The sequence below is a fragment of the Enoplosus armatus genome, chromosome 10, assembly GCF_043641665.1.
Source record: "Enoplosus armatus isolate fEnoArm2 chromosome 10, fEnoArm2.hap1, whole genome shotgun sequence".
In the NCBI taxonomy this organism is placed as follows: Eukaryota; Metazoa; Chordata; class Actinopteri; order Centrarchiformes; family Enoplosidae; genus Enoplosus; species Enoplosus armatus.
In genome coordinates, this window is record NC_092189.1 from 11,006,035 (window position 1) to 11,238,527 (window position 232,493).

The 232,493-nt window shown below is 42.3% G+C and overlaps 24 protein-coding genes and 2 long non-coding RNA genes across 35 annotated transcripts; 15 read left to right on the forward strand and 11 right to left on the reverse strand.

Moving 5' to 3' along the window:
* Positions 1–1,295: 1,295 nt before the first annotated feature.
* Positions 1,296–3,869, reverse strand: arsia (arylsulfatase family, member Ia). The gene is made up of 2 exons (XM_070913432.1): positions 3,562–3,869; positions 1,296–2,694 (listed from the first exon to the last, which is right to left on the reverse strand). The coding sequence occupies exons 1-2, from the start codon at positions 3,867–3,869 to the stop codon at positions 1,296–1,298; spliced, it is 1,707 nt and encodes a 568-aa protein (XP_070769533.1).
* A 7,543-nt stretch (positions 3,870–11,412) lies between these two features.
* Positions 11,413–16,510, forward strand: LOC139291699 (uncharacterized protein DDB_G0286299-like). Its single transcript, XM_070913804.1, has 9 exons — positions 11,413–11,520; positions 12,510–12,562; positions 12,664–12,740; positions 13,159–13,256; positions 13,369–13,563; positions 13,657–13,831; positions 14,409–15,701; positions 15,792–15,901; positions 15,985–16,510. Exons 1-9 carry the CDS (start codon positions 11,413–11,415, stop codon positions 16,015–16,017), a joined length of 2,142 nt encoding a protein of 713 aa, XP_070769905.1. The 3' UTR covers positions 16,018–16,510.
* A 300-nt stretch (positions 16,511–16,810) lies between these two features.
* On the forward strand, positions 16,811–21,569 carry tmco6 (transmembrane and coiled-coil domains 6). The gene is made up of 13 exons (XM_070913502.1): positions 16,811–16,946; positions 17,564–17,670; positions 17,751–17,863; positions 17,967–18,150; positions 18,249–18,350; positions 18,486–18,577; positions 18,725–18,841; positions 18,958–19,072; positions 19,664–19,844; positions 20,259–20,353; positions 20,544–20,711; positions 20,806–20,940; positions 21,027–21,569. Exons 1-13 carry the CDS (start codon positions 16,856–16,858, stop codon positions 21,048–21,050), a joined length of 1,524 nt encoding a protein of 507 aa, XP_070769603.1. The 5' UTR covers positions 16,811–16,855; the 3' UTR covers positions 21,051–21,569.
* An 822-nt stretch (positions 21,570–22,391) lies between these two features.
* On the forward strand, positions 22,392–26,364 carry LOC139291508 (membrane-spanning 4-domains subfamily A member 4A-like). Its single transcript, XM_070913557.1, has 7 exons — positions 22,392–22,460; positions 22,679–22,827; positions 22,953–23,063; positions 23,998–24,054; positions 24,166–24,303; positions 24,396–24,503; positions 25,411–26,364. The coding sequence occupies exons 2-7, from the start codon at positions 22,696–22,698 to the stop codon at positions 25,459–25,461; spliced, it is 597 nt and encodes a 198-aa protein (XP_070769658.1). The 5' UTR covers positions 22,392–22,460; positions 22,679–22,695; the 3' UTR covers positions 25,462–26,364.
* A 434-nt stretch (positions 26,365–26,798) lies between these two features.
* Positions 26,799–29,728, reverse strand: aldob (aldolase b, fructose-bisphosphate). Its single transcript, XM_070912853.1, has 9 exons — positions 29,687–29,728; positions 28,838–28,950; positions 28,533–28,744; positions 28,369–28,423; positions 28,088–28,248; positions 27,896–27,979; positions 27,630–27,804; positions 27,312–27,511; positions 26,799–27,072 (listed from the first exon to the last, which is right to left on the reverse strand). The coding sequence occupies exons 2-9, from the start codon at positions 28,947–28,949 to the stop codon at positions 26,977–26,979; spliced, it is 1,095 nt and encodes a 364-aa protein (XP_070768954.1). The 5' UTR covers position 28,950; positions 29,687–29,728; the 3' UTR covers positions 26,799–26,976.
* Positions 29,729–31,651: 1,923 nt separating this feature from the next.
* rnf20 (ring finger protein 20, E3 ubiquitin protein ligase) lies at positions 31,652–40,718 on the forward strand. Its single transcript, XM_070913084.1, has 22 exons — positions 31,652–31,721; positions 32,117–32,297; positions 32,433–32,501; positions 32,618–32,716; positions 32,835–32,982; positions 33,095–33,280; positions 33,414–33,529; positions 33,655–33,801; positions 33,897–33,971; positions 34,086–34,205; positions 34,377–34,556; positions 34,630–34,765; positions 34,891–35,012; positions 35,129–35,285; positions 35,459–35,765; positions 36,512–36,629; positions 36,888–37,037; positions 37,128–37,340; positions 37,725–37,850; positions 37,976–38,116; positions 38,513–38,617; positions 39,975–40,718. Exons 2-22 carry the CDS (start codon positions 32,127–32,129, stop codon positions 40,149–40,151), a joined length of 3,063 nt encoding a protein of 1,020 aa, XP_070769185.1. The 5' UTR covers positions 31,652–31,721; positions 32,117–32,126; the 3' UTR covers positions 40,152–40,718.
* Positions 40,719–40,934: 216 nt separating this feature from the next.
* Positions 40,935–44,799, forward strand: LOC139291356 (voltage-gated monoatomic cation channel TMEM109). Of its 2 annotated transcripts, XM_070913368.1 has the most exons (4): positions 40,935–41,915; positions 42,294–42,353; positions 43,890–43,992; positions 44,301–44,799. In XM_070913368.1, the coding sequence occupies exons 1-4, from the start codon at positions 41,670–41,672 to the stop codon at positions 44,654–44,656; spliced, it is 765 nt and encodes a 254-aa protein (XP_070769469.1). In that variant the 5' UTR covers positions 40,935–41,669; the 3' UTR covers positions 44,657–44,799. The 2 variants fall into 2 exon arrangements, with proteins under 2 accessions (XP_070769469.1, XP_070769471.1); XM_070913370.1 differs by lacking the exon at positions 42,294–42,353.
* Positions 44,800–47,958: 3,159 nt separating this feature from the next.
* Positions 47,959–53,752, reverse strand: LOC139291443 (uncharacterized). The gene is made up of 7 exons (XM_070913467.1): positions 53,578–53,752; positions 52,373–52,639; positions 51,209–51,508; positions 50,562–50,716; positions 50,335–50,433; positions 50,197–50,241; positions 47,959–49,727 (listed from the first exon to the last, which is right to left on the reverse strand). The coding sequence occupies exons 1-7, from the start codon at positions 53,618–53,620 to the stop codon at positions 49,563–49,565; spliced, it is 1,074 nt and encodes a 357-aa protein (XP_070769568.1). The 5' UTR covers positions 53,621–53,752; the 3' UTR covers positions 47,959–49,562.
* Positions 53,753–54,728: 976 nt separating this feature from the next.
* On the reverse strand, positions 54,729–56,878 carry LOC139291585 (uncharacterized). Its single transcript, XR_011597563.1, has 4 exons — positions 56,774–56,878; positions 56,570–56,686; positions 56,149–56,181; positions 54,729–55,966 (listed from the first exon to the last, which is right to left on the reverse strand). It is a non-coding gene; the product is annotated as an uncharacterized lncRNA (long non-coding RNA).
* A 670-nt stretch (positions 56,879–57,548) lies between these two features.
* LOC139290947 (uncharacterized) lies at positions 57,549–58,278 on the reverse strand. The gene is made up of 3 exons (XR_011597555.1): positions 58,139–58,278; positions 57,830–57,962; positions 57,549–57,686 (listed from the first exon to the last, which is right to left on the reverse strand). It is a non-coding gene; the product is annotated as an uncharacterized lncRNA (long non-coding RNA).
* Positions 58,279–68,197: 9,919 nt separating this feature from the next.
* On the forward strand, positions 68,198–73,721 carry prpf19 (pre-mRNA processing factor 19). Its single transcript, XM_070913362.1, has 16 exons — positions 68,198–68,338; positions 68,534–68,683; positions 69,256–69,332; positions 69,769–69,910; positions 70,078–70,151; positions 70,267–70,332; positions 70,441–70,482; positions 70,608–70,682; positions 70,810–70,885; positions 71,000–71,109; positions 71,282–71,437; positions 71,554–71,623; positions 71,723–71,896; positions 72,114–72,196; positions 72,670–72,775; positions 72,896–73,721. The coding sequence occupies exons 1-16, from the start codon at positions 68,320–68,322 to the stop codon at positions 72,991–72,993; spliced, it is 1,518 nt and encodes a 505-aa protein (XP_070769463.1). The 5' UTR covers positions 68,198–68,319; the 3' UTR covers positions 72,994–73,721.
* A 1,140-nt stretch (positions 73,722–74,861) lies between these two features.
* tcirg1b (T cell immune regulator 1, ATPase H+ transporting V0 subunit a3b) lies at positions 74,862–83,382 on the forward strand. Its single transcript, XM_070913602.1, has 21 exons — positions 74,862–74,987; positions 76,174–76,296; positions 76,774–76,852; positions 76,965–77,113; positions 77,242–77,337; positions 77,454–77,515; positions 77,597–77,723; positions 77,869–77,951; positions 78,048–78,141; positions 78,341–78,553; positions 78,661–78,811; positions 78,955–79,094; positions 79,235–79,392; positions 79,495–79,585; positions 79,704–79,822; positions 79,936–80,149; positions 80,969–81,079; positions 81,168–81,254; positions 81,335–81,455; positions 81,670–81,841; positions 82,521–83,382. Exons 2-21 carry the CDS (start codon positions 76,180–76,182, stop codon positions 82,612–82,614), a joined length of 2,478 nt encoding a protein of 825 aa, XP_070769703.1. The 5' UTR covers positions 74,862–74,987; positions 76,174–76,179; the 3' UTR covers positions 82,615–83,382.
* A 753-nt stretch (positions 83,383–84,135) lies between these two features.
* On the forward strand, positions 84,136–85,787 carry mrpl18 (mitochondrial ribosomal protein L18). Its single transcript, XM_070913232.1, has 4 exons — positions 84,136–84,374; positions 84,561–84,729; positions 85,162–85,396; positions 85,507–85,787. The coding sequence occupies exons 1-4, from the start codon at positions 84,287–84,289 to the stop codon at positions 85,582–85,584; spliced, it is 570 nt and encodes a 189-aa protein (XP_070769333.1). The 5' UTR covers positions 84,136–84,286; the 3' UTR covers positions 85,585–85,787.
* A 1,343-nt stretch (positions 85,788–87,130) lies between these two features.
* On the reverse strand, positions 87,131–96,726 carry ssh3 (slingshot protein phosphatase 3). Of its 2 annotated transcripts, XM_070913352.1 has the most exons (17): positions 96,636–96,726; positions 95,515–95,677; positions 93,957–93,994; positions 93,688–93,871; positions 91,967–92,082; positions 91,764–91,832; positions 90,745–90,810; positions 90,341–90,523; positions 90,057–90,150; positions 89,777–89,905; positions 89,507–89,553; positions 89,205–89,351; positions 88,256–88,456; positions 87,871–88,066; positions 87,681–87,782; positions 87,495–87,584; positions 87,131–87,273 (listed from the first exon to the last, which is right to left on the reverse strand). In XM_070913352.1, exons 2-17 carry the CDS (start codon positions 95,560–95,562, stop codon positions 87,136–87,138), a joined length of 1,848 nt encoding a protein of 615 aa, XP_070769453.1. In that variant the 5' UTR covers positions 95,563–95,677; positions 96,636–96,726; the 3' UTR covers positions 87,131–87,135. The 2 variants fall into 2 exon arrangements, with proteins under 2 accessions (XP_070769453.1, XP_070769455.1); XM_070913354.1 differs by lacking the exons at positions 93,957–93,994; positions 96,636–96,726 and having other exon boundaries at positions 95,515–95,651.
* Positions 96,727–98,497: 1,771 nt separating this feature from the next.
* Positions 98,498–101,765, forward strand: grhpra (glyoxylate reductase/hydroxypyruvate reductase a). Of its 2 annotated transcripts, none has more exons than XM_070913271.1 (9): positions 98,498–98,737; positions 99,058–99,188; positions 99,515–99,591; positions 99,644–99,792; positions 99,932–100,020; positions 100,166–100,267; positions 100,459–100,594; positions 100,736–100,866; positions 100,967–101,765. In XM_070913271.1, exons 1-9 carry the CDS (start codon positions 98,652–98,654, stop codon positions 101,086–101,088), a joined length of 1,023 nt encoding a protein of 340 aa, XP_070769372.1. In that variant the 5' UTR covers positions 98,498–98,651; the 3' UTR covers positions 101,089–101,765. The 2 variants fall into 2 exon arrangements, with proteins under 2 accessions (XP_070769372.1, XP_070769373.1); XM_070913272.1 differs by having other exon boundaries at positions 99,515–99,587; positions 99,676–99,792.
* A 197-nt stretch (positions 101,766–101,962) lies between these two features.
* Positions 101,963–104,056, reverse strand: LOC139291871 (zinc finger and BTB domain-containing protein 5-like). Its single transcript, XM_070913993.1, has one exon. It carries the CDS (start codon positions 104,054–104,056, stop codon positions 102,020–102,022), a length of 2,037 nt encoding a protein of 678 aa, XP_070770094.1. The 3' UTR covers positions 101,963–102,019.
* Positions 104,057–104,810: 754 nt separating this feature from the next.
* tomm5 (translocase of outer mitochondrial membrane 5 homolog (yeast)) lies at positions 104,811–105,847 on the reverse strand. Its single transcript, XM_070913533.1, has 2 exons — positions 105,660–105,847; positions 104,811–105,289 (listed from the first exon to the last, which is right to left on the reverse strand). The coding sequence occupies exons 1-2, from the start codon at positions 105,778–105,780 to the stop codon at positions 105,255–105,257; spliced, it is 156 nt and encodes a 51-aa protein (XP_070769634.1). The 5' UTR covers positions 105,781–105,847; the 3' UTR covers positions 104,811–105,254.
* Positions 105,848–115,629: 9,782 nt separating this feature from the next.
* Positions 115,630–129,684, forward strand: frmpd1b (FERM and PDZ domain containing 1b). Its single transcript, XM_070913683.1, has 16 exons — positions 115,630–115,736; positions 118,083–118,255; positions 119,806–119,908; positions 120,607–120,652; positions 121,009–121,113; positions 121,258–121,353; positions 122,444–122,569; positions 122,674–122,793; positions 123,254–123,387; positions 124,220–124,346; positions 124,690–124,782; positions 124,960–125,142; positions 125,504–125,705; positions 125,907–126,887; positions 127,103–129,501; positions 129,541–129,684. The coding sequence occupies exons 1-16, from the start codon at positions 115,630–115,632 to the stop codon at positions 129,682–129,684; spliced, it is 5,139 nt and encodes a 1,712-aa protein (XP_070769784.1).
* Positions 129,685–133,490: 3,806 nt separating this feature from the next.
* On the reverse strand, positions 133,491–137,650 carry slc25a51b (solute carrier family 25 member 51b). Its single transcript, XM_070913373.1, has 2 exons — positions 137,546–137,650; positions 133,491–135,582 (listed from the first exon to the last, which is right to left on the reverse strand). The coding sequence occupies exon 2, from the start codon at positions 135,507–135,509 to the stop codon at positions 134,574–134,576; it is 936 nt and encodes a 311-aa protein (XP_070769474.1). The 5' UTR covers positions 135,510–135,582; positions 137,546–137,650; the 3' UTR covers positions 133,491–134,573.
* Positions 137,651–138,355: 705 nt separating this feature from the next.
* Positions 138,356–146,203, forward strand: ints10 (integrator complex subunit 10). Of its 4 annotated transcripts, none has more exons than XM_070912760.1 (18): positions 138,356–138,484; positions 138,616–138,683; positions 138,775–138,878; positions 139,009–139,148; positions 139,244–139,325; positions 139,421–139,568; positions 140,342–140,524; positions 141,257–141,426; positions 141,560–141,699; positions 141,871–142,024; positions 142,250–142,332; positions 142,698–142,853; positions 143,652–143,760; positions 144,107–144,186; positions 144,379–144,541; positions 144,655–144,748; positions 145,045–145,113; positions 145,620–146,203. In XM_070912760.1, the coding sequence occupies exons 1-18, from the start codon at positions 138,356–138,358 to the stop codon at positions 145,774–145,776; spliced, it is 2,229 nt and encodes a 742-aa protein (XP_070768861.1). In that variant the 3' UTR covers positions 145,777–146,203. The 4 variants fall into 4 exon arrangements, with proteins under 4 accessions (XP_070768861.1, XP_070768860.1, XP_070768862.1 ...); XM_070912759.1 differs by having other exon boundaries at positions 139,421–139,561; positions 140,350–140,524; XM_070912761.1 differs by lacking the exon at positions 145,045–145,113 and having other exon boundaries at positions 139,421–139,561; positions 140,350–140,524.
* Positions 146,130–148,759, reverse strand: tlr1 (toll-like receptor 1). Its single transcript, XM_070912758.1, has one exon. It carries the CDS (start codon positions 148,757–148,759, stop codon positions 146,360–146,362), a length of 2,400 nt encoding a protein of 799 aa, XP_070768859.1. The 3' UTR covers positions 146,130–146,359.
* Positions 148,760–151,630: 2,871 nt separating this feature from the next.
* klb (klotho beta) lies at positions 151,631–156,836 on the forward strand. Its single transcript, XM_070913686.1, has 6 exons — positions 151,631–152,395; positions 153,515–154,028; positions 154,118–154,386; positions 154,516–154,772; positions 154,991–155,922; positions 156,421–156,836. Exons 1-6 carry the CDS (start codon positions 151,631–151,633, stop codon positions 156,834–156,836), a joined length of 3,153 nt encoding a protein of 1,050 aa, XP_070769787.1.
* A 1,458-nt stretch (positions 156,837–158,294) lies between these two features.
* ube2ka (ubiquitin-conjugating enzyme E2Ka (UBC1 homolog, yeast)) lies at positions 158,295–162,795 on the forward strand. Of its 4 annotated transcripts, XM_070912886.1 has the most exons (7): positions 158,295–158,551; positions 159,191–159,284; positions 159,524–159,582; positions 159,713–159,795; positions 160,316–160,415; positions 162,494–162,622; positions 162,721–162,795. In XM_070912886.1, exons 1-7 carry the CDS (start codon positions 158,489–158,491, stop codon positions 162,793–162,795), a joined length of 603 nt encoding a protein of 200 aa, XP_070768987.1. In that variant the 5' UTR covers positions 158,295–158,488. The 4 variants fall into 4 exon arrangements, with proteins under 4 accessions (XP_070768987.1, XP_070768988.1, XP_070768991.1 ...); XM_070912887.1 differs by lacking the exon at positions 162,494–162,622; XM_070912890.1 differs by lacking the exons at positions 159,713–159,795; positions 160,316–160,415.
* A 3,643-nt stretch (positions 162,796–166,438) lies between these two features.
* LOC139291008 (neuronal acetylcholine receptor subunit alpha-9-II) lies at positions 166,439–171,168 on the forward strand. Its single transcript, XM_070912885.1, has 6 exons — positions 166,439–166,487; positions 166,921–167,066; positions 168,089–168,243; positions 169,368–169,548; positions 169,699–170,050; positions 170,378–171,168. Exons 1-6 carry the CDS (start codon positions 166,439–166,441, stop codon positions 171,166–171,168), a joined length of 1,674 nt encoding a protein of 557 aa, XP_070768986.1.
* Positions 171,169–174,945: 3,777 nt separating this feature from the next.
* LOC139291655 (putative methyltransferase NSUN7) lies at positions 174,946–194,970 on the forward strand. Its single transcript, XM_070913756.1, has 13 exons — positions 174,946–175,002; positions 175,631–176,012; positions 180,774–180,832; positions 184,308–184,438; positions 184,548–184,700; positions 185,330–185,513; positions 186,420–186,654; positions 187,327–187,470; positions 188,070–188,171; positions 189,638–189,773; positions 190,406–190,529; positions 193,901–194,165; positions 194,579–194,970. Exons 2-13 carry the CDS (start codon positions 175,661–175,663, stop codon positions 194,968–194,970), a joined length of 2,277 nt encoding a protein of 758 aa, XP_070769857.1. The 5' UTR covers positions 174,946–175,002; positions 175,631–175,660.
* Positions 194,971–195,342: 372 nt separating this feature from the next.
* LOC139290966 (amyloid beta precursor protein binding family B member 2) lies at positions 195,343–227,636 on the reverse strand. The gene is made up of 15 exons (XM_070912811.1): positions 227,398–227,636; positions 226,515–226,723; positions 225,551–225,697; positions 224,980–225,065; positions 224,738–224,798; positions 222,544–222,690; positions 222,058–222,185; positions 207,535–207,540; positions 205,046–205,160; positions 200,768–200,837; positions 200,060–200,062; positions 198,439–198,519; positions 198,206–198,321; positions 197,888–198,070; positions 195,343–197,231 (listed from the first exon to the last, which is right to left on the reverse strand). Exons 1-15 carry the CDS (start codon positions 227,501–227,503, stop codon positions 197,055–197,057), a joined length of 1,635 nt encoding a protein of 544 aa, XP_070768912.1. The 5' UTR covers positions 227,504–227,636; the 3' UTR covers positions 195,343–197,054.
* Positions 227,637–232,493: the final 4,857 nt, after the last annotated feature.

Here is a 232,493-nt window from a genome sequence, read left to right on the forward strand (position 1 = left end):
TTCTACATGCTGACACATTTACTGGCTCATGTCGCTGGACGAGCCAACACAAGAGAACAGATTCTTCTTTGTTTTGACCTGTGTTTGATGCTTTGTGTTTCTGCTTGTAGAGTGCAAGATCCCAACCAGACTGTCCACAAGAATAATGACTTGATTCTAGGTCATATTGCTGTTGTGATTAACTGTACACATCTGCAAATACAACAATCCTCCTTAGCGAACAGTTGCCTATTTACACATTCAAGAGATACGGAGCAACATTATCATTCATTCGGACTTGTGTTTCTGGCCACCTGGCAGATGTAAGCTACCCGGTTAGTCGCTAACTTTGTCTGCTGTTTGCTGCTGGGCAGGTAGCACACAGCGGGTTTAATCAGAGTTTTTCCACTAAAAGCAGCTGCCAACTGCATCTGGAAACAAGGATGATGAGAGCAGTTGAGCTAAAGGAATTATCATGATCAAATAATGCGTGTTACCAGGAAATTCATTAGAGCAGAATAGCAGTAGCATCAGTGTTTAATCAATCAATGATCTCTTTCCACTCATAGGATGACTATTACTAATCCCTTTGACAGTAATAATCTTGTAACAAGATCTTATTAGATAGTGGTGACTAATGTCTAAATGTGCCTTGCTTTCGGCAAACACCCTTAAACTCATTTGAATTCAAAAGGTCTTGCATGGCAATGAGATTTTACTAACACAAGGAATGGAAGCGCCTCTTCTAATATTTGGGGGATCAGCAAACTGAATTATGACAAATAGAACAGGACAATTGGCATAAAAAAGTCAGATTTGTCAAGAAATAAAGCTTGCAACTAATGTCACATTGACTTAGAGGTAGTCATCAGTTATATTCATCATAGTTACAAATGGTTGCAGATGTTTTCACCTTTTCATCTATGTCAAATACAGCGATGATTTTATAAAATAACCCTATCTGTATTTATGTCTCTTTCTCTTGGGGTCTCCTTGTAAATACGTTTTCTTACATACTTGTATCATCTTGTAAGACGGATACAGTACAGAATATTCAATTTAGGGGCACACACATTTTTTTATTCAAAATGGATATAAACCAGTTGAACAATTAATACTTTCTTTTACCATCAATCAGTTCATCTAGAGAGACTGAACATACGCCCACATATATACACAGCGACAACTTTGTTAACTGCAGTTGGATCTTGCAGAAACTTGATTCCTTCTTCAACAAAAAAACATCTTAAAAAAGTTCCATCAACAAACAGAACTCTCCTTCATATAACCTTGTCCTCTAGGAACCTTTGTCCTTTCTATATCCTGTTGGACATTATTCTTGTGTTGAGTCTCCTGAAAAACGACCTGGTTTTGGACAGTTTAAGCTTCTTCTTCCAATCCTTGTTCGTTTTCTGGTAGACGCTGTCCCAGCTGTCCTCCTCCTCATCTCCTACCCAGGGCACCCAGGCACCTCCATTCAGGTGGGGGTCAGCCCGTAGGTCCTCTGATGGGTACCTTACTGGCACCGCAGTGCGGTTGTAGTACACCAATCTAGCCAGCAGCTCTTTGACAACATCTGGTCTCTGCTCAGAAAGGTCAAAACGTTCGTAGGGGTCTCCCGAGATGTTGAAAAGCCACACAGATTTCCGGGGTTCAGTGTGACGCTCCAGGTTCCACCAGCTGCCGGGGAAACCTGGAAGCATCTGTGGTGGTGTCCAGTCTCCATAGCCAGGGTCTCCTGTCAGGAGTTTCCAGTCTCCAGCTCGTATGGAGGCCTGCACGGCTGTATCCCAAATCCCATATCCGTTCTGCAGGGAGCCACTACGTGCATGGTTATACAGAGGGTCAATATTGTGGAGGATCTCCAACCTGGGTGACTCCTTCCCCTCACTAATGGCTTCCCAAACATCATACCCATCCACCCCCTCCATCAGGGACTCATTGCCACCTGCTAATCCCACCAGTGTGGGGTACCAGTCAGTGATGTGCACCAGGGCTTTACTCACCCTCCTCTTCTTCCTCAACAGAGGGCTGTGGACAAACCCCAAACCCCGGATGCCGCCTTCCCAGTAGGTGCCTTTACGTCCTCTGAGCGGCCAGTTACTGCCGCCAGACAAAGGCTGGCCACCGTTGTCAGTAGAGAAGATGGTCACACTGTTCTGGTAGTAACCATACTTGCGAAGAGCGTATGTTATATTACGCACTGCCTCGTCCACAGCTGAGACCATAGCAGCGTATTTCCTGCGCGCCACGTTTCCCAGTCCGCGGTACGGGTAGATGTATTCCCGCGGAGACTGCAGGGGTGTGTGAACAGCTTGGAAGGATAGGAAGATGAACAGCGGCTGGGACTGAGGATCATGGGTTGCCAGGATCTTGCGCACTCTCTGTGTGTAGAGATGGGTGGAGTATTTGCCCCTCTGACCCCAGGCGACCGACTCTCCCTCATGGAGGTCAAAGCCACACTGCCCAGGTCCATCACAGGAGTCGTAGGTGTAGTAATTCACACTGCCCGTTAGGGAGCCAAAGTATGTGTCAAAGCCTCGGCGAGTGGGCAGGCACTCCTTCTTGTAGAAGCCCAGGTGCCACTTGCCAACCATGTGGGTGGAGTAGCCGAGCTCCTGCAGTCGCTGGGGGAGGGTTACCTGGTCAAAGGGCAGACAGTTGGGCTGGCGGGGCCGGATGATGGAGTGCTGCAGACCAGTGTGGATCTGGTACCTGTAGGGTTAAAGATTAAGAAAACTGTCAGAAGGACACACAATTGGATGGGACAGGAAGTAAAAGAAGAGGGGAGAGGGACATTGTTCCTATTTCCTCCCTCGACTTCATGTCTAGTTAACAAATGTAGAAGACATGAAGACAGAAAGGCCACATTAAGACCTGTGAAAAGGTTTGTTCACCTACATATTTTGTTTTTTGTCTAAAACTTGAGCTGAGCTTTTTTAAGAACATTTGTTTTATTTATCTCAGGTATACAATTCAAATACACAAAAATGTAGTTGTAAAAGTGTAAAGAAAATACACAGTATTTACAATATCATCAGGGCCTAAATGTGGCAGCAAGAAACATCATCATATCATATGATTCTCATGAGATCTCATATTCAGGTTGATGCTGAAGGTTTTAAATATATTTTAATATATAATTTCCATTCAAAATTGGAGTGGGTCTGCTTTTTCACATCTCAGTGGAATCTCACTTTGGCTTTGCAGTTATACAGGTTTCAAGATTATATCACAATTATTGATCATATCAGAAACATATAGAACATAAGAGGGCATTTCCACTGCAGTTTATTATCTCAAAAGCATGCCAGGACACACTCCAAAAGACTAGCCTGCTTTTATGTTTCTTTTGATTCATCTAATGTTATTTACTTTTATTCTTTGAGACATAAAGAACAATATCCCAAATGAATGTCATACCAGTGTAGTTTTGGATACATCTAATCTAATACTTTCATTTCATTAATCAGTTTTTCAACAAATTGTACAAAAACTCTGCCTGTATACACATTCGTCTTACATCAATATAAGGAAAACATTCAACCAGTCTCAAGTCAGAGAGCAAACACTCTATCATACCTGCCGGTGATGAGTTGGCTGCGGGACGGGGTGCAGATGGGCTGGATGTAATAGTTCTCCAGCTTCACTCCGTCCGCTGCCAGTTTGTCCAGCGCCGGTGTCCTGATGTCAGAGCTGTGGTACCCGATGTCGTTGAATCCCTGATCGTCTGTCATGATGAAAATGATGTGAGGAGGCTGCGGGACAGGAGGCCTGAAGGTTTGTTCGGGCTCGTTTTCCACCTGGTTGGGACTCATCAGGTCCCAGGTCAGGTACCCGAGGCTGAGCAGGCTCATCATAGAGAACCCAGTCAGAGCTGTCGTTGCCATGGTTCCTGTGGCACTTAATACTAGCGAGTGTTGTCACCAAATCATCGTGCAACAAGGCTGAGGATGAAAATGTTTAAAGCTCGTCAGATGTCGCCGTCTGAGCGCTTAAATGGCTGTTAATCAATCTCTCAAAGGAAAGCTACACCTCCATCCTGACTGACTCTCCAGACTGTTCCAGCCTCCTTTGAAAAACATTTCACTTTCCCTAGTGGTCCCATTGACCCCGCCTCCCCACCCTGCCTTGCTGCCCCACTGAAATAACATCAGCCCCCTGCCAACCAAGCGCACACACACACACACACACACACAGAAATGTTTAGCCTACATACAGGTGTTAATAGTGAGTTTACATCTCACATTAGATCTCCTGGGGTATCATTTTAATATATCTAGGCACTGATTTTGGCTAAATTTGGATATTATTCTGAAAAATGTAAGCATTTAATGACTGTTCACATTTAGCTCCATTCAGTGTAAAAGCGGCTTTACATGAAAGCAGTGAAAAGCCTCACATCACACACCCTCCTCTTCAAATTACTAGAAAGCAAGAAAAAAATCCTTCCCATCTGACCTGGTTTAGCAGTGGATGACAGAGACTCTACAGAAAGACCCTCACTCAGAAAAACACGGTGTGTGTGTGTGTGTGTGGGGGGGGGGGGTCTCGGGGAGTCTGTGGGCCCCTACAGGCCCTAAAGGGACATAATCACAGACACTGTTCCCCCACTCCACTCCACTGCTCTCACAAACACTCTCTTATTATTCCTGCTGTTTTACGAGTGCTGCAGGCCTGAGGAGAGAGACAGAGCAGACTTCCCAGACTCTGATAACATCTCCAACCAGGCGTCAAAGAACCACTTCACAAATCATCCATCAGCTCAACAGAAAGCAGCAGGGCTGCACAGCCTCAGCCACAGCTCCTGTGTGAACAGGGTCCACAGCATCTTGTCTGTAGACCTTCAGCATGCTGCAGATCAACTTTGACTGGGAATCAAGGTTGTGGTCCTTAAATGAATGGAAATTGTAAAGGAGGATATGTAGATCAAGAGAAGACGCGCTAGATAAAGATTTATAAAGCAACACAGCTAATGCTGGAGTGTGCGAGGTGAGACAACATAACATCAGATTAAGTGATCACGTTGCACTAAAAATCCTACCTGAGCGAGAGACTTGTCATCGAACCTAGACCAATCTTGAGGTCTTTGACTGTGGCAACCCACTTGATCAGAAACACAAACTAAGTTGTAGCATGTAAAGATGTTTTGAATTTTGCTGGATGCAAAAAAGATTCTGGCATGCCAGTCTTCCTGTCATGGCTTCATGAAGTGGGTCACAAGCACAATCAGTGCTTGACACACAACATGGGATAAAACAACAAGCTGTCATGCTCAACGCACATTGTATTGGTGCCCCACATCTGCTGGATTGGGACATAATCGGGCTGAAATTGTGTTAATTGTATACAGGCCCTAAAATGTTTGTGGTACATGTCAGAATATGATTTTCACTCTAAAACCTAAATCTGTTGAATAACTCAAGGTCGTTGAGGTGAAACATGGCCTGCACATAAAAATGAGATCTGTGGAAGTCAACACAGTGGAAGATAGAACACCACACCTTGCAAATGTTGATATTGGTTACAGAGAGACGGGGCAGCCAAAGGAAGTATGAGCCTCCCGTAAAGGGCACAAAGCTGCGGCCGGGCGTGTTTGCCCTCCAGCAGCAAAGGCATCTTTGGAGCAGAGCTTCTCAGTTTAAGGCAGGTCAAGCCGGGAAAGTGAGAGAAGAAAAAAAATGATTGAGGTGCACCTGAAGTTTTACACCCTCGTGTTTATTTATGTAGTTTTCCTAGAGGGAGCGGCTTGGATAGCTGAAGGTCTTTGCAAAAATCCCACCAAAACCCAGAGAGATGTTGTGCAATCACACTGAGGGCCTTGATATTATTGATCACAGTACGTTCACCATATGTGTGAACGACAGCTGACAAAAGTCGACTCAGAGGCAACAAAGAGAGCAGACAGAGAGTCACGATGTCCAAGAGTGGCAGCAAAATAACATGGAACCACATGGAGGGGAACATACCTGAGATCTGTGTGTGTGTTGCCAGGAAAGTTAGAGTCTCCAGGTCTTTGGGCAGCCACACTTACGAGATGTGACTCATCTGTTTTCTGTTGGTCAGAGGTGTAACTGCGGCAGCTCATCGGGTCAACAACAACTGTCTCACAACCAACACCACTACACAAACAACACACACATACTGACACACGGGACTCATACAAACACACTAATATTAACATAAGCATGCGCCCACATACTCGTCCTTCTCTGAAGTCTGAAAGGTGTTGATAGGTTGATACCACAGATATATTTCAGCTTACATCACACACCTGCTTATCCTTTTTTGAACTGTCATATTGCCAAAATAAATAATTCAAGTATTAACCAAGAACTGGTTTGATGACAGTATTTATGGAAACAGTGTCCTTACAATACACCACGAGCAGGGCTTTCATTGACCCTTAAATGTTGAACAAACACCATACTTGGTTTCTGGAGGTTATTTTCAGTTATTTGTTTGTCATAACTTATCTTGGGCCGCTGCTCAATGTCAAATTGAGCTAAGAATAAAAAATATGTTCACTTATTAGCATTCTTGTCAACCACAGCTGTCTAATTTCAGCAATAGCATGATTCAAACACAGTGAGAGGTCATGTCAGGTATGTTAAAGAAGGTCACTCTCCTTTAACAAAGTTCAAGTCTGCAGATAAACATTCTCAGACTATTTCATTCTTTTCATCTCCGTGATCACTCTCTCCTGCTGTCCTAAATGGAAACGCTTTCAGGCCATTTTCCTTACTGCACATTGCTTAGTGGTTGCATACCATCAGGTCATTTCCATAGTGAGGTTTTGAGAGGAAATGTATCTTTACTAAATGGAGGTTTAAAAATGTGACAGCAACCTTGACATCAAGTTACTTCAGAAAGTCTCTGAGTTGCATTTAATTGTGCTGTGAGCATCTGTGGTGTGTTTGTTGGTTGTGCATTACCCTCCTAATTTCTTCTGGACGATGTGATAAGAGTGTTGTGGAACATCGTAAATTTAACAACGCTTCTTTTCCTCTACTTCTTAATTGAAAGTAGATATATAAAACACAATCAAAGTGTGGTTTCACTCAGAAGGAGCTCATTATACTTCAAGCTAGAGAGGCTCATGAATGACCTCTCACCTCTTCTTCTGTTTCTGTGGTTACATTTTCTTAATGTCAGATCAAGAGCAAGTTTAATGAACAAAAAGCTAAAGCAGTATAAACTCATGTGTTTTAGACTAGGTTTAACCAATTTATAATCTCAGTCACGTCCCTTTCCAACCAGGTTCTAGGCCTTTTTCTGGGGAACCGTGAAATGCAATAATGAGTTGAAAGGGAAGGAGAGACTGGGTGTGCTGCTGCTGCTGCTGCTGCTGCTGCTCTGTGTCGATCGGCACCAGATGTTGGCTTTGGCGAAAGGAAGAGGTGCTGTTACTGAATACGGCTGCTCCCCTTCACCATGAACACTACCCCCTTTCTAATTAGAGCAGCCCTGCCAGTAAACCTACACATTACTTCCCCTCTTACCCCAATTTTCTAATCTGAGTAAGACTGGATGGAGGTTTTCTTTCTTCCTGTGCGTCAACCTCCGAGCCAAAACCTTCGCTTTAATAGGACTGTGTTGAGCTTGTCGCGCCTCCACTACATACAAAAGTACCTTTGTTGCTAGAGTTTGTTCAACATCTCTTTTTTTCATTATGTTATAATTTTTCAACATCAGTTCATCAAATCAGAGGTAATTTTAGGGCAAAAGGCACTAATCTTTCTCTCTCGGTTTGGTTCAGTTTAGTTGAATTTAACAGTTTTCACTGACAGTCAGTGACTATTGACCTACAGGAGCAGACAGCAGTAACTACAGAGGCACTAAAGTTGAGAGAGGAAGGTTTAAAGTTTTCAGGCTGGTTTGAAAACTGCATAACAGATTCATTTTATGCCTTAAAGGTTGATCATTTTACCCCAAAGATTATCAAACGGAAACCTAAAAATGCAGATGTATGAATGCAGATACTATATATATATATATATATATATATATATATATATATATATATGTGTGTGTGTGTGTGTGTGTGTGTGTGTGTGTTTGTTTAAGAAAGTAAACCTTATTTTGAGTATTTACAGTCCATAATCATTGAGATAAAATGTCATATAATAAAACCATCAATCATAAAATCTTATGTTGTGAGTCCAGCGATTACACAGTGTAGTTATTGTGATTTACTTGGCTTTTTGCTCTGTTTTGTAGTTACTGCTCATTTAAAAATTCAAAAACATTTGTAAATTACAACATATCACAAAAAGTCAGATTCAGGTCTTATTTTGACCAAATCTGCAGTTATTTGTTTTGCTTTTAGAGAATAAGATACATATTGTGCTAATAACAGCACAAGAAAGTAGCAAATAATCTAGTGCACATGTGGGTGAGCTACTCTAACAGTGGATGTGGTTTACCACATACCAGCTTCCACAGTCACAACTTCCTCTGTCAGTAGATCTGCAGTGAAGAAACACGTGTTTACATGTACATGCACAGAGGGTAAAAAAAAACGCAGGAAAATAAGTCAGGTGAAGAGCAAGAAAAACACTCTGTTGTACTCAGTTGATATCTCCTCTCTCTGTGTGGCAGTGTTAGCGTCCATACATTGTGCCGTACCCGGTGGGACCTCACAGGTGAGGCGGCAGTCCAGGGCCCCAGCGCTGGCCTCAGCCCCTGACTGAAGGTGTGTTTGATTTGGCTCTTGTGGAGCCGCAGCAGCACCTGGGCAGGAAGGCCAGACACAACACTTCATTATGACCCTCCAGCAAACCCATCTGGAACGACATCTGACAGGGACTCAATGAACAGTCTCTGTGGGGCTTTGTGTGTAGGTGCATTTGAAACTTCCTCAAAGGGATCTTGCTTTTTAATGAATAAACCGATCAGTCATATTTTCTTAGAATGAGATGTTAATACATCTTAAAGTGTTACTACTTAAAAACAGATTTACAGCTTCACTAAAAGGCAGTTCTGACAGGTTGTGACACCTTAAAGGTCCCTAGTAATAACAAATCTCACTGGCTGTAGTTGTAGGTAATTACCTGCCGAGTGAGCGCAGATGTGAGCTGCTAAACATGTGGAATGTAAAGTAAATTTATTTCCTGTGAAACAGAGTGCCATTTACAAGAGTAACCTGTACAAATATCCCAGTCATTTCTACTGCAACATGTCATCAAAGCCAGGGGAAATCGGCCTCCTCTGTCTCTGCCTCATTTCTATTTCTCCTGTGACTTTACCTCACTCCCTAAAAAGCTATTTATCACATATAGTTATTAATTCAATATATTGTGATATTTAGAGGAAATGTGGGCTGAGGAAATATAACATTTCCCATTTTACAAATTGTTATTCTTCCATAAAACCTTGGTGGTCTGTCCCATCAACACAAATGGGAGCTGAGTCAGCCTCGTAACCAGCTCGCAAACCTGTGGTGTGTGTGTGCGTGTTGTCGAAGATGGTGAAATCAAGCTTGGTGAGACCCACGAGCCCTGACGTTGAGTTTGGAGTACACACTGCTTTCCTTTCCTGGTTTTGCTCCATGAATGGGACTCTTTCAGCCGTTTGCTCTTGCTGACCCTCTGCTTACCCAATACTCTCCTCTCATTTGACCCAAAGGTCTCACCACCAGCTCTCTCAGATCCACTGCCCAGACACCTTTACTTTCTTCCCAAACCAACCAACCAGCCCCAAAAAAAGTCACACATTTATCCTAATACACTTGATCGATGGGAGATCGACCTACCTGCCAGCTTCTGAAAAGTTTCTGATTTGTAAATTTGACTCAATAGCTTGTGGGTCGTCTGGCTTTGAGGTTAAAGGATGTTTTTCCAACACGAAGAGATTTAAGAAGAGAGCTGAGTCAAGAAAGCCACAAGGGTAACAGCTGAAATGGCATCCAGAAGGGACAAGAAGAGGAGGTTTATTTTAAGATTTACAGGATAATATCAGTGTTATTTCCTTAAGCATTAGCCAGTGGTCTATGTTGGCCCTCTCCTCTAATTCCCCACCTTTGAGTGTGTCCACACAGTCATCACAGCTGGATATATCAGGCCTTGCTTTGCTCGCTATGAACAATGTGCCGACTTAATGTGAGTTTCTTATCATCTACCCATCCATCTATTTTCTATTTCCCCTCATCCTGTTCAGGTTAATAGCAGACTGCCTGGGAAACAGGTACAGTGGACCCCTGAGAGAGGGTTACCAGTTCATCACATACAGTAACATTTATTCACATCCAGGCAGCTCAGGTTTTCCAGTTAACTTAACTTGCATGTGTTTGGACAGGTGGTATTTACTTAAGTGCTGTACTTGTGATTTTGAGGTACTTGTACATTACTTGATTTACTTAATTCTGCTACATAATGAGTACTTTTTTTGATACTTTGATACTACAGTACAATTTTGTTGATAATAACACTAACTATAATATTATGGTTTTATAACTTTTACTTTGAAGGATTTGAATACTTCCTCCACCACTGGCCACCTCACAAAGTTTTTTTCATACTGTATGATTTAAGGGGATCTTTGTCATTCGGGACAGAAGTTAATTTTATTCTGGGACTCAAGAAGTTCCAAGAAGAAGTAGAGTAAATGTTTCAAGCGTTTGGAATACATACATAAGTGAAATCATTGTAAATCAAAGGTACTAAGTGAACAACAAAATTTAAGGGAAATGAGAATGATTGGGATCAGTATGCTCCTTTAAACCTTCTCTTTTCCCAAGCCATCAGTTGCTACTTTATTTTACTTTATTGTCAAGGCTTTTACTTGAGCCAGGGATTACCTATAAAACTACATTGATCCAAATCATACAAGTCTTGACAGGTTTAAGGGAGTGGCTCCTCTGGTTTCCTTCCTGGGACCGGATATGCAGCTGAACAGAAATTGAGTTAAAATTGAGCTAAATCATAGGAAAGTTACGGGCAGATAGAAAAGAAAGAGATGGAAAGAGAAAGGGTCTTTGTCGGTTTGTCTGAATGGCTCGATATAATACTGGGGCCACGGTGATATTGTGCTTAAAAAAGCAAATATAGGTGAAACGACTCTACAGGCTGAGTGGACAATACCCAGACAGACAGACCGACTTAACTGCAGAAAGACTTTCATGCATAATAACTTAATGGCACATTGGGGGGGGGGGCTTTATTTGAATGATAAATACTTTTCATGGACCACTGACAGCCTGTGCCACTGCTGACTAGATGCTGTTTCGCGGAAGCAGGCTACTACAGCTCCCATGATGCACTGCAGCGGTAACCGGAACCACTTCCTGAATTCAAAGTTCAACGTGCTAACGTTAACACGCGTGTTTTAGTGGAGTAGCAGTGATCCTGTGCAGCATGTGTCCAGTTTTAAAATGAAGATACGTTCAGTCGTTAATTTTCCGTGTTTATTTGTCGGCGTCTTCTTGTGTCGAACATGTCTTTGAACGCATCAAAGCACGAGCTGCTCCAGCTCATCCACCGCCATTTGAAGGAGCATGGTTTCCACTCAGCTGCAGATGAGCTACAGAGGCACAGCCCACAGGTCAACACACACACACACACACACACACACACACAGTGACAGAGACAGAGACAGATAGTTATGAGGTGTAACTGTAACCGCTGGAGTTAGCAACAATGTCACAGTTTAAAAAGGCATACCTACTTATTCTGTTCATTAGCAGACTGCTTGTACCGTTAAACTATAAACTCTTTGGTCACATGTTGAACTATCCTCCAGCTATCGTCATACAGAAGTTATGAGTCATGAATAACGTTGCTAAAGTGAATATTTACAGTGTCATTAGTGTGCTTACCGACACTCTTTAAGTTTAAACTGAAGTAGTTTCCAAACCACTGGTCTTTTTTCTCTCCACTTTTTTAATTATGTATATTCATGTTTTTGAGATGATGTTGTCAATCAGTGAGGATTAGCAGGATCAGCATTATCACTGGTGATTGGGTCTTAAGTTTGACTTGAACAAAGGTTTATCTAAATTACAAATAGCTCAAGATAAAGTTAGTGTGAGATGTGTATACACAGCCATGTTTCATAGCGTTGTTTCAAATCAAAATCCCTTTTCACATTTCAAAAGATAAAACAATTGTTTAATGAATGCACTGACTTGCCGATAGGTTTAGTTAATGAGGTACACCCAGCTAAATCTAACCTTACTGTAGTTTAGTGCAGCAGTTCCCAAACTGTGAAGAAACCTGGTAGGCAGAGATATTTCAGGGGACCAGGGGAAAACAATTCCACAGCCTTTTAATCGTCAACACGCATTATTAATTGCGGCATTGCATTACAATAAATGCTGGAATGGAGATGTCATTAATGTGATTAGTTTCATATGTGCTTTTCCTGCTATGACAAGTCAACATGTCTGCTCTGAAAAGATCGATGTATCTGATTCATGTGGAAACGATATATAAAAAAGTGTTCTTGTGCTTGTAAGGCTATCAGCATCAAGACTGCATATTATTATATATTATACCTACTAAATTGCTTGTTTGATGTGTTGATTTCTGCAGGGGGAGACAAACATATCTGCGTCATTACTGGACATCTACAGTTCATGGTTAAAGTGAGTATGATTCCTCAGTTCTGTGTAGAAACCAAACAGCTTGATTGGACTTTGTTGTTAGTGATGATGTATGTGCTAAGTATTGTTTCTACTCCTGTCAGTGACTCTAAAAAGAAAAGGCAGGCAAACCCGGCCAAGAACTCCAATTTTAAAGAACAAGGAAGGACTCCAGCTAAGGGTAGGGACTTCTTCTTTCTTACAAATTAAAACACACTGCACGGAAACTGTCCAACTCTCGAATAGCCTGATAATTAGATCGGCCGGCTAACTTGACGCAGTCTCCGGACCTGTTCTCTGAATCGTCAGACTTGTCTCTCTTTCATTCCTACTTTGCCTCCAACTTGTTTTAGGACCGCTTGGGTTTTCCCTTCTATCTAAGAGCTTTCTGCGATGTACTGTATATCATGCAATGCTTCTCAAACTTGTATTGAATTTTGAGTAGTCAAGTTTAAGGTAGGTTCACTGATTCTGTGCAGAGCCACTGCAGATACATCTCTGTTTATGCTTACAAACTCTGTTAGTAGGATTTTGAAAAGACATTTGTGCATGAGTTTTCTTTTTCTATTTTCTTACACCTGTACCATGTCCTGCACCAGCTACAACAGAACAAACTCCGTCCACCTCCAATCAGACTCAAGCTGAGGACGACAGCAGCTCAGACAGTGAGGAGCTGAGTCAGAGTCTACTGCCACAGGTGACATGGAGAATAAAACCTTTTACACTGCATGAATGATGACAAAGCTGATGTTGTTTTCAGCATTTTTACTCACACATCACTTCTCACCATCTTCATCTTGACATTACAGACTCCCTCTGCTTCCAGTAAAAAGTCATTTCCCAAGACCCCAGTTAAACCAGTGGCAGCAGCATCTCCAAAAAAAAAGAAACCAGTGAGCGCAGTCACACAGATATCAAAACAGACACCAATAAAACAACAGAAATCAACACCAGCAGCCAAGGTGAAGGAACAACAGAAAAAAACAGAGACACAAAAAAAGAAGGTGAGTTTTTTTATTTTGTTTTCATTTTTTCATGTGACACTTGAACGTTCTTTAACTAAGTAGACTGTTCGATTTTTTTCTTTTTTTTGATAGTCTGTGCCAGCGAAAAGGAAAAAAGGTGAAGGTAAATCTAAAGAAAATGTTGTCAAGGCGAAGAAATCAAAGACTCAAACAAAAGCTAAGGTTGTGGCTGCTGGAGGAGATGATTCAGACTCTGACAGCAGTCTGGATGTCGAGAAATGGAAGAAACTGGTCCTGCAGATGACAGGTAGGTGTGTGTGAGTGTGTGTGCATCATTTGTATCATCTATGTGCATGTATGTAAAAGATGACCAGGTGAGGAGAATCCCAGAAATGTGACAAACTACATTTTCTTCTTACCCTGAGTGTTTTCCATCAGTCCAGGTTTTGGAGATGGTGGTTGTTGTTATTTTGTGCTGAATAACAACCACCAACTGTCTTTCTCCAAGTTTAAGGAAGAAGCTGTTTGCAATGTGGCCTAGATAGTCAGATATAGGACTCCAGGTAAGAGGAAAAAATAGTGTTTTGGGGAGGTTTTCACATTGGAAAGAGACTGAATGAAAGAGACGGTTAAGAGGATTGGAAAATGCAGGAAATGGTGGGAGATGAAAAGACAGGGAGAGCTGGGTCCTTTCACTAAAGGAAGAAAGACAACCACCAGACAGGACAGCACCACCCATGAACAACCTCACCATGGAAAACAGTGATTTCATACCAACAGCTGTGTACAGTAGCTGTGTGACTGCCATTGATGTTTTCTTTTAAGCATTTGTGCCACCTAGCCATGTTTGTTCAATGTCTTCACTGTGTTTATTCTGTCCACAGAGGCTGACGTAGCCAAGATGGACACCATCAATGCTCTGGACTCCTCTGCACCACAACCCAAAAAAACGAGAGTGAGGAAACCCCGGACTAAGCCTCCCGCAAGCACGGACACTCTCGTTAAACAGAAAAACGAGAAGGTTGAAAAGAATGAAAAGGTGGTGGTGAAAGCCATGATGGAAACACCAACAAAGAATGATAAACCCAAGAGGAGCACGCCTAAAAAGACTGCACCTTTGACCTCCTCTGCCACCCTGAACAAAGGGCAAAACATGGACGCTGTGGAGGACAGAGCGGCTACATCCACTCTCTCCCCGCCAAAACAGACACCACAGAAAGAGAAAAGGAAAGTTGTGACTCCCAGTGAAGAAAAAACTGACGAGATGACACTTGAGCCCAAGAAGAAGAAGAAGAAAAAGGAGGTGACTGAAGATAAGGTGGTAGAGAATACAAATGAGACTGGTAAGGATGGAAAAGACAAAGACAGTAAAGAGGAAAAGAAAAAGAAGACTGAAGAAGAAATAGAGAAGAATAAAAATGGGAATGTTTATAGTGAAGAAATTGCAGAGCCTGTAGTGCAAGAAAAGAAAGCCAAGAAGAAGAAAAAGGAGAAAGCTGATAGTGAGGAAATTTCAGAGCAGACACTGGAAGAAAAGAAAGTAAAGAAGAAGAACAAAACAATTGATAATGAGGTAAATTCAGAGCAGGTAGGTGAAAAAGTAAAAAATAATACCAAGCAGATATTTGAAGAAAAGAAAGCAAAGAAGGAAAAAACAGCCAGTAGTGGGGAAAATACAGAGCACATAGTTGAATACAAAGACAATACAGAGCAGATAGCTGTGGAAAAGAAAGCAAAGAAGAAGAAAAAGACAGCTGATGGTGCTGAGAAAAATATTGAAGATAAAGAAAATTCAGAGCAGATATCTGAAGAAAAAGCAAATAAGAAAGAGGAGGCCGCTAATAGTGAGGAAACATCTGAGCAGATGGTTAAAAAAAAGAAAGCAAAGAAGATGAAAAAGGAGAATCCCAATGAAGAAAATTCAGAGCAGATAGTTGAAGTAAAGAAAAAGAAAAAAAAGGACAAAGCTGATCATGAAGAGGAGATGAAGGTAGTTGAAGAAAACATAACTACGACAAAGAGATCAGAGAGCAGTGACGGAGCGGAAAAGCCAGAGCAGATGACTGAAGTGAAGAAGAAAAAGAAAAGGGACTCATTGAAAAATGAGTCAGTTGACTCAGAGCCACTACCCCCACCCAACCCTGAGACACCAAACCCTCCAACAGAGAAGAAGAAAAGTGAGTAGCTCACTCACACCAATCATAGCAAAATGCAGTTGTGTTGTTCTTGTGAGTTTGTATTCACTGTATCATTTGTCATTCTCTCAGAGAAGAGCAAGTTGAAATCAGCTGAGGTCCCAGAAACTCCTGCAGTTTCTGTCCAAGACGCCGTAGCAACACAAACCCTCCAAACACCCCCAAGTGACACCCACAAAAAGGTACATAACATGTTAACATGGATAATTCTTCAGTTGCTCACATCTCTTTTTAAGTTTATTAATTATTCTGTAATTCTTCACAGAAAAAGAAATCCTCCAAGAGCTCCAAGTCATGAAGATGTTTGATTCTTCATCCCTGTAAAACCAAAGGATGAAGACAACACATCCTTTCTATCTGATTTCCAATCATATTGTAATGGTTAGAATGATCACTTAAAACTGTAAAGAGAAAATGACTTTTTTATTTTGGTACTTTTAAAAAAAATCTTGTTCCATTTGTTTTACGTGTGACAAAGTGTGGAATACTGTGCCACAGCTGTTTTAGCCATTTTAATGGCAATAGTAGGAGTATAAAAGGGATTTATAAGTGATTGTTTCGTGGAATGGATGATCCCTTTCACTTCTTTTCAAAGTGAAATTCAGTCATTGATTGAACAGAGACATTTCTCTCTTAAACACATCATCTCAGTCTCAGGAATGTTTCCCATGATAGTCCCATCTTAATTTGTTCTCAATATACACCTACTAACTCAGCTCTTGGGGAGAAAAAAAAAAGAATACATCAGACTTTTTTTTTTACCACTTTTATATTTATTCAAAATGTATGTATGTGAGTATGTAAAATGCAGCCTATTTTGGCATTGCGTTAAATTCCTATTTGTGAAAAACATGTTTTTTAAAGTTTTAAATGTTTGTTAAAGCTTTCATACATGCATTGTACATTATACTTTTTAAACAAATTAAAAGGTTTTTTTTTTACAATCCTCTGCGCCTACCTGAAGTGTTGCTGTACAGTATGTTCGCAAGTCTCTGCCGGGTTTGTCCTCTAGATGGCGCTGCAGTAGCTGACTGAGGTCAGACTAAATACACCGAAGAAGAACGTCTTCCACCATGAAACAATCAATCAACGTTTAACTGTTTTTACTGCAAGTTTATTGACCTCAAAACAACCAAATGTGGAGGTTAAACAAAGTTCGCCACAAAGCTGGTCGACAAGGCGACAGCTTGGAGGAGCTCAAGTTAAAGAAGCGAGAGCACGAGAAAGGTGTGTTTTCATGTTAAAATATGATGTGTTTACTTGCAACGTTAGTGTGTAACATTAATCAACCCAACGGTTAACTTAGTTATGCTAACAAGCCAACATAACTGGGTCGTTTAAAGCGGCGACATGGAAAGTTCACCTAACGCTAATGTTTATGATCTAGATTTAACGTTATAGCGAAACTAACGTTGTTTCATAGATTTAACGTCAAATAATTTAACTAACCTAACTACCTTAACGCTCGTTACGTTTGTGAAAGCCCCCCAGCATACGTTAGCTAGCTCTGACATACGAACATATCACAACTGTTACGTTTGTTAACCCCATCCAACAGGACGCCCATAAATAATACGTTTTACTCAGAGGTTCCTGTATAGCTAGCTAACTAGATAGAGATTTCAACCAATAAGAATGAAATTAGCTTCACATTTATGTATGACAGTTGGTAACTTTTCTTTCAATTAATTCTTGATATAGAATAAACAATCTAATGATTGATAGATAGAAGTTGATATCTTGCTAGCTTGTAGGGCATCTTTACACTGAACAGCTAGGTATGATAGGCTACTCTCAGCAGGCTGGAGCAGAAGGTGATGGGATATTTGTGTTAATTCCTATAGCACTGAGACAAGCCCGCAGAGACAGACAGCTTGTGAGCAAGAGACACCTGCTGAATGAAGATGAGGACCAGCAAGAGGTCACAATGGACACTAACTCGGGAGAACAGGTGAGACAGGTGCTGTGATAAATGATGTTTTGCTAGGTCATGTAAAACTTGCCATCTGAATCTGCTCCACGTTTCCCCAGGACGTGGTCAGTTTGTTCCACAAACTTCAACACAGCGGGCCGGAGAGGGATGCCCACCTGAAAGCCTTGACTACGGCTCTGCGTGACCCATCAGCACAGCTCACCTTCATCAAGTATGGTGGTAACATTTGTCGCCACATCAAATCAGTTTAAGTGACGTTATTGACATTTGTATCTCATGTGTCATGTCTGTGTATACATCTGTCTTCTCTCTAGGCAGGAGAATAGTATGCATCTTCTGGTTGGTCTCCTCACTGGCTCTAATGCTACGTGTCGTCTGCAGGCTGGTCGGTGTCTTCATGAGCTGTCTCACTCTCCCCACACCAACGTGGCGCCAGCCTGTCTGCCTGCCACCCCCTACCTACTCACCTACCTGTCTGGCCAGAGCACCAAGTTCACTGTGAGGACCCACTCTTACCAAGCAGTGTGTAATAGTATCACCTAATTATGCAGGAGATTTTTGACTTTCCGTGTGTGTGTTTCTGTATGTGTACACAGGAGCTGTGTCTCTACACATTAGGTAATTTATGCCCAGACAGTGATGTAAAAGAGAAACTCCTGGCCCAGGGAATCATACCAGCTCTGACCAACTGTATAGAGGTAAACTTTCAAGAGTCATTACTCTATTCATTAGAAACTGAATCAAAGTCAAATTCCCCCCTGAACTGGTGCCACACAAGGTTAAATGTAGTAATGTTAACATTTCTCTTTTGATGTTTCTGTGTGTGTATCCAGAACCAGAGACATAACCTTGCGGTGGTGGAAGCTGTGGGATTCACCCTCTCTCAGCTTCTCCAGGCCAAAGATGCAGCAGAGAAAACAGTCCCGTAAGCACTCTAAAGACACACAAGTTCATCTCTCCATTCTCTACATTGCTGTGGTCTCATGAAGTGTTAAAATCATTTCTCTTGTGAGGCATTGCCCACATTAAACACTGTTGTCAGTTGTACAATAGTCTTCCTCTGTGTCTGCAGGATGGTGTTGGCCTCCAGTTTACCTTCACACTTGTTATCATTCCTGACTCCTGACCCAAAGTTTGTCCTGGCACCAGCCATTGAGTGTGCGTGGTGTCTGCACTACCTCGCATGCAGGTGAGAGCTTAACATTCTGTTATATATGTCAGTTGTCATTATATGTAATTGCTCCACAATCAGTGTTCATTTTATTTATTTACTGTAATAATGATGACCCTTTTCTCTCTCCAAAGCATCGAGGATAACAGAGTGCTGTTAGCTCATGGGGCCCTGTTGCAGTGCAGTTCCCTTTTAGTGTCACTAGGTGGCGCTGTGGCTGAAGGAAACAAAGAAGAGGGAATGGAGCTGGTAAGGAAATTATTGGATCAAATACGGTATTTCATTGGTTTCAGACCATGTCAGCATGGAATGAAAATCAATTTGCAGAGACTTGAAACATGCTTGAGATAGGGTACAATTACAGCTTTTATTTATGCGTTTATTTATGTTGCATAATAGAGCAGTTGCATGCAGTTCTTTGTTGGTGCATTCAAGGATGCTTCAACATCTGAGATCTCAGAGTCAGATGCTGAAAAGCGTCACATTCATCAGCCATGTTATCAGAATTATTTTTTTAAATGCCCTGGAAAATTAAAGCTGTAAGACTTAATCTGTATTTTTGGTTGTTTCTTGCATTACACAGGTTGTAAAAGAGAGTTTTCAAAACAAGCTTGCAACTATATTACCTCATTATGGTAGATATGATTTACTTTGACATATAAGTAAATGAAGGTGAGAAAATATTCACAGTGATTAATTAAAATAAAGTAGTCATTGATTTTCATGATAAACCATGCTCAGAAAATTCAGCCACCATGTGTACACACCATTATTAATCATTAGGTTGACTGCACAATAAGCAGTATGGTATTTTAGCTGGCATGTGTTCTTCCTCTCTAGCTCATCTGTCCTCTGCTGAGATGCGTCGGAAACCTTTTGTCCTCCTGCCCAGTGGAAGACCTGAGCACTCAGGTGGGTGACGTTCGCATCATGGCTGCTCTGTGTGCATTTCTTCAGTCCTACCTGCGGACTCAGCCAGGCTTGGCCAGAGAGAGTGCCTGGGTCCTCAACAACCTCACAGGTTTGAACAGTCTGTTACAGTCACACTTGATCTCTGCTGAATCTCAAACACACACTGCACAGATTTCAGTCTTTAAATTGTGTTAATTCTGTTTTATGTACTGTCTTATGTTAGAAATCCTTCTGTGTTACACACTTGTCAGTATTTAGGGTATCAAGTTGTAACTGGTTTACCAAAGATGTTACTGTGAAATACTGCATATCTGGTACAAGATGTATGTTCATTTTACAGTTTATGAAAACAACAACAATTTTGCAACAGAAGATCTGTTGTGGACACATGAAATAGTGGAGGTGGCGGGGGGCTTTTCCTTCTGTACTATGAATTGAGACTTTACATCTGAGGATTGATATATGTATTAGGTGTTTGTAATAATGTTTGTTCCGATGCATTTTCCACCTCTACCTGCTACAGCTTACTCCAGTGCTTTCTGCTCTGCTCTGCTGACTCTCAACTTGGTCCCTGGACTGATCCAGCTCCTCCTTTTCTCTCAAGGCATCAATACCATGGTCTGTGCAAGCGAGAGCCAAACTTTGATATCATTGCTGTCATAGATTATTCACTGTCGTTGTAGCACTTGATGATAAACAATTTGTTCTGCTATTCTTATCTTTGGAATAAGGTAGAGTTCTTCATTTCTCACACCCCCTACTATGTTACACTCCATCTCACTGGTGTGCACCTTCTTATTATCCTCAGATCCTGAGGGTTCTAGCAAATATTGCCCACAAGAAAAAGGAGTTCTGCGTCCAGCTGGCCCATCTTGGATTGCTGTCTGCACTCTGTGCCACACTTAAAATGGCCGACCAAGAGATGGTGACACTGAGTATGGATGTCCTGTTCATGCTGATAGTTAGTGATCCACAGGTAAATTAGTGAATCCTTTGAAAACCACAGAATTAGCTTTTGTCAAGCTACTGTAGTTGTAGCAGCTTTTACCAGAGTTATTCCTTTCCTTTAGGTGGCAGAGGAGTTTGTGAGGCAAGGTGGGCTTTCACTGTTAGAAGCCATTCAGTACAACAGTGAAGGAAAGATTAGACGAAGAGCAACACATCTCCTAGAGCACCACCTACTGTCCTACTCATCCTTGTGCTTGGTAAGACTGGTATGGTTTGTTTTGTTTGTTGATTTTGTACTAATTCAGAATTTTAAAAATGACTGATATCATTTGTTGTGTTGCAGGTGGACAACACCCCTTGTTCCTGAACCAACAGGAAGGCATCAAACACCTGTGGGGTACAGTGTGTTACTGATACCATGAAGACACACCTGAGAATACAGATCTTGTTTACTTTTTGCAGTCTGTACAATGTTGTCATTTTTAATACCTTTTGAATATAATCTACTGGTATTTTGATGTTTACCATCTTCACTGTTGTTATGAATTCTATTTTAATATATGTAAAGATGAAATATTTTTATAATACTTGTGACGAAGTACCTCTGTTCTTACACTCACCTCTGACATGTTTTTCTGTTGCATATTGTGCCACCATCACTCGAGAGACCGAAGAAGTCTGATGTGTTTTTTCTCATCGAAGTCTCTCATCTGAAACTGAAACGTACATGCAGAGGATGGGTTTATGTGTGTATGACTGTAAATATCTACAATCAGGGTGATATTTTTGTGATAAGGACGGATTTTAGAAGTATCATGTATTTTGAGCCAATAATGCAATGTCATTAATGACTGTACATTCATCAAATAAATTATGAATTAATAGATATCGTCTTAGTTTTATTTTCTTTGGTTTAATGAATAAATTCTAATATATTTATAAGACATAATATATTTATAACATCAGAATAGAATGATCAAAGTCCTGGATTTTATTCATTCTTTATTTGTATCCCCATTAGTAGCAGCTACTCTTCCTGGGCTCCACACACAACATATAACTTATGACTTCTGCCTAGAGCTATAGTGATTGGCCTATTAATCTATTAAATCAATCAACAGAAAAATGAATATCTTGATAATTGATCATTATAATCTACTTGTTCAGAAAATAATGATCAGATTAACAGATGATGAAAACAATCTTAAATTGCAGCCCCACTTCTGTCCACACTCACCTGCAAACACTGAGATTGTTGACATCACCAGCACAAAGGAAGCTTTAACCTGAGAGAATGTATACATTCATAGTTCAAATCTACTTATCGTATTCTTTATATACAGTAAATAAACATTTTAATCAAGCCAGTGGTGGGACAAATTGTCCTTAATCAAGAAAAAAGTACAGTAAAAAACAGTCACCTTTTAGAAACAAATAAGGCATTTTAAATTTCAGTTGTTTTTTATTAAACCCGCAGAGCACCAATTCTTTTCAGTAGAGATGATTTTCACCCCATGTAACTGTTTTCATATAAACACTTGACATTGTTGTGCTTTGTGGTGATGTTCTTCCTATCCCTGGATATCCCCTTGGTGACAGTGAATATCTTTCTGAGGAACAGCCTCAGCCTGTAACTTGCAAAACAAGTGTTCAGCTCCTCCCCTTAATGAAAAAAAAAATAGAACAGTCTCAAATTTCCACACTTCCTCTTCCCACCCACACAACTCGCTTCCCATTATCATTCACTCTGCTTCTCTTCATGAAAAACTAAACCAAGGTAGGTAACTTCATCTTTTTATATATATCACTGCATTCTTGGCGACTGCCTTTACAGTCTTGCATGCAGCAAGTATCTGAACTTACTCTGCTGCACCACAACTATTCTGTATCTCTGAGTCTGCGTAGAAGACTTTCAAAATACAATGTGTGAGTTTAGGGGAGAGTACATGTCTGGTTCGATTAATTCTTGTTCTCCTCTCCCACAACCAAACACAGTGTATAGTTTGCTGGTGATGGAGGGCACTGAGTCAACACCTAGAGAGAGAACATCAGGGAAGGATGGGAATCAGGAGGCAGACCACAAGGTGCTGATGTCCAGCAAGCCTCTTCATCGCTTCATCCAGAGAGAGCCCAAAAGTCTTGGGGTAATGCATCAAACAATCCAGGGCCACAAGTAGTGAATTTGTGTATAAAAAAAGATGCCTGCACAAATAATAGCTGCTACTCCACTGCAGATACTTAAATCCATCCTTCCTCTTCTTCCTCCCAGATTGTCATTGCGATCTTTGGCTGTGCAGAGCTCCTGATGGGATTTCAGCTGGCCAGTGAAGATGCCCACTCTTCTGGTCAAATCTACATTCCCTTCTGGCAGGGAGCTCTGGTACATAGCATCTGGCTGGCTCCTCAAAACCCCTGAAAGCTGGGTTTCAAAACTTTAAGGAATTATACATTTTGGGACACATGCTTATTCGCTTTCATGCCGAAAGTTAGATGAAAAAATCAATACCACTCTCTGTTTGTTTGTATGGTAAATAAGGAGCTGCAGCCAGCAGCTTAGCTTAGCATAAAGACTGGAAACAGGGGGAAACAGCTGGCCTGGTTCTCTCTAAAGGTAACCAAATCAACAGCAGTACCTCTAAAGCTCACTTATTAACATGCTGTATCACGTTTGTTTAACTAGAAACTTAAAAACTTAAGTGTAAAATTGTCAATTTATTGTATTACAGGGGTTACTTGGTTACCCATTACTTGGCTGCATGGGAGCAGTAACTTCCTGGAGTCTCCACTGGTTGCCTGGCAACTGCTCCCAGCAAAGAAATAATCCCAGCACATAAAAACTTTCAATTGTCATTTACGTACTTGGTTTTTGTACGAGATACAGCATGTTGAGTGAGCTTTAGAGGTGCTGGAGGGTGGATTTTGTTATGTTTTCTGTTTCCACCTGTTTCCAGTCTTTATGCTAAACTAAGTTAATAGATAAGGCTGTTGGCTGTAGCCTCATATTTACCACACAGACATGAGAGTGGTATCGATTTGCTCATCTAACTCTCTGCAAAAAAAAAGAGCACAAATAAGCATATTTCCCAAAATGTCAAACTATTGCTCAAGTCCAATTAGTTAATTCTGAATCCGTATAAATAACTACTTCAAATTTTCCACTATAGTAGAGAGGAGCTATGATAACTTCTCCAGCTGCCATGATGATAGACATGACATGTGGCCAAGGCTGGATAAGTCACATGCTTGCAAGCAAAATACACTTTGAGTGATTGAGGAAAATGATGTGATAATCATTTTCTTTTTTGTTATTTAAGTTCCTTGTCTGTGGAAACCTGTCTATCTACACTGAGGTACATCCATCCAAGAAGATGGTGGGTATATTGTGATTATATGTTGTAGTTTTAGTGTTTAACTTTGTTTAGTTACCCTCAGTCGTTCTTTGTCAATAACTCACCTAATCTTGTTTAACTTATCTTTCCCAGGTGACGGTGTGTTTGGCCATGTATGTGGTTTCCCTCTTGGGAATCGTGGTGTCTTTTTTCTACAGGATTTACAGCCTTGTCATTTATGGCTTCCATGTGTACGGATTTTTGGGGGGGGACTGGGCATTATACAGAATGGTGAGTTGCAGCATATATTTATTAGACTTAATGAAGGGCATGTACATTGTCAGTGTATAAAAATTTCTTCTCTCCTCTTGCTTTGGTTGCAGGTTTTTGCCATTGAAGTCATATTGTTCACTTCCTCTCTGTGTGTGTCCGTGCTTCTCATCTTCTTGTGTGTCATCGCACGTTTAGCTCTGGGATCCACACAAACTCAGGTAAAACCTTTTTCATTGTTGCTTCCTCTCAAACAGGCCTTTCCCACTGCGATTAGAAATTCATAGTTCAAACTTAACCCGTTGGAGTGAGATATTTTTAAGCATGAAAGACAGCCGACAACAATGTGCAAAGAATTAGTGAAAATCACCATCAATAACATGAAAGGTAAAACAAAATGAATGTAGAAAAATCTTGTGTATGACGTTTACAAAGTCCTCTAGACCAGTGATTCCCAAACTTAAAATGTCTATTGTCAATGTGTATTTGTTACCCCGCAGATTTCTGTGGGTTATGACCACGTTATCCTATGTGTATTTATAAAATATATGGGGGTTTTTTTCAATCATATAATCTTGGGAGCATAAAAGCTGCTTCCCTATGTTGTTAGTCGTCTCGCAGGCCCTCAGATTTATCTTCTGACCCGCAGGTATGGTTGACAGTTTGAAAAGTATAGCCTCTCTCACACAGCAATGCTACCGTGAATCACAAGTTCCTCCATATAATCTTATCTTCACTAAAAGCATTCCTGACTCCAAATCCACAATTTTTATTGTAATGTTTTTTCTAATTAACCAAAAAAAAGCCTCATTGAGATTAAAAATCTCTACCAAGATAGGCAGCAAACAACATAAGACAGATAACACAAAGTATGTAAAATCAGAATTAAACAGAAATGTAATTATAAAATCATGATCATACCTGGGACCTTAGAACAACCCAAGAGCTGCCTGAAACCATAGAAATAACAAAGATAAATCCAAACAATAACTTAATGAGACAAACACACCAAGATTCCAGATGACGTGATGAATAATGTTATTCATCAGCTGTGTGTTAGTCGTCATTTTATTGCCTTCTTGTTGTTGTCCTCCTCTCTAACCTGTACCACCTCCTTATCTCCAACAGGTTATTGTCCAGTGCGTCCCAGCACCACTGAGCGACACAATATCAACCTAAGATCAACCTTTTGAAGTATTATTCTACGATAACTAACACTGGTTTCCCTGCTGTGCCCCTCTGTACAGTATATTACATGTGAATGTTACGCCACCTAGAGGCAGCAGCCCTGTAGCCCAGCCACAGCTTTTTTAATCATGTATGTAACACTGCAGAAAGAAATGCATTACTGAACCACATTTATCTGCTTTTTGTAAAACTCATTTCGGAATCAAAGTGATTCCTGACATCTTGTGTGAGAAAAATAATTTACATGCTTTTACTAAGGGAACATCGTAAACACTAATGTCTCTTGCAAATGCTTATGTGTATTTCTGTATGGGTCATAAACACTTAGCTATGTTACATTACTTTGAATTAAAGCCTCAAGAAGCCATATTTACATTAAAATACATAATAAGTACATTTTCCTTCTGTTCCTCAACACTCCAACCTACAAGAAATCCGACCATGAAAGTTTAATCAAAAAATATTTTGCCTGTCAGTTTATATTTAGCCTTAAACCCTTCTGTCGTCAACATGTCTGATCATCATCTACGTTATCTGCATTATTATTAAAGTATGTGCAGTATACAGGCATAGTTTAGACTGTCATTTAAACTCTACTTGCAGCATTTGATAATCAATGTGAACCTCTGTATGAACGTAGCTGAAGACATTTTACGGTGTGACTTTGGATGAATGAGCAGATGTGTGTTGGTTACAGGACAGCACGTCCACCTGTGATTGCAACTTTAGACATGTTTGAAACAAATCAGTGTATTTGAATACATTTGGATTTTTGATATCCTTACAGATGGACTGAAAGTGACATCCATCTGACATATTTTTCCAAGCTTATGACTTAATGTATGTTTGTATAGTTCATGATATAAATGTTTTATATGCTTTGTTAAATAAATAAAATGCTCAGATTGCCCACATTACCTGTGTCAAACCACACAGACATAGTATACTAAAGATCAGTTATCAATGTTAGGAATAGAAGACAGTCTGAAGTTTAAAACCTGAACTTTTGGAAGTGCGACCCAAGATGACTGTTATGTATGGATAGTAAATAGGAACAACCACACTTATGTCACAGACAGTGATTTGACTGATGATTACTTCGACTATTCCTTCTACTGTATGTGCAAGACATCTAATCACTGGTGGATCAAACACACAAGCACAGTGATGTTGCAATCCTATAACTTTTCACCCTCTATGCACCGAGCTTAAGAAAATCACCTACGACACCTCAACAGCCAGACTCGGGCATGAAAGTCTGTCAATTTATAACAGGCAATGTTTGAATCCACAAAAAAAAAAAAAAAAAAAAAACACAATGACAAACATTTTGGTCACTTAATTTATTTCCAGTCATTTCACTGAGTAGACAAACAGTAGTTCAACATTGTACTTGAAGTCTTCCCCTGGTGATGAGTCTGGGGAAGAGGGAAATCCAGCAGAGGCATTTGTTGTAGTCATATTTGGTCCGTGTGCATTTTGTTTTATTTTTAATGTTCACAGTATTTAATAGACGTAGCTGGCAGTGTACAGAGACTGCATGGAGGCCTGATCAGCTGAGCCGGTGGGCTTGTACTCTCCTTTAGAAGCCAGGCCATTGATCTGAAGAGAGCGACAGAGTTCGGGCAAAGTCAAGTCGGAGTGTTAATGATCAGCCAAGTTACCTGGACCACATTAGTGCAAGACTGAATAGACATAAAGCTTTGTATAATCAATCATTTACCCGTCACTATAAATCTGGATAATGCCAGATAAGAGTCATTTAATAGCCACTTTCGTGCACAGTCCACACCTACAAAGTGATAAGTGTGAATTAATTATTAGCATCTACTGAGACTTACCTTGGCCCTGTTGCAGAAAGTTTCCTGTGTGGCAGCCTTGTTGGCAGCTTTGCCCTGCCAGGTTGCAAGAGCAGAGGCCTGGAGTGCACGGCCGTAAGAGAAGGTCAGCTTCCAGGGGCGATGGAGGGGCACCTGGTTGATGGCGTTCAGGTTGAGGGAGGCCTCCTCCTCACTCTGGCCTCCAGACAGGAAGCAGATGCCTGGAATAACACAGAAAGCAGCATACTATTTGTACTTGGAAATTACTGAGAAACTCAAGTCCTCCTGGCTTCTCTTAGACTGGCTTGTTAAGGGAAAAGTTGGCCTTATGGCACTCACCGGGCACAGCAGCGGGGACGGTGCGCCTCAGAGCGGTCACTGTAGCCATGCCAACCTCCTGAGGGGTGTACTTCTTAGTGCAGGAGTGTCCAGCAGTGACCATGTTGGGCTTCAGCAGGGTGCCCTCCAGGTACACGTGGTGATCAGACAGAGCCTTGTACACAGCAGCCAGAACCTAAAGATGAACAGGCAGATTTATTACTACACCGGCTTTAACATCTGACGGGAAAATATTTGACTGACTAAGCCAAAGATGGTGAACCTACCTTTTCTGTGACATACTGGCAGCGCAGCAGGTCGTGATCTCCGTCAGGCAGGATCTCTGGCTCCACAATAGGCACCAGGCCGTTCTGATGGAATACATAAATATCCATTTAAAATGACTTGCAGCCAATATTTTTTTTTTTAAATCACAATTAATTCAGCCATTTCTGTAGAGAATATGGACACACACACACCTGCTGGCAGATGCTGGCATATCTGGCAAGGACATTGGCGTTCTCTGCAATGGCAAGAGCTGATGGGCAGCCATCTGAGATCTTGAGCACACACCTCCACTTGGCAAAGTCACAACCGTCCTTCTTATACTGGGCACAGCGCTCCGAGAGGCCATCGAGACCTGTAGAAAAAACAACAAGCCACAGAAAGTTGGTATGCTATGGTGCTCAAAGAACTTCACAGATTTAACAATAAAGGCGGCGTGCACTTCTGGTCTTTGACTTTTACTATCCATCTTCACCTTGTGTGGTAGTCTCTCCATCTGTTCCATTCAGACCAGCTGTGCCTTTGTCCACCTGAAGCAAAAAAAATAAAAACATCCATTAACTTACAAGGGTCATCACGGGGAAGACCTGAAGATACATTCGACTAGACTCAATGTCCATTCGTAGGCTCCTCACTCACCTTGATGCCGACGACAATGCCCTTATCCTTGACGACTTGGGGGAAGAGCTTGCCGTTGTCCGATTTCTGGTAGAGCGTCTCGTGGAAGAAGATGACCCCACCAATGCTGTCGGAGATGGAGGGGGGGGTGGAGAAGAGGATGTCGCGGAAGTAGCGTCGGTTCTCCTCAGTATTCTCCACGTTGATTTTCTGGAGACGCTTTCCCATGGTCCCTTGGAAGAAAACGGTATGGAAATCATTTCAGTTGCACGCTCTGCAGTCACCCTGTCTCACCACAGAACAATAACAGGGAACTTGAGGCTCACCTGTTGATTCGTCTGCAGCTAGAATTCCCTTTCCTGGAGCCACGATCCTCTGAGCAATGCCAGAGAGCTCCTTCTTCTGCTCCGGAGACAGGGATGGGAACTGATGAGTCATCCTAGAGGAGAGAGACAAGTTTTTTTTCCACAGAAGATCAGAAACTCAGAAACTCGTCATGGCCGCAGTAAGAATGAGGAAGACCCCCCCCCCCCCCCCCATCAAACACAATGAACCTCTACCTTCCTGCCTCTCTTGCACCACCTCTGTAAATATTTGGTTAGCATGGTTGAACTTTGGCCTTCACAGATAAGTTCTGCCTTTAGATGTGCAACATAGTACGTGATGTTTTCCCAATACTTTCTGCAGAAGACCTTTCACGCACACATTTAGAATTAAAACAATGAGCATATTTTGCAAGCACACAAGCAGTGATCATAAACGGTCGGTTGAACGCGGATGTTTCTTTTCAACTATTTGGACAAGCTCAAAGGAGGCTGCAGGCGACCGTCGGCAAACACGTCGACATTTAATATACAACTCTTTCAGTTGTAGTATAGTAGCAAGTAAAATCACCCCCATCTATATGGCAAAAAAATAACCAGTAGCCTCGAAACATCCTAATGCACCAATGTAACTCGAGCATACAGACTTGACAACTTCTTTTTCCAGTTCTATAAAGTTTAGACTATTGAAGAAATGCAACATTAGCCTTGTCCCATAGCTGCGCACAGAACCATGAGGACACCTGAAGACGCACACTAACGTTGCAGGAAGCTGTTCGGTGCACTTTACATGAAAACAAACAGAACTCAGCAAGAGTATGCAAAAGGTACAAACGTGGAAACGCGTCTTACTTGAAAGTTTTGTCAAACAGCGATGGCAACAGAAGTGACAGGCGGCCACGGACAGCCTCCAAACAGTAATTGGACTGATTGAGAAGAACGAGAAGCGGCCACAGAGCTGCATTTATGGCCTGTTTGACGCCGCGGAGGAGGCGCTCGTGATGTGGCGGGGCGTGTGTCGCCCCCGCAACTCAATTGGCCCGGTGAGGGAGACAGGGGCGGTGTTTGCGCGGTGCGGCATCAATGCGCTTTTGTGGACTTTAGGCTCATATCAGAAACCTGGGCGGACGAGTTGAAAACAAGAAGGGAACACTGTGTGTCGTCTGAAACGAGTTATAAAATCAAAGTCTGCATGTATGCAGGCATCGCACGGTCCTGAAACAGCCCCGCCTCCCTCTGTGGCTCGCTGCACACTGGTGTGGAAAATGATGAAACGTAGCCCATTGTCAGAGAGGCCTGCTGCGATGTTGCAATTCAGGTTTCTTTGTCCTGGTGAAAGTGTAGATTACAACTGCATATCATCCTGCAGAGGACAGTTACAGCTTTGAATTCCCAATGCTCCCAAGATGGTGGATAGAATTAGTTTAGTTACATTAATATTCCAGATGTGTAACCTACTTACATACACAAGATACAATACAAAAAGGAATTCAACTGGTTCACTACTAAAGCAGACGTCATCTTATCTTCATCTTTATCATTCAACATCAGATGCAGAGGTCCCGACTTATGGAAAACTTTTTCTCATATGGTTGAAATGACATCTTCCTTAAGGTCCTGCAGAGCATATACTTTATATACTATTTTAACAGTGTGGCTTACTTAGAGTTTTCCCTCTCCCTGCACATTCATTTTCATTGTTCATTGTTGTTTGTATTGTACAGGAAATCGATCTAGTTCTGATAAGGCCAGTCTACTTTTTCCACCAGGATAAACTTTTATTTTGTGTCATTATAATTGATTCACTTTCCAATTTCATTTAAATTTAGGATATTACTAATACTATTCTCTACATAGTGTAACCACACTAGTATAGTATAGGTAGAGTATAGTTTTAGTCTAGTTCATTTGTTGGACACAAATATGCCTTTAGGTCAACAGCAAAACCTGCATTTTAATTCTACCTTGTGTATCTGCCTTAATGCGTCACATCGCTTATCAAGCACGTCATGCATACACAGTTCTCGTATTGATTGCTGAAAATGGCCCAAAAAGAACTTGTAGGGGTGTTTGTAATGTTCTCACCCATGAGTGACCTCAGCAGATAGGGATATTTGAACCGATAGGATGGAGTAGATCTGTAACTCACAAATAATGACAAGCCAGCTTTTACACAACCTGAACTCTGCACCCTGTGCAATGTACACTTTAATAGTGCAGATTAGAGATCATTTTACAAGGACTGAGGGAGAAAAAGACAGTCGGGGGAGTGCAAAATGTTGTCCAGATAAGTTTGCTTACCTCCACACATATGTGAGCTGAATTAGAAAAGAAAGTACCAGAGGAATGTTGCTTTTGTTGTTTTGGTACAACATCCCCAAGCATTGCAACTCTCATAGATCCACAGATATGTGGGAGTGGCAATCCAACACTGCAGCTACACAAAGTATCTCTACTGTGAAGCCATGTCGCTGATATCAGGACATTCCTGATTTGTCTCAGGAGTTTCAATAAATGGAAATCATTTATGTGCAACACAAATGTCATTATTACACAATGTTTTGGATCTCGTTAATAAATAACTGCACTCTGAATCTATGTGCTAAATATGATGCATTTCCATCTACAATAGGCGTGTGTGCATTCAATGGTGGGAACTTGGAGACAACAGGGGCCCAACAGTAAGTGCTTTTTGCCAGGGGTACTTGCCCAAATTGAATGAATGTTTAACAGAGTTTGATGCCCTCCATGCCGCTAGGTGGCGCAATGTCAGCTGAAGAATGTCCAACTAAGATCGTTAACACTTCCGTTTCCGAGAGGAAAGGATCCGCAACAACAACAGCCACAGACAGATTTAGTTCATTATAAACTCTTAACATTAATAGCGGTAAGACATCAGTTAAGTGTGATTGACAGTGACACTATTTCAAAGTAAATGCACTGACCAGTCGGCTCAGAGTCTGGTTGCCCTGAGCAACAACAGCAGCTAAATCTGGCGTTAGCAAACGGCTAACGTTAGCCTAACGTTACATTGACTGATTTCATCAGCTTGTTCGGGTTTTTAAATTGCGACAAATCGTTTTGTGTGTATTTGTGTCGACTACTCATCACTTAGCTAGGTGAATAAGGTTTCAGAGTAAACATTAAGGCAGTTATCTTCGACCACTTAACTTCAGCTAGCCATATGGAGAGCATAGCGAAGCATTCGTCTGAATCTAACAGCTCTGCACATTCTTCATCAGTCACATTCTGCTTTTTTCCCCGTCTCTCTGCTTGTTTAAGGAGTCTGAGGATGTCGGGACAGAAGCGTCCCTCTGACCCCAGCGGCCCCTCGTCCTCCGGTGCGCCCCCAGAGAAGCGGAGGGAGAGGGAAGGAGAGGACGGAGGTCCCGGTGTCGGCGCCGCTGCCGGGGGGAGCACCGCGGTGGAGACAGTCATCAAACTGGGAGGAGTGTCCAACTCAGTGAGCCCCCCTTTATTTCACACTCTACTTCTTATATATCTATTCATAACCTTCACAGCAGAAGCGTTAAGTCTGTCTGTTTGTTTGGCTGCTTTTTCTTTTTGTACTCATGTTTGAATCCATTCTTTTTTTCAGGAAGAACAAGACATCAAAGCTCTCCAGGCTAAGAACCGAAAGTTGGGAGAAGCTCTTGATCAAAGACAGGTAAATGAACTCTTCAATATTTGTTTACAACTCTTTATATACACACACGCAGGAAGCTGCACTCATGTACTGTCTTGTTTGGAGAAAGGTTCATCTCTTGGCTTGTGGGTTTGCAGGTGATTGAAGATGAGTTGCGGGAGCGAATTGAGAGACTGGAGACCCGCCAGGCCACGGATGATGCCAGTCTACTGATCCTCAATAGATACTGGAACCAGGTAAACAAGTTCAGACAAGGATGCAAAAACCAAAAATGATTTGTTCAACATTAACACTCCCTTTTCCTATAAAGATCAGAGAGTAGAAATGTGATGCCATTCCTTCTCTCCTCTTCAGTTTGATGAACATGTTCAGCTGATCATCAGGCGCTATGACCAAGCAAGCAGCGAACCTGAGAAATCTCTGGCAGGTGAGGGACGGAGCCTCAAGCCGGAAACTCCAGAGCCTGATGGAGACTCCAACCAGGAGAGGGCCAAGGACAGAGGTAAAGACGGAGCTGACAGGGGATCATGACTTTAAAAGCAATAGCATGTAGATATTCGATTGACAAACTGGAGGTCAAAACCAAAACCCTCTTTCCTGCTGTTGTCACTCAGGCCACCAGGGAGAGGCGGCCAACTCCTTCCTGGCCACGCTGGCGAGCAGCAGCAGTGAGGAGATGGAGGCTGAGCTTCAGGAGAGGGTGGAGTCCAGCCAGAAGCAGGCCAGTCACGTAGTGGAGATCTATGAGTGTCTGAAGAGGACTGTGGACCAGCTGAAGGCAGAGCTGGACTCTGGAACTGGTGAGATAAAAATGGGGAGAAATTGCAGTACTAGAGTTCAGCTGAGGATGAAAAGTATTTGGGAGGAATTCATCAAGTCAGTTTATGTGTTTACACCCATAAAATGTTATATTATTGTTGCGTTTCTTTCCAGAGGGAACTCTATGGCAGGCAGCTTCCAAACTGAACTCTCTCCTGACCAGTGAAAACGAGCGGCTACAACAGCTGACTGAGGACCTCAAGCTGAAGCACAGTCACATGACGAGCGAGGTACAAATCATATGTCCTTCCCTTATTCACTGTTGCAATATGTTCCCCCTTGGGTCCGGCTGATTTATGTTTCCATTAGCTCTTGTGTGTGGTGTCAAGTCTCTCTGTATTCCTGTCTTGTCCAGTCCCGGCCTCTGGGTCGTGCAGCTAACAAAGCAGACCAGCGTGTCAGCGAGCTGCAGGTTCTGATTGAGGAGCTGCAGTGGGACATGGAGAAGATTCGCCGCCGAGAGAACAGGCTAAACGCACACCTGAGCGAGATACTGGAGAGGGTGAGGATGTGATCTGTCTGTGTGTGACAGTGTTGTGAAAATGTTCTGATGTTTACATTGATGTATGTTCTAACACTACCTGAAACACATCCCAGGTGAACAGCAAAGGCTATAAGGTGTGTGGGGAGGCCAGCAGTGTTTGTGGGACCATTACCATTAACAAGAGAAAGGTAGGAATTTTGTTTCATTATGACAAAGATGTGAAGTGAAGAGATCCCCACAAAATATCTTGATTTTGTATGTTTTTTCATTCTTGACATTTTCCTTCTTCACTCCTTTTAAAGTTTGAAGAAATGAACAGTGAGATGGAGGAGAGCAGGGAGCTGGCAGACAACCGCCTCATTGAGCTGCAGAAGCTCCAGCAGGACCTGCAGACTGTGCACCAGGAGAACAATAACATGGAGGTGGACTTCTTTCTCACACGCCAGTCTTTTGACTTTCATTTGGAAACGACCCATTAATGGAATACAGTATTCTATGAATTATGGTGGCACACTCTCCTCAATAATCAGTTCTTTATTGTATTGACTCCTGTCTCTGCCTCCCTCTTTTTCCTTTCTTTCTGTTCCTCTCAGGCGGAGCTGCTGAGTCGAGCAGACGGCATGGTGAAAGATACTTCTGAGTATCGCTGTCTGCAGTCGCAGTTTTCTGTGCTCTACAACGAGTCTCTGATCCTCAAGGCTCAGTTAGATGAGACACGCGCTCGTCTCAACACTACCAGGACGGCAAGGCTTCGACAGCTGGAGCACATGGAGGTAAGTGTGTCGGTCAGTGTCTGTCTATGTGGCCTTTTGTCCTTTTTCTTACTCTCACTCCCTCTGTGTGCAGAATGATGAGGTGGCTCTGCAGAGGAAGGTTCGTACAGAGGTGTTTCAGCTGGAGGACACGCTGGCTCAGGTCAGGAAGGAGTATGAGATGTTGCGCATCGAATTTGAACAGACTCTTGCTGCCAATGAGCAAGCAGGTAACTAACTGGTTCTGGCTTTCAATAGTGGATGAGGTGAATGAATTGTGCTGAAAAGGCAGCACAACTGATCATCTCTTGCTTTCCTTTTTTCCTGTATCACTCCGACTGCCTCTTTCTCTCAGGTCCCATTAACAGGGAGATGCGTCACCTGATTAGCACACTGCAAAACCACAACCAGCAGATGAAGGGAGAGGTGGTGAAATACAAGATCAGACTGCGAGAGACCCAAACTGAGCTCAACCAGGTAGGTCAGAAGGGGACAGCAAAAGAAGTGAAATAGCTACAGGTATCTCTGATTGTGACACATCCAATGGGTACACAACAGCACATCATGCTAAAACTCACTTGTTGCCTCTTTAGGTCCGCGCTTCAAAGGGCAACGCCATCCTCCAATCCCAGTCCAGCACCGAGATGGATGTGAAGGATGAGACAACCTCACCTTTGACCCCAGCCATCTCTGGGGAACCTGTGGTCAAGACAGAGCCAGACAACGGCTCCTCCACACCCAGCAGCACTGGTAACTTACAACTAATTTACTGACTATGAAATGTTAGTTCACTTTTAATTAGGATGTAAACTACTAAAATAGCTTTTTTCTTATGTATGAGTTCTTATGATGCATGTTAAGACATATTAGGACTGTCCTGTTTGACAGCTTCTCCTTCATTTGGTTTTATTTCCTTTCTGTAGGAGCCTCTGTGAAAACGGAGCCTGGAGTAGAACCTGAGGCAACAGTAAAAGAGGAGGAGAAGGAGGAAAAGAAAGAGAAGGACATTATAAAGAAAGAGGAGAAAGACCGAGAGCGGGAGAAAGAGAAGGAAAAGGAGCGAGAGAGGCCGACCCGCAGCGGTGGGAGCAGCAGTGTGATAAAGGAAGAGAAGGAGAAGCCAGGGAGCAGCAGCCAACCTGAGGAGTCGGCCGGGGAGCGCCTGTCTATGGTCGGAGGGTCAAAGAGGAAGGAGATGGAGCAGCTGAAGATCGTCCGAGCAGAACTCAAGTAATTTGCACGTGTGGAAGTTGGTTTTTATTCAGATGAGGAAAAACTGGGTGGCCTGGTGGTTAAAACGCATCCGTCAATACATAAAAATATATAAACTAATGCACATTACAAAGCAATTATAAAAGCTGAAAATGTTACATATAGTTACTGTTAGAATATTGGGGATGTAATTTTTCTGTCTGTTTCGCCTACAACTAGCTAGTGACGAGGTGATTTTCTGTCTGGTTTTTTTTGCCTCTTGGACCTGGATTTTGGGAGACTTGATTTCAACATAATACATTTGCTTTGCCTATTGGCAGACAAAATATGTGCCATGTTGATATGCTTTTAGAGAAATCATAATGTTACTTCCCACACCACATTTGCAGAAGAGGATGGTTGAAACATGTACATTTTCAACCCCTTGTTGTGTGTTTTATTTTTGTTGATGCTATGGTTTCTGTGGGTCAGCTTCAGGCGGTAGGGTCCAATAAAAATGCGTACCATTTGTCTAACCCACAACAAATGATCATATGATTCTGTGAATCACCAGCAGTGGCTCACATGGAGTAGTAGACTCTTAAACAAGGTAAACAGAAAATGACTGATATCACTGAGAAATGGGTGAAAAAGATGGTCCAAGTTGTCTGCAGCATGATTTCCTTACTTCAGAGCCCTTATTGATTTCTGACCCTGCATGGTGGTTTTTATGATTGCGGATGATGTTGATAGTTTTGTTAAAGACTCTTACCTTGACCGTGCAGGAAAGCCCAGGAGTCCCAGAGGGAGATGAAGCTGCTGCTGGACATGTACCGCTCAGCACCAAAGGAGCAGAGGGACAAAGTCCAGCTCATGGCTGCAGAGAAGAAGTCCAAGTCAGAGGTGATTTACATTGCACATTATAGAACATAGTCACCCACACACAGACATTTACTCACACAGGTGAACACGGTTAGTGTGCAGGTACTATAAGTATTACAGTTGAGTATCTGTTTTCTGTAGCAGATTGTGTTTATGTAGAAGACTTGAGATTCAGTCCTGGGTCCATTACAATTTATGATTTATGGATATTTGTGTTGCCATAGTAATTATTAAAGGTGTTTTATTGTGGCAGTCCCATAATAACAATGCTGATTCCAGGGAGAGGAGCTGCGGCAGAGGCTGAGGGAGCTGGAGGAGAGAGAGAGGAGGGAGGGCAAGAAAATGGCCGATGAAGAGGCTCTGAGGAAGATCCGCTCTGTGGAGGAGCAGATTGATATCCTCAACAAGAAGCTCTCAATAGCAAAACAGGTATGTGAGCTGGCCATTTTGTTTTTCTGCACAAACAAAACCTCTTTTCGCTCTCATAACACTCTTGTCGCCTCCGTGCTCCCTCTGCAGGAGGAGGACGCGCTGCTGAGCGAGATGGACGTGACGGGCCAGGCCTTCGAGGACATGCAGGAACAGAACATCCGTCTGATGCAGCAGCTCAGAGAAAAAGACGATGCCAACTTCAAGCTGATGAGCGAGCGGATCAAGTCCAACCAGATCCACAAGCTGCTCAAAGAGGAGAAGGAGGAGCTGGCCGACCAACTGCTCACTTTAAAAACTCAGGTGAGGCACAAGGCGAGGGGCAATCTGCAAGAATAGGTGTTTGTACAAGCATACACACAGTTAAATTGCAGTGATAACTACCTGCAGTCATTTCTTACTTTCCTTGAATGCTCAACAGATTATATTATTATATATGTTTTTTCAGTAAAACAGCTTGTTAATAAATACAGAAAAGTAAAACAAAAAGTCTATACAGTGCATATTTTGCACATACTGTACAAGCTGCTCTTCACTGTTACTTTTTTGTGTCTGCTTCTATTTGTTTGCACTAGTTCTTGTTTGTCGTCTTTCCCCCAGACATTCACATTTGTCTTCTAGCCCTAATGCGTTTCTTTGAATCTTCTCTTACTATCATAATTTTTTGGGATTGTGCCCATTTGTCAGGTCGATGCCCAGCTGCAGGTGGTGAGGAAGCTAGAGGAAAAGGAGCGCCTCCTGCAGGGCACCATCAGCACTGCTGAGAGAGAGCTGGCACTTCGAACACAAGCTCTGGACATGAACAAACGCAAGGTAACACATTGTTCAGAAATGATGAGCCAAAGCTGCATTTAGTTATGCAGTTATTCGTAAACACACATTGTACATATTTCCCATTGAGGAAAAAATAAAAACCTCTCTCCGTCGCCGTCCTCCAGGCTCAGGACTCGGCGTCGCTGTCGGAGGAGGTGCGAACTCAGTTGGAGCAGGTCCAGCAGAGGCTCAACCTTGTCAGAGAAGAAGTCGTAGAGAACAGCATCTCCAGGGAGAAAGAGTCCTTTAACGCCCGACGAGCACAGGTAACAACACACACAAATAAACGTGCGCAAACATATGCCCACAGTTAACCAGGAAGAACAAATATTTTTTCCCTGACTGTCATAAGACTTATGGGTTGACTCTTTCTTAAAATACACTACAATTTTTCTAATAACAAATTAGATTTGTGGATTGAAGCTCTTTGTTTCCTCCTCGCTGTATGTAGGCTAAATAGTGAATGCCAGTTTTTGTTGTCCTCTACTGAAATGGTGCAGAAGTTTCACATCAGTAACATTTTCACTGTGTGGCCAACGCTTGTTGGTTTCGTGTTGTGCGTTCAAAGGGTATTGCATTTATAACGTCTGTTGTCAAATGAAAGTGAAATGTGGAAGACGGACTCTTTTTACTTGCAGTCGTTAACTCTTAATGTGTTTCAGGAGGACATCTCCAAACTCAGGAGAAAGATTGAGAAGGCCAAGAAACCAGCTGAGAAAATCAGCAATGGAGATGACATCCTAAATGAAGAGATTAATGACTATAAGGTTGGTTCCTGTGATACAAAATATATTGAAAACTTCCAGTTTTCACTTATCCTAAGTAAAGACTCTGAACAGCATCATGGATTCTGGTCGGGGTTTAGGGCACATCCACATGTTTTGAATGACTCAAACTGGACTTTCTCCTTTGGTAAAATTATATTTTGCAGAACAATTCCTTTCAAAGTCAGGTGTCACCAAACTAACTTAATCAAGATGCACCAATATTTAGCTTTTTGTCCACTACCAAGTTGTTTCATCTTTTGTGAAATATGCTTATTTGCCCTCTTGCTGAGATTTAGATTATAAGATTTGTACTGCTCTCATGTCTGTTTGCTAAATATGAAGCTGTAGCCAGCAGCTGGTTAGCTTAACCTATACTGGAAGCAGGGGGAAACAGTTAGCCTGGCTCAGTCCAAAGGTAATAAGATCCACTCATCAGTACCTATAATTCACTAATTAACATGTTATATCTCATTTGTTTAATCTGTGCAAAAACTGAAGGGTAAAAATGACATTTTTTTGTTTTATGAGGGGTTATATGCTGGACTATTTTTCTGAGCAATTGCAAGGCAACAAGCTGAGACAAGTCCCAACCAAGAAATAGTCCCACACATAAGCCCCCATTAAAAACTGTGATTTCTTGTTCTTACACTTTGGTTTTTGTATGGATTTTGTTAGCTTTTTCATATTCCTTGATATGAAATTACAGCAGGCATGTCCAGACGGTTATACCGAACTAACGTCACAGGGACTGGATTTGATAGCCTTGTGGCAAAAGCCCTAAACAAACAGGTTGACGGGACTCTTGAGGTTCTGTTTGTCTAGTAAGTGGGCAGTTTAACCAAATGAGTAATCTTTATCACTCTGGTTTCCATCAAATGAGACCAACTGTCAGCGTGATCACACTCTTTTGAACATTTAAAATTCCGACCAACTGTGCAAAGACTCAACATCACACATTAAATGACTGACTTTTGCCAATTGTAGTCAGTGTAGTCAATGTCCATTTAGATTTCTGTAGCTCAAACAGAAATGTAAATGGTTCACGCTCAGATGTTTCCAGATTTGGCCATGCACTTGTAAGTGGCTTGATATAATCATGAGGGGGTTGATTATACACCATACTACAAGATTGGTTTGCCAAGTGTTCTCTGTACTCTCCATGGTCTTGAGAATCAGTCAGGGTTGTAATCACCCTTCATATCATGTGGGCATATCATATCATTCCCAGTGAAAGGGCAGTTGAGCTCGAAGATATTTGTGTCCACTTATTACAAACCATTCAGCTCCAACGCACAAACATGGCCTCTCAGTTTATTATACAAACCATTCCCTCCCTCTCTCTTTCTTCCTCTCTCAGGCACGTTTAACATGTCCGTGCTGCAACTCTCGGGTGAAGGATGCGGTACTGACAAAGTGCTTCCACGTCTTCTGCTTCGAGTGCGTTAAGACGCGGTACGACACACGCCAGAGGAAGTGCCCCAAGTGCAACGCCGCCTTCGGAGCAAACGACTTCCACCGCATCTACATCGGATAAAGCTGCAGTTCCCCACGGATAATTGCGAGGAAAAGATCCAACGAGATGAGCACTGGTACAAACGCTGCCAGGGGGGCAAGACTCACTGCTGCGCTCACATGTCTCCTCTGAACATGTACCTCCCCTCCTCCTGTGTCTACAGGTGTGATATCTCTGGATGATTCCAGCCTTGTGGGGCCGCAATGATGCTCTGAACTGAACGCTTTTTTTTTTCTTTGCTTTTTTTTTACAATGACTGAATTCAGCTTCTCCCATCCAGTATCCACTACTTTACTGTATGTTTTCAGATACCGGTGCAGGAAGAATGTAGAGAAAAGAGATTCTGTGTGTGTGCATTTGAAAACAGGCAATTATTCAAACCAGTATACAAAGAAAAATATTAGCACAGAGAGAAAACAAAATTCCTCCCAGTGTAGTGGATGTTTGTATAATGTTGGTGTGTGTACATACTGTATGTCATTATTGGTTCATTTTTTTTATTTGAAAACTGCCTCTTCTTGCTCAAAAAAACGGTCCTGACTTGATGCTGTGTAGTTTCTGATCTGCTAGTTATTAAACTGACATCTAACGTGTCCAGCCTCTGCTTCCATTTCACTATTTTTAAAATGTTTAGCAAACCTTGTGAATAATCTTAACATTTGACCTGGAGTATTAAAACCACAAATCCCAGTGTGCAAATCTCTGTTTATCCGTGTGCAGAGCGCCCTCCTCCTCCTCCTCCTCTGTGAAGATGTAGACGTGTTTGCATACACTGGAAACTGACGTTAGAAACGCCGGGAGGAAGGGAGCGTCGTGCGGGACGGCGACAAGAGGGTTGTGCAACATAATCCATCTCAGCAGAGCATTTGATGCGAGTTCGGAGACAAAGAAACACCAAACTTGAGTGGTATGCAGCTCAGGGCTGAAATAAGAGGCTTTAGGAAGCTCGTGGTCGGCGCAACGTCACCGCGCTTTTACGGTTTTTCTTTTACGCGCAAAACTGCCACAGAAGAAACTTATGCAGACATTCCTGCACTGTTGTCTTTTTATTAACTATCTGCTGCACCTCGACTGGTGATTGGATATCTCGCCTACAGCTGGATCTAAGCCTTTAACAGTTTCTTACCAAATATAGCCACAGTTAATGCCGGAGTGTCCTTGACGGAGCGGAGCGGTCCTAGATTGGATATTTGCAGCGCTGCCAAAGTTTATAATTAAATACTCGGATCCCTTTGAATCAGTAGGGTTTTTTTAACCAACACATCTTGTCTAATTTGCAAATCGGACTCTTGAACTAATTGGTGTTATTAGTCCAGAACCTGGCGCGGTTCTTCTCACGTTTTTCTGCCTATTGTGAACTGCAGCATGTTGATTTAAGAAACGCTCCGTAGCCAATGACTGCTCTCAACAGAAGCCATTTTTAAGTCTTTGATTTACAAGCTTGTCTTAAGTCACTGAACACGAGCTGCTCGACCTGCTGCTCGTGACTGCGGCGTTAACATTTAGCACATTTTTCTATTGTTCTTCCAACTTCCAACCATGACTTTTTGTGCGTCTGGCTCCGGGCGCGGTGGATGTGCCATGACTCGGTTTTTCCTCACCGCCCGTGTGCTGGTGCTCGTGTTGGCGGCGGGCTGGGCTGGAGCTGAAGCCGAGCAGGCCAAGCCGACCGGGGAGAGCCCACAGGCGGTCACCCTCTTTACTCTGATCAGCGGAACCTGCCAGGAAGTCCAGCGATACGCGGAGTCGGTGGTGGGAAGCGGCGTGATCCGGTCAGCTGCTGAGGTACAGAGAAGAGGTGCACCACCGGTTGATAGCTTACTGTTTCTCTCCCTGCACCAGGAAGTGGCTTTACACTCTCCTCTTTCTCTTCATTTTTAATATCCTGTCTAACTTCACTGTTTTCTCTGTCACTATTCTTGATCAATAACTGTACTTGATCACTAATTTCCAACTCCTGTCATCTCTCTCCATCCATCTCCTCACTCTTCACACACATTCCTCTCCCCATGCACCTCAACTTGTTAATCTCTCCCCTGATCCCCTCATTTTCTCTGCCCTCATTTCATGTCTTCTCATATCCGTGCATCCTCCCCCTCCTCAACCATGCACACACTTTTCTGTCTCCCTGCTTCCACCCTGCTGTGGCTCCCTTTTCCCCAGAGTGCAGTGTTGTTTCTTGAGTCATTGCTTGGTCAGGAGAACATCTATTCAGTGGCCATGGTAAGAAACCTCCTGGGTGTCTCCATCTAGTCTGCCCTGACATAGTCCCTTAAACAGAGTCCGCTCATGTGGGTCTGTTTAGCTCATGTCACCCCGTAGTGCAGTGAGTATGGAGCATGACTGTGGTGGAGCTGTGGACTTACAGTGTGTGTGTGTGTGTGTGTGTGTGTTTCCATATGGTGATATTTGCATGAGAGGCCTGTAGAGATAAGATTGTGTGTTGGCAAGCTGGCTGAAATTGTTGAACATGACTCAGTCGGTAGCTCTGAATGCAAATTATAGGGTGTGTGCATGATCCTTGGATGAGAAATAGACTTTTAATGAGTTCCCATGCTGATATATAGCTTTATTTCACCTGAATATGGTTTCCAGTGAGAGGAGAAAACATTCAGTGCAAAATTATAATCCTCAAGGAGAAAGTTAGACATGTTAGAAAAGATCTGCACACAGCGCTAACAGCTTCCAATAAATGTAATGCAACAGAACAACATTTCTTTGAGGTCTTTGTCAGGTAACATTACTCTGTTAAATGTACTGGGAGCTATCAGTACAGTGTGCAGATCTTTTGTCTAACCTTTTAACCTTCAGTTTGTTTTTTAATCCAGCGCCTGTAATCGTTATTTGGGCGTGCACGCTTAGCACCGTTTGTCTTCAAAAGAGATTGCATCTAGTAAAATACAAGTTTAGTATTGTGTGGTATTGTTTGGAAGCCCACAGAAAGACAACTGTGCAGTTTTGCATTTCCAGCATTTTTTGTTTAAGATAAAGAGCTGAAAATTAAACAAGCCATTTTATTGCCCTTTCATGGGCTGCATCACACACCCTTTTATGAAAACTCACCAGCCTGCCTAATTGATCCAATAAAACATAAAACATAACCCTAACCCAAGTATGTAATTGGTTGATAAACTGAGTCTTATAAACCAAACTTTGCAGTAAATGATGAAGTGTGTTTTCAGTTGATATATACGCACACTGACATGGAGTGACAGATACTTGACACTTGCTCTGACATACTGGACAGTCCCCGCGTATGTGCCAGTGTGTAGCGCAACAGGTGCAGATAAGATACTTGTCCAACTTACTGGGCTACCCTTGACCTTGCCTGACGAGGCTACACCGTGTGTGTGTTGTGTGATTTTGGGGGGGGGGGGGGGGGGGCTGTGACTGTACAGGAATAGAGAGGGGCACTGTCCTGCTGTCACTTGCATGCACAGCTGTTTGTCCAAGTCAACAATACAGCACTTCATCTATCTTAAGTTGCAGCTCAGCAGCACTTCCAGTCTATAAGAGTTCTGCATCAAGTCTGTACAAACAGCTGCTGTAAATATCAGTCTTGCTGTTTTGATTGAATTATTATTATGAATTATACTGTATCTGCCTGTGCATTGGAGCCATGACAGCACATCTAGGTTGGCTATCTGTGTGTCTTCCCTGCATGATAAAGAATGTGATCAGAATGCTGCATCTTTTCATTGTTACCTTGTATGATAACAAAATAAAACCTGTCTCCACCCTCCCTCCACACCACCACAGTTTTTGGAGATGGTGATCCGATTCCTGGCTGAAGGGGCTGCCAGCGGCCTGAACGTCATTGCTGTTTACGTCACAGAGATCCTCAGGGTCACAGGATTCGATGGTGGGTACCAGGATGGCCCATGTTCTGAGCTACGAAGTGTGTTTAGGCTTTGCAGCATGCTCCGCTTGTTCCTCCCTGTATGAGTAGCTATGATACAATTGTCTGCTGGAGTAAGAGAGGATCTGTGACAATGAAGGTTTTAAGGGCAAGTGAAAGTGTGCAGACGTGCCTCTCCTTCAGGCATTTTGTCTGCCACTCCTCTTTTGAGTGCAAGTGTTTACTCTCGGTTCTTCCTGTATTACAGACTGGTATTGTCAAGTGTTATTCTTTGTGAAAATATGCCTAAACTGGATTTCCTCCCTCCGCAGTTGCACTGACGTTGCCCCGCTTCACTCCAGAGGGCGTGACCGCCATCGCCCAGTGGGGTCTGGTGGCCCTCATTGGCTACTGGGTGCTGACCATCACTCTCCGTCTGTTGATTGGCGTGGTGAGGCGGGTGTTCTGGGTGGTGAAAACCGTCTTGGCGCTCTGGCTTTTCGGACTGATCGTGACTGACAAGAATGCCACTGCAGACACCATGGCGGTTCGACTGGCCGGTCTGGTGTTGGGATGCGTCCTGTTGACTCTGCTCACTTCTGGATCTGAGAAGACTTTTGCAGTGGATCACCGGCTGAGCAGCCTGGAGGGCCGGCTGAAGGCCGTAGAGAAGAGGAAAGGGGAATAGTAACCGGAGAGGGTGGAGGGGGCCGGAGTTAAGATGGACAAAGGTGGTGGTAATGTTGGTCAAGAAAATAGTAACATCGATGGTTTCTGTGTGTCAGACTATTATGGGAAATAAAGTAATCTCTGGGATTTTTTAATCAGTAATGCTCTTTTTCTTTGCTTTCAGAAAGTGCCAAAATAATGAAACCACGTGGAATATTTTCTCTATGATAAATAACTACTCACTGACGCACAAAGGTAGTGAAAGGCTGCAATAGCCAGTGTGTACAGAGGGTTGAATAATTCCACAAATCAAATCGTAAACTGTCCTCTTTCTGTTTTGTCTTTTCCATGATTGCATACGGATAAAAATCAAGACAACGTTTTACACAATTCTTCAATTAAAAGTCTATAGAGGTGCCAGCAGCTCTGTGAAGCTGTTCTTAGGTAAAGCAGTGCTTTGAGCTGAATGCTAACATCCTCACAATGACAATGTTAACATGCTGATGTTTAGCAGGTAAAGTGTTCACCATGTTCACCGTCTTAGTTTAGAGTGTCAGCATGCTAACATTCGCTAATTAGCACTGAACACAAAAAGCTGAGGCTGATGTCATTTTTGCATGCCATAAGTATTGGATAAATTCAAAACTTTGACCTGCTGGTGTTGCTGAAATAATTTAGTCTGGACCAAAGTGGTCAACCAACCAACACATCGGCATTGCAATTTACATAATAGACTGTGTATATATGTATACATATACGTATATGTATATGTGTGTGTGTGTGTATATATACACTATATTGCCAAAAGTATTCACTCACCCATCCAAATAATTGAAATCAGGTGTTCCAATCACTTCCATGGCCACAGGTGTATAAAATCATGCACCAAGGCATGCAGACTGTTTCTACAAACATTTGTGAAAAAATGGGTCGCTCTCAGGAGCTCAGTGAATTCCAGTGTGGGACTGTGATAGGATGCCACCTGTGCAACAAGTCCAGTCATGAAATTTCCTCGCTCCTAAATATTCCACAGTCAACTGTCAGTGGTATTATAACAAGGTGGAAGCGATTGGGAACGACAGCAACTCAGCCACAAAGTGGTAGGCCACGTAAAATGACAGAGCGGGGTCAGCGGATGCTGAGGCGCATAGTGCGCAGAGGTCGCCAACTTTCTGCAGAGTCAATCGCTACAGACCTCCAAACTTCATGTGGCCTTCAGAGTAGAGAGCTTCATGGAATGGGTTTCCATGGCCGAGCAGCTGCATCCAAGCCATACATCACCAAGTGCAATGCAAAGCGTCGGATGCAGTGGTGTAAAGCACGCCGCCACTGGACTCTAGAGCAGTGGAGACGCGTTCTCTGGAGTGACAAATCGCGCTTCACCATCTGGCGATCTGATGGACGAGTCTGGGTTTGGCGGTTGCCAGGAGAACGGTAGTTGTCTGACTGCACTGTGCCAAGTGTAAAGTTTGGTGGAGGGGGGATTATGGTGTGGGGTTGTTTTTCAGGAGCTGGGCTTGGCCCCTTAGTTCCAGTGAAAGGAACTCTGAATGCTTCAGCATACCAAGAGATTTTGGACAATTCCATGCTCCCAACTTTGTGGGAACAGTTTGGGGATGGCCCCTTCCTGTTCCAGCATGACTGCACCAGTGCACAAAGCAAGGTCCATAAAGACATGGACGAGAGAGTTTGGTGTGGATGAACTTGACTGGCCTGCACAGAGTCCTGACCTCAACCCGATAGAACACCTTTGGGAGACTGAGAGCCAGGCCTTCTCGTCCAACATCAGTGTGTGACCTCACAAATGTGCTTCTGGAAGAATGGTCAAAAATTCCCATAAACGCACTCCTAAACCTTGTGGAAAGCCTTCCCAGAAGAGTTGAAGCTGTTATAGCTGCAAAGGGTGGACCGACATCATATTAAACCCTATGGATTAAGAATGGGATGTCACTTAAGTTCATATGCGAGTCAATACTTTTGGCAATATAGTGTGTACATATATATATATATATATATGACATGCCATTAGCGTGACTGAAAAATATCTCTGTGGGTGGAAGGTATCTTTGATTAGGCTTTTAGAAACGGAAATAATCTACTATCAAGCAGCCAATCTCATTTTTGATGTCTCAGTTTCAACTTGCCACAACTAACTTGGTATCTTAAACCCAGGCTGACCTGTGGCCTGTTGACAGTCCCTTCAGTTCCCTGTGCCTGGTTGGTTCCCTGCTGCTCAGTCAGCTGGAAGCTTTTTTGATCCTCCGAGTTCCCACCAACGATCTCCACCCCCACTGCCACTGCAGCCAAGTGGAACAACCTGACCTCAGTGCCAGAATTATCATCCCAGCTAGCTCCCCCTGCAGCAGCAAAGCTCACTTCCCTCCCACACTTTGCTGTGGTGGAGTGCCAAGTGAAACTAACTAACTGTGAAGTCTCACTTTGTCGCCATCTCTCTGCGTTATCACAGAGTAAAGATAGAGAGCGATGATAATGTGATTCTAGGCCTAAATGTATTTACAAAATGATTATTTGATGATTATCTTTTTGTGAAAATAAAATATATGAGAAGATCTGAGTCACCCAGAAGATAAGGTGTGTGTAAATGGAGCCTTTGACTTTAAAGCTGCTACGACTGTTAGAGAAAAAGCTCTAAGAAGCCCAACAGCAGACAGGCAAAGTTAGCAACTGGTGAATGTGTAAGTTGAATTTGCCATAACAACTTAAAAGGTGATAGGACAGTACTGTCAGGGTCAGTAAATGTCAACAAGCAATTCTGGATTTGACTCATACAATCTGGCCTTGTTCTGTCACGTATTACGACTGGTATGCACATTTTGATGAAATGTCTTTCATCTAAATGTCCAAAAGAAACAGTAAAACATACCTAACGCTATTTCTATTTTGTTTTTTCTTTTCTCATAGTTAGGGTTACATGTTTTAGCTAATATTTTGTTTCTATTTACCAAGACATCTTAAAAGCAAGTTGCATTTCAGGCATCAATCCACTGCAGTCCTACTTAAAGCACAAGAGTGTGGTAAACATGGAGAGATTTTCAGGATCACTGAGGGTAACAAATGTGTCTACAAAGAATTGGTTATTGTCTCGTTCAAAAAACAGATTTATGGCTCTGTAGTTGTTCTTTACAACACACAAAAGGCTCAGCTGTGACTCAACTTCTGCTCAGTTGAGTTTCGTCTGTGAACCAGTTGGTATGGTGGGAAGGAATTTATATGCTTGGATGAGCTTTTGGCTGTGTGGTGACATGTTGGGTGGGTGGTGCTTGTAGTGGTGTAAAAAAAACAAAGACAGAGGAACAAATATAAAGCATATAGTAAGGAGTAATAAGCTTTAATGCACCTGACTCCAAATACACTAAGATACAAACACAAGATGCTCACTTGTTGAGAAATGTTTCACAACTACTCATTATGTTTTCAAAAAGGCACCAGTTAGTGCTTAAACCAAAAACAACTCTCTTCTACCATATTTGCACAACAGTCATGAACTACGACATGCCCTCCAAGATGTTAAGAAATGAACAATTCAAATTTATACAACTGACATATTTATACCAAATAATCATTAAAACTCTAGTATACATGTGAGTGATAAAATGGAGACATGTAGAAAGTTTATGACTTGTGTGTGTAAAAGTCCCAAATGTATTGACAGATTTATGTTAAGTAATGCATAAGGCGCAAGTGCCATAGTGCCACTTTCCATTGAATATATGCAAAAGGAAAAGGCAACAGGTGCTTGTGATATTTTTACACAATCACTAGAATATGATGAACATTTAGATATGTGTGTGTGACTCCCCTGAGGAAATGCAATACAGTACTGCAATACAGTAGCAATATATCAATGAGTTAATCCTAATTCAGAATCCAAACTAAACTGCAACGTGTAAGCAATATTACAACAAGTCTTTAAATACACTAGCGTTAAAGATGAATCCCAAAGGAGAGGAAAATGTCTACCACTTTAAAATACAGAGAGCTTTACAGTGATAAGGCTACTTTATGATTGTGTTCCCTGAAAATGTTCACAGTCAAGCTGGTCTGCAATAAACGCTGTATCCCTGATAGAACTGCAGAATGAGACAGCTATTAACTCAGTACTATGAGAACCTGAAGAGACTCTTTGAGCGAGACTCATCAGGTAGAAAATCATTGTAAGTAACACAGGAACTCTCAATTTAGAGTACATTCTTTTAATTGAAAATGTCCCTTTCACCCATGGCTTTAACTTTGTGATCCTCATGGCTCTGCTCACATATGGCTTTTGAAGGCTCTCAGGTTCATAGTAAAACTTAAAATACGTGAGACTGACTCAGACGCGAAATATGCCCTTCACTCTTTCCTTGCTTTTTAACCAACTGCCATGGAATTTGCAATATGTGGAAGAACAGATGTGTGGCTGTGTGAGGAGTTGACATGTCTCTTCCTGTGTAGGTCCCCAAAAAAGCTGTAAATGTTAGAAGAATAGTCCAATATTTTGGGCAATACACGCATTCACTTATTGCTGTCAGTTAAAAGAGAAGATTTATACCACTTTATGTCTGTACGGTAAATATGAAATTATAGCCAGCAGCTGGTTAGCTTAGCATAAACACTAGAAACAGGGGGAAACAGAACTTTAGCTTGGCTCTGTACAGAGATTACTAAATTGGCCTACCAGCACCTCTAAAGCTCACAAATTAACATGTTTTATCGTATTTGTTTGTAACAACGACAATTCGTAATTTTATGGGGGGTTATGCTCTGTCTATTTCTTGGCAGGGACCAGTTGCCAGGCAACCAGCAGAGACTCCAGGAAGCCACTTGTGATAAAGCGTATTTCCCAAAATGTCAAACTATTCCTTTAATGTCACACTAATGAATGAGTTCACAAATTTGAGTGACCCTTTTAAAAATCAAGGCTTTCAGAGGAAATTGAGTTTGTCTGAGGTATAAACGTCACAGTAAGTTGAATCTGAACTGAGTGGGGGGGCAGAGGGAAAGGACATCGCCTTCAGTTCAAACCGCGGCTCCAGGTCAGACTGGATGGGAACAGTCGGAGCGTCTGCCTGCTCTGCTAGAGCTGAAACCTGGACAGAAAAAGACAAGACATGTCACTGTGTCAACTTTCTATCTTTAGCCAACGCAGATCCAGAACAGCTAATAATGGACCTTATGGCAAGATTGTTGAATCAACTCTGAGTTTAGAGGCTTTTAAATTATAGTTAAATCTATGAAATGCTTTATAGCCCAAAGGAACGCTCTTCCTTACAGCGCAAAGCAAAAATAGGGCATTGTGTTTAGAGTTTCACAAAAATGGCAGATAGTGGAACAACTGAAAAGCCACAGCGAAAATCACTTCTCCTTTATTCTCCTTTTACATAAAGTAAAACACAAAACTACAAAACAAATGGAGTGAGACCATTGACAGGTGAGAAATGTAGTGTTAAAGGTAAGGTAAAAGTAAAGGATATTTATTAAGTATGTAAGTGTTTATGTGTGTGTGTGTGTCCGCGTGTGTGAGTGAGTGGTCAGATTGATATGGGCAGCAGGTCATACCTCAGAATAAGCCGGTGGCGCATTCACAGGAGGAGGATTGTGTATCTGCAGAGTGAAGCCACACATAACATATTAGTAGTGGAGGGAAGACAATAAACAAGAGAGGAGTTCTCTCTATGAAATGCAACACACACTAACCAGCGGGCCAGTCGGAGTATAATAAGGCTGAGCGGGATAGCGTGTCCCAGAGGGCTGACTGAGGTGGTCTGGTCTTGGTCCAACAGGCTCACTCTCATACTGCAGGTTGAATTAAACAGAAACACAATGGGTACACATGATTTCAGCAGCAGGACTTTTAACTTTACACTATTGTACACACACACGACAAAATGTGTCAGGTAGCTTTAATGCAAAAATGTGATGACCTCTTGGTAATGCACGGCAGGTTCAGCGTCAGCAGCCTCAGGCGCGTCCTTTTTTTTTTTCGCACAGCAGCAGCGCCGCATGCAACCACAGCAGGAAAGTACGGCGAAGAAAATACCAACGCCAATACCAATGGACGATGAATCAAAATGTTGTGCTGAAACAATGAGTCAATTGGTTGATGGGCAGGAAATGTGTCGCCAACAATTCTGATAATTGATTAATTATATACATATTTTATATATATATATATATATAATTTGTAAAAATGCCAAATATTTCATATCTATCTTGGACATAAAAAGGAAAGGTGTCAGAAAGGAGGAAATGGTAATTTTATGACAGTTTTATGACAATTATAGACAAAGTTTATTAAAACAAATATTTTAAAAAAGACTGATGAATTGATAATGGGAATAATCATATGTCCTATTGCCAGGTTGTAGATAATAGTAAGTAGGTACAGTATGTGTAAGAGAAAAGGAACAAGTTGGAAAAACACTGCTAATGTGTCAATCATCAGGTTTTAGGATCGAGTGGTCCCTAAAGCTAAAAACAAACAAAAGAAGCTAAAAATACGGCTTTTTATTACAAGGTGATAATTCAACATCACATCTGACACTTTTTATAAAACACACAGGTTACTTACGCTCTACTTCCAGTAACACCACTAAGGCCTTGTTGTCATTCTGATCTCTGACCTCGAAGCGCCCGCTGCATGATGTTTTGATGCCCTTATTTGAAATCCCACATGGCTTTACCAGATCAAAATATGCGCAATCGAGATAATCCACACCCGGCTGCAGTCTGCCCCGACGAACTATCTCAGTCTCTCCCATGTCATGGTCATCTTCTGGGAAGAAGTAAATGTTGCAGGAGTTTGGTTCCAGCCAATAAAAAGTGAAGTTGAAGCTGTCACCAGCACTCCGTGAATAGGTCTTCGTGGTTTCTGGAAGAGAAGACAGAGCATATCAAAGTGATTCTCCACAGAAAGACTTTCGAGTATCAAACACTCGCGTATAGTCTTGGCTCTTGGTGTAAGTTTTGTTAGCTGCAGCTGCGATCAGCTTAAAAGAATACTCCAACATTTTGGCAAATATGCTGTTTCGCTTTCTTGCCAAGAGATAGTTGAGAAGATCGATACCACTCTCTTGTATGTATGGTGAATATAAAGCTACTGCTAGCAGATGGTTAGCTTAGCACAAAAACTGGAAACGGGGAAACAGCTAACCTGGCTGTGTCCAAAAGTAACAACTTCCAACAACGAGCATCTAGTCTGGCACATAACTCCCACCAGTAGGAGTGATTTCTAACAACTTTCTGATGCTTTTCGACTGTAAGTACAGTGGCTGACCACAGCTGGATAAAACTACCAAACGTTTGGGGTTTAAGTAACTCAACCAGCTATTTGAAGTAAGTTAAGAAACTGATTCTGAAGTATTCACTTTAATTCTGTAATAAAACATGAGATTGTTGAGTCTTAACAAGTTCATACAAAGTTAAGTATTGACACTAACACAAATAAAACTCTCAGCTGACAATCAGTTCATACTATGTTAAGTATAATGAAACTTATTTTTAACTTGACCATGATACTTTGATAAACCCAGTATTATCTTGACCCATAAGGTCATGTAACCGTAAAAAACAGTGGGACATTGACATTTTCAGTTGATGTTCTTGTGTATTTTGACATATAGTCAGTATATAATATTAAACTTAAATGCTGAAAACCAAATGACCAAGAGAAGAGTGTGACAGCCACAGTGTCTAAAAGAAATTAGATGCATTGAGAACTAAGAAGGATCCTCACCTGTTACCTCAATGATCTTGACAGCCAGTGCATTCTGATCTTTGTCTCTCATTATGTAGTGGCCACTGTCTTTCTGGGTGACATTAAATATCACATAGTGGCTACCCATCACCTGACGCCTACTGTCCTCTTTGGTTACAGGATCATCACGTTTCCACAAGATCGTCACATCAGAGCTGTACTTGGGGTTGAACTCGAATGACTGAGCCTTTCTGTGCAGCCTTATCCTGTATGTGTTCCCATACTCATACTCCTCATACGAGAGGCCTAGAGAGGAAGAAAAACAGAAAAACCTTGTGAATGTACAAACCTTGTGAATGACCATGACCAGACATCTTTTGTGCCCTTTTTTGCCTTATTTTTCTAAATTATTTGAACATTTATCTATATTTTAGCATGATTTGATTTCCTTGTTTGACTAAAATACACTGAAATGTCAATTAACTTAGCAACCTTTGTGAATAAGTAATAAACCTGGAATAACGTCGTTATCATCATCACATTATATGTACTAACTATACGTTTACACTACTGCAGATGCTTGTAATAATTGATATCAGTGGTGGAAGAGGTATTGAGATCTTTCACCTGAGTAAAAGTAGCAATACCACAATGCAAAAATACTTTGTTACAAGTAAAAAAGTATTTTGAGCTAAATGCACTCATTATGTAAAATGGCCCCTTTCAGAGGGGTTAAATTATGAAGGTCCCAAAAGTTGATCTTATAACTTGTGTGCACAAATTATTATCTTGTCAAGATAATAATGAATACAACAAGACATTTAACATGATCAAAAAAATAAGGGGCTCTCCTGTTAGTTTCGTTGCAGGACAACTTACACATGTATCATTATTATTAGTCGGCCTACATGGTAACCTTCAATAAATAAATCATACATACGGTTTTCACAACTCAACCACATATCTCAAAACACCAGTGTGGGAATGCAGTGCATTTAATCTGTAATAATACATTATATTTCATGAGTTGATCATATGTTTTGTACATAAAATCTGTGTAAAGTGGCATACCTAAAGATTGCAGAAAATTGTTAGCAGTGAGAGAGCAGTAGCTATATCTGTGGTACTGATTGAGTACCGCAGATATAGCTACTACTTTCTTACTGCTAAGTCTTTATGTTTAGGGAAACAAGAGTCTTACAAGCAGCCTCGCTAAAGGAGGATTGATCACTTGATTTACTCACCCAAACAAACACATGCACTCAGCAGCAGCAGCACTATCATCATCGCGATTTAAAAGCCGAGTCCAGCAAACCGTCGTCGACCAGTTAACGTTGGGCGCACGATATGTTAATAATTCATCTAGACTTCACTGATGACACAACATTATTCCAGCCAGGAAACCTCTTCAATATCAGGATATTGTTAACACTGGAATTGAACAATGCACACATTCCGTGATGTATCGTTAACAGTGTCGTCCGTGGCCGGGGGAGAGCGCTTGTTCTCTGGGCACACCCAACTGGGCGGTCCTATGGATGTACTCGTGATGCGTTTAAGTACTGTCGGAAATAACCCGAAAGTGTTCTTGGTTTTGGAAAACAGAAACAATTAACCAAGAACATACAAACATTTTATCGGACTTCCACTGGTGAGTATCAGTTAAAGTGACTACTGTAGCCTTTGTAAACTAATTTTAAGATTTTTATGAATGATATCGCAAACAGCATATATTTGTACAGTCCACATAAATATAAGTAAAATATCTTAGCTTTTATAATAATTAATTAATTATTGATTATATTAATCATTAATTCATAATGAACAATGACAAAAAAATAAGCTTTTATCTTGCATGCTACAATATGTTGGGTGCTCTTCATCATGACAAGCTGTGCATGAAACTGTGATGATTGATGTGATGCAACTCTGACGTCACCCTGCTATTGGCTGATTTAGTGCATGAGGAAGGGCACTGTGGGTAGACTTGATTGTAGTCCTTATCTGTCAACACTGAGGCGCCACTGTAGTCTGCACTTAAGAATCACACTTAAACTTTGCAAAATGTTACTTTTAGCTTATTTTTACAAAGCTTTAAATCCTACTCTTCACTAAGTTCAAGTTTAGGACCATCCTTACAACCATTTCTGAGTAGTTTTATACATACCGACCCTGGGGTTATATTCACAAAATAGCCTATATCCATTAAAACAAGTTCCCTTTAGGGTGCCCTACATGGCATGCCTCTAGATGGTTAAATAGTTGATAGTACCCTGTGTTTTTATTGCAGAGGTGTAAAAGTTATACTTTAAATCTGAGTCACATAATAAAACAATTTTAATTTTCACCAGAGTTTGGATCTGTTTCACTGTAAATGCATCACGGTGCTGGTGCCCCACCGCATGCAGCTGGTGCGCTTTTTATTTTTAGCACCAATACAGAAATCGTTCATGGAAAACAGCAAAAGTAGTTCTAACTTTGGAGGTATTTTCACGTAGAACCCATATCTCAGAAAAAGGAGGTGATTGTGAAAATAGGTTTTCCTTTTCCTTCCCTTTAAACAGCAACACGAAGTTAGACAATAGAACATTCATTTCTCAGATGCATCTGTGAACGTATGTATGGACATTTCGAAAGGTGGACAGAGGATCCAGGAATCGAATCACCAGTTAATACATTTAATGGCTTCAATTCCCTTCTACCTGAGCAACAGCTGCCCCATACTGGATACTACTGCATATGTTAATTCTTCTTAAACACAAGCCACAATAAATTATCTGTCTATGTTATTTCCACTTTGCTGCAGCTTTTCTCCGGGGTTTAATACAGTCCAATGAGGCAATCAATTAAGCTTATAGAAAACATATTTTTTATAGTTACACATCTTCACATAAAATGCTTTAAAAATGTCACTATTTTACATTGATTTCATGGCCTAATAACCAAGGCAGTTTCCCAAAGCCACAAGAAGAGCTTATGGAAAAAAGCTCCAGCTTACACCAGATCTACAAATATATACAAAAAGATATGTAGTGAAACAGTTTCCAGGTGTATGACTTTTTACAAAGCATAAAACAAATAAATTCATCCAATATAATTTCTCAAAATGTAATGATAAAAGCCACACATCCACGCTGATATATAAAGCTGAAGGCAAATGATATAAGGATTTGAAACAACCATATAAAAATAGTATAAAAGTAAAGCTGGTAACAGTGGCTTAACTTGCTGAGTGTAGAGTTTTGATGATAAGTCTGGTCATGTGTCAACATAGTCTACATGTCTACATGCTCCTTATCCTGGGCACCACGACTCTGCACGTTTGCGAGAACATAATGTTTGATGTGCGTGTATCACGATCCAGTCAAGGACCGACATGGCTGCGTTCCAGTTCTCGTCATGAAGCACAATGCTGAATTCAACTCTACGTCACTTGAATTTTCAGTGTGCTCCTTACAGAAAGTTGAGTTTATCTGAGGTATAAACTTCACAGAAAGTTGTGTCTGAACTGAGGGGGGGGGCAGAGGTAACGGTGAGTCCTTTCAGCTCAAACCTTGGCTCAAGGCCCGAGGAGAGACAATCAGAGCCAACTGAAGGAGCTGCAGCGGCACCCTGCCCTCCTAGAGGTGCAACCTGGAGAAAGAAGTGAACCAAAAAAAAAACAAAACAAGGTAAATGTGTGTTTTAACGAAACAGTGTCAGTAAGTTCAATGTGTGACATGAGTCTGCCTTTGAAGGGCTAAAAATCAGTCTTAGAATGAGGACTCCCAACATTTCATGCATTTAGAGGGAATTCTGTATGTTTGTGAGTGTACCTCAGGCTGAGGGGGGTTCACTGGGTTGGACACCTGTAAAGTAAAATAAAAATGCATGTGAGTCTGCGCTGGAAAATTATTTTTATATGATTTCTGTTTTTGCAGTGGACATAATGACGGAGATAATGTAATAATAATATTCTAGGAAAGTGTAAGTCACACTGAACCTTTAAATGTGGGTTCAGATTTGACTGAGTTATGACTAAGAGAAGGAGTGCCATTTTGATGCAGATTGCGGCAATTGCGTTAAAAACAGATCAGATGCCCATATGAACACTAACACACACTTACAATCTTTTTCATACAAAATGCCCTCCCTGTATTACTGTCCCTTTGCCACAATTCAGCAAGAAAGCACTGTCCAGGGAACCATAATGAGGGAAAGCGCCTCACAGTTTTAAAACCTTTGTATAACACCTACCGGTGGCCTAAGCGGGGTAGTTGCAGGTTCTCTAGATACAAGGAGGTTCATTGGCTGATAAGAGTGAGCCGGAGCTGGTGCAGCAGAGTAACTTGGTCCTGCAGGTTGATGCTCACCCTGCAATTGGAACAAGGATATTGAAGTAAAAATAGCAGCACATATTATAAGCAGTTGGTCTGAATGCCCACTTGAGGAAGTACTCACATGGTAATAAACAGCAGGCGCTGCTGCAGTCTGAGGCGCAGACTCGTCCCTTTTAGAAGACCTCTTTCTACAACAGCACTTTCTCACGCAGCAACAGCAGATAATCACCCCAAAGATAACCCCGACAATAATAACAACATAAGCAAATGTAGGAAGAGATTCTGTAAGAGCAGAAGAAAGGTTTTGTTTAGTTTGAATCATCAGTAACAAGTTTGTTCCTACATTTCTTCCTCCCATTAGAAAAAATGTGCTGTAGCTCACCGTGGTTTACCACCACCAGCACTGTCTGGGCCAGGTTGCCTTGCCGGTCTGTAAATTCAAAGGTGCCATAGTCTGTGCTTTCCACAGGATAAATCTCTATGCCATTATGCAATTCCTGAATCCTCCATGTAAAATCTGTCGTGACCAGCTGGCCTTCTTCCATGAATGTGTGGCGTTCACTTCCCCCCTCAGGTGTAAAAGTCACAGTCCACGAGGACATGGACGAAGGATACTGGATGAATAGCCGGCCGTTCACCTTTGCATCATAGTGTCTATTGTTCTCTGTGTGTGATAAAGAGTATATTGTAAAAGAACATTTAATAAGATACACAACAGTCTAGAAGCTCACATGCAGTTTCTATCAAGTTCCTAACATCACCTTGTACTGTCAACTGTATCCTAGACAGCAAAGTGTTGTCTTTTCCCCTGAAGTTGTAGTAGCCGCTGTCTGCCTGAGTGGGGTGGATAATTTCCCAGACATTACGCTTCATCTCTCCTCTGCTTCCCTTATTGGTCTGAGGGTCAGTGCGGTTCCACAGGACCTTTGGCTGGTCCCGACTGTGAAGGGGGGTGAACTCCAGGAATTCAGTCCCTCTAGGAACATCACAGTAGTGCGCAACCCCGTAATACCTCTTGAACTTGGGAGCACAATCTGAAAAAGCACATACAGAAAAAAAACAGGGTGGATTTATTGTATTTAGGAATACTGCACATAGCTAAAAAAATACCTATTTCCACAAAGGTATTCCGATGGAATAGAGCCTTTAAATATGCAGTACAGTGTAATGTTCTCACCCAAAATTTTCAGTGTGAGGATATTGAATTTTCTATCATCATTAAATGAGATGGAAAAAGTTCCCACATCTCTTTCTGTCAAATCTCTCAAACGAACTGAGCCAATGGAAACTTGGATGCGTGGGTCCTTTGCCTGAATCGGTGGATGACACAAATACATTTACTCAGGACAGAGAGTAGATTCTGTTCGGCCTCATTCAAAACTTGCTTTGCCCTCACTTGAATAGAAGAAATTTGTCATATTCCAGATCTTGCCATGCATGGATGTCACAGCAATATTGGTGATAGCATAAATGACAAGCCGCTCACCTCCTTTTTATCCATCATTAGCTTCCTGGATCCGCCATCACTCGGAGTGAAGTACAGCTGTCCATCGAAAAGAGGTGGCGTATATTCAAATGGAAGTGAAAAACTTTGGCCATAGCACACCTCTTCATACTTAAAATCAGCGGATGAGCCTTCAATCAGATAGATGTGAAGAGTGAAGAAGAGATAGTTTGAGGGAATGTTAAGACAAGTCAGACACAAAATTTCATGGTGGCGCTACAGGAAAAGCCAGGTAATCACCAAAGTCATGAGGGATCATCCTTTGGGAACCATGCCTGTACAAAGTTTCACATCAATCCATCTCGTAGTCTGGACCAAAGTGGTGGACCAACAGAGTCACAAACAGACATTGCTCTCCTTTAGCAAGTCAGATAAAGCCATGGAGATGACAAAATGCTGGTATGAATCTGATGAAGGCTTTTAAATGTTTTAGCCCAGGCGCACATGGCTCACAGCTGATTTGGTGCAAGTGTGGGATTAGCCGGAGGCACATTTGTAAGACCATTTTAACAGCAGACCTGTTGACTTGTCATAGTAGGAAAAGCACAGGAGTTACTAATAACATTAACAATGGCTCTGTTATATTCAAGTGTTCCAGTAAGCCATAACAGTGTGACCAGGGCCCTGCAACTCAACCACATGTTACTCCACATGAGCACTAAATTTACGATTAACTGAATCGGTGGCTGCTGTTTTCGGTTTGATTTGATCATCTGATAGCAAAAGTTAATTCAGTAGCCCAGCTATACGCCTTTTACTCCACATATATATTTACAGAACATCCTGTGCATGTTTCCCACTGCAGCTGCTGCAGCGCATATTAGACGCAAATGACACAGTTCGCGTAATTGGCAGATTTGTACAAGTTGTCCAGGGTCCGCAGACCTGCTGTATGAAAAAAGAAAACGCTGTGAAGTTGTCGAATGGGTTGGACCTGCAACGTACAGAAGACTTTACTCACCAAACAAGACGCAGGAAAGGGTCATGTACAACAGTATCATGACCTGCAGAGAGAGGAGAGGGTTACCATGTTTACGTTTCTCTAAACACAGAGAGGAGAAAACTGAACATCGAGCACAAGATGTAAAATGACAGAGAAAAGGTTGTTTACTCACTGCACAGATATTTCCCTCTACGTTGCGATCGAGTTCGTGTGTTACTACTCAGACAGAAAAACTGAACTGGGCGAGGCTTTCTTCACACTGTTGTTTGCGTCGTAACTGCGGCATATGTGCGCAAACTGCGCATATACCGTCGATCAGGCGGTGGTGCCCAACCAAGGTGTCTTGTGTGTTGTGGCCCCAAGACAAATATTAGGGGTCACAATATGATTAAATGCATTAGAAGGAAAATAAATGTTTATGTTACACAAGTTTATCGTAATTTTCTGTCTTTTCTTTATTTTGTTCTCTTTTTTTCTTGTGATATCTGGATTCAGGCCTCCAGAAATCCTTCAAATCAAACAATTCAAAGAGGCAAAATCACTCTTTGGTTGAACTGCTCATAATTTTGCCAGAGTCTCACAGAGCCAGACCAGTCTCCACACTGAAAAGTTATGCCTTAACCTGTGATTCTGGACCAGCAGAGACATGTCTTCATGTCAGAAGAATAAAACCATAACTATTAAGTGATGTAATGGATATAAGAATATACACTATATGCAATGTGAGCATTGAAATAGATGTTAAAAGGACACTGAAATTATCTTAATATTTTGAATAGATGTATTTAGTATATACCTTTTGTTTTATAATTCTCCCTATAAACTTAAATTAAAACATTAGTTTATTGGTAATCCATTGCTCTAGAGTTGAGTCAGGATTTGATTAATCTGCTCTCTGTTTACACCTGCTTCCGGGTCCGTCCACCAGCGTGTTGCTTGCCGGTCGCTCATAATACATTTGACTTGAAGGCAGCAACGTCGTGTCTGTTTCTTTCGTCTATGTTTCCCATTTCTAGGTAATTATAGCGGTTGAAATATGTTATCAAACACTCACGCTATGTTTAATATGGTGTAAGGGACCCATGGATGGTGGAATATTTGTTAGACTGTTATTTTTACCTGATAATTACGTTAATGTGAACATCAAAAAGATGTTCCGACTAGCGCGCTTGCTATGTAGTGCAGCTGAAAGATTTTGCTTTCTATTTTCAATTTATGCTTCTTGACTTGCAGTACTTGTTTTATATTTCTTTATATTTTCTACTGTGTTTATTGTTATGCACCAACATACCAAAGCAAATTCCTTGTATGTGTAAACCTACTTGGTAATAAAAGCGATTCTGATTGAAGAGACTATTCAAGTAAAGTACAAGTGGGCCTACTTCAAAAGTGTACTTCTGTACAGATGGACTCTCTGCAGAAAAAAGAGAATTTTCATAAGTGAGCGTCTGTCCTCATGTTTTTGTAAATTCCTGACAACATTTTAGGTCTGATCTCGGCACACAGCCCAGTATCCCACTCTGTAACTGTGCACTCTCTTTGCGCCACTAGCGTGTTTATACCCACGAACAGGCAAAAGTAAGGCAACATGTGACGCATCTTGCGCAGGAGCTGCTGAGAATACAGCCTATCATCGCCCTAAATAAAAGAAGGGCACCAATGCCCATGCGCGCTCTGCAGAGGACGGTGTTATCCTCTTATCCTCATTCCCATCAACATTCCTAAATATCCGTCGGTGGACTTACTCTTCACACACCCTGCAGGTGAGTTCACACTAGATGCGTCACAGACTATGTGATCATTTGCACATGATCAATAATTGACGGCCTAATGATCCGTTGTATTGCTGTAAATGTTGCTCATCGGCTGGGAAACATGTTGGACACCTGAGTGGACATGACTTCAGACAGCAGACAGGGCGTCATGGATCAGGCTGTGACTGTATTGATTATTTTAGGATGTACGTAGCATGCACCGCTCTGCAGAGACATGGCCACAGTTGTCTTTCAGCTTCCCCTTGTGTGGCTCGTTGATTTATGGTCGCATGTCCCTTCGGCTCGCGGGCTTGTTTTCGGAGGAGGATGGGGGTGCATGACAATCTCGTGAGCGTCTCTGTCCACTGTGTTTGTAGATTAAACACTCTGGTCTGTCTTCACAGGAGAAGATGTCCTCCTCTGTCCTACTCACTGCCCTCTTTACCCTTCCCTTTGCTGTGGGTAAGTTCTTGAATATAGGCTAATTTTGGTATCACTATTAAGATAAAATAAAATAATCTTTTATTAATCCCTCAGTGGGGAAATTTGCATAGTTCCAGCAGCATACAGGATAGTGCAATAGAGACATAAGTAGAAGATCAAGATATAATAAATAACAACAATAAAGACTGTTATAAAAATATAATATAAAGCTACTAAAACTAAAAAAACAAAGGTAATTTACAAATTTACAAGTTCACAAAAGAAATAAATAAAGGTAAAGGGATTGTACTGTTAATAAGACACCCTTTGGTTTTTATAAATTGTGACTAATGGAAGAAATCATTGTTAATTTATCCTTCACTAATGCCACTCCTAAGAAAAACAATTGGGTTGCCAGGTTGGGAAAATCCCTTTGACTGGTGTTTATCCCTTTTTATGTGCTAGTAATGTAGTAAACCATACTCATTTGGTTTCTCTGTTTTTGATAAGATGTACAGTTTTCATATACCAATGTTATTAAAATCATTAATAAGGAGTCACAGATTTCTCACTTTCTAAGAAGCCCACAGCCAAAGCTAGTAAGTCATGTGCAATTCTAAATGCAAATTATAAGTAATTAATAAAGTGTTCTTAACATAATCTGTCAAATCTGCAGTTGTAAATGTGAATTTGTTGTTATTCAACAGATTATGGTGCAGATAATCTGCAGCTCTCCGATCAAACAGTCCATTTGAGAGTATGTACTACCCAAAAACGGGAAAAAGTGGCACTCTAGATTTGTCAGCCTATTGATTGTTAATAAAATATTCTTACTGGAGTACCGTCTTTTCCTGACTGTTTTTGGAAATTCAGACATTGCTGTTGATTCAATTACTGCTCATGATTGTGCTGAATTAAAGAGCTAAAAAGAATAATCAGGAAGAGGATAAACACCACAAGTTATGACCAATCTATAAAGCATTCATAATAATAATGCCTTATTTTTGTATAGAATCAGAATCAAGTTTATTGCCAAGTAAGTTTTCACATACAAGGAATTTGCCTTGGTATATTAGAGCATAACAATAAACAACACAAAATAAAGTAAGAAAATAAGTGACAAAAAACCAAGTAATTCAAGAAACATAAATATAAAGGCAGCTGCGTTCTGCACCAGTTGGAGTTAGTGGAGGGAGTTCTGACTGATACCTGAGTTAAGTGCATTGCAGTGGTCCAGGCGAGAAAAGATACTAGCATGTATATGACAAAAATCTTCTAAAAGTGTGACTTGACAACCTTCTTTACTTGTTCATTAAGACAGAGATCTGCACCAGAAATTACATCTCGATTACAAGCAGTAGGCTTAATATTTTCTATCAGGCAGCTTAGCTTGCCATTAAAAAGGCTGGTGCATTTTTTGGCGCCAAACAGAGTGACTCATTATTGATTTTTAGGAAGTTTTGGGACATCCAACATTCAATATCAGCAAGGAATGCAAGTGGATTAGCTATGCTGTTCGTGTTATTGGAATTAACTGGAACGTAAAGCTGTGTGTCATCCGCGTTACAGTGATGGAGAACATCATGGTTCTGTATAACCTAAAAGGGAGCATGCATATTGAAAATGAAAGTGGTCCAATAATGGGCCCTAGGTTACAAGTTCTACTGAAAAGGATTTAAAGCCGTACCCTTAAAGCCCATTCAAATTTATGTGATGTGTGATGTGATCAACAGTATCAAAGCCACGCTCAAATCTAATTGAACGAAGCAGCCAGAGGAAGGCATGACTCTGAGCTATGGTGAGCTCTAAAACCTGACTGAGAACAATTAAATGATTTATTAACTATTAATAAAGTCATGTATTACTGTACCACATATAAAACCTTTACAAGTGTATGTGAGGTCTAATGTGCTGGAGAAGATTAATAATAATCATATTGATTCTGCTCTCCCCACAGGTTGGGTCGTACTGGGTGAGTCAAATGTCACATTTCATCACATAACCTTCTCCTACAAAACATATTCTCTGAAGAGGTTGCTGACTTTCTTTTCCACTTCGACAGGTGAAAGAGAAGAAGTCCAGAAGGTGTGTGCCGGGAAGGAATTTCGTCTGCCTGTGTACTCGACATCCAGGATGGTGACATTTACACCAAACCCTGAGGGACCGAGGCGAGTCCTGCTGGACAGAACCATCGTGAGTGGAAGTGTGTCACCGCTTGTGTTTTTGTTTGTTTGTTTTGTGTACAGATTTCCAAAACCTATTTACTGTACAACTGCAGGTGAAAGACCCGCGGTTCGAGTGGACCAGAGATAAGATGTTAGTCCTGAAAGAAGTGACTCATGATGATCAGGGACTTTACGCCATCAAACTGTCCTCTGGATTCACCTATGAGACTGTTCGCTTGACTGTTTCAGGTACGGTAGTGTCCTCTTTTTGTGAAATCCATCCCTTTTTTTTCACAGCGCATCTCCTGCCTCTTTGATTGGCTTGAAATGTATGTAAAATTATAGTAATATTCCATTACAAGTAGAAATCCTTTATTCAAAATCCTACTTAAAAGTATGAAAATGGTCTCTGTAGTCACTGATATGATATTATATTTTGCATTTTTGGATAATGATGTTACAGCAGCATTTTACTGTTGTAGCTGGTTGATGTGGAGCTAGTTTCAACTTATTTATACAGAGTTGTAGCTTAGTCCAGTGGTTCCCAAACTAGGGGTAAGGCCCCATCCTAAGGGTCACAAGATAAATTTGAGGGGTTGAGAGATGATTAAAGAAGGATTATTTTACCCCTTTAGACCTTGAACAATTATTTAAATGAAACCATCTGAGAAGTTTAGAGGGCAAATGTCTCTTTGGTCGAGCTGCTAACAACTCATATTAGACATCTGAAATGTAACAAAGGGCACCAAATAGGCACTGCTTTTTTAGGGGTAACAAGTCTAACATGTAGGGAACCACTGGTTTCATCTTTAACAACACATTCTATATTTTAAGCTAATGGTTTTTATGCAAAGTCTTCTGAAAAGCAATTAGTTACTACAACTGTCAGTGTAGTGGAGTAAAACGTCCAATATTTCCCTCTGAAATATTGTATGTGGAAGTATAAAGGAGCATAAAATTGAACGCTTGTGTAAGTATAGTACCTCAAAACTGTACTTAAGTAAAGTATTTGAGTAAATATTCTCAGGTACTTTCCTGCTGATCGTTCGCTCTGCCTCTCTCTCATCCTCACTCCTTCGTCCTGCTTCAGAATGCATTAAGTCCTTGCACAGAAACTATGGGGAGAACTTTGAGCACAGCATCCCTGAAAATGGCTCCCTACTGGAGTTTTCTCCCCGAGGTGCTCCAGCTGAGGCCATGCCAGTTGTGCTGTGGAACCGGACAGACCCTGTGACCAGCGATGAGGGCCGGGGGCGGCTGCTGCGGGGAGGGAGGGTCTGGGTGGCCGAGAGAGTGACACAAGCGGACCAAGGGAACTACACTATGAAGGATGGCAAGGGGAAGGTCCTGTCCCGCAGTACCCTCACTGTCCGTGGTGAGCAGAGACAGTTTTAAGAATCTGACTGATGAATTTCCTTAACTTTAGAATCCTGTCAATTGTAACGTTTATATTTTATCTTTTATCCCTTTCCATCTGACACCCTCTTATACCTTCACATTTCCTTCATTCTGCACTCCTCTCTTTGTGTTTGTGATCCTGCATGTGGACGCAGGGCGCTCCTTCAATGTCACCCGCTTCATCAAGGAGTCTCTAAACCTGCCCCTCTTTCTTCCTGTCCCTCATACCCACCTCATTTTTACCCCCACCCGATACCCCGATGAATCCTCCCTGGGCTCTTTTGACCCCAAGCCCCCCCGTGGCCCTGTGCAGCTGATCCGCGAGGGCCATATAACGGACCACGACATGCGCTACAGGGGCCTCATCTCTCTGGGCAGGAACGGCACCATCAATGAGGTCGTCATAGCGAGTCTGACCTCAAGGCATAATGGGGTGTATGAAATCAGAGATGGGGATGGCAACCTGGTATCCTCCACCTTGCTGCAGGTGGTCGGTGAGTGACAGCATGTGATTAAATTATTTCTTTTTTTGTATTTGAATTCTTCCTCACAGTTGCCATTCATTCTGATATTTGTCCCGTCTTTGTGTCTCTACTCCCTCCAGAAAAGGGAGGCAAATGGCGAGCACTTCTCAAGTCCATCACTGTCCCTTCTGGCATGTTTATGTCACTGGCTGGTTTCATCTTGTTCATTAAGCGATACCCAAACTGTAGCCTCACGCAGATCATCGCTGGCCTCAGAGCAAACCGCACGCCACCAGCCAACCCTCCGAGGGTCAACATCCAGGTGAGGGGATCAGGGGAACCTGGTTAGTGGCCCTACTGGCTGAGTTAGATGTGCTGCAGGTAGGAGAATTAATAGATGTTAGTTTTTCTTTGTGCAGTTTCCAGCTGCTTTCACATTTTTCTTGTTATAAATGTATAAAAAAAGGAAACAAAATACAAGAAAATAAATAAATAAATCAGTTAAGATGAAATAAAAAACGGGGGGGATTATGTATACATGCAGGTTGGGGGAAGAAGAAGTGCTGGATATTTGATAATGTATGACATGTGGGTAGTTTAAGAGGGTATGGAACAGATTAAATAACCATATGGCATTAAAAGGGCCATTACTGGAGCTTTACTGCATGTGTGATTTAATTCATCTCATAACGTTTCCATACTTTTTAAGTCCATATGTTGTAAGACACATGATTGCAGCCATGGTATGATTTGTAAATTCTAGCCTTTCCCTCAAATCCTTCTAGGAATTAAACCTCGAAGCGTAGAACATGTATCATAGGGACTACGTTTTGCACTTATTTTAGTGAATGTCTGTCCTTCGTAAATGCACCTAAATGAGGCCCTCTGTGGCTTTGTTGTGAGGTATTGTCTACGACTGTGTTACCAAACCAAGTTGATGTGCTTTAAGTGTCTATGTGTGTTTGTCTGTGCAGGACTACAGCCAGCCCAGCCCTCAGGTCTCAGGCCTCTACAGTCACTCTCAGCAGCCTGGAACACCAAGAAAATGGACCCCAAGAACCAGTCCTGCTCATACTGTAAGGCTGATTAACCAAATGAAATGACTTAGCAGGTTTTGTCTCTTTGCTTAAAATTGTTAAATAGCATTGTGTCTGTGTGCATGTACCATATGAGCTTGTGAGCTGCCGTTTCTTCTTCCAGGGTTACAGTCCGGTTATGGTAGGAACTCCGAGAGCTCAGAACCAGGAAGCACACAGCTTGGCAGCTGGGAGCTCCCCTTGTCATAATTCAAATACTGAGGTAATACTACACTCCAGCTGTGAGCATTTGTATGTCACAGACTACTATATATATATATATATATATATATATATATATATATATATATATATATATATATATATATATATGACATAAACATATTTTGTCATTTCTTTCTAGCCGGACAGATCTAATGAGGAAGAGAAAAGGATTTCCTTTTCGGTACCTGGGGCTTCAGACTGCCTCCACTCCTCCGAAGAATGTGTTCAATTCCAAATCAAGAAAGATGGAGGCAAAGAAAGGTGGAGCAAATCACAAGAATACTTTTCCACACTGCCACTAGACACGGACACCTCTGAATCCTGCAGTGTTTACAATTCGGAGAAACTGAACTTCTTATAAAACAGAGAATTGGAGCTGAAATTAGGGAAGAAGAAACGTAAGGCATTGGGAAGCTACAGTATACGTTTCTCAGTGAAGTTGTTGTGGAAAAGAAAGACCTCACTTGTGCCTTTTGCATCTTAGCCTAGTTTTAATGGTTTGGTATCAATATTGCATGTCATTTTTTCATGTCATTTTTCTGATGCGTGAGTTGAGCATTAGCCTTCCTGTCTCATATTACGTATTTCTTGACACTGTTGATGGTGCTCCTGAAATCTCCTGCTGTTACCTACCTCCAGACCCTCAGGACCAATATGATGTGCACTGTATTTGCTGAGTGTTGGTACGTGTGTGTTTATGAGAGTAATGTTATCTCTAGGGCTACGTAGAAATTAGAGTGGTGATACGAAAGTTTGTAAAAGGGAATTCTTAAGCACTGTCCAGTAATAGAGCGTTAGTTGACGTGTTTTTCTCTATCCATCATGTTAACCATTCCTAACTGCAACAACATTTCATTATTATGTTAAATGCCTGTGCAGTTCAGTGGTTTTTGCAATGATATAGTAGATTTATCCTTGAGGTAATTGTAGTAATAGTTATGTGAAATGTAACACGTTCCACCAAATATTGCAATAGCCTATTAATCTGTAAACTTTGTGTAGAGGATAATATCTCATTACCAAATCTTTCTTGTGACAAAAGAGGTTGGACTGCTGCTTGTGATATTTTTGGATTATGAAAATGTCATCTCGTAAACAATAAAATGTGTCTAATACACATTTGAGATGATTTTCTCTAATATACTGTATGTTTGGCTAATGATAATTTTCATTACTGATTAATCTGTGGGTTTTTTTGTAATGAATGTTTGTATATAAAATATCAGGGAAGTTGCCATCACAAGTTCCCAAAACTCAAGGTGACATGTTCAAATTATTTGTTAGCATGACAGACCAAAACCCCTCAGATATTTAAAAGCAGGTTATACTCACATTTGAGAATCTGTAAACAGAGAATATTTTGTATCTTTGCTTGATAAATGATTGAAACAATTAACTTACGGTCAAAATTGTTGTCAATTACTTTTCTGTCTATCCACTCATCGATTCAGCACTAGTTTTTGGTGCATTGATCAGCGCAGTGGTGTTTTTCTGGCGCGAGATGGCAGTGGAGCGCCAGTGAAGCTTAAACTCTCAGACTGGAAGAAAGCGTAGAAGAAGAAGAACCTCCGTTTGTAGCGGCAATGAAAGGACAGCGTGCTACTTACAAATTGAGCAAAACATAAGTAAAGTGTACATTAGCGGTAATAACTATCAAAGTACAGGACCAGTATAATTCCATTTTCACAGGGGTCTCAAAGGACTGCGTCGAGAAGATGTCTTTGGTTTGTGCAAGTAAGCGAAGTTGAATTCATTCATTTGACGGAGGCATTGCAGGTTAGCTAGGCACCGCGCTAATGCTACTAGCTAATTTAGCTAATGTTAGCGGCCACGCAGTACCGCCTTCTACTTATGATAGTTCATCGGTCTCGTTTGTGGTGTTATTGTTGGTATCATGTGGTTTTTAAGATATAACTGCTTTTTATCCAGTCTCCAACGAGGTGCCGGAGCACCCGTGCGTCTCCCCGGTGTCCAACCAGGTGTTTGAGCGCAGGCTGATCGAGAAGTACATCGCAGAGAATGGGACGGACCCGATGAACGGACAGCCCTTGTCTGAGGAACAGCTCGTAGATATCAAAGGTAAGCTACTGGGAGCAGCTGAGGATCTACACTCGGTTGCAAGTTTATCGGGTGACGTTACACCTAGCTAAAACTAATGCATTTTAATACAGCAGCCCTGTAATAAATCCTCATGAAGGTGAAAATGTCTAGGTTTTGTTCAGTCTGGAGGCTGAAGTTTGAGGTGGTGTTAAATTGTATTGCATTATACAGAGAGGATTTTAATATTGTGCGGCCCATTTCTTATCAATAAGGATATACTGTAATAAAATACCACTCTGTAACACAGTACTATTTAACTGCAACACAAACTACCACTTGAGAAATTAATTAACACCTCCCTAAAACAACTGAACATTATAACCCTCATGAGGGTAGGAGTAATTGTTGTATGAAACTGCATTAGTTTTAGGAATGTGTGCCTGATAAAGTGTTGTTTAAAGTTAATTGCAACCCTATTGACCAATTGTTAAGCAGTAGTTATGTTTAAAGGTATGTTTGGGCTAAAATCAGATGTTGTACATACAAACAAGATTAACTTGATTAATGAAGGTGAGAGGCTGCTTGTTCTGAACAAGTTTTCTCTGTTTCAGTGTCCCATCCTATTAGACCAAAGGCACCATCAGCAACAAGCATTCCTGCCATTCTCAAGTCCCTTCAAGATGAGTGGGTAAGTATTGTTAACCTTGAGGAGCTGGCAAACGAGAAATCCTCCACAAAACACCTTCCTACTGTAAATGATCCCCAAAAATTCAGTTTTAAATTAACAGATGATTTTTTCTTTCTAGACCATTTTTCCACCAATATTCTTAACCATAGTAAACATCAGGTGGAGCAGAATGTGCCAATCTTTTGAATGGCAATTTAGTAAACCACAAAGCAATGAATATTCTGTCTTGACCGAAAATCTTGTTTTCTTGCTCTAAATACGTTTTTTCCCCACCTGACACGTACAATGCACCTAAAATAATTCAAATATGTTGCCCCCTGGTTGTTTTTGAAAGCCACTGGGGAAACTATGATCCAAGTTGATAATTGCAAAAGAGCTCGTAATATAATGGTAGCTTCGAGTCGCTTTTTTCATCCTGTTTTCTTTTCTGTTCTAGGATGCTGTTATGCTTCACAGTTTCACCCTGCGGCAACAGCTGCAGACTACTCGCCAAGAACTGTCTCACGCCCTCTACCAACACGATGCCGCATGCAGAGTCATCGCTCGACTCACCAAAGAGGTCACTGCTGCGAGAGAAGGTGCGTTGACAGCAGTTTGTGTGTCCTCTATTGTAGGGCAGAATTCCAGCTGTAAAGCACATTTTTCTACAATCATCAACTGTCTCCAGAATCTGCTCCACACCAACATGAGTTCATAGATAATATTGCCAGAGCATGGTCTTATGAGGTCTATTACCTTTTTACAGCTCTTGCCACACTCAAACCCCAAGCTGGATTGATTGCCCCTCAGGCAGTCCCTGCCTCTCAGCCATCTGCAGCAGTGAGTGATTGGCCAGCCAATAAGATACTGATCAGAAATGCTCATCATAATCCTTTGCCTTACTTTCTCCTTACAATCAAACAAAAGCTCTTTATTTCTGCCCTCTGTATCTCAGGGTGCTGGTGGCGAGCCTATGGAGGTTAGTGAACAGGTGGGAATGACCCCAGAGATCATCCAGAAGGTACGTTTTTTTGTTATACCTACATTAATGATTATTTGGCTACAAGTTTTCTATTTTCATTGGCAGGTCTAAAGATGTGTTTCAATATGCCTTGTTTTCTGTTTGCAGCTCCAAGACAAAGCTACTATCCTTACTACGGAAAGAAAGAAGGTATTATATTGCTCTTGTTTTTGTGTTTGTGTTAACACTTGTTCTACAATAATAAGTATATAACAGTTGTACTATGTAATATACTGCCACATTTCTTGCTCAACTGCTTTACTGTATTTCTCCAGAGAGGAAAAACTGTCCCAGAGGAGCTGGTTAGAGCTGAGGATCTTAGCAAATACCGGCAAGTGGCCTCGCATGCTGTAAGTATTGATTTCTTATATAAATTATAAATATATAAAATATAAATTTTTTTCCTTTTTAATCAGAAGGTTGAAACAGCGTTTTGATCGACTTGATGTCAACATGCTCTCTCTTTGTTGCCTTCAGGGACTTCATAGTGCCAGTGTCCCTGGTATTCTGGCTCTGGATCTGTGTCCCTCAGACACCAGCAAAGTTCTCACCGGTACAGTGATTTCATCCAGTGCTCAGCTGCATCTGTCAAGTCTTGTGATTAGTTTACACATTACAAGTCATTGGGAGACTTTTATTTGATAATCGACCCTCTTGCGTTCCTCAGGTGGCGCTGATAAGAACGTGGTGGTGTTCGACAAGAACGAGGAGCAGATTGTGGCAACACTTAAGGGTCACACCAAGAAGGTCACCTCTGTCATTTACCATCCATCCCAGGTAACATTTTCTTTATTTCAACCAGTCTAATCTTTCTACGAAAAAAAATTCTGTGACTGCACTCTTCAGAAAAAAAACATTTAATTAGTCAGAGAGAGTTTAGTATGATCAGCTAATCCTACTGACTGAATGCTCTTTTTTTTCAACCCTTACTGTTTTTCCCCCCCTCTAGTCCGTGGTCTTCTCTGCGTCTCCAGACAACACCATCCGTGTGTGGTCCGTCACCGGAGGCAACTGTGTCCAGGTGGTGCGTGCCCATGAGGCAGGTGTCACTGGACTCTCCCTACATGCTACTGGGGACTACCTGCTCAGCTCTTCTGAGGATCAGGTGTGTGCAGTTTGACAAAATCACTAACAGATCTATATTTAACACTGAAGTTTTCACTGGTTAATTGTGCCACCACACTTAACTTATTTCCTATCTCTTTCTTGACTGTTCTGCAGTACTGGGCCTTTTCTGATATCCAGACTGGTAGAGTCCTCACCAAAGTCACTGATGAAAGTGCTGGCTGTGGTAAGTTCCTCTTATTTTAATTTGTGTGTTTTGCTGTCTGAATAAGTGCCCTCCTGTTGGTGGCCTCCAGGTGGTAATGTCTGTGTCTGCCCCCTACAGCTCTCACCTGTGCTCAATTCCACCCTGATGGTCTCATTTTTGGCACTGGGACGGCCGATTCCCAAATCAAGATCTGGGATCTGAAGGAGCGTACCAATGTGGCCAACTTCCCAGGCCACTCTGGCCCTGTCACCTCCATTGCTTTCTCTGAGAACGGATACTATCTGGCCACAGGTTAGATCTACTAACAGTATTTTTACATCAGGTTGTAAAGTTGCAGGAACATTGGAACAAATGCACACACATCATGAACCTGTACACTGACCTACAATATCTTAAAGTCCTACTAACATCTTCAGCTCTTGTTTTTGCACTAAATGGATCTGGCATTGTATATTTAATTGTGTTTATTTTAAATTCCCTAACACCCTTGTCTGCTTCTGTGCTCCAGGTGCCCAGGATAGCTCTCTGAAACTGTGGGATCTGAGGAAACTGAAGAACTTCAAGACCATCACCCTGGACAACAACTATGAGGTAAGAAACTGCGGGTATTTCTCCTAGGAATAGTTTGATGTTTTGGGAAATTATTTTGTTACCCTGAGTTTGATGAAAAGATTGATACTGTGATCATGTCTACACACTAAATATGAAGCTACAGCCTGCAGGGAGTTAGTTTAGCTTAGCATAATGTAGAGGTGCTGTTATTTGGATTGTTTCAATTTTGGAGAGAACCAAGGCTAGCTGTTTCCCACAGCTTCCTGTCTTAATGCTAAGCTAAGTTAACCACCTTCTGGCTCTAGCTTCATGTTGTACAGACATGAAAGTGGTATTAATCTTTGCATCAAACTCTTGGCTGACTTGAATTAAGAGTCTGCTAAGTGATATTAACAATGTTAATTGGAAATATAAGCGTAGCAACTATATTAAGTTGATTCACATACATCCGCTTTGTGGATTTAACTGCAACAATGATGTTTGAATCTAAACATTTTTTTGTTCTCTTTCAGGTGAAGTCCCTTGTGTTTGACCAGAGTGGTACCTACCTGGCTGTAGGAGGGTCGGACATCCGTGTCTACATCTGCAAGCAGTGGTCTGAGGTCCTCAACTTCACAGGTGAGGGGAAAGAAATGCTAATCTGCTTTCTAATGTTCATCCAGTATGAATGTCATATGGTGTTTTGGTGTCTGAGGAAGTAGCAGATTTTTCACCTTGCTTTTGCTTCTCCAATTGTAGACCATACAGGATTGGTGACTGGAGTGGCCTTTGGAGAAAACGCTCAGTTCCTGGCCTCTGCAGGAATGGACAGAAGTCTCAAATTTTACAGTTTGTAGAAAAGGATAAATTCAGGATGAAAGGAGGATAGATGGTCTCTATGTCTGACCAGTCACTATCCTGGACACACACTTGGCATAGATCTTGTAATTTTTAGAAAAAGAAGAAAAAAAAATCCCTGCTAACTTGGCTTCATTAGTGTGTTTGTCCTCATGTCCAGGTTTGAGATCCCATGTCTGCTATATGAAACCACAGCAGCATTGTTAGGATAACATGTTTGTTGGCATTGTAAGTCTGAAATGTAAATGATGTGAAATGAGATACAGAAGCCAGTGTAAGGTTGCTGTCTGATTTGCCAGCAAATATGATTTTACTGTAGTATTTCTTTTTTCTTTTTCTCCGTTGTTGTTGTGTGTGGGGATCTAAAGTTGCTTGTAATTCTCCAAAGTGTTGTAGTACGCTGTTGGGAGCTATAATCGATGTGGCAACAATCTGCTTTGCTTCTTAATGTAGACCAGCTTCATTACAGTATCTTTAGGGTAAGATGAAAATACATCTGTAGTGACGTACAGTACAGCTAAGCAGAAAATGAACGGGTATGAGATTAATGTTCCTCTGTGAAAACTTTAGTCTTGTTTAACCCCCCTTCAATTTCATTTTCTATTTTCATTTTTTCCATGTAAACTTTTGTCTTTTTCCAATTGTATATTTCTCATTACTTGCTATTTTACCTGTTGCAACTCTGCCCTTTTACAATGAAATAAAATATCTTTTGTATTGCCATTCATCCGCTCTGCTGGGTCCTCTGCAGAAATTAAAATGATTTAACATTGACTTCATTTACAGACATTTCATCAAGTCACACAAAACTAAAGTAAGTGCATATTAGACCATAGCTGCTGTATGACTGTCCATTGCCTCATGACAAATTCAAACTATAAATGGTGTGTGTATTCAAAGTCCCTATACTACACTGCAAGGTGTGTTTTGCGTATTGTAATATTGATGTTTGAGCTTCACTGTGCAAAATGATGTATGTGCAGTTTGAGACTAGAAGGCTGTTTTCACATGAATATGCTGTGGAAAGTTTCTGTGCCCACCTTAGGTAAGCGTTTAAGATCTGTAAGGAATGAGCCTGATTTCTCAACAAGTTTAGAAGTCAACCATGGCCCAGTATGCCTCTAACACAAGTGTGAAGTGGAAACATGAAGCAACCAATACATATTCAGAATTGTGTTCAGTATTTACACTTTCCAAATGAACAATATCTGCATTTTCACATTCCATTTTGATTTATACAATGAGGGAGAAGGAGTAGATGTAATTGTATGAATCCTACATAATTGAACTTGTTTGGTGGAAAAACCATATCAGACAAATTATTCCAAGTAGACTATATTTAAACATGTCTGGAGGGGATATTACCAAGACCTTGTCAAACCTAGGAAACGCACTTGAGGCAATATCATGACATGTTTAAAATATTCTGGCACACAATTTTATCAGTTTTAAACCTAACGGACTTCGACGCTCTCGAGAGTGTTCGAAATCTTAATGTACTACTCACTACTGAGTAAACTATTGATTACCCACTGTGTAGGGAGTAGTGAATGAGTGAACGAGGAAAAGATTTCGGACACAGCCACAGCTAAATGAGAGTCATGCCGCTCATTTTTTAATTACGGTGTCGCTTAGCAACTGCTGTTTAGCAAACCAACAACTCCCCACATGATATCTATTAACTGCGCGTGGAAGAACAATAAAAAGTAGCTAACGTTAGACGTTAAACTCAATCGATTCACGGTCTTTACCGCCATTTAAGTCACGGAAAACCTCGACCTCTCGTGGCCATATGAGAGACGAACGTCAACTGTCACGTGAGTTTGCAGTAACGTGACTTTCACAAACGGGAAGTGCGAATCGAGAACCGAAAACTTCTCACAAACACGTCTGGTTTGTCCCGGTTAACAGTTACCGGTCTGTCCTTCGGCACGGTGCTGGACAGCCTGAGAGAAAGCAGGTTGCAGTCCAGCGGAATTTAGGAGGCAGACAGGTGAGATATCTAGTATTTAGCGGCATTTGTGCTCATATGAAGCTGTTTTCTACCTCTATCCACCGTGTCTGGACTATTGTCATGGCATCATTTTAACGGGACTTTTCTTTTTCTTCATGGAATTCCCCTCATCAACCAAAACGATCCTTTGTTCAGTGTTTTAACGTTACATCTTTTGTTTGATTGCTAATCTGTCAGCCTCGTTTCACTAAAAACGAAACTTGTTTCTGATGATTATGGCGAAAAAACGTGGACCTGTAGACAGATCCAGACGTTATAGAGGTGAAACAGCTGGAGTTATTATTCGTTTAAGGAAATGTTCCTTTTAGAAATGTGTTTTTCTTTGTATAACTGCATTGATGTGTCTGTAGTTCTAAGTGTGCGCTGTGCTTATTTAAGTAACACGCAGTCTTCATACATTGTATAACTTCATACATACACTCAGCTGTCGGTTTATAGGTACACCTATGAAGGTTATAATGTTCAGCTTTTGAAACTGTTTCAGAGAAGCGTTGATTCAACTTCATGGTCACTTTCGAGGCTGTAGGTTTTGGTGCTGTTGTGGTATTTTCTCCACCCTGTTTATATTAATGAGGTTAGTCTAAATATAGCGCAATACAGCTCAACAGCACCACAAACTGCAGCCTCCAAAATGACCACAACATTGAATCAACACCCATTTAAAACAGTTTCAACAAAAGCTGAACATTATGACCTTCATAAAGGCAGGACTTATTGCAGAGCTCTTGTATCAGAGTGCATCAGTTTTAGCCAGGTAGACGTTATAAACTGGCAACTGACTACAGAAACGTGTTTTTTTGTGTATTATAGGGGGATTATTAGGGAGCTTGTAATATTGGCAGAAACGTGTGTGCAAGAATGGAAATCCCACCTGATCATCACAGTCAGGAGAACCTGACGCTTCCCTTTTCTCAGTTTCCACTCTTATGCTTCTGCATTTTCATTAAGAGGCTTTTATTGTCCTAATAGAAAACAGATGCCCTCTGTGAAGTTTTATTTATTTATTTTTTATTTTATTTTTTTAAACTGTTCACTGCCTCTCTCTCCCCTTCACTTTCTCAATAGGATCTCTCATTCCACTGTAAACTGCAGTATTTTGTCATACGTTGTCAATTTCTTTTTGAGGAAAATATTCATTTGGGCTTGTTTCCTTGGTGTTGTGCAGGCAGCCATGGGCTCCATGTTTCGCAGTGAGGAGGTGTGCCTGGTGCAGCTTTTCCTTCAGTCTGGCTCGGCCTATAACTGTGTCAGTGAGCTGGGAGAGCTCGGCCTGGTTGAGTTCAGAGATGTGAGTAACTTCTACTGTTGGTTTAGCTCTTGGTTATGATCTCATGGTGAAAAGCTCAGAGTCCAGTACATATAGAGGGCCATTGCCCTCCTAAACTAGTCAGCTACTGGTTTGGCCTGAATGCTTTTCCACACGCAACTACTTTGCCCACATTTATGCCTTCCTCTTCTGCAAATGGAGGATTGATTTCAACCCTGTTTTTATGTGTTTTTGACAAACCTCTGATCATTATTCTAATCCCCACAATCCACTGCTCAATAATTGATCTGTTTACAACTGAATGTTATAATCTTGTATCTGGTACCAGTAGATACCTCATGAAGTCACTTTGGAATCTGTAGCATTTCTGAGTTGAGATGGTGATCTGATGGTTGCTTTGAGTCACTGTGAGAATTTTCCATGTCTCTCTTGTTGTAATCAGATGAACATGAGTAACCCTGTTGCCCTCTTCCTCTCCCCTCTGCTCTGATGTTTTAGTTAAATCCTAACGTGAACTCCTTTCAGAGGAAGTTTGTCAGCGAGGTCAGGCGATGCGAGGAACTTGAGAAAACTTTTAGTAAGTATTGACTCATTGTTCCCCACTTATATTTTTATCCATTATCTTTATTTATTTAGTTTGGTTTAGATTCTCCTCATGCCCTTTCTGACCTTCTTCATCTGCCCTTCAGCCTTCCTGGAGCAGGAGATCAATCGCTCCCTGTCTCCACCATTGCAGGGTCCCCTCCCTCCTCCATGCCCGACACCTCTGGCCCCTCAGCCCCGCGAACTCATCACCATAGAGGAGGAGTGCGAGAGGCTGGCCAGAGAGCTCAAAGAGGTGAGTGCTTTAAACAAGGCTGAGATGATAAATCAAAGAAGAGCCCATGTTGTCTCACTACTACACCATCAAAAGGGGTTGAACTTATTGGCTCGACAGATTTTTTTTATTTGCGTGTGTCTCACTAGGTGTCCAGGAACAGAGACAGCCTCCGGGCTCAGCTGACCCAGCTCTGTCAGTACCGAGGAGTCCTGACCAGGACGCACTCTCTCACAGCCACACAGGTGGTAAAAACTACATTTCTGCAACAATCCCTGCATCATTCATTACATTTTCTTTCATTATTGCGCTGTAGTGAGCAAACTGATGTCTGCAAACTAAAACTGGCTTCTTCTCACAGGCACCACCACCTGTGCTCGAAAGCCAAGGCCTGTTTGATAACCGCCAAGATGTCCATCTCAGGTAGATCTCATTTTCTAAAATGTTCATCATGTGTTTTTATCTACATTTAACATGTTTTCCACAGCGTCTCCTGTCTCTCAGTTTTGTTGCAGGAGTGGTCCATCCTTGGAAGGTCCCCTCATTTGAACGGTTGTTATGGCGGGCGTGTCGCGGTTATATCATCGTGGATTTCAGAGAAATGGAGGATCGACTTAAGCATCCAGAAACGGTGGGAACTGGGAGACAGAGAGATGGGATCATGGTTGAGTGATAGATATGAGAGTTATTTCTGTCTAGTATAGTCTCTAATGATTTGTCACATCTAATGAGTTTTCTTATGGGTATTTTATCACAGCTGTTTCTTTGTTTTGCAGGGTGAAATGGTGCAATGGACAGTGTTCCTCATTTCCTACTGGGGGGATCAGATTGGACAGAAAGTCAAGAAGATATGCGATTGGTGGGTAAACCTGTGCATCATTTTGTATATTGTAGATTTCCACACTGCAGTGTCTGTTGAACCTGTTGAATATCTTTTGATTTCTTCTCCTCACAGCTTCCGCACACAGACATTTGCATATCCTGAGAGCACTGCTGAGAGAGAGGAGATTCTCCAGGGACTTCAAGGCCGAATTGAAGATATTAAATCAGTAAGTGTAGTGCATATTTTATAAAAGCACAGAGCAGAATTTGTTGAACATGGATACAATCACCGGCATTTTTGTCTTTTGTAATGTTTGTGTCACACTTGGAAATACTAGAAAGCACAAAAATAGCTTTTTTTTCCTTCTTCTTAGTACGTCTTAAACATGTTGCTCATGCACCCACTGTCACGTCCCTCTACTTCAGGTGTTGTCGCAGACCGAGGCCTTCTTGCAGCAGCTGCTGATGCGGGCTGTGGCTGTGCTGCCTCAGTGGAAGGTGCGGGTGCAGAAGTGTAAGGCGGTCCAGATGGTGCTGAATCTCTGCAGCCCCTCCGTCACTGACAAATGCCTGATCGCTGAGGCCTGGTGTCCCACTGCCAAGCTGCCTGAACTGCAGAGCGCTCTGAGAGAGGGAGGGGTAAGACAAAGGCAGAGTTGTACCTGAAGAGACTTGACATAAATGTGTAATAACACCTTAATTTCTCGCACTCTTCATTTTTATCCGCCCCTCTTCTTCGTCCTCAGAGGAAGAGCGGCAGTGGGGTCGACTCTTTCTACAACCGCCTACCTTCCTCCACCCCTCCACCCACCCTGTTTCCCCTCAACTCTTTCACAGCCGGTTTCCAGAACATTGTTGATGCCTACGGAGTGGCCAGCTACCGCGAAGTCAATCCAGGTATGTCGGCACACCGCTGAAAAAAAAAAGTCTCTTCTTAAGACAAAAGACACGTCAGATGATCAAAGTAGAAGCCAGAGAATGCTCAGCCTTGCATGTTTTTGTTTCTTTAACTTTAGTCTTTTCTCTCAATGCCTCTGCAGCGGTGTACACCATCATTACGTTCCCCTTCCTGTTTGCTGTGATGTTTGGGGATGTGGGACACGGTTTACTGATGACTCTGGCCGCCCTCTGGATGGTACTTGAGGAAAAGGACCCCAAACTCAAGAACAACAACAATGAGGTAATTCGCTTACAGTGCCCAAACACACACACACACACACACAAATTTCAATTTGACAATTTCTGCAAAACAACTGTAAAACAAAACAGCTGAAGCAAATACTTAAATACTTAAGTGAGATCCATCTGTGTGTGTTTTAGATCTGGAGGATGATGTTTGGAGGAAGGTATCTGATTTTGCTGATGGGACTCTTCTCTGTCTACACGGGGGCCATTTACAACGAGTGCTTCAGCAGAGGCCTCACCACCTTCAGCTCAGCGTGGCACGTCGGCCCGATGTTCAAGGAGAACTTATGGAAGTGAGGACATGTCGTACCTTCAAGCTTGAATTCTTGTTTCCTCCAGTCTTCACTCACCTTGATTCTTATCCATCTTACCTAATTGTATTATATTTCTTCCAGTTCCTCCGTCCTGGCAGGGAACCAGTACTTGTCCATGGATCCTGTTGTGTCTGGTGTTTTCACCAGCCCCTATCCATTTGGCATTGACCCGGTATGGCCATCGCGCTCCTCCTCGCGACCCTTTCTTCACGACTCCACGTTCTTTCATGCTGTCATCTTGTTTGTCACTGCTTCCGTCATGATCCTGTCTTGTTTTGTGTCATTGTCAGATTTGGGGGCTGTCCAACAACAAACTAACCTTCCTTAACTCGTACAAGATGAAGATGTCAGTCGTCATCGGTGTCATTCACATGACTTTTGGAGTCTGTTTGTCATTCTTCAACTACTGGTAAGTAATCATGATTTACCCTTTTTTTTTCAATATTCATTCTGACTTACCTTCACATATCCTTGTTTCCCTGTCCCTGCTTTCCCTTGTTGTTGTTGTTGTGTTTTCTGCAGGCACTTTGGCAAGATAAGCAATGTGTTCTTTGTGCTGATCCCTGAGCTGTTCTTCATGGTGTGTCTGTTTGGCTACCTGGTGTTCATGGTGGTCTTCAAGTGGATCGCTTACACCCCTGCCCAGTCCAAAATTGCTCCCAGTATACTTATCCACTTCATAGACATGTTCCTCTTCACAGACAACCCTGAAAACCCACCGCTCTATGAAGGACAGGTGTGTGTGTTTTGTTGATTTACCTAAAAGGAACATATTGCTTCTTTGACTCATGTTCTACAATTAGTTTATACTTTATGTATGAAAATCACCTGAAACCTGTTTAAGACATGGAACCCATCGCAGTGAATATTTAGTCTGTATATTCTCATGTCAAGGTTGTTGAATTGTTCCTCAGTACTGGAAGTGAAATGGATTTTTCTTAATTATCCACAATTGGTATGTTTAAGCGTCCAAGACATAACAGCCAGCTAGTCAGCAACTGCCTACAATTACCATATTTCACTTTTCTCCCCAGTGTTTGCTTGTGTCCTCTGGGTTATATTTTCTGACAATATAACTTGACGTGAACTATAACGTGAATGCAATGCTGTTTGGCAGATTACTCTCAAACCTCAGATGTTGAAGTTTCTCGCAAGTACATGAACACACCCACAAAAGCCTTAAAACAATCACTGCTTCATCTGCATTAACAAGCAACGATAATGTAATTGTTGCTCAGATTTTTAATAATTATGTGATTTCTGACAAAAGGAGGAATATCAGTCTTGAGCTAGTTTCAAGTCTCTGCAAGCTCATTTTCATACAGTAATAATATGAACTGAAACCAGTGAACATCTGGAGGGTAGAACTAAAAAGGACTTAAACCCCCCAAAAACTGTGGCATGCTTTGGAGAATGATTTGCAGAAGTTAAAGTACATGCTATTTATAGTAAACAACTTGCAAAAACACCAGTGTTGTCCTTCAAAATAACTTGCTAAAGTGAGTGTGTGTTGCTTAATAGCTTAACAGCTGGTCCTGTAACTCTTCATGTGTAGATTGTGGTGCAGAAGATCCTGGTGGTGCTGGCCCTGTGTTCTGTCCCAGTGCTCCTGCTAGGGAAACCCATGTATGAATATGTCACATTCAAGAAAAGACGACGTCAAGTGGTGAGTCTGTGTTTCACTGAACTTGTTAAACCTTTTTTCTAGAGGTGGATGTGTTTACTGACAGATTTCTGGTTCTCTGCAACATCAGGAGGAAGACAGACGTCCGCTGGTGGCTGACGATGGCTCCATCAACTCTCGTCAGGGGGAGGTGGAGGGAGGAGCTGCTGAAGAGGAGGTAACTTAATTCACTAACAGATTAAATCCAGTCAGAGATGTACTGTTGGGATTCGTGTGTTTAAACTGTGCTGTCTGCAGGAGTTTGATGCCGCAGACGTGTTCATGCATCAGGCCATCCACACCATAGAGTACTGCTTGGGCTGCATCTCCAACACCGCCTCTTACCTCCGACTGTGGGCTCTCAGCTTGGCACACGCACGTTAGTGACACACACACACACACACACACACACACACTGACACGCACAAACACAATATACACCATCATACTCACATGATGCGCACAGACAGATAGACTTCCTCTCTACAACCAAACACTCATGCTATTCTTTTTTCTGCCAGTTATTCAGACACACATGATATATTTTATATAGCGGATGGTTGTCTGACGGTGAGTTATTTGTGTCTCCACAGAGCTGTCAGAGGTGTTGTGGGTGATGGTGATGCGTATTGCCCTGAAGTGGCAGGGCTATGTGGGATCTGTAGTCCTCTTTGTGGTTTTCGCCTTCTTTGCTGTGTTGACCATCTCCATCCTGCTGGTTATGGAGGGACTCTCAGCTTTCCTGCACGCGCTCCGTCTGCACTGGTAATGATGGGAGGAAGGAGAGGGTTAAAATACTTGATTAAGACAAGTTGTCTTGTTTGCGTTTAAACTTCCATAGCCATGTCTCACAAAGCAGGATTGATAAGTAGGCTGGATATCTGCACTGAGTAAAATCTGCAGCTTCTTGCTGTAGTCCATTTTGAAGGGGTTTGGTTAGTCAGTTAAGTTATTTATGGACTTATAAGACACCAAAAACACAAACATGTTGTTCAGACAAATGCATAACTTCTTACTTACAACATTACATTGCAAACAAAGAACTTTGTCATCTTATCTTGGTATACACATTGCACTCATTACACTGTTAGTCATCTGACAAATGTGACGGAGGTGATGGATGTGCTCAACAAGTCATGGCAATCTGCCTATGACATTTTGGCTTAAGGGTGTTTAAGCTCAGGGAGGCTCCAAAATGAAAAGAATTCATCCTTTTAGGTAGCATGAATGTGCTCAGTACATTTATATATGCCTTCTGCATATTACATTTGCATATTTCTTGTGTATAAATGGAAGATTTTGCCAAACCATCTATTTGGGGACCAGGACATGACAGGCTTGTTGGTGAGGAGATGTAGAGAAATGGAGTGGGTGGACAAAAAGGGATCATGTGATGTAGTTTCTACTTGCTGTTGCATGTTGACTCTGCTTCTCTCTCTTCCAGGGTGGAGTTTCAGAACAAGTTCTACAGTGGATCAGGCTACAAGCTCAGCCCTTTCTCTTTCTCATCTCTGATCAATGCATCAGCTGCTATATGATTGGCCAAACGATTAGTTAGGAACGGTTATGTTAACTTATGTGTATTATTGAGTACTTGGACTACAACTACACTCATCAGAATGACTTTGTCTCCCCGTCTTAACAATGGTGATCTATTGCCTGTAGGCTATGAAATGGTTTAATTCACTTGCACAATGATCATGATGGTATCGACTGTTATTTTTGCATCAGTATACTGAGAATGAATGCCCTATATAATGAATTACAATTGCATTATGTGAAATGAAAAAATATACTTTTGTATCCCCTCACTAATTTTCTTTCCACTATCAGTGTTATGTACTGCTTTCTAATTACTCTTTCAGTAGCTCAATAAATAGTCATCTTTTACTTTTCACTGTATGAACATATATCATAGATATGAATTATAAAAAGGGAAAGCATATCAATTAATGAATCTGTTCTGCAATTTAAGGGAATGTATGATTGTTGAATTTGTGTATTGTGCTTTGATAAGCCAGTCCTGTAGGATTCTTCAACTGATGGCAGGGAATTATCTGAATGATTTTCATGAGCCAAAGATAGCTTTCCCTTATTGTCACGTCTTCCAATCACAACACACAACAGCTATTTATTGGAACTAAGTTTTTTCATGTGCCTTACTAGGACAGAGTGCTTGTTTATCCACTAGGTACTTTGGACAGATCATAACATCCATCATCATGCCACTATTTTGAACAAAACTCTGCCCTGGACACATTTCCCTCTTTTTTGTTTGCACTGTAAAATGGATCAAATTTGAACTGAAATTAAATATGATTTTCTTGTGTAATATTATTGTGGGAATTTATTGTGTCACGTATGTATGACAAATTTGTGAGGTTGTCAGTGATGTAAGAAGTATTTAAATCCTTGAGTGTAAGTATAAGGAGTAATGCCACAATGTAAAAATAGCCCATTACAAGAAGTCTACTTAAGTAAAAGTACAGAAGAATTATCAGTAAAATATACTGTATGTATAAAAGTACCTATTAAGTAGTGTGGGTGGTATATATGTCACATTATTAGATAATATTATTAATTCATTAACATTTACCAGCGTTTGATATAACTGACGTAGATAGAGCTAATTTTAACTACTTTCTATACTGTTGGTAGATTAATCTTTATAAATAATGCATCATATTAATAGTAATATTCATAGGTTATTAATAATATATTTTTAAGATGATCACATGACTAACCAAGTGGTTGCTGTAGCTGTCAGACAAATGTAGTAGAGTAAAAAGAACCCCTGAAATGTCGTGAAGTATAAAATGAAAATTGTAAAGTAAAAGTACCTCACAATTGTACTTAAGTACAGTACAAGTACTGTTGTTAAATGACTCCACCACTGAAAGTTATTGTCGAGTAAATGGACAGAAATGTAAAGCAAAGTCCATCTCTTCATTCTGGATGACAACATGTAAACGGACCTTCTGAGGTGCTGGCATTTGTTTCTGTCAGTGCCGCTTTTAAAGTAACATCAACTGAACCGGATGTTGTCCGAATGTCAAAGATGGCGCTCCACATGTCACGGTGAATTCTTATCAAATAGCCAGATTAAACGAGTATGTTTTCGTGTTTTTAAGGACATAACAGTTTGACGGATGGTAGCACATTGACTGGACTATTATTTTAATTAATGAGGTGAACACAGTTGAGGAGGAGATGGCTTTGAGCGGAATTAGTCGCAGTGTACGACTGTTGTTAGGTCAAATTCAACGATGTCGTCCAATTGTGGCTACAAACCAGATAGGTAATCTAAGTTAAGTGTTTTTAATTTTTTTTTTATCACAGCTGTTTTCCCTTTGTGTATCACACTTTGTGATCAACTCAGCAGACGTTATTTAACGTTAGTTAGCGTTAACTAGTTTAACCCAAATTACTAACTTTTGTCTCTGCTCGCGCCTCTGTTTTATAAAACCTGTTGTCTGTTCCCCAGCTCGGTGTCTAAGTCAGGCAGCCTCTCAGCCGGAGCCCAGCGCAGATGAAAATGAAGCCGTGAGCCCGACCTTTGTGAACAGAAACCCCCGGAACCTGGAGCAGATGGCTCTGGCTGTGAAGGACCGGGGCTGGAAGACGACCTGGCCCCACCGGCAGTTCTACCACAGGTCCTTGTGCACATTTTTTTCTACAGATATGGGTGCATCTTAATAGCTGTTATGTAAAACCAGGTGTTTCAATTTCCAGTTGATGTGCACCACATTAGACTGACAAACAACGATTCTTGCCAGAGATCAGATGTAGTCATGACTTTGTACCAATTGGACATACTGTATTGCTCTTCCCTGGTCTGTATTAAACTGTGACTGTGCATTCATGTATACAACCTCAATTTAATCAGTTATGTCCCACTGAGACTCTTTTTCAAGGGAGACCTGAGTGAACAAAGAAAAGTCATAATAGCGTGAATTAAAAAATGTTACAGGACATCTTTGCCAGGCATTTAATTCTGCAGATCTAAATTTCTTCTCCTCACACAGGATTCCTCCTGCCTCCCTCACTTCTGTTTCACCTCGTTTGTCTTGCTCTCGTCTTTTCAGGTTGGAGTTTTCTCGCACCCAGCACCATGTGACAGCACAAGTGTTCTCCAGCAGCTCTCCTGTCCCAGTGCTTTCCTGTTCTACCAAGGAGTGGGCGGTGAAGAAGGAGCTGGCTTCCACAACCTGCGTGGCAGCGTGTCAGGCTGTGGGCGAGGTGCTGGCACATCGATGCCTGCAGGCCGGCATCACCAGGATGGTGTACAGGGCGATTCCCTGGACGTACCGCTCTGACGCTGTGAGTACATGCAGCACCAACTGCTGTTAGAAAATTAATTTGTGCTGCAACCCCCCCCCCCCCCCCCCCCCCAAGTCATCACCTGCTTCATGTTTATCTCTCGTTCACAGGTTCAGTCTTTCAGGACAGCAATGAAAGAGGGAGGAATCACCCTCAGTGAACCCAGAAGGAAATACATCGGTACCTGAATTTAGGTGTCACTGATCACATGTTGTTTTGTAAAAATGTCCTCCGTGTCCCTTACTCTCTGCTCTTTTGTGAATTATGACTGTACTGATATTAAGATGACCAGTATGACAGTGAATGACAATATAAAGAGAATCAAGTGATGAAAGTAAGATTGCTTGTCCCTGTCCTTTGTCTCTTGTAGATAAAGTGTTTCTGAACAGAAGCAGCTCTCCTCTGGTGTCTTATTTAATAAAGAAACAAAGCGCTTGGTTTGAGTATAATCATTTATTTTTCACTCATAGTGCTTGTTGTAAACCAGAGAGAGGGGCAGACAGTGGATAGCTTATACAACAAGGCTTAGAGATGTGGACAACATAAAAAAAAATGAATCACTGATCATTTTAATCATATTACAGTGTGACGTTGGCTCAGGCAGTGGGAACAGTGTGTGTGTGTTGTGGGATTATAAAGTGCATGTGTTCTTTAACGGTCAGCATGCAGGTTAAATGAAGTAAGCTTTAGCTTGGGCTCACTGGATAAAAAAATAACACCAGCATAAAATAAGAATATTCCACATCAGCATCTAATGATCAAAAGTCTGAAAACCTCGATCCATTAAATGTCAATATAAATACGTGAGAAAACCCTGAACAATTTGCTCTCACATATTGGTATAAAAATACATAACATGCACCAGGGTCATCAGCAATTATGTGTGGATACATATATACTGTATGCATACATGCAAAACCTTGGGAAGTCACATTTATACTGCAATCAAACCAAAGTGAGATACAGACAACCTGCAGCCACCACGCCGTAAAAACACCAGTCATAGCGTTTGTGTCTCATTCTCAGGTTGAAGGCACTCATACAGCCCTGGTGTTTAAATAGAGGAAATAAAAATGAGTGATGTTGGTTCTTAACATACTAACATGATAAAGATTTTCAATTATATATATATATATTAATTGGCACATTGGAATACATTGTTTGGCAAACATGCTTGTGCCATAAAACTGGCCCTGACTTGGTCCATAATGCACAGCTTGGATATGAAAAAGACTTCTGATGAGAGAGAACAGTCCTACAAAAACAGTCCATGTTCAGAGGAAAGTAAAGGAGAACAGTAATTGCATAGATATCATTTCTGGAGTGGTGATGAGAGAGCTGAAGAAGGGAAGACAGTACATGGGGGGAGAGACCGGTACGTCTGTATGTGGCAAGATGTGTCCTAAAAACACTATAATAAAACAACACTGATAATCACTTCAGCCAGCAGATAACCTGGCTTTCACTGGTATAGCAATACTGCAGCAAGATCCTTTTATCATCAGTTATAATAATAATAATAATAATAATAATGAGATATGCAATGAAAGACCTGCTAAACATAAATTAAAAACTTCCATCATCTAAAATATAAAGCAGTAAATCAGTGTATAAAAACCTTGGCATGTTACTGGAGCACACTTTCCTTCAGGTGTTTTCTCCCTCAGGACTTCTGTTACCTCCTTTCTACGCCCACCCCCCTCCCCCCCTCTCCCCTCTCTCCCATCTCTTTGATCACTTTAGGTTTTGCTTTGACCAGCATCCGGCAGGCTTCGCGGTTCAGGTGAAACATCCACACATGCTTTCTGGTGAATCAGACCCCGTCGCCCTTGGCTACGCCGCCGCTGCCCTGGAGACCGCCTCGGACTGCCAGGCAGCTTTGAAAAGAACAAAGAAGCAGGGGAGTAATTTATAGAGCAGATAAATGTAATCAGCACTGGCACTGAACTAAAACTGACTGTTGTCAACATTAAATCAAAAAGGAAGCTAAAAAAACTGAATCAGTAACAGCACATTCTAAGTGTATGTAGAATTATGAATTTCCACCAGCCAAACTATTAAGAGGGTGAACGAGAGACTGGCACTCAGCTTCACCTACCTGTCCTTTATCCACATCATCTAGCTCACTAATGGACTGCATGAGGGAGAAGAGGTTCATCCTGCCACTGCGACTAACGCTTGAAGCGATCTTGAGGTGAGAGAGAGAAAGAAAAAGAACAAAACTTTTAGTGAAGGAGTGAGATCAGACAGAATCAGTGCAGTGTGTGTCGGGCTGTCTGCTCACCTTGTCTGGTTCATTCACTGTGATAACAGGATTGAGGCCTGGCGGTCCTGTCTGCCCGGGTCCCTGGTTGGTCTCAGACTGGGGTGAGGGCTCTTCAAACACCTGGGTGTGTTTGGGAAGATAAAAACGATTGAAGACCTAAATCTGCAGGATTTAAAATGCTAATAACATATCAGTGATGTAACTTTACCTCTGTATGTTCCTCTGGATCATCTTTTTCATCTGGACTCTCTACATCCTCATCATCATACAGCTCATCATCGAGTCCCTCATCGTCCTCCTCTTCCTCTTCTGGCTTTCGTTCCTCCCCTCCCTCCTCCTTGCGTATTGACTTTTGTCTTTGATCTCTGGACTTTCGCCTCCAGAGGGCGCTGTGACGCTGCTGGCTGCAACGATGAAGGCATATACAGCACAGTCCTCACATGAGCCCACAAATAAATACCTAAATAACCACAGACAGCGGCAAACTAAATTTAAAAAAATATTTTCTTAAAATAGTAATCGTCTTTATTTTCATGTCAGCAATGCTGGAATAGAGATCTTCATGCAGCGTTAGGCCCAACGCCATGCCCCACCTTGCGTTGAGGATGCCGTTGTAGGTCTGGAGCTGCTTCATGAAGCCCTCGTTGGGCTTGATGATGGACCGGCGATCTTCAACGTAGGCCAGCGCCACATCCAGTGGCCAGTGCTGCTGCTTCATGGCGTAGGCGATCACCGTGGACGCAGAGCGAGAAACGCCCATCTTACAGTGCACCAACACCGCCTGTCCACTCTTCCTGCCATACACAGAGATCAAGAGAAGCTCACTCAGGGATTTTGGTCACCAAATGCAATTGAAAAATACAGAAGCACTATTTTCCTGTTAAAAAAATGAAATTTCCCAAATGAGTTTCAGTTTGAGTTTGAGGTAAGGGAAAGCTAGTATATGTAAGTGTATGATATAAAGGAATAGTTCGACATTTTGAGAAATATTACTGGCAGAGAGTTAGATGAGAAGATGGATAACACTCTCATACGTGTATGCTAAATATGAAGCTACAGCCAGCAGCCGGTGAGATTAGCTTAGCATTCAGACTGGAAACAGGAGGAAACAGCTAGCCTGACTCTGTACAAAGGTACAAAAAAGAATCTGCCAACCAAAACCTCTAAAACTCACTAATTATTTGTTTAATCTGAAGTGTAAAAACACTGTTTTACAGAGGGGTTATGTTTAGGACTATATCTTGGCCAAACAAAGTAACTCCCTGGAGTCTCCGCTGGTTGCCTGGCAACTGCCAAGAGCCAAGTGTCAAACATTCCCCTTTCTGATTGAGCTTCAGGCTAATTGGAGCAGTCACAAGTATATGACGCATGTTGATGGTGATTTTTATGGCTAGTAATTGAACAAATCTAAATGTGATGTGGTTAATGACAGAAATATGATAGCAATGTGCTTGTCTACAACTGTAATCTACAAAAAGAAAGCACAATTTCACAAGTTTGGATTGTAAGTGTCTTCTGGTGTGTGTGGGGCTTCAGGACTACCTTGCAGTGTTGATGAAGTTGTATGTGTCTGTCCAGTGGGGGAGCAGGTCAGTGGCTTCCACATCATACACTCTGATGTTCATGTAAGTGAAAGACTCGGGGAAAAAGTTGTCAATCTCCCTCGTCACATTCAGAATATAGCCAATACTGAAACACATGCAGACACAAACTTAGAGCCACAGTGGTGACTCAGAAAAAACACAGGACACAATTGAGTATCACCCATGTCATGAGACAATGGAAAATAGACAACAACAATAATACACAGAGCTATAGAAAATGTTGCAGGTGAAAACACTGACTTGTTTTTCTGCAGCTCCTCAAAGTTCGCTGCGTTCCACTCCGAGCCCTGAAACCAGATAAAGACAGAGAGGTTCAGTCGAGGGCACAAAGAGTCCTCTTCCCTATCACAGTCAACACAGATCTCCTACAAAGGGGAAGTAACAGTCACATCACAACATCCTGGTGAAAGCACACTTCCGTCAGTTTATTGACTAAAGCATAAGAAAGGCTTCTCACCATGGTGGTAAAATAAAGCGTTTTACTGTCTTTGAAGCCGAGCAATCACTCACCAGGTAAAGGAAGTCAAATATTTTGGAGGGCTTGTCCATCTGAGCCATGGTGACCAGGATCTCGTTGTCAATGTATTCCTTAAAGGGTCTCACGTCGAAGCCCATCCTGGTCTTCAGGGCAGAGTGCACCTACAACAGCAAAGGAAAGATCAAATTATACAGCCATGCATACATTCTCCTTTTTTTATCTTTTACTTTCCTCAGCCATGCTCCAGTAGTTCTCTGACTTTATTCAAGCCAACTTCCTCTTTACATCTGCCCATATGTCTATATGTCTTACTATTTTAGACGTGAGGTTGTCTAGGTCTTCAGTCCTCATGATGTCTCTCAGGTGCTCTTTGATCAGTGCCTCATTGGAAATTCTGTCTGCCGAGCTTTCCGCACAAGAAAAAGTGAAAGTTAGTATAAGCTGACATGTGTGCACCAGCAATAAGAACGGACGACAATTTTCATTTTATTTCCACATTTAAAGAACAGGAGTGGAATGTAACTAAATATATGTAATATAAATATATATAAGTACTATACTACACTACAGTTTAGAGGTACTTGTACTTCACTCACCTCTGTCCATCATTGTCCCTTCGGACCGACTCCAGGTCGTTCATGGCCTCCCACTCGTTGAGGCAGAAGCGGTCGGACTCGATGTGCTGCTGGTAGTGCTGGGCCCACTCCAGGCCATTGCCTGGGATCACCACTGCCTTGACCGCCCGCTCACAGCAGCCATGCAACACCTGCAGCACTGACCTTACAGTGGTGGGGAGGAGGGGGGGCAGGAGATAATGTATATTTGAGGATACTAAACATCTCAGAAGGTTAACAGAGGTTAATTAACAATGCGGTAGTCTCAAGATTCAAAGCGGGGGACGGTCATGTAGTTGTTGATAAGTTATTTAGGAAGTGATGAACTGAGTGCCATAGTAAGGACATTAATGTTTTAACACATGGGTGTCAGCATTTTCACTCACCACATGGTCTGCATGGAAACAGGCTTAAAAATTCTGGTCTCTTCAGCTGAGGTCACGCTAAAACCACTGTGGTAAAAAGACAGAAAAGGTGGACTGTCATGTACTGTATTTTGAAATTGCTAATGTGATAAAAAAGAAATATGAGCAACAATAATGAAATCAGAGGGAGGTAAAGAGAAGAAAGAGAGAAATGAGGAAGTAATACTAAGAAGCATTAGTGGACAGACAGACTGATTATTCAGTGTAAATTAGAGATGGTTCTTGTGAAGAAAGTGGAGAATGAAAATGAGAGGACAGACAGAGAGAGAAAGAGAGAACATAGCACAGTTGGAGGTGTGATTCAGCCTGATGAGAGTGAACCTGCTGGTGTGACACGGCAGCCAAAGTGCCATGTACGACACACTCGGCATGTGACGGCAGATTAGTTCAAACGCAGCAGTCGACAGCAGAGCCACCACGCCGTGTTAGCCCGACTGTTTTAAGAGCTGCTAATTCTCCGTTTCACAGTGCCCCTTCTCTACATCCTCCACTGAGCATCGACGGCTAAGGAGTTGCCACATTTATAAGGAACACTGTAATGAGTGGCCACAAGCCAAAAAACAGCCTCAACCAGTTTAATCAAATTGTCGCTGGATGAGATTTACACTAAAATTGAGTTGGAGTGGACATTTGGGGTTCTGGATGCACCACGATGCAACCAGGGGGTATATTTAGCAGCTAAACTCTCACTATCCTTTTCATACTGACACAGAAAGAAGCCAATCATTCTTCACTTTCATTTCATTGCAAAAGCACATGATCTCCATGCTTATGTAAGGTCCTGAGTAAGTGATAGGGGTAGTTGTAATTTATGGAGAATGATTCAGCTCCAGAAATAGAGACATTACTCATTCACATTAACTCTGGCCAGAATCCCCGATATCAAGCTGCACCGTCTGTGCTGCAGCCTCACTAACTCCTTGCCTGTGCTTTTACACTTTTAATTCAATCCTCACTCCCTTTTTTAAAATGCTTCTTACCCATCTCCGTCTAGATACACCTGTGTGTCGCTCCACACCGGCAGAACCAGGCCGATAGTGCACTGATCACTGCAGAGAGGCAGGGAGGGCACAGAGACACAAGACAGGGAAGGAGGGTTAACTCGTCAAAGTTAAACCAGAAATGAACTGAATGGAAATCTTATCTTTGTGACACAGTGCACCAGCATCTTGGTTACACACACCTGTCTGAGTTGGGGAAATCCATTCCCAGCAGGATGCTCTCTTGTTTGTTGTTGAGGGTGGAGACAACGATCAGATACCGGACCCTGACTGAGCTCACAGACTCCAGCTGCACCGCCTGCGTGACAGAGCGACAAGAGGATGTGAGAGATAGGGAGGAGACAAAAAGAAAGGCAGCCAAGTAAATTTCATGTAATGTATTCCTCTGAAGTCTGAAGTTATTCATTGAACCAAATAAACCTGATTACACACAGTGCAAAATATTTCCATTGGCCTTCCAGGGAAAAACAAATCAAGGAAGTCAATATTGTGTTTACAGAGACGCTGGCTATAGTCCAACCATACACAGCTTCTTTTTACGTTTTAAGATAAGATAAGATAAATTAATCCTTTATTAATTCCTCAGTGGGGAAATCTGCATTGTTCCAGCAGCATACAGGATAGTGCAATAGCAGAGACATAAGCAGAAAAATCACAATATAATAAATAAAAACAATAAGGACCGTTATAAAAAAGCTACTAAAACTAAAAAAACAACTATAATTTACAAATTTACAAATTCACAGAACAAAAGAAAGAAAGGTAAAGGAATTATACTGTATTGCACATAGTGAGATGTAGATATTGCACCATTTGTTATACATTCACCATTAACTAAGTTCCACAATTGTAACAGAACTGATAGTAAAGTGGTGTCCTTGTGGGAAGCTCTTAAACCTGTGACTTTAAGAGCTGACTACTGAACAAGAAGATTTCCACATTTGCTTTTGTGTATTTGATTTTTTCATGATTTCAGCTATGTTATCATACAATAATAACATGACTGACACAAAAATGAAACCTGACTAAGCGTGATGGATTACCCATATCAAGAATGTTTTCATATTCTGGAGCGGAAATGAATCCAGCAGCTGCCTGCTAAACTTGCTGGTCAATCTCAAAATCAGAGGAAAGCATCCGTAAAATTTTGCACTTATGGGCTGAAACATTCAAAGCTACCAGTATAGTCCACTGATGTGGAATTTGGCTTACATGTCTACATTAAAAGTTGATATCCTGTGGCCACGTTGTCCTTAACAATGTACAGAATATGACTGTCTACCTGATGTGTCACAGCCACATCACACTGTCCACTGACATTTGCACAATTACTTGATTACAACAACCACAATCAAAAACAAACTACATTAAATTGATTGGATGATGTGTGTGTGTGAGACGTTTTGCATTTAGAGTGACTGCTCTGGTGTATCACATCAAGCTTCATCTTTATTCACAGGTAAACTGTTGGACCAATGTTTAAACCTCATGTGTGACTGTCCCTCAGACTGAACGACATGTTAGTTCTTATATAGATGTGAATTACGCCAATAGTCAGAACTGCTCTCAAATGCGTTTTTTTGTGGGTGATGCACCCTCCAGCTAGATACCCGTGCTCTTTTTCTCCCAAAATCTGTATACCTCACTTCATTGGAATTATTTCTATGTAAAGTAACACGAGGCTGAGGAACTAAAAACTGAAATTAGCTAACCGCCGTGACTGAATGAATGTAACTGATGCACTTAATAAGGTTGGCACCAATACCGATCCTGTGTATCTGATTGATGCTAGTGTAAAGAGACACTGAACTCAGCACACTGATGTTACGTCCTTTACCTGAGATATGATTGCACATGTTTACTCAGCTAGGTCACAAACATGCACGCACACATGAGGCCTCACCAGCTTGATGGTGTCTTCTGGTCTGAGCAGTTCAACCATGGCATGAAGCTGTCTGCCCCGTGCGTCTGACGCTCCACCGCCTTCCTTCACAGGAGAAGTTGGAGTGGGATCAGTCTCGTCAAGGCCCCCCCTCTCGCCATCTTCCAGAAGAAGGACGGCCCCCTTCACGAGGGCAAAGCTCTCCCTACAGATGGACAGAGATCAGTTAGCATAATGCTGCTGTAATCTACCAACTGGGATTTTGTTAGATGACACTGGTGTACATCTACCTTTTCTGTAGTCTCCCTCTTCTCTGGAGAGTCTCGTCCTTAAAAAAAATATAATAAATCACAAGCCTCATCAAGACGACCGGAAATTAAAAATATGTAGCCTCTAACGTGTTTGTGTCCGATTCAGTTTTTGTGTCCAAACCTACGTTATGCTATCTCAAATGTTTTTTGTTGATGATTTTTATACTATTCTTTAATCAAAGGGTCTGTTCTATACAATCCAGCAGACAGTAACGTTTCTGTTTGTAATTGTGAAAAAGAGTTGACATATGCACATCTCAAATAAAGTTCTCAGCAGATGCTGGAGTTGTAATACACTAATTGATATGAGAATGCTATGCACACTGTTTCTAATGCTCCCAAATGGGCACGTTTCTGACTTGATGAAGACTAAGTGTTGAAATGCTGTAACAAACTCTCTGGGAGCATTGGAGCCAGTGTGTGACAAATTATTCCTGTTGAAAAGTGGCCGGGAAAAAAAAACTTCAGTAATTTCTCGGGTGAAATGTGGTGCAACACAGATAAGGTGCAGTGGAAAGCTGAAGTGAGGAAACAGATACAAAGAGTGATATGTAAGCATAGGGAAGAGGGCACTAAAGGGAAAAAATTTAAATAAAGAAATTGGCAGTGAAGTTATAGAAGGATAATAAAGGGGAATACAATGCAAGAGAGGGGAGGTAGAAAGAAACGAGAGAGAGAGAGAGAGAGAGAGAGAGAGAGAGAGAGAAGTAGCAGTAGTAACAAGGGTATAAGGAGAAAGAAACTTGAGACAGTAACATTACCTGTTACGCAACTGACAAGTCCAGACAGAGTCAAGAAAAAAAAAAAAAAGAAATTAAAGAGGAGAAGTGGGCAGGAGCCAGGAGAGGAACGAAGAGGGTTTGAAGAAGAAAAAAAAAAGGAGAGAACACAAGTTAAGATAGTAGAGTGATTAGGTTCTGTGACAACATATGCAAAAAATGAGACTTGGACCCACAGTCAGGTCATGTATGGTTTAGTTGGCAATGACAAAGAGCAGAACACAAGCCAGGCCTTGGATGTAAAGTTAAATAATCTCCAGGATAGAGTGACTGAATGAGAGGAGAGGAGACAAAGTTAAAGACAGAGACTGATGATACAGTTTATATGAATGCATTCAACAACAACAACAACAACAACAACAACAACAACAACAACAGTGACATTTAGACAGACAGAAGGTGATCTAATCACTCTCTGATATCACTGTAATGACTGAATGGGAGCTACATCACTTTGATGACCCCTATATCTGTGGCATGTTTGCCCTGTAGGCCTAACAATGCAATCACGTCCCTGGCAGCAACTGAAAAACAAAACAGCCTCATTATCCTTCAGGCAAATGCAGTGATGATATCCACAAAAGGGACACATTTAGGAAGCGCTCTTCATGCAGGACTTGGAGGGTCCAGCATGAACAGCTGTTATAGTTCTGAATCACCTTTTGTAACGCACAGGTAAACAATTTCTTATCTGAGGATTTGATGCAACATGCCCAATTTGATTGAGTACAACAAGGCACGAGGATGGCTGAACTCACTGGAGCGGTGGAGATGGATGGCAGCCTATGCAGGGTCAACAGAGCCATTGCACACTACAGGTATGTCTCCACTAAACCTGCTGTTGCTGGCAGGCTCAGACAGGCTGCGCAGGTTCCTCAGCCAAAAGTGTGCTGTGGGCGGGGTGACCAGTGGTATTTATTTCTGAAAAGACACATATACATATATTTATTTATATATATACACAGATATTTGGGTTTGATTACATCCAATAAGGCTTTATATGATTCCTAGAGAAGAGTCTGAAGATGCCAGTTGTCTGGTTTAGGGAGTCCTGTGAAATAGTTAATAGTTTCATAGTTGTTTAATCAAGTAGAGGTTGAGCTGGGAGGATATATACTATGGGATATATTTAGCATCAGAGATTTTGTCGAGTCTCTCGTTATATTAGGCTACCATTGCTTAATGACAGTGCTATATTTATAGGATCAATGTGATAAAGTGCCTTGATATTTTGCTAATTAGCCTCCCTATATTAGCAGAAATCAGACATGTTTATCTGGTTATTTAATCTATAAAGGGTTACTCAATCGAAAATATCATGATAGTGTCATGATCTGACCCATATCTCCCATCAAAGGTAGAATGTATTATTTCTTCCCATATACAGGAGAAAAACTGCATTCATTTAGTGCCAAAAAGACAAAAGACAGACAGTATAAAATAACAAATACTGATAACTTAGTTCCTTCTTATGCATATTAGATAGGGTGTAATGATTGATGTTTAAGTGTTTTGCATATAAGGATGTGCCTCAAGTATATTAAAATGACAAACCGGTAACCAGAGGTTAGTATGGTAACGCCTGCATTATATGACAGCAAATATGTAATATGGCTTCAGCTCGTTGCATGCAGATGATACACTGACTTGTATCCTGGCATTGTTAACAGGTGAGTAACCATAATGAAGTGGTTTGATCCTGACTGACGAGCTAAAAACAGACCGCGGTTCGTTGCTGCAACAAACCACAAACAACAAGCCGTTTAGCCTGTTAACGCACAGCCCGTCCAAGCTAACAGCTGGCGATAATGTTAGCCGCTGCTGTGTTCAACGACAACATGAGTATTTCAAAACCCCCTTCAAAAGACAATTATCTTACCTTTTCCAGACTGGGTCCGCACTCTAATTTCCTGCTTTGGAAGCCTACTTGTTTGTTCCTCAAGTACTGACTGCTCCTTATTCCGCCCTCTGAGGACTTTAACGTTACAGCGGCTGCTGAACTGTATTGAAACAGCGCAAGCAGGAGGAGAGGACAGTGACGTCATACGCAGGCAATCTTTGAGGGACGTCGACCCGCAGGGGCCATAAAACAGCTAAGCCAAGAAATACAGGTATTGGGTGATAAATAAACAAATGATTAACAAGAAACGTCGTTTATTATTATTATTATTATTACACGGATATTATCAGCAACAAATATACTAATGCAGCAAAATGGCCAATGTCAGTGTTATATTTTATGATTGATTATAATTGTTACTGATGAATTATTGTGTCTGCAGCATTTCATTGCTGTCCAGCAGCTGGTCGAGGTGGATCTAATTTTAACTACTTCAGACTGTTGTGTTGTTATATATATATATATAGGCTATTAATGCATCACAATTAATTTTTTTCTTTTATATTTTTAATCTACAAATTCAGAATTAGAATCAGAATCAGAAATACCTTATTGATTTTACAGTACTGGTGCTCTATAGATGTCAAATAAATGAAGTGGAGTAAAAAGTAAAATATTTTCAGTAGTGGAAAGTAGCCTATTTACTGTACTTACGATTTCGACTTGTACTTTATACTTCTACTCCACTACAGTTCAAAGGGAATTATTATACTTTTTACTCCACTAAATTTATTTGATAACTTTAGTTACTTTGCAGATTCAGATTAATAATGAAAAATATAATCTACAAATAAATGATGATGTCTTATCATAAGTTAAGATAATACTTTATTGATCCCTGGGGGGGAATTCACAAGCTACCAAGCAGTATGTAAAGTAATTAAAATAAGCCCCACCTTTACCAGCTGCAACATTAACGCTGTAATGCCAAGTGTATCATATTTGATACATGAGTTTTTGAGACCTCTACATCATCAGTGTGATATTCGTTTTTCCTGAAAAACCTGATGTATACAATCAGACACATGCAGTGCACCAGAAGAAATTGAAGCCCAAGCAGAAACCCATGCCCCTGCGAAGGTTTCAAGCTGCTGTTGGCACCTCTCTCACAAGCGCAGGAAAGGGCAAAATCAAGTGTGGCAGACCACTATCCTCTACAGAAGCAGGAGGAACACCTCCCCCCTGCAAAAGGCCAACCTCTAGTGTGCCCCCTGATGTGAGAAAGGATGGCCTTGAAACTCAAAGTTTAATGGGTTAAAAATGTTGTGTTTTATATGTTTTTGTACAAAAATGATACAAATTAAAAACGCATATATGCAAATTGATATTTAATTTCTTTTTTTTTTATTTTGTCAGAAGGTTCAATAAACACTCCAGTTTCAAAAAATTAGAATTTTCTGGCAATTATTTCATGGTTCAGGCTTTACAGGGTTAAAGTAATGACATTAATGCATCAATAATTGAAATCTAATAATATCATAAACATTACTCTGAAACGGACCACTCTGCAAAAGGAGTACTTTCACTTTGGGCACTTTAAGTGTATTTTGATGCAAATACTTTTGTACTTTTACTTAAGTAAAATTTTGAACGCAGGGATTGTATTTCTACACTGCGGTATTATTACTTTTACTGTACTTCCTCCACCACTGAATATTTACCTCTGAAATGTAGTGGAGTAGAAGTATCAAATGTAAAGTGCAGATACTGTACCTGAAGAACTCACTGCTGGCTGCTACATGGTCCAACCAGACCCACCCGATGGGTTAAAATAGCTACAACTCCACGCAGGCGCACTACTGTGAAATGAAGTACTTCCTGATGTCTGAAGTAGCGTGTGAAGTGTGGTATTTTTCACAGTGAGTTGAGCAGACGTTGAAGGTTAAAACCGTGGAAGTACCTCTCTGAGCAGACCGTGTAAACGTCCACCCCCCCCCCGCAAAGTTACACGGTCCTCTGTCCGGTGAGGACTTCTCTTCATTCCGTTAAAGTGGGATGCAGACAGCCGGTAAACTCATGAAGGTGTTCGTGACGAGGCGCATCCCGCAAGAGGGGATGAAGATCCTGTCGACGGCTGGAGTGTATGCAGTATTTTTAACGATCAACTAACTGTTATTTGGCATTAGCGTTTATTAACTAACAGCAAACTATGTGGCTGTCCTTAACAATGTACCCTGACTGTGTTTTTCTTTCACTTTGACTCAATCATATGTTAAGACAGCCAGCAGACTTGCATGGATTCATGTTACACACTTATACAGCCAATAGAGGGTATGAGATCAGTTTTACAGTCAGTGTTCTCAGCTAGCCTAAATGACAGCCTGTGTGCCCAAATCAGCCTGTGTCCCCGGATGACATGTCATCTCATGCATTTGGTGCTTTTCTGTCTCCATGGAAACAGGTGCGAGGTGTCTCTGTGGGACTCTGATGAACCTGTGTCGAGGGCAGAGCTTCTCAAAGGGGTGCAGGGGGCTCATGGTCTTCTGTGTCTGCTGTCAGACAAGGTCGATGCTGAAGTTCTGGATGCTGCAGGTACTCATCATATGATCCATTCAATACTGCTGTCCAGGTAGTATTTCAGTATTGAGTATTGATCTGTTTTCACTTTACATCAAAGGATCTTTTTCTGTTTATCAGGGTGTAAAAAGCCACATTTTTTGGGGCATTTTTATTCGGTTATTACGCATAGTAGTAGAGAGGAGCTGAGGGACAGAGAGTTCATGGTCAACACCTTAACCTCTAAGCAATGAGAGCATAATACATTTTATAATACGATTCATTTAAATTAAAATTGTGGACGATTAATTTTCTATCAAACAGTAGAAATAGTTTTTCAGATGATCTGTCTCTGATTCTAGGGCCGAACCTGAAAGTAATCAGCACTCTGTCTGTGGGATTTGACCACATGGCTCTTGACGAAATCAAAAAACGGTACGTGACATCAAGAAACTGTAGCTTATACTTAACAAAGCCAAACCCTGGACTAGTGGCTTCTAAGTTATATTACTGTTTTCAACAGCGGTATACGTGTTGGATACACTCCAGATGTCCTGACTGACGCCACAGCAGAATTGACTGTAGCTCTGCTGCTGGCAGCCGCTCGCAGATTACCAGAGGGAGTGGAGGAGGTCAAGAAGTCAGTCTCACCATGTTACACATTTACACAAATCAGTGTGTCTATTGTTATTGTGTCTGTAACTTCTTAACCAAGAGTACAAGTAATCACATTAATTGAGTAACACAATGGTCATACTGTCTTTTTGTTTCTCTGCCAGTGGTGGCTGGAGCTCGTGGAAGCCCCTCTGGCTGTGTGGTTATGGTCTGTCAGGCAGCACAGTAGGAGTCATCGGACTGGGACGCATTGGTAACGCTTCCTGTTATTGCTTCATTTACTTGGACACTGCAACTCCATCATCATAGGATATAATATATGACTAGAGCATCGCGTGATATTATTTTCCCAATGAAGACCTGTTTGTAGGTGAATAACTGGTTGTGTTTGTGTTCAGGTATGGCCATTGCTCGGAGACTCATGCCCTTTGGAGTGAAGAGGCTGCTTTACTCTGGGAGAACAGCCAAGGCCTATGCTGCTGAGGTGAATGGAGAGTTTGGTAAGAAAAAGGAGAGAAGCTTACACAGTGAAAGGGGAACAATTAAACGCATAGTGAGATCGAGAGGACAGAAGAAGTGAAAATCTAATGTTATCATAAAAATAATACAAATAAGAGGCTTTGGTTTGTATTTGAATATCTGTTTTGCTTCTTCCCATTTTGTTCCTCCTCCTCTCCTCTCTGTTGAACAGTTCCTCTGGACACACTTGTGTCTGAGAGCGACTTCATAGTTGTTTCCTGCTCCCTGACGCCAGACACCCAGGGGCTGTGCGACAAGGCCTTCTTCAGCAAGATGAAAAACACAGCAGTCCTCGTCAACTCAAGCAGGTAGACTTCCAAAGCAGCGCAGGGTGTGCATTATGGGGAAAACATTGGTTTGGGTGTCAACAGTGGTCATGTATTTCTGCACCAGCTCTGTTTGCTGTTAAAGTACATAAGAATGAAGATGTGGTGTTTTATTGGTTTTAGGGGAGCTGTGGTGAACCAGGAGGATCTGTACGAGGCTTTGACCAGTGGACAGATAGCTGCAGCTGGACTGGATGTCACAACACCTGAGCCACTCCCAACAAACCACCCCCTTCTGACACTTAAAAACTGTGGTGAGTAGAGGGGTGTGCAATATGTAGACATTTGCCTCCTGATTTGACGATATAAAATTCCTTTTTTCAATTATATTTTCTGTCCTCTCGTCTTGTGCAGTGGTGTTGCCACACATCGGCAGTGCCACCTACTCCACAAGAGGCATCATGGCAGCTTTGTCAGCTCAAAACCTTCTGGGAGGTTTACAGGGCACAGACATGCCCAGTGAACTCACCTTCTAGGGCCTGAAACTGAGCCGCTGTGCCTACTGCCTCCTCTGGTGCTGCATGGATAGCAGATGACAGTAATGTGCTGCTCCAATCTCCAGTGTGAGATCAAAGTGGAGAAGGAATGAAAAGAATAGTAAGAATACTAATGTACATCATGTCGGTGTTAACTTGATAGTTTGATCCTTTCGCAGTTACTAATCAATTGCACTTTTAATATACAATGTGCATTTTTGGGGGAAGAAAATGCTCAGTGCAAGGTTTTGACATGTTTTCAAGTTCTTGAGAAAAAGCTAATGAAGAAACTTGCAGCACTCCTTAACCCTCGTTCTTATCAAAACACACTACAAGCTTCGTCTTGTGGAGAGTTTTAGTTGCAAAAACCTTTTCTCAAAATGTTTCCTTCAAAACAGAATCGCTGGTTATCTCATTCTAAATAATGCTTGCCATGAAGATAAGCATTATGCTTTTTGGTCTGCACTTTATTCTGATGTTAATATGTTAATGATCCATGTCTGCGGTCAGTACAACACTCCAGTTTTGTGTGAAATGGGATTTTTCTGAAGAATAAAAACTGATGACTTAGTTTGAATGCAGTGCTCTGTGTGTGTGTGTGTGTTTGTGTTTTAGAAATCCATCGTGCTCAAAATAGATTTAAGATCAATAAAAACAACTTGGTGCATCATTTATTCTCAGCACTCTTAACATAGCGGCAGTTATTCTTTGAGAATAATATCAGTGCATTCACAGTATGGCTACACTTTTTCTGTTTCATTTCAAGGAATAATAAAAACAAAACATTAAAAAAACATTTGATTTCATGTAACACTAAATCAAGAATTGATTGGGGAAGTGTACGGGGTAATAAATAATCAAGGTTACAGGGTGCATTGTGTCGAGTTGTGTCTGAAGCCGAATCAACAAACGTCTGTCAGTTAAGTGCAGGTCAGAGCAGAGTGTCGGGGAACGACTGATCATCTTTCCAGTTCAGGCAGGTATTTTTCGAGTGTTTATACAGATGAGAGGACTGGTTGAAGCGTTTGCCACACTTTGGACAGGGGTAGGGCTTTTCTCCTGTGTGGACGCGAATGTGCTTCTTACAGTCAGTCAGGTTCATGAAGGTCTTGCAGCAGATTTTGCAGGCGTATTTCTTCTCCCCCTCCACCAGCAGCACGTGGTCTTCAGCAGCTGCTTTCTTGCACTTGGACAGAACATACTCTGAAGCTCTGGTTAGGGATGGCCGATCAGCAGCATCCCCCGCTGATCCACAGGAAGAGGAACGATCTGTGCCGGCCTCCGACCCAGGTGCCACTTTGGGGGCGATGCGACGGAAGGTTGTGGCCCCTGAGCTTTTCCCGGCCCTGGAGGGTTGGATGAGGGAGGTTTCCAGGCCGAGGCCCGGTCTAATGCCACTAAGGAAGCCTGCTAAAGAGTTCTGGGTGGGCTGGAGGATGAGTGTGTCGCTGAAACCAGAGCCCTGAGTCGGAAGAAGCTGCTGCAAGGGGACGGACGTTACTGGAAAAACAAGCGAGGACGAGGAATCAGAGGACTGAGCAGAGGAGGTGTTTGCTTCTTCTGAGTTTTGACACAGCTCACCAGCATCACTAGCGGCGGCGGCAGCAGCAGTAGCAGCAGCAGTGAGGCTAGCTAGGCTGTCTTCTTCTTCCAGAGCTCCCATTACACTTTCACTGCTGGGATTGAGGAAGCAGGAAAAGGCCAGTTCTGACAGGCTGTCTAGGCCTTCACCGTCTACTGACTCCTCGCCAAAATCTCCAGCGTGTCTCTGTGCATCGGTTTGAAGATCTGTGCTCAGCTGAGAGCTGACATCTCCCTGTGTCGGGCAGGCCGTGGCCGCTTTCCCGTCATTTAGTTGAGTGTCCAGATTGTCTGAGCAGTCATGTGGTGGAGATGGAGAATTGTTTGGTGCCGTATCTAAATCAGGGGAGTATGAGCTCAGATTCTCCCTTTTCACCTCAATCATTGCCATCTTTGGTTCCTCTCCCTCTTCCTCCCCTTCCTCTCCCACTTTTACTTTGACCACAGTATCTCCTCCTTCTGTATCTCTGCACTTCTCCCACACACCTAGACCTCCTGTGCTGCTGTCCGACTGGCTTGGCAGCTGGATCTCCTCCGACTCTCCCTTGGTTGCTTCATATTTCTCCTCCACCTCCTCTTCCTTGCCTCGGCTCTCCCAGAGTCCATCTGTCGTCTTCAGGCAGTCGGGGGACAGCAGCTCCTCTCCCTCCTCTGCACTGACAGTGCTTCTGGTTACAGTAGGTGAACACTCCTCATAGCTTCCCTCAGGCAGCCTGCAGGACCTCTTTCTGCCTCTGAGCTGGTCCTCCTGTGACTTTCTCTTGTGCCTCAAAAATGGTGCGGCACTCTCCTCGCCACTGACTTTCCTCCTCACCCCCTGGTCTTCAACCCCACCAGACTGACTAACCTCCACTCCCACTCCCTCCCCATTCATATCCTCCTCCATGACAGATGTGACCTGTTGAAGCAAGGCCTGGGAAGATGGACACTGCAGCTGCTGTTGCACCGTCCTCCAGCCTTTCGGCGGCGATGCAGGGAAGTTTTTCCTGGACAGGTGGAGCTTGCAGGCCTTGACCACAGTGTTGAGGTGCAGGTGCGACGCTGCCAACAGCACATCCATCACATTGGAAGCCCCCAGAGAGAGTGTGGAGGTGTAAATCATGTCTAGTAAGGTGGAGAAGGCCTCTGGGGTCACCACCTCTGGATCTAGCTCCATCACACTGGGGTCTCCACCTCCACCAGTGTCAGCTCCTCTTCCTCCTACTTCGTCACTGCCATCAGTGGAGCTCAGAAGAGCCCTGAAGTGGGAGCTGCATGCTGCCAGGATGGAGCGGTGAGCCTGGAAGCTCTGTCCTCCAACCACCACTACACAATCACACAGCTGAGCATGGAGGCGCTGCTGGTTGAGCTGCTTGAAAATATGCTGGAAATGACCTGGAAAGTCCATAATGAGTGGTGGAATTTGTTGTTATTTAATATCACGGGTGTTATTTTCTAGCATCCGTGGTGCTGCTGGCAACACAATAACACAACGAAGGTCATTGTCCAAAAACAGTCCAGCTGCTCAGGAACAGCTTCTCGTTATCCACATTTCGTCTGCTGAAAACGGCATCAGGCTGACTGGACTCAGACAGAAGCCGACCTCCAGCGTGATGTGCAGCAGTGCTGTATTGTCTGTTGGAGCCGTGGGTTTCCTGGAGATCCTCTTGAGTATGGGCGGGCCTGGTCCAACAATAACAAGGAAGGATGCGACGCAGTCTCAAGGTTTGTCTCCGGGAACAGCGCCGATATCTGCACAACTCTTTCCCTCTCCCTCTGCTGCAACTTAAATATAATATAATGTACCTTTTCTCATTATTATTTTTCTTATATTATTATTATAAAGGTTACAGATTCAGAGCGCTCACACCGGCAAGCAGCCCGGTTTAGCATCCGCTGTCGACCATCACGTGTGGTCTCAGCAACCCTCCGAATAAAACAACATCGCCCCCAGCTGGTGATCTTCTGGAAGTGCACCTACGTTTAGGTTTGGTGCACCTTTTGTGACACTTGGCTAAATTACATCTTGTAATGCTTACTGCAACTCAAATTCATTTTACTATGTTTTATCATTTAAGGTAAATATCAACCAGTTTAAATTTAGACTAAGACAAATACATTACGTTGTTAAGTTTAAACATAGACAGCGTGACACTTTCCACTCCTTTCTTGTTCACTCATTTTATTAGTGATTTCATGATTACATTAAGATGTAAAACTCATTCATGAAAATGTGAAAAACATTTTTGGTGCACTACTGTAAAATGTCAAATGCAGTTCAACAGTTTCCATGTGTGCAGGACTGAGCAGATCTGCTGTGTAATCACAAACCAACAAAATAAACATGGTTTCCCTTTATTGTGTGAACCCGACAGGCTATATACTATCAAACTTTGCATTTAACAATGATCACAACACGTTGAACCAGAAAGGCAGACTAAAAATGGAACAAGACAAAAAATGAGAACAAGGTGTTTCCTCAGGTGCAGTGACGGACAGACACAGGTCGTTTTCAACAGGATTTGCGGTCTGCTGATGATGGTCCATACTGTCTCTGATGCAGTTGACTCTCAGTGGATGGCAGAAGAAGAGACCAGCTGCTCCGTTCATATGCTGTCCAGCTTCTTTAACACATATGGGGCTGAAACACAGAACACAGAGAGTGAGTATTGATTTAGCAGCACCGTCACAGCTCAATACAGTTGACTGTGTGTGCAATAAAAGTGGGTTTAATGACTTTCATGATTTTTTTTATCTTCTCTGGGATTAGGGCAAGATAGCTAGTGTTGTTGTGATGCTTGTACAACACTAGTAGACATTATGTACCACTGAACAACAAAAGACCTTAATTTACCTACATTTGGTATACTCGTGTTTCTTTTAGCGCATGAATTGTTTATCAAATGTATGAGGGGACAAAACAATGTCCTAAATACCAGTGAAGCACTCTTAAAAATGTAATAGTAATATGAGTATTTAGCTGGATGTCAATGTCATCTGCCTGTACTCACTGGCTCTGAGAAGGGCGACGTAAATAAGAAAGTTTCGTAAAGACGAGATGACATCTTGTCGCATTTTCTTCTTCATCTCCTCTGGGTCCATTTTCGGTCCGAGTCCTTCCAGTTTGAACATTGTAGCGGTGGTTTAATTTGGTCTTGTTCTTCGGTCTGCCTTTCGTTGATGAAAATTCACCGTTTCGGGAGCATGGATGAAATAATCTAAACCGGAAGTACGCAACAACGGAAGTTACGATGAAGGACGGCGTGCACGGAGGGACAAACTGCACAAAGACGCCAGAAGGCAAAAAATAAATGTGGTACCCAAAATGTAGCAGTCGTGTACATGCTGTTCTGTAATAATGAGAGGAAAAACGTAAATGAAGCATATCATGGAGGAGGTCGTCCTGTTGGTGATAAAACATTTAATATAGCCTAGTCCTATCCACGTTGATGCAGCAATACTGGCTGTGTAAGGCTAATAAGTTGAGGTCTGCTCTGGATCAAACAATTTGTTGTTGATTAGATAACAACAAGAAACAATAAATACTTCCTGAAAAATAAATGCATTTTGGGTTTTGGGAAAGGCCAGATTAACCCACAAGCAGACCCTGGGGCAAACATTAGCACTGGGCTCCCATTAATGGTGCAGATTTCCAAACAAATTTGCAATTAATTAGATTACCTCAAACCAGGTGACACACAATAAATATAGGTCCATTGAGGCCCCTGGGGCCCTGGAGCAGTTTCCCACTTTGCCAGGTGAGTAATCCAACCCTACTTGTGGGCTATTTGTTTTTCGAATCATACGTCGACGTGTATATCACTTTGAGCTGTATTTATTTCACACCAGTCCTTATAAATTAAGATAAAAAGTAGACTTATTTCAATTTACAGTCAAAACAACCTTCATCAAGATTGATACAGTAGCCTATGATTTACAGAATATTATAGAAATGAGTAGGTTGACAAAAACTGGAAACCTGGATCATAAAAGCAAACAATCAATATTACAAAAAATAAATAATAATAATGATGATGGCGATTATTATTATTATTTAAATTGTATTATTATTATTGTCATCGTTTATATTAGTATTGGATGTAACTGACCTTGCGGAGGAGGGGTGGGGGTCCTCCGGGCAGACAGCGGAGGAGGCAGGGAGGAGAGAGAGACGAACAGAGGGAGGGGGTGGGTTGTTTCTGAGCTCAGGGCCGAGGATTAGGCAGAGAGCAGTCCCAGTACGATGACAGCATCCAGCATATAGCCAACCCCCCCACACACCACATCACCATCAGCATCCGGCCCGGGAGGACGCCGCCGCGGATATTTTTTGAGAAACAAATATCGTTTCCCCTCAAATTCTCCGCATCACTGATCTTTTTGGGGGACAACCCTCCCAGACTCCCGGTCCGTCTGCCTCCTCCTCAGACCACGAGGTGAGTTTTTCCTCGGTATTTCCCGGTGTTATTGTCTGGTGAAGGAGCGCCCGGCTGTGTACGGAGGCGCCTGCACCTTGCATCCATTCCTGCCATTTGGACTGATATTATCACATCGAAATGAATAATTTAACCGATGGTCGTTTCCACAACGCCTGCAGGCTATACCCGTTTCCCTGTTTGAGGGAGGCGGAGAGATTTAAATCCGATTACAATAATAAAGGAAGCAACAAAAGACTGACCTTTTTTTTTTCTTTGTTAAGCCTCCTGGTTTGACTGACATGGCTGCGACCACTGATCAAAGTTAGTGTTTGGTCATTGCAATGAGAAATATTGATTATTTTAAGGGCATTTATAAAACATTGAAGAGCGATAGAAACGGTCGATATACGTGTTAGTTCATCGTAACAACCCAAATTATATATATTGGGAAACATAAATTGGTACTATACACAATTACAGTCAAAATGCTGGTCATTTTTGCACCGTCCGAATGGCATTCATTCAACATATTCATAAACACATGTCTCATGCGGTGATAGTGGAGATCCATGCTGCCGTGTGCGCAGTGAAATCACCGTCACTGGCTACAGATTGGGAATGAACGGACTAAATCCTGACGGATCAGGGGGATGCCAGGAGTCTGGGTAGTAAAACACGCACATTATGAATGGGCGTGGGCGAATGTGCAGCCACTCCGGGACAGTCGCCTCTCCTTTTTATTCTTTGCTCATATCCTTTGGCTGGCAGCAGCCTCTTCCCTGCGCCCTTCCGTGCCGTGCGAGGCATGACAAGCGCAACACAACTAGACCGGAACAATGCGTTTTGCTGTTCTGGGGCCTTCATTTAATGCATGACATGATGAGTTAATATGATTGTGTTTCCATTTAGACACGTGTGATACCGCAGCCTTCACTGTGCATAGAGACATCACTTACGTTAATCATTGAGTATTTATTTAACAGCATCATATGCAGCCGCTTGTGGTCCACAGCTGAACACACACACACATATACACACACACACACACACACCTAATGAATGAATGCCGTTTTGGTCCTGTGATGTGCAGTTTATCTGAAATAACTGGATGCTCACTGTTTTGCTCTCCCTCTTGTGTGCACAGAGAGATTTTGTGCGTGGCTGTGCTCTGCCATTGCTGCAGGCGTTGTGCTGTGACTCAGGGATGTATGCTACAACATGTGATAGGAGTTGCTGCTCCGAGGTCGGTCTGCCGGAGGAGAAACACGCTGGGGCAGAACTTGCACATCAGGAAAGACTTGATGCCTGGCTGCATTAGCCTCGATCTGCCCTGCTGACTGCTCCTCTGTCCCACTTACTGCAGCCAGCCAGCCAGCCATCCTCTCCCTCTCGCCTCCTCTTTAGTCTTAGCTTCATGTCTCCAGGGCACGCTGTGTTGCTGGGCTGGTGGTGTTTGCTGCTCCAGCCCAATGTCCTGACCAAATGATCAATTAATTGAAGCTGTTCTTATTGTTGCAGCTGCCTGCTATATTGGTCTTTCTCAGTAAATTAATTCTATTAATTCATGGGTCAGCGTGGTTACATTGGTGTATGATACTGGCAGTGGATGGATGGGTGGATAGATATATTGATGGATGGATGTACAATACAGATGGATATTAGATCGTAGGTGGAGTATAGCCTTCTGTAAATGGGTATTTTTCCCTCAAACTGTGCCAATGTTCCTCCTGCAGAGGAAAAAGGAGACGTGACCTCATTGATGTGACAGCTCCATGGTGATGGCACAATTGACTGGTAGTAGCGCCATAATGTAGGCCAACTCTTTTAAGGAATATATAGTAAAACATTGAGAGTATGAAAGTCATAAAGCCTAAGTAAATCATAAGCTCTGTATAACCAGGTTTATCCTTTTCTATTCTTTACTGTGATATGAAATATTAACTCGACTGTAGCTATATGTAACTATTATTCCAGAGTCCAGAGGCGGTTTGTAGATGCTGGCGCACTGGCGGCCCTCGTATTACTTTTACTTAAAGATAAGACCTCTATTGTGCAGTTTTTGAAGGATCATTGAGTTGAAGGAAATTGGCTCCGACGGCAACAGAAGAAGTGAGGCAGACAGCTTTCCAGACTTGCAACATCTCTCCTCCTCTAACATCCAAAGACTTTCCTCAGACATCAGACAAGATCTTCCCCTCTGTCTCTTTCTGTCTCACCGTCTGTTTCTCTCCAGAACTGTCAGAACCATCGATAGAGATCTGTAACACAATGCAGCTCACTATTAATCTTCAAAAAGACCCATTATTTAATAGTGCACTGGGGAACTCAAGCCTCGCCAGGTCGCTGATGAAAGAGGAAATGAAATGAGCGGTGCACGGCGAGCCCTGTCTTCATAATGCTAATGGAATGAGCTGACAGGCTGAATGAAAAACAGGAGATGTGATTATGTCTGGAAGACAGGTAACAGAGAAATAACCAGCAAAACACAACAAGCAGCAGTGGCAGTCAACAGACTTAAACAAGCCTCCAAGCTGCTGTTTCACAGTTGACTGTAATAGTGTTTTTCTTTGGTGCACTTAAAGTAATAAGATTTTCATTGAAATAAATGGTTGTTAAGTCACTAACTAAACAAAGAAAAGATTGATGACTACAGAACTTCTAAAGACTCCTAAAGCGCAAATCCAAAGAAAAAGAAACAAATTCAACCGCCAACTCGCTGGTGACACAGTTTGGATCTCTAAAAGTGAGCATGGATATTATTATCAATGGAAGTGAGGTCCACACACCTGCAATTACCGCTTATCGCCATAGGTGCCGCTAAAGAGAACAACATGGAGATCTTCAAGATTGTTACTTAAAGTGCAAGATTCTTTTATTTCAGTGTTTAATTTTTACAGGGACAAATACATAGCATGGGCCAATGCCACAGCATAGAAAGCCTAAGCTTGTTTACAACACCCATCCCTATAAGGACAATACAAAACACAAACAATTATACAACAACAAGACTGAGAGTCTACAGCCATGCTAGCAGCTCTGTGAGGCTGTACTTTGGCACAGCGGTGCTTTGGGGTAAATGGTAACATCAGCATGTTAACATGCTCACATTTACAATGCTAACATGCTAATATTTAGCAGGTAATGTTTACCTGTTTCCTGCAAAGTGAAGTTGCACAATAACTTAAATATAATAAGATCATGAAATGCATGAAACTATTTGCAGCATAGAAAAGTACAGTACAGAAAAGTAAGTGTCTGATGAGAGTAAATGTATTTAAGTTGGCTTTTGTGACCTTCCTTGCCATTTTTGTATCTCTCAAATTTTCGATGGGAATCATAATATAGATTTTGATCTGAAGCCTTTCATCATTGTATATTAACCTATATGTAAATTAAAAGCATAGCATATAATCTGTATTTAATTTATCTGCCGCCTTTTGCAAGATGAAAATGAATCTTTGGAGTATTTATTGGCTGCTCTACTTGTTTTTCACATTTACAACTTCGCATCCATGAAATCTGAAGCAATCCAGCTGCCTCACATAAACCTAAATCACTTTCACCTCAAGTCATCCACACATAATATTTTCTGCCAAGTGTGCTGCTGTTGGACTGAATGTTCGCTGAGCTCTGTGTCCAACTTTGTTGGCGGCGACTGTGATCCTAAATGAATTGTCGAGTTGCTGAACCAACCCCTGCTGCTGCTGCTGCCCTGCGCCTCGTGTGGAGCAGCTGTGTCCGGTGTGTTGTATTCGGCTGGAGGGGAGTGTGTGTGTGTGTGTTTCTGTGTGTGTGTGTGACAGATTGGGAACAAGATGTCAATAGCAGCCAACTGGTCCTTTCTAAATAAAAGCTGCTGTTCAATCAGTGAGCAAGGCTTCTGCTGGAGTCTGGTTACCAATTGTGTCACACCCCGCTTGCTTATCATATTAAGGCCTGTGAGCTGTGTGTGTGTGTGTGTGTGTGTGTGTGTGCACGCATACATGTGGTGTGTGCTTGTAACTGCATTAGCAGAGTGCCCCAGTGCTGAGTCCAGTCTTCATTTATTAGTGTGGACAGTGGATTGACAGGAATTTAAGTTTGTTGAGAAATTCCCACTGTCAGTCAGATTGTCATATCCATTAGCTTGGATTATGTTATTTAGCACAGCAGCAGCTGTATCTGGGCGTTTTTTCTTTTGCTTCGTGTCCTAATGTAGCATCAGTCCAGGTTGGTGTGACCTGCCGTGGCCCGGTCTGGCCCAGCAGTGCTAATTGGGCTGTTTTCTATCCAGCTGGCTGCACAGAAACTCCCTGTTCAGTGCCACCTCTCAACCCCTGCGGAGAGAGAGGAGTACTTCTATGAACTGCATGTGTGCTCATACCAGGCGACAGGATTGAATAACTGACTGTTTTGCCTGAGACAGAGAGACATTATGTGGGAAAATGAGCAGGAGGGAGGGAGGGGGCATTGTCTCAGAGAAATGAGGCTCACACACACATCGAAACAGAGGGATTGAGACATTCATTTCATACAAATATCCTCCATGTGCAGTGGAGTTTGGTGAAGGTAAAATGAGGAACGAGGGGTGAATGAGTGAAAGGCCTGGCGATGAGCTGTGTGTGTGTGAGGACAAGCTTGGGGACTTAAGGACAGTGGAGGACAGGATTCACGATTACTATTGATTCAGAACCAGATTAGGAGCAGACTCATCACCAGATCGCAGACGCTCAGGCTTTACAGTCTTGGATCAAATTAAAATGCTGTCACATCATTAGAAAGAGGGAGCAATCTCTTCATTTACGACACCATATAGTGGTGAAAAAGAGGAAAAATAAAAACAGCATGACAAATGGTAACAATGCCACAGGTCTGCTGTTTTATTTATTTATTTAACGACTGGCCATACATCAGTGTCTGCTGCCTGGCTTTGTGTGCTCTCAGTTGGTGGAGAAATGCTGCATCGATCAGCTTTTTTTTTTCTCCACTCCTCCTCGTGGACAGACCTCCTTATGTCTCACTGTAGATACTTTTGTTCTTTCTTTTCTTCTCCTGCAGCTTTACTCTCTCGTTTCTTTGCCGCTGCCCTCTTCACCCTCTTTAAAATTCTCCCCCTTTCCTCCCCCCTCCAATATCCTGTCCTTTCTCTCTTTTCTTTGCCTTGGCCAATTCTCTTCTCAGTATCCCTTCCCCTTTTCTCAGCCCCTCAGAGCCCCCTCCCCTCCCCTCTCCTCCCCTCCTCCTCACCCCTGCAACCCCCATACATCTTTCCCGTGTCCCTCTCCTCTTCTGTGCTCTGCTCTTCTTGTTGCCTGTGTTGGCAAAGTGGCAGAAGGAGGCAGTCGGAGGCCTAGCTAGCTGCATTAGCACCATGCATTATTCATGTGCCCTGCAGTCTGTGTGGGTCTAGGTCTTCTGCTGGCTTTTCTCTGGGACGACATGGGCCCAGTGAAAGAGCTCTGTGTGCGGGACACAGGGCCTGATGGAAGAGCTGCACAGATGGGACTATCCATTCCTTGATTTCAGCTCCCTCTCGTAGATGAAAGCAACGGGAGGGTGAGAGTTCCCTTCACAGATCAACATTCAAGTGCAAAATGAGGCGGTTTCCTGAGACGAGATCAAGAATGTTTATTCAGCGTCTCTCCGAACTCAACAGCCAGGCTTCTCACAACAAAGCATTCGCCAAGTGTGTTTTTTCTCCCCAAAACCAGAGGCCGAAGTTTCAGCCATATCTGCCCCGATCAAATGAAAGACTTGTCCTCTTTTATTACTGGCCAAGATCTCTGTCTGCCTGGCAGCGTTTCTCTCTCCACCACACCAGGATTCACAGGCTGTCCTCTTTGCTTTTAGAGCGCGCCCAGTAAGAACTGTTAACTGAACTGGGCGGTATGAAATTTTAATTTAGACAACCAGATGGAGATGAGAGTGCCTCGTCTCCCCATTGCCATGTGCTTTTGAGGCTGCAAGAGAAAGAAAGAGAGAGAGAGAGAGAAAGAGAGAGAGAGCCTTGGGGAGCAGAGGAGGGGCCTCTTGGAAAACCACAACCACATAGCTGGTTTGGACTCACATCTGCTTTGCTTGACATACTTGCGTGTTCACTCTGAAAACATCAACAACTGGAATATAGTTCTGTGGCTTATAAATAGGTTAAAATCCAAGCTGATCCAACGTAATCAGACTTGATAATGGCTCCTTTCACACTTTGCTCTAATTATAAACTCGTTCGTGTGGTTATGCATCTTGTTTATGGGATTTGACAGGTCTCCCTGACAGCGTTGCTCTGCTCTGCACAGGTGGCCGCACCAGATTGGGATTGGCCCTGATGATCACAAGGACCCCCCTCCACCTCTTTTCAGCCAATCCTGGAGGGGCTGCAGAGCTGATGTCTCAGAGGGCGAGAGGGTATTTGTGTTCTGGAGTCCTGAAGAGACAAGCCACATCACGGTGAGTCACCCTCTCGCAGTCTTTAGTTGAAATGTGGGACATTGTGCTGCTTTCTTTAAATATGTGGACAAGATTGTGGCTCCTGAAAGTGTTGGTGTCCTGAGGACAAAATACATGTCCAATCTTTGACATGTTAGTTTATCACATGTGATTAATGTGTAATATCTTATTTTATTAGTTAAAATATGTAAGCATTTCAAGGGTTGAACCATGTGTACTAATACACGCTCAGCATGTTTGCCTTTAACACCTGTTTAACTATCTTCTTTAGTAAAGTTATAACAGTGGGCTGCTATTGCAAAGAGTGTGGATAGTAAACCCCTTGATCAAGTGCTTAGGTTGTGCATGTATAGAAAAAAAGGCTGGCTGCTGCTGCCCAGAGAGACTGTCATCTGAGACGACTACCTGACTCGGCAAGGACAGTGAGGGTGAGAGTGAGAGAGAGGAGAAAATAAAAGACAGAAGGGGGAAAGAGGGAGAATGACAGCAAAAAACATTGCCTGACTCAGCACTGATTGCAGCACTACAGCATACAACACACATGCACATGCGTGCACCTGCAAGCGTGCTGCGCATTCAACACAAGTTGGCTCCCAGTGTGCAGCTGTCACATACCTAGCCTCACTCATCCCTCCTCGTCCACGGCAATCTGCCTCAATCCGGATCAGCGGGAGGTGCTAAAGTGACACCCTGACCAGTGTGGGCCCGTGCAGAAACGAGGGCCTCTAATCCTCTTAAAGGACAGACCTACACTACATGCTTTACTACTACCGAGGGAGGCTAGTCGTCGCTGGCCTCCAACCAGCGATCACTTAAACAGAGACGAGCTGAAATCCTGCTGTTTTAACTGCTGATGAAAAAACAAATTAACAAATTAATTGTTTATTCTATCTCATGAATACGACTTTACTCACAACAGCACCCCTAAACATCCTCTGATGATTGCAGTGCAGCATGTATTGTTTCCTCATGAGTCAGAACTTGATGTACAGTGAGGTAATTGTGCTGTAATGACTTTACCCTCATTTATTGGACAGAGGCCTGTTTTAAAATGCCCCATACGAGTGTATCAGATGGCCTGTCGTGCTCACAAAAGTCTTGACTTGCAGAAGTTTCCTAGATATTTCAGAGAGCTGATCAAACTAAGCTCTCTGCTAGCTGGCTGCAGAGGCCAAGGCTCATTAGGTTTCGGAAGCACATTCATCATCGTTAACCGTATTGATCAGGCCTGGGTCGCTACTCTTCCCGTCCCTGCCAAAGTTTCCCTCCCTTCTCTCTGCCTCATGGGGTCAAACAGTCCAATATTACAGCAGATGAAGTACATCACAACACAGCAGCGAAACAATATCTGCTGAAAACAACTTGATTTTCTGTTATGTCACAAACAAATGATACACAAAAGAAAGATGTATAACACAGCACCCCTTGTAGACTATATTTTCAGCAATAGATAATAAACCCTGTCAGGGAATTATCAGAGGCTCTGCGAGCTCAATGCCGGAGTATTGATTGGCTGACAGAAACACAACACAGTTGAGGAGTGTCGTAACTCTTGAGATTTTGGTCAGGGTTCAATGCTGACTAGCTTTGTCTCCCTGGGGTTCGACTGAAACCCTCCATCCTTCATTAAGTCCCGAACACTCCCCTGTTTAAAGGGCACGCTATGCAGAAAGTGCACAGCTGCAGAATTGTAGCAAACATGCAGATTGTGGCATATTTATGTTAAACTCTTTGTGAACTCTGTGATTGTGTGAATGTGCAGTTGTTGAGAATCAGGTCATTTAGGCAAATGTGTGTGACATGTGTTGTTGTTCATGCTGCCTACACGCCACCCCTCTCTTTTTCTCTCTTGGCCTTTCTTGCTCTCTGTTCACATATCTGATTATTCATCGTATTCAAGGCCGGCTACACGCTCTGAATATAAAAACAGAGCAGACGAGATGCTAATTTAGCTGGAGCCCAATTCTGCCGCTGAATGCAACGTCCAACAAGACAGAGCTGAACTCTAAACAGCTTCTTACTTATTTTCTCCCTCCAAATCCTTTCATCTTCTTTCCACGTCAGCTTTTCTCTCTGTGTTTTGCTTGTTGGGATTATGTCTGTGACTCATATGCTTCTCTCTCCTTGTCTCTTCAGATAAATGGAGGAGAAGGAGCGATGTAGGAGCAGGTCTCCAGCTCGGAGGGCCAGCCGGGTGCAGCAGGTGGTGGGAACGATAATACGTCGCACCCGAGAGTCGCTTAGCAGGTACAGAATGAGCAAGGGTCAGAGGTCAGGGTAAAGATCCTCTTCAAAGTACAGGAAATGTTTGTGAAAGTGAAAAAATGGGTGAAAAATACTCCCTGTAAGGCTGGCCCCAATTTCTTCATTGTGAATTGTTAAATATTCATACGTGAATACTGACACCTCGTGTGTCACTTCAGCTATCTTATGATCAGTGGATTCTGAGTGAGAAAATGAAGTAGATTTTGATGGTAAAACAACTGAGTATGCAGCAGAAAATGTTGCACCACAAAGCCAACAGCAGCAGAAAATGCCCACACAAACCACTGTGTCAATAACAAATAAAACAACTTATATAGTATAAAGAAACTAAACAAGTTTGGGCAGCAGGCCTGCTGCCAGATTCTGTAATGGGGAAGAAGTATGGGATCGTATATATCATTTAGAATAAATAATGTAGCTGTACAAATGGCGTGTTTTTAGCTGAGCTATTTTATTGTTAAATAGAAACGTCTCTAAAAAGAGAAAAAAACTAAAACCAGAAGAAAATGTAAAAAAAATTAAAACTGAGAAAGAATAAAGTAGATTTCTCAACCTGGTATGTACACACACACCAGATCCCCGCCCCACACCCACACATTCAGATACATAACACATACTGTAGTTGAGTACACATTCAAAACCTGAGTGCCGCCAACACAAACACACCCCACAGTGAACCACAAATATGCTCTCTAGAGCCCTTCATTCCCTTGTTGTCCGTTAAGTGGTTTCTCATTCTAAGCAGAGGAGGCGGTGCAGAGGAAGCCCAGTAAACTCATTCTTGGGAAAAAAGTCTCATCATGTCACAACCAGCAGGCCTCAGGGAGAAGATGTCTCTGTTAGATTTAAACACAATGTATACAGAGTCTATTCCCAGGGTGCATCTGAGCTGATGATGTGTAGCAGGTTATAGGAATGTGGCCTCTGTTTTCTGGCTCCTGAGTTATATACATTTATTACATTATAGCAGCATTGATACTTTCACAATACTGTGACGTCCTATAAGATGTCAGAGTGTTGTTTTTAGGCATGCTGTGGCTGTAGGGATGGCGATGTTGGTCTGTCTGTTGGTTGGTCCGCCACTTTGGTCCAGACTGAAATATCTGTATATTGTACAGATATCTGTACAATTTGGATCAGATATCCACGATGCCCAGAAAATAAATCCTAAAGATTTTGGTGATCCCCTGACTTTTCCTGCCACCGGCAGGTCAAAGGTTTCACTTATTCCTTGAAATAGCTTGACATCTACTTGATGGATTGGCATAGAGACATTCACGGTCCTTAATGACGTTGGTGATCTTCTGACCTTTCCTCTAGCGCCACCGTGAGGTGGAAATTACAGACTATAGATATTCAAGGTCCCCAGAGGATGAATCGCAGTAACTTTGGTGATCCTTTAACGTTTGATACAGAACCATCTTCAGGTCAAAAGTTTCATTTTTACCATACTTTGATTTATGAATGAAATACTTAAGACATTCTCATCAGTCTCAGCTGTACTTTATGTTTAGTGTTAATTAACTAATGTTAGCAGGCTAACATGCTAAACTAAGATGGCCAGCATGGTAAACATTATACCTGCTACACATCAGCATGTCAACATTGCAATTGTGAACAAGCTAGCATGCTGACTTTAGCATTTAGCTCAAAGCACTGCTGTGCCAAAGCACATCATCACAGAGCCACTAGCATGGCTGGAGACTCTTATTCTTGTTGTTTTATGTTTATAACATTAGTAGATTGATTGATTAGTCAATAGACCGAAAATTAATTACTTTGGTAATTGATTAATCATTTGAGTCACTTTTAAAGCAAAAAGCCATTTGCGATTAAATTTGAGTATTTCCTGCTGTCTTTCTGTTTTGTGTCATTGTAAACTCAATCTCTTTGAGTTTTGGACTGTTGAGCAAAATTAGCTATTTGAACATGTCACCTTCGGCTTAATGGAAATTGTGATGGTCCTAATTTTCTAATTTTCTAGATTAATTGGGAAATTAAACTATAAACTACTAACTAACCAACTAACGGATGATAAAAATAGTTATTTACAGTCTGTGTAAAAAACATCTGGTTGTGTGAAATTATCTATCTGTAATAGTTTAGAACTTAGCTGGAAGAAGTAGGTTGAATATTCACAGCAACACAACTTTCACTACTCTTTGATAGTCAGCCATTGAACAAGATAATGAGATGAAAGTTGACAGCGTACAGGGACCCAGCAGTGAACTGTCTCCCTCTTGATCTGCCTTGATGCATTAATCTTGTGATGACCACAGTGTTGTAGTCTCCAGTCAGGTAACCTGTGACCCTGTTTGACCTCCTCAGAGAGCGGTTGCTAGGCGATGGGAGGTCGCAGCGCTCCAACAGTCTGTCCAATCAGAACTTCCAGGCCAAGCTGGCGCTGCAGATCACCAGGGACCCGGTCCTGGACAGCAGCACTGGACATGGCTTCACCCTCACCACAAACGCACCCCTGCTGGTCAGGGACGTCGTCCCAGGTACATGGGGTGTGTGGTGGTGATGGTGTGTGTTTGTGTGTCTGTATGGACGAGTGCACGTTGTTTTCCCGCTTCCTCTCCAAATGGCCTCCTGCTTTATGCAACCGTACACCGCCTGCAGCAAGACAGATTTACACGCTCGCTCTCTCTCTCTCTCTCTCTCTCTCTCTCTCTCTCTCTCTCTCTCTCTCTCTCTCTCTCTCTCTCTCTCTCTCTCTCTCTCTCACACACACACACACACACACACTCTCACACACACACACATTGACTCTCTCCTGGCATTCAAACTGCAAGGCACGGTGCCAGAGAAGCCACAGAAACAACAGAGCCACCTGCTCATCCTTTCTAAATTCAATCACTTTTCATTTAGGCAACTTTGATAGGGGAGAGAGAGAGACAGAGAGAGAGAGACAGAGAGAGATGCTGATTCATTACTTTTACATTTATCCTGTAAAATAAGCTGATAAATGCCCCGAGGAGGGTCCCACCCTGCCACCAGCTCTGTAATTGCTATCTGCTGCCAAAGAGAGAGAGAGAGAGAGAGAGAGAGAGAGAGCAAGAGAGTGAGAAGTGATAACAGAAGACAAGATTTAATAGACACAGAAGATGCCAGCAGGAAGACACAGCAGGGAATAGACAATGACCAAAGTGCAAATATGGCCAAAGAGAGCAAAATCATGAGTGTGAAAGGGTGCAAAGTGGGAGGGAGGGAGGATGGGTGACGCCTGTGGGTGTGGGAGGAGTCAGCGAGGCCCTGGTGGTGGTGTGGAGGTGAATGTGAGAGGAAAGTAGTGGATGAGGAAGAAGGATAGAAAAGGAAAGAGGAGGAAGGGAGGGAGCTTGAAAAACCGCAAAGATCACGATATTGGCAGAGCTGACATGAAAGCTTGACGGGCAGGGGGGGGGGGGAGGGGGGGGGGGGGGCTTGTCTGGCGAGAGAGAGAATGTGTGCGAGTGTAGCCTGTGTGTATGTGTGTGTGTGTGTCTGTGTGTGTGTGTGTGTAAGCTTGCAAAGCAGTGTGGGATACCGTCAGTGGGTCAAAAACCAGGGACAGACGGGGCTTGGCCAGGCAGACGGGGTGTGTGAAAATATGTGTGCATGTGTATGTGTTTGCGCATTCATACACTTAGAATGTGTGTGTGTGTGTGTGTGTGTGTGTGTTAGAGTAAGCTGAAACTGCTGTGCCTCAGTCGTGCTCTCTTGCCTGAAGACAAATGAGTATAAATAACTAGTGAAAGCAGAGCGGAGCCGAGCTGGATGAGACCCAGAATAACTGTAACCCCTCACATCCTGGAGAGCTCAGCTGAACTCTGTTGAGTCAGCCATGTTGAATAACCATATGTGTCACTCTGTGTGTGTGTGTGTGCGATTGTGCCCACATGTGTGTGTATATCTCCCTTTATCTGAGCTGAAAGTGCAAGCCCACGTGTGCAGCTGGGTTTTTGTTTTATGCAAGCACTCACTCTTTTCATTGTGTATACGTGTGTGTGTGTGTGTGTGTGTGTGTGTGTGTGTGTGTGTGTGTGTGTGTGTGTGTTCCTGCGTGTAGGGAGTCCTGCAGATGGGATACTATACCAAGGGGACCAAGTGGTGCAGATTAATGATACAGTGCTGGAGGATTTAAGTGACGAGCAGGTGGAAAACATCTTAAGGTGAGAAGAACTGCAGACATACTTTTCTTGTTGTGTTTTTCAAACAAAACAAAACAGACGAAATTATGCAGTTAAGACTGGTGACATGACAGCTCTACAAGACAAAAGAAATACATTTAACCAATTAACTTTCTTAATTTTGGTTCACTGTTTATTTTAAAATTGATATTCATCTGCAAAGCTGCATGACAACACAGCCTAAAACTGCTGACTCCTATTAAGAACAGGCCTGTTAGTAACTTACATTTCATATTATATTATATATTATATGTTTTTCATTTTACGTCAGTGTTATTGAAAGGTTATCTCTCTCTCTCTCTCTCTCTCTCTCTCTCTCTCTCTCTCTCTCTCTCTATCTATCTATCTATCTATGAGAAACGATGAGAAACCAGTTCAGTTAGTGGGGCCAGCTTCATAATAACTGTATCCGGTCCGTCCTGTGACTAAATGCGCTGTCATAGTTGTATGTTGGAGTGTATTTCTGAGAGTGTGTGATGGTGATTTATGTATGAGTGTGTGTGTGTGTGTGCGTCTGTGAGAAAGGCAAGGCTTAGCAAGTTAAGGGCAAAGGTCAGAGGAGAAAGTGCTTGCTTGACAGAAGGACGGAAAGATAATGATCTCTTTTGTGGATTTTTGCATGTGTTTCTCTGTGCGCGTGTGTGTGTGTGTGTGTGTGTGTGTGTTTTTTCTCCACCCAGGGACTTGGAGGATTGTATCACGGTGACTATCCTGCGGCACATGACAGTGAGTACAAAGAAGACATTGATGACCACCCCTCAACACACACACACACACACACACACACACACACACGCACACACACACACACTCACAAAGAGTCATTACACCATCCTTCATTTAAACATAAGCTCTCTGTGTGTTTCCAAGCATGTGACTGTAATCTCGCATCTTCCTCACATTGCTTTTAGATTGTGATGTGCAAATGTAAACATGTGCGTGTCGACCCCTTGATTACGGCTCAAAGTTTGTTGCTCTCAGAATTAATTGTCATTTCACTGGTTTGAGTGTGCACGTCTTAGTGAGCGGTCTAGCCCTCACATAATGGGCCTGGTGCATGTCTTTGTGTCTTTGTGTTGCAGAATCCCAAGTCATCCATCATGTCGGCGGAGAAGAGAGCTCGTCTGAGGAGTAATCCAGTTAAAGTGCGCTTTGCGGAGGAGGTGGTGGTCAACGGGCACACTCAGGTGAGAACAGCCGATGAATGACTCTCATCTCTGGATCTCACACACTTTTGATCAGTCTCATGCTGCCTTTTCCTATTTTATCTTTCCTCATTTGATATTGATTCCTGCCTAAACACAATGATATCTCTCACTTCTCTCCATCAGGGAAACTCTCTTCTCTTCCTGCCCAATGTCCTGAAAGTCTATTTAGAGAACGGACAGACCAAGGCCTTCAAGTTTGACAACACCACCACCGTCAAGGTATATATTAAACAGATGTTACTGGAGATATTGAATCTAAGAAGAGTGAGGCAGTGTTACCAACATATTACATACAACTTATTAAAAGAGTATTTGGACTGGGTCACTTTTGATGAATCTTGAATGGAAGATGGGTAATTGGATGATGCATCTTGTCACTGGTTGGCCCAAGAGGTGACAGCATCATTCTTGGGTGGCTGACGTGTTTGTCGATACCTGTGTGCTCTATAAAGGCCAATGAGAAGAAACTTGCTACATGTTCATCTATATGATCTGTGCCAGGCTGAATACGCTGAATATACCTATCTTACTGTAATAGCAATAACCAACAACAAGACACATAAATAAAGATTAAAGAGCATAGATGGATAGATACATCATGTTCCTTTCCTTTTATCTCGTGTCAGTAGCTAAATTTGACCATATCTGATGTGCCTACATTCTTGTCCTCAGAAGATCCGTTCATTGGCCCCCTCCGTTTCGTATAAGCATTATGAGACCAAACAGTGGATGTAGTCGTGAAAGCCTTCCTAGAAACAAGTGGGTGTATTTTTGCAATTAAGCACACCACAAGTTATGGTGTGATTGCCCCAAGGGTGTTGGAGTGTGGGTAGGCTGTTCTTAGCTGTTCTTAATGGTGGAATAATACAAAAGGAAAAAAAAAGAAAGAAATATATGTCGTTTCTGGAGGAGGAAGTTATGAAACATTTAAAAGTGTGGAGAAGAGCGTGCAGTGATTCAGAGCCTTGTTACAGTGAGAATCACTTGTTTGTTAGGAGGGCAGAGATGGATTTTGTGAGTAACTCTAGATATCGTCTCTAAGTCCAGTTGGCAGACCGAGAGATGAACTGTATTCAATAAGTTTATTGAGATAGGAGGTAGATCATTGGGTTGGTAGGTCCATGAATACTGTTGTGTTCATGATCACATTATTATTGTTACAGCAGGTTTTGTATTTGTATTTCAGTTTGTATTACCAGCCAAAGGCAAACTGAGAGGGGAATCACATTTGACCATCTGCCATCAGCAGACTGGGATGAAACATGTTTGTCTAAGGGGGTCTTAACTGTTGTTTTTTCCACCATTCCAGGACATTGTTCTCACTCTGAAGGATAAACTGTCCATCCGGGCCATCGAGTACTTTGCCCTGGTGCTAGAGCAACAGTACAGCATCACCAAACTACTGCTGCTGCACGAAGACGAGCTCATACAGAAGGTGAAGGAAATCTACACACAAACATACAGCAGTTGTGGATGGTTGTTTATATTAGCTTAAATTTACTTTATACTGTATACCTCTGTTTTCTTTGTCTTCACCAGGTGGTGCAGAAAAAAGACTCCCATGACTACAGATGTCTATTCAGGGTGTGTTTCATCCCCAGAGACCCCACGGACCTACTGCAGGATGACCCCTCTTCCTTTGAGTACCTCTTTCTACAGGTCAGAGGAGCTAATTCTCTCATCCACAGTACTACTTTCTATCTGTCTCATTGTCTGTCCATCTAAGTTGACCCTTCTCTCCTTACTTACATGTGGAAACCAAGTCTAAATGTTCACACAGTAAAAAGCTAACGTGCTGTCGCTCCTGCATACACAAAGCCACAGGTTGTCTTTGCATATTTTGTTGCACAGTAAAGCATTGGGAGTGCCACTTATGTCATGTTGATTTATTGTCCTATGAGGAGTCTTTGCCTCCTGCTGCTTTTGTTTCTGCTGTATAAATGGCAGTTTGGGTGCCCAGTGATGGTTTACTTGTAAAGATGCTTATGAGCTTATGTTTGTGTATTTAACAAGTAAATATACATATATGATGCTTTTCAGTAGTGATATGTTTATTGTCAATTTGCATGTATATTTGTAATGTCTGTATGCATTATGCTGTGACTGTGTGTGTTTCCAGAGTGTTGGGGACGTGCTGCAGGAGCGTTTTGCAGTAGAGATGAAGTGCAACACTGCACTCCGCCTGGCTGCCCTGCACATGCACGAGAGACTAGATAGTTGTGGACAGACCAGGGCCTCTATCAAGTGTATTACGTGAGTCATATGTGTTTGTGTGTGCATGTAATTTTAGGGTCACACTGGTAGGACAGACTCCAGCACTCCTCATTACATGACCTAGAGGTTTGAGCTTGTTCTACTGCTGCAATCATAATTTGTGTGGGATAAGGCTCACGCTAAATGCCTAATCTATTAATGTGATTGGAAAATGTTTTGTGTATGTGCACAAGGGTGTGTATTTGTCCTATTTCCTGTTTTCAATGTTCCCTCTTTCTGTCTTTCTCTGTCTTTCTCTTTCACACTTCTAAGATATAAATGCACAAACGCACATTAGCACAGATCCATTTCCCAAAAGTCCACCTCACTGACGCACCTGTCATAGATTAATATGGTTATATAATATATACGTCATTGCAGTCATAAATACTGTGTATTGCAGACACAGGCTTTTTTCACCTCAAATTAAACTGATGATGTCATGGTGATGTCATGTCATGGACAGTCACACTAAAGTGGCACTCAGTTAAAATATGGCTGTTTAGTTACATCTAGTGGCAGCTGTGAGGAAAAAAACAACAACATCAGCAGATATGTCTACTCCACACACTCTGGTAGGCTTACTGAGTACCTCAGAGATGAGACTTGTGACTTTCCTACAATTCCACATTGGCTTTGACTTTTTCCCAGGCTCCCTCCACCTTTCTAATGCTGCACCAATATTTACTTTTATATATCAGGTGCATATAGCACATATGGGGTACTGCAGTTCAATTTCACTTCCACTTTTAGCAGGTATTGAGGTAACAGAGTTCCACATTATTTATCAGTGTGCCTTTCATACCTCTGTGTGTGTGTGTGGTGATGACAGGAAGGAGTTTGGCCTTGACAGTTTCATCTCTCCCACGCTGCTGAGCAACATGAGGGAGAAGGACCTAAGGAAAGCCATCAGCTACCACCTCAAAAAGATCCAGTCCCTGCTAGAGCCACGCCAGAAGGTAGATACAGCCTGATGGATGAGTGGAAGGAAGCATTGAGAGGCGTACAGAGATAGATAGTGACAGTTTAGTCTTACAGTGACTGCTAATCTCCATGAGGTTTAAAATGGTATATGGAATGACAGCAGGTTGGGAGAAAGATAGATAGTGTGTGGGAGGGTGATTAACACGGAAATACTAGGTATGGGGCTTGGATAATGTTTCTGGGAAAATAAGTGGAGCATATGTCAATGTTGAAGCATTATTTTGGTCAGTGAGTCAACCATGACATTTTCTTTCATTCTGTCGTCCTGCTCTCACTCTTATTCTTCTCTCTTCTTCCATGTCCACTGTGGCATTGTAGGTAATATCTGCTACTCAAGCTCGGTTGGCCTACCTCACTCAGCTGGGAGAGCTCATTTCATATGGGGGACGGTCATATACAGCCACGATGATGGTAAGTGTTAGGAGCCTGATGCAGACTTGTGGTTCCATTTGCTATAGCATACACCATATAACCAATTCAGAGGATTCAAATTCAATCTTGGACATGACATTATTCAACACCCTTATCTATGTCTTTTTCCTCTTAATCCTTCTATTCTGATGTACCTTCTCACTGTCCTACTCTTAGCTTCAGGACAGGGAGGTGTTGGTCAGCCTGCTGGTGGGAGCCAAGTATGGGATGAGTCAGGTCATCAACCACAAGCTCAACATGATCTCTACATTGGTGGAGTTCAGCAGCATCAGCAGAGTGGAGTTGCTCTCGGAGTCAGACAAAGTCAGCCTACTGCGCATCTCACTGCACGACATGAAGGTATGGAAGACATTTGACCATGTATGAGGACATTCATATACATGGTCAAAAAGGGGGCTCTATTATTCATAAACATGTAGGCACTTATACCCTGACACAGATACGAAAAATGGATATTCACTCACCACACCACATTTGCGCCAAAGCTCATGCTAGAGTAAATATAGGTCAAGCATTTCTCCTCCAATACACAAACAGTATACAGCCTAAGGGGTTGTGTGGTAGCTATAAAGCTAATTCACTGTACTCAAAGGTGACTCTCTCTCCCTCTTTCTCCCACTCCATCGCCTTTTCTCCCTTACCCTTTGGCTTTAATCACTACCGCTTTACCTTATCTTCTACAATGCCCTCCCCCTCTCAGCCATTTGCCTTACTGATGGACTCTCTGGCAGCCAAAGACTTAGGGTGTCTGCTGGGAGGCTACTGCAAACTCCTGGTGGATCCCAGTGTCAGTGTCTTCCGTCTGGGGCGCCCAAAAGTGAGGGTGCACCGGATTCCTGCTGAAGAAGGTGTGTGTGGGAAGTTCGCCGTAATAGAGGGCGTGTGCTATGAATCCCTATCAAGTGAGCAAAAGTTGTTTCACTTAAAATAATCACTAGACATTTTTCACAGCACATGTTGATGTATGTCACCAGCCAGTATGGGTACGGATAGAAAAGCCAGACATGTCATACCATCATAATTTAAACTTTATTCTGTTCTACTAATGTATTAACAAATTGCGATGCTTGTCTGGTGTCTGTGTATTTTCCTGGTGTTATTAGGTTATGTGTCTCGCTGCTGCAGTGACTCAGATGACTCAACAGATGAGGATGACCCAATGGATTCTCAGAATTACAAATGCCCAGACCCAGCAAGTCAGGACTGGGAAGAAAGGAGGAGAGAAGAGGAAGAAAAGAGGAGAGAGGAAGAAAGAAGAGAGAGAGAGGAGAACAAAGGCAAACAGGAAGTGAAGATAATAGTGACAACAGAAGGTAAGGAAAATGAGGGTGAAGAGCAAGGAGGAGCGACAGGAAGTGGTCTGCGTAAATTTAGTATTATGGATGAAGAAATGAACCTGGAGACCACCTGGTACCACACTGACCCACGAGTCACCAGCAGTTTCTCCAGCTTGTCCAGTGGCTCCTTGAGTGCTGCCCTGGAAGAGAGCAGTGCCGCAGCCAAAGGCCCATCTCGTCTGGATGCACTCCGTGGACCACGCACAAGTGAGGATCTACCAAGCTTGGACGTTCACCACCCCTACCTCCTGGAGCCAAAACGCCACCAAGGGCTCCTGCGACCCACCAACCTCAATTACCGTGGCAATGACAACTCTTGCCTTTGCTTTGCTGAACTCTCCAAGGCTGATTTCCTCCCTAGCCCGCCTGAAGCTACTAGTGATGATGACGATGATGATGATGATGATGATGATGGGGAGGAAGAGCAGGGAATGGAGGGACTCAGACGCATTTCTAAGATCCCTAGTTCAAGAGATTTGAGACTGATTGATAGCACACCTTTTGATAGATCACCCATTAAAAGAAAGAAAAAGATCCCTCCCAAAGTCCCATTAAGGACGAGTTCAATTCCTGGGCACAAAGCAGGACAGGCTGAGCAGCGCCTCTCCAAGGATGAAGAGGGTCTATTCCTGACACCTTCACCCAACCCCAAACCAGCTCTTTTTGTCAAAGAGACTGCCTCAGAGTCTGAGGATGAGTTTTTTGATGCACAGGAGAGATTTACCCCCCCAGTTCCTGATCTATCAGGTTTGTTTACAGCATGTTTGTTATGACTTTGCAGATGAATAAGACAATTTATCCTTGTTACGTTTTTGTGAAGATGATGGCATGTTTGTTTTTTTTATGTGATATTAAACTGAGACATTAATGTGGTTAAAGGAGGCGTGGACAAGATTTGTATAAATCCACTGATGCATTTCTCTTTCTGTCCTTTTCTTTTGATTTGTCTCTGTCTCTTACAGACGCTGAGCTGGCTGACCGGCGGAATGCTAATCGCTTGAGTGGAACCTGGAATGGTCTTCCAGCCGTCCCAGAGAAAGTACCATCCTCCCCCCTTGCCAACAAAGCCCAATCCTCTAAAATCAAGAAGGAAGTGGAAATGCTTAAAGGCCCCCCAAATCAACTTACCAATCAACAACCCAGTCCACCAAAGCCCGCTCAGAAACCCGAAGTTAAAGTCAAACCACCATTGGCACCTAAGCCCCAGCTGCCTCCCAAACCTCAGATCATTCCTCCCAAATCCCCCCAGCATGGGAGATCATATGCCCACTGCAATGGGGATGTCTCTGGGCGTCTGTCCTCTGAACTCCTGGAAATGGAGCCAGACACCATGGAGTTCAAGTCTGTCACATCTGGGGCAGGTGGACTGCCTCTATCATCACCCCTGATCACAGCAGTGTGGTGCAGCAAGCAACCACTACCCATTACAACACCACAAACTGAGGAAAAGAGGAAGGGGCAAGAAAACAGCCCAAAACAGAATAAAGATCTGACGCATGAGAATGGAGCACATGTTTCCAATGACAAAGCATACATTCCTGATGAAAAGGAAACCCCTAAAGCTGAGGGGAAAAGCAATGGGACTGCCCTACCCACAAAAAAGCCACCAAACCTAACCCCCATCCCCCGCTCTAATTCAGGTACAAAGCTAGCTGTTGCCCCTCCAGTGCCCCCCAAACCCACTTCTCCCACCAATTTCCACCCCTTATCACTACCTGCTAGCTCTCCTGTCTCCCCAACTGATCCAAGCAAAGGGATCTTTAAGGATAGCAACAGTCCACCAAATGGAATCCATCCTTGGAGCAACCGCAATGGCAGCATCCAGTCAGGACCCAGGAGGGTCTCTCTGAGTCATGAAAGCCTGTCACCCAAAAATACAGATGCACCTCTCACCCTTACCACTTCCCTAACCTCAACCAACTCCAAAGGTGTTGGGGGCCTAGAAAGCAGAGAACCTGGAAGATCTGGATCAGGATCCGATCTGAGGACCAGTTCTTCCAGCCTGGGAGGCAGACTACCAGCTTCTGCCCTGAGAGGGAAGATCCAGGCTCTGCCTTGGTACATGACCCGTTCCCAGGAGATTTTGGGAACTCTGGACTATCCTTCCTCTAGCTCCATCAATGGAGACACATCTGGATTTGGCTCTGGTTTGTCTGTAGCCAGTGGTTTATCAGACTTAAACAAGACCCCTGTCAAGGAAAAAGAGACTGTGACCTCAAAATCGGGAGGGAAAGGGAATATTTTAGAGGATGGAGCTGAGGTTGTCATAGCCACCATCAAAGAGGCCCAGGAACTGACCTCACACATGAAAAAGGCCAATGGGACAAATGGCTCCCACCCTAATCTGAGTTTAGAGAATAGTGCACACCGTGGCAGTGTTTCATCAGAGCAGCCTCAGTCACGGTCCCATTCAGCAGTGGGGTTGGGAGGTGTGTCCAACATGCAAATTGGAGGTGACTCACCGACCTCCTCTCTCGCAGACAGTACTCCTCCACAGCAGCACCGGGAGGCTTGTGGCTGCCGCACCGTTTATGCCAACTGCTTCAGCGGAGACACTGAGGATGGTGTAAGCTTTGACGAGGAGCTTACAGTTTATGAGTTCTCCCGCCGCACACGCCCCAAACCTGCCCGACCCGCACCTGTCTCTTCTCCTACAACACCCTCTCCAAACCCCAATATTCTGTCACTGCTTAGGGACAACCCCCGCCCACTCTCTACTTTCTCCACTGCCTCCTCTGAACTCAGTCCCCTTGTTTCACGTCCAGTTTCCCCCACAATCTCACTTGGTTGTCCTCTACGTTCACTAACCAACAAGAATTATGGTGGGCTGAAAGGCGGTTTTGCCTCCCTACGTCAAGATATAGACCAACTTCTGCTGGTCTTAGAGAGGGGAGAACTTGAACAAGCCCAACAAACATCATGTCAAGACTCAAACCAGGATATCACAGGCCTAAAAGTAGGGCCTGACCTAAATCACAATGGAACTGAAGACAGTACTACCCCAGCACCCAGCCCAAATTGTACTGGCACAAGCACTGCCGCCATGACAGAGGCTGAAAGGAGTCTTCTCCAGGCAGAAGCTCGACGATTGGCATCTGGGTGTCAGCGGGCCACACGTGTAGGCTGGGCTCCTGATGAAGCCCTACGTTCTTTATCTAACAGCTTCAGTGCCCTGGTTCAGTTGGCAGCAGCCTGCCTGCGAACAAACCCCTGCCCTGGTTGTGACATCTGCCATAATGCGAGTCTGGTCCACAGGGATGAGGACGATGACAACCTGGAACCCATGGACAAGCTAAAGGAGATAGTGGGTCTTTACCGGGAGTTTGTTGGGGCTGTTGAGACAGCTGGAACTGGTGCTGGGGTTGGGGGTAAGAGTGTGGGCCTTACTGGGTCTGGACAGGGTCATGGGGAGAGTGATGGGGTGAGGCTACTTGCCAAACGCTGCACTGTGCTCATCTCCTCTGTATTCGCACTCACACAGCTTTTCCGGACCTGCACCCTAGACACCTCGGACACACCTGGCCACGTACCTCTCAACTTTTGACCTGTGAACTTTTACCCACTAATAACCCACTGACTCTAGAGGTGAGATGAGAAAACAGCACAGAGCGATCTGGTGTGTAACCCCTGTGTTCTTGTACAGTAAGTGCCATGCACACCACCGCACACAAACTTTAACTCACATTACACATACCCACATGGAAAACACATACACCAAACAAAACCCTAAAAGAAGAGAGGAAACTTCATTGCTTGGCCTCTTCTTGGACGCATATGAACTATGCATTTGTACATATGAATTTTATAATTATCTTATAATTCTCTTATTTTATGATACAATATGTGTATGTATGTAAGGATGGATTACCCATGTATGTATTTATGTATTTATTTTTACAATATTTGCACCATGGTCTGTGATGTGCAGGTCTCTGGTGAAAAAAAAAACTATGGATGTCACTGGAATTTTTATTTTTCCTTCTCTTTGAGACAGTATTATGTTCTTTTGCTGCTTTAAAGATTTCTTCATTCCACAAGGTGTAATCTGTAAATTGTCATTTTTCAAGTTTAGTAATAACAGTACGTTTTACTGACAAAATACAGAAAATATACTTTATCACACCTGCAAAATACAGTTATTAACTGATTTGTTTTATATGTGCAGGAATCGCACCTTTTTAAGGATTTAGTTTTTCAACATTACAGTCACATATAAATGGGATACAAAACTATACCATTACAAAGCAGGGAGAGCACTTTTGACTGTTACAGATTGCACCTTTTTATGAGACACATACCCTTATGTAAAGTGTTTTTTCTATCCCTTCCCCAGTCTTGACTGACTCTGAGTGAATGCTTCTTGGAAAAACTCCCATTACCCAAACGTATGCAGTATTATAACATTAATCTAGTTTTCATCCAAAGGACATTACATATATATTTTCTGGGATGATGTGTGGATGAGGCCCAGGGAGCAAAACAGGGGACCTTATTTATGTAGTTAAAAAAAGTTTTTGACTCGGCACAAGGGTGACTGTTAAACTCTGTCCAAATGTAGCAAAGATCCAAAGTCTTAAAACACTGAGCCACAACTGTTCCCCACTATGGTTTCCTTTTTGGGCACACCACCTTATTATTAACATACTGACTGAAAGATGGACTGACTGCTGTATGCTGGGGTCAGAACTGTAGATATACATTTATATCTTTGTGTCCTATTCTCTACCTTAGTTTATGGCTATGCAAACATAAACTCCCCACCCCCCACATACTGTATTCTTGTTTTTTTTGCTAACATTAGAAACAACAATAGCTGCATTATGTTAGTCTGAATATGATGGGTGCTTTCTTTGTTTGGAATGTTGGCCTTTGTCTTGCTTCGGGAAAACTTACTGCATCATGGATTGCAACATTTTGCAAAGTTGCATGGCATAAGCATTTGTCAATATAACGACTCCTGTCTATACTGATGTCTGTGAATTGTCAGTAAAAGAATTACATTGCTCGATCAGTTTGCAGTGTTCACTAATCAGCTCGTCCATATCACATGATGCCAACTCATTTAATGAGCCATCCGATTTGGAGGATTTGCTTGAGCCACCTATGACAGCAAAAAGGTAATTAAGCCAAATCAGTCAGCAGTTGCATATACAAATACGATAAGGGGATTGGCTGAAATAAGGACTGCTTGTTCAGAGACAGCTGGTGAGGAGATAGGTACTATGTTTAATCTTCCAAATAGAAGACCAAGGGACATTTTGTCAAGGTGGCCATGCTTAAAAAATAAGAAGGCAGGTTTCTTGTGTGAGAGAACTTCCAGTTGCCATGGAGGTAATGTCCAGTAGCAGTGTCCATCGCAGCATCAAGCAACAACATCAAGACTTACTGTGGGTCTCAGGAGCATCTCTAGTTGTTCATCGAGCAGGCCCAAACAGGGAGGAGTGCCTGTGTCACCTATTTGTTTTGTTTCTGTATGGTTACATTGTGTCAACAGCATTTCATTTTCAACCAGGACATTGTGTTTCTACATGAGCAGTCACTTTTCCATACCCACATACAATGAAGTCTATGTACCAAGAAATGTATTGTTTGGGAATAAATTACACATTGACCTTAACAGTGTTGAACATCTGAATGTTTGGGTTTTGTCTATAGACTGGTTATTAATTTAATGTACCAAGTTCCAGTAGATATAAGCTTCCTCCCTAAATACTGCGTCTACAAATCAGAGCAGAAGACAATACATTTGCCATATATTAATATGGCCTAATATTAAACCCAGGGGTGAATATTTGAACAGCAGAGGGGATGAAGATTTCAAGGAGTACCTCTGCAGTCTGAATCGCCTCTCTGTTTGTACCATCACTGCACAACTAATGCTGTTAACAAGGATTACTGAGAGATTTCTTTCTCAGCATTGAGTTGCTGCACTTCCACGAAGGCAGTGTTTATCTATGCATGTAGCACTGGGGCCTCTTTTCTCCTTCACTCATTTGGTACTGGGAATGTCTCTAAATTATTAAGAGAGAGACGGACGAGCTAGAGCAACATTTCCACTCCTATTATTAAAATGCACTCTTAAATAATGAATCTGAATGTAAAAATTGCAAGATTTCACCCGAGATGGTAGTCAGGGACACATTTGTGAGGGTGAACAGTGAGATAGTTGAGAGGCTTTGTAACTCAGTAGCTCAACCCACCCTGATCCAAAGTCCCCATGTCAGATTGCCCTTAATCTGATCATTATCTGCAGTCTGACTTCTTGACACAGTAATCTAGAAAGTCGCACTCTGCACTGTCACACATGTAATAAACATGGTCTGACAGTGTAGTGCTGTTGTGAGAGCCATTTCTATGATCACATACAAAGTAGAAATAGCAAGAGGTGTTGAACTACAATGTATTTGAGTGTTTGCTGCATCCTTCATTATGATCCAGTGTTAAGTCTGTTCATCTTGACTACAATACATCATTATAATGGTGAAGCTGTTTGTGTGATTGATTACAAAGAAGGGATTACTTGGGCAAGGGCAGGGCAGATAGATGAGACATGTTATTGTAAAGTATTAGTCACAGGGAGGACTGACACTGCAGTAACAAGACAAACAGAAGCCAAACAGTTTCATAATGTATGTCATCTTTTACATAAGTGAAACATAATTTGTCTTTTTCTTTGGGGAATTAAGCTTAGTCTTTGAGAAAACATGACAATTGACAAATGTATCCCCATAAACACCCACATAACAGACTTATTCACTGTCAACATTTTTAATGGATTGATTTTAAACATTTCATTTGGTTGCAATTGCTAATTTGACATTTTCATCGTGCTTTGGTGACGTGTGCTTCAGGGGAAGTGGTAATTATGAACAGCATTATTTAATATAAGCCCGGGTCCCACTTTCAAAACCTAATTCAATACAAAGTCTAATTTTCAAAGAGGAAACCCTAGAAAATCCTACAAAGATCTTCCGAAACGATCCACTGAGGACAGTCAAAATGAAAAGAATTGAAGAAATAGGCCAAGTGATCTATTTACATGGCAGCTTGAGCTTTTTGTGCCACTGAACATTACCCTCTGCCCCTGTCGTCCCTCAGCATTACTGTTCAGTCTCTCTCTCAGTGTTCAAGCAGCATGCCTTTCCTCTTCGGGCTGTCGTACCCAGCAAGAACTGCAGCGTGGTGACTGCATCTACTCAAGCTTGAAATTTGAGCCCATTATGTCAACAGATGTTACAGACAGAGAGGAGAGCAAGCGTGAGTGAAGAGAAGATATAAAAGAGTGAGTAGAGGGAGAGAGATACATGTATAAAACAAGAGATATTAAAGTTTATAAAAAGAAAACAAACATTGAGGAGCACTTAGTTTTATAGTCAATACACAAACAATAGCCCAAAAATGAACAAATGCAGGAACGGTGCATAGTCAAATTAATATCAGATGTCTCTCTCTGAAGCTGGCATTATTTGTTGCAACAGAACTCTGGATTAAATGTTGTTTTTCTCCCTTCCAATAAATTATAAAAACAGACAAGATCTGGGTGTAACTGGATGTTTTACTGACATATACATGAATGGACACTTGTCAAAACTCAAATAACACATACACCCTGCCAGTAGCACTTCATAAAATAGACCAAGACAAACAGCGTTTGAAAAAAGTTCAGCTCCAATTGGCAAAGATGAATAATGTGTGAAAGGTGAAACTGTTTAAGATAGCCTGCCTGTGTCTGCTAGTATTTCCAAGAACATGTACATCACTGACACTCATTTCAATAATTTCTTAAGTATTAGCCTCAACATATATGCCGAATAGGTGGAGATGGAGCATAAAGAGAAATGAAATGGCCACTTATTACATTCTCCTTGACAATAAATCTTGGGGTATTTTAATGGTCAAAAGTACAAAAGTGTTTCAGTTAAGTGGCAGAATACAGCCTCAGAGAGAAAGTGCTCTTGGTCAACAAACAGACGGATATTGTCAACAAGACACACCACAGCACACGGCACATATGAAGAAACAGCTTCTACTACAAAACAGTTAATCTAGTCAAGTAACCTTTGCTTGAAACTGTGGAAAAAAGTACTGGAGTTCAGTTTGCTCCCCCAAATTTCTGTACGCAGAGCAAATAAGGGCATTTCCATTGGACCCTGGCACAAGTTTTATATAGGCTAAAGCGTGTCTTCTTTTTAATACTTTGACGACAGTAAATAGTAACAATGGCAGGTGGTTTATCTCACACTGACTGTTGGCCCCTGTCAGAAGTGCAACTTCATTGCTGTCTTTCAGTCATGGAATCTCCAGTGTACCAAAAACGGTGCCAGACAGCAAGTGCAACGGCTTTACTTTACAATTTGCTTTCTTCTCAACAAACTGGCTCTTTCCCTTTACAAACTTTCTCTTCCTCTCTAAATGTCATCTCCACTCCCCCTCTCACATGAGCTTCAGCAGCAGCTCGTAGGTGGCATTGATGATGCCCCAGGAGAGGAGTGAACGGTGGTAGTTGAGGTGGGCCCCTCTGAAGAGCATGGCCAAACTGCAACCCCTTTCTCTCCACACTGTTAGCAGCACCTCCTTGCAAGGCTGAAACGCTCCACCAACCTGAGACTGAGCCCGGGACTTTACCACATTCAGTGGATAGAACATGATGCCAAGGGCTGCCCCCAACAACCCTCCACACACAAAATCATTAACCAAGTGACCTCCCCAGCTAGTGGCTTCTGGGAGCTGCTCCTTAATGGGCCCACGGAGCCCAAAGAAGAGCACATTGCTTGGGCCATTACGGACGAGTATGGGCACGAGGCCACGGTAGCACTCTTTGACACCGTACTCAGTCAGAAGTGTCCGGAAGGTGTGGGCTGTGTTGTTGAACCGCCCATGGTGCCGATGGTCTTGTAGGAGAGTCTGCACACGCTCAAATGGCATCAGGATGGCCTCGGCTGTTCCCGCCAATGCTGCAGCAAAGCTTCGGGTGATCAGCTCCGGCACGCCGCTGCCTCTGGCTCGGTCTAGTAAGACTCGAGAGAAGTCCTCATACAGGCCAAACATGATGGCCACTGTAGTGCTCTTTTGGAGTAGTGGGGGCAGCAGGCCCCTGTAAAGATTCCTCAGCCCATCCCTCTGGAGCTGCCGCACCGCCTCAGTGGCCAACACACCGTGCAGCTGCTGGCGGAACAGCACCTTCTGGATGGGGAAGGTCACCACGATATTGGTAAAGGCTGCAATGGAGCCACAGACATAGTGCTTCCCTTGATGGTCCAGCCTGGCACTAAGAGCCCCAGTAGGCAGCAGGGAGCGGCCTCCTTTAGTCAGGGCAGCCTGAGGCTGAGGTGTCCTGGCTGACTCAGAGTCCATGGTGCTAACAGCCATGGGAAGGTCAGTGCTCCACAGCCTGTTCCTTCAGCATCACATCAGAACAGCACTTTTCTGTAAAATGTATACCCTGTGAAAGAGGAGAAATATCAGATAGACCTACTTAACTTACATTATCTTTTTAAAATTATTTTTATGGCATTTTTTCATGCAATAGTATGACGGTAAAGGGAGACAGAAATCATGAGTGAGACTCTGACGACCTGATGTCACAAATGAAAATGGCAACATCGTACACACTCTCTTACCAACATTTTGGTAAAGAACAAATGAGATTCAATTGGAGCCCAATCAACACAACAAAGCAATGTTTGAAAATTTAAAAAAACATTGGAAAAGATTATATTCCCACTATTTCTTTTTTACATTAACATATTTTCACACAGTACATATAGATACATATACATACATACGGATACAGTATATACATGTACACATTCACAGTAGTTTAATAGATATGAAATAGAAATAAAATTGCAGTGTATGATAAACGCAATTTAAAATTTCATATCTGCTGCTGATACGGTGTATTTGTTAAAATATTCTCTATAATATTCAATATAGTCTAGATTAAAAGGCCCGCACATGCTATATGCTGCTACCTGAAACAGAACGAATTGTTTAATCTCACCTGCCTTCAACTTGCACAACCAGGTTGCCCCAACTCGCCCCTGATAAGAGCTATGACACAACTTAACAGACTGTGCTTAGTCATGGGGGAGGAGAGTACAACTATGAGGGGCAGAAGACACCAGGTCTATTCATTTAATGTACATTAAAAAGCACCACGTATTTGATGTTATCATGAAGTGTTTAAAGCAGTTTTTCTTTTTTTTAAGTATTAATGAAGCTAGTGGCACCCTACCACACATAATAGCAATAACAAAGCTGCTGAAGTGAAATTCTCCCAAAGGTTCTCCCAAAAGAATCTAAATATCTTTAGTACATAAAGCAAGTTGTCAAGGAGTAGTCTAAATATAGTCCAAGTAGGAGATAGGGGTGGCAAAGCTGTGAGGTCATTAGAGGTCACAGTACGTCAACCAAAATACCACTCCAGAAATCCTTAAACACAGTTTCAGGTCAGTATGACAAACCAGACTGCTGCCACATGGCTACTGACCTGCGAGCGTTACAGAATTCAAAAGAAAATATAACAAAACTATAACATAATAAATAAAATATTATTGCACTGATACAATTTTAATTCCTCTTTAATTCCAACTGCAAAGAGTTTTTTAACCACCTATATTACAATACGTTTTACAGGCATAATGTTAAGTGAGTGAATGACTTATTTTACTTTGGATTATTGAGTACAGTTCACTGGTGATGTACTTTCATTTCGCAATGTCATGTTTGACAGCAGGAAGCAAGTATTCTACCATCATGGAGAACGTTAGAAAGATACAATTGATAATGATACTAAATCAACGGGTTTGAGAAGGCGATAACAACCCTATTACGTAATCCGATGATTTTCCATAAGTAAATTATTTGATCTCATTAGCCTGCCGTGTCACGCCTGTTGTCCTGGTATGCTGTCAGTCAGTAGGCTAAAAAAATAAATGCCTTAAGGCTTACCTTCATTTAACAGTTACATTACAACAGGAACACGAAGCAATGTTAATGACTGTATGAATATCTCACTAAAGATCGCCAAATCACCGACGGGCTAGCATATTTAGCTCAATAGCCACACACCCAAATGCTAGGCTGGTTAGCCAATTTAGCTAGCTCAGCATTGCTAGTGACTGGGCCTCCTCGGTTATGCTAGTAACAGTCAATCAGATGTATGTTTACGGTAGGAGAGAGGAAGGACTGACATGAGAACAGGGTCAGGTATAATGGCTGCTTTCTACAGCAAAATACTTGTCTTCCTAGCATGCTAAGTGGCTAGCATAATCAGTCAAAACGGACAGGCGTTCATTGATGACTGGTTGGAGACTTCGTTGACAGCAACTGAATGTCAAGTGGCAAAAGAGCGTCTAACAGTCTTGGTTAAGCAACAGCCGGGTTCATAAATTAGTCTTTACCTGCTTGTGGACACCAGTCGCTGTCCTGTATCTGGACAGGTAGAGTGCAGTTTTTCGCAGGGTAATTGGGACACAACTGTAGGTCGTGTCTGGTCTGCAGCCCCAGCAGCAGCAGGTGACAGCAGCAATGCATCTTTAGCGCATGCGCACTGCTGCAGAGCTAAGAGTATATGGGTGAGGTTACAACTGACTTCAGAGAGCGTCTAACATTTGCATTTGCACATTTGTATTGCGCGATGTAAATAGTGGATAGTTTTGGTTAGTAAATGACCTCGGATGTTTTAGACACACAACACATGTTGAGTAAAAAGCTAAAACCAACTATTTCTTCTCGTTGTTTTGGTGCGACTAGCTAATCAGGAAATGCTTGAACCTTGATCGTAAAGCAGAATGTGGCGTTATTTTTACGACTACAGTCGACTTCATTGTCGTAACGTTGGAGAATGTGTCGGTAAATAAAGGCTTAGCTTTGACTCGCCGCTTTGTATTTCAGAAGGACTTGTAGTCGCTCTTCTTTTTCTTGATATTCATGATTGTTATATGTATATAAGACAACTGAATAATAGAGCATGGTCTGGTGAACAATTCTAGCAAAGATGCCTATTGAAAGTCACATAGCTAACGGTAACTAGCTACATTTTGCACTGAACAGCTCTCTTTAGCTTAACGCTAACGTTGGCTACAGCTTGCACTTGAAATTTATCCACCGAGACTTGTGCGTGTAGGAGAAACGTATGCAACCATCTCCAGTCTGAACTCTGTGTGGGGTGAACTTGTCGCCTTCGTCACCGAGAGCTCGATTAATATAAAATGTCAGCGCAAAAAGACTGCGAGTTTTTGGTGAAAAGAGCCCGGGAGCTGGTCTCTGATGATCCCTGTGCGGCCAAAGCCTGGCTCATAACTGCCAGAACCCTTTACCCTGCAGATTTCAACATACAGGTAATATTAAGCATGTACCTCAGCTGCTTATAGTCAAACCACTGGCGTTGTATGAATTTCTCTAAATGTATCAGTCAAGCATTATCACGTGTTTGAAATATGTGGATAATTTGATTGACATGTTTTCACAGTATGAAATGTACATCATTGAACGCAATGCAGAGAGGACAGCTTCGGCAGGGAGGCTGCTGTATGACATGTGAGTTACAGTGTACTATCTCTATGGTACTAACGTGAATGTCAGGTGCCCTTTGCTGTTGTCAGTTGTCAATGATTTGTCCATCCTTTAGGTTTATAAACTTTCCAGATCAGCCCATTGTTTGGCGGGAGATCAGTGTCATCACAGCTGCTCTGCGCAGTGACTCTCAGGACAAACATGCACAGTTTCTACGAGGTGAGAGGAGTTCAACTGGCTTTTTAGTATACAGGCCATGCATACTTAAGTATACATTACAGCATCCTTACTGTCAGGAGTGTGATAATAAAGTATGGAGTGTCTATGTGTGTATGTTTGTCTCCCCCAGGATTATTTGAGACACTGCCTGGCCGTGTGCAGTGTGAGATGTTACTGAAAGCCACAGAGCAGTGCTTCAACACTTTGGAGAAGGCAGAGATGCTGCTCCTCCTTCTTAAACGCTTTCCAGAGTCTGTGGTCCAACACGGGGTACGTAATAATAACATGACGCTTGTGTGTAGACATTTGAACCAAGAGTAAATAGCACTAAAACAGTCACTGGTAACATTTTGCCATATGTTTAGGTCAGTCTAGGAGAAACATTGTTGGAGGCGGAGGCATCAGAGAATGTGGAGACTCCTGTCAACTGCTTCAGAAAACTTTTTGGTGAGTGAAACACTTAAAACTTCCTTTTCATTCAGTCACAAAAACCACTCGCGATATTCAATGACTTTCACACCAATTCTTTATTATTATTACAGTGTGTGATGTCCTTCCTTTGGTCATAAACAACATGGACATGCGCTTGCCGGCCAGCCTGATGCACAAGTACATGCTGAAAGCAGCTGAGTTCTACATCGGCTATGTTACCCGTGGACCCTCCCCGGATGTACAGATACAGGGTAAAGCTGCACTGTGCTGATGGTGTTTGTAGGTTTCCACTGTCTGAATGACGCCTTAGCTTGACGCTCTATTGATCCCTCTCGTCTTAATCCACAAAAATCCACAGTACCCCACCGTAAAGTTTAACAGTTTACTTCGGCTCACACACACTTACAAACAAAACGGGTGGTGTTCAAATGTTCAAATGTTCAAAAGTGTCCAAAGTTACAAAATCCGTTAATTCCAAGTACAAATCACCAAGGAGAGGAAAAGAGGGAGAAAGAGGTCAAAAAACCGCGAGGCTCCACTCTCTGCCTGCCTGACTCACTACCCTCAGGTTACCCCCACACCTCCCCCCTCACGGGAGCATCAATTAAGCAATTAAAGGTGCATAGTTACTTGAAAGCACCAAACAGTTACCCACTTTCAAACATTACAATTATCACGTAAATAACATTTTTATCCACTTTGAATAATCCACAAACATTTTAAATGATTAACTTATTACATTATTGCACATATGAACTGAAAATACCTGTAAATAATCTTTCTAATTCCTTCTAAATCAATTAACTTGAATTACTGTAGTTTTACTGTATTTAAATGAACTTAAATTGTTACTTTTTTTAACCTATATCAATGAACTGCATTTAGGCTCCTACTGTGTTCTTTCTTTTCTCTTAAGGCTAATCCAGTGTGATCACTTTAAACCTAAAAACTTCTTCACCTACAATAGGTCCATCTCCATATTTCTTCTATTTACTGCCTGCCTGACTTTTTTTTCTCTTCCTCTTGTTCTTTGTTTCAGGCTCTCAAGAAGGTGGGTCTCTGAAGTCACCCAGTGTGTCCCGTGGCTCCCAGCGGTATGTGATTGACGGCCTGTCGGAAAAGTCGTCAGTGGTAGCAGAGCCTTGGGAGAGGCTGTTGGATATCCTCGCCGTGGTTGGAGCACGCTGCGAGTGGCAGGGAGACAAGGGACAGAGGTAGTCTATCTGTCAGTCAGTCAGTACTGTTTTTCAGGGTTGTTTTGTATTCAGATGACTCTTGTATTACACAATCATTTATTAGGTAGCCTAGCTTAAATGAATGCAGTCTTATACAACAACCCTGCAATGAATCCTACATTCATGAAGGTCATAATTTCAAGGTCAAGGTTTTTTAAGTGTTGTTTTGCTTTATGGTAATTTTGGAGGCTTTGGTTTTGTGGTGTTGTTGAATTGTTCTGTGTTATACTGAGAGGTGGTTCTAATATTTAGTCTACTGTCATTGATATAAGTGGATGATTAGATTTTGCTATCTGCACATATAAGAGACAGAGATGCCCTGCAGGAGTCAGAATAAATCATAATAAAATGTAGTTACGAGGCAGCACATGTTTTCAGTACAATACGTACACAACAGATTGATGTATACTGTAGTGGTGTAGGAATATTCAAGGGTGCTAATTTGCTAGTACCTAATGTACTTTACATTACATTGCAGAATCAGTAATAAACTAGAATCTTAATATTAAATGTACAAAAAATATTAAAATTAAAAGAAACAATTTAATTTGGTGTTAAAAAAATATTCTTTATCAATTATCAATTTAATCACATATTTTTTGCCGTACCTACAGATGTTATATTCACTATATGTTTAGCATTGGCCTTTTGAAGTGGAGTAAAAGTGTTTTTAAACGGGGTGTTTCTTTTTGTGTGTACCTTATGCTCCAGGAGTTATGTGGACATGCTGCAGAGAGTGAAGGAGCTGTGCCGCTACCTGCCTGGTCTGGAAGGCGACACAAGGTCCCGCTGCTGCAGTCAAGTGGTCATCTGCGCTGCGCTCGTCCTCTTCCGCAGCGCCTTCCTCTATGTCTCAGCTGTACAGCCTGCACTGTTCCAGGGTCAGTCTCTGTCTTTGTAAGCACACATAGTTCCCTGTTTGTGCATTTGACTCTAGTTCTTCAGGATATGCATCCCTATTATCTTGTCAATGAAAGCTTAAATGATAAAATGATGTGTTTATGTTTTATGAAGGTGTGAATGCGTTGAGTTCGGGCCCGTGGATCCTTGTGGAGGATTTGAGCTCGGTGTACAATGATGTGGAGGTGGAAAGAGGAGCAGTGAAACATGCACATAAGAAACGCAAAGTGGCAGATGGGAGAGAGAAGACAATGGTGAGGACAGATCAGAAATCCTTCCCATGTTTCTAACTGATTTTTGTGAGAGTCAGATCACTTTTAGTGCGCAAGGTTGTTGTGTATGTAAATAGGTTTTAGTATGTGACTATAGTGTGTTATCCTTGTATCTGCTTTTTTGTTACTCTGTATGTGTGTGTGTCCTTGTAGAGCTCAGATGATGAGGAAGGGTTGGGAAAAGGTCGCGGTCGACACATTTTAGTGAACAAGACTGAGATGCCCAGCTGGTCAGAGACTCTGGAGAGCTTCCGCACAGCGAGGGAAAGCTGGGACCTTCTTCACTCCCACGACGGCCTGGAAACTGGTAAACACCTCCTCTGTCCATGTGTGTTTTTGTTTTATCCACCCAGACAGGGTCCAGTCACTCTGACACAATGTCATGCTTTGGAAACCACAACAGCTGCAGATGGGTTCTTTATAGCTTTTAAAACATTTCTTCACACAGCTTGCTTTATTTCTCTTTAACGAGGGATGAGAGGGAAAACAGTCGTAATCGTTTTATTGTTTTTGTAACATTTCATTTTGATAGAGTTCAAGAAGATCTGTGCCTCTTGGAAGACGGACTGTTGGCTGTGGTTCAGAATATTCCTCTCCGACATGATTATATACCAGGCAAGAAACAGTTATGACGTTTTCGTTTGTGACTAGGCACCTGCTGCCCTTTTTATCTGTGGCCCGTATTTTCTATTTTTCTATTTTATCATTTTATACTGGATTAAATTAAACTTTATTGATCCATGTGGGGTAATGGGAAGAGCAGCAAAGAGCAGGATATAGCAATTCATGTATCTTAATTTATACACTATTTAAAGAATGGGGCAAATAGAGGTTATGAAACATAACACAACTGATGACATCAAGTGAATTGATATATAGAATTGATACAACATACAGTTTTTTCCTAATTGGGAGATATTTATTTATCATGAGTTGTCTGTGACTATATGCTGATTGTGTGTATGCGCGTGTCTCTACAGGGACAGTACCGTAAGGCCCTCTCCAGCCTGCACCAGCTGGCTGCAGTGCAGCAGCCTCAGCCTGGGCAGCAGAGCCCCTCAGGTCAGGCCAGTCTGGAGCACCACAGGGCCCTCATACAGCAGGCCTCCTGCCACTATGCACTGGGAGAGTACAGGGTACACACACACATGCACACACTCACACAAGCACGCTCACACAGCCACACTCTTATACATAAGGTTGGCAGGCGTCAGGAGACATGCATATACAAACATAGGTTGCATGTCTCTTCATTCTTACTTCCCTTTCCCCATTTTTCCATAATCTCAATGCAAACCTGGCTCAAAATATATGGTGTTATACTATTGTATTGTATTTTGCAACATATTGAAACGTGTGATTTACAGTCACTTTATTATTTAATCCCACTTCTGTTGATATCTGTTGTTCTAATCTTGTCTATACTGATGTTTACGTTGCCCTATTCCCTACATAGGAGGTTGTTTTGCTCTGTGTAATCTATAACATCAACTGGCCTGCAGATGGCGTCATACTACAGGTCAATTTTAGAAACACGCAACTCCTGCAGATTTCAGATTCCAGAGAGTCTGTTTCAGACGTTTAGTACAATATAATGCTGACCTTGCTAAATATACTCAACAATTTAACCTTCTGTCTAATTGATATGTAATTTTTTGCTCCAAAGTTATAACACTTATCAAACATTCATACCTAAATTATCTATAAACTTTTCCAGATGTAAGATCTGGTCACCAACAATTCTCAGAAAAGATTTTTAGCCTAGCAAAAAGATATCCATAACGAATGGGCAACATGTGCTTACAACATGATTTAGAAACAAAGTGACAAAATACATTCAGACAACTTATTTTCATGACATTTAGTACCCTTGTGTAATAGTCCTGCTCTGTTTCCACATGTGATGTATGTATTGTTCTGTATCTGTTCATCAGATGGCCTGTGAGAAGCTGCTTGATGTCGTCAGTGGGCTGGTGCCCCCGACTCAAGAACCAACAAAGAACCCAGAGGATCAGTGTAGAGTCAAGACCAAAACAAGGAAAGGTAAACACTTCCTGCTTTTGTAAAACAATGTTCAGTCACTGATTCTGACCCATGAACAGCTTTTACCTTGTTGTGTAAAATTGCTATCTGATATACCTTTTGTATTGAGCGCTAAATGGTTTTATATTTTTGGCAGAAGTGTCCCAAAAATGGTGGCATCGTGTGAGTCTGTATGTTGACAGATTGTTGTGACCAGAAATAACGAAGTTCCCTTTGCTGCTATTCACATATTATTGAGAAATAACAGGCTTTTTTAAACTACTGTTGTTCCTTGATACAGAAATAATATGAATTACATAATCTATCATGTGACAGAGAAATATATAACTGTGACTATCATATCTAGGTAATGACCTGAGATTGCTTCCCTGCACCAGTAAAGCTGTGCTACCTTTCTGTCTCCAGCTGATGCTGGCCTGCTTCAAGGTAAATTCACTAGTGAAGTCTATGGAAATGCATAACTAAATGAAATTCAGGGATTGGAGTCTATGATTTTTATAGTTGGACTGTGATAAGACAATCACTATTTGTGCCGATTACATTTTTCTACATCTAGACTTTTTAGATACTAAACCTTGTATAACCCACTTTCTCTTTTTTCTCATTTTGTCCAATCAGCTCCGTGCCTTCACAGACAGTCGTGACGACCTGTCCCTCGGTCATGTGGTAGTGCTCCTGCAGCATGACTGGCCACAGGGCGAGATGCTGTTTTTAAAGGCAGTGGATAAGATCTGTCAGCAAGGCAGTTTCCAGTATGAGAATTTCTTCAACTATGTGACCAGTATCCTTTTTTGTAACCACGATAGAGCCTGACGAGAATTACAATTACTTTTGTGGTTGTTTGTGTTCTCTGGTCTCGGATGTTAGTTTCCATAAGCTCATGATTGTTGTCAGACATTGACATGCTGGAGGAGTTCGCTTACCTGCGTACTCCAGAAGGGGGGAGGATTCAACTGGAGCTGTTGCCAAATCAGGGAATGCTGATCAAGTAAGCACCTTGCGTCCAGAAACGTTTCAGTTTGCATCGTGATTCTGCACACTCCCGTCCTGTTGCTGTTTTCAAAGAGAACAGTACTGTTGATTGATGATCTAAGCAGACATCGCCTGTGGGGAAAATTGTGCTTTAAACTGAAAATGTTGTTAACGGAGTGGACATTAGAAAGACAAAGGGGTTTATGGTAAAAATAAAACTTTGATCAAACTCCTTCATTCATTGCTGTAGAAGTTAAGACACTTGAATGCACCCTCACTGACTGAGAGTTGTTGAATGTTGCTGTCCCTCAGGAACCCTAGTCCCGCCCTGGGGGTGGAGTTAAATACCCTTCTGCTACAAGGGGTGCAGACGATGGACAGGTACCCCAGGCCCCTCCTCCCACAGTCCCATCCCTCCCCCACACCAGTCACCCTCACTTCATTCCCAACTTCAAGGCTTGTCATCCCCCCAGTTTTGATTTGGGCCTGTCATTTTCCATCAAGAGTTAGTTGTTCTTTGATTTCCTGTTGGCGTTTGTTTTCTTTGAGCCATTGCTCGTCTTTCTATGGTCATCACTGTTGTTGTTGTTATTTGAGGATGATGTTGGTCTTGTCGTGCAGTCAATTTAGTTTTTTTCATAACACTTGATCTCATTTCATTTGTGGACATGTTTTATGTGGTTTTTATTTATGATGATGAAACTTTTGTTGTGTAATCTTGACTGGCTGATTTACGTACGTAAGGAGAAAGTAACGTGCTGTTTCCATGATTTTGTCTTTTTTGCATAGATCTCAGTCTCTCTGTTTATGGTAAATCATCTCCTAATAATACATTTCTGTCCATATGTATGTTTGTGTTTATTTTTTTATCCATTTATTTTTTTCAGACACCACACAGTGACTCGTGGAATCACCAAAGGAGTGAAGGAAGACTTCCGTCTGGCCATGGAGAGGCAGGTGTCGCGTTGTGGAGAGAACCTGTTCACTGTGCTTCATCGCTTCTGCATCAATGAGAAAATCATCATCATCCAGTCTCTTCCTTGACACCTGGCCTTTGACTTTTGAATCTTTTCATAGTTGACATTCTGGGCACAGTTTTAATGCAGCTGGACTGACTTTATGACCCCAACAGCGTCTCTCAGCACTGGACACATGTCTCGCTCTAAAAGTGGATCTCTCCTCTCAGAGAGTTGGAGAGAATACTGGTTTTCTGAATATACGGTGCTCATGCAGTTTTGTATGTATGTGTGTAGTGTTCTGCTTTACCGGTGTTAACCACAACATGTGGTCTTTGAGGGTTAACCACATTTAAGTGGTTTAACTATATTGTTGACTCCCACATTTTGTGGGATATCAACAAAAGTCAAATACCAACAAAAGAAAAAAGTGCATTTTTGATATAAAAAAAAAAGTTTATTGTTTTTGTTACAAACTCATCACATTGTTAGTTTATATGAATGTTTCCATTAAATGTCCTCTAAATGATTTAAAGAAGTTGACTTTTTATTATATGATTTATTACAAGCTAACAAGAATAATCAGTTCTTGTTTTTACTCCTACTGCATTCCCTCATGAAAACTTTCCCATCAGTCCCATTTACACTTCCTCTTCCTCTTTAGGTCTTCCTCAACAGTCACTCCAGTTCTGTGCATTTGGCAGTTCCTCCTGTAGGGCAGCTCTGAGGTTAGCCCAGAACAGCCTGTGCTTGGCCCTGTCCTGAGGCCACTCCAAATATGTGTGCCGGCCCATCATGGACTTCAGCTGGTAGTACTTGGATGGGATCAGGTATTGAGGCAGAGGCTCAAGCAGCACCAGCACAACGCTGTCCGAGCCCTGAGCGAGGCGTTGGTGGCTGGCAAAGTACAGCTCGTAATGGCACCACTCGCTCTTGACGAAGTGAGCAGAGAGCACAAACACGGAGCGTCGGCTTTTCTCCACACAGGTGATGATGTTCTGGATGATCGTCTTTCCTGGCACAAAGTCCTTCTCATGATGGCTGATTTGGAGCCCTCCTGCAGGGCCTTCAAGGTTGGGTAGGAGGGAATTGTGCACCCACTCTGCATCATGCTGGCTGTAAGACACAAAAGCATGAAACTCAACACCCATCAGATCTTCAGGTCGAACTTGTCGACTTCTTGCGCGATGTTTGGCTCTGGTCCACTGCCAGATCATGCCCATGTACCAGGGAACATCCAAATGATAGCACAGAGTCACAACTGCGATAATCAATATCACTGCTGGGCACAAGATGGTGGCAGCTAGAAGGCCAACATCACAGGAGACCTCTGGGATCCAAATGTCTCTCAAGGTGGAGTCTCTCACAGCCTCTGGGTAGGTGCAGTAATAGTCCATTGGCCAGCTCAACAATTCAATTCCTGTGTGACTTTTCTTCTTTTCAGACTTGATGCCAAGACTTATGAAACTCCTCAGAGCGCAGGTGCAGGTGAAGGGGTTGGAACTGACATCCAGGGTTTTCAGTTTGGGGCAGCTTTCCAGCTTGCTCACAGACGGGGCATGAAGGGAATTCGACTGGAGCATTAGCTCATTCAGTACGGGGAAACCGTTACATACTGGCAGGTCCCGCAGCCTGTTAGCATTTAGATTCAGAGATGAAAGGTTTTCCAGTTTCAAGATGGATGAAGGTACTACAGAAATCTGGTTGTTCTGGAGGTTCAGTGTCTCTGTTCCTTTTGGTAGACATGTAAAAACCGAGTCTTTCAGACCATTAGAAGACAGAGTCATATTGGTGATGTTGGGTGGCCAGACACATCCTTCCAAACCATCATAAACCAGGGAATTGAGGCTGAGGTCCAGATGTTGCAGGGACTTCATGTATTGCACACGTTTGCTCAGCAACTGAAGGCTCTTGAGATTGTTGCCGACCAGAATCAATTTCCTCACGTTATCCAGATTCTCACATTCACGAATGTCTTGACCCTCCACTCTGGAGAAGATGGAGTCAGATAGAGCGCCAAAGGAGAAGTCCAGCTGGAGGATATGACTCTGCGACTTCGGGCATGTCATGTGTATGATTGAAGTCTCAACGATCGCTAAACTCTCCACTGGCAAGTTGATAAAAAAGTTGTATACAGCCTCCTGTGAAAAGAAGAAAGACTTCACCACCGCCCTTATGGCCGTGAAGGACTTCATTTTGGATGTCTTGATCACATCAGTGTCTTTATAGGGCAATTTGTACATGGCCACATCGGAGGCGGTCAGATGGGTAATAGAAGTATGCAGAACCACATTTACATAGTGCGTTAAGTCTGGCCAGTCGATTGATATGTTGGTGAGATAAAGATGAGATGTGTGGATTTCTGCTCTCTCTCTCAGCTGCTCACTTAGGTCTTTGTAGCCACCACTCAAATTCATCATCTCCACTTCAACAAAGAGTGACAGAGCATCAGCAAACAGATCGTGGTCCATTCTTTGGTTAGTAGTGAAAGCTATCTGAAGCCTTTGAGCATGAACATCCTTCAGGCTGCCTGCTTCATAACCCAGTTCATCCTCCAGGGAAAGGGTCAGTGTACGTAGCTTCACTTCAGCAATGTTCTTGAAATCACCCATACTGATGTTTTTTGCACCAAGTGCCAATCTCTCCAGTTTTACCAGGGAACTGAACTCACTCCCCAGTGTCATTGTGAGAAACTTGTTGAAGGTCAAATTTAGTACCCGAAGGTTCTCTGTGTGGAGCAGGTACCGCTGACCCGACAGGTTCTTCAGCCTGTTGTGTGACAGGTCTAGATCCTCCAGGAGCGGCGTGTCGAGGAACGTCTCTGAATCGATCTGCTCCAAACTATTCCACGAAATGTTGAGGAACATCAGGATGGTGACGTTTTCAAAGTCTCCACAGTGAAGTTGCTGTATGTGGTTGCACGAAAGGTCTAAAAACTCAACCGTCTGTGGCAGGTCTCTTGGGACAGAGGAGAGGTTTTTGGATGAGCGGTCTACGAAGTTGTCAGGGGATGAAGCACTCAGTCCAACCAACATGGCTGCCGCCCAGAGGGCAGCGGTCGCAGGCCTCATTGTTTTCCTGGATAAAAGTAAGGAAATAAACATCTATGTTATTATTGATACATACACAGTTACCGGTTTATTGTGTACACACAGCTGAAACTAGTGCAGTCCTGCAATAAATCCTACGAAGGTTATAAAGTTCATGGCCATTTTGAAGGATGTAGATTGTGTTGCTGTTTAATTGTATTGAATTATACAGAGAGGTGTTATTTAGCCTACCCTCATTGATATAATGACAAAATAATAGAAACAAATAGTAATGGACCAAATAGTCAGTCTACACCTGTCTAAGGTCTAACAGTTTCAACACAACTGAACGTTGTAATGTTCATGAAGGGAGGATTTATTGCAGGACTGTTGCATTAGACTGCATTAGTTACAGCTAGGTGTACCTAATAAACAGTGTTTATACAGTGTATGTAATTTGTCTTTAGTTTGAAAATGAAATGCCTTCGATCATTCATGAGGTTAGGGTTACACATGCATGCACACGTCCCACAACAAAGTTAAAAGCAGATTTTAATTTCTTCAAATCAATAGTCATGTAAATACTGAAGTGAGCAAATGCATTAGATTTTATAGTTTCAAACATTATGTTTGTGTGTGTTGAACGGTGTAATCTAAATATTCTGCTATGAGTGCACATATTGTAAGTCACTTTGGATAAAAGTTAAAAATGAATGTAATGTAATAATGTAAAATACATATTTTGGTCACACTGACATCTCAATCTGAATAGACCATTGTGGTAAAATAACATTTTGAATAAATTACATAAAACCCTAAATAAATAAAGTAAAACAGAATCCAACCTCTATACAGTATATAGACAGACAAAAGAGTGCACTAACCTGTACTGTACTGTACGATGGATTTAATATGTTGTTGACATGTTGCAGTCATATATGAATCATATATGAATACTCTCCAAGTGGACAGTCTAAATAAGTAGTTAATAAGGTATTTGTGCTCAGTCTTTAAGCCTATAAAAATGTCTCGGTTGCAGTTCAAAATGTCTTAAATGTTGAAAAGATGTGCCAAAAAAGTGCCCCAACAAACAAAAACGTCAAAAGATCTTGATCAAAAGACAATCATCAGGTCTGAAGACAGTCAGAGGGTCTGCTTCTGTTATGCTCATTTGTTTTTCTGATACAACCTCTGCCCATCTTACGGTAAATAACAGTGCTGAGAGGATACAGACGGGGAAATGAAAGCAATTCTCTCATGTACATCCTCTTTTCACTTCCCTTTTATTTACTGTACAGAGCTTTTTACTGAAGGAGATTACTGAATTTGAGATACTTTCTTATTCCATGATTTTTTTGTTAAATAAAACTATGTCAATATGTATGTAGTATTACAAGTATTAAACTCTACTCAGTTTTTCTGATTTAAATGTATTTAGTTTGAATCTACTCTTTTTGTGCTCTTATTAATTAAGTGGACTGTGTTTAAAAGATGTCAATCCTCTGTCTTAAAGAGTTTGAATCATTTACACAAAGAACTAAGAGCAACTGAATATTTACTGCGTAATGTGTATGTGTGTAATATGTCCTCAGGGTGTTGTGAGTTGCATGAATGACACATTTGAAATGCAGCTCAGTGTTCTGAAGGCGTCTTTTCTGTAGTATCTTAGCGACCACACTGAGGTCAGTCTGGGTGGCGAATGACCATTTCCCAACTCAATTAACTTATCCCACTAATGCCTTGAAGCAGAGTGTATCCTGGGCAACTCCACTGTTTACTCGAGACGGCTGTAGACACTGCCTTTAATGAAGGAGGGTGAGGAAAGGGTTTTTTGAATGGCTTTGACCTGTTTTATTGTGATTAGGAGGCTTTATCAAATACAGTCACACAAACACACACGCACACACTTCCCAGCAATGTTTTTAGTCCAGCAGCACTGCTGTTTCCTGGGGTCAGTGACTGTTTCTCATACAGCAAGTGGAGCTAAATTGAATAAGGTCATATGAGCTGGTGTCACTGTTCTCACCTGGCGTGGTTTGATTAAATCTTGGAAGATCACTGCAGAGGTGCTTAGCAGCTTCTGGCCATGAGACAACACAGAAAAGCTTGTTTGTTTTTGTTTTGTTTTTTTCAGTTTCAGGCTGCGCTACATTTTATAGACTTTTTCAATGAATGTGTTGAACATGTGAATTGATATTGGAAAACAAAATCCATTTACTCAAATGTGAAACTTCTTAATTTAAGAGGGAAATAAATCTGTATGTGTTTGTTGGAAACAGATAGACCGCTACTGAACTACTTCTTATGGAGCTAAGATCAGAGTACAAGCTAATTATTGACACCAGAACGTTCTTTACAGCAATCAGCAGCATGTTTAGGGCTCTCTCTCTCTCTCTCTCTCTCTCTCTCTCTCTCTCTCTCTCTCTCTCTCTCTCTCTCTCTCTCTCTCTCTCTCTCTCTCTCTCTGTGTCCTCACAGGAATACCTCAGTAATATCCTCTTAAGTGTTTGGTCCTCTCTTTCAAAGCCTCTTTTTTATATATAATTGAAGGATGATGGAGTGTTTTGGGAATCACAGGTGAAAACAATTCAGCAGAAAGTTGACAAAAGTATAGCGAATATGAGTCAACCTTTGTATGTGTGAACATTATGTGGTAGGGAGGGGCTGAGTGGGAGCACAAGTACACTGAGGGAGAGATAGGGAAGTCTGACCAGGTTGTCAGATGGATATTGCAGCACCTCGAAGCTTCAGATGTTCCTCTCTCCTGGCTGGGATCATTCTCTTCCCTCCTCCACCATCATGGATCTCTTGTTTGTCACAAGAGGATTTATGATATTGAACGGAGCAGTCGCTCTGACTGACACCATCCATGCCCCTCAAGAGGATTTCTGAAACAAGATAGACTCCTTCAATATGCTGAACCATCCGTCACCTCCCACACGTCAGTGGCTCTTACTTTCCCTCCTGTTGTTGGTGTGTGGTTGGAATAAGGCAGCCTGTTCTCTTGGGGAGGGCAGGAAGATTTGGCAGCAGCCCAAGCCGGACCCCATCATCAAAGACCAGTCTTTCCTTCATGACTCCTTCCCTTCAGGATTCCTTTGGGGTTCGGGGACGTCTGCCTTCCAGACAGAGGGAGCCTGGGATCAGGGGGGGAAAGGTCCATCCGTCTGGGACCATTTCACCCACTCCACTTTTGGGGCTAATTTGGCAACCGAGACTGCCAATGTGGCTAGTGACAGCTACACTCGCTGGGAAGAGGATGTGGAGGCACTAGAGTATCTCGGTATAAGATCATACTCTTTCTCTCTCTCCTGGCCCAGACTCTTTCCCGATGGGAATGCCAGAGGTCAGCCCAACAAAGCTGCTGTGGAGCACTACAGCTGCCTCATAGAGAGGCTTCTGGAAAAGGAAATTGAGCCCATCGTCACTCTTCATCACTGGGACCTGCCACAAGTCCTACAGGAGCACTATGGAGGCTGGAAAAATGACACACTGGTGGGACTGTTCGAGGAATATGCTGCATTTTGTTTCCACGCATTTGGGAGCCGTGTTAGGTACTGGCTCACAATGCACAATCCATACCTGGTGGCTGTACAGGGGTATGGAACAGGCGTGCACGCTCCTGGAGAAACAGGGGGTCCCGCTGGCTCTCTCATTGTGGCCCACAACCTAATCAGGGTAAGTTAGACAGGGTCAGTTGATTAATGTGAGTCTGTAGATGAATATAGTCTGTTGTTATACTGTGCTTTATCCGCCTGGGCTGTAAACGACAGTACATGAAGAAATCCTCTAATGATATAGACTGCGAACTTTGAACTTCTGCGGCTACATCAGTTTATGATGGTCAATGAATGTTTGCATCCTCCAAATGATTTTGAAGTCACATGACAGTGGAGGAAGCATAGAATGCAATTAAATCAATAAAAACGATGAAGTTTGATTTATTGCTTTGTAACATATAACTGGTGCAGCCAAATGCAAAGCCTTAATGCTCACTTCTTATTGTATCTCCTGGCTGACGAGTTGATCATATTTTATTCTGACAGGTTTGTGATCAGTAAACAGGACACTTAAAGAGACATTGAGGTCAAAGTCCAACACATCAGCACTTTTGCGCTGGAGGGAAACAGTGTGTGACAGGAAGTCATGGAGATATGCTTCATTAATAATCACTTATGTTTATGCAGGCCAGCACAGATGGTATGTGTACAGCTAACACTGCGCAGATAACATGAGCAAATAATAATTCTCTGGTCCCTAAAAGATTTCTTTTGATTGCTCTATTACTTACGTTAAGCAGGTTATGTCTTTGATTTATCTGTTTGTTAGCACTATATCTCAAAAATATATACCACTTTGAATGAAAGTTTGTGGAAAATGAGCTCAAATCAAGATGAACTACTGCATTTACAGTACTTAAATGAATACAATCCATTACATGATTGTCTTTCACCCTGTCATTTAATGGAGATCTGGATCCAGATGTGTATTAAACATTTGTAAAAGTTTTCTATCATTAAAATAAGGTGCAGATATGAGAGAGTGCTTTAAAGTTTTGCTGTGTTTAAAAAGCATGATAGGCCTCTTTCACTGCAGACACTAACAGTGAGACAGTGAGCTAGCATACACAATACCAGAACCCTGAAACTGAAGCTAAATGGAATTCAGCCATCATTGATTTAGTTACCTGTGCTTTTCCTACTGTGACATCCAAATGTCTTCTGTGAAAAAGGCCTGCTGTGATTGTGCAGACTGCAGTACAGTGCATCATAATACTGTGTCTGCTGTGATTTCCAGGCACACGCCAAAGCATGGCACACCTACAACACCCACTTCCGTCCAACTCAGAAGGGTAAAGTATCCATTGTTTTGGGATCCCACTGGGTTGAGCCTCAAAGAGGCCAAGCCACAGCTGCTAATGTTGAGCTTTGCCAGCAGTCAATAGAGGCTGTCCTTGGATGGTTTGCCAACCCCATCTTTGGTGATGGGGACTACCCAGCCTCTTTAAAAATCAAGCATGGGGCCCTCCTGCCTACATTCTCCCACGAGGAGAAGCTCTGGGTGCAGACAACAGCTGACTTTTTTGCTCTGTCCTTTGGGCCCAACAACCTCCGTCTGGGCCGGAGCCTGGTTCAGTATGGGCAGACTGTGGCCCCAGACCTGAGGCGCTTACTGGGCTGGATAAAGCTGGAGTATGGGGACCCGAGGGTGCTGGTAGCAGAGGGAAGCTGGTTTTCTGAGGCCAGTGTGGGAAAGGAGGACACGGTGGCCATTTACCTAATGAAGAGGTTTATCAATCAGATCCTGCAAGGTACAAATAGAAGTGAAAAGAGCAAACAAATAAAATTTAGACAATGTAATGAAGTCAGCAAAAAACAATACTGGTGTTTTCTTTTACAGCTATCAAGTTTGATGGTGTGCAGGTGTTTGGCTACTCCGCATGGTCATTAGTGGATGGTTTTGAGTGGAATTATGCCTTCACTGTTAGGCGAGGCCTTTTCTACATCGACTTCAGCCAACCAAACCGACCCAGGACCCCCAAGACCACTGCTCAGTACTACAGGCGTGTTGTTGCTGACAATGGTTTCCCCAGTGATGAAACCTCCAGAGAGATCAAAGGCCGTTTCCCCTGTGAATTTCACTGGGGTATTGCTGACTCCACTTTACAGGTAAGAAGAGAGATAATCCCAGAAGATGAGAGAGTGATTTTACAGTGAAAACTGCTAAATGAATGGCTATATTCACCCTGATTTTCTTGTCATGTCTTGTCATGTTTCATGTCTTTTCTGTTATTGCAGGTTCAGTTCTACCCTTTCTCACCACAGTTTACTGACCCCCATTTGTACAGCTGGAACCTGACAGGAGACGGATCATTGCGTCCAGTCCCAGGGGTGATGATCCACACCAGACGTGCCCAGTGTACTGACTACTTGGCCATTCGTGGTCACCTTCGCCTGTTTGCATCCACTGGGGCATCTCACTACCGCTTCGCCCTGAATTGGTCTCTGATTTTACCCCAGGGAGACCTCTCTAATGTGAACACAGAAGCTCTGAGGTAGAAATACACAAACACACAGACATCTATTTCTGTTACCAAATTCAGCCCAATTTGAGTTCAATGCAATTAAATCCAAAAGCATAACATAACCTGATCCATACCATAGATTTTAGTCAGATTCAGATAACTTTAGAGAAGATATCTGACTCAGTCTCTCTTTGTGTCTACACACATTAACTCCTGATCCTGTTTCACATTGATGTTACATCTAAAAGGTACTACCGCTGTGTCCTGACCGAGCTCAAGAAGCTGGACCTGCAGGCTGTCATTATTCTCTACTACCCCACACACAGAGCTCCAAATCTGGGCTTGCCTGGGCCACTGCATGCCTCTGGTGGTTGGCTCAACTACAGCACCGTGGAGGCCTTTCAGGAATACGCAGCACTGTGCTACCAGCAACTGGGGTCCTGGGTACCGTACTGGATCACCATCAATGAGCCAAACAGACTGGTAGATGATTATTCCAGTGGGAAAGAGAAGCATCAGGCAGCTCATAACCTTCTTTTGGCTCACGCAAAAGCCTGGAGGCTGTATGAGAGGGAACACTATAGTCAACAGAGAGCACTGGTGTCACTCGCATTACATGCCGACTGGGCTGAACCTGCAAACCCCTTCCTGGACTCACATACGGCAGCAACACAGAGATTCCTTTTGTTTGAACTTGGTCGCTTCTTAGACCCATTGCTGGGGACTAGATATGAGGAGAAGCATAGCAAGGGGGATTACCCGCAAGAAATGAAGGCATACCTGGAGGAGAGAGCTCGGGTCATGGGCCTCCCTGGATCCCCTCTTCCTAGCTTTACTGAGACTGAGAGGGAGGAGCTGAGAGGGACATTGAGTTTTATTGCCCTGAACCATTTCACCACCCGTTTGGTCTCTCCATATCCCCACACACAGACCAATTTTCAGCAGGAACAACCCCCTGATCATGGCTGCCTCACCCTTTCTGATCCCACCTGGCTGTCCTCCAGTCTGGGGCAGGCTCTTGTACCCTGGGGCCTGCGGAAGATCCTGAACTGGGTGAGCCAGAGATATGGAAGGGCTCTGCCTATCATTGTCACAGCCAGTGGGGTTGATGACCAGGCTCCTGTGGAGGACAAACTCAGGCAACACTTTCTCAGGAGTTATCTGCAGGAGGCCTCCAAAGGTAAGGCATGCATTTCAGATCCTTCATCTCCAGCAGTCTGCTAATATGTAATGTTTCTCTCAAACCCACAATGTTTTGTGAGATAATTCTTTGGTAGGAACAAAATGGACCTCTGCAGTGTTCAGGATGTTGAGACAGAGGCAAAGCTCAGCAGGCAATACAGGTTTTATGACCATATTGCATCCTACTATAAAAACCAGACTTAATGAGAAAACATGACGATCATAAAAAGAGGGAGGAGGGGAGAGAAAAACATTACAGTGACAGTGTTGATCAGTGTTGTGTTCATATTTTGCCCTTTATGGCCCTAGCTCACCTACATTTGCACACGTGCTGTTTTCTAACATGGGCATATATTCTTAACATTTGTTTGTTCCTCTTAATTGTGAAATACATTATATCTGGTATTCATATTGCTTGAATAGGAGGAGGAACTGGAGAGTCGATGAGTGATCCTTATCTCATATTTCTCTTTTATTATATTTGTTCATTCTCCAGCTCATCATTTAGATGGCGTCAACCTGCAGGGCTTCTACGTGTGGAAGCTGCAAGATCGACACGTCCCTCAGTTTGGCCTCTACACCTCAACCCACCACCAATCCAAAGCCAAAGCCTCGATTGCCGTCTTCAAAGAAATCATCACTCGTGGCGGCTTCCCCGAGGATAACACCACGCAGACCTGCAAGTTTAGTGAGCTGCATGAATCTTGCTCTGTATGCGCATGGATGTTCAAGAACAAAGCGATGCTGGTCTTCGGAGGTTGCCTCCTAATAACATCTGTTATGTTAGTGGCACTTGTCATCTTCGTCATCATCACCAAGAGAAATCAAACAAGAGGCAGGAGGAGGGGGATGAACAGGAGGAGAAGAAGGGAAGCAGTCCCTGTGTGCTCATGTCCACCTCTTAAGTGCTGACTGTAGAGACTCTGTAATGTGTAGCAAACAAACTGTGTGTCACTCATTGACAGAAAAGAGCAATCATATATAATTGTGTCTGGTTCAATAATGCTTGTATGTGAACATGAGACAAATGTGTGATCAGTTTACCAACAATTACTGTCAGGAGAATGTGTCTCCATCCATTTTACTGTAATAACAGGTTATTTAGATGGAGGGGGATCCGTTAGAATTGTAAAGGCTATTTCATTTGTTTGTTTCTATAGTTAAATGACCATAAGATGGCAGTGAATGCCAAAGATTCTGGCTCACATATTGTTCTATTACAAAAGTTGATAATTGGTTATGTAAGCTCTATGGCTTACTATAATATATACCTAATTGCTCACCTTACCTATGACCTCCATTATGGAAAAAATATGTCAATGCCATGATTGTAGTGTTGTAATAAAGTCAGTCAGTGATGATTATATTGTGTAGATGAGACTAAAATGTGATTTTAATATATTTTATATGATATAAGTTTAGCTCAGATTTAATTGTGGATTGCGCCAATCTTTGTAAGAAAAAAATTGATTTTCAAGTGGTATCCACTTTATTCAAACATGAGACATAATGTTTGCTGTTTGCACAGACTTTGTGAAGCTCCATGTGACAATGACGCCCCCTAGTGTCACAGTTTGAAGCTCTGATGAAACAATGTGAAACGGGGATCTGTCTTTTGTTAAAGAATGGGAAGAATACCAAAGTACAGTGTATGCTCATGTGTTCAGTGTCCAGCAGTATTCGTGACCGTGAACCACTGAGATAACTTTGCATTTCAGGAGTTGACAGAACTGTTGCTAAGGACCCGGCCGACGTTAGAGTACAGCATATAAAACATCTGGATAGCTGCATCTCCATCACTGCTCATGAGATGAAAAAGAGTTGCTTGCTGTTTACTGCAGCAATTGAAAACAACTGACTCTTCCTGTTAACAAGACTGCATGCAATACATAATGTATATTATAACTTGAAAACTGCTCACCAGAACAGTGCTTCCTAACTTCATCTAACTTAATCTACTGTTAGTCAAAAATGGACTAACAGTAAGCGATCACATGGTAATGATTCAATGTAATCTGACAGTGATTGTGTGAAACCCTGTTTACTGTTCTGTGATCACTTTTATTTTGCATTAAAAGGTGGTCTAAAATGGCACACTGCCCTTGTTTTTCAATATCTACCACCTCGATGGACATCATGTGGAATTAAAGATTTTAATGATAACAATGATGATAATAATAATAATAATAATAATAATAATAATAAAAAAAGTATTCATCATGATTAGATCAGCCAATGGCAGCAGGCGTTCAGGATGGCAATACAGATCACATGACTCCCTCTCCTCCAGACTGCATGCAGTTTGGTATTAAAATGTTTTCAGTATCACCAACGGTTGTGTTGTTACACATATGAGATGATAGATACATTTTGAGCTATTTTAACGGATTAAAACATCACATTGATAACCGGGACTGACGGCACTCGCGGCGAACAAGGTTGCAGCTGTTATTTTTGAGGTTGTACCCAAAAAGTGCAGAGCTACTGTAGGCAGAACAAGCTAGCTAACGTTAGTCAGGTCGGACGGCGGCGAGGCCCCAACCGGACGGGAACACGGGGGAACCATGGCCAACATCGCAGTTCAGAGGATAAAACGGGAATTCAAGGAGGTGCTCAAAAGTGAAGAGGTTGGTTGTCGCGTTTGCCAGTTAATGTTACTGCTTTTGTTTTTCCTTTCTTCGACTACGAGGCTGAATGTGAATGACGCGTCGCTGGCTCAGCTGTCAGCTTTCTAATCACCAAGCTGCTAGCTTTAGCTAACTGTATCAGACACGGCAGTGCATCCGGCTTCACAAATAGCTACTAGCGCTAGCTATTAATTTGCCACTGTGGGGAAGTTAAAGCTAAGTGTGTTACTGTTGTTAGCAAGGGCTTTATCAGGTTATGGAAGCACTACCAGAAAGAGCGGAGTCTCAAATTCATATTGTTAACGCAACTGGCTCGCTTACCATGCCTTCTATGGTAACCAAGCTAGCTGTGTTAGCAGAGATAGTTTGGTGTGATCCGCGTGTTGTATTAAAGGTTTGCTCTCACATTTGTCCCCCTGGATCTGCATAGATTCGTCTCAACTTACATTAGAGGGCCTAATATATGTTGATCCCTAAGATGTGTGCAACAAGTTGAGGTCAACTTTGGCTAATGCCGCGGGGGGGTGTCAACTTATGCTGCATAGGCAGGTTTGAGTTTGACAGCAAGCTAGCTTAACACTTTGCGGTCTGCCTGTCTGCTGAAGTTAAAATGCCTCTTTGCCTTTTCACCCTTTTCAGACGAGCAAAAACCAGATAAAGGTGGATCTGGTGGATGAGAACTTCACAGAACTTAAAGGGGAGATAGCAGGGCCACCTGACACACCATATGAAGGTGAGGGGCTCATTAGACACACTGCTGTCTGCTAACCTGTATGCATGGTTGCACAATTTCGTTATGTGATATTGGGAGTTACTGACAACTTTTATTTTTGAGAAGGCCTCACCAACTAACTATTTCAAGAGGCTTTTAATCCTTAATGTAAATGAAAACAACTTGCACCCTGTTATTGCATGTTTGAAATAGCCCTGTCACGATTCTTTGATAATTGTGATACCTCTCATTTCTTCCAGGGGGTAGATATCAACTAGAAATTAAAATTCCAGAGACGTATCCATTCAATCCACCCAAGGTAGGAATTCATTATAGTTGTTGTTACAGATAACCATCCCTCTCCTTGTGGACATTGACTTCAGACATGTTCCATTACTGTGCTAATCCACAAATTATTTTCTTCGTCCTGTTTTTATTTAATCTGTCAGGTGCGGTTTATCACGAAGATCTGGCATCCCAACATCAGCTCAGTCACAGGTGCAATATGTCTGGATATTCTCAAAGACCAGTGGTGAGTGAATGTGCAGCAGCATTCCTAACATTCTTCATCCATCATACATCCATCATGAAATACTTTTCTAGTCGTGTAAGACAGTGTTTCTCCTACCGAAGCCATTTCTGGGTTGCTGTTCTGATGCGGACCCGTCAATAGTTATCTAACATCACGGTCCTCTCGTCAATAATTTCAACTTTAAAACTGTGCAAATATGCTTTGATCCAAACTCCTACTTATTACAATACAATTACAATACAACAAAGTAAATGGATGAGTGAACCTAATTATCAGTATGTGGCATTAGTTGTTATTGTTAATCCCCTTTTTATATACAATGTTCAGTCACACTTACATTAAAGGTATTTAAACTAGCTTGACCACATTGCATGCAAGTTGTAGAGGAATATTTTTAGTACTCGACATGATAAATAGAATTTTTTGGGGAAACACATCTGTAGAAGTCAGGAGTCCATGTGGAAAGGAAGTTGACCTTATTTTGTTGTTGCACTGAACAGTCACCTGTATGTTTTTTCAGGGCAGCAGCTATGACACTGAGGACAGTCCTCTTGTCACTACAAGCCTTATTGGCAGCTGCAGAACCAGATGATCCACAAGATGCAGTGGTAGCCAATCAGGTGGGTGTGTATGTGAATTTATGTTTTGACTTTAGTTGTTATGTTTGACAAATTTACTGTAGATATGTATTTCTAGTTTTTTAAGCAGAGCAACATATGAGTTCTTAACTTGTTATGACAGTGTTTAAGGTAAATAACTCTCATAACCTTAACATTTAGAGAGTTGTCCTGTAAATGTAATCCTGGTAATCCTGCATTAGACTGTTACTAGCAAAATAAAATGAACATTGAAATCTTCCACCTGCTTGGACATCATCTCCATGCTACAAATGATTGTTACTCAAAATGTATGAATGTGTAAATACCTTCTGTAAGCAACAGTACTCATAGTCAAAGTACGGTCACATCATTGGAAGAATTTGCCAAAAATATTGTGATACTTGATTGTGTCGGTATCATTTAGTCCTATTGTGGCACCTGCTAAGACAAACTACTTGGATGGGGCTTTTTGATAGACTGATGTAGAGCTGGAAACGGTTGGGCGAGTAGTCGCTCAATAATTCTAGCAAAATTGTTAACGGTTTGATAGTTCCAAGTTCTCAAATGTGCGGTTTTGCTGCTTTATGTTATAGTAAATTGAGTATTATTGGTTTTAAACTGTTGTTCGGACAAAATAAGACATTTGATGAAGTCACCTACTGAAGAGCTCAGTGATATTGTGATGAGGATTTTTCTCTGTTTTCTGTTTTTTTTAATATATGATATATGTTTATTGATGATATATTGGGAAAATAATTGGCAGCCCTGCTGTGAAAGACTGGCGTTTAGAACCGGAACATCCTCTCCATTGCTTTTTCTTCCATTATGACATTTTTGCCTTAAATTGATAACAGGAAGTGAAGCCGTACATTTCATAATTTAGGGTGACAAATGTATTTGTTACAGAATGACTGTTGAACTGATCTTGGACTTGAATGCAACTGTTAATTGTCATGACAGGTTTAGTTTGTTGTCCGATGTTTGTCAGGTTCAACTGGATTGTTACTTTAAATATATATATAATAAATTATATAGGTGGATGCAATATGCTTTCTTCTGTACTGCACATTAAGCAATATTCAGTGCACTGTTGGTAAAAGGAAACTGTTGTGAAATATCATGTGTAGGCAGTGAGTTGTTTGGCCTACTCTACTGAACACAGTATAACACCTACATACTATCACTAATCTCTAGTGTAGTAACAGTCATCTATCGCTTACCAACCCACATCTCAAGGAAGCGTATTTTAAGAAATGGAATAAGGTTAGATAAGATTTATTATAGTGTAAGATGTTTTTTGTTTTATAGCTGTCCAGTGATGTTCATGTTTTTAAATACAGTTTACATTTTTGAATGTTAAACAGTTGGCCATAGGTCCAATATGGAGCAGAAATCTGAGGCTGTTCAGGTGGTTTGGAAGATGTTGCACCTTGAATTATCTTATAGCTGCACTGAACACACTGCATGAACATTAACAATATTTGGTTATTCTAATTGTTGTACTGTATAATGATTATTTGAAACAAGGTATGATGAGTCAAAAGACTTAATATGAAGCAATTTATTTCTTTTATTTACATAATAATTTAAATGCTAATAGTGTATGATGATGGAAAATCTATACCTGCATTACATTTCAAAAATGCAAATACAGCATGGAAATGGAATACTCGGCAGAAATAACCGTCTGTCAGACTGCTGTTTTACTTGTTCCTCTGGCTCTGAGTGTCTCAGCAGCCTCAAAATCTTGCAGAGAGTATTTTTTAGATATTTCTTTGGGCATTTTTTGCCTTTATCACATAATGACAGCTGAAGATAGACAGGAAATGTGGGAGAGAGGGGGCTGACATGCAGCAAAGGGTGCCGTGGTAAGGACTCAGTCTTTGTACATTGGTTATTTTATTGGCAATAAATGTGGAGCCACATATACAGAAGAGTAAAGATGGACTGTAAGTGCACTAGTCTTCTTCTCGTAGGCACGTGCTGGGGGGGGATCTAAACTAAGTAGACGAGCGCAGTGTTTCAGTTGTTGACAGTGGTGTGCTGAGCCCCTTTCACACAAACTAACTGTTGTTTTTTCACATTTGTTCATCACACAGTACAAGCAGAACCCAGAGATGTTCAAACAGACAGCGAGGCTCTGGTCTCATGTCTATGCAGGCGCTCCCGTCTCCAGTCCGGAGTACACACGCAAAATAGACAAACTCTGTGCCATGGGCTTTGAAAAAGTAAGTCTCTCCCAACTTATTTCCTCCCCTGCTGTGCATTGTGCTGCTGAATTCTGCTGCAAAATAAAACCAAATGTTTTTTTTGTTTTTCTTCCCAGAATGCAGTAATAGTGGCGTTGTCGTCGAAATCCTGGGACGTGGAGACAGCGACAGAGCTTCTGCTCAGTAACTGAATCTTGACTCCCTCTTCATCTTCCTCTTGATCCCTGTCTCCCCTCCCTCACACATACACGCCCTCTCTCCTCCAAATTCCCGCTGTCTCAAGGCGTCTTTTCCCCTGTTACACCCTCTGTTTCACAGTGGACTCCTCACCTCCACATCTCCCCTCTTCTCCATCACCCCCCACCTTCATCCCCTCTGTGTGGCATCTCTCCTCCCTGCTCATCACCTCTGCTGTACCACACTCCAATCAGTCGCTCTGTGAGCTCTTATCTCTGGTTTCTTTAAGTTCATTCAACATTCCACTCCATTCAGTGCTACAATCAGAAGTTCAACCACATCTCGCCCCGTTTGAAGCAAATGCCAGACTTAAGACCCCGCCCCACGCCCGCCTGTCTCCCAGCTTTCCTGGCTGTGTCCAGGAAGCGGCTGTCAGCGGCTTATCCTTGCCTATGCAGTGCATTTACTTTCACTTGTGAAAACCTTTTGTAGGAAAGAGTCAAGCCATTCTAGGAGGCTCTTTTGGACCTGGTCAGGATTTTTACACACTTTTGGCCCGTTTTTTAAACAGGGATTGAGCTGAGTCCTAGAATAACCTCATTTTGAAATTGGTATCTGGTATCTGAAATTTCTTGCACTGTGTCCAACGTCACTACCTTCATTCACTCATCCTTCCACAATAAAACTGTAAAATGAGTATCCCTTTTGAAACATGATCTTGTTCCACCACTGGGAGTTTTTGAGGGCACTATAAAATTCATAAATGTTTCACTTAAAATTTGGGCTAAAATTAAATTGTGTGGAAGTAAATATAGTGTACCAGGAGTTATTCAGACACAGACTAGGATGAGGCTTTTTCCCTGTTCTGGAAACCAGCTCTTAGTGTCACTGAGGTGTTCATACAGTAGCCATACTCATTTTCATGCCACCTTTTCCCCTCTTCAAGTGTCTGACGAGCCCGAGGCTCCTGCAGCAAACCCCAGCGCCCATCCCCACACCTGTTCCTGACACGGCTTACTTCACCTGTCCCTTTTCCCCACACATTTTTTTAAACATTTTATTTGGTTTTGGCCTCCTGCAGGAATACATTTGGATTCTTGTTTTTTAAACAGAGAGAAAACAAAACAAACAAAAAAACATGTTCAGCCGTAACACAATCTGTCAAGTCTGGATGGAAATAGTTCAAAAATGAGTTTGAAAAATATTGCATCATCTTAACTGCGCCAACAGATAAATATGTCAAAATGATTCATCTGTAAATAAAGATATTAAAGTCTGTGTAAATTAATCCACGCTCTGTCCTTTCTTTGCAGTGCTGTGTGATATTTCTGAACGGAAATAATGTTTCCTCCCAAGGAACAACAAATACAACCTGGCAACAATTTAACATTCAATCAGTTAATCACAGTTAGTTTCTTGAACTTAATCTCTGTCACAATATTGATAAAGAGAGACTGTTCATGCTTGCTGTTTAGAATCCAACATGCGTTAATAAACTTGTTTGGCTGTGCATACATTTGAATAAAAACTAGGCTGAGGCACAAAATTTACAAGACCAACAGAAATTGAACCTACAGGGAATTACATTGCCAGTGAAAATGGAGCAAGCAAGCCAATTTAGATGAAGAATGTGCATGCAGAAGAACTGGCGAATGGATTATGTATATTGGAGTTTGCCTTCCTGTACAGTAGTACTTTGGACTTGTACAGTAGTATTGCACTGCTGTTGCATAAGGTTCCTCTTTGAGCTTGCACTTTTTGTGCATTTAAAGCCTCAAGAAGGAAGTGATACAGGCACTTATCATAATGTTCGGATCACCTTGCTTGTAGTGGGACACACTGAGAATTAGCACAACAACAGATGGCCTGCTTGGTAGCATGTTGTGTCATGCTGAACCTCTCCAAGAAACCGTGGCAATAATTTCAGTCTGCATACTCGCACCAAACAGGAGAAAAGCTGCCACTGATGTAGCGTAGATCCATCAAGTGTAAATATTACAGTGGATTTAACTGTACAGCGCTGCACCTGCTGCACACTAAACCAGCCTCAGGTTTCCCAGGCGCCCCGAGTGACGAAGGCTCTATCTCTCTAGTATATCTACTGGAACTCCTCCAAGCATCCCAGAGCAGATTACTGTACTACATAGGGCTGCATACATGAGACTGAAAAAAGAGCAAGCTTCCTAGCTCATCTAATGGCACTGAGATAACCGCTCTCTGTGCTATTAAAATCCACACAAAATAAATTAACTCGTTGCATTATTGAAGTGTTGAAGGTTCCATAGGACTGACTTCACCTCCCTGGATGCACTTTGTTCCAGTCATGCTACAACAGATTCATTTTGATGTTTGTACACATTGGAAAATAATGACCACAGTGTTGCTGTTGGGAGTCTGTGATGTAACACTGAGGTTATAGTGACCCTTTTTTATCCTTTATTTTGGCATAACTAAGATTCCACAATGAAATTCCCTTTTGTGTGGTTTTGTAAGTTTAAATCTAATAAGTAAATTTCTATAGCGTTGCTGTAGGACAGTACGCAGCATATATATCCTTAATCCTTGAGTCCTGCCATGGACTGTTTGACTCCCATCTGTCTTCAAGAATCCCAAATAGCAACAAGACCAACTTTTTTTTTCTTTTTCCCATTAAAATAGAGGATACATCTGACTTGCAGGCATAATGGCTTTGTTAAGTGAGAGATCTATGACCTTTTATTAATGACTAATGTTTACAACTTCACCAGAGGGCCTAGAGAATCTATAGATCATAAAATATTTCATTTTTATTACTAGAATGTATTTTATTTAACAAAGGTCACAGTGAGTCGTCCCAACCCATCATAAAATAACAATTATCCTCTGATAATGTTTTGCTTTACAACCAGTATAATATGTCCAAAATAATGTGGCCATCACAAGTTGCTACATCCAGAATGTTTTGAATGATCACGACCCTAAAATACATATAAGGTATATGTAGGAATATTAAGTTCATGTTAATATTTCTTTTGATTAAATTAATTAACCTTTTTCATTCATATCAGGTGCCCCCCCAGTGTTTTTTTTTGAGTGACCTTTACTTCCTGTAGTGCATCAATATCTTGAACAAAAAATGATGATTCACATTCACATTAGTAGTTTAACTGTAAATAAAATGTATGATAATAATAACAACAATTAACAATCATGACTAGTGTTATTACTATTTATTTACTTCCACATCTACAGACCTAGACATAACCACCTTGCCACCACGTGACTGATTGGTTGATTGATTGATTGTATGACTGAGTCCTCAATAGGAGGGACAGACCAGCAGCCCACCTGGCTGCAGGCGTTTGATTGACAGGTGAATAGCCCAGTGTGTGGTGAGGCGATGATTCGCGGGCATCCTGTTTCTCTCTGTCTGCTGCTGCTACGTGATAGCCGGAGTTTTATTCCGCGTCTCAGTCAGCGGGCGTGCTGCCTCCCCTGCCAAGCAGTAAGAGCTGGCCTGACCGCGAGGACGAGCAGATGAAACGGGGCCCTGCTATCTGCAACTGAGTTCAATTGGGGTTGAACGGGCACCATGTAGGCCAGTTAGGGGATGAAACCAAAGGACCGTTAGATTGCTGGTCGCAGTTAACTTTTATTTCTTCTTGGAGGTATTAATAAATGCTCAAGATGATTCCGATAATCTGTCTGGCGATGCTGCTTCCTGAAGGTGAGTCTGAAGCTCCTGCAGGGAGAAAAATGAAAACGCCTCTGTGATGTGGCTAATTAGTTAAAGAGGTTGTGCCGTGTTTTGTGTACCGCCTTTTGGAGCTTTTTCTTAAGGATTCACTAAAGCCCAACAAAAAACAGATAATTATTCCTGAAATAGTTTTTCCATAATAAAAGTATAATATTCATAATATTCAGTCATCATATATCATTTATGGCCTAATCATGGATGGCATTAAGAAAAGAGCAGTAATTGGTTTTTGAGATGAATTGGAGGGCACAATTAGAACAATGTTTAAACCCTATGTTAGTGACAGTGGCAGACAACAGAATTATCTGCTTAAGTACTTGTACATAAAACTACATTAAAAGCATGAGGGTTGTTTTGTCAAAACCTTGACAACTGACTGATGACCACATCTTTCCCCCTCCAGTGGCTCACTCGGCTGAGGGTCACTATGCCCAGAAGCTCTTGAATGATTTGATGAAGAATTATTCCAGCGCCCTGCGGCCCGTGGATGACACAGACAGAGCCCTCAATGTCACCTTACAGATCACCCTCTCTCAGATCAAAGACATGGTGGGTACAAGCTCATTGGCCATTTCTTTTCAAACCAGACAGGACTGTCCACAGCAAAAACATTAACTTTGCTAAACTGATTTTTCCGTTTCACTGAAAATTCTGTAAAAGGATCTCTCCCCGATATTATAGCTCACAAAGTTCTTATTAAAGATAGAGGTATTTTTTATATTGTTTTGATGCCTAATATATGACTATTTTGAGTAATTACTAAGAGCTTATTCCTCATTCCAGCACTATAAAAAAAATCAATATTCAACACAACATTTCTTGGCTGATCAATTAGTCACGCTGCTTACAGTAAAACTACCTAGCCGTAAGCCCTGATGAAGTTTATCATGGCAGAGATCATGCAAATACATAACGGACACCATTGACGCGCTGAACCTAGAACTAAAACTCAAAGATGTTGAATTTGGATTGAAGTTTCACTGCGTTTCCCTCATTGCAAAGACAGAAGTCACCAAAGGATAGGTTTGTGGGTGCTGATGTGTATGAATGGCAGACCTCCCGCTGTACAGGCCGGGCCTACTGTTACTCAGCTGGCTCAGGTTCCTGTTCAGGTTCAGTGCTGTGTCAGCTCACAGTGAATTAGCACTTGTGTTGTGCACGTGTGTTTGGGTGTGTGTGTGGTTGCAGAGAGAATACAGCTCTCCTACTGAATGTAATGTCTCTGTGGTATACCAGGTACCGAATAAGTGTGCGTGTTGGAGTGTCCTGTTACCCAAAGCGTTTATGTTTTCTTTGGTTCGGTGCTTCAGTGAAGCTCTGGCAGCGATACCAAAAACCACCCCCACACACCCCAGTCAGCCGGCGACTCTGCTCATCCACCTGATATTGACAGACAGGTCTGGATTTCAGCTCGTAATGCTCATAGAGAGTTAATGAGCAACAGAGAAATGAGAAGGAGACCATGAGGATCTCTCTTTAAGCTGCTGTTAGTATGTATCCATTGTGTGTGTGTGTGTGTGTGTGTGTCTGTTCTCATTTGTGTGATTGTGACTGTGTGTGTGTGTATGAAGGATGAGAGGAACCAGGTGCTGATTGCCTACCTGTGGATCAGGCAGACGTGGAATGATGCGTACCTGAAGTGGAATAAAGAGGACTATGACGGACTGGAGGTGATCCACATCCCCAGCAGCCTGGTGTGGAGGCCTGACCTTGTCCTCTATAACAAGTACGCCCGTACGTCACACACACACACACACACACACACACACACACACACACACATTATGATTTTCTGATCTTTCTGTTGCATAGAGCTCTATGTTGCAATTTGGGTAAAACCCTCATTGTAATAGATTAAGGACACTGTGTTACTGCCGCATCATCTTAAAAGACTAATTCCAGCGAGAGGCAGGATTACACACATTCACCCTTGGGAGCTAACCGCTTCCACAGCCTTACTAACATTACTTAAGGATGCTTCACACAATTGTAAGATTATAATTATAGTTTTACAGTAATAATCTGCTTTACAACTGCAGAGTTAGAGTTCTTCAGTCAACAAAGTGCAATTTAAGTACATTATAAAGGAGTAAAGGATCCAAATAAAAAGAAATCAGCTAAAACATTTATTAGAAATATACAGTATATGTAGGAACATGTTTTAAAAAATCTGTCTGACATGATCATAGCCCCTGTCATACGGAATTCATACGTTCATACATAAACTGTATGTTGGGTTTTGTAGTTTAGTACACCAGTTTTTTTATATTACATCATAGAATATGTAATAGTAAAGTATGATATTGTATAAAATCTGTATTACAGTTTACTTATGGTATACATACAATGCACAAACTCTGTATTAGTTATATGTCATGTTGCATTTATAACACTTTTATAACGCCCCAAGGCCATTCATTTCTACTGAAATCTTTACAAATTGTGGAAAACTATATATCTTCATTTTTATTATAAAAACGAGTAATTTCCTCAACTAGCTGAACAGTAGTTTTTAGCATATGTCACTCATATATACACATGACTATTATCTGTATAGTTTATTAGGATTAATAGAGTCCTGTACAAAAACCCTGCTTTATATGTATCGGGGATCACAGAGGTGTGGAATCAACTCTATTGTAATTTTTGAATATTATAAACTTCTTAAGTGTATGTTTTATTGCAGGACTGTTGTTTTGGCTCGTATTAGAGTGGAGAGGTATGTCTTATACGCAGTTAACTCCATTTTAGCTAACAACTTCCAGGTGCCATGCTAACTCCTGTGACAACAGGCTATACTGCACCTCACCACCATTTAGCCAAATAACACATATGACTCTCCTCCTCCAGAGCTGACGATGACTTCTCAGGGCCGATGGACACCAATGTGAGACTGCGCTACAACGGAGAGATAACATGGGATGCTCCTGCCATCACCAAGAGCTCCTGTGTGGTGGACGTCTCTTACTTCCCCTTTGACAGCCAGGAATGCAACCTGACTTTTGGCTCCTGGACCTACAATGGCAACCAGGTTTGTAGAAAAACATGTACGATATGCAGGATTACACCTCCTCAATTCAGTTTATCCTCCTTTTTAAGATGATGATGCTGATTGTAATGAGCCGTTCTATCTGTGGTCATATATACGTGTGTTTATGCATTTGCTGAACCTTAATTCCAGGTAGACATCATTATGGGCATGGACAGCGGAGACCTGTCAGACTTTGTGGAAAATGTGGAGTGGGAGTGCCACGGGATGCCGGCCACCAAGAACGTCATCATGTACGGCTGTTGCTCTGACCCGTATCCAGACATCACCTATACAGTGCTCTTGCAGCGCCGCTCCTCCTTTTATATCTTCAACCTCCTCCTCCCCTGCTTCCTTATCTCCTTCTTGGCTCCCCTGGGTTTCTACCTGCCTGCAGACTCTGGGGAGAAGGTCTCCCTCGGAGTCACGGTTCTTCTGGCTCTCACTGTGTTCCAGCTAATGGTGGCTGAGAGTATGCCTCCATCTGAGAGTGTGCCCCTTATAGGTAAGAGTGCGTTCGTTTAGGATTGTGTTAAAGCTAATATGTATACAGTTTTTATGTGATTGTAGCATCTTTAAAATTGTTATAGTGGCGTATTATAGTTTTTAGCCACGCTAGCAGTCTGGCTATAGGGGTGGTAATGTTTGTCAGTTGGCCCAGACTGAAATCTCTCAACAACTGGATGGATGGATTGCCATGAAATGTTTCATTCATGCTCCCCAGATAATATATTCTAATGACCTAATGATTCCTTGACTTTTCCTCTCAATTATAACAAAAATCAAAGAAGCACCTATCTCCTGTCTATTTTTGTCCCTGTCTGTTACACAGGGAAGTACTATATTGCCACAATGACCATGGTCACAGCCTCCACATCTCTCACCATCTTCATCATGAACATCCACTTCTGTGGTGCAGAGGCCAAACCAGTCCCCCACTGGGCAAAAGTCCTCATCATTGACTACATGTCCAAGATTTTCTTTGTTTATGAGGTGGGCGAGAACTGTGCCTCTGCCTCCTCCTCCTCCTCTTCTTCGTCTTCTCACTTCCCCCAGGACGACATCCGTCACAAACACCTCAGCTCCCACATTCATGCGAATGGTAAACCAGGGAGCCACAGTAGCCGACAGGACTGGCAGAGTCACAAATACCCAAGACCTCAGACCCCCAAGCCGCAACACCATCCTAGAGTGAAAGCCCAGCACCACATCACTAGAGAAGAGAGGAGCCACCTGTCCAGCTTTGCACCTCGGAAATATGAAGGCTCTAATGGGAAACTCCCCACAGGTGACTGCTGTAAAGAAGACCAGAAGGTCCCCTGCTACCCTGAAGACCAAAAGCTTCCCTGCTGCCCTGAAGACAAAAAGCCTCCACCTCAAGGCCCCACTGTCACCTTTGGCCCCTGTGTGTTCTGTAGCCATGGCAGCGGCATCCCTGGCGTGGACACCAAGCTGGTGCGCAATGTTGAATACATCGCTAACTGTTTCCGAGAGCAGAGGGCCACATGCGCCAAAGGTGCTGAATGGAAGAAGATCGCTAAGGTGATGGACCGATTCTTCATGTGGATCTTCTTCGTCATGGTTTTCCTCATGAGCATCCTCATCATCGGCAAGGCACCATGACCAAGCGGCGATGCTACGGTTTATTTTTTTTAATATCTTTTTGGTCAAATAAAAAAAATCAATGGGACTGTTTTGTGTTTTATAAACATGGTGTACGTTGAAAAATATTTGGACTTTGTGGCTTTTTCTAATAATAGTATAGATTACAGTGATTTGAAAATAAACTAATTTAACTTTGCATTCACTGTTTTTGGCCATGTACATACAGCACATCGTTAAATGATTTCTTATACATATAATAATTTAGTGTCCTATACATAGCAACATTACATTCTTTCATCTAAAAAAAGAAATGGGCCGACTTTGATAATGTATGTCGGCAATGCAGAGAAGTTATAATGAAAAGGACATTAGGTACAACAAATTACCGTTGTTTTCTGCTGCCTGCTACTCTGCATGCATTTTGGCTACTTTGCTTCCTTTACAATCTTGACCATCTCTATTGATGACATGTTGTAAATGTACATCTTATTACTTCCCCATCAATCATGGCATTGTTATTCAGGTACTTCATCATCTGAACAGTGAATACACGTAAGGGGATCTGCTGTCAAGGTAAAATATGACCAGTGGACACAGCACATGTCTTATTCACTACTGTGAAATCAGATGCCTGGGGCCGTGCCAGCGAACGCTCCGGCTCTGCAGAATCATTTTTTTTGTTCAAAATCATCCAGTTAATAGTTAATGATCAAGCTTTGTTTGTAGCGCAGCCAGGGCAGTGAGGATGTAAGGTAATATGGAGCATCAATTATGTAACACAATGAGCACCCCATAAAAACCCCATACCCTGAACTTGAAAGTCAAGTGAATGTGTTTGTGTGTGTATATACATGTACATGCGCATACACATGCAAGGTGGGAGGAATAGGAAAGAGTAAAGAACAATAAGGAAGGAAAGAAAAACCTAATACTGTTGATACAGCTGATAAAGTAAACTACATTCAATGAAGTACTGTACTTAAGTAGAGTTTTGAAGTACTTGTAGTATTTCCATATTTGTGCAAGTTTATACTTCTACTCCTCTAGATTTCAGACGGAATTTATTGTACTTTTCACAAAACATGTTGCATTTATAACACTTTTATAACGCCCCAAGGCCATTCATTTCTACTGAAATCTTTACAAATTGTGGAAAACTATATATCTTCCTTTTTATTATAAAAACGAGTAATTTCCTCAACTAGCTGAACACAGTAGTTTTTAGCATATGTCACTCATATAGTTGTAACTATGGGACAATTTTGTGCTGTGGATTTGGTTTCCTGATGAGTATTTATGGCAGCAGGATGGTGAATGTGGGATTGACTCAAAATAATGTTCATTTTGATGAAGCAATAAGTCACGCAATGCAACGGTATGGCCCATTGATGTGTTTTTGGATAACAGATGTCTGTGTCACAGAGGAATAAGCTATATCTGACTGGCTTGTTACACTTGTTAGTGGGATCAATTAATTGTTGGTTTTGGTCTTGTTATGGGATTTGTTGACAAGATGAAAAATATCACCTGACTTTTATTTTTACTTTGTGGTAATGTAATGAACAGAAGAGTCAGACTGGTACAAAAGAAAACAGGATTTTTAATGATCTCTCCCACGTTTTTGCCACAATACCTTAATCTTACAGTAGAGGGCGCTCATTTCCCACCATTCTGGTGGTGGATGCCCCAAAGCTCACTGTTTGAAGCTGCATGTGGCAACATAAGTGCAGAAGATTTGCCCCTCAGAATTATTGTCTCTGTCTCTTCATCACCTACAGAGATCCACTCACAACATTTCACTACTGAGAGCAGAGAAAAAGATTTGTAGGCATGTTGTTTGTATGGCAAGAGACTATACATCTTACTCATTGCAATTCCATAATTAAATCTGGAATCAGTAGAAACTGCTGGGGCGGCAGGCAGCTCGCCTGTTGCTTGTTCTGCTGAGTCTCTCCTGTGTGGGCTCTGAAGAGCAGAAATCAAATGGGCAGAGGAGTCATTGTTTTTTATCCTCCTCTCCAAAGTGATTGTCATGCTGAAGCACGACGCGTCTGATATAAGTGAGAATATCTTTTCTGTCTGAGGGGCCGCATTGAGTTGTATTAGTGCTTTGTGAGCTGCAGGGGCCACAGTACACTGTAATCTCCATGGGAAACCAGGGGAAGTGTGAACCATGTAATTTGGATAGGCGTAGCAGCTCAGGCACTGATGGAAAGACTGCTGGGGAAATTACCAAATGCTTTACAAAATTTCACTTGGAGAAGTCTATCATCACTTAGATTTGCAAACAGAACGGGAAAATCACTGTGATGATACAACTAATTCACCAATGAGTAACTAGTGGTGGAATGGAAATATTTTACTTTGTACTGCACCACATTTATCTGACAGCTGCAGTTCCTAGTTTCTTTGTAGATTAAGATTTTACATACAAAACATACCGTATGGTTATTTTAAACTGCCTAATATCTAAAGCAGTTAAAATTAACTCCACCTCAACCAGCTACAACATTAACATTCTGCTGACATGTTAATTCATCTATCACAATAATCCAATAATATAATATGCGTACATGATAATATAATACTAAGAGGGGCCATTTTGCATAATGAGTACTTTTAGTTGCAGAATTACTTTTGCTTAATCACTTACTATTTCTTGTATTTTTACCCTGTGGTATTGCTACTTTACAGTACAAGTTCAAATTGTTATTTGAGACTCCTTATTGGGCTCTGAAAGCAATTTTAAAAATCAAAACAGAGTGACATATTACCTTCATTGCACTATTAATATAGGGTCACTGACTGATGGAAAGGAATTTGAAGTGTCTGGACCTATAATGTATAAAACCTTTATATCACTTCACTTTACACTAAATTTGTTGTTAGTTTTTGTTAAAATATACAAAACAGCAAACAAATAAGACATTATGCAAATTAATAATTATAGAGTGTTTTTGAGAGCAAAATGGAAGAATCAGAAGTACAATTGGACAATATTTGTTTGTGCAGCCTCAATTTTCTCTCCATATAAACTGATTTCGAACAGATTTTGCTTTGAGTTGAAATACGTGTTTGGTGTAATGTGTATAAGTGAGTGTTACATATACATACAGTAGTTTAGATGAACTACGTCTCATGAGTCTCAGGTAGAATAATTGTGATGCAAAGAGGAGAGGAAAATAGAGAGGGGCCCAGAGTCACCTCCTGTGCATAGGGCCCATAACTCTTCGCTACCTACGCCCCTGCGTTTGGATGAAACTTCCTTCATGGACCCTAGTTGTGAAACAACAGCTGCACGCCATCTGTAACTGATTTAGGTTTGTGTCACTGTCCACCAGTGTTGTCGTTAGCTTTCGTTTGACATAATGCTCTGTAAAACTTTAACAAGCCCACAATGTTCCAGATAGACAGAGGACAGCCAGCGTTAAGGAGATTAATTCTTGATCCGTGAAGAACAGGACCTTGAAATTAGCATAGCGTTGTCATGGTGATGGAGGCACGCTAATCCAAAACGCTCCCCAATGTTGACAGACATTTGGAAAGTTTGTTTTAAAGTGGCGACGCAACCCTGTATATCTAAAGCCTTCAGGGTATTTTTTTAAATTAGCGGTAAAGAGACTCGAGGGTAGGGGCAGTGGGTTGCAGTAAACATCTGTGGAGACGCCCATCGCCTCATAACGGACTCAGATTTATAGCGGGGAATTTATTGGCAGTTAAAACTTTGCGTTGAGTCAAGGTTAACAGAACAACCAACAGTAGTACCGTTAAACTACATACCGGTAAATATGAAGAGTCCCGGGTACGAGAACAGTGTTTGTGGGAGAGAGAACAGGACACTCTTTTCATAAGGTAACGTGAATTATTACAATGTTTTCTATTTTACCGCTGCTACGTTAATAGACAGCAACTTCACTTCGGTTAAATCAGTGCTGTGGTTAGTTAGCTAGCATAACCTAACTAACTAGCCAGTTGACTTTAACAAATCATTCACACAAATGTAACGTTAACTTACTTCAGCTAACGTTACTCCACTTGTTTCAAAACAGAAGCTGTAACTTATAGTTTTAACTATATACCTGTTATATATAACTTTTATGCCTCAGTACTTACAGCCAGTTGCATTTTTAGCTAGTTACATTAATCTACTCACAGTGTTTGCTAAAGTGATTAATGTTAACTAGGTTAGCTAAGTTTGTCAAATGTCCTGCAACCTGGTAAGAATTAAACAAAGCAAAGATGGCACCATGGCTATAAATGTTAGCTTTGGGTGTACTTATTTGGATAACACATGTATTCACAAAAACCTTGTTTAACCTACTGTTTGTCAAGAAATCTGACTTACATGGGTAAAGTCAAGTGAAGTCAATTTGATTTAGTTCAGTCAAATGTAGTTGAGTGTCAATGTTAGTATCTTGTGTATGAGTGGTTTATGCATTATTTAAGTCCTAAAAGTAATGATTTTATGATGTGTTTTCAGGTGTCAAAGAGAAAACACATCCCTGTGAAGATGGTTAAAAAAAAAAATATTAGAGGGTGTCCCAATCGTGCTTCCACGTGCAAGACAAAAAAGGCTGGCTCCCAGACTGCAAGCAGCAAGGACCTGACTCCTCTGGATAACCCAGCCGACAGTGACATCTCTGCTATTTCTCCAGAGCCCCAGACCACCGACCGAGGTCAGCTGGGCTTTCCAGACAGAGTCTACCTGCTGGCATCAGTCATCTTCCAGAATAACCACCTGGAGAAGCCTGCTGCCCAGCGGTTGGTGAATTATGGCAAAGAGAGAGGGCTCCCATTACCAGAAGTGAAAGATGAGGAGATGCAACGTCCAGCTTATGAGCTGGCCTTCAATACACTTAAATGTGAGTGACTGGTAGAGTGATGTAGAGTGAACTTGGATTTGTTGAATCTTTTCCCATTACTGACTTTCCTCTCATGTTCCTTCCTTATTCTGTCAACCTTGCATGTATGTACATATCCACACACTTTATACACTTACATTGTGTGCTTTGGGCGAGTTTGGAGTGAGGACATCGGCAAAGGGTGTTTATTCATTTCAGGTACATTAAATTGCAAGTAAAACCTATTTGATTCCAGGCAAACAAACAGCCATTTAAAATGAGAATGAATAGCCCCGGGGAAGTTAATTGACAGGTAGAATTGGATATAGATAGATTGATGAAGGGCAAGTAGAAGAGAAAAAAATGCTTGAATGACCGGGGGGAATTCTGTGTGATGCTACAAATCAATTTGGCCCATGATCTGTTATCAGGGACTAGGGTGGGGTCTGGGGTGACCGAAACCACAAGGGTGTGTAATCACCATGGTGATAAGGGAGGGGAGGTGAGCCAACTGCCAGTGCAGGAAGATGGCTGGAATCGATTTAATGCGTTCTTAGTGGATGGAGAGGTCAGGTAGCAGGAACACCCTTGTTGCCATGAATGATTTTCTTCCTTCTCACTATCCATCCGCTGAGCTTGGATAAGCCTCAGGCCTACATGTCCCACAATGAATGCAGATCACCTCAAAACATCATCACAAGTTCCAGCACCTTTCTCCAGTAACCTATAGTTTTACAGCTGTAGGTCATAGTACTTACATTACCAGGTGTAATCGACTAGATTACTAAGGATATTAAAAGAGAACTTAGAGATGTTATTGCCAGGACATTGTTTTCATCCATCACCCTTTTTTTCTCTCTATGAGCGGATGCCTGTATATACTAACCACCATGAGGATTTTGCTGTTACTGTAGGCACATGAAAACATGTTAATTTGCCCAAGAGCATGAACTATTTAAAGGGAAAAATTGCCTGTTTGAGCTGAGATCAATTACAATATATTGCACCTATATCACCTTTTTGTTTAGAGCTTATTTCAAAGACAAATATTTTCTGTCATATCAGTGCTATTTTAGTACAATTCTTCACTACAGTTCCCATCTCCCACATCTGACATTTATAGAATTAGTTCATTTGTAGAATTTCAGCTACTGGGGTAACTTAAAAAGGAGAAAGGAGAAGCTACAAAAGCCATCAGAAGTAGGAGTTTCCTGTATCTGTGGTAAAATCAGTTTCCATTGCTACAGTTGGTGTATTTACACATAAATTGACAGTACATCATGGCTACACAAGGAGAGCGGCTTGGTACTGATTGTTAATGAAACTCCTGTTATAGAGACATGATGGTTGCCTCCATCACATATGTATTTTGGTCACATGTTAGAGTCACTCGCGCTGGCTGTGTGCTGAAATTGGGTGCAGATGAAATGACAGCCTGGAAGCCAATGTTAATCTCTCCTCTTCCTCTTCCTACGAACAGTCTTGACTTTTGGTGCAGAAATTGATTTGCTAGTGACACACACACACACACACACACACACACACACACACACACACACACACAAGACACATCATTCGCGCACTGCCTTGGAATGACAAAATTGAGCTGAGGTCGGTTGTTAACCTAAAGAAGAAATGCTTCAACAGCGAAAAAACACGCAGAGCAAAATGCCAATGAGCTCTGGTATTGATCTTGTGATTATAACTCTTATCTGCTTAAAACAAAAAAGTCGCTCAGTAAGCTCCATATCGGTGGCTGAGGACACAGACTTGTCTGTTGCTGTCAATACTAAAATATGTGTGTGTGTACAATGTGAGTGAGAGTTGGTGATGTTTACCCTGGTGTAGATTTGACATTTTATAGACAAAGACAAAGCTGAAGTTGCCCAAATGACAAATATTAGCAAGCAAGTCCTTCCTCACCTGCTTCACTTCACTCTGTCTCTTTTTTTATATCTTCAGGGCTTTTCTATTTCTTTGACCTCTCCCGTCTCTTTAAAAGGCCTTTTTTCATATATGAATGACTGTCTGCTTGATCACTGACCTAGAGGCAGTTTATGTCATCAAGGTTTCATTTCTTGTAGATTTGTACCCTGTGGTCTCAGTGCTTGTGGTACGTGTAGATGTTTAGCCAAGTGAAGTCATTTTTGTATGAATTCTTACTAGTAAACATTTAGTTGACCTTGTCGCCGGCCATGAGCACCCCCCTCCTCTTCTCCTCCTCCTTTCCCGCTTCCCTCTTTCTTTCCACTGGCTACTCCTCTGAGTATTTCTGCCTCATTGTCCATACTATCCAACTGGGCTGCCATACGCCCTTGTCAGATGACTGCGGCTGCTGTATTCTCTGTGTGCAACTAGAAAGGTTCTTTGGACCACTTTGTGCAAGGCTGGATTTAGAGCATGAGAGAGAGAAAGACTGTCTTTTTTGTCCTTGACCACAGTCAGAGCAGCAACCGCCAGTATGCCTCAGCAAATATTAAATTGTGCAGGTGGGTAGTAATATAATATGTAAGATAGATTTGCCATTTAGTCCGAAGGTGATTGTATAACTTGTGGCACATACTTTTTTTGGCCGGTCCTCTGTTAGATTAATGTGCAATCGTGTGTACTGATGTGGAACATTGTGAGACAAAGACCTGGCTGAAGTGAAAGGGAGCCTGCATTCAGGTCTGGCTCTTTCACTCAGGATTTGTTTGACTACAGTCACCATCAGTCAGTGCTCATTGTGTAATACCTGGATGGAGGCCATAAAACACACAACCTCAACACGTCCTGTGATGACTAGTGCCTCCTGCTGGTGTAGGAATAGTTTCTTGTTAGACTGATCTCAAGCATTAGTTTTGTACATCAACCTCTACAGTCAGGAGTTCTGATTTGAGAAATTCTGTCATGTCCCTCAAGTTAAACCCAGGAACCGTGTCTGCTGTGTAAAGATGTCTACTGTAAGTGATTTACTGCAGAATTCTCTCTGTGTTTTATTCAACCTGCTGTGTGTGATTTATAGCATTTGGAAGACTATGACCTCTACAGACCAAACCATCATGGCTCCCTCTGGGGTCTGTGCTGCTCTGTGTGCACTGAGTGGTTATCTCTTCAGCGCTTATCTTTAAGGCCTTCTGCAGTAATGGCTACTATTGTAAACCCAATTGACCGGTATCTGCTATAATTACGATCAATGTTGAGGATATGCATTTGTTTCCTCAATTAAAGATAAGCTCTAAACATTTATTTGTTTACCTGACTGTGTGTGTGTGTGTGTGTGTGTGTGTGCGTGTGTATGTGGATGTAACTGCGTGCAGATGTGTGTGTTTGTCCTGCCCTACATGCTATATACCCAGTGTGCATTGGTGGCTCAGAGTACAGTACAGTACAGTCCCAGAATACAGTTTCCATGGTGTCTCAGTGGATGGGCTCTGTCCTGGGCTTACCTCCCATTTGTTGCTCAAGAGGTGTGTCTGTTAAGATGAAGAATCAACCAAGAAAGCAACCATGCGTGTGGTGGACACATACTGCACATGTGTATTAATGTTAAAACCATGGATTTTCACATTTACACCAACACCTGCACCTCATTTCCACCTTTTATTTACTCCTCTGCACTAACATAAAGAGGCCTTTTCCACCCTCACTAGAAACACATCTAGGTTAGAGAAATGATCCTTTCCCATTTCCAGTGTGTAATAAGCAAACACTGTACCTGCAGAGTGGCTTTGGAAGCAGCTGTTCTTTAATCCTAATATGATAAACTGGATAGTGTCTCTGTCTCTTCATCTCCCTCATATTAAAAATGTGAGCCAAACTGCTCACAGATGGGAATGGAAGAGATAAGTCTGTGTGTGTTTTTATGTATATTTCAGAGCGAAAGCATCCTGTAGGCTTTTGAGACAGTTGCTGCCTTCATGATATGACAGCCAGGGCATGGGGATGAAAAAACTCTAAACCACATATATCTGATAGGCCGCTCTCACAGCTTCACAGTTCATAGCTACCTGACTGCTGTCCAGATTTGATAAAGAAGGTCAATCAAAGTTTTAGCGTATAGCCTTGGAGGAAAAGGAAGCTTAACAGATAATAGATCAAATTTAACTTTTATAATAGGTCCTGTATCTGTATAGTATAAAAGTGTAAAATAAGACAGTTATGTTTGTCCATCAAGTCACCACTACATCAGTTGTAAGTAACAGGTGTTGAATATAATAGAGAAGATAACAAGAGCTATACAAACGCAGTCTAGTCTGGTATGAAATACATGCTTGCCTGTCATGTTTAGATGCAGCCTGTTTATTACTTCAGATGTCATTAATGCCATTAGTCCTGCGATTACACACACCCACTCAGCACAGATGTAATAAATGAAAGAAATGAGGTAAATCAGATTAATTCTAATTAAGCACCAAATAAGCGTTTAATCACGGGAAATTAAGCCCCCCCATCTAATTGAATTATCTTTTCAAATTAAATCATGATCATTTGGGGTGCCTGTAGGAGCCTCTCTTGCTTTTTGTCTAAATCTCTTTTCTCTCTTTTTTCTAGAAATGTTCTCGTCATTATGTATGGATATGTCCTTCGTAGCATATATTTTACCAGTTAATGGGTAGTGTGCCTCTATCTCCTGCTCCAAATGAAAGAGTCGGGATTGGTTTCTAGGGATAATTAGACACTGATATAAAAGATGGCACTAATATGCATCATTATTACTCAGACACATAATTAGTAATGGAAATCCCCATTACTACATTCCCATCCTTCTACCTAACCTTGTTTTACTTTCTTTCTGCACAGATCAAGAACTGCTAGAGGACATCATGATTGACAGCTGCTTTTACCTCACTCAGCCAATGGTAAGTGAGTTCCATAGGAGCAGTATTTTTGGATACAGCAGTAGTGTAAGGGAGGTAAACACAGTGTTTCTGTTATATGCATTTTGCAGTGGTGGCCCACCGCTCCAAAATCACTGCCTGCTTTAGAATCTTATGAAATGTAATGAAGTCGCAATTACATGACTCTGCGGCGCTGTCCGCTCCACTGAACTCAAACCTACGGTCGTCCACTCTTTCTCCACTTTGAGGATGAGCAACTGGAGCAGTGACAGGACGTCAATCACTTGTGAAGTCATGACAACCAAATAAACATCAGTGCGAGTACAGCATTTTCTCCTCAGGTAAAGTGACAAACAGGGGAGAGCATAGTCAGACCGGCCCGCGGGGGTTTCACTCTGTGGGCTGCTTGAGCCGCCCATTATACAAGAACAAGAGCGAGAGAGATGCGTCGTCAGCCCACTTGGATACTGCACTAGCCCAGTTCAACTGTTAAGTCAAGGTTTCTGCAGCTGAAGCCGTAAGACAGAAGACAGTAGGGATAAGGAAAGCAAGGTTTGAGTTTGGCTAGCTGGCTGTTTAGCTATATCGGGTGCCTTTTGTTGAAACATGTTCAACTTTTCATAAAGTGGATGTGCTTGAGATTGTCACTTTGTCACTGCCTGGATGGTGTGGTACATTAAAAAAAGGCTGCTGTTCTTTCGAAATGTTGAACTCATTGTTATGCATAAATGGTTATGATTATTGACAAGTTAGTACTTAGCATTAACAAATTAACTGCTGCTGAAAAAATTCTAGAAGAAACACTGAAGCATGTCTAATCCCTTAGTGTATGTTGGCATTATGTGACAGAGCGAGGCACATCTGTTACTTTCAATTTGCTGCTGAAAATCAAAGTCCTTTCGAATCTGAGAATTGCTAGACTTAAGATTTGGAATTTACCATGCTATTCCTCTGTGTATAGCTTTGTTTACCTTGTGCTGTTTTCCTTAACTCTTTCACTCACAACCCTTTGACAGTGCTTTGCTCACTCCAATATCCATTGCCGTTCATACTCCATATACTCTATGTTCTGTTCTCTAGACCTCTAATCAGTAACAGCAATATTGATGCATTACAGTGATACACTCCTTTCATCAACTCACAAAGCACCTCTTGTCTTTTATATTCCCTACCCTAATCAATGACAATTGCTCCCTTTGGAGTAACACATCTAAAAGGTACTATGTGGCAGAACGTGCCTGGCCGTGTCTTTTCCTTTATTGCTTTTCTCAAACAAAACACTCCATTAATTAGTGATGAAATCAAAATGCTGTAACAACCCAGGGGCAGTGAGTTTGGATGGGGTGTCTGAGTGTATTCTGCACAGTGTCTATCCTACATATGTCCTAGAACCAGTGTGCTGAATGCTATTAGTGATACTTAGGCAAAGATTTCCAGCAAAGCTGTTAACATGCAGCAGTTACACAGTAGAGGAACGCTCTGCTACTTAAATGAAGGAGTATCCTGGAGGAGATTGGCATGTACTTTTGCCACTTTTTAACATTCATTTATTTATTTTATTTTTTTATTTTAATTATTTTTATTTTTTAAAGTTTATTTTTACAGGGAGCATGTATAATAAAAATGAATTTCAATACTTGAAATATGTTGCATTGTACAGAGATATAGCTAAAACCTGATGCTGTTCACTATGTACATAATCACAGGATGCAAAAGAAGCTGAGGAAATAGGAGGGCTGCTCTAGCGGCTTCTCTAACAGTCCGGATGCTGATAAAACATGCACAGAGCTAGTATGTGTGCACATAGCTGGTAGAGGAGAAGAATAATGAAAGCAAGAGGTGGTGAATGTGAACAGAAAACAGAGCTGTCATGGAGTGTACAGATTGTAGACAAGCAATGTCTACTTCAGTGAGGGCGCAAATATATACAGACACATTAATACACATGAATGTGTGTTTGCAAAGCAATCCCCACACACACATACACATACACTCACACTGTAGCCTTGTGAAATATGGCCCTGGGTGAAATGAATGGGTCTTCCTATGTGTTGGTGGCAGGTCGTTACTCTGCATCCCTCCAGTGAGACAATAAAGCCCAGACACAATGAGACAGTCTTTAGAACTCACTCTCACCTCCTTTTACACTGCTGGCATCTATAAAGTTCAACCTTGATAGTGAGAGGAGAAAGAGGTGGGTGAGAGGAAATAGGCGGGCTGGAAAAAGGGGGGTACGTGAGGGTGTTGGGGAAAAAATGAGAATGAAAAATGAATATATAGATAGAGTGCTGAAAGAGCCTGAGGCACATTTGATCACAATGGAAAGAAAAAATGAAGCCTAAATCCTGTGTAGGATGGAAATATTCTGAGTGACAATGTAGAGCGCAAGCGCATTAGGTACACTGGCACATTTAACATGAAATGTTAAAGCCCAAGCCCCATGTAAAATGAGGCACATTAAACTTTAAATACAACTCAACTTTCCTTGAAAATAGCTGACATAGTAGTTTTCTCTGTTTAAGAATTAATAAGTGGTACATATTAATTTTATGTATTGCAATTGCCTTATCTATAAAACTCAACTCACATGTCTCATAATACTTAATTGAATTTAATCAGTGGCCAAGTCTAGCATCTTAGCATCAACACTAACATTATTTTCAAACCCAGTTTATGGTCATGTGGTAAAATGTAAAACTAGTCCAAATAAAGTGAGATCAAGTCAATCTCTTATTTCATAGACCTGCATCTGAGGTGACTAAACACAGCCGTCATGTTTACTGTAGGCCAGTTTCCCACCATGGGACGCTGTTGCCAGGCAACTTAATGACTGGGAATTTTCCCACACCCAAGGGTTTAACCTTGGTAAAGGGCAAGTGGAATTTGAGAGGACGAGAGAGGAAAAATGGAGTGCCACAACCTGTCTCTGAAACCAATCTTTCCAAAAATGAAATTGAAAGCCTCTGGAATGAATAATAAGTGCTGGCTAATTCCTTAGCTGCAGCATACACCCTTGTAGCCTTCTAGCTTGTCGGCCCATTAGCCCAGTAGTGAGGATGTTGCAAGCTGTTGCTGCTGTGGAACACCATCTGCCACTAATGCGGCTGGTGCCCTCCCACCCTGAGGGACAGAAAGGTGGAGAGAGAGAGAGAGAGAGAGAGGGACATAGACATGGCAAGAAAAAGAGATAGAGGGTAGAGAGCTGAAGGGATAGAGATAATTGTAGAGGAGGAGAAGTAGAGACACAACTCAGGCTTCCTCCTATGTTTAACTAAGTAGCAGGAGTGGGGTCAAGGCAGGACATCTTGGTTTTGTGCACTTTTACACAATTCCAGATATGTACCATTATGCAGCTTACCTTTGAGGAGAAACAATTCACTACAATACAAACTTTTGTATTAGTCATGCAGCATCTTTGCTTGTTCCTCCTGTTTCATTGTCCTCTTGTTAAAGTGGAAGTCACCAATTAACTGTACTTTTTGTTCTTATGCTCTAGCCAGATGATCAGATGAGCCTTGTTGCCGTCATGCTCTATGACTTCCAGGACAGAAAGTTCCTCCCACGGGAAAGCCAGGGGGAGGAGGAGATCATACAGGAAGTTAGAGATGTGGAGAACTACCTCCTCAGGTAAGGAAAGAAAAATAACAAAAAGAAAAAAAAAGAAGAAACTGGAATTATAAAAGGGAAGGAAAAAGGAAGCAATATAGAAAGTTCCTTTTGTATGTGTTGTATGTAGGTTTAAAACCAAGCTGGCAGCCTCTCTGGCCCGCTGCAGGATCAAACATGATCTCTTGTCTATTGAGTGTATCCTGCCGGAGAGTGTGAAGACGAAGCAGGAGAGATCAAACAGCCTTCCACTTTACGCATGGGTCAACACACTGAAGAGCAGGTGAGCTGAACACACGTGAACATACACCACTCACTCACACACTCAGAGGCAGACAACGTACACCTGTACACGCACACCTGTGCATAAACACAGGAATGCACTGTCAGCATATATAGAGCGTGTGCAAGCATCTACAGCCACACACCTACATCTACACACAGACCTTTAACTTGGGGTGCTGCCCAATGTTTTATGGGCCAGGCGCCCAGCTGACATCCAATTAAACCACTGGACTATGTGTGTGTGTCGTTGGGTGTGTGTGCTAATGTGTGTTCTTGCGACCCCCCCCCGTGACAGGCTGATTCAGTTAGGTGTAAATCCTGCTGCTGTGGACAGATTCAATCAGCAACAACCCTCAGCAAGCTCTGGGACTGTAAAGGTCACCTGTTGGGACTAGTGGTGTGTGTATGTATGTGTGTGTGGGCATGTGTGTATCTTAATGGCCTTTACAGCACATTTTACCGTTAAAGTCTTTTAAAAGGCCACATAGCAATTTTACACACTATTATTATCTATGATGACAGTCCTTCTCTTTCTTCCACCTCTCACCTTCTTCCCTCCTTCCCTCATCCCTTCTCTTGGGCCTCCACTAATCTGCTCTCCTCTCTCCTCCTCTCCTCGGCTTCTAGCCTTGAAGAGGTCCAAAGTGTGCTGAAGAATGCAGGCTTCTCGCAGGTGAAATCGGTTGGGCAGCTGGAGGGCTCTACCTTCTGCCAGGATCCCCACTGTGGGGACATACTGGTATTCCCTGCTCAGCTGAAGGCTCAGCTGTACTCCACCAAGCTGCTTAGCGACCACAAACTCATCGTTCAGGTACAAGCTGCACAGAGAAAGGAGACGTTAATATAGCTGTGGAAATCTGTTCAGCTCCATCAATCTTCTCTGATGATTTCACTTTGGAAATGGACTTGCTCAAATTGATTAGACTGAGATCCCTTATGCCAACTAAGATTTGTTTGCCCAGATACAAATATTTCACATCCGTTCCTCTCATCCATACTTCAATTTGAGCCATAAAGAATTCTCCAGCCTGGGAGGGGCAGAGCGGTTTAATCATTTAATTTCTACTCCATTAAAGTCAAGCTGCCATACAAACTGTAAGCAGCACAAAGCACCACAACACAACACAATTAAATCAGATTTTGCAGCCAAATTCAATCAAATATTCAACACCACTGCCTAATTAATCACCTCTCCCTCTCTCCTTTTTATGAGCCTCCATCACACTTTCTCTCCTCTGTTTTTCTGTCTTTTCAAACGTCCTTGTTCTTCTCCTCCCCGGTTTGTCTTTCCTAACAAACCCTGCGATCTGTATACTAACTACAGAAACTCAAGCCCGCCCAGTGGTTCCACAGGGATAAGTTCAGGACTATTTCCAGAGGGGACCGCATTGATTGAAGGACATCTCTGTTGTAATCTGACTGCACTGTTATTCAAATTTTTTCTCATTATTCTTCTTTTGCTCTGTCTCCTCCTCTTCCTCCCCTCAGTACCTGCTTTGCAACAGCTGCTCCAAACTCCCTCTCCTCTCTCATCTGTTCACGCCTCAATTGTATGTAACACCATCATACAGTGCAACTTTTCCTCCTACTTTTTCTTATCCTAGTTTGTGTCTCATTAGTTTGCAGAGTGTTGCTACTGTGCAGAAACCTGAATTTAGAAGTCTTCAGTCTGTCGGTCTCTTTATCAAACTAATTCTTTCACTCAATGTGTCTGTAGGATAAATCTTGCAGCCTGGGCCCAAATGCAGTGTGCTCCCTGCTACGAGAGGAAGGAGATGTTCTTATGGCGGGCTGCTTCTCTGCCCTCACTGTCTCCCACACTGCCTCCCTTATTGCAGAGGAACATAAAGCCAACCGCAACGACCAGCCCACAGTCCACGTTTGTGTCAGCGATCGTACAAACGCTCAGAGGGAGGAACTACAGCAGAATGTCACTGCCATGGGCTGCAAGAGTAGGAATAAAATGGATGTGCATGAGTGCAGGATCTGTTTGTGTCTTTGTATGAGAGACAAAAGATGAAATAGATAGAAACCAGAGAAAACAGCTGTCTATTTACTCTCTTTGTTTTCATGACTCCATAGGCTATCTTTGTCTTCATGTGTCTTTTACTTGAATGGAAGCGAGAATGGGAAACTGAATGTTGCCTGTTGGCCTGACTGGTCTACTATTTGTTTAGCAAATGGCCACTTTGAAAAAATAACTATCAAGGTAAAGTGAAATGACTAAATTTGGCTGACCAAGGTGACCAATTTCAACAAATATTTGGGGTATTTAGACATTTAGGGAGTTTTGCCAACAACTAGAGCAAAAATTGGCAGTTGTTGTTGTCAGCAAATTCTCAGAGACTCTTATATGCAGGCAGTGTACTTTAAACCAGACAATGTCTGCTGAGATTCTGAGCTGTATGTAAATATTATATGCTGATAGGGGCTGCCACCTCAGCTAGTCATTAGGGAAACAATTAAGCACATGCGACAAAGCTGACATTATTATAATTGCAAAAGACGCCCTCAGGCAGGGTATTTTTCTACAAGAAATATAGCGGGAGATTGTGAACTGACTTTGAGCATTGAGCAAATGTGTGTACGTGGTTATCATTTAACTGTATGTTCATTCTGCTTAGATGTGAAGCTAATACCAGAGGATTTACAGTCTTTGGACGGTGGTGACAAGAGACTCCAGAAGGTGCGCGTTATCCTGTTGACCCCCAAGTGTTCTGTGTCTGCAGTCAGCAACCCGGTTGAATTCATACTGCAAGAGAATGGAGGTACATAGAGATCTATGCACTACAGCAGAGCCATTATGTGTGGATTTCAAAAATACATGTTATAGCCTAGTCTACATTACACCCTGTTGTGTCCACACTGAAATAGAAAAGAGGTACAAACTGTTGGTTAGTCTTAATAATTGAGGATGCTGTGTGTACAGTGTACTCACAACATCCTGAGTTCATACTGCATGACAATGAGCACACAAACTTATATTCTGTGAAGGCATATTATTCAAATTATCTATATAGAACAATTTCACAGTGAACACCAAAGTACATCGAAGAACACAGAAGTGCCCATTACTTCTGTTTAAACAGAAGATGGAGAGCATTACTATGAATAACACTTTACATTTCATACATTTTACTTGCTATGTTTGACCTAGTTTTAAAGATAATTATTGATGATCCACCCACAATCCTCTCATAGGCTGCACACTCCAACTCTATAACAAACCTGTCAAATGAAGTCCTTCAATCTACTTGTGTGGATGTCATTTATATTAGAGTTGCTTATATATAACCCACACTTCTGAACAGATCAGTTAATAAAACAGAAGAATCTGCTCTTTTGAAATGCTTCTTGGTTTTCTCAGACACAGACCTGCTGCAGGACTTATCCCAGGGCTCCATAGCCCAGAGCAAACTCGAAGCTCTGGTAGCCCAGCAGAGGAAGGATATTGATCACGCCTTGAAGTGTGAGTGTCGATCCACCTGCTCTCATGTTGACATGCTCACACACACACACACACACACACACACACGCACACACACACACACTCAGACACACGCACCATATGAGCTCAGTCTTGAGCATGTAGCCTCTCTCACCTCTCTGACACAATGAAGCTTATACTCCCTAATTATCTAATCTCGTATGCCATTAGACTGAAGCCTGTGGTCTCCCTGGGAGAACGTCTGAGTCTTAATTAGGAATGCTAATGTTGCTGCACGCCGGTCAGCCACAGTCTGCTGCAGCATTCCTCACATTTTATAAACAAGTGACAAGGAATTCTGCTTTGTATTGCGTTTATTCTGTAGAACTGAGTATGAGAGAGGGACATACTCTGAAGTCACATCATATTCTATTCTAGATTGCAGATGTTACAGTTCTATTCTGCAGTCAATGCTTTGTTGTTTTCTACATGTTGTGTTTTATTCCATTCAGTAGCTTGTTAATCGGTGTCCATGAGCTACATTCATTAGCCTCAGTCCGTCTTGTATTGTTCAGTGCTCTTCTTTCTGCGTTGGTCTGGATCATGTTTGTTGAGCATGTGGAGACTCTCTGTTGGGGGAAATGAAAACCAGCTCCTCTAATCACTCGATTGATCGGCCCTCGTCTACGTTTTTGCCAGTGTAGATACTTTCTAATAGGACTGTTAATTAATGGTGGGTGTGTTTTGAGTGCCTTGGCGTGATTGAGTCGATGGTCTCATTTCAGTGTCTCTACATAGGCACACGCATAGACAAACGCTCACACAGATTTATTAACACACCTCCAAAGCCCTTAATGTCCCAGCTGTGAGGTGCGTGGACAGGACATCTAAATGACAAATGTTTCTGTCTCATGCCTCAGTCCTCTCGTCTTCTTGACTCAGTTCCACTTTCTTAGAAGCCATATTTCACATTTGTTTGGAGCTGATTTGCCACATCTGAGCAGGTTTTATTTGTTATCAGCTCGGCGTTAATTGTTTCTGTCTGGCTATAATTAGCGAGCAAGAAAGAAATCAAAGCTCAAATGAAGGAAATCAAACGGCCGACAGCTTCACAAATCTACAAGCCAGCAGCGGTTGAATAAGATGAGCCATGTACATACGTAAACAGTACTGAGAAATTAATATTCAAGAAGCCATTTCTTCAAAGGGAGCGCTTGATGAGGAGGTTGGCTCAGTTTGAATAATCAAATTTAATTGTCATAAAATGAGAGGAAGAAACTTTTCGACTGAATGGTTGTCTGTCCTGCTTTAATTGAACATGAAATGAGTGTGTTGTTTTGGTGATGTGGTCTCATGTCAGTGAAGCAGCTATATAAATATATACATACATATAATACAGATATGTGTTGGCATTATGTGTTACAGATTTATTTACATTTAAAAGTGCAATATAGTTACATACATATACATACAGTATGTTGTTACAATGCACACATTTTTTTGTATAGTTCCTAAGGTTTTGGCAGTGGTATACTCTACCTGTTCGTCATACCCAGAGGAGAATGAGGTGGTGGTGAGCAGAGCCCTGGAGCAAGCCAAGGCCTGCTCAGAGCAGGAGGGGGAACCAAAACAAGCAAACTTCAGGTCAGCCTTAGTCTCTGTACCTCAGTACCCTGGTGCCCTTTCTGCATCTGTCTCTGCCATTGTCTTTCTTTGTCTGTTTGCCTCGCTGTCTGTCAGCCCGCTGGGTTTTTTGTCTGTCTCCCCTCTGACAGGCTTCTGTCAATCTCTCAGCACACCTCAGGCAGGAACTAAAGGAGATTCAGTGAAAATATAATCAAAGGTGCCATTTTATGTCTCTAAATGCTATGAAAAGGGCAAAAAAAGTATTTCAGACAGCTTGCCTTCTCATAGACATACTTTGTATTTTTTCAATATTTTTGTTTGTTTGTGTGTGTGTGTGTGTTTTTGTGGTTTGAAGAACTTAAGACCTGTTGAAGTTTACCATTCCTGTAGGCTTGAATATACCAAGACAGACTCCTCTCTGCAGTAAGCTGGCCTGGTGTGCTGACAATGCCTCAGGCTAGCATAAATAAATAAATAAATCACAAATAATATTACTGGCATGGATCACACTGACTTTACCTAGATAGCTAGTGGACTTACAGTATGTGTATTTACTTACTTAATTAATGGGGCTTGTGTTAAGTTTAGTAAGTAATGCATTTCTAGCAGCTGCCATCTTTTTTCTTTGTGTATATGCGTGTTTCATCTAGGCTTAGTCCTGCCCTGTTCAGCATTCCTGACCATGCCGAGGGCCCGGAGGAAGCAAAACACTTCTTCATACTGGAGCCCTCAGAGCAGAGCAATGGCTGCTTTCTGGCTATTCTCAGGAGAGAGGTAAGCATCACTTAAACAGAAACCTCCCAGAGCAAAGCAGTGGTTAACCCCGATGAATTGACAAAGAGATGTCCACATCACCAGTATTCACTATATTATTTACCTCGACACTAAACGTATTTACCACAGGAAGTTGAGGGTCAATATAGCGTTTTAATATTTATAAGTAAGTATAGAAATGACCGCAAGAAAGGAAGAGTGATGTAGAAATGCAGACCAGCTGAAGTGTACATGTCTGTAAAACACAACATTTTTAAGGTGTAGTTTTTCTATCGGCCGCAAGGTGCTACCTCCAAAAACTGTAATATGGAAGGATTAGTAAAACCTACAACAAGTCAAGATCTTTGTGTCATAGTGTATATGATCATTTTACTTCTTGAACAGAATCTATCGTTGCTCCTTCAAAAAGTTACACCACCAGTCCACTGCCTCTGCTGCTGCTGCTTTGAGGCAGTGCAGCCAAAGCAGGGACAAATTTAGCTCATTTAGCACCCGGCCCTGGCAAGCTGTCTGGTCTTCAATGACAGAAAAGTGCCAACATTAGCCGTGAACCTGACCATGGCCTTTCCCAGTATGATACCAGAGTGTTATTTGGCTGAGTGTTATGTGTCACAGTTTGTTCAGTGTTGAAAGTATAATTTCTTGTACACATGAATACATATATGAAACACTGACTGAACTCCCTTGTCCTGAAATATCATCCCACAGTTGTCTCTCTCATGATACACAGATGCAGACACAGCAGACAGCGTGACAGAAGTTTGATTGGTGAGCCTTAAGACAAGCGTGGGAATTATGATGAAGCGCGTATGCTGTGCTGCCTGCAGTCTGTCAAAAACAATTAATCCGCTGGGAAACTGAAGCATGTTTGTCTTGTAAGTGTAGAAACAGAACCCTTTGAATGATGTTTTGTTTGGGCAGAAAGCGGGCTACTGAAGTTGAGATTAGGTGAAAATGAGTTTCACAAAGTGTGACAGGTACTTGGCCAAACCCTTGAGACAAAAAAGTAGGGGAGGAAAGAGGTCAGGCTGCTGGAAGAAATGAGAATGTTGGGTCACATACGCAGGCGTCTTGTCCGAGTCTAATCAGCAATCAGAAATGGGGGATGAGTGGGAATGAATGCTGAAATGGGAAAAACAGAAGCTTTAGAAATCGGAATCAGGTAAGTCGGGATGAGATGAAAGGATGAGAGGAGTGAGAGAGGTTGATGTTGGCTTCAGAGCATGCAGTTAGAGCAGAGATTTGGTCTTGGATTTCATTACCCAAAGGAGAAAACAAGCAGGCGAATTGGGAGAAACAGAATCTAGTGCAGTTTTTTGTGTGTGAATATGTCTATGAAGGTGTTTATGAATACACTTGAAAATTAGACACTGTAGAAGTGCCAAGTGACATGCTGAAGGGATTTATTGTAACTTCACTAATGTCCATGTCTGAAAGCAGCTTAATGATACATTTTCTGACTTTTTAATGAACACTAATAATTGGGAGGCATTCTTGACTCTATTGTGTTGTCTAGTCACAGGCTTTTATTGCTTCATAAAGTCTTAATTTTTGCCATTTTAGCCAAATGCATCATCTCTCCACTCTACTATCATCTGACAATCTCCTTCTCTCCCTCTTTATTATTTTTTGTTGGTGGTTGTTAAGTGACACAGTAAGACTGTCACAGGTCTTACAATTAGCTGTAGGTGCAGTGTGTTGCAATGGATCTACAGGGTCGGTGAAGGTGCATCAGCAAAGTCTCATCAAGTCTGTGTGACCGGGCTTCCCCACATCCTCATAATCCACAACATAGCCACGTTTACGACATACTCACATTATGAAATCTGCTCATACGCTTATGATGCTCTTGCCGGGTTATTAAGCCATCTTACCCCCACTGGGTGTGACGGGGCTCGCTTGCACTGTGGTGTCTGTTCCTCTCTGGCCATCCATCACGTTTTATACCTCCACAGATAGGAATGAAAAGATAATCAAACTGCTGTAATGGTGCTTCAAACAGGATTTTTTTCTCCACACCTCTAATAAACTCAGCTAATCAAAAGTTATTGTGGCACTCGGAAAAACGCCATAAAAATAGCAATTATATAAGTGTTTGAATGCTGTCTGGCGTACATCGACTGTCATAGCGTCGCCCAGTAAAGTTCTTTATGAGCACTCGTACAGAAACAGCTGGGAACAATAAAGATACTCAAGTGACGTCTTTCTGGCCTTATTTCCAGAGGAAGCAGAACACATCATAGGTGGACTCTTAAGTCTGAAGGACTAATTTGGACAATATTAATAGGGGATCCAGAACCCTACACTTTTCACTTTGACTTTTTTTTATTCATTGCTTAGGGTGAGTTTCATAAATTTGGATGCAGTTGGACTTAATGATTTTGGACGTAAGTATTGAAACAGAATGGGTTCACCTCCAGGGTACGCTGTGGCAGCCAAGTTTGGCAGAGTGTCAAAGGAAATGAGAGATTTACAGAGTATGGCATAGTTGGTTAGTGGAGATGGAGAGGAAGTGAGATTTACAGGGGTGAGGGGGAAGACAGGGAGGCAAGGGAGAGTGTCTGTTGAATAATTCAGCGCCCCCTGTCTGTATGAGTTAGCATCAATGAAGTTCAGGGCGTCCACCAAAGACTGCATTACGGTGATGCTTCTGAAGCATGTTTACCTGTGTGCACCGAGTGTACCAACACACATAAGTACATGCACATGTGCAAAATGCACATGCACAGTATGTATGCACACATACCTTTGTACATAGAATTACAGACAGCTTGTTCAAACACATACACATTTGCATTAAAGTACAAGTAAGCACTTAAATACAAAATACACACATATACCCACACAGGCTGCATGTCCCCGTAGTCTACACTGTGCTTGTGAATAATTCAGGCGTTGGGGAGAGCAGTAGGCTGCTGTGTGGGCTGGTGCTGAGACAGCAGGTGACCCTGCAGCCAGCAGCAAGGACATGGTGGCTCTCCTCTCCTCTTCTCTTTTTCTTTACTAGTATTACATATGATGTAAAGCACCTAGACCATTAATTCAATTCAAACAACACTGGTAACGACAAACAAATGTTTTTTGTGTCTCCATTAAATGTTGATTATTTGATTTTGAAGTGCTTAAACAATGTGCTTATATGATTATGGTACTTTTTAGGCCCTATCAGCATACATATCTGTGTGTGATGACAGATTTCTCATTGAATATAATAATGTATATATTTTTTTATTTTATTCTGAAGTGTCTGGGTGACCTGGAGGGCTGGTTGTATGCTTCAGTATGCAACATGTTTCATCCACCAATATATTTTTTCAGTATTTGGTCATGTCTTCGAAAATATAAGATATTGCTTTGTCACCTATCAACAGCCCGAGCCTGAGGTCAAAGAGGCACCACATGAAGTGCTTGTCAGGGCGAATGCCAAAGGCATACTGGACAGGATCGGCTTCAACCAGCTAACCAGAAAACAGCAGCATGGACACACCAACAGAATAACAAAAACAACCCATGCTCGAACCTCTCAGCCCCACTTCTCTGTCAGTATTCAATCCAAAAACCAAGAGACCAAGGTCAGCAACAGTACAACTTTGTGTGGACATCAGGAATTTTCTAACAGGCGGCAGTCTTCACAAGGTGGGCATGATAACTTAGGTCATATATTTTAAGGGGTACATACAGCTGAGAAGATTGATACCACTTTCATGTCTGTCCCTTAAAAATGAAGGTACAGAGAGCTAAGCTAAGCTAAGCATCTCCTTACTGTAGCTTCATATTTACACAAATATGAGACTGGTATCAATCTTCTCATCTAACTCTTGGCAAGAAACGAATAATCATTTTTTCCAAAATGTCAAACTCTGCCTTTAAGATTTTGGATAAGAGGAGTAGCAAGGAATAAAGTTTGGTTTAAACAGAAGTAGTTCAGCATGTAATGCCTTGTACTATTATTCCTCATCCCCTTTTCTCAGTACTCTCTGTACTTTGTTCCAAAAATCTGGTCTTCTCCCTCTGACCTCTATCTCATTGTTTTTGTCCTTCAGGAAAAGCCAAAGCACTGCGCTTGCAGGCCTCAAAGAATGCAGTGTCTAGCTCCTCTTCCTTTTCCAAACCAGAAAACAGCACACCCAAGAAAAGCATCACCCCTGTATTCAGCACTACCACTTCAACCACTCCTCTGCATCCCGCCCCTCCTCCTGCTACCCCGCTGGCCCCAGTTGTCCGTCCCCGTAGAGCTCATCAGGAGGTGCTGAAGCCTGTGGTGCTCGTCCTCCCTCAAGTTCACTTCCCCAACTTCTTCCCACCAGAGCACAGCCGAATGAGATTCAACCCAAGCTTCAGCTACAACAACTGGAGGCCCCCAGCTCAAACTGTAACCCTCTCCCGCTCCAGTGGTAGTCTCTCCAAGGATGCTGTGATCAAATCCCGGCCTCTGTTTTGAGCTCACAAATACCAACCCAAATAGAAAAGAAGTATTAACTTTTGTACCAAATTCTTACCTAAAGTCAGTAGTATTTAATTCTAACACCAAAATGTATACAGCATTATTAAACTGCCAAATTACATAGAACAGGTGAAAATATAAGTGAGCTTAAATGCGTCTCGAGCCATTATTACTTGCTTACATTATTACAATGTCTTTGTGTGCCATAAAGAACAACCTTGCCATAGTCAGAATCTAATCAACCTGCATATATGTATAGGCCTGGGCCAATGTCATTTCAGTGTCACTACATGATGAATAGCTATTACATAGGGTTCCAATGACCTGAAAAATTAAAGGACATATTCAAGAAGCTACTCCTTTTTCTTTTGGTAATGGATTTATTGTCACAACAGATTACATTTACATGGTGTAGAGATGAGTGAAGAACAGAACTGAAATGATTTACAGCATCTCTCTTCTTTTGTGTGTGTGTGTCTTTTTTGTTTAGATCGGACTGCATTCACAGAGTTCATGTTGAGTGCAGGTGGTGGCCCCGAGCCATAGGAGCAGTGTAAAGGTTTTGATAGCAGTGACAGCAGACGTTTCATTTACTGCTGTGTGTGTGTATGTGTGTGTATTTTGTTTGTGAGTGGGAGTAGACTGGCTGGATTTACCGAGGAAGAGAAAATATAGTTAACCCTTACTGTCTGGCACAGATTTGATCTTCTCTGCTGTCCAAGCAGGGCAAACACTACTGTGCACCACTGTTCATGTAGCCCCGAGCGCTTCACATCTGCCAAAGTAAAAGCCTACATCTGGACTTTCTTGCCACCACATATATCTTGGGTGTATGCATAAAGATTCCTGAGGAAATTGTAAAGTTTGAACATAAGCAATATAACATTCTTGAGCTTTTAAACTCAGTTTTTCTATAATGTATGCAAAAATTACAATCTGAACTAATTAAAGCTTCAAAATATATTAAAAACTGTCACCTTTCTTTTGCAGATATACTCCTCCATCAAGGAATGGAAAGTAAAAATCATTGACTGACAATCTTACGTGTAATTCAGGAAATGGGGCAGAGAGAAACCTTCAGGTATATCAGGTGTAGGTTAGAAATAGGCCAGATTATTTTTTGTGCCAGTGTAAATCCAGTCATGGTCAAGTGGAGATGACTTGTGCTGAGAGCATCTATTTCTTGTGTGTTCACCATTGTTCTCACCGGGACCCTTATTAACTCATCAACATAAAACATATCCCATCAAGAAAACATGCAAAATCAAAACCCACATCTGTCTCATCTTCTGTCACTAACACCTCATATCTACAAGTTTAGTGCCCTAAATTCTCTCTTCCTACATACAATCATTTACATACACGTCATCATTACAATCACTTCATTCATCCTCGAAGGAGAAGTTTTTATCTCTTTCAAGTCTGTCACACATCGAAGGGATCAAAATATTTTTATTCCATTTGGTGGTGGTGGTGGTGGGGGGTGGGTGTCTTGGCAGGTCTTGTTTTCTTATTCACCTGTCAAAATGCCATGACAGCAAGACAACACCTTTTCTGTCCTGGAAGTCTCCCGTAGCTTGTCGTCTGTGGTGTCCAGTCCAGGGACTCTTACTGTGCTGATGAAAGAGCATGAGCGAAAACTGAGTAACCAGTCTCTTAATAGAAATTACATATTTCTTTCCTTCTGTGTTATCCTGTATCCTGTTTGTAGAGTGATTGACCAAGTAATCCATCTAGCCCAGAAATCCATATACAGTCAGGGCCGATGAAGCCAGCAGGTGGTTTACACTTGGACACAGCAGTGTTCAAAGGTCAGAGTTCAACCAGTGACACCAGCTTTTTCATTCCTCCTCCTGAAACATACATTTCTATCTTCTTTTTTTATTTTTTTTTTATCATCAGGCATACTAGATGATTGCTCCTCTTTCCTTCATCTGCAGTGGTGTTTGTTAACATATATGTACATCATTGGTTACCATGGCTGGTACTGATTACGTGTTGTCGTGGCAATAGTGTGTGAGTGGCATCCAGGCGTTGGCCGGGGGAGGGGTGGGGGGTGGTGCTGTGGTCACTGGTGACGGTCATTGCTGGGGGAGTTCTGATGGCTGTTTCTTGGTTTTCAGAGTGTCTATGAGGGACTGGACGCCACGTTTCACGCTGGTGGTCACCCGGCGGGTCACCGAGTCCGGAGAGGGTGAGGAGGAGGAGCCAGCTCGTTGGGAGGGCGGCCGTGCCACCAGACATTTCTGATACCGCAGCTGAGGAAGAAGAGGACAGGCTTAGATGAGTTTTTATTATTGGGTTTTGGGTTAAAAGGAAGAAAACAAGGCCAGATGTACGTTATCTGCAATTTGTGGGTCATATATTTTGGGAATTGTGCCTATTTGCTTTCTTCCCAATAATTAGATGAGAAGATTGATACCACCGTCATGTTTATACACTAAATATGAAGCTACCGCCAGTAGCTAGTTAGCTTAGCTCATTGTAAAGACTGGAAACAGGGAAACAGCTAGCTTGGCTCAATCGGAATGTAACAAAAACCAGCACAGTACAGTGCATAACACCTGTAAAACCACAATGTGTCATTTCTACACTTTGGTTTTTGTCTGGATTAAACAAACAAGATGTCGGTAGGTGGATTGTGTAACCTTTGGACATAGCCAGGCTAGCTGTTTGCCCATTTTCAGTTTTTATGCTAAGCTAGGCTAAGGCAGTAGCTTCATATTTACTGTGCAATCATGAGAGCAGTATCGATCTAACTCTTGGCAAGAAAGCAAACGTGTATTTTCCAAACTAATCCTTTCAATACAAAAACTTCTTTTGATATTCATTTAGGAATAGTGACACAACAAAACAACATAGATAACATAATTTCATCATCATTTCATAACAAAATACTTAAATATGAATTTACCACACAAGCTGCCTGCACAGCCTCAGACACACTGCCTGCGTTGGGGTCGCACCAGAACGCATGACACTGGAAATGCTGGCTCCCAGTGTCCATAATGAACGCAAATGTGTGCACGTCCCGTCCCACGCCCATGAAGGACAAGAAACGGACACGACACTCCACCAACACCTCCTCTTCCTCTTCCTGCACAGACAGCCAAGAGGAGAATCAGATCTGTGCTAAACTCTGCTCTATTAGATCTTCCTCTCTAATCGACAAGCACATTCACATCTTTCGTTTATCTGTTACTCCTCAGGACAGCAACAAAAGGTGCCTTGCCTTCTCTTTGATGACAGCCAGAGTGGTGTCAGCAATACTCAGTATGACAGGAGTCCAGTCCTCTTTGCCTGTGGAGGACATGAGGGTGTCTATGGCCCCATTTATGATGTCCATACCTGAGGACAAAACACAGGAGAGTCTGAATAGCGAGACAGTGTGTGACAGACCTCATTACAGGATGCAGGTTGTGTGTTATGATGTGTGTATGAGTTTCAGTGTTAATTCAGGTTTACCTATGGGGCGAGACACAGATGTCATACCCAGATACAGCACATGGAACTTCTGCACCAGCTCAGTCTTTGGCATGGGAAACTCTGCAGAGAGAAAACACACACACACACACACACACACACACACACACACACACACGCACACACACATTAAAACAAAGTTCCAAAAGAGAAGTCCACACATGATAATTGGCTTAAACTAGAGAAATAAACAAACACTGGTGAATATTTTAATATTTTAGGGTGCTGTTGACATGATTAGGGCATGAAAGATATATTCACACACAAGCATGCAGGATTTCCTGATTTTTCTGCATGAAAACGCAGCTGTGCCTGTTTACACAATTACCTGTAGGCAGGAGAGATTTCCATAGACATGAATGAGGATGATCAAAGATGTTGTATCACCTGCATCTCAATCAGCACAGAAGTTAACATGGTTTACCCTCAGGACCTCGCTATTAACATGCTACATGAGCTCGAGATTATTTTTGACAAGGTACAATACAAAACACTAAAAGTGGTTAAATGCTTAACTACACAGTTTAAAGATTGTTATTCCTCTAATGACAAAATAATGCAAAATTCAAACACAATACTAAAGAGGGCACAAACCCCCTCAAATCCCCCTCAGAATAATCTCTACTAAGGCAGGGAACAAGATTCTGGTATTGGTATTGGCGTTCTACTTTCTGTTCGTAGTCCGTTTGTTGTCAGAGTAGTCTTGACCAATCGTGTATGAACGGGCTTTTGTTGCATGCAGGTAAACAGTCTGTGTGGAGAGCAAAAGAAGCGGAACGCATTGTCCAAAATGCAATCTCAGAACGCATCGCCTATCGTAAGACAATCAGATGAAAACACCCAATCTGAATCATTTGAAAAAATGCTTATCATTTAAGAACTGTATACATAGTAACTTTGCTGAAAAACACACATCCACATCCATCATCACATGGGTGTGATGTCATGGTGTCCTGGAGTACACCTGCACATCGCTTCAGCAAGGTGAAAGGTTGGAGGTCAGCAAAAACAAGATTTTCAGGGGGTGCTAAGTTAAACTTTAAATGGATAAACCAGCCCACATATGATATCTTACTCATATTGAGTTTCATTTTGCACGATCTACATCTTAATTACTGAATTACAGAGATTAATAATTCATCATGAACTCATCTCTGTGTGATTGGTGTGGACTGAATAAGGGAAATCAATCAGGGATGATGGCTTTTGCCTGGATTCACCTCATCAGTGCACTCCATGAAAAAAGTCCCTAATATCTCATCATTCAGTATGTACTGCTAAAGCTCTGAAAACAGTAGTTAGAATGATGAATAGGGAGAGATTTTCACACAATAATTCCATATTTAAAGTAGAGCTCAGACAGACCAGATCTGATGAGAACAGCAGGGCCATTATCCTGGTGTTGGCGCTCATCCCAAATCATTTGGTGCTAATCTCCTAAAATGTGTCCCAATGCAGGATTGCGCAGTCCCAGCCACCCTGAAGAGATCTAATCCAGGCGAGAACAAGAACTGTTTTCCATCAGCTGGCTTTGCAGTGAATGGATCTCCAGAGTTAATGGACCGGCCTATCCACTGCAAGGGAAACGCCTCTCATTGGGTACCAACTGGTTTTTCAGTTAAAAGACTATGAGTTCAAGCAAGTTATAGCTTTAAAAGATGTGAGGGATGTTTCACCAATAAGTTCTTTGATCCTGGGGTTGCGATGGGCGCTGTGGAGCACCAGGCCTTGCCTCAAAGAAACACTAATTGGGTTTTAATGAGGTCGACTGCCGCTGTAAGTGAAGAGCCAATATAGTTCTTTTATATTCTGATGCCGGAGCTCCTTTCCCCCACGCTCAGCAGATACGCACACCAGCTGAAATTTTTGCGGAGGATGAATTGTGCTGGTGCTTTTTCTCTTTCTTCCTATAATTACTTGGGACTGAGAGGAACAAGCGGTGGGACTTGGGAAACGGTGAATAGAATTAGCGCTGGGAGGATAAAGCTCAGTGATTGTGGAGCGAGGAGTTGCTCTGGAGTCAGCATTATCTGAGTGTAATTGAACCAAACACTGCTATCTTTTCTATTAACAAATGTTCACAGTTGCTCCTGAGGCGATAAGGTCATTTAAAAAAAACAACACATATACTATACATGGTTTCAGATGTGAAGGAATGCCTTAATGTGAGACAAGAAACCACAACAGGGAAGATAGCGCACGCGTGACAAATCCAATTCTCTCACGAGGGAACTACAAAAGAACAACACTCAAAGAATAAGATGTGTGTGCATATATGTGTGTGTGTGTGTGTGTGTGTGTGTGTATATACCTTGTAGGGGTACATCGGTCTGGGAGGAGCTGCCAGCTGCAGCCTTGGCACTTTTCCTTTCAGCCATAATCTAGACGAGCGGAGAGGAAAAAATGGAGAGAGGAGGATGAAACACAGGAAGAACGGGACAAAATGAGAGAGGAAAAAAGGAGGGGGAAGCAACCAGAATGGGAATGGGGAAAGAGAAGTAAAGGTATGGTTGAAAGCGGACACAGCAGGGGTCAAATAAGCTTATACTGACTCAAAAAGTTATTTTTACAAGAAATACAGCTGAAGCACACAACAGTTAAAGGATAGGGCTGGTGATATTCTATATTTTTTATTGTATTTATTATATAATACATCCAATGAAAATACCAAAACCGTTTCTCAATACTTTCCTACTTCCCTACCTTGTCTCAGCTCCAAGCCCGTTTGTTTGTACTGAAGATGTAAATCTTTAAAAACAGGTCGCAAATATATACTCTCATTTTTTTTTAAATGATAATTTCCTAGAATAGCGTTACTCAAACAGTAAATTGTGTATGTATTAGGGACTATTTTCAAAGAAACTGTCTTTTTCTCTGCTCTTCTGCTGCAGTGTACACACTCTTTAAAGAGTGTTGAATAGTCTGCATGGCCCCTGCACTGAGCTGCTGCACTCTTCCTGCTACAGATACTTGATTAATTGTAGGTGTCATTAATCAAAGTCTATGGTGAGTCTGCAACTCTGCTCACAGGGGAACATGCGAGAAGACGCATGCACACATACACACACTCTCTCTCTCTCTCTCACACACACACACAAAGGAAGTCCATTCAGTACGCTGCGCAGCTGCAAGACTCGGGTCACCAAGTTTCTCTGCTGCAGTAAAGAGAAATCTACCACTATGTTTAAAATAGGCGGTGTGAGGAGTCATGGTCAGAACACGCGTACACATACAGACACACACTCTTCCTTCAATTTGGGGTAGGAGATGAGAAGAAATTAACAGAAAAAGTTCCACTCTAAATGGGTCAACATGCCTCTAAGGGGGAAGATCTGTAGTTCCAGGTAGATTCATCCTTTAGAAGGTCACTGCTGGCCTGACGACAGGTTTCTCTTTGTGTACAGAAGGCTGTGTGTGTGTGAGTGTGTGTGTGAAAAGGGTTTCTAAACAAGTGATTTATACAGTATATGTGTGGGCTATATACGTGTCAAGGGTCTTCTTGTATTATATATTACTATTACACTGCAGTATACATTGGCTAGCAGTAAAACATTCATTGGCCGTCTTGATGCTAGAGATAGCGTCGGTGTTTGTTGACCACTGCACTTCTCACACTCGTACAAACACTTGTGTGACTGGAAAAGTCAGTTTGCTATAGTTGGCTGGGCAAGACTTCATACTAAAGTACATTAATGAGCTCAGGTGTTCTATATTTGTGTTATCAAATTTGTGTCAACAAATCCCATAAATATACCAGAGAGTCCATCTCTCAATACTTGTACTTGTACTCTGTATTATCCATTTGTTCCTACTGAGGACATATTTGTTTAAAAATGGGTCACTAAAATAACATATATTTTTTTAAAAAGGCTCAGTCATTTCCTATTTTCCTAACCACTGTAGTTTTCAGCAAACTTTACTTAAACAGGAGTAAATAGAACATTTGTTAGGGACTATTTTCAGCCACATATTAATACACAATTGATTATTGATGATTTCTGGCAGCAGGATGGTGTATGTGGGTTTGATTTGGGTTCAAAATACACTACAGTACAGAAGGTGATTTAGCTGTTTGGCCTGTTGCACCACTGTTAATAAAAAGCATCTAACATTCAGTAATGTTCTGTCTCTTTCAGTAATGTTATCTGACGCTACTGGTTCCTGGAAGAAACACATTTATGGACTAAATTCTTCAACAATCCACTGAATTAGACAAGAAGTGGCAACAAAACAACTGCAACAAACTGAGCTAATGTAACATTTCAAATGCTGTGGATTTGGATGTAACGTCAATGCTACTTTCAGTCGATATCTTTCGTGTTTATGTCTGAAGGAAAGAGTTAGTTCAAGGAGTAATGTCGGTGGTCAACCGTCTAAATCTTCCTCTAGATGTTGGCTAAAGAAATATCACTACATTATTAAACGTTTTAGCTTCTCCTCTCAAGCTAAACCTAGACAATGAAAAGTATTTTAGTGAACAAGTAAGACAAAGTGTCTGAATGATTCATAGGTGGCTGCGGTAATGCTAGGTGAGCAGGACGACTGGATTTACTGAGGAGAGCCAGTCTGTTGTATTAATGCTGAGGGGAGCGATAGACACTGTGTGTGTGTGTGTGTGTGTGTGTGTGTGTGTGTGTGTGTGTGAACAAGTACACTATTTCACGAACCTTGAGATAGATGAGAACAACACCTGTAACCACGGTAACTGTACACAACAAATGGCGACAGCTGTAGACTAATAAATTAGACTAAAACTGAACTTACACAATGAGAGAGAATTTAGAACTTAGAACTTAGAACTCTTTTGTGACTCAGAACTGAACAATGTCACAATGAGACCTGATCAGACTCAAGATCAAAACTCTCCGACATCTGGTCATTTGCCTTCTGGATACCTTTGGAGTAAGAAGAAGACCTAATCTGAACTTGGATGTAATTTGGAAACATTTGACTGCAAAAATGTCTTCCTCCACCTCAGCGTCAACCACAGATAACTTAAGTGAAACAGACCTGGAGGCAGCAACAGGTGGGAGGTTCATTCAGATGAAGCAGTGTAAAGTGAGTTGTTTTTGGTTTTGGTGGAAATGTGGTCTTAGACTTTGCGCTGAGAATAGACGTCTCAGAAGTCTGTTTCTGGTGCAGCCAGCTGCTGCCAATCTGCCAATGATTTTGTTTGCTCTTGTGAAACAAAGTCATCAGATGTTTTGCTGTATCCCATAATCTGCCATGCATTAGTCTATGGTTTTGTGGGTCAGGGTGAGGTGGTCATCATCAATGCATAAAATCTGGAAATATCATGTGACCCTGTTGCATTGAATTTGGATTTTATCTGCCCCCAATTGACAAAGTCAGAGTTTTCCTTGCTGTTTAAATCTCTATACATGTGAATCTAATGTTCTCTACATGAGGTTCATTCAGCGTACAACCAGTAAGTAGCCAAGTGCAAAGACATGAAGCAGAGAGGACAACTAGACCCACTGTAATCTCTGTGTCCAGGAGATAGACAGCAGTAAGCAGAGTGACCGCTCTGGGAGAGGAGGGGATTACTGATCTGTGTGTGTGTGTGTGAATCAATTGTGTGACTTCACTTTTTGCTGCAGCTTTGCACCTTAGGGGATCTGGGATTCCCTGTCCTTGAGGGGGTCAACACACTGACACCACCAGGTCTCTCTGGCCCTGCTCACACCTGACATTAACATGCATCTTGAGTCACCACTTGTGAAAGGATCTCACTTTCCCGCTTTATATGCAAACACATAATTTCTGTTAGCAAGACCAATTGTGTTGTTTTTAACCGGCAGGAGGCAGCAATGCACTTCCCGTGCCAAGTCTGTCGGAAATTAAAAGTTTGCTTCACAAGTTTGCAAAGACTTTGGCACTTGGGCAAAATCCAAACACCCAAGATGTTTGACGCACTCGTAATATATCTTACGCAAATGAGTACGTGCTTCTGCTTATGCAGAAGACGTCAGTTGAGTAGGTGGTCCTTCAATGTGGCCCAGGACACATTTGCATACACATTGCTAAAATAATGTGGCCATATGCGGCCAAGACCACCTCCGGTGCGATCGGATTTCAATGCGTCCTCAATGCGTCTTGGGTGCATTCACACTTGTACTGTCAACTTGTGATCGGATCACCAAAGACACATTTTAATACCAAGTGTAAACAGGGCCTCTCTCTCTCTCTCTCTCTCTCTCTCTCTCTCTCTCTCTCTCACACACACACTGAAAACTCTTTTCAAGAAATACTGCATGTGCTCTGTAACCTGAATCTTATCTCCTCTCCTCACTATAAAGACTCCGCTCTATCTCGCTCCTCAGCTCTACTCTAGTAAAAGATAACAGAAATCTTGCCAGGGCACTGCCACTGTGTTTTTGCACTCTTGGCTGTTAGTTTTTATATAACATGCATGTAGGAGTAGCATCAAAGTTACAATCTTAAAAAGTAGCTCTGGATAACGGCATCAGCAGAAAAAAAGATTTGTTTTTCTCTCTTCAATAGTCAGACCTGATGAAAGCTTGATAGCTTGTTTCAGAGTTGCAGATAAGCTCATTCAAGCGGAGGCGGCGACAGTAATGACACCCACCTTGGAGCAGATTTCGTGGAGACTTGTGGCGATGGCTGCGGCAGGAGTATCACATCGGAACACGTGGCACTTCAGCACCCGCGTGTTTTTGTCTCTCGCCACGTAGGCAAAGTCCCTGAAAACAGAAGACACAGGTGACTTTCTGATGCAGTTAAGAAACAAACACAGTATACCTCAATGCACCGCTGCAGCAGTGCCAAACATTTTGCTTTGTTAAAGGGACAGTAAATAAGAATCTCTGTTTTCAGTGACTTATGCAAGCCTCTCTACACATTCCCCAGCTGCCCTCTAACTTTTATCATTATATGTGGAAGGAAAAGTAAAAGAACAAACCACAATGAATATCACAATTAACTGATAATCAAGAAAAAAGAAAGCAGGTTGTTATGTGTGTCTGATGAGGGAGACGGGAAAGAATAATTGTGGCTTATTTAGGGTTAAGAAAATACAAAACATGATAAATAACCTCATTGCAATAATAGGCCCATCACAGAAACCCATCTCTTTGTAAATTTGCATTTGTTGCCTTAATGACATTTGTTCCATCTCATAATATGTCTTCATATTGTATGTGGGAGAATCAGGTTTTATCCACTTAATTTGAATACTCTGAATAGCTGCTACACTGGCTGGAGATTACAGTTTTCCTCTCAACGCCTCCTGGTATTACTCCTTGGAGAGCCACCTTTGGACATTGTTGCATATTAAGATTAAACACTTGTTTCAGGGCTTCAAACACCACTTCCCAGAGGGCACCTAGCTCAGGGCCAATATGCGGATTTGATTGCCAATTTGTATTTTACATTCCCTTCAGTATTTTTCACGAGTTTGTTGGGCTCAATTCCGGCATTATCAGCAGCGTCTGGAAATATCTTGATTACTTTCCATTTGAAATCCCTCCCGGTGATTTTATTCTCATTCCTCTTATCAAGAACTGTTCTTCTGGAGTGGGGTTTTACATATTTTCTTCATTCTGTATGTGTTGTCAGGAGGTGACTCTTTGCAAACCTTAAAAAAAAGTCTGTCCTTGGACTTGCCTTCTGTTCTGAAACAACAACTTCCCCTCTCTGCACCTGTTTCCATTGTCAGCTGTTCAACAACGGAACAAAGAGTTGCAAGACATTTCACACAAATTCACACAAAATTATTATTACCCCATTTTGCATCATGATACATAAATATGTCTCTGCTCTAATTAGCTCACTCATTTATTGTGAAAATGTTGCCTCATTATTTGTGTCATTTAAAGGCTGCTGTACGTTTTACTGGCATTGCTGTGATTCCTTGTTCACCAGTCAAGGTTTATTTGATGAACAGATTACTTAAAGCCCCTTTAACATGCAACATGCTGCGTACTGTTGAGCCATAAACCACAGGTTTCTCTGTCCGTAGTTGTTCCCTTACTGAAAATAGTGGTTGCCAATTTTAGCTACAGTGACGCACACACACACAGGTACACACAAGCATGCAGGGAGACAGATGTGTGGGACACACATCTGTCTCCTGCCTGAGGAAACTATGTGCCGAGTTCTTCACAGTGGTACCACATGGCAGAAGAAAATGATGAGCATGAGGGTGAGACTGAGAGAGGAAGGAGAAGGAAACTTTATGCAGAGAGTGGGTGGGAGATGAAACACAGCTACGTGTGTGAGATACAACATATACACACACACACACACACACGCACAAGATGAAAGATCACACAGGTGAGACAAGCTGCAGAACAAAAGGTAGGAGGATGTGTTTCCAGCAAGGACTGAAGTGATTGAGTCAACAGATGAAGGGGGAGGGGGGTCATGCAGAAGAGCCAAGTGGATGGCAGTGTCGCCAGATGCAGATGAACAGCTTCACACACACACACACGCACGCACACACACACACACACACACACACACTCCCAAATAACTATAGACACAAACAGAAATATGGCAAACACAGCCAGCATTTGTCACAGCGGGATCTTTGTGTTTATGAGTCCATTATCAGGCCTGTCTCCTCTGCTTAATTGTGTGCTCACACACTTTGGGTCGATAATGCTCACCGCCTGTGGCCAGAAAGGAAAGTACAATGGGACGTGTGTGTGTGTGTGTGTGTCTCGTGCGCTTCGTTCAGGGACATTTGAGCAGTGTGTCACCAAAGCAGCATGAGTGGCCTTTCCTCGCACACTACAAATGGTTCTTTTATGACTTCTGTACCCTCTCTGGGGGATCAAAACACTATAAAACAGCATGCAACTCTTAATAGGAAATAGCCTGTGGCCGGTCTCGCTCGCTGATGATTTAACACCAGTGATTTAGACCTTCAGTAGTTGCGGGTGCACTCCTGTAAAGAGCAACAGTGACTCTGGGCGAAGCAGAGCCACTGATTTGATACCTCAAGTGAAAGATGTGATTGCCGTTGGAGGGGGGGGGGTAGTTTTGACACAACGATTACTGAAAACAATGGAGAAAGCACGATCACACTTGAGCACACCACGCACGAGCAGTTACCTTTCTCTGGGTCCCGGGAAGCAGAAGGAATTGAGAGGGGAAAGTGGGAAAAAAATGAGGGAAGGAAGCGAGGAGTGAGGAAATAGTAAAGGATAAATGAGTTAAAGACAGAAGTAGGGTGGGAAATTACGAGACAGGGAAAATGTCAGGATGAGAAAAAGGTATAATAGCAAAAAAAGAGAGAAAAACGTGAGCAGAAGGTGGGAAGGTAGAAAAAGCAAGGGGAAAAAAAACAATGTTAATACACACAACGTACTGAGTCACCCTAACAAACACAATGCTCTCTCACCTCAATCACTCGAGGTGTGTGTGTGTGTGTGTGTGTGTGTGTGTGTGTGTGTGCAATGGAGCTCAGTTCTGTGTACTTTTCATTTCAGTAGCTTAGTGCTCCGCTACATTATGACACAACACACCTTTCCCGTTCAATGCGCACACACACACTCACACACACACACACACCTTGCTGTTACTGCAGCTTTCCCCTCCCCCTACTCCCCATTTCCCTCTAGCTCTTCCTCCTCTCCTTTCTTTCATCCGTCTCTTTGCTTTCGCTCTTTAATCTTCCTTTCCTCAGCTCTCTCCATCTCTCACTCTTATACTCACTCCCTTTTCTTTCCACAATGGGAGAAGCCCGAAAAAAAAAGAAAGATGCAACACAGAATGATTCATATCAACAGTGTAACTCATCACAGCCGCTCTCTTCCATATAGTCTGTGACACTCTATTATCAGGAACACTACAAAGGAGGCACAGGCTGAACAAAGAACAGAGGGCTAATTCAAACATCGACTGCCTTTGATTCTTTGATGATCCACTTAGTAAGAAGCTGTCTGTGTGTGTGTGTGTGTGTGTGTGTGTGTGTGTGTGTGTGTGTGTATGGTAGCAGCTGGCTGAATATTTCAAACAGGAATCTTCAGAGCCAGAGCATCAGAGCTGCAGCTTCAACTTGCTCTCCAAACAGCCGGTGGTCGCCCACATGCGCACACACACACACACACACACATATGGAGGCTAAATCAACACATGTATAAACCGCCTAAAAGCTCTCACCACATGTAAATGTGTCTGCACATGCTGTAATAAAATGCATCTCTTTTTCTCTGCTTCTCTGTGTTTGAATTTCATTCACGATTTCGTTCATTTACTTCTCATTCTACTTCCTTCTGCTCCATTTCAAATGCAGACTCCATGCCTTTTTCACTGCCAGTCACTTTGGTGGAATTGGATTTTTGCTGTCAAAAATTCTGAATGGCCCAAAAGCTGCTCTTCATTGACCTCAACACTGCAGCCCATTCTTCTCTCTCCGCAGCTAATTTGCATGTGAGTGTCAGACTGAAAGTGTTGCAAATGCTTTATTACTGATGGAAGAACCGCATCACACCTGATTCAAACCCAGAACACGCTCCCACCTCCCAAACGAGCTACAGCATTGTCATGATCACACTGACCTTATTTGGCAGCACAAGACTGACTTTGTTTATAATCACACATTCAATATGTCAGTAAAGCCGATCACACGAAACAGGTGCTGTCATTAAGTCATATTTACGTTTACTTTGCCAGATCACTTCACGACCATATAATGGTGATTTGATGAGTGCAGGTAATACTGTCCGTCTGCTTAACTGGTAGCATTTATGAGCTGTGATCAAACCACTAGTTTATAATCATCCAGGTGTCTGACAAACAGAAACAAAACATTTATTTAAATGAGAACAACTAAAGGTGAGTCACAGGATGTCTTTTTTGATTATAAAGCAGCTCTAGGTTCTGTATAAATACTGTGAAAGTATCAAAACGCCCGTATTCAGAAACTGTGCCTTTAAACGAGCCGTCAGGACATCTGTAAGGTTGTGATGTCATAACTATACACTCAATGCACTCAGCCACGCCCCCAGCAGGTCATCTGCTCCAGGCACAGCCCGCCCACCAAGTACAGGGACGCTCATCCACCCGCTCAGTCTGTGTAAGTTATTCCACCGCTCTGCTCAGGACTACTCTTCAAGTTTTTGGAGGTTGTTCAGTTTGTCCAAAACAGCTTGTTTCAGACAGACGGTGAACTGAGGTCTATGTGTCTTTAACCAGCTGAGACTGAACAGAGTAGCCGGGTTGTGTCCACCCCAAACCCAGGGCCATAGACAGGATTTTAGAAATACTAAAGTCATAAGTTCTTCTACAGAACACTGCACACCTGAGATATTTTTGACTCTTCAAATATATATTCCGCAATTTCTTTCTCCCTACATTGTGCTCTGGTGCTAGGTATGTAATGCCTGAATGTAACCTGTCTACATGTTGGCTGCTTATAGTTTGCTGACCAAATTAAGAAAAAGAACAAATATTGAAATTTTCCTATTGATTTGGCATTACAGCGTAGACAGAGATCTTCATGAAAACAACCTACAACCAAAAGCAGAAGTGTGGACACAGGTCCCTTTCACACATTAACAGCATTTTAGTGTGAGAGAGGAAGAAGAAGAAGATGAGCGAGATTTGTTGGTTTACTTTGGCATTGAGAAGCACTTATCCCTGACCTCAGTTAACACACATGGTAGAGACAGACAGGCAGCGAATCAACCAACAACCCGAAGATGAATGACACATAGACCTCAGAGATGTGGGAAGAGTTTTTGGCAGGAAAGTGAGGAGAGAAGTTAGATGGATAAAATGTCGAGAGAGGGGAGCGATAAAGGCAGGAGGCCAGAAAGCCAAAATGAAAAGGTGGGAGTGCAGCGGAGAGGAATGGGAACGAGGTGTGAGACTCATTTAGGGCTGGATGGCAGAGGAAGAGGTGGAGAGGAAAAAAGAGAGGTAAAAAGAGGTACTAGATGAAAGGTATGAAAGCACCAAAGCAGAGAGATGCGTTAAAGCAAGACTCCCACCACTCATGTGTTATTTTTCTCTCTCTCTCTCTCTCTCTCTCTCTCTCTGTGCTCCACATATTTCCAGAGCTGAATAAAGGATGACTGACTCACTACTACCAATCTCTCTTTGATCCTGATGGCTGTGAGGCAGGCTCGGCTGTAGAGGATGCGTACAACTCTGAGATTAAATGAGGTCACGGCTGCAGATGTATGGTGAACTGGGATTGAGAAAGTCACACAGAAGCGTCAGTGTCTGCAGCTCTGACATCAGTCACCCACCATCATGTACTAACAGCACTGTGTAGCAGTAGTAACATTAGCATATGTACAGCTGAAGGAAAATCCCACCCTTACACACTTGGTTTCAGTTTGTGATATTTAACGCTTGATCCCACATTTTATGATTGCAGTTATATGCTTTGATCCCCTACACATGCAATGATTTTCCCATTCATTAATTTACAAAAAAATCCACTCAATATGGTGTAGAAATATCATGTGCTGATGACAAATGTAAGGAGAAGTGTGAAAAGAAAATCTATAATGCAAAATACTGTAGACCACTGAAGCTGAGGCTTGTGAAATTGATGTCTTTGCCTCCTTTATAATGGTTTTCTATATGAAATGCGACTATTGATTGTTAGTGTAAATGCAAGAAAGCTGCAACCAAAACCAGATTTTTTGTTTGAGAAATGGTTGCTAAGATTTGATGCAGCACTTTGCTGTGATGAGACGTGATGACGAGCTGAAGTCAATCTTAAAAGTGTGTGCAAAATGGCCAAGAGAGCTTTTCAGATTTTTCTCAATAGCTCTCTCACTTTATTTTTTACCCACTGACACTTTAAACCAACTCTGCAGTTAAAATACAAATCATTCTTTATTTATTTATTTGATTAATTAAGGTGCATGGATAAAATATGATTTTGAATATTTTGTGATCTGCTAAACTTAAACACATCTTAAGTGTAAATGGAAATAGAAAACGATTCTACACAGAAAACTGCTAAAAAGAAATCTGAATACAAATACATACTTTTTGTGAAAGATAGAGATAGTAGCTTTTGGTTGGTTATCCATAAAAATAAGGAAATTGCTACAGTAAACAACTAAATAGGCACAGGAATGGAGCAACAACTGCTTTTAAAGGTGTTGACGGTGTTGGTAGTGTTTTTAATTTTATGCCATAAGCATCAGAATTTGCAAATGTAACACTCAATAATTTAGATAAAACACTGTTACCACTGATAATACTGTATTATTTCAATTCAAGTAGTTACCAAACTAAATAGTTGATTAGAGAGAATAACTTCTCTATGCACCTTCAGGTGCTAAAACAGTGTAATAAAACCAAAGTGTCCACAACTGTTGCAGTAAACGAGGCTTTTTAAGAGGCAGTGAAAACAACACAAATGTAACTGGTCCCCAGCCTGCTCCGCTGTACTTTGCTCTGCTCTGCAGCGCCCAGTATCGCTCAGCGGAGACTCGTGTCCTCTCCAAACCATCTGTCACATGCACACAAACACACAGCGCACCGTGGCATCACACACACTTCACACAGACTTCAATTATCAAACAGCTTTACAGAGTGTCTGGGTAGTGCCGGCTTCTATGCTAATGCACTTACATATGCTAATTGCAAAGCCAAATGCTGATTAGAAATGTCTGAGGAGGAAGTCCTTGTGACTCTCCTGTCAGCAAAAAGTAGACTGGGAGGCAGAGAGGGTCAGGTGTGTGTACAGTGTGTTTGGGTGTGCGCAGGGAAATATGTTATACGAATTGATTGCAACTGATCTGGTAACTCTATGATTGCTGACAGTGTTGTGACTTGGGCTTCAGTCCAAAGTGGACGTGGATCTGATCCAGTTTCACATTGAGATTCAACGCTGAACTGTGACAGGCGAGAGCAGCGCTAGAGTGGAGACAACAGCTGGATGATTTAGAGGGAAGCCCTTTAATCACACTGCAAAGAGAATAACAAAACACCTCGTAGCTATATTTATATTTAGCGGCTGTTTCCCTCCAATTATTCTTCTTTAAAAAGCAATTTCTCTGCAACAGCTGGGTGAGACTTTTTGTTTTATAAGCTTACTTAAATACCTGATGCGGCGTGAAATCATCCCCAGTAAAGCAAAGCACTCTGCAATTTCCTTAAGTTGAATAATATCATCAGTACAAAGGCAATATAAACGATGACAGCTATAATAATATTCATGACTATTATAAGAAGCACTAAAAGAAAAATCCACCCGAAAGCTCATTTTGAAAGTGCTGAAAAAGTGAGGAAACATTTGTGCGGTCATGGCTTACAAATCCATTTTTATTTTGATTAATTCAAAACTGGGGAGGGAGAGAGAGAGAGAGAGAGAGAGAGAGAGAGAGAGAGAGAGAGAGAGAGAGGAGGGTATGACATGCAACAAAGGTGACCGGCCGGAATCAAACCGGCAACATTGTGGTTACACGGCATGCGCAGTAACCAATCAGATACCAAGGTGCTCCTCATTTGCCCAAACTCAATAAACATTGTAATACACTGCTGTGAGAAAACTGTTTTTAAAAATTGGACCCCTGAGTGCAAATAATTGTGTTTGCAGAAAACAGCGAATGTTGCTCATGACTGAAGTTAATTGAAGTTTATTGTAATGGAATGTAGAATATGGTGATAAAAAAGGCCAATAAAACTCAGAAAAGATAAAACCAGAAAGAAGAGATGCAAAGTGCACACTTTATAGAGCCATTAGTAGGACTGCACAAAGCTGCTGACAGATATGGGCTTAGTTTTACAGCTTTGTTAGTGTCCAATTTTTTAATTAGAGCCTCACTAATACTGTGTTTTTGCCGATATCGATATTTGAGAGTCTAATGCGAATATTCATTTTTAACTTAAACAGACATTTCTGAACGACCCCTGCTGGGTTGTTCGGTTGTTAATCCTTTCAGTCCAATCAAAGTGTCACTAACTTTTCTGACTTCATAGTGGGTCAAAGGTCAACTCCTAGTATGTGAATTATTTACAAAAGCATCATTAGCAATAAATAACAGAGGCAACTATTCACTGAGCTATTTACAGCCTATTCCACCATTAAGTAGAACACAAGCAAACTCTGATGTCGAGTGGATTCCTGTAATAACATGCGAAGAGGAGTTACTAACATGATGTCTCTGTTTGCAACAGGGCCAGGGCTGTTGATATGTCGACTGACAGCGAGATAGACCAATCCATCCCAAACACACACAACACAAATTGGCGTTTTTACATTTCTGCTTGTGTATGGATTCAACAAACGATGACACGTGATGTTAACTAGTGAGCTTTACAGATGTTGGTAGGTGAGTCTTTGAACTAGCTGTTTTCAGTTTTTATGCTAAGCTAGGCAAATTGCCTTCTGGCTCCAGCTATAAGCGTAGTATCAATCTTCTCATCTCACTTTTGGCAAGAAACCAAATTTCCCAAAGCATAATTCCCAAAAGGTTGAGCTATTCCTTAAACAGTGAAGCGGCACAGTGACAAAAAAAGTGTCTGCGGAGCAGGATTTTGGAGTTAATTTGGATCTCACTAAAAGTTAAAGTAAAACCTCTTCCTTCCACTGTGGCACTGGAGTACTTAAAGCCTGTGTGACAATGAGCAGGGTAAGCCCCTCTGCGACCTGGTGAATTAGTCATGGCCCACAGCCATTAGGCCTAATGTAGAATGTCTGTGCGTAATTACCTCTGTACACCGTAAACTTGTTTACAGCACCAAGATGAGCAGCAAAATGAGCACCCAGGGCCAGAGGGCACAGCGAAGAAGAAGGAGGAGGAGGCCCTCTCTGCATCACTGGTACCACATGACACACACTCCCTGTCTCTCCATGCACACACACACACACACACACTGTCACAGGCAGACAGAGACAAGCACACAATCACCGATATTGCCCAAGGCAGCAAAGAACTAGGACAAAATCAAGTCGAAATAAAAATAAAACTGTTGTCTACGGTGTATTAAGCAGCGTACACAGCACACGGCGCTGCTGCCTGTGTGATTAGAGCAGACAGTTGATGTTGTTTACAGCAGCAGCAATGCCTCGGTTCGATTCACCCTCTGCATCATTTCTAAGAAAACGCACAGATTTACAAAGCTGACGGTGGAAGTGGTGTTTTACTTAAAGGGAGAAACACACACAAGCCCAGTTTATGTTCACGCAGCTTTGTGACCCAGTTCCAAGCATTCGGTGTGGCAGGGAGGCAAATGAGAGAGGGAGGGGGCAACAAACTGAGGAGGCACACACACAGTACCCATGTGTCAACAGTCGTCGTATTTCATTACATATTTAAGAGCAGAGATAGGTGGGTGAGATGGAAAGACAGAGAGAGTGTGTGAGGGGGAGAGAGAGGGATTCTGGGTGGGCGAGAGAGGGAGAAAGATGATGTCCTGCTGTTTTCTCCGCTCTTGATCATTTATACATCACACTGCTCTGGAGTGTGAGTGTGTGTGTGTGTGTGTGTGTGATTTTGTACACAAGTGCAGATATTCTCAACTGAGACAAAGCTTCAGTGAGATGTCACTTCAGGAAGACGCCCCCATTCATGTATCCTACTAATGTGTGTATTCTGTGTGTGTGTGTGTGTGTGTGTGTGAGAGAGAGAGAGAGAGAGAGAGAGAGAGAGATAAAGAGAGTGTGTGGGAGAGCGCAGGGATTTGGTGTCAAGTTATCGTAGAGTTATGTTGAGCTCTACTCACGGTGCAGTTTGGATCATAGTGTATGCATGTAACCTAATTAGCTGCATGTGCCATAAATCATCATGTTTCATGCACACAGGATGCAGTAATTAGCAGCCTCTCTCTCTCTCATTCTACTTACAGCACACATGCTGTTTTAAAGGGAAGATTCACCCAGATTACAAAAAAAATATACTTTCTAACTAAAGTTGAAAGGATAAGTCAATTAATTGATTAGCTGATTGACAGAAAATGAATCGATTAATCTTTTGAGTTTTCAAGCAGAAATACCAAACATCCTCTGGTTCCTGCTGCTCTTCTTTGTCTTATGTGACAGTAAATTGATCATTTTTGTGTTTTGGACTGTCGGAAAAAAGAAGCTATTCAAAGACATCAAGCTTAAGCTAATTGTAAAAAGGAATCTTTGCAACTGACATTTAATAGACCAAATGGTTCATTGATTAATTAAGAAAATAATAGTTACTCCTCACTTGCCTCTAGTAGTATCCACTCCAGCATGTAGATAGTTTTGGTTTTATTTGAGATTTTCACCTCTGAGATTTCTGTTGTTTTCATTAAAACTACTTTCTGTTTCTGATAGTCCCTATAAAAACAGTTGACTGTGTGTTCTTCATCCAGAGAAGCAGCAACAGAGGCACTTTTTTTCTGGAAGGACATGTTGCTGTTGAATTATGTGTAACGTTACAACTCTGGGAGGACCATAAACCAAAACTCTGGAGGTGGAGGCAGAAATCTCAGACATGGATATCTCAAAACCTGGGCAAACACAGCCCAAACCTGTCTGTAAGACTAGATACATTTTTGTTTTGTAATTTGGGTGAACCGATCCTTTAAATGGCTTTTGAGCAAGTGACACAAAAACATTTTAGTTAGATTAAATGTTTTTATGTGGGAAAACAGTCTCATCACAAGGATCCTTCCAAACAAAAAAGTTAAATAAATATTTTCCGGGTCAGGTTGATCTTAACTGGAGGAGTTGGTGTTGTTGTTATTCATTTGTGAGTGAAAGTAGTCTGATCCTGGGCTGCAGAAATATTTTGAATCACAATCATGAAACGTGATAAATGTGTGCCTTTAAATGCACTCTTGTCAAAATAAATGATTAGATTAAAGTGTGATATTGATCCTGAAATAACTAAGGGGAGATTAATTTACCACCTAATACATTTATTCTGCTAGGCACATCAACAGCTGCCCCAATGAAAACATAATCAAAAACCTACTTCCAAACATGTATAGTATTCAAATATATTCAGCCTAAACAGCCTGAGGCCACTTCTGCCGTCTGAGGTCTGAATAGATGGACGGGCGACAGGCAGACACTGAGTGCGCCAGCGTCCTGCTGCCCTGTATGATCAGCGAACATCAGCATCACCTCACACCGCTGCCCGCTACTGCCGGGAGTGGCGAGGGTTTTATCGGGAGGAGATTTATTGGCTGGTTGGGCGAGGGAGGGGATCTATAGGAGGAACAGGAGGAGTAATCCGTCAGGAAGACAGGGATTACAGCAGGTGTGCCAATGCTAATGTAAGAGAGAGGGAGAGAGAGAGAGAGAGAGAGAGAGAGAGAGGGGAAAAGATGGCGAAAGAGTAAATGCAAGGAAGACGGAAGAAATGTTTTTTAAGGTTTTGTATGCCTGAGGGCCTTTGTTTGTAATTCGATGTGTGTGTTACATATGTTGAGCGTTTAGAGAATGAGGAGTTTTCTGGGAGGCTTGGTGGACATATCCTGACATGAGGTGTGTGCACGTGTGTGGAGAAGTGGGAGTGATGGATTGTGGGAAGATGGAAGGAGCTGACGTGGAGGAGCGATGACATGCGGGGAAAGAGAGAGGTCGGCACGGGGCTCAAATGGGAGCAGGAGTTGGGAGGAAAGGCCATCAATCACTCTGGCGGGCTATCGAGTGGGTCTAGGTGTTTCGGGCCCCCGTCCCTGTGGGCCGTCAGAGGGGCCTGGCATGTTAATTAAAGCTACAGGGGCCTTGACATCAGCAAATAAGCCACGGTTCAACTGGGAAGTCATGACTGGAAGGACTGGAGTGGCTGCCACGACCCAAACATGCACATACAAGCTCACTTCATTGACATGAATGGAGGTGATCGCTAGAGTGTGTTCAGCAGTAAAATATTAATGATACTGGAGGCTTGCGTGCTTCCTCTCTTCTCCTCTCCCTCCTTTCCTGCATGCCACAGCTGTCCACAGAAGGTTAGCATTGAGGGGAAATAAGTGAGAGATGGAGGGAATAAGCAAGCAGAGCCCCACTGCTGCCCACTAATGAATATGAACGAAATGTGGAACGTGCTGTGACATCTGCTGAAGAGACGTTAACGAAGAAAGGTAACAGAAGTTCACTTTAATGGCAGAGAACACGTACACACATCTGGGCTATGCAAACGCACTACTGAAGGCGCACATCACAGTGGCACACACACACCCTCGGCTCTAAAACAATGTTGTCTCAATCCTAATGAGCGTCACACACCAAGGACAAGAAAACAAGCAGGAACTGGCCCTCTGATGTTGTAAATCATTTCACTCTGGCTTTTTGTTCTTCTTCGCTTAGTGTTTCCCTGCTCATCCCTCATCCTCCTCTTTCCTCCTCCTCCTCTGCTTGTTGTGGTGAGAGAGAGAGGGAAATGCCACATATGCATACAGTGAAGGCATTTATCATGTATACACACACACACACACACACACACACACACACACACACACACACACACACACACACACACACACACACACACACACACCCAGGTACGTATCATCACTTAAACAAATTCAGAATGCACTGCAAGACGTATATGTCAAAAATAGTCATATTTTGGCTCTGCACAATACGCACACACACATAAATCCAGAGCAATATCAAACAGCTCCAAACAGCCGTGACACACACTTCAAAATCAAAATCCCCACAGCCCATCCAGACTGTTTAATCTTGTCTTTCTCAATCCCCCCCTTTGCTCACTTCATCTCTCTTTCTTTCTTTCACTCTGTCTCAGTGACTACCGGCTGCAAACCTGCTGCTGCCAAAGCCTGCATCCCTACTACACCTGACAGCTAGCCAGAGAGACAAAGTACACAGCTTGAAGTCAAACACACACACAGCGGCAGGCTGAGAAGTAAATTAGTAAAAAAAATAAAGGGAAAGCTAATGAATGAAAGTGGGGCTGGGAGCCGTGCGTTGCGTCCTCTACACAAACAGAGCCGGTTAGAAATCAACAGAGGAGAGAGACGGGGGGTAATGTTGAGATTGAAAGAGAGGAAACCATGGATGACTGTAAGTAGAGGGATGGATGGATGGATGGGGAGAGCTGGAGGAGTGAATGAATAAGAGATACTCACACAGGCACACATGCTCGCCCGTTACAGATGACTACTCCCCTGCCTCGTTAGCTCCTCCGCCACGGTGACATTGCTACAGACCCTTTGCAGCGGTACCCGAGGGTAAATCTCTTCCCGTCTGCCTCCTCTCTTTTTCTTCTTCTTTTTTTTTAATCCTCTGGGTCTCCCTTTTCCCCCTTCTCCTCTTCCTCTTTCCTTCCCCTCCCCCCTGCGTCTCCCTTTCCTCTTCCTCTTCTTCCCTCTGCTACACCTTTTCTCTCTCCCTTATCTTCCTCTACGGCCAGCTTCCTTTCCTCTGCTTGCCCCGGTCCGAAGAGTCTCCTGCAAAGTCCGGCCGTGTCCTGCTCAGCGCAAGCAGGGAAGCATGCACTGCCTCTCCCTCCCTCACTGGCTCTCCATCGCTCTGTTTATGCCCCACTCTCTCTCTCACAAGCACCGCCACTCTTTTTTTCCCCCTGCACTCTCCCTGTTTGTCTTGAGTATCTTCTCCCCAGTTGCTGCTATCCCTGTCTCTCCCCCTTGTGTCCTACTGAGGCTGAAAAAAAAGAGACGGCTTACACCCCGCTAAAGTGCAACGACGGGACAAACAAAGAGAGGCAGAAGGAAGAAGAGGCAAAGCTGTGCAGCCAATGGCACAAGAGGGAGGCAGAAAGAGCGCTGGAGACAAAGAGTAGAAATAGCGCAAGAGCATTACAGACAGAAAGAGGGGATGGAGAAGTGGTGGGGGGGTACATAGACACACCCACTCATTCACCATCATACACATACAGAGTGCTCCAGATATAGACCTATGACTTCATCAATTCAAGCCCACATGCAGACACACACACATACATGCAAACATGTGTACGCGCACATGCGGGTGTGCACAGAGTCGGACTTGCTGAGTGCTCCAGATATAGCTTCATGACTTCATCGAGGAGCTAGACCCCCCCCCCCCCCCCCCGTCCCGCCCTGCTTTAGAGACAGGGGGACTCATTCATATTGAATCAAGCTGAAAGAGAGAGAGAGAACATCCAGGACGAGACTGGGAATATTTCTCAGATTGATGGATAGAGAAAGAGACAGGAGAGGGAAAGAGAGATGATGAGAGAGCAAACAAAAACATCTGTCTCTCTCTCACCCCTTCCTTTTGTTTAGTTTACTCTGTGCTCCCTTTCTTTTTTTGCATCTCTTCCTTTTCTCTGACACATTTTCACTTTCTTAACATAATTCAGAAAGGTGTGTTTCTTCGTTCTGTCTCTCACCGTCTACCAGCTTCAGAACCAAGTGTTCAGGCCGGCCAGTCTGCCACAGGTCAGCACACTGCTCTGTGTTTCTCAAGTCAGTCTTACACTACACAGTGTGAAGGAGTATGTGGGGACTTAAGGAAAGTTAAGTTATACTTTATTGTCAAATACACAATGTGCAATTGAAATTTGTCGCATATCCCTCCCAGTTGACATACAAAAAGCCCCTGTGGCAAGAAAGAAAGCTAATCCCACCTACACATCAGGGAACAGACAGATTACATCAATAACATAATGATCGCCTCCAAACACATATTGCAAAGCTTTCCGAGCGATCACAAGTGCAGATCAGTCCAGCCTCCTCCACCACATGTGTCACTACACACACATCCCCCATAGGCCTGGGTTAATAATTTATTGTCTAAATTATTATTGTAAGCTGTAGTGTTAAAATATTCCTTAGTAAAAACTAAGGGGTTTGCCCAAATCACGAAAAACTAAAAGTACACATGGACATGGGTGTCCACATACCTTTGTGTACTCCGTTGCACTAGATCAGCCTCTCTGAATGCAGACTTTGATTATAGTGCACTCTAGTGGCAGCTCTAAGCTATTCCAACCTCTGTCAAAATGTATTCTTGTCTCTCTCAGACACACACACACACACACACACACACACACACACACACACACACACACACACACACACACACACACACACACAGACCATCCCTCTTCAGATGCGGGATACTACAAAACAATTTGCTGCACATATGGAAAGTGCATTGAGGTCTCAGAGCATTGAATATCTCCGCACACACTCCCAGCCAGGGTGGAATTATAGTACATCCAAAGTCATGAGCCTGAAACCAAACAGAGTGCTGACTGTAAACTGCAGATTTTAAAGTGCTGGTGGGAGGAGAGGATGAAAAGAGAGGAAGCTGTAATGCTGTGTGAGAGAGAGAGAGAGAGAGAGAGAGAGAGAGAGAGAGAGAGAGAGAGAGGGAGAGATGGAATGAGAAAAAAAAGGATGAGAGGGAGAGCTAGCCTGGGCCGACCCTCCCCTCTTCTTTCCACTACACGCTTTATCCATTACCGCCGAGAGAGACAGCCACTGAAAAGTTTCTCAATCCTCTGAGACGGAAGAGGGTGGAGGGACTCTCGTTCTTTCTCTCCCTCTTTTTATCTATCCGACACACACACACACACACACACACACACACACACACACACACACAGCTAATGTTGTGGTAGTATTGCTGCTGAGGGAAGGGAAAAAAGGAGAAAGACAGGAGGGAGGGAAGAAGAGTGGGACGGTACATCCCACAGCATCCCTCTGTGCGTGAAAGAGACTATGGCAGCACTTCAAAGACAAAGAGAAAGACAGAAATATGGGATAGTTAGCAAGACAGAGAGACAGGAAGAGAGAAATAAGAAAAAAAACAAGTTAACAAGACACTGCGAGTTTGAGGCTAGTGAAGTGAGATCAAGCCTTTTACACAGATGCTATTTTAAACTCCATTTTCACCCAATCCCTTAACAGCTGATTACACATGTTAGGACCAGACAGCTTCTGCAAACCTCCACCACTCTTCTCATTTGTACAGTCATTGTGTGACACATCTCCCAAAGTCTCTTAGCTCTTAGTGGTTTTAACATTCAGTACTGAGAAAAGAGTTTCACAAGACTTCCATATCTGGCGTCAGGATACTGAGTGTGTCTTCACCTTATATGTCTCGTACATAGTAAATCTGTGCATGTATGCATATTCCATCAGCACAACAACACGTTTCCAGATGTGTGTAGGCTTTTGTGTGAGTGTTTGAAGTGGTTGCTCCATGGGTGAATGGAAACCCTGAGGGGCCCATATCAATGAGGGCTTAGCTTGTCCCCCCCATTAGCAGCTATGCTAGCCTCAGCACACTGTCAGCTCAATAGTGAAAGGTTAAGACCATGGGACATTGCCAAATGACTGAAGGCCCCATAGGTCTCCAGTCTGGAACGGAAACATGGAGCAATGAGCATAATTATGGTGTTTTCAATGCAGTTTGTGCAAATTTGCATTGAATAATAATGAAGCTGATTCTCTGATGATTAGTTGAAACTCCTGAATCAGCGAGAATGCGCCACACACGCATTTTACAGTGTGTTAATGTACATGTTGTGTATTTGCACACTTATGTGTATGTTTGTGGCATGATGTATGTGTTTGTGTGTGTTCTTCTTTGTATTTCAAGAAGAAATAATACCCTTGGAATTGTTGAAATGGCGGGATCAAATAGCCAAATATACCCACAAAGCAACAACAAACAACAACAAAAGGTTTCATAAAAGGAGAAAGACGCTTGTTTTGTCTACCTACCTGTCGTGGTCTCGGCCGACGCCCCAGACACGGATGCTGCTGATAGGCTGAGAGTGGAGCAGGCTGCGATCATCCGGGTCAACCAGGGTCAACATGCGATCCTGAAGCACTAACAGCATCCCTTTACCCTGGAAGACCACAAACAAGGACACGCTGTAGCTGTGATTCACAGGTGGTTAAAAACAGAAATATCTGCTACACAATTTATATTCCTTTTTTCTGACTTTTATCTAATCCCTGCTTTTTTATGCGACATAATAGATAGTTTTAACTCTTCAGGTCTCCAAAAACTATAAACAAAACAAAGGAAAGAACAGGCTCTACTCATTGTCTTCATTCTAAATCTCTTGAAATACTATAGATTGCTACCAGCCAGCAGCCAAAGTCAATTGAATTTGCTCACAAGCCAAAATGTTGGTAAATCACTCCACTATAGTATCCATACGTGTGTTATTTATAATTGTCTGTCTCTGCTGACATACTGACCTCTCCCCACACACCGGCAGAGTCTCGTATGTCCCTCCTGCAGTAGGACAGCTGTCTGATACAGTGGTGGACGGCCACACTGCTCCTCCCCTCACACAGGTCCTGTTCTGCCATCTCCACCCAGCCCAGAGATCGTACCGGAAATGACTGGAAGGAGCACAACACACACATTTTGTTTTGTCAAATTTGTAAGGTGTCACAATGTTCCTTTGACTCCATATCCGTCCCTGCCCTCTCTCCTTAAAGGATAATTCTGTTTTTCAATTTCAACTCAGGTTTTAGAAGACAGGAAATAAATAAGCCAGAGTTCAGCCTGATGATCCATCTTTGTAATAAATAATAAACCTAAATAATAAAAGAATGCACAATTGTGAGTGCATTATGGCAAGTAAGGTAGGTCAGAGTTGAATCAAGATGTGACTCTCAAGAACTGTGATGGGTGATGATGAACAAACAGTTTGCTTCCAAATAAGTTTGACTACTCTTCAGGTTTGTTTAAAACCTGTCTGATCAGCTGACTACTCGTGCTTTTTGCCCTGTCGAACTTCTTTACAGCAATGTCGCCACTGTCCCAGATCTCAGTAATGAACTCGGTACAGTAAGTAGATTACTGACAGAAACCATGGCCAAAAAATTTTCCTTTAAACCTCTTCTGTGTGCTTTAGATCAATTCATTCATAATTTCAATTCTGATCTTAAACTTAACCGTCACATACCGCACATACAAACATGCAGACACAGTAACTCACACAACACACACAGTACAGTATGCAGTGACAGCTACTGTACCGTCACAAGCCAGCCATCAGAGCAGTAACTGAGAGAGGTTTGATTGGGGAAGACAACACATGAAATATGAAAGACTGTGTGTGTGTGTGTGTGTGTGTGTGTGTGTGTAAACTGCCTCAGGCCAGCAGCCACTACCATCTTCTTTCCTCTCATCCTTTATCTCTTTCTTTCTTTCTTTCTTTCTTTCTACCACAACGGGTGCCCTTCTCTAAGTGTCAAGCAAACACACACACACACACACACACACACACACACACACACACACACACACACACACACACACACCTCTCTCTCTTCCACTGACCAAATTATTCTCTCTTGGTTTCTTCCTCATTAAACTTTCACACATCCTGAGATCATAACCGAATTCCCACACTTCTCCCCTGTGTTTCCTCTGAGACATCATCATCTCATTCTTATGTTCTGTCCTTCGTGATTTAAATTTGTTCTTTTAGGAAAAAGAAAAAAATCTGGACTAAACAAGAACATTTATATGGTACTTTTGGTTTTATAAAATATAATGCGAAATGTGACTTTTTAGTTGGATTGATTACATTTGTTTTACTTTCAAAGATGTCCAGAAATGTTGGGGTGACCACTTCCATCGAACTCCCCAATTTTCAGTCTTTGTTGTGATTCCAGGAAGTTGATCTCCCTGTCAGAGAAAATATTACTCCCTCTGTCAGTTTCCCTCCTCAGCTCATCCATCTATCCGCTCCTACTTTCACTGTGATCATCCCACACGTCTGCTGGTTGAGCCTTTCTATAAGCTATTTTTCCAGCTAAACGTAGTCTGGCTGTAAACACATTCACCACAGCTCAGTTCACAAAGTAACCACTGAGTGGCACTGCAACAAACAGAGAGAGAGAGAGAGAGAGAGAGAGAGAGAGAGAGAGACAGAGACAGAGAGAGAGAGAGGGAGAGGGAGAGGGAGGACAGGGTGCCAGTGAGCAGGTTCATTACATCATTGCAAACAAAGCCTGCTGACTTCATTAACAAATACATGATTTGCTGAAAGGCTGATATTTTGTTCAACAAATAAGGTCAGACTGACTTAAAAATAGTATAATACTGAATAGTATTTGAACATGATCGAAAGTCTATGAAAGCTGCAGTGAATCAGCTGGTTCCTCACCACACTGTAACTTTTTTAAGTGATAATATCTGAATCCTCGCTTATATACAATTTGCCTGTAATTTTAACTGCCTAAAACGTTGTCCTGACTGGTCACTGCACACGTGTGTCCATAAGAAAAACAAGTCATCATGAAACAATATGAAAGGGCTCCTGCCTGTCTCTGTGTTGTATATAAATCAGCACACTGTGACACAGTGCAGCCATTAGAAATGAATATTTATGTTATTTTCCCACAAATGTTAAGTATGTTGTTGTTATGATCTTACCATTGCCTCTGGATCGGAGAAGGTATTGTTGAGGTCCACTGTCTCTAGCTGGGCTGGAGGGCTGCAGAGAAACAGCAGACATAACAAATAGTCACAGTAAAGTCATATTTCACAGATGAAAAAGTAATATTATGGCTGAGGCCTTGCTGCACATATCTAGTGGAAAAACTCAAAAACTAGAATTTATATATACTAGAAATTATACATATTTCTCTACAGTAGAGTATGTCTGTGTTCATTACTTGAGTTTAAGTGACGCATAGCGTAGGGTAGCCCCTTCAAACGCCTTAAGACTGGGATCTGGATAGACAGGATAGTCCTTCAGCTCCTGGACCAAAACAGACAGACAGATATTCAGAAAGAGAGACTAACATCAGTGGGAGACACTGACACTGGTAAAAGAATGAAGAAGTTAAAAAACTGGCAGATTCCAATATCGGTTTTACCAACTTATTTAATCTCATTTGCTTTCTAATAACTGAAGAGGATAAAACTAATTTTAAGTTAATGTGAGATTTTCATCTACATTGAATACACACTTCAGGACCGGACAGAGGTTACTGTGTGCTCATTTCACTTTAACAAATGAAAGCAGAGATGTATCGATAACACCATCAAGCTTTTAGGGGAAGATTTTGTAGCTACTGTGAAGGTACCAAACTTCACAGTCATTATAATGAAGGAATATGTCGCCCTATGCAACAGTACGATTCTTTATGTTTTAAATGAATCAATAAAACCCTTAAAAAATATCACAAAAATGCATTTGAACTTTTACAGAGAGTGACAAATAAATGTGACTCAGCGTCTCACGTTGGCTGTGCAGGTGGTGATGTTGAGATTTGGTCCAGAAGAGGTGACATCATTGGAGGGGGTGGAGGAGGAGGAGGAGGAGGGGGAGGAGCCAGAGGGCGAGGGGACGGGCTCCACTGAGCTGTCAGATATCAGACTGCTGGGGCGCTGTGGGTGAGAGAGAGAGACGGATAAAGACTGAGAGACAAACAGACAGACAGTAGATGGTAGATACATCATTGATCACCACCAGCTTTCCAATATATTGGACTAAGACTGTATATTTGCCAGTTATAGTGTCAACCTCTGATATAATGGAGGTTCTTCTCACATAACTGTTAAACCTGGTTAAATTAGTCTTTTTACATGTCACTACTACCTAAATAATGGTTCTGACTACTAATGACTGACTAAACAAATTTTACAAAACATTCTTAACTCAAGGTCCACTTACTAGCTTTTTCAGAGCTTTCAGTCGCATCTTACGGCCTATGGCAGATGGAGTTTTCATGAAGATTGCTCACTGAGACCATTATATGTGGTTAAAAAGATTGTTTTGTCCAACCAATATTTTCAAAATTAACACTGAACTGTCAATTTTCTAAAATGCTTTAAATTATGTTATAAATGTTTTCTTGCAGATTAGCAAGTTTTCTTGCTGCTGCCACCTATCAATTTATTATTATGGGTTTCAATGAAGAGTCTCACGGTTAAAATGTTAAGAGTGGAGGCTTATGCTAGAGACATGTCACTGCCACCCAACTGAGGAGGAGAGCATAACTTTTTTTTAATCATGGCTTTGGCCTTTGACCACCATCCAAAGCTGGAGATACAAGTGCCTCAACTTCAAATGTTTTCCATCAGTGATAAACACTGAACAGTTAGCCAGTGAGCTCACCAAAACCTGGGTATTTATTTGTACACGTAAAGTTAAATATAAATATGTTTGACCACGAGGTGTGTTAGTGTCTGTGGATCCTCTCACCTCGTTGGGTGGCTTGAGGGAGTCGTGTGTTTCCTGTTGTGGGTCAGGCTCAGTGTCTGGCTTATTGTTGGGAGATGTGTGTTGGTTGCCAGAGGCAACAGGTCGGTGGTACTGTGTGGTGCCGGTGGGGATGTGCCAGAAATAGACCTCTGATGAGTCTGAGATCTCCCGCCAGCCCGGGGGCAGGTCCCCATCACCCCATACGTCTGCTGATGGACGACAGCGATACACAAAGACATGTTGCGTTTGAGTGTCTCACACAAACACATACATATGCATGCTTGCACACAGGCGGGAAAAACACATATTATCATGACATATGCACATGCAAAAGGCTATACACACACACACACACACACACACACACACACACACACACACACACACACACACAGGGATGGATAGGGTAAATTTCAGAGATGGTCAGTCTGTCCCTACTTAGTTTCTGTTGTCATAGCAACACCAGGGCTCATCCCCTATAGTAGGATCCAATGGGCAAAAGCATCTCTCCCATCCTCTCTCCTGGTTTTCTTTTTGTGTCTTCTTATATTTCTCTCCATACTCCTTAACAATGATTGCTTACTAAATCCTGCTCTGCTTTTTTTCTCTTTCCTCTTTCACACCCTGCTAGCTGCAGCATCCTATCCTTCTGTCCATCCTAATCACTCTCTGCGCCATAAGGTGGCTCACAGGGGCCTTAAAGGTTCCAGCAGTACTGCTGGAGTGACTTGCTTGCTTAAGAAGAGGCTTTTGGTAAATTTCCAGATCAGACTACAGTCTGTAGGAGGTAGAAGAAGGAAGAGAGAAAGAGAAGGAATAAAAGGATGGAGTAATAGAGGCATGATTACAGGCTGACACAGATACTGAAGAGACAAACACATACATATCGAACCTGTCTCCCGTGGAGTCTGAGGAGAGGGCGTCTCCTGGGACAGGGTGGTCCAGCTGGAGTCTTCATCCTCTGATGGAGTGTCAGGAGTCAGATCCATTCTTAAGCCCACTTTAGGGAGCCCAGTCTCTGGTTCAGGATCTGGCAGGGAAGGGGGTGCCCGGCTCCTGGTAGGGGTGTTTCTGTCTGCAGCCCGGGCCTGTTTAGGGGATGAAGGTGGGTACTGTTGCAGGAACTGGTTCTCATTGTTGGGGTGCAGCTCCACCTTGATCACCCGGGGCTGGGAGCTCCGAGGGGGCTTTGCAGGACTGCGTGGACTAGCCTGAACCTGGACACAGAGCTCCTCTCTGACCTGGGTTGGAGCCTGGTTCTGGTTGTCTGGGAGCCACTCTGGGCTGTTGGTGGAAGAGGAGGAAGTGGAGGAAAGAGGGGCTTCCACCACCACTGGTAGTAGGGGCTGTCTTGGTGTTGGTGTGGGTTCATCTTCTTCCTCCTCCTCCTCCTCCACCACTGGCTCCACCTCCTCCTTCTCTTCCTGGCAGATCTGCTTGCTGCTGGGCTTCTCCTCCTTCTGGCTCTCCCTCTCCTTGGCAGGGCTGGCCTGCTCCTTCTCTGGGGAAGGCTGCTGCTTCTTCTCCTCCTTGTCCTCTTTGTTTCCCCAACTGAGGTCCAGATCCCAGCCTTTCTCATGGTACTCCAAGAAGCTCTTGGTCCTTCTACGGAACGGGGGCAGGTGTGAGTTGTCTTTTCCTAATTCTAGCCAATCAGAGCTGGGGTTATTGATGAGATCGTTGTGAATTTTGCCCTCTGTATTGGCCCTGCTCAGCTCCAGCTGTTGACTCTCAGCTCGCCTCTGCATGTTGGCCCCGTTCTTGGCTAGCTTGGGGTTGGTTGTATTAAACAGCAAGGAGGAGGAAGAGGAGGAGTAGAGGGCCGAACTGGAGGAGGACTTGGTGGGGAGGCCCCTCCCTCTGGTTACAGGTTGGTTTTTAGAGGACAAAGCCAAGTTGTCACTTATCCCCATGGCGCTCCGCACGCTGGTCATTGCGTACCTCTGACGGCTCTTTGGCAAGGTGGCCGAACTTCCGGTTTCCATGGACTCCTTGATGACATCACGACCAAGAAGCTGGTTGTATGACGAGCGAAGGCTGAGGGAGGTGGGAGGGGCAGCGGAGGGGCCGCTGCGACCCACATTAGAGGGGGAGGAGCCAGAGCGGGAGAGAGGAGGAGTTTGTACTGACATCATGGCTGACTGGAAATACACTGTCGCGATAAAGCTGAGGAGAGAAGAGACACACTGTCAGACGTCATATAACAGGCTGTATCTTAATGTTCTTTTTCACATAAACACACAACATTGAACATAACGACATTTTCAGAGACTATACCTTCGGTATAAGTTTTGATTTACAGTTCAGCATCAGATTTCACTTGTTGGCAGTACCAACGCAGGTCTAGATGTATGCATCATATGTGATCAGGCCATATCGGGCTTTGATTATATTCCCAACAGTCACAGTGTTTACATTGTTTAATTAATTTTGTGATACAGAACGACAGTGGGCTACAGCGTACTTATAGAACTGGAGTTACATTAAGGTGACTTTTGTTTTGCCGAGTATATTACTGAATAAGAGACTTCTGTGGAGAGCGGGGGATTGCAGTGAGCATAATAATTTTTGGATAATAATTATCATAAAAACTACAAAACATACAAAATCTGTGCTTATTGAATAACATTAAAGGACGCCACAGAGTTCTTATGATTTCTACATTTCAACATGACCTCAAATATCATGTTCAGAGCTCTAATGCTAAGATGATGTTGAAGAAGAATACATTTTTTTCACTTGCTTTTTGAAAAGACAGAGAAGGAAATGTTCCTCACTGTCTATTTTCCCTGAGCCAGTCAGTCAGAGTACAATAACACTAATCCTTCTTGTGGTTGCAAGCTTCCTTTGCGCCTACTTATCTCTATGGCTGGCCGATGGTCGGTCACTGGGTTAGTATACTTTTAAAAGCTTTGTTTCTCTGGCCAACTACGATACAACAAAAAATATAATATGATATAATGTTTTTTGTTCTTTCTGGCTCAAGTACTATGTGGGTGTTTTCCTCCGTGTGACATCATCGCAGATGGGTGACATCATCAAGATGAGACGTTCAGTACTGTGTCACTCACTTGCATTTCTCTGATGTTACAACTGAACATAAAGCCGTTACAACATCTTGCTCTTCGCTCTCTCTGGCAGCAGCTCAGCCCGTCTCAGGGGCTCTTACTGATACACTACGGTGCAGATTATTTTCCAGCCTCACGCCCTTTTTACACATAAGGTGTCACTGCTGAAGTGCTAAAAAACACGCTGCATCAAAGTCATGAAGCTGGTTTGCATTTGCATGATATTAGAAGTGAGTCAGACCCTCAATGTATTCCTCCAGGACTGACATTCAACTGACAGTCTGCGGGGAGGAGAAGTGGCAGCCAGCTCCTGCTAACTAGCTAGCCGTGTCTCTTTTATCTCTGGGTGGATCAGCCCTGTGATGCTGAACACAGACAGATGGATAGAAACAAAGATGGTGGCAGAGAATCATTACGATCTTAAGACATGGCACATGCATGGGTTGCATCATTGTCACTTCTGTTTTTGAATGATCTAATTTGGCTACAACCCTGTGGAAAGCTGGTAAACAGTGAACACAGATACAGGTAGAAAAACATGCCCAGGCACGCAAGCATAATGTGTCAACATCCTGTGCCCCAAATCATAAACACACACACACCTCAAACAATGCTGCAGTCATCACCAGCGCCTTTTCTCCGAAACATGGAAAATACAAACGCAGCAGATTTTAAAGCACGATAAGATCTTGGGAAACGACAGAGGCAGGGTTTTTGGAGAGAGCAGAATCCCTGGGTAGTGCACTTTGTCCATGCGGGGCCCCTATCTGGTCCCCTCTCCCTGGGTGGCTGTCTTGTTGTCCCTCTGTCACTGAGCCAAACAACCACAACAACCTGTTTGTGCTGAATCTGCGCTCACACTCAGAGGCCTGTGACTCAGACACAAACACAGTGTCAACAGGTACAAACCACCTGCAGTCTCATCAGAGTACCAGCTATCGTCAATCAGCAATGCTTACCACTATTGTCACATGAATACCTTGTAACTCCAATTTTTATTATATATATATAATATATTGTCAAAGAGTTTTTGGTCTTGTGAAAATCTCTCAAAATAAGGCGGTGTCAAAAATGCATTGATATCAAGCTAAAAGCCTCAAAAGCTGGAGTTACAAGCCTTGAACCAGACAGCTACAAATTGTGCCTTGAGCCACTGAAGCTGAAAATCGCAGCAAATATGTTGCATGACTCAGAGGATGAATTACACATCCTGACATAACCCCAAAAACAGACAAGGAGTAATAAGCAAACAACATTTCAAAGACACAGTGTCCGTTTCTTCTATTTTTTTTAATCAGTTGCAGACAAACTGGATCATCTAGACAGAGATAGCAGCCTTGTACTTTCTTTTCCCCCCTGACAATGCAGCCAGATCTCCATTAGTTAAACAAAGTGGGGCGAGGAGAGGACGCGAGGAGGAGTGGGGAGGAGAAAGGATGGTTATTAGAGGGAGAAAGCGAGGAGAATGACACAGCAGTTTGCAGGACAGTGGGGCACAGTCAACACACAGAGGTACTTAAAACTGTTGTCCTCAATAAATCTGTTGTGCTCTCCAACAGCAGAGGTCATTCATGGGATGCACGAGATCTTAGCAGCTGGTCACAGGACAGCAGCAACCGGTACACTAGTAAAACTAATCTAGTCTTTAAACTAATCTGTTTGTGCTGTTGCTGGTCTTCCTTGTGTGCTCTACTGCTTGCATCACAGTCAAATGTACAGCGATATGTGAAAGAAAACAAGCAGATATTATAGAAGTCATGTCATCTCCTACATTAAAAAAACAGGATGAATAAGATGAATAAGAACTTGTTGACAGACAAAATACAATGTTGTAGGAGCAAGGTGTCAAAACAGGATCCTTATCTGCTCTAGCTGCTTATACTGTCTGCAGATTTACAGGCAAGAGTGTTTTCACCTGAAGGTCACCCTAAAGAGAAATATCAAATTCTTATTGCTTCACTTCTGTGATATGCTTTGGAGACTCATCATCAGATCATTTGGAGATATTGACAGAGATCTTGGCCTGTCAGAGGAAACCCTGTCATGGCAGGCCCCCCCTTTTCCTCAACTCTGAACTGCACTCACTGCTTTTGAGATGAAATGCAACAGATGGAAGCACAGGCTGGGGAGAAAATGAACTTGAAAAAGTCGATGATGTCATGGGTGGAGTATCCTAGCTCCTGGTTTCTTGCAGCCACCTTAATGAACTCCCTCACTGATCGCCTCTATCAGAAACAGCGTTAGATCATCTTTAATTCTTACACATCGCCGAGGATGCATAGGTGGAGTTGCCAGTATTGCGGAAGCAAAGCTGTCGATATGTGAGACGCAGTAAATCTCCAGCACCCAGCCCCTCTCTCTCTCTCTCTTCCCAGCCCCATCACCATCACCACCGCCGCCGCACTGGGAGGGGAGCGCATCCCATCGAGAGCATCTATTTACATCCACTCACCGCTTCGGTCAGCCTCCGGGCTTCTTCACCTCCGCTCCCGCGACGACACACACACTCGCACAGTAGTGAGCAGGGCCGAGGTCGACAGCCGCTTATAAGTGCCAGTCCGCCCGTAGCTGCAGCCGGCCGCCCGTATTGGATCACATCACATCATCTGCCCTCCCAGCCCGGCTCGGTGCTCGCTGGCGGCCAAGCTGCGCTTTCTCTCTGCGCCAGAGGATCCCGGAGCAGCGCGGCGCTGTGGAGCTGATCACAGCCAGCCGGCCAATCAGAGCCGCGGACGCAGAACGCTCGGCGTACGGAGGAGACGCAACCATAATAAATCTCCCGGTGCTATTTATTTGCAACTCAGGTAATAAAATCACACATCATCGGAGTCTTACGTCATGCAGTAGAAATATGAATGGTTAATAGTGCCACACCAGCCTGATCACACCTGTCCATAAAACACAGTTTAGT

What these genes read in the sequence shown, in the direction of transcription:
- LOC139291871 (XM_070913993.1), bottom strand. Translation starts at nt 104,056, where the DNA reads ATGGACTTTCCAGGTCATTTCCAGCATATTTTCAAGCAGCTCAACCAG.
- LOC139291443 (XM_070913467.1), bottom strand. Translation starts at nt 53,620, where the DNA reads ATGATGATAGTGCTGCTGCTGCTGAGTGCATGTGTTTGTTTGG. An exon ending in CTGCCGTGCATTACCAAGAG is followed by an intron (nt 50,434 to 50,561) that starts GTCATCACATTT and finishes TTCAACCTGCAG; the next exon opens with TATGAGAGTGAGCCTGTTGG. An exon ending in CGCCACCGGCTTATTCTGAG is followed by an intron (nt 49,728 to 50,196) that starts GTATGACCTGCT and finishes TTTTCTGTCCAG; the next exon opens with GTTTCAGCTCTAGCAGAGCA.
- ssh3 (XM_070913352.1), bottom strand. Translation starts at nt 95,562, where the DNA reads ATGGCTCTGTTGACCCTGCATAGGCTGCCATCCATCTCCACCGCTCCA. An exon ending in GTTTCCATGCAGACCATGTG is followed by an intron (nt 90,524 to 90,744) that starts GTGAGTGAAAAT and finishes CACCACTGTAAG; the next exon opens with GTCAGTGCTGCAGGTGTTGC. An exon ending in CAGTGAATGAACCAGACAAG is followed by an intron (nt 87,585 to 87,680) that starts GTGAGCAGACAG and finishes TCTCACCTCAAG; the next exon opens with ATCGCTTCAAGCGTTAGTCG.
- LOC139291655 (XM_070913756.1), top strand. Translation starts at nt 175,661, where the DNA reads ATGGTTAAAAAAAAAAATATTAGAGGGTGTCCCAATCGTGCTTCCACG. An exon ending in CACTGCCATGGGCTGCAAGA is followed by an intron (nt 186,655 to 187,326) that starts GTAGGAATAAAA and finishes CATTCTGCTTAG; the next exon opens with ATGTGAAGCTAATACCAGAG. An exon ending in CCAAAACAAGCAAACTTCAG is followed by an intron (nt 189,774 to 190,405) that starts GTCAGCCTTAGT and finishes TGTTTCATCTAG; the next exon opens with GCTTAGTCCTGCCCTGTTCA.
- LOC139291008 (XM_070912885.1), top strand. Translation starts at nt 166,439, where the DNA reads ATGCTCAAGATGATTCCGATAATCTGTCTGGCGATGCTGCTTCCTGAA. An exon ending in GACCTTGTCCTCTATAACAA is followed by an intron (nt 168,244 to 169,367) that starts GTACGCCCGTAC and finishes CTCCTCCTCCAG; the next exon opens with AGCTGACGATGACTTCTCAG. An exon ending in TGAGAGTGTGCCCCTTATAG is followed by an intron (nt 170,051 to 170,377) that starts GTAAGAGTGCGT and finishes TCTGTTACACAG; the next exon opens with GGAAGTACTATATTGCCACA.
- tomm5 (XM_070913533.1), bottom strand. Translation starts at nt 105,780, where the DNA reads ATGTTCAAACTGGAAGGACTCGGACCGAAAATGGACCCAGAGGAGATG. An exon ending in CGTCGCCCTTCTCAGAGCCA is followed by an intron (nt 105,290 to 105,659) that starts GTGAGTACAGGC and finishes TCTGTGTTTCAG; the next exon opens with CCCCATATGTGTTAAAGAAG.
- tcirg1b (XM_070913602.1), top strand. Translation starts at nt 76,180, where the DNA reads ATGGGCTCCATGTTTCGCAGTGAGGAGGTGTGCCTGGTGCAGCTTTTC. An exon ending in TCAAGAACAACAACAATGAG is followed by an intron (nt 79,095 to 79,234) that starts GTAATTCGCTTA and finishes TGTGTGTTTTAG; the next exon opens with ATCTGGAGGATGATGTTTGG. An exon ending in CACGCGCTCCGTCTGCACTG is followed by an intron (nt 81,842 to 82,520) that starts GTAATGATGGGA and finishes TCTCTCTTCCAG; the next exon opens with GGTGGAGTTTCAGAACAAGT.
- arsia (XM_070913432.1), bottom strand. Translation starts at nt 3,869, where the DNA reads ATGGCAACGACAGCTCTGACTGGGTTCTCTATGATGAGCCTGCTCAGC. An exon ending in AGCCAACTCATCACCGGCAG is followed by an intron (nt 2,695 to 3,561) that starts GTATGATAGAGT and finishes TTAACCCTACAG; the next exon opens with GTACCAGATCCACACTGGTC.
- rnf20 (XM_070913084.1), top strand. Translation starts at nt 32,127, where the DNA reads ATGTCGGGACAGAAGCGTCCCTCTGACCCCAGCGGCCCCTCGTCCTCC. An exon ending in AAGCTCTTGATCAAAGACAG is followed by an intron (nt 32,502 to 32,617) that starts GTAAATGAACTC and finishes GTGGGTTTGCAG; the next exon opens with GTGATTGAAGATGAGTTGCG. An exon ending in TGCTCACTTTAAAAACTCAG is followed by an intron (nt 37,341 to 37,724) that starts GTGAGGCACAAG and finishes CCCATTTGTCAG; the next exon opens with GTCGATGCCCAGCTGCAGGT.
- slc25a51b (XM_070913373.1), bottom strand. Translation starts at nt 135,509, where the DNA reads ATGGCTGTTAGCACCATGGACTCTGAGTCAGCCAGGACACCTCAGCCT.
- LOC139291699 (XM_070913804.1), top strand. Translation starts at nt 11,413, where the DNA reads ATGTCTTTGAACGCATCAAAGCACGAGCTGCTCCAGCTCATCCACCGC. An exon ending in TACAGAGGCACAGCCCACAG is followed by an intron (nt 11,521 to 12,509) that starts GTCAACACACAC and finishes TGATTTCTGCAG; the next exon opens with GGGGAGACAAACATATCTGC. An exon ending in ATCTACAGTTCATGGTTAAA is followed by an intron (nt 12,563 to 12,663) that starts GTGAGTATGATT and finishes TACTCCTGTCAG; the next exon opens with TGACTCTAAAAAGAAAAGGC.
- tmco6 (XM_070913502.1), top strand. Translation starts at nt 16,856, where the DNA reads ATGTGGAGGTTAAACAAAGTTCGCCACAAAGCTGGTCGACAAGGCGAC. An exon ending in GCAGCAGAGAAAACAGTCCC is followed by an intron (nt 18,578 to 18,724) that starts GTAAGCACTCTA and finishes CTGTGTCTGCAG; the next exon opens with GATGGTGTTGGCCTCCAGTT. An exon ending in TGATAGTTAGTGATCCACAG is followed by an intron (nt 20,712 to 20,805) that starts GTAAATTAGTGA and finishes CCTTTCCTTTAG; the next exon opens with GTGGCAGAGGAGTTTGTGAG.
- prpf19 (XM_070913362.1), top strand. An exon ending in CCCCAGAGATCATCCAGAAG is followed by an intron (nt 70,333 to 70,440) that starts GTACGTTTTTTT and finishes TTCTGTTTGCAG; the next exon opens with CTCCAAGACAAAGCTACTAT. An exon ending in TCATTTACCATCCATCCCAG is followed by an intron (nt 71,110 to 71,281) that starts GTAACATTTTCT and finishes CCCCCCCTCTAG; the next exon opens with TCCGTGGTCTTCTCTGCGTC.
- grhpra (XM_070913271.1), top strand. Translation starts at nt 98,652, where the DNA reads ATGCAGACAGCCGGTAAACTCATGAAGGTGTTCGTGACGAGGCGCATC. An exon ending in ACGAAATCAAAAAACGGTAC is followed by an intron (nt 99,592 to 99,643) that starts GTGACATCAAGA and finishes ACCCTGGACTAG; the next exon opens with TGGCTTCTAAGTTATATTAC. An exon ending in TGAGGTGAATGGAGAGTTTG is followed by an intron (nt 100,268 to 100,458) that starts GTAAGAAAAAGG and finishes TCTGTTGAACAG; the next exon opens with TTCCTCTGGACACACTTGTG.
- tlr1 (XM_070912758.1), bottom strand. Translation starts at nt 148,759, where the DNA reads ATGAGGCCTGCGACCGCTGCCCTCTGGGCGGCAGCCATGTTGGTTGGA.
- aldob (XM_070912853.1), bottom strand. Translation starts at nt 28,949, where the DNA reads ATGACTCATCAGTTCCCATCCCTGTCTCCGGAGCAGAAGAAGGAGCTC. An exon ending in ATGCCAGCATCTGCCAGCAG is followed by an intron (nt 27,980 to 28,087) that starts GTGTGTGTGTGT and finishes GTATTCCATCAG; the next exon opens with AACGGCCTGGTGCCTATTGT. An exon ending in GCCAGTATGTCACAGAAAAG is followed by an intron (nt 27,805 to 27,895) that starts GTAGGTTCACCA and finishes GTTCATCTTTAG; the next exon opens with GTTCTGGCTGCTGTGTACAA.
- klb (XM_070913686.1), top strand. Translation starts at nt 151,631, where the DNA reads ATGCTGAACCATCCGTCACCTCCCACACGTCAGTGGCTCTTACTTTCC. An exon ending in TATCAATCAGATCCTGCAAG is followed by an intron (nt 154,029 to 154,117) that starts GTACAAATAGAA and finishes TTTCTTTTACAG; the next exon opens with CTATCAAGTTTGATGGTGTG. An exon ending in GTGAACACAGAAGCTCTGAG is followed by an intron (nt 154,773 to 154,990) that starts GTAGAAATACAC and finishes TACATCTAAAAG; the next exon opens with GTACTACCGCTGTGTCCTGA.
- ints10 (XM_070912760.1), top strand. Translation starts at nt 138,356, where the DNA reads ATGTCAGCGCAAAAAGACTGCGAGTTTTTGGTGAAAAGAGCCCGGGAG. An exon ending in CTGCTTCAGAAAACTTTTTG is followed by an intron (nt 139,326 to 139,420) that starts GTGAGTGAAACA and finishes TTATTATTACAG; the next exon opens with TGTGTGATGTCCTTCCTTTG. An exon ending in TTTCTTCAACTATGTGACCA is followed by an intron (nt 144,542 to 144,654) that starts GTATCCTTTTTT and finishes GATTGTTGTCAG; the next exon opens with ACATTGACATGCTGGAGGAG.
- LOC139290966 (XM_070912811.1), bottom strand. Translation starts at nt 227,503, where the DNA reads ATGGATCTGACTCCTGACACTCCATCAGAGGATGAAGACTCCAGCTGG. An exon ending in CTGCCGGTGTGTGGGGAGAG is followed by an intron (nt 222,186 to 222,543) that starts GTCAGTATGTCA and finishes GTGGTCTTCCAG; the next exon opens with GGTAAAGGGATGCTGTTAGT. An exon ending in ATCTGTGTCTCGCCCCATAG is followed by an intron (nt 198,322 to 198,438) that starts GTAAACCTGAAT and finishes TTTTGTCCTCAG; the next exon opens with GTATGGACATCATAAATGGG.
- frmpd1b (XM_070913683.1), top strand. Translation starts at nt 115,630, where the DNA reads ATGGAGGAGAAGGAGCGATGTAGGAGCAGGTCTCCAGCTCGGAGGGCC. An exon ending in TTGAGTACCTCTTTCTACAG is followed by an intron (nt 122,794 to 123,253) that starts GTCAGAGGAGCT and finishes GTGTGTTTCCAG; the next exon opens with AGTGTTGGGGACGTGCTGCA. An exon ending in TCTCACTGCACGACATGAAG is followed by an intron (nt 125,143 to 125,503) that starts GTATGGAAGACA and finishes TCCCCCTCTCAG; the next exon opens with CCATTTGCCTTACTGATGGA.
- ube2ka (XM_070912886.1), top strand. Translation starts at nt 158,489, where the DNA reads ATGGCCAACATCGCAGTTCAGAGGATAAAACGGGAATTCAAGGAGGTG. An exon ending in GATATTCTCAAAGACCAGTG is followed by an intron (nt 159,796 to 160,315) that starts GTGAGTGAATGT and finishes ATGTTTTTTCAG; the next exon opens with GGCAGCAGCTATGACACTGA. An exon ending in GTGCCATGGGCTTTGAAAAA is followed by an intron (nt 162,623 to 162,720) that starts GTAAGTCTCTCC and finishes TTTTCTTCCCAG; the next exon opens with AATGCAGTAATAGTGGCGTT.
- LOC139291356 (XM_070913368.1), top strand. Translation starts at nt 41,670, where the DNA reads ATGACTTTTTGTGCGTCTGGCTCCGGGCGCGGTGGATGTGCCATGACT. An exon ending in ACATCTATTCAGTGGCCATG is followed by an intron (nt 42,354 to 43,889) that starts GTAAGAAACCTC and finishes ACACCACCACAG; the next exon opens with TTTTTGGAGATGGTGATCCG. An exon ending in CAGGGTCACAGGATTCGATG is followed by an intron (nt 43,993 to 44,300) that starts GTGGGTACCAGG and finishes CTCCCTCCGCAG; the next exon opens with TTGCACTGACGTTGCCCCGC.
- LOC139291508 (XM_070913557.1), top strand. Translation starts at nt 22,696, where the DNA reads ATGGAGGGCACTGAGTCAACACCTAGAGAGAGAACATCAGGGAAGGAT. An exon ending in GAGAGCCCAAAAGTCTTGGG is followed by an intron (nt 22,828 to 22,952) that starts GTAATGCATCAA and finishes TCTTCCTCCCAG; the next exon opens with ATTGTCATTGCGATCTTTGG. An exon ending in TGGGATCCACACAAACTCAG is followed by an intron (nt 24,504 to 25,410) that starts GTAAAACCTTTT and finishes TATCTCCAACAG; the next exon opens with GTTATTGTCCAGTGCGTCCC.
- mrpl18 (XM_070913232.1), top strand. Translation starts at nt 84,287, where the DNA reads ATGGCTTTGAGCGGAATTAGTCGCAGTGTACGACTGTTGTTAGGTCAA. An exon ending in CACCGGCAGTTCTACCACAG is followed by an intron (nt 84,730 to 85,161) that starts GTCCTTGTGCAC and finishes TCGTCTTTTCAG; the next exon opens with GTTGGAGTTTTCTCGCACCC. An exon ending in GGACGTACCGCTCTGACGCT is followed by an intron (nt 85,397 to 85,506) that starts GTGAGTACATGC and finishes TCTCGTTCACAG; the next exon opens with GTTCAGTCTTTCAGGACAGC.